General features: G+C 44.6%; 1 protein-coding gene across 2 annotated transcripts; it reads right to left on the reverse strand.

Moving 5' to 3' along the window:
• Window positions 1–26,987: 26,987 nt before the first annotated feature.
• CGNL1 (cingulin like 1) lies at window positions 26,988–179,495 on the reverse strand. 2 transcript variants are annotated; one of them, XM_054565369.1, is made up of 19 exons: window positions 179,439–179,495; window positions 126,800–128,395; window positions 125,912–126,006; window positions 123,959–124,064; window positions 120,660–120,761; window positions 119,950–120,098; window positions 118,697–118,832; window positions 110,436–110,648; window positions 58,396–58,602; window positions 57,425–57,529; window positions 52,059–52,211; window positions 51,461–51,631; window positions 47,603–47,764; window positions 44,405–44,494; window positions 33,475–33,558; window positions 32,724–32,848; window positions 31,625–31,733; window positions 31,068–31,231; window positions 26,988–29,985 (listed from the first exon to the last, which is right to left on the reverse strand). In XM_054565369.1, the coding sequence occupies exons 2-19, from the start codon at window positions 128,378–128,380 to the stop codon at window positions 29,856–29,858; spliced, it is 3,882 nt and encodes a 1,293-aa protein (XP_054421344.1). In that variant the 5' UTR covers window positions 128,381–128,395; window positions 179,439–179,495; the 3' UTR covers window positions 26,988–29,855. The 2 variants fall into 2 exon arrangements, with proteins under 2 accessions (XP_054421344.1, XP_054421343.1); XM_054565368.1 differs by having other exon boundaries at window positions 26,988–29,988.
• Between the last annotated feature and the right edge of the window lie 28,914 nt (window positions 179,496–208,409).

Here is a 208,409-nt window from a genome sequence, read left to right on the forward strand (position 1 = left end):
TTTTAAAAAAGGGCTAATGATTATTGTTGTTTTGCTATGTTGCCCTGAGAAGGAAGGAAATGGGCTGCAGTTAAGATGGAATCAAAATAACATGGCATCATCCATGTTTGTGTACATTTTGGCAACCACCCAAGTGACCACCCAAGACAGGGTCAGCTTTCGAGGGGAAGCGTGGCCCATTGATTGATTTTTTCCTCCATCTACACACATCTTTTTCATATTGTTAATATGATACTTTTTCCAGTGTGTTATGGTTCATTACAAAAGCAGCAGACTGCACACCTTGCTGTGAGCTCTTTGTGGAAACTGGATATAGTTTACATATCTTCTTGCCTAGTACTCAGAACAGTAATTGGCATGTTGTAAGTCCACAGTAAATATTCAATGAGTGAATAAATGATGTTACAGACCCATATTTCAACTCACCTATAGTCAAACAGTACAGAAACCAAGATCCTTCCCAACCCAGCTTCTAAGTTAGGTGAGGGTCTCCAAGCAGTTTGCCAGGGGAAGAAGCCAAAGCCCCAGGATGGTCCTAGCCAGGAAAGATCCACATACTGGCTGTCACTAAGGGCTGTGGGTGGTGGGATTGGGCAGATGCCAGCTCTGGTTTATGCCACAGCCCCTCTTTGCCAGACCAACACATAAGGAACTACATGAGAGAAGACAATGGGGAGCCCGGAAAGTAGAAGAAGAGGGGAAGGAAGGAAAATGGAAAGACAAGTAGGGATTAAGAAAATGGAAAGGTGGATCTAGAATGAAAATGAAAAGTCAAAAATGAAGTCATAGTCACAGGTTTCTATGAACAGTTCCTGTAGACAATAAAAAGGAAAAATGGACTCTTTTTGAAAGAGGAATCAAAGACTGAGCACTTCTGCCCAGGCCAGAAGGACTCCTGGGTCTACAGAACTGAGACTCAGAAGGTGCAGACATGACAGGGACAGAGCTCTGGTGCGGACGTAACCCTGTTCCCCTTCCACGTTGCCCCAGTCCGCTCCGGGCCCTCACCAAGCACAGGTGATGGAGAATTGCCATTTGCGGGGCTGGAGAGCACAGGAGCTATAACAGAACTATCTTAGCTGCCGTTCTTTTGCATCCATAGTGAAGGCCACATATTCCTAAGAACTATCCTAAATCTCTTGGCTAAAGCAGAGGTCTGTGGAAAATTCTAGATGCCTGTATAAACACCCTTTATTTTCTTTAACTCAGTCTCTAAATTGTACCTCCTTCTCCCTTCCTACTTCTAGATTTCTTTCTCGTATCCTTCCACCCTCTCCCTTCAGAATTGTCCTTGTTTTCTCTGCTGAACCCTCTGCAAATTCTTTATTGGCACCTTTAGTTGAGGTGCTTATCATGGGACCCAATTCTCCAGCAAAGTCCTAAGCAGCAAGGAGTATCATTATTTCTTGGCAGAAACAACCAGGAATTGAATCTCTGGACAAGAACCTAGAGTAGATGAGCCCAAGCAACGCCAGGCTTCCTGTTATTTTGTGCCCCGTTTACTCTTACATTTCTGAGGCTTCCCTGTTCTTCCTCTTCCATTCAGTTGGTCCTGGCATATTCTCCTGTTCTGAATGTCAAATAGAGACCAAACTTTCACAGTAAAAAAAAAAAAAAAAAGACACATTTCCAACCCAAGGACAAGGATATTGAATTACAAAGCCTCTTTAGATAAAGTAGAACAAGAAACACCCCATATTCACAGAGTGTCTGAGAAGCAGAGAACAGGGCCTAGAGATAAGGAAAACAGGCTGAGAGGAACCCTGTACCCTGGCCAAGTCACCCAGATTCACAGCATTTATAAACCTGTCTAGACACCAGGCCTTGAACCTGCTGCTGGCCCACTCTGGGGAATACAAGCTCATTGAAAATAACACTGCACTCACCAGTTAACCCATAAATAAATGAACCACCGGCAGAGTAATAAGAAGCCAATTTATTGAACAAATATATACCAGGCGCCTACTGTGCGCCAGGCACTGGAGACATGAAAGTGAGTAATACAGTCCTTGCTTTTTAAGAGTTCACAATCAATTTGGGAAGAGAGACGTGTACTTAGTAAAATAATAGCTAACACTTATACAGTACTTACTTTGTGCAAGCGGCTGAAAATACAACAACTCAGTGAATCTTACCAGCAAATCAGTGAGGAAGATGCCATTATATCTTCTATTTTGCACATGAGAAAATCACATCTCAGGGAAATGAAGTGACTTGACTATGATTCCAATACTAGTAAGTGGTGAAGTTAAGTTTCAGTCCCAAGCAAGATAGCTCCAGGGTCTGTGGACTTGACTTTTCACCTCCTGTCCTGGGTTAGCCACAGACTTGAAGCACCTCCAAAGCGCTATGGTGGACGCAGGAGGAGGGAACCCAAGCTGCTGCAGCAGCAGAGAACAGGAAAGGCTTCTGGGCAAAGGCAGCATGGCAGCTGGCCCTGGAAAATGAGAGAAGGTCAGGGCACTTAGTGGGTGAGGAGGTCGCAAGAAACAGTGACATCAGAGGGTCTGGGAAATGTGTGTTAGCAAGTTAGTTTGAACTTTAGGGCAGGAGGGAACGGTCAGAGACAAAACGGGCTGGAATAAAATTTCAAAAGGCCTTGAATAAAGTTGAGAATCAATCTGATAGGTAGCTATTGAAGGCTTGCAACCAGGGTAGTGACAAGGTCAAGGAGCAGGGGAAAGAGTAGAGGTGCAAGGCAGAGACTGAAGGGCAAGTACAGTCGACCTCTGAATAACGTGGATGTCGGGGGCTGCCTACCCACCCCCCTTGCACAATCAAAAATCTGCATGTAACTTTTGAATCCCTTAAAACCTAACCAATAGCCTGCTGTTGACAGGAAACCTTACCAATACCATAAACAGTTGATTAACACATTTTCTATGTTATATATATATCATATACTGTATTCTTACAGTAATGTAAGCTACAATAAAAATGTTTTAAAAAATCATAATGAAGAGATAATACATTTACAGTAGTTTTTTTAAAAAAATCCATGTGTAAGTGGACCCTTGCAGTTCAAACTCATGTTCCTCAAGGGTCACATGTATTTTGGCTTCTGTGGAAATAGTATTAATACGAGGTAAAGAGGCTCTGAACTAGGGCACTCAGAGGAGACAGATGCAAGAGGCAGAAAAAGAACAGAACTTAGTAACCAACCAAAAACTGGAGGACTTTTGTGAATTGTAAGTCACTCTAGTGAGTAGTTATCTAATTTCTCTATAGATCCTGAGGGAAGGGGAAGCAGTCAAGAAAATGATAAAGGATGAGTGATTCCTTTCTCAGCCCTGGGCTTTGTCATGCATTGAGCACATAGGGGCAAACCCGGACATCCACCTAGAGGACAGCATCCTTCTGGTTTTTCTAAGTAGCTAAATGGGCTAGTAGTAGAGAACTTGCAGGTGCAAAGGCGGTAATACTATGTATTTATTTTTTCAGGAAGACATCCTGGTGACTGTCTCGAAGAGGAAGCCGACTCCACCCAATGTCAAAAAAAACCATAGAAGGGAAAGAGTAAGTCCGATGAGAAATGTCAAAGGAATGAGGAGCCTTCTTGGGCAGTATGGTACAAAAACACGCCTCCTGTTGACACCCATGTGCTTCCTTGAGTAATTTAGGAGATTCCTTCTGAAAGATACTGATTGGTGACTGGTCAGTAAATCCCATTTGGACCAATTTAAATATAAGTAATTAATATCTACAAGAGGGCACCCCCCCAAAAAAACAATTATCTTCTGGAAGGTGGGCCCCTTGTAGTACAGGCTTCCCCTGCTAGGAGAGTGTTCTAGGAACGCATCTGTATACCAGCTGGCAGTGTTGTGAGAGGCTTGTTCAGCTTCAATGAATTTTTTTTTTTTTGAAGACTCTTTCAATGCATTTGCCCATTTCATGATTAGGTGATTTTCAAGTGACCTACCCACACTGCTCTGAGTATTCAACAGTTTTTGACCAAAAATGGCACAATCCTCATGCTTTACCCTCCCTATTTACCTGATATCACCCCAAGTGCCTTTTTTCTGTTTCTCAGGATGAAAAAAGTCCTCAAAGGGGAACATTTTGCCTATGTGGAAGAAGTGAAACAAAAAGTGGCAGAAGCACTAAAAGGCATCAAAATCGACAAGTTCAAAAACTATTCTGAGCAGTAGAAAAAAACATCAAATGAAGAGTACTTTGAATGTGACTGAAGTTTAAACATGTAAGAATAAATACATAAGTTTTTATAAATAAATTTTGGTTTTTGTTGGGCTCCCCTCTTTTATGTTTGAGTTTATACCAAAAAATGGAAGAGCTAATCTATAAAGGGGAATTTGGGTTGTTTTTTTTAAAAAGTCCTAAAATGTTTACATATGTTTATTCATGTAGAATATCTGATGTATCTTTCCCTGCTTTGGCTACCATCTTACGTCAGCTTCTCCCAGAAGCAGCCTCTGAGTCAAAAATTCATATGTAGGGAATTACTGAGAAGGTGCTCCCAGGAGAAACCAGGAAGGGAGTGGAGATGCCGGAAGGGGAAGAAGTAAATAAACAAGGGCATCATCTTAAGCAAAGTTGCAGGTCCAGCCTGATCTCATTGGCAGTTTTAGGATATACGTTGCACCTCAGTTAGCCCAACTCCCAGGTAAAAGAGCTGCGTGTTTGTCCTCTTGTACTAGTCCATCGTTCCCGGGTGTAGGGTGGAGTGTCGGGGAGGTGCATCACTCCCAAGCACTTGTGGCACTCCACAGGGGCAAGGAGCCTCTGTGTCCATGGAAAATCCTCTGGAGGTCATAGGTACAGACTATCAGCACCAAATCACACAAGAGCTGGGAAGAAGCCACACAGAGCTGATAGGAAAGGACTGAGAAGCTTTGGGTGGGCACCAACTGTGTCCACTACATCTCTATGGTATATCTATATAAAATCTGGATATGTATACAGATACCAAGGGTTATGTAATATTTTATTTCAGAGTAAAGATCTCTGGAACGAGAATGACCATAAACCATGGCATGGCCCAGAGAGTCTGGTACAAAACAGTATGAATAAGGACAGTCTTAAAGAATCAGAAGAACATTCAATCTACTGATGGAATAAGCAGGATCCAAAAATATTAAGGGTCTGAAGCAAGGCACAGAATCTGAAAAGATGGAATCCAGCAGGACTAAATCTATGGCCTGAACCTTGGGTCCAAAGTCAATAACGCACCAGTGGAGGATATGGGAGACTGAACCCAGTAGTATCATAGAAGACCACCCTTCAGCGACCTAGAACATCTCATCCAATTCAAGTTGCATTTAGAAGAAGGCAGCATCTGTAACCAAAAAGGCAAAACTCGCTACTATGGGGTTTTTGTTGGGTCCTGGAATGTGTCCTTCGGTTCTGGATGCCACAATTTAAAAGGACATGGGCTACCCAAATGATTTCAGAAGAACATGGCACAGATAGTACAAGAACTGACTCTAAATAATAGAAGATGTAGGTGAAAGAGCTGGGACTATTGTCTCTAGAGAAGAGAAGACTGGGGAACGTGGTAGATGACTTTAACTCTTGAAAGACCGTCACTGTGGCAGAGTGGTTAGACTTGTTCTGTGTAACCCTAAGTGTAGAATTGGACCCAGTTGGTAAAAACTACAGCGAGATGGAGTTCAATGCAATCTAGACAACACTTTAATAGCCAGAGCTAACCAAGGAGAGGGGATAAAGAAAGAAAACTGAGATGGGTGGAAATAAAAGATGGGCAGGGCTAGCACAAGAGGTAGGCAGGGCATTCCCCATCACTGGCATGTGGCTCTATCAGGGGTTCCTAAGCCCAACTCCACACCAAAGCCACCTGGGGACTTGCTAACAATGCATTTCTGGGCCCTGCCCCACAAACATTCCCATCTGGTGGACCTGGGATAATACCTGGATATCTCTATGTCTAATAGGCTCCCCCAATTTTTTTCTTATGCTATCATCCAGCATGTGCACTATGACCAGGGTCTGGAACCACTGGCAAAGGTATCTCATCAAGGATTACTAGAGCGATCTCAGGTATCAGATGGGGAGAGCGTAGGGTAAACCATTTATTACCTACAAATTCCAGAATCCGTGACCTGAGGATTGTGGAATGCTAGGTTTCCCATCAGAGGAGTCAGTCTGAGGAACGCTGCTTAAGACCTCATGGGCTTTGGAGCCAAACCAACCTGAGTTTACATTCAGGCTTTTCCACATATTAACTGAAGGGTCCTGGGAAAGTCTTTTCCCCTCTCCAACCCTTAATCTTCTCACCTGTAAAATGGGAGATAATAGTTCCACCTCCTAGGTCATTGTGAAGCTTGAATGAATGTATAAACTGTTTGACTATAGTATTCATGAGGAACCTTCTAAAGAAAACCATGGGCTTATCTGGTCATTTGGGGGCAATACTGAGTGTGAAAGAGGATGGAACGCTTCTTTAGATCTGGAACAACTTCTTCTAAGCAAATATATTGTGTTCCATACTCATATGACATTTGGAAAGGAATAAAAGCCATTCTTTTCCTATATTTGATTTGTTTTATTAAGAGATTAATAAAAAGAACTTATCTGTTCTTATCATGTAATGGAAGAGGATCATATAACTTCAAAATAAAACAGCATTTATTTTTTTTTAATTCTAAAAAGACCAACAATACTTCTTAATATTATTTTTCTGCCTTTATACCTCTAACAAACTCATGCAAACAGGCTTCCTTTGTAGCTGCTGAGGCAAATATAAAGTTTCCTATTAAACATGACCTAGGGATATGGACAATTACTTCCCTAAATTCAGTTTGTTCTGTCCCAAGTATCTATCTGACCCCATCCTACCTGCAGGGATCTTTCTGGTACACTGGTAGTCACTTCATGCAGGGCCTCTCCACGTGGTTGTAAAGGTTGTTCACAGTATCAGAGCTTCTGGCTGGAAGAGCTAATGTTCCACTTGTCAAGCTCTGCCCCCAGCATGGGGCTGTGTCCGCTAGAAGGAGGGATGCCATTTCTAATCCACACACAACCATATAGGCTAATGTGACCCTGCCTAGAATCGCGAGCATGGGTGCTCTGATATTTCTGTGCAACGTACCCCTTCCTCCTACATCCTCCCCCGGAAATTTCTGCCACAGCCTTCCCCAGTTCAGTTAATGGGCAGGTACTCCACTCTAGTAGTTCAGGCCAAATCCCTGGAGTCATTTTTTATTCTTCCCTTTAATCTCGTACCCTACATTTTCCCCATCTGGCTTCACTTTCAAAACATGTCTCAAATTTCAGCACTTTGTATCACCAGTATTTAAGCCACCATTACCTCTCCCCTGGATCCTAGAAACAGCCTCCTAACTGGTCATCCTGCCTCTGTCCTTGCCCCGCCAGAGTCCAATCGCAGGACAGAGGCTACCATGATCCTTTTAAACCCATTCTTCTGTGTAGGCCCTGCCACTGGCTTCACAGCTCTTCAGATAAAAGCCCAAGCCTTAAAAGCTGTGCACTTAGTTTGTGTTCATCAACCCTACGATCCAAGATTTGCAATGGCAGGAGTAGTCATCTGTTTTGCTCATGCCTCTGATCTCAGAGTCTATCACAGTGCCTGGCACAGAATAGACATCCAGTAGCTCATTCGTGAAGGAATGAGTCAGTGGTCCTTTGCCATGGCCCCCAAAGCAACAGCAGCTCAGGTCAGGTCATCGAAGGTGCCGGCACCTTTGGACAGCGGGGATGTTGGCTCCATTGCTCACCAGACTTGGAAAAGCATCTAGTTCTGGCTCGTGCAAGGACCAGAGAATAAGGAAAAATACTTACAGCAGGTAAAACAGGGACAAATTAATCCCTCTACCAATTGTGCTCTGACACATCCTACCACCAGGCTGCATTCATTTGATCCCGTGCTCTATCGCCCTCCACAGTTGTGAGCGAGCCCCTTGACGTCAGAGACTACTCGTTCATCAGAGCGGTCACCTGTTGGCCCAGCGACGCCACACACAGTCATTGGCCCCGGGTGTCAATTTCCCAAACCCTGTTTAATGTGATGACAGGGCAAAGGTTGGGGGAGGAGCGGGAGGCTCAGCTTCTGTTCCCAGGATATGTGGTATCTCTCTGCCTTCTACACAAATATGTCAGGGCAGCCCCTACCCATCGGTTCCCTCTCAGCTGAGGTCCCATCACTGTGACCCCTCTCGAGAGCCACTCAGCTTCCCTTGTGGCTGTCAGATACTGGGGGATGGTAGGGGACGATAAGGAAATTGAGTTAGCCGAAGGTGAGCAAGGAAGGGCCCTGGCAAGTCTCCAAGGGCTCCACGAAGTGAGCGCATTGCGGGTGCCAGGCACACTCAGTGTTGTTTTAGAACCTTCTGTACGTCCCCTTCTCCCTCTCAGATCAAATCCAGCTGCTCTTCCTCCAGCCACAGTCAAGGCAGATGTGGAAGCCGCAGAAATCACCATGATGGCCACTCTACTTACTGGCGCACCTGTTCATTGTTTAGTGCGGGCTCCTGCCGTGGGGTCAGCGACTTCTCTTCACCACACTTCCTGAGTAAGCTGCGCCCCTCCCTTCCCTAAGGAAAGCGTTATCAGGCACGCTGACCTTCAGCCAGGGCCCTTATTGTGACCAATAACAGTCCTTCCGCACGGTACATTAATCTCTGATAAATAGATGACGCTAGGCCCACCACTGCATTGCAGACAGCAATGCTCCTTCTTGGCTGTCCCGTCTGAAACTGAGACTTTGTCCTTGGATCTGGCTTGACAATTATTAACCCATATAATCAGACTCCATGTGAAATTCTCTTTCCACATTAGGCATGTTCCAGAAACCTGCCTCAGAGCTACGTCTCCCCTGCTGGGATCTGCATTTTACTAGCTTCCTTCCTGTGAGCTCAATGGATTAGTTGTTCCATGGGCTGGGGAGAGTCCTGTGGTCACTAAAGTGGGAGAAACATAGCTATTTATCTTTGGAAGATGCTCCATCTACTTTAGGGCAATAAGTCCTATCTTAAATCTGCCTACTATTGCTTAACTTAGATTTTCCCAATTTTACCTGACAACAGAAACTTTTCTGTGTGGGGGACATATTTTAACCTTGAAGGAACACAACCTCACCTCTTTCTGAGCCCACTTTTTCTCCTCTGTCCTGGTTCTTACAACTGGGCTTTCTGTCTCTATCACTCTGGAGGGGTCATTGTTCTGTGTCTCCCCAGTGTCCCTTCTGTCCACGGGGGCCTGGCTTTGTGCCTGAGGCTCTGCCTCCTGCTTCTTGATTCTGCTTTACCTGGGACTGATGGGGTGTCCTGGGACACGGGACTTCTGGTGCTAAAGCTGAGAAAACCCCAGGCAAACTGGGACACGTTGGTCATCTATCCTGAGCCCTGCTTTGTGCCTGAAGTCCCTCAGCTCCCTGGCAGCTGCTCTTTGTGCTTCCCTGGCCTCTCCTGGGATCCCCTGTCGCTGGGCTCAGCCCGCCTGGTAGAACTCACAGCTATCTTACCTTCAGCTCCCTGCTTCTGATTAATGGTCTGGGGCTGTGACCGCAAGGTGTTTGAATGCTGGACCTTTGCATCCCTCTTCTCCTGGGCAGGAGGCCTAAAATGGGCAATTCTGGGGACCCAGCAGCATCCACCACTCCCTGCAGGTGGGGCAGTGAGAGGGCCCCTGCCACACCCTCCCACACTGTCCCTCACTGCCCTGCCCCACCCCCATCCTTGCTGGTGCTGTGCTTCTGCCAGCGTGTTGTCACTGTTTGTGTAACAAGGAACTCCCCAAGGGTGGGGCTGCCTGATGCATCCCTGTTGTCCCAGATAGTCGCCTGGTGCCCACAAGCAGCATGGAAGAAATAGAATGTGCTGAATAAGCGTGAGATCTCTGCCTCAGACTATGAGTTCAAATTCCTGGGGTTCCCATTATGAGGGTAGTCAATTTCCTTCCCAGAGCCTCAGTTTCTCAACCTGTAAAATGGGAAAAATGGTTATCACCAGTGCCTTTTAGGTCATTAGGGTTAAATGAGGGATATAAGTAAAACACATGCACATGGCAAGTACTTACTGAAAGAAAAGGAGCAGGGAGGGCTGTCTCCTGTAGCCTCTTCTCCCCAGCCTGTAAGCGAAGATCTGACCATTCGGTCTCAGGCCTGGGAGGGGAGGAGGAGTCAGGGGAGAGGACGCCAGGGTGGCTGTGGCCACGGGAAGGCGTGTTGCAGGGGAGCCATGGCCCTGAGCTGTGTAGAGGGGTGCGGGGAGCCGATGCCAGAAGCTCGGACGTGGGAATCAGAGTATGACAGCTGGGAGGACCCCAAAACCGAGGGAGGGAAGTTGAGGGAAAGACCAGGGCAAGCTTGGCCTGGCTGTGAGACCTGCTTCAGACGTCTTCAGTGTCTTAGTCCTTTATCACTGTGTTCGTTATCTTCCCCGGATAACTTTCTCAGAGAATGGACAGACAGATGATCATAAATGCCAGGCGTTTCCTCCCTCCCCAGTTTCAATTTCAGGACAATGCATGTATCCCTGTTGCATCACATGGGCCACTACGTATACCTCCGAAAATAGGAAGCGGCCTAGGTAGAGGGGGCTGGAGAGTTGGGCCCCCCTGCATCCTGTCTCCCACGGGCCGGCCGGATACCCCACTGAAGCCCACTTCCGCCCTCTCCATCCCCTCTCTCAACAAAACCATCCAGGAGAGAAACTTGTTCCTGGCCCGAGGGGAGAGAGACCTTTGTCCTGCCTCCCTGAGGGTGAGAGGGGAGGATACACCATGACTGGATGCTTTTCACTCTCCAGGTTTCCTTGCAAATTTCGACGCAGCCTCCTCTAACATGACTCTGTTCAACATGTTTACATTGGATTGTGGGTATTTTATTTTATGTTAGGTCATTTTATTTTATTGTGCTTAAAACCCTACAGGGTACAAACAAATCCAAACATGCCAGGAGTTAAAACTCCATTAAGACAGCACTCTTTGCTATAAATACTTAACTAAAATAAATCCCGCTCAGCTCAGCGAGCCTGGAATATCATTTAGGTCAGTTTGAAATAAGGATCAGAAAAGAGCCCCAATTCAGCCAATTAAAAACTAAAAAAAAAAATCATACCACTTAGCAGAACTACATACCTTCATTCATTTATTTTCCATCTATTCACTTACTAATTCAATGGGAAATGTGTCAAAGACATTGCATGGCAGTGTATTGAGTATTTGCAATGTGCCAAGTATTATCTTTGGGCGGTAGGAAACGAAAGGGTAAATGAGGATCACCCCCTCCTCTGGAGAAGCTTGTAGTCTAGTAGGGGCAGTGAAGAACAGGGATAGGGGCTGCCTGAAGGAATTATTCATTGGGAGCCTAAGATGGTAGGAGATGTGAGGCAGGGAGAATGGTGAGGAGGGTGGCTGAGCTGGTCTAACACTCAAATATACACAGAAACTAGGTTGCCATGAATTTCATCATTAAATTGTATCCCAAATTTTAAAATGCCACTGAAGCATAGTCAGAAGAGAAGTCCCATGACGACGTGATGCAATCAGACTGTTAATGGTATCCGGACACTATGAGCTAATGAGAGATGAAGGCAAAGAGTATGGTGCATTCAGTTGTATGTCCCCAGGCATTAGCCCATGCTGCACACATGAGGCCCAATAAATGTTTGTTGAAGAATGAATGAGTGCGTGGAGATGTTTCAGAGAAGGAGAAGAGACGGGAATCTGCAGATGAGAAGAATTGGGACCTCGTGACATATGGGAAATGTTTGGAATACCCACGGTGGGAATCCAAGAGATCATAAACAAATGATGGATGAAATGGTTGCCAGGCTACTCAACATCGTCAGCCATTGGGAAAATGCAAAGCAAAACCATAATGAGATTCCACATCACATATACTAAAATGGCTATAGTGAGAAAGGATATATAATAGCAAATGTTGGCAAGGATGTAGAGAAACTGGAACACTCCTACACTGCTGGTGGGAATGTAAAAAAATGTAACCACTTTGAAAAATAGTTTGGCAGTTCCTCAAAAGGGTAAACATGGATTTAACACAGGACCCGACAGTTCCACTCCTAGTTATATACTCAAGAGAAATGAAAACATACAGGCATTCGCAAATTTGTACACAATGTTCATGGTAACATTATTCATGGAAGACAAAAAGGGGAAATAACCCAAAGGTCCACCAACTGATAAATGAATAAACAAAATGTGGCATATTCATACAATGGAATATTATTTTATCATAAAAAGGGATAAAGTACTAATACATGCTATAACATGGATGAACTTTGGAAATATGTGGGAAAAAAACAGTCATGAGGGACCACAAATCCTGTGATCCCATTTACATGAAATGTCTGAAATAGGCAGATCTAAAGAGAAAAAAATAATAGTTTTGTGGTTGCCTGGGGCTGGAGGAGGTTGGAGAACAATGGAGGTTGACTGGAAAGGGTTTCTTTTGAAAGTCATGAAAACGTTCTTAAATTGATTGTGCTGATGGTTGTGCCACTCTATGAATATACTAACAACTACAGATTTGTACAAGCTAAATGAGTGAGTTGTATGGCATGTGAATTATATCTCAATAAAGCTGTTACCAAAACACACACACACTGACACACATATTTGAGAATAAATAAAACACACACACACACACACATACACACACACACACACACAGGTGGCCAGGCCATGGGAGGTCCAGTGGGGGAGTATGGTGTATGGGGACTCTGTGGTACAGACAAGCAGTCTGACTCTTGAGCTTTCTCTGAGCAGCCCTACTGGGCAGGTGAAAAGACAGAGGCAATAATGACTAGTGATAGGTAACCACTGATGAGCGCATCTATGAACTAGGCACTATAGAAAGCTCTGCCCTGTTATCTTATTACGTCTACATAAACATTATATAGTACATATCACATCCTTCCCATTGAGGTAGGTGCTCTCATAAACCCCAGTTTACAGTTAAGGAAGTTGAGTCCAGGAAAGATTAAGGAACTTGTCCACAGTCTTCCAGGCTATAAGGCAGGTGCGGGGACAGAGCCCAGGGAGCCTGACCCTGAGCACGTGCCCTTAGCTCCTGGTCAGTGCGGCCTTTCCTCCGGGTGGGGGCTGGAGGCCTGTGAAGGTCAAGGAGAGTGGGATGTGAGCACACGGGGAGAGCCCAAGCACCTGTGGTCTCAACGAGAGTGAAGAACTGGTTCTGTGAGTATAACAGTAGCAGGAAGGGCTGCAGCATGAACTAAGAAATTTGTGGTTATGACTCTTAGTTCTGAGAAATGGGATCGTTTAAAGCTTGGTACATTCCAAGCTGTGGAGTAAGTGGGGCCAAACAAAGTGCATGGGATCAGCAATGGGGGGGCTTTGGCAGTGAGGGCAGCTGCTCATCAGCCCAGATGGCGAAATAACTGAAGTCTTCCAACTCTCAAAATTCTATGATTTTCAGAAGGTCGTACATGCCAAGGACATATTCCTGGGGAGCATGAAGGAGAGCTCTGCCATCTACCAACCAAATGTGAAGACCAAGCAGCTGAGAGGCAGAACCCTGAGGAGAGCCACCGCTTCTGTCAGTGGTTTCCAAACTTGTCATCACCAATTGCATCTTCATGAGTAATTAAATCGTTTCAACATTTTCATTAATCAGATAGATTTATAGTTATAAATTAGAATGTCGGTCAGCTGAGATCACCCACCTTGCCTGGCTGGGTTGCTGGAAGGCCAAAGTCAGGGAATCCTAATCCCATCGGCCAGAGCAGCAGTACATGGGAAGCTGTAGAATTTCCATCTTGTCAAGCTTTTCAGAGCAGCGGAATAGCCTGCAGGTCCTTTGAGGGTACACACGCCTATGTCAGGAACATTGTCCTTGTCTTGCCCCCAATGGTTAGGGCTGGCTTGTTACAGATGGTTGGAGCAGCTGTGGACTGGGCCACGGTTTGGGACCCCAGAGGACATGGTGTTGTTAAAATAAATGCTAAATAGAGGCTAAAGCATTGAGATTTCGTGAACTCCTCTCCTCAACTTTCTCAAATAGTGCCAAGTCAGTGTGATTTTTTTTCTCTTTTCAGTAAAGATGATGAATACATTAGGTCTGGAGTCTATGTTGGTGATATCTAATCAAAATAAAATGAGAGCCATTTTTGTAAATTTACATTTTTCTAAGAGCCACGTTTTCAAAAAGTAGAAGGAAACAGATGAAATTAATTCTAATAATATTTTTATGTAAGGCAAAATATCCAAAATATTACCATTTCAATATTAACATTAATGTTATTTGATAACAGTAAAATCGTAAAGATATTTTATATTTGAGGGTATTAAGTCTTCAAAATCCAGCGTGTATTTTATACTCATAGCACATTTCAGCTTGGACTGACTACATCTCAAATGTCCAATAGCCCAGCTTGTGAGAGAAGCAGCCAGAACTGGGACGCCATCCTCGGAGGCCAAGTCAATGCGGCCCCTGCTCCTGCACGGCTCCTGCGCTTGTTCCAACATAAGTAAATGACTTCGCTGAGGCCACCCTGAAAGATCGCCCAGTCCAGCCACCCGTCCAGGGTGTGGCTGCTGGCGGACGCAGCCTGGGTCCGCAGGGACATCCCAGCATGAGACAAAGGCCCTCGGGGAAGCCGGAGCCCACAGAGCTAAGCCCCAGTCACTAGATGAACCCCTTTGAGCTCCACAAAGAGCTTGTGCTTTCCACTGGGCCTCTTTTGACTCTGCAGAACTGGGCCCTTGTGTTGGGTTTATCTCATCCCCTCCGAAGTGTCTGTCTAGATGCTCCAGTCAGGTGCAAACTCAGGGGCTATTTTCTACTTTGTCAGAAAAACAAAGTGGGTACAGATAGGGGGAAGCAAAGCAGCAATGGAGAGAAAGAACTTTCCGGGTTCCCTAGGGCGCCCCAGGCCTTGGTTCAAGTTCCTTGCCCTTGGGCTCTGTGAGACATCCCTCCAACCCTAGAACAAGTTCTTGTCACTCAGGGTAATCCCAGTGAATCTCGGGTGCTGACGGCTAATAGCCCAGCTTCACCCAGAGGCTGCGGAGCACTTTTCTGCCTGGCAGGAGCCAGAGGCTCTGGGAACCTGCAGCCTTTGCTCTGGTTCCTCTCCAGATGGAAGTGGGGTCACTCAGATTCTCCCCACGGGCCCTCAGCACTTCCAAGCCCATTTTAGGAGGGAGTCAGAGAAGAACATGCAACCCCCCTCTGGATGGCCTGCAGAAGGTGCTGGGCTCCATGCTCCTGCTCGCTCCTCTGCACTAGCGCGGGGCGCTCGAGGCCCCTGTGTGCCTCTGTCCTGGCCACCGCACACCCCGAGCCCTGTCTCTCCTGCGAGCCCCAAGCTGCACACCAAGTCTCCCCTGGCCCCCAGTCAGTACCCTGTTCTCCTTGCTCTGCACTACCTCCCCTTTGCTGGTCCTAGGTTTAGCTTGTCCTTCCTCCTGCCTTGCTCTACTTGGGAAGTTGACTGCATGTCCAACTCCTTCACTTGGTTGTGAGTTCCTTGGTGGCAAGGACAGCATTGACCACCTTTTTTTGTTACCCCTCTGGTTTCTTCTACCCACCTCCTTTTCTGTGCCTAGTAAGTAAAACAGTAGGCACTTAATACATGTTCATTGGGGGAAACAAGGATAGGACAGAGGGAGAAAGGTAGGAAGGGAGGATGGGAAAGAAGCATCCTTAGGCCAGTCATTCGAAGTACCAAGATAACATCTAATCACATTAAACTCTGGACCAGGCTCGGCTCCAGCCTGTGGCAGCTTAGCAATGGTGTCTTTGGCGGGGGGCGGGGGAGGCGGGGGGGTGACCAACAGGGCAACCCCCACCCATTCTTCAGATTCTGAATTCTCCAGGAGATCCTGCAATTCTAACTTGTTTCTGCACATGTATCTGCTGTGATGCTCATATCTGTGTGCAGGATGGAGGTAGCTATAAAGAGGGATGTGAACATTCAGGAATTGAAACCAGACTTGACCATGTGGCTCAGATGGCTGGAGTGTCAGTCTGTGCACCAAAAGTTTGCTGGTTCGATTCCTGGTCAGGGCAAATGCCTGGGTTGAGGGTTCCATCCCCGGTTCGGATGCATAGGGGAGGCAAATAATCGATGTTTCTCACATCAATGTTTCTCTCTCTCTCTCTCTCTCTCTCTCTCTCTCTCTCTCTCCCCCCCACCCCACCCCCCGCCTCCCTCCCTCCCTCCCTCTCTCTCTAAAAAGCAATGGAAACATGTCCCCAAGTGACGATAAAAAAAAAATTGAAACCAGCACATTTGGAAATTTAGAAAATGGACCCAATGTCAAGCAAGTGTTTTGTGAGAGCTTCATTATTCCAGGGCGTTTGTCAGTTTCTGGGAAAACAGTGGTCAGCGAAATAAGCACAGACTGTCCCCTCGTAGGGTTGGAAGGTTGGTAGGTTGTTTGCATAAAGCAGATTTTAAAGAAAATCAGAGTCTAAAAGCAAATAAATATTAAGTATTTATTTTGAGAGGCAAAATTAAGATAATAGAAAGAGGTTTGGCTTTAGACAGAGTCAAGTTTAAGTACTAATTAACTAAACCACTAGTTTTTGACTTTCTATTAAAAAGAAATCACTTACACATATGCATAATTTTAAAAATCCAATGGTTCTACAAGATTTGTAATGAAAACGAGCATTTTCTTCCTCCATCCTCTACAACCCAATTGCCATTCTCTAGAAATAACCACTCTGAACTCTTTTAGCTCTTTCTTCTCTTATTTGCCTCCATCCAGTAGCCCCCTCATCTGCCCAGGACACATTCCGAGGCCTCCAGGGATGCCTGAAACCAATAGCACCAAACCACATAATGTTTTTCCATACACACCTGTGGTAAAGTTCAACTTACAGATCTGACACAGTAAGAGATTAACAACAATTAATAATAAAATAGAAAAATTATAACGATATGCTATAATTAATTTATATGAATGTGTGTGGGCGCTTTCTCTCTCAACCAACCTGATAATGAAGACAGCTATTAAGTTACTAACAAGCATGTATACAGTGTGGATACTCTGATGTTATTAACTATTATTATTATTCTGTGGAACAATGTGCAACTATTAAAACTGTGTTGAGGAAATATGTGTTTATACATGGAATAAGTCATAATAGTTTGAAAAGCAGGTTATATAATAGTACAAAAATATGATTACAAATTGTATAAAATAAACATACATATAGAGAAAAAAGCCAAGAAAATATGCATAAAAGTATTTATTTCTAGATAGTAAAACTAAAGGTGGCTTTCTTCTTTCCCCTTCTCCTCCTTTTCTTTCTCACTCATATTATTATTATTCTTTACCTATCTATATTTTTAAACAACAAGTATAAACTAATTGAAAAATTTAATGAACATTCCATTTGAACACACAAAAAACATTTGACACAATTCCAATTTGGGACACTATTTCAAGTAAAGTGTACTTTCTATATATTATAGAATAATATATACTGATTTTTTAAAATGTTCAGAATGTTTAAAATGTTTAAAAACATTAGAAACATGCTTTAAAATATCAGAAAAAATGCTATAAATATTAAGTAAATTAGCTAGGAAAAAATAACAAGCATCTAATATCAAGCACATAATAAAAGAGAATAAATATCATAAACAGAATAGATAGAGAAAAATATTAATCAGGAATCACTAGCAGAAAGCATATTTGACTCTCTGTCCTTTGTTGATTAAAATTAGCTTCGTTTGTCACCTTTTGACCAGAACAGGGTGGACTCCTTTTCAGTGACTCACAAGTTAACTTAGGAACCTCTAGACATATTAGAATTATCATTCTTTCTTGGGTGGAGGGTTGTCCTGTGATGCAAAGGTAAAATCATTAAATTTATTCAGTCTAGGAGAAGAGCAGCCCAGAGAAAACATGCTTTCATTTTACTAAATCATAAAGTTTTGGTAAATATAGCCCTGATCATTTATCAAAATGTGAGACAAACACAAGTTATCTCAATTCTATCAACATGTATGAGGTTCTGCCTACAAAAGATGAGTAATTAGACAGCAGCCTTTGCCCTGGAGGAGCTCACCACCTAATGGTATGGAGAAAAACAACTGTAATCAACTAACCACAACCTGGTGAGGGCTATAATAGAACAAAGTGTTTTGAGCCCAGAGAAGGGAGCAATTTGGATTTGACAGATCAGGGAAGACTTCATATGGGTTCATACTGACACTAAGTCTTGAAGCATGGGTACCATTTTGGCTACTGGTGGATTAAATAGTCAGATTCCAGGCAAGGACTGATGTTCTTCATGCAACAACTAATAGGCACTATGTGTCACTGATTACTTTTCGAGCTCTGTGTCGGTTCCTGGAAGGAACCAAATGGCTATAGGATTGCTGACGCGAACAATCCTTGCTTGTATGAAGGAGCAGGTATTGCCAATATTTGGCGGGGGCAAGATGCCATCTCACTCAGGATGATGCTGTGCTAATTTCAGCCCTGAGTCTTGGTCAGGGCTGGTCTCACTGAGACAGTGGGCAGTGCCCTGTGAGGTATGGTTTGGGAACCCCAGGAGGACCCCACAGCCACAGCCTGACTGTCCATTCTGGATGAATCAGTTCCCTTTCCAAGCTCTAGTTCACCTTACACTCAGAAAGAAGTCTTGTTGGATGTGACTTTGAAAGTTATCAAATATACTCTGCTTCTAACTGAGGAGGGTTCTGAGGGCCTAGCAGAAGTTGTTTGGGGTAGAGCTGGGAGTGGGGACATCCAGAAGAAGTAAAAAGATCTAAGTCACCAAGCACTACCTTCTGCAATGCATTCTTGCATGTTGGAGAGCTTGCTGTTGTGTCTGGTTTGCAACGTCATTTGGTAGCAAAGACCTTCATCAAAGGCTCAGAGAAACAGCCCTACACTGCCTCTGCCTGAGGGAGGACGCCCGGTTTGGCCAGTGTGGTCCCTGTGGTGCTCTCTGCTGCCACCCAGTGGATCTATTGAGAAAGATCAGATGGAAAGTTTAATCCAGAGGTTCTCCATGTGGTCCCCAGACCAGCAGCATCAGCATCACATTTTTGGCTGTCTTGAAAACTCTGGAAGTGAGGCCAGCAGCCTACATTGTAACAAGATTTCACGGTGATTCTGGTTTATAGTTTTAAAATCTCTAGTCTAGATTAAATAGCGATTGGCATCTTGAGATGTTTAAAATGGATAATCAGAAACTTGTCAATTGGGAGAAGCTGATTCTCTTTATTGATGATCAAGGATCACACCTTTTATAGTAGCTAAATTTCACTAGCCATTTTAAAAAAATTATTCATCTCAAAAATGACAAGAAGGAATACAATCCAACTCCTTTGTTGTTTTGTTTTATTTTGTTTTGTTTTTGCTTTTTTTCCAGAATCTCCACTGCTTTCTTATTTCTGGGAGTGATATTCAAGATCTTCCAAAAATATAGTCTTAACCCTGTTTTCCAGCCCCGACTCCAATTATTCCTAAACGCTACTGCGCCTGGCTAGTTCTCGGAATCCAGCATCCGTGTGTTCACTGTGTTCTTTCCTTCAGCCAAAGATGCACCTGTCTGTAAGATTAAAATTTCAAACTAAAAGGTCTACAACATTGCAGCCACTTTAAAGCTCCTCTCAAACACCATTTCCTCCATGAACTCTTCCCTAATTGCCCCAGCCAGTAACAACCTTTCCCATCAAGAACCATCATCACAGTTCACCTGTATCTCTCTTTTAGAGCTTTAGACTCTGCCCCTTGTTTTTCAGTTCTCAGCGAACATTTCTTATCGAGTCCAGAGACCTACTCATCTCACTGTAGGCCACTGCCAAGTTGGTGCACAGCAAATGTTCTTTGAAAGATGTAAATGAATAACTTTGGGTCTCTCACAAAATAGCAGCTCACAATGAATGTTGTAATTATAGACAGCGCAATGCAAACATAGCAACACAAGGATAACTTAGGAACCCCAGATGGCCTGGGCCGCGTTGGGAAGACCAAGATTGGTATTGTCCAAAGTCCTCTTTGGGACTCCACCATTGATGGGCGAGGCCCTGGATATGCAGTGCCCACTAATTTTCCTGCCACAGCAGGGCCAGAAGCGGCCACTGGCTCCCCCTGCTGGCCACCACTGCATGTAGCCCTGCGAAGCCTTCCATCCCAGCAACTTCTTACCACTTTCAGGAGCCCACGTGAGAACCCAGGTGCCCTGGAAACCACCATCTTTGCAGCCACCACTAACAAGGTTGCCTCCCATAGACCCTGAACTCTTATTCTAAACCCTCAACAGAGGATTAAATCATCTCAGGAAGATGGTCAACCTGTAATTTCTTCCCCCTGAGCCCACTTGCCCCAGTGGTCCCCATCCTGGCTGCCTTCACCTAGAAGTGACCCTAAATTTACGGCTTTGATGATGTAGACCCCCTGGGTAAAGAGACCCACCAGGCCTGACCATGGAGCTGAGGTAGAGGGTGCTCTAGAAAGGGAACCTGAAAGCTAGTGGGAAGTTACAAAGTAAAGAATCCAGGATCCACCCAGACAGAAATGTGTGCGAATCAGAAGATGATTATCAAAATAGGGAACAAGAGATAGTAAAGCCTGAGTGGGCAAATGGGAAAGGACAGCCCACCAAGTAGTCTGAGGTTGGCATGGCCACGGGCTGGGGCTCGAGCACATGGACGATTTCGGTGCCTGGATCCCTTTAGGCCAAGGCCTCTTCAGACAGACCCTGGCCTTTTGATTCAAAGTTCCCTCATGTATTTGACACTACAGTCCCTGGGAAAAAAAAATCAACACTCTGCGGCAAGCCTTCTTTCAGGATCACCTCGCTGACCCATAAGTCCCAATCCTAGATGTGACCCTTCTGATGAGCGGTCCCAGGCAGGTCCCGGGACAGATGGCAACGGGGGTGGTGGCCAAGGAGGAGTTGGCCTGAAGGAGAGGTGTTCCCAGGGCCCATACCCACCTCACCATCTTTTATAGATCCCCTCAAGGTGCTTTCTTTTGCTTTCCTATGAATGTGTCCAGTGGGACACAAATTCTGGGGCCTGGATGAAACATCAAGAAGTGAACTTGGAAGAAATAAAAAAAACCAGAAAGAGTGGTTGAGTCTGAGTAGAGACGGGAGAAAATGGGTCAAGGATGAAAGAGTTATTTTTCATTGTTTTACTCCATTATAATACTATTTGTATTTTTAATTTGTATTGACACTTAAAATGCACAGTAGCCTTACGGATAAAAATTAAAAGAATAGACAAGTCACAAAAGGACATCTTATAAAATAAACCCTACTCACAATACAAAAGAAGGCTATATTGATGAAAGAGGATAGTCTATTATTCAGAAAGAGAGATTAATCAGAGAGGGGGAAACTGGAGGAATTGCCTTATTTTTATATTGTTTGTATCCATGCATATTGGTAAATCCCTTAAAAAAGCAAAAGGGCAACATTTATAGAGAAAAAGGTTGTTGTTGTTTTTTTCACTTGACAACCCAGTAATTCCATTTCTAATCATCTAGTCAAAGCAAATAATTGAAGTATGAAAAAAACTACAGGTACAAAAGTAGTCATTGCAGGAAGTCAATATTTAGAATTCTAGATATCCAGTAATATAGGAATGGTAATTAATCGATAGAATTCACTCAGTGGGATGTTACGCAGCATTTTTAAACACAATAACGATAATCTAATATCAGGAAACACGCTTATTCTAATGTTAAGTCACAACAAAGCATATATCAAATGACAGACACTGTGATTGTAGTTATCTAAAAACTGTGTAGGAAAAAAAGCTGGAAGGAAATGCACTAAAATGACCTTGATGGCTGCATTAGGCTGGAAGGGTTGGCTTCCAAATTTTGATAATATGGTTGCCCTATTTCCAAATTTTGGTAATGCAGTTACCTTATTTCACATAGGGAAATTAAAAAATAAGGCAAGAATGAGGGACAAAGGGAGAATCTTCAACCTTATCCCTAATATTTTATTTCTTTTCTTTAAAAACATGAAGCAGATATGACCAAATGTTAATCATTATTAATCCCTGGTGGTGGGAACACAAATTCCTCAACAGAACTAAAAGTCCTTCATTCGCAATTCTCACAGACCCAGAACCCAGATCATTGATACTCCTTCTTGTTGTGGGGTTTGTTTTTTTTTTAAGATTTAATTTATTTATTTTTAGAGAGATGGGGAGGGAGGAAGAAAGAGAGGGAGAGAAATGTCAGTATGTGAGAGACACACTGACCAATTGCCTCTCACACACACAGCCCCCCTTCCCAACTGAGGACCTGGCCCACAATCCAGGCATGTGCCCTGACAGGGAATCGAACCAGCAACCCTTCTGTTTGGCCAGTGCTCAATCCACTGAGTCACACCAGCCAGGGAAGTGTTCCCTGTTGTCTTTGTTGCTGATGTTAGTAGCAAAGCCACAGGGACTAACTCTACAGATGGCTTCTTAACATCCGGGAAGCCAACTCTGGAAATACTACGTCCTCAGAGGGCCCACTCCCAGTGTGATTGTCAGCTGGGGGTGTGCAGGGCTTCTGCCTGCACCTCTGATCATCGCAGGGGTTGACTGACCCACTTACCCTGGGCACACTGAACCTTTCCGCAGTGCCTGGGAAGGATATGTGATCTTAGCAAGCCCACAAGCATTTTTGTACTTGATTTTAGAATCCAGCAACAGTGAAACACACAGACAAAATCCTTTGAATTGCCACAAAGAGGAGGAGGTAGTAGAATGAGTTATTTGTTTCAGAAAATGAAGCTGTTTTAGGAAGCCATGGTTGAATCAGGAATAAATACTTGGCGGGAGGGCCAGCATTGGATTATAGCTAGCCAGGCCCAGAGGCTGCAGGCAGGCTGAGTAGAGGCCGGCTTTGTTTCTAGTTCTTCATTATCTACATGCCAGGAGAAATCTCCCAGGAGAGTGGGCAGAGACATGGACTGTCTCTTTTCGGAGCAGCCAGGAGCCCCAGGAGGAGTTTGTCACCGGCTTTTTCTGATCTCATTTTCCTTACCCAGCTCTGCAGTGAACCCTGTGCCTATCTAAAAAGAGTCCCCATATTTGTGCCCAGCGATAGGCCAGGGGCCACTGGAGCCCGATGAAAGGCCAGGCGGCCCCAGCCCAGGGGTGAAACTGAGCAAACTGAGGGGCTGGACCGGCAGGCTCGCCAGGTCAGTCCTTTCAAAGGCAGGAGGGCATTTAAGCAGAGACACCTGCTTTATCTTAGTCTCTAGGTCCTTTCCTGGAAAACAAGCCGGCCTCGGAAGGACCAGAAGGGCCAGGGAAGGCTGGAACGAGGTTAGACAGACTGGCAGGAGGGGGCTTGCTGGCACGGGCAGCAGGCTGCCTGCCTTCTTTTCACACAGGCCTCATGCTCCAAAAGAAGAGTTTCCATCTACAGGCCGGGTTCAATGACCTCAGACAAACCACCTAGCTTTTGTGCCTAACGTCCTCAGCTGGGGAGGTCGGTGGTGAGTATTTTGGAGGGGCAGCAAGGAAGAAGGGCCAAGGTACAGGGAACCTATGGATTGGAAAGAGCAGCAGACCGGGATTTTATCCCAGCCCCACTCTTTACTAATTGCCGACTTTGGACCAGTCATTGGTCTTTGAGCACATGTTGTCTTACCACCACCCACCTCACAGGACGCAGACGAAATCAAGCAGAGTATAAAGATCCCTAATCACAGGACTTTGCCTAATTGCAGTTTCTATCCTGGTAAGGGGTTTTAGATGTTCAAAAAGAATCATTCCCATTGGCCCAAAAGACTGGTGGGTCCATCCACAGGACAACATTGGTTTGTCTCTGTGGAGTCGCTGGGTGGGGTTCGGAAGGGATGCCCTCTGTGTTGGGTGGCTGGGGAGGCAGGTGCCTGTCACCTCGCCAACCTGCACACACATTCCCCACTCCTAGCTCCCACCTTAAGTCAAGGAGGCCAGAAGGCCAGCTTCCACAGCGGGAGCCCCACTCCTTTTGGGACCGCCTGTGGCAGAGGGGTCCCTTTCCTTCAGGATGAGCTTCTGCGCAGGGCTCCAAGTCCTGAAGCTGGCTGTGTCCTGGAGACTTCCTCCCTCCCCGCACACGGGGGCCCTGCTCGCTCGCAGGGGTCCAGAGCCCACTTCCACTGGGGCTGCTCCTCCAGCTTAGCAGGCTACTGCCAGATCCAGGGTTCTTGGCCTCCACCCCGACCTCCCAAGGGTCTTCGGTGAGCTACTCTGGGGCGACGGGTGTTATCTGTGACCTCAGTCAGTGGTGTTCCATGAGGACAATCTGCTCATTTCACTTGCGGGTGCAGTTTTAAATGTAAGAGTAATATGAAAAGTGTACTAACTACACAGTAAAGATTATTATTGTCATATACTGTTCTAGAAGGTTCTCATCAAAAAGCAGTCTGGGGATTGGGAAGGTAAACGTCCCACCCAACTCAGGGACTTGCTGATCTTACCCAAAGGCCAGCTTCCATACAGTGAGATGGTGGGGAGGCCCAATGGCCACCCAGGGTGGCCACCGCACCCGGCTCAGGCCTTGACAAGTCAGGCTGGCACAACCAGCGGAGTTTCAAAACTAAAATGAGAGAGCCAAGGTCACAGCAGCCAATGGCACCAAAGACAGCTAAGTGAGAAGCACAACTAAACATCTGTGGTAGCCACATCCCTCAGGTGTGGGGCTTTGAAGGGTAACTTTGATTGCCATCTGCCTTAGCATGCAGAGCTCAGGGTGGAGGCAGGCAGCAGGCTGTCCATTGGCTAGAACCCCACGACTGAAGGGGAGATCTGAAAGAGGAAGGATCAAGATGCCTCAGGAGTCCCCGATACAAGATCTGATGAAAACCCTTTGTGCTCCCAGATGGTGAGTGTGGGTGAGGCAGCAGCGCCTTCCGGTACAGATCGTGGCCCCAGAACCAGGCCCAGGCTCCAGTGCGGGCTCTTCCACTCCTACCACCTGCCCTCGGGCAGGGGAGCGACTCCTCCTCCTGGGCTCCCTCACCTGTCACCACAGAACCTGCTCAGCGGTGGTTGTGAAGACCATGAGAGTGCGCACATGTAAGGGTTTAGAACTAGGCCTGACACATGGCAGGTAAGTGCAACACACATTAGCTATTGAATTGCGTATAGTCTCAGGGAAAATGCCGTGCTGACTATACCCAGTGAGGAGCTAGCCAGGCACAAGGAGAGACGGGCAAATTTGGTATGCCATATATATATGAAGGACTTAGTATTTATATCTAATTTCCACTTAGCTTAGTAATCTCTATTTTTATAATTACACTGGAAGCTTCTGAAGGTCCTAGACTGTGGCCTCAACCTTCTGTCCACCACAGCACCTGGCCCACAGTGGCAGGTTCTACCCGCAGGCCGGCTATTTGCTCCTGATGTGATCCTGCAGCAAAATGCCCAACTTCTCCAAGCCTCAGACTCCCTACCTGCCAGTTTCTGCCGTTCTCATAAAACTATTTACTTCTGTTTACCCAGCAAACCTTTGGAATCACGAAGGAGTTGTTGACAATCTGTTGCGAGACCGAGTGAGATTCCCCAAGCTGGGAAACTTGCAAACATCCCCCCACAGAATAGGTACTGTTGTTGAATGTGTTTTGAAACTACACTGAGCAGCTTCCAGGCTTAATAAACCCAGTGTGGGGCACACTCAAATCTTGCTTTGCTGATGAAGACAGGCTGTGTCTCAGGTCATGCGCATGAATGTCTGCCATAATTTTCAGTGCTGGGTGTTCAGTAGGTCTGAGAGCAGGACCGAGTCGTTGCTGATGCCTCTGCAAAGCCTGGAATCTCTGGACTTGGGCTGTTACGCCCCTGAGAGGAACTTGCTGTTGAGGCATTTTTCCCTGCCGTTTGAAAACCCAGAACACAAAACCTTCTGGCTAATAACGGTCTCTAACAAAGATAGGATCACTGTAACTATCCTCAAGTTCAAAGAAAGAATACCAGAAATGTGAAGGAGCTGCGAGCCTGGACGGAGGTCTTCCCTTTGATTCTGGGCTCCTGAGTGACTCCTCTGGGAGACCTGAGGAAGAGGGGACCTCTCAGTACTCTTATTCCCACAAGGACCCTGGCAGAGGGGCCAAAGAAAGAGGCCTAAGTAGAGCTTCAGAAGCAAATAATGCCCCAAAAGGGCACTTATCACTACACAGGATAAAATGATATCTCAATAAACCTGACTTCTTAAAAAAAAGCAAACAATTTATGCAAAGGCTTGGAGGACTTACTACAATTAGAAAATCTCTTCTGTATTTGAGATGCTCTGGTCAGAATAAGGGGAGTCAAAGGCTGCAGGATAGCAGGATGGGAGGATGCGTCCATGACTCGGGGCATCGAGGGTGCAGGAGGCAGAGCGCTGGGTGAGGGACCTGTGCTGGCCCAGGCGATGAATGAAGGGCTGCCCTGCAGGGCAGGCAGAGCTGCGAGAACCCACCATGGCTGCCAAGGGACCCAGTGGAAGAGCAGCAGGAAGCCACGACCACCTTGAGACCTGGAGGCACGAGGAAAGGGGATGGCTACCCATGTCCTTGGACGCGCAGTGCCAGGGAGCCCACAAACAGGTGCCACAGCCTGAAATGCTGCACGGAGCAGGGAGTGACAGCTGCGAAATGCCCCACCTCCACCTGCTCCCATCGGCTGACCCCAACCACAGGGGTCATCAGTCACAGAGGGAATCCAGGGCCTGTAGGGACCTGCCTCAAGAGGACAGGGCAGAAAATGGGTCTGAGGACAGAAAATGGGCAGCGTAGGTCCTTTCTATGGAGAACTTCTGTTTCCTATAACATGGAGACCATGGTACCTACTGTCCATCAAGAGAGATTACGTGGTGACAAGCAAACTCACTTTAGTTTAGGAACCAGTAATAATCAGCGGCTGCCTGTTTATTCTCATGTTCACCACTGACCCCTCCCCGCCTTCTGATTCAGAGAGTGGTCTCAGGGCCGGGCTGCCACCAGATTTCACTTCCTCGAGGCACTTCCAGCCATTACTCTGGCTGATTCTTAGTGGACATGGAGCTAAGCCCTGGAGAAAACAATGAAAACAGGAGAGCTGAGATTCCCGTCGGGTGACACTGTTTATTGAAAGGCAATCTTGTTTGATCCAGTTCACTTACATGGAGGTAGCTGCATATGAATGTCTCTTCCCCATGACAAACCGAAGCAACCAAACCAGACCCGAACGCAGAAACCCAACAGAGTAAGCCGACTGGCGTTCAAATGACTCTCAGAAGCAGGAAAAACAATTATAAAGATAGATGATGATTGTCTCCTCGGCATTGCATTTGGCCACATATTTGTTTATTAAATAAAATATCTTTTTAAGCTAGCTAAAGAAAATATTCTTCAGTTGGGGTTAGTTTTTAAAGCAATAGACAAAAAAAAAAAAGTGTATATAATAAAAACAAAGAATGAGAGCATGTCGGAGCTGGAATGAAGCCTCATTTATTCTGGGCACCTCATGGCTCTAAGGACATGTGCCCCGTCAAGGTCACTGGGAAAAGATAAATCTGGACTTGAGAACACCTCATTCAACACCTAGAGCAGTACTCTTGCCACTGCAAAGCTACACTGCATGCATCCAGCTCACTGCCAGCTCCAATACTGTGAAGAATAGCACATTTAACACTTAAAATGGGCCATCATTTAGGGTAAGGATTCAAGGCTTCTGACTGGTGATCTGTTCTCTTTTCATGGGCATCTTTGCTTCTCGCAGCCAGCCCGTGGGATTGACCAGAATGAATTGGCCAAAATAAGGGACAAGGACTTTCTTACAAACCAAGACAGACACTCACTCGCTCCCAGCCTCAGTTGTGAGTGCACTGCGGCATCACTGGGCAGGCTTCTCAGCAAATACCTAACGACGGTGGAAGCAGCAGGAAATCATGAACATAGTGAGGGTCGCAGTGGGAGCTCCAGCGAGCCAGTCAACCAACTGCAGGCTTGTTGCAGCCCCAAGAGGACAGAGGGAATCCAGGGCTGGGCAGGGGCTCAGCCTGTGTCTGTTTGCATGACTATTGTCTATCGTTCCCTTTTCCCTGACTGCGCTTCAGCATGAAGCGATTCTGACCCACTTCATTCACTGTTACATTCCCAGTGCCAAGGACCATGACTGCCACATTGTAGATGCTCAACAAATACCTGCTAAATGAATGAATGGCTAAAGGGAGGAATCTGTCCCCTCTCCAAATCAGAGCTGGAGGGGCCCTGGCTCTCCTGCTCCAGGGGCCTCACCTGAGGGGGGATCACGCCTGCCCTAGAACCAGGCTGATGCTCTGAATCCTGTTTAGTGGGCTCTGTGACACGGGCAAGGTCGGGCGCTGAGATTCCCTGCTCCCCCATGGCGACTGTCACGGAGCTCACAGGTCCATCTCCTGGGGTGCGTGGGCACACTGCTGAAGCAGGTTAGCATTGTCACCTCTGCCCCATACATGCGCACAGCCCACAGGGTTCCCTCCCTGGCCCTGACCTGTGAGGGCCCAGCTGTGACTGGCCCTGGCCTCTGGGTGTGCCTGGGGACTGTCACACAGGGAGGAGACACCAGGAAGGCCAGGAGAAAGTGCTGGTGTTCCCTGCATTCTCCCACCACCATGCTCCCTGTAATTCTGTCCCTGCAACATGGCCGTGTCGCAGACCTCACCAATCCGTCACTTCGTGCCTGGTGCTGCCCGGTGTCCCTCTGTCCCAGGCAGTTGGAAGGCGCCTCCCGGTTTGCACAGACACTCAATCTGATATGTTTCCTTCCTCCCTTTCCTGACATAAATCTGAGACCCTGCTTGATCCTGTCTACACCTCTCCCCAGCTTTCAGGAACTTCTTCCTTCTCTTCCTTCCTACCCAAACCCACACATACCTGCTTATCTCTTCTCTCTTCTCCTTTTCCCTATGACCCAACTGGACACCGCCTGCCTCTTCCTCACCCCTAAGTCCACGGGCTTTGCCCCCATATCCTCTTATTCCGCAGCCACCCCATTCGAGGACCAGGAGAGCCCCATTCAGAGGCCTGTGGTAGGAGGGGGGAGGAAAGGACCAATAAGAAACGACAGGAGGGCCCCATCATTTGTCAAAAACCTTGCTTATGTCTCCCAACCCCCTGTGTAAAAGAAATGACACCTGGTGATTGGGAACTGGTCTCAGCATGGATCAGAAATTGTAACCATGTTCTAGATAAAATTAATAACCAAGGCCACAGATACAAGCAACCTTCTGGTTCTCTCTCCTTCCATCAGCAAGCTCTTCACCAAGACCACCTGAGTGTCTCTTCTCAGGGTTAATTGTCCCTTATCATCACAACAATTCTTTTTTCCAACTCTGACGTTCAAAGCAGTTTTTATTCTACCTTCTCTATCTTGCCTCTGCTCCTTAATACTTAAAATCTAGTAGCTTCATGTTTAAAAAAATAACACTCGATATAGATGTGTGACCTTGACAAACAGGCCGCCCGAAGGAGCCTCTGTAACATTCCAAAATGGAACAGCAGCAGTCATGAAAAGGTCTGCTTGAAAATATACACAGCCTGTACATCCTTTCCCGCCATGCACAGTGGCTATTAACTAGAACTAGCATTTTGGACCCTTTCTCCTGGCGGGGGGAAGGCAAAGGAGGGAGGAGCAGCATTGCAAATGGTCTGGCAGACAGCTGTGCAGAGAGGACTTCAGCCTGCCAGGTAATATTTCCCGAAACACCCACGTAGGTGGCGGCTGCCAGGCCTCAGGCGTCTCAGCATTGAAACTGCAGGGGCTCCCTGCCTAAGACACAAGAGCCACACTGCCACTCAGAGATCCGAGGAGGAATGGAGCGCGGAGGAATCGGCTGGTTCTGTGAAGAGGCAGTCAGAGATCTCAGCTCCAGATGGGCGCTGCCTTTCCCGCTTCGTGCTGTGGGCGGCCGAAGGTCCCTGGGAGGAAAGACGGGCCAGCTCCACAGCGCCGGAAGTGGGCTCAGATCTGGCTGGCGGCATCCCTGGGGAAGGTGTAGCTCAGCGGCGCCTCGTAGAGGCTCCCCCCGTCGGTGCTGAGGTCGTCGTCGTCGTCCATGTCGTCCAGCACTTTACTGGGCAGCTTTTTCTGTCTGCTGAAACAACAGCGTCATGATTCCTGGCCCTGGACTGGGGCATGTCTCTGATCTGGAGGGGAAGGAGGGGTCTTAAACTCCTGCCCCTCCACCCCACCAAGCGGCAGGGAAGCCTGTGAGCTTACCGGGTCTGCACCTGCCAGCTCTCTGAGCAACAGGGAGCAGACGCCCACCTCTCAGCATGGCAGCCTGTGTTGGCAGGATGGGCTGGGCAAGGCTGGGACAAGGGCAGTAGAACTGATTTTTTCCTGTAGCTTCAACCTCCCATGTGGCTCATCAGGGTGCTGTTATTGATCCTATCCCAATTTACATTTTTGATATCTTGTCCACCGGGGATTTTTTTTTTTGCATTAATTTTTTTTTTAATATCGCATTTAATATTGTTTATTTTGATTGCTGAGATTTTTGGTGCCCCCTTAAATGTTCACCCTAATGCCAGCCCTGGGGCCTGGTTCTCCATGGACGGGCCGTTCATAGGATTCGCAAGGGGCCAGAGTCTTTTATCCATTTATAAGGGAACTATCAGCATAGTCAGCTTCCAAGAGAGGCTCAGGTCCACGGACGAGCATGAACCTAACCCACCGCCTCACCCCAGTGCCCAAGGCAGTGACCTGGGGCAAGGAGGACGACCCCCCACAACCCCTTAAGGACCACAGCAGTTCTCTCCTAAAACCCAGGATATCCGAGTCCTGAGAGGGAACGGACGAAAACATTGTCTGTTTTCTCCCAAAGCCACACAGTAGGCTTGGTAAGGGCTGACAGAGGAGCTGCCCCTCCATGGTGGTAGGAGCTAGTGTTACCTGCGCTGAGCCTCAGTTTCCCATTATGGACCATAGGGATAGTATCTGCTGGCTGATATCAGGGCACTGGCATGAGGATGACACACGAGAGACCCTACTGAGCACACGGGGTGACTGAAGTGGACACAGCCTCTCTCATCTCTCGAATGGGATGACCCCCAAAAGGCGACAGTAAGACACTGGCCTGAAGGAACAGAACTGTGATGCCCTAAAAGCATTGTTCTCTCCTCAAATGTCGGGGTGGGGGAGAGCCCCTGTGGGGATGCGGCACTTGCCCACCTTAAGTTCTTCTTCAAGGAACTGAGCTGTCCCTGCAGCTGCTCGTTCACGTCCATCTGCTCCTCCAGCTCCCTCTGCAGCTTCTTTTTAGAGCTTTCGAGTCTGTCGATCTCCTCCTCAGCTTCCTCTACCTGTCGCTTCATTGCTTTCAAGCGCAGGCTCAGCTGCATTGGGAGAGAGGGCAGGTTAGTGCTGGTCGCCAGCCCAGCTGTGATAGAGAAGAGCCACAGCGTGGACAGACCAGAGGGCCAGCCACTTTCTCCCCAGGCCACCAAGACACGCAAAAGGGGGGCAGCCAGCTTCATGGGAAAGTGGAGATAAGCCTTTAGGACAGGCAGGTCCGCTTTTTATATGTCGAGTTCAGGGTGGAAGTTTGCTAAAATCTTCCCTGAAGCAGCCTAGAAAGGCCCCGTTCTATGATATAACTGGGTGGAGTGAAAGACAGGGGTCAGTCCATGACTCCACCGCCTCCCCGCAACAGAGCCCTCACCGCCATCTTGCTTCCCAGCCTGAGACATAAAGTCTCATCTGAAATGAATTTGCAGAGGGTCCCTCACCTGGTCCTTCTGATCAGTCAGCGACAGGTGCTCATCGTCCACCTGCATCACTAGCTCCTTCACCTTCCGCTCCAGGCGTCGGTTGCTGAGCTGGAGGCTGGCGCGGTCCCTGGAAGGATGGGGAAAGCAGAACTGAGGCTCCTGTATCCCAGCCCCATGGGAGGCCTGGTTCAGGCTGTGGAGGAGCCCGAGCCCCGGCCAGGGCTGCCTGGTCCACTCAAGGCTGAGCGTCAGAGAGACACGTGACTATAGGAGGAAAAGGCAAGTCATTGGACAGATGACGAAATAGGGGCTCTAAGGAAAGGAGTGACTTGCCCGAGGTTTCAGAACCACAGAGGGGCTGAGCTGGGACTACACCTGCCCTTAGTTCTTCCTGTCCTGAGCTTTATTTTGTAAGACAGTAGGTCACTGCCAGACTGCGACCCCAGGCTGCTCCAGCCCAGCCCCCAAAAGTCGTACTGATGACAGATATTGTGAAATGTCATACCCTCATGTATACACACCCACACCCCTCCTAAAAGGAGAGGGGCCAGAAGTAAGAAGTAACGCTGGTCAAGTTCAACCTGGTGCCAGTCCTCAGGCTGCAATCTGAAAGCTAGCTGCAAAGAATCATGGTGCTGGAAAGGTGTGCAGTCGCCGGACCCCACGTCCCTCCCACCCACTGTGGGGCAACCTGCCCATCTCTGACAGATGGCCACGCAGCCTCTGCTAAGCAGAGTGGACACAATTTGCCCCCAGGGCAGAGTCAGCCCCCTTGCCTCTAATGTGGCTCAAACTTGTCTCTTATGAGGCTGTCTGTCCTAGGGAGGGGACAGGGAAAGAAGCAGCAAGGAGAGTGAAAAAGCTATGGACTAAGAGCAGGAGGCCTAAGTTTCAGTCTAGTTACACCAATATTCAGCCAGGCTACCTTCCTCAAGCAATTGGATGGGTCTCAGCTTTCTCATCGGTCAAATGGAAATAATAACAGCAAGGCCGTACGTACTCTGCCTTCCGCACAGGAAGGCTTCTGAGGACGGGAAGAGATACAAATGTGAAAGCGCTCTGCAGTGGGGCGGTCCCTGCCCAGCAGGCCTCCGCACCACAGCCAGGCCGGGCTCACCTCTCCTCGCTCTCGAGCCGGTCCTCCAGCTCTGCGATCCTGGCCTCCAGCTGCACCACCAGCCCCTCCTTGCTCGACCGGTAGGAACCTTCCAGGTGGATAATCCTGCTCTTTAAGTCCTTGTTCTGGAATCAGAAGGGGAGACTGTGAGGGGCCGTGTGGCCACCACTCTGTCTGCAGAGCAGACTTCGATAAACTGCTTTTCACACCAGGATGGGTGGTCCAGGGGGACCTGGGGAAGCACCGCTGTCCTGGCAGCCCCAAAGAAGAGATGCTGTCACGTTCCCTTATATGCCTGAGTGAAATCTTTGCCATGGCCTAGGAGTCCTGGATGTCTGACAGGTGACCTTGGCCTTTCATAAACCTATTGGCAGGAGAAATAGGCTCCTTCACCAACATCGCATATCGTACAGTGGATACCATGCAAAAGAAATAATGAGTCTGATAAGCTTTGTTAGCAACTCATGTGTTTGAGAATGCTGGTTCTTTAATATTCTCCTTACATTAGAATTTAGGCCTTTTTAGGATTTAGAAAACATTTGCAATACCAACCCCCACCATGCCCACTGTAAACTTCCAAGCATATTTAACATTATTGAGAAAGTCCTCTCTAGAGATGGTCTTAGAAATACCTCTCTTGGGTGAGGTACACCCCAGAGTTTTTGGGTGCTGCACAAAGGAGATGCCACAGAGGGGTTCCCGTCCAAAGCCTCAGGGAGGAAGGAGGGCTCATGGGGCCAGCGGCCCTCACCTGTCTCTCCAGGGAAATCTTGTCACATTCCAGGTCTTGCTTCACAGCTCTTTCCTGAAGGAGCTCATTCCTCATCTGCTCCATCTACACCAAACAGAGCAAAGGCCAAGGGGTGAGAGGGGTTCTTCCAAGACCCTTTTTGTGCTGAAATGGCTCCAGATACGGCATTTCAACAACCAGCCCAGCTTCTCTTCGTGGCGGGGCCTCCTGCCATTTCTCTTCTTAGGAGCCATTTCTTCGATATTCTTGGTTTCTCAGTGATTGCAAAGATAATGATACAGATAACAGTAATAGTCATAGCAAACCCTGCTGTTGAGTAGAACTGTGTCCCCCCAAAAGATATATTCAAGTCCTAATCATGTCCCCCCCACAACCGGTGCCTCAGATGTGACCTTCTTTGGAAACAGGGTCTTTACAAAGGCAATCAAATAAAAATGAAGTGGGCCCTAATCCAGCATGACCGGTGTCCTTATAAAAAGGGAGAATTTGGATGCAGAGACAGACACGCACACCGGGAAGACGGCAGCCGTGAGAAGACCGGGGCACAGGAAGAATGCCACGTGAAGACAGCAGGCCGCAGTGAGGAGCCTGCAAGCCAACGAGCGCCCACGACGGCCAGGGAACCGCCCGAAGCGAGGCAGAAGCAAGCAAGAATTCTCCTGCGGGCCCAGCGGGGGGTGGCCCTATTGACATTTCGATTTCAGACTTTACCTCCAGAGCTCAGACAATACACTTCTGTTCTTCCGGGCCACGAGTTTGCGGTGCTTTATTACAGCAGCTCAAAAAACTGATATACCTGTTTAGCACTCCGCATGCACTATCCTATTACATCCAAAACAACCCTAAGAGGTAGGTAATACTGTCTCTCCTGGGGACATTAGAGCTGGGAGAAGTCAGTCACGTTGTATGCTGATAAACCATCCCAACTTGCCCCGGACCTTCAGTGCTAAAACTGGGCGAGTGCCAGGCAAACCCGGACAAGTCAGTCACCCAACTTGTCCGAAATCTACACAACTAGCAGCAGGCACAGCTTGTGTTCCCGAGCCCGTGACTTCTGCACTACAAGGTCAAACTTCAGAAAGGCTTCCACAGTTAGCACATCTCCAACGCTGCTAGAGTTCTCCCTTTTTACACCAGAAACAGAGGTCAGCAAGAATCCTGCGTAGCTTCCAGTGACCTGGCAAAGGCTAAACATTACTGAGGATTACATTACTAAGAAATTATCCTGGCTGAGCAGCCTCTGAAGAAAAATCCAGTCGCCTGCCTGAAAATTGAGCGTCTCTGTCCCCCAGGCCCAGTGGGCCTTCAGTCACAATGAAATGAGCATCAGAGCCAAAGGCCCCAGACCCTGTTCGCAGGACTGTCCAGAGGAGCCAGGAGAACTAAGAGATGAGCCAGGAAAATAGAACTGTCCCTTCCTCCTTAAGGTTCGGGTCCAGCCTGGGTGAGAGGTGCCCACACAGGAGTCCCTGATGCCCAGGGAGTATTTATAATAGCCTGGCCTCAGCTTGGGTTTTCCCCACCTATACAGGCTCCCTAGTGAGTGAAAGACAAGCCATCCCTGTCCCCACCTGGAGAGCAAGGCCTGGGGGTCCTGGGAATAGTAAGAGGAGACACCACCACGCTGGGCCAGGCTAGCATGTGCTTCCATCGATCCCCGTCCCGACCACGGTGTGCGCGTGGTATGGCTGGGCCCGAGCGGGCGCAGGGGGTGGTGAGGAGTGAGACTGGCGATAGGCAGGCCTGGCCATGGAGGCCTCAGATACCGCAGCGGGGCGGGCCGGGCCTCTACCCACAGGTGAGGGGGCCCCTGCATGGTCCAGAAAATAGTAATAATAATAATGTTCACAGTTTTGCATTTCTGCCTGGCAGGCTTCCTGGTCACATGGGTTCAGAACGGTGCAGCAGAGGACATGGTGGCCCGGGGCAGCCAGACACACGACTGGAGGAAACAGGACCGAAACCTGGGCCAAACCCGCGCTCACTGCCCTCTACGCCACCTGCCCTCCCCAGGCCAACTCAGGGAGAAGGCTTCAAGGAGACGTAGGGTTCAAATCCAGCTGCTACATAAACACTGAGACTCAGGGAGGCTGCCAGTCCCTTCGGGCTTGCGTACAGCAGCGGGAAATGCCGGCCATGCAAAGGGTCAGCGGGCAGAGCACCGGCATCTCCGCCTGCGGCCATTCCCACTCCTCGGGCCCCAGAGCCCTTGGGATCACATGTGGCAAAGGAGGTGCCGGCAGAATTCCTGCCACTGCTGTACGAGCACAAAGTCCGCAGGTAACGAATGCAGGCTCACAGCCCCTCTCCAAGAGTGGCTGTGACCCAGCCGATGACACCGCACATGGAAGGCGTCAGCACGGCTGAGCCACGGGACCGTGACGTGCCTCCCAGGAGAAAGTGTTCTGTTCACGCTCCTGGGCACGGGCTGGGGACTTTACTGAGGACACAGTTAAACATTCACTGCGATGGGAAGCAATTACACAGACAAGCAGCGGTGGCCTAGCCTCCCTTCCTGGCTCTACGTTCACTTGCATGTGACCTTGGCCATCTCACCTCTGGGAGGCAGACTGCTCGTTTCTAAAACAACAAACTTAATGGGATACCTGTAATAGGGCCCTCGGAGCTGGCCTATGACACAATGAAAGCACATTCTGGCAAATGCCCCACCTTTTGGGGTGCTAGGTATCTTCCCTTCTGAGGAAGCCAGAGGCCCCTGCCTCCAGCCTCAGGCTCTCCACACATTTAGGACTGTCCCCAGGAAAGACCCACTCCGTCAAGGTGAGAGTTGAACGTGTTTGTGAATGCACATGCTCGCGTGCAGTGCGGGGGTGGCCTGGGAGGATGAGGTGGGTTCAACCCCTTGTTCAGACTGTACTATCAGCTCTAGGACACTGTGAGAAAAAGACCAACAGAGTATCCACCCTTAACGCAGCCTCGTGGGAGACAGACGGACAAAGCCCGGTCAGTGCAATGGGGCGGGGCAGTGTGCTAGGGCAGGGCGCACAGCAGGGGCCGCCGCCCAGGCTAGAAGGCCAAGGAGATTCTCCAGAGAAAGGGGCCCTCGGCGGGGACCTCACGGACAGGTCAGCAGCAGGCAGGGCAGAGAAAGGGGCAAGAGAGGGACGGCGGCTTTCCCAGCCAGGGGCCAGCAACGGGAAGGGGCAGAGGAAAGAGAGGGGAGGGGTGCTGGAAGAACTGAAAGGAGTGACCTGTCATGTGCGGTGTGAGGGGGCAGGTTAAGAGATCAGGTGGACAGGCAGGCAGGGAGCGGTCACAAGGGATCCATACACAGGCAGCAAGAGCAAACACCTATACGGCACTTACTAAAGTAAGCCTTATAGTGTTTGTTACTCGTTTAATCCACCACCCCATAAAGTAGGTACTGTTACTATCCCCATCTACCCCGAAGGTCCAGGGGAGGCTGCAGACGCGGGTGTGGAGAATAGGGGACGCCAGATGAAGCTGCAGGACAGAGGGACTCATCATGGAGAAATGCATGAACAATGAAGGGGACCCAGAGCTGTGCCCTGGGAAGCTCTCCCCATTCCCCCCAGTTAGAGGGGACACAGAGAAAACCAGGACACTGACCTGCTCCAAAACCCAAGAAGGGCGAGGACTGAGGAAGGTCAGGCATGGGGGGTGTGTGGGGGGCAGAACGGGGCAGCTCCTGGGCTGGGCAAGAAGTTCGCTCTGGAGGGCTCGGCACAGAGGGAACCAGGCTGCAGAGACCGGGAGGACGCTGGGCATGAAGAGGCGGAGAGACGCCTCTCCTCCCGAATTCCAGGGGCGACGAGATGACAGTATAACCAGAGAGCTAGTGAGGCCACAGAGAGGTTGGCCAGAGAGATGCCCTGCACTGTTAGCAGGTGAGGCTGAGACTCACGGAGGAGGGAAAAGTTACAGGTGACGGGCTGTGCTGAGATGGAGGTGTGACAGGAAGCCTGACCGTCCAGTGGGGGAGGGACGGGATCGAAGCCCTGCCCTGGGGTCAGCATGAGCGCCAGGGAGAACCTCTTTCTCTGAGCCTGGGGCGGAGAGCACAGCTCAGGGCCGAGGGGGAGGCAGGCTCCTGGGGCTCAGAGGTGTGGCAGGGGGAGGGAAGAAAGGAAGGGGGATCATTTTCCCAAAAGTGAAGGGATAAGGAAGAACTGGAGGCTTGTAGAGAGAAAAATTTAGAATTTAGCTGCTGTGGGCTGGGAGGCCACAAAACACCAAAGGACAATGAAAGGCCAGCCGAGAAGAGGCAAGGGCCTCGTTGCAGCTGCACAGCATCTGCTTTCCCAGGGGCGGGGGGGCTTCTGCAGCTGTGCTGCAGCCTGAGGACCCAGGAGGGAAGTACTGAGAATCAAGAGCCCCGGGGCGACAGGCGCCGAGTGACTGCGAGTGCCCGCCTGGGAGCCCAGCAACCCTCCCCGTACCCTCTGACGCAGGGGTGGTCACCCCTGCTCTCCAGGTGGGAGGTTCAGCAACGGGGGAAGCCGCTTTGGGATTCTGATCCAGGCTTTCTGGCTGAAAATCCCATGTTCCTTTTCTCCCTCTCAGCAAACCTGTAGGACCAGGGCTCTCAGGAAAGGCAGGTCCTACAGAGAGGGGGAGCTCCCGCAAGGACTTCAGAGCCCAAAAGGAGCATGCGTCTATGGTGGAGGGATTCGAGGATCACCAAGCCATCCCTGAGCGCTGGGCCCAGGCCAGGAGTCAGGACAAACCCTGTGACGTAAAGAAGCAGCCGCTGGCCAAGTCTTGCCCCCTCCATGGCCTGCACTGAAAATCTGGATCCCAGCAGAAAACAGGCCCCCCGGGGCAGAGGAGCGCTTGGGAGGCAGCGTGGGGGAGGTCTCTGGAGCCTTAAGACCTCCCTGGAGGGGCCCCGGCAAACAGGGACTCTCCAAAGAGAAAAGCAAAACAAACAATAAATATTTCTACCCCATCCCATCTCCTCAAAGATGGCTATTAAAATGGAAGCATACAATAAATCAGAGTGTGGAACAGGAAGAAGCACATGTGGAACCATAAAACCAACCAGTGACTGGGACCAGGCTGTTTTTCTTGAGCCTTTTGGAAACCAAGGTTTTTGGCAAACATGATAAGCTTCCTTCAACTCTTCCTAAAGGACAGACTGACACTAAATTCTAAAATAAACCTGCCATGTGAAGCCTTGTGCAAGGAACATCATGTCTTGCTATGGATAATGTCGCCAAGGACGGGCCTCACCAGAAGCCAGAAGTGTTTTAGCTGTGCTCGATACAGCAGTACCTAAGAATGTCCCAAAGAGTTGGGAATAGTCCAAATCAGATCCTTCATATCCTGAGCCCACACTGGAAAGGTTCTGGCTTGGCCAGCTTCCTCCTTTGGAATAGGGAAGTAAATCTGGGACTGGGAACACATTTCTTCATATAAGCTTAGTGCTTTACATGCTGTTTATCCTTCAGCTATATTAAACAGACCAAATAAAAACTTTCTAGTCAAATTAAAAAGAGAACGGGAGCTGGAGGCAATAGTTTGTCAGAGCTGGACTGAAAGAATGCTAAACCCTGAGCGTTCTGATCAGAACTAACAGGATCAGGTTCCAATGGGCTTTATGTCAGAGGCACCTGTGACCCGAGCCAGCTCTCAGGATTAGAAGCAGCTGCCTTCTGGGTTCATGAAAAGCCAGGGATATTTATGATTGCTAATAACAATATTTAACGCCATCACCTGTGTTTACCATTGGGCTGTAAAGGGACTGGTGAGCCTACACACCTAGCTGGCGTTAAATATGACAGTCTCATGAAAGGAGAGTTATTATTAACCAACGGTACACATTGGATTTTTGAACAGCCGATATTAAGGGAGGCAGTTCTGAGACTAGGAGCATTTAATTTAAAAAAAGAAAGTAAGTAATCGCATTTTGATCTTTCACTCACTGACTACATGGAGCCTTATTTCCCAGGCCCCTCTCCTGCTGGTTGTGTCCCCCGGTGCAGGCTGAGGAGCAGGTATGAGCTGGCCACGGGAGAGCGGTTCCTTAAAGTGACAGCACAAGCCCGAGACTTGGTCCACTGGGCTTTCTCCCGCCGTGGTCGAGGCAACTGAACAGCCTCAGTCAACCCCTGGAAAGACCACAAAGCTATCCGAAGCTCTCAAGTTGGTATATCCATCCTGCCTGCCGGCGGCCTGGGTTGGATGAATTGTCTTCCCGCTGGGCTGAGTCACCTTTGCCTCCACGACCAAGAGAACGCCTCTCCGCGTCGGCCCACCTCTGCTGTTGAGGGTGTGCACTCAGCCACCAGCAATGCCACAGCAGTGCCCAAGCAGCTAGAACAACGCACACACTTAAAACACACCAAGCAGGGCCTCTCTTTTGCCATCTGAATTCTGGACTTACGAGGAAAGAAAAGGGTCAGGTGAACGTAAATCCTCATCTCTATTAAACAGACACCACGGCATTGATTTTCACTTGGGAAGGGAGACCCCAAATGTGCTGGAGTGGGGGAGTTGCTATTAGGGACTGGTGCTGGGGTGGTGGGAACCAGTGGGAACCAGCAGGCTTTGGAGTCAAGTCGTGACTCCACCCCTTATAAGCTGTGTGACCCCAGGCAGCCACTGAGCCTCTCAAGCCTCTGAAAACTTATTCAAGGCGTAGGCCCGGCACCCAGCACCGAGGGGATCCTCGGGGAGGGGGCCACTGTCATACATGGGTACCTGGTTTTGGAGGAAGAAGGGAAAAAAGGATTCTCTAGATTTAAACAAACCAAAAGATAGTAAAATACATCTATTTAATTGAATTTTCCTTCAGCTTGAAGTCAATCAGAAACCCCCCTGTATAAGGTAAAACTATATTTGAGTGAGATAACAAATATCCCTCACTTTCCATCAAATCCACATCCATCCCTTCTCCTTCATACTAGTCAGATTTGAAAACAAAATCCAAGCATCCAAAAGTATGAAAAATGTGTCTCTCAATTGGGATTCCCCGAATCTGTCAGTTTGAACAATAATATCCAGATCACGTACGGGAAACAATGGCCTTTGAAAGTCTGGGAATTCACAAATAATGTGGCCAGCATCTATTGAGTATCAGCTGTATACATGAGAAAGAGAAAAAAGACATGAAAAAGACAGAAGGTTTGCTATCACACTGTCTTCCCTGTCCTCTGTCCCCGAGGACAGCCCAGCTGAGGCTTCCTCCAGGCCCCTCCTTCTCCTGACCTCACCCCACCCCCAGCTACATTAATCTTGCAGACCCCTCTGCATGCCTCACTGTTCTGTTCAATAACCCTCTGTGGCTCCCCAGTGCTGGCAGGATAGAGCCCATTCAAAACCCTCAGCCTGCCTCTCTTAATATTCCCTTAATGACACCAGAAACCTGATCAAGCCACAGCAGTCTATTCATTGCTCCACAAAATACTGTCCGTATCCTACCTCCCAGACCTGGCTCACACCATTCATTCTTTCTAGGATTCCATTCCCATTCCTCTTCATTTGTGTAAATCTTACCCTTTTTTCAAAGCAAGCTCCAAGTCCACTGTCCTCGAAGAACTCTTCCACAGTCTTGTTATGATGGTTTTTTTCCTCATCAGCTGCCTGAATCCTTCACATGGCACTTAGTATCTGCTGCTTTTTCCTGTTAGTTATCCATTTTTCAGGCCTGCTCCATCCCTTCAAACACACCCCAGCATCTCAAAGACAGGACCCACTTTTGATCATTTCACAGCTTTACTGCAGTGCATGCAGTAGGTGTCTATCGCACTTGGCAGGCACTGGTGGGTAAAACACTGGCTTAGGAATGCAGAGACCCAAGATGGCTCTGCAACTAACTGGCCATGTGACCTGGCCGGACCACGGTGTCTTGGGGCCTCAGATCTCTCCTCCACTGCACAAGAAGTCTGGGGAGACGAACTCGGAGGTCCTTGCTGGATTCTGCAAGAGAGGCCAGCCATTTGCTAATATTGCTGGGAAGCCTTTTTTCCCTAGCTTTTTCACCTGAGCCCAATCACTAAGACTAGGAAAAAGGATGGGTGCTTAGGGGAAAAAGATTCAGAAGAGGAGCTTATGTTAAGTAGAGTGGTGAACTTTTACTTTTAAATTTAAAGAATGCAAGAGCCAAAAAATTAAATACCCCACACCCTCCCTCTGAGTGCCAGTAGCAGTTTGCTGAGCATCCAGGGTAGATGATAGAAACCAGGTTGGAGGTAACAGGCAGGCAGCATTTCCTGCGCGTTAGGAGACGTCTCCTGTTAGGGTCATAGGTCAGCATTTGAGGGAGCAGAGAAGGGGCCTTAGGTTTGGAAGTTTCCCTTTTCTCTGATTCAGCAGGAAGGCAACAGGCACGTGGCCCTAAAAGTTAACCTAAATGGACTCCAGAAGCTTCAAACTCAGGGCCCAGCTGTCTACACCCAGGACCCTCAACTCAGAGCTGCTGTGTTAAGGAGCCAGACAGAAGTCTCACGCCGACTTTGACTTTGAATAAAAATTAAATGCTTTCCTTGAGGAGGTGTATGGTCAATCCTTTCTACCTGTCATGACAAACAACCCCAGGCGGCCGGCCAGAGGAGAGGCCCTGAGCCCTCAACCAGGGGGCATCACCTTGTTTCAGGGGTTGGTTTTGTTCTCGTTTTACCAATTCCTACATCAATCTGAACATGATACTCCATCTCTCCTCTTAGAACAGACACCAGGCTTTCTTCACCCTCGGTACCTGAGCCAGTGCAGCGAGGAGAGAGAAAATAGAAGAGGAAAGACAGCTAATAGGGCTAAGAGGCTAGAGACTTTGTGAAACTCATCCTTTGAGGCATATAACTCAGATGCAGGGGGAAAATGGCGGAGTTAAAGGATGACTCAGACACTTTGCGTGTTACAAAACCGTCTCACAGCACTTCAGTGTTAGAATCTAGAAAACCCTTCAGAAATCTCCTTGACAAATGTAGGCTTGCAGCCCAGTGCTCTTTCCAGTTGAGCGAGGTAGTTCCCGTAACTTCCTCCCTGGGCTAACTTTAAGTTCTTGGCTCAGTGAAACTACTTTCAACCGTGACGCAGTCACGGAGAGCCGTTCTCTTCCCCAGGATCCCAGTAACCAGGGGGTAACAAGACATCAATTTCTTAGTGTAGGGCCATCCGCTGAACCAAGGGAGGCAACCACCTTTTGGGTCAGTTTGTCTGTGTTTTGTTTTAGGTGTAAAACATGGATCTGGAAGTCTGTTTTAACTGCCTGGTTATTCTTGCACACCCACCCCCCTCCCTTGCATAAGTCATAAGAAGCATTAGTAAAACAAATTTATGGCTACTTCTTCTCTCATTATAAATGCTTAGCAGATCCCAAAATGCCCTGTGGTACTGTGGCTACTTAGCCAGGCTGGGTAACAAAACAGCTTTTATACCAGCGAGAGAACTTAGAACATGCAGCTTTCGCAAGAACCTAGTAGGGCTCAAAGGTCACAGTGGGGCTCTCCACCTGGACCTCAGGTTTCCATGAAGATCTTTCTCTAACTTTCTGCAGCTCCGGCTGGATGGACAGGGCTGGACAGACAGCCACCCTCCGGAGGAACGCTGCCAGACCAGCACTGGGACCCACCAGCAGAGGCTGAGCTCGGGGCGGGGGGCGTGGATGGAGCCTCCGGTTGGAACTTGCTTCACTCTCAGGAGCAAAGCAGCACAACTATCTTACCTGTTTGCGAAGAACCTGTCTGTCAACAGAGAAACAGTGGAAGATGGAAAAGAAGCCAGTGATTCTCCTTCCACTTTGAGCAGAGGTTACCAGCTCAGACGCCACTGTCCCTAAGCACTGGAACCTCCAGTTCTTGGTCACGCTGAGACGGGGGTATGGTGGTGATGTGAAAAAGTGTAAGAGTGACCAGAGGAAAGTGCTTTTTTGATAGGGAAGATTTTTGCCCAAATTAATTGGTGTTTCAGATTTTTTTTTTTATGTCAGTTCTTTATACACATAATTACCTAAATTTTACTCAGCATCATCCAAGATTTTTAGGTTTTGTTTGCAATGTTTAATTAAGAAAGTGCCCCAAGCAAAGCAAGAGGTGAATAGTTTCCACAACGTCTACGTCCCGACTCTCTGGCACTGTTTGCAGGAGCAAGGCATTCAGCTGTCACTGAAAGCACGTCCCGCGGCACGTTTCTACCGGTACCCCCGGCAGCATGTAAAGGAAAGGCTGAGATTAGTGAATGTAAGTTCTCCTCAAAACTGTCACTGAGTGTTCTGATCCCTCCCCCCATACTGTTGGCATATTTTGTCTCTTGAGTGGTTTGGGCATGCGGTGGGGCATGGCCGCCAGTTTCTAGCGATGTGATACTCCATCTCCAGGATATGACTTAACCACTCTGTGCTCTTCCTTAATTAAAAATGGAAACAAAATCTAAAGCCTTGCAATTATACTAAATCTAGTTTGGAAGATTAGTTCCATTGTCTACAGTGTGAGTGCAGGGTGAACTGTTTGTAGCTGCCCCCAGTGTTGCTATAAGGATCAAGTAAGTGAAACTCCTTTCAAAAACGGCAAAAAGCATTCACTTTGAAGGTACTGTTATTTTTACTGTGAATGCCTCATAGGTTTATATACTGCTAATTAGCTTGTAAAGTCCTTAGAGTAAAAGACTGCATCATATCATTTGCTTTCCATTGCACTAATATAGAGCTATCTACCAAATTTCACACAATTGTTTGCTGAACTAATGATTCTTAGAGGCTGAGCTCTAAAAGCACTTTGCCTATTATGGCTAATAGACTGATATCCATAACCGCTCGGGGAGCTTCCACTTGATGCCTTACGTTATATATTGCACCTCCCTCCTACTGGCTTACTATGGGGAAGACTTTGCAATCTTCCATCATCTCCGTAGGCATGAACTCTCTTCCCTCCTCTAGCTGAATCCTCACGTTTAACCTCGCATTTCCTCTTTCATGCAGGACAATCCACCCCCTGTCCCCTCCATACAGTACCTGTTCCCTGCTCCGAGTGATCCTCTCAGACAGCAAATCCGAGTTATTTCTTTCTTCTTCCAGTTCAATCTCCAGTTGAGACACCTTGTCCTAAGAAACAAGACACAACACAGCCTACTAACTCACACTGACCTGGGTCGGGAGCGAGGACTGCCCCATGGAAGGAAACCCCAAGGGCACGTCAGAGCGGAGTGTCACTAGGGTTTGGGAAAGTCTGTGTCTGTTTCTCCTACTGTCCAAAGCAGATATTTTTAAAACTGTGTTTTATTGCTTTCATGATGTAAAATGTAATTGTGCATCTAAGAAACACATTAAAGGAGAAAAGTATTGCCCCAAACCCTACCATAAGCACTGAGAGTAGTTTAGCATTTTTCTTCCAGATCTTTTTTTCCCTCTTATGAACCAAAAACTACTAAGATCTACCTTAACCTAAGGTATCTGAGTACATGTGGGAAATGAGATATCACCCAAGGTACATTTCTCTAAAGGCTCCAAGCTTGGGACAATGTTTTCCCTCCCTCCTGCTCTGAGTTTCCAAGAGCCTTGCAGGAGTCAGGCCTGTAACAGTCTTTTGCACCTGCCTCTTTCTTCTAAGGAACCTCAATTCATTCTGTACAGTCCCAGATCCACATCAGAATAATACAGACATAGTATCGGCCCATTCTGCTAAACCAACCACCACAGCAGAAGCGTAATTGCTACCTTCCTTGCTGGCTCCGAATGCAACATCACTGAATGTTAGGAGAAAAGAATTGCAAAGTAGCTTTGTGTATGAATAGAAAGAGTCTTCTAACATAAACCACCGCACCTAAAACTAGGGGATGTGGGGTTTGTGCATGTGTTTCTACTGTCACCAGCCAATTTGTCATATGTCTGGGTTAACTCAGAGCCACACACACAAGAAAGCAATCAGCACTGCAAGTTTTTAAACAGGAGTCAGAGGCATCTGTACATAAATATTGTTTCTGCCATCGTCAACATTGACTGACAAGCTATGAATGCCTTTGTAAGTGCCAAAAAGAAAAGTCACAGCCCTGGCTGGTGTGGCTCAGTGGATTAAGTGCTGGCCTGAGAAATGAGAGGCTGCTGGTTCAATTCCCAGTCAAGGCACATGCCAGGCTTGCGGGCCAGGTCCCTAGTTGGGGTTGTGCAAGAGGTCACCGATCAATGTTTCTCTCATATATTGATGTTTCGCTCCCTCTTTCTCCCTCCCTTCCCTTCTCTCTAAAAATAAATAAATAAAATCTTTAAGAAAAAAGTCACAGAACTCACATGAGTGCCTATGTGTCTGTGAATGCCTTCCCTGTTTTGACTGAAGTCTATAGGGAACCCAGAGAGCTCTGTCCCAGTAGCCAAGAGTCCCAAAGTCCAAGTCAAGACAGACCACTGAGTCCTGCACCAAACCTCCTGTTTGTTCATGGTCCCTGACTCCTCTGAGGCCAGTTTCACTCAAGTCAGAAACATGTGTCACATTTATATAAAACAGGCACCTGAGTTTCTGTGTTTACAGAAAATGCTCATTGTTGAGAGAGCCCTTGAGTCCTGAGAATGAATTTAAATGCTAGTGAAGGAACAGGCAAAATAGTAGTCGCAGCAAGACAGTTGTGCCAGCTGCCTCTTAGCGGGGGAAATGCCCCTCCACTGTGCTCCACTGTGCGCCTGATGGAGGCGGGGCCTGGAGCGCTATTCATTTGGTAATTAATGAAGAACTATCTAAAATATTGCGGGGGTGGGGGGGCAAAGGAAACTTAGTTATGCCACTGCTTCTAGACCTTGAGTGAGCAAAAGGAAATGTTCTTTTTAGTCAGACTATTCTAGAAGGAGATGACCTGACAACCTGATGTTTAGCCAAAAGCACCTCTTCACAGGGTTCTCTTCCTGCCTAAAATGTGTGCTGTCCACAACCCAGCAGGAGCGTTCCGGGGCCAGGCCACGGGTCATTACACCAAAGGCTCTTACACCACGGCCTGACGAGGCTCGAGCTTGCTTTGAACCAAATTATGTGGATCCTAGAATAATTACTTCCTAGTTAACTGGGTTGGGTTTAACTTGCCTTAAAGTGACCTCCCCTAATGAGATCAGAACCAGCATATTAGCAAAAAAGGCAGCAGCAATCCTAGAAAACTGTAACCAGGTTACCCTAACCTATAAAAGGCGCCCATCCAATGAAATCTTTAATGGCTGAGACATCACTCCCTAGATGGAACTGCTACTAAGTCCCCTGAAGGTTTTAAAAGTTATTTCTATTTATTTGCAAAGTTGAATCAGGAATTTCATTGATTTTAAATTTAAGCTATCTCTTCCTGGCCTTGAGCGCTCTCTGCCCTTTATCAAAACCTTGACAATTTTAACTTCTCACATAGGTCCGAGGATGATTTTTAGGCCTCTTTCTCCCTCTAAACTCCATTGGGACGTGGGGTGTGTGTATGTGGGGGAGGGGCAAGAATCGAGGATTTTCTGGTCTGAGGTTGGTTTTGTTCTTGCAGATCATTCTTTTCCATAAGCTCAGGTGGGCTGATAGTAAGGTTCTTTCTGTAATTCTCGGTGGGCTGTTCGTACTTAGATTCTATTACTTGATTCACTTTTTTAATGTGCTGTTTTCATCCTGTAAACAGATCACCCCCAGCTGGTGGCTCCATTGAGCACCTTTTGATATATTCCCTTGGACTGTGTTTATACTGTGTGTCCAAAAGTGAACTGAGCCAGTCTGCTGCTGGCTTTGGCAAAGATGGATCATCTGTAAGGGAAAATGGGTCAAAATCAGCAAACAGTAACAGAGCATGTGGTGTGGCAAACGAGTGCTGTATGTCCCTGGAAGTTCAGCAGTTGGGACTCAAGGCACAGCTCCACCCCTGTCTAGATTTGCAGCAGTATTCTCTCCCTTTTCAGTGTAATGGAAAGCACAGCCCAAAGCAGCACACAGAAAATGAACGACCCAGGTGCCCTTAGGTAAGAGCTCCTAACCTCTTTGGGTCTCTGTTTTGCTTCCTCTTATGAGGACACCAGGCTAAATTACTTCCACCACTTCTTCCAGCGTGGGTGTCCTAAGAGTCAATGAACTACCAGCTCCCCCAAATCAAGAACTGGCCTTCCTAATTGAAGGGTCCTCAGAGGCTGAGGTCTAAGCAGAGAGCTCGCTTCCCTCATGTGCCCACTTGCTCTCCCCAGGCCCTGGGGTCGCCCACGTGGCCCACAGACCTCCATCTGCTTGACCAGTCGGCTGCGGTCATCTTTGAGGTGACTCTTGGCCTCCAGCTCGTACTCCAGGTCCTTCAGCGTCTGCTCCAGAAGCTTCCTCTTTGTGAGTGCCTCATCCTGAGCTCGCTGGTAGTCCCGGAGCTCTTCCTCCATCAGGCGCATCTAGGATGAGAAGGGGTTGGGGCGCTTAGCTGGGCACATCGGGGGCTCAGAGATCTTGATGGGCAGTGGGCAAGCGGAGCCCAAGGAGACCCATACTATTGGAGAGCAGAGGACCTGAGCCAGTGGCCACTGCCCTCGGGGCCTCAGTTTCCTCTTCTATAAAAAGACGGAGCTTCCAGCTACAGGGAGCAACCCACTGTGTTATAAATTTTTAAAAATACTCGGGCCCTGGCTGGTGTGGCTAACTTGGTTGGAGCGTCATCCTATAAACTGAAAAGTTGTGGGTTCATTTTCCAATTGGGGCTCACCTGGGATGCAACTGATAAATGTGTCTCTCACATCAATGTCTCTTTCTCTTTCTCTCTCTCTCTCGCTCTCTCTCTCCCCCCAACCCCATCTGGAATCAATAAATATATCCTTGGGTGAAGATTTTTAAAATATACTCAGAGTACAAGCAAATACTGTTTTGTGAAAACTTTACACTAAATATTCATCTATTGGTAGGGATGTATGCATTACTAAGTTGCAATGCAAGAGGTATTTCTTTCTTAGGTCATGATCAGAAACATGAAAAGCCACCGAACTAGATAAGCGCTTCCCAGAGTATAACTGATTGCCCACCAGGATCAGCATCATTTCAACAGAAGTTTGAAGTTAGGGGAAAAAAAGACCAAGTTAATGACCATAGAGCAAACTGCAGGCATGGAATCTAATAATATAGACATGCCCATTAGGTGAAAACCACTGCTCCCTAGAAGAAAATCTGTCATCAGAGGTCATAACCGACAGTGCTCTTTTCATCCACAAGGTGGCACTGAACTAACAGCTTTGAAGGCGGCATCAGACTAGAGCTTGATTCACAAGATCGTCAGTCCGGTTTTCCCCTTGTCTGGAATCTTCCTGAAGGGATGAGCCAGCTCCTCCCACATTAGGTATTCCTGAAACATCTGTGTGGACAGATGTGGTAAAGTCCAAGGCTGCCTGTTTTGTTCTCAACTTCCTACCTTCCTGGAGAAGGTTGAAAGCAGCATCTTAGGCATAGACTACACCAGGGGGTTATTTCCTTCAAGGAGCATATGAGAGTTAAATATGGAGAGGCAAACTCCATGACAGAATACAATCACTTGGGGGCGATTTTCACAGAAAAGTTGGGAAAGCTCCAAAGATGATCTTGGGGGAGCAGGGGGTACTCAATAGGTTAGACTATTTTAGGAAGACCAGTGGGAGAACTTTAAGAAATGTGTTCCTTTTTTGATGGCTGATGGGATGGGATTGGCTGACATTCCTATGAAAACAGCATAGCCTAGAAGGAGTCCTCTCCTGATAAAAACGCTAGTCTGGCTTTGGTGGTAACTGAAAAGACAACTAGGGAATGAAACCGTGAGTGAAAGCACTAAGTGAATATCATCCCATGAAAAAAGGATGATGGGATAGTCTTTGGCTACGGAGAGGGTGCACTAGACCCCAGAACATTCAAAACCTCTCCAATCTCTCAGTTTCCTAATTTGCAGTATTGGAATAATTTTAAAACCTACCTTACAGAGCTGTTATGAGAATCAGGTGAAATAATACGAGAAGAGAACTTGGGTTTGAGAGTCAGAAAGACTGACAGGTAAATGTACAGCCCGCATCTCCGCGTCGGCACCCTTCCCGATGCCCGGCAGGGCCCGTCAGCCCCCTGCGCAGCACATCCCTTCCGCCCGACGCCCAGGATGTCCCTGGACCGTCTCTCAAGGGCTGTGGCAGTACGTGCACAACAGCAAAACTGCAAAGTATCAGAAACAAGTCAGCAAATAGCTTTTGAAGCTACTCATGCTGCCTTTACATAGTTAAAACTGCCCTTTGCTAAGTGATATTCAGAAGGTAAACTGAACAACAGTAAAATCTAAGTCTTAAATTCTCTAAAGATCGTCGACATCAGAACTTTCTTAGCTCCACGCCAAAGACAAAATAGGTAAAATGTCTATTTCTCTCAAAGGAAAGGAGAATGTGACAGCACTTGGGATGGACTGCTTTTCTTTTCTTTTCTTTTATTGTGCTTGGGGGAGGTGGGGGGCAGCAAACTTGAGTTTTTCAAGGGTCCTGAGTGAACTTGCCTTGGTAATTTGCTTTTGTCTTAAACAACTCCAAGGCTTCAGCAGCTTGATTCAGGGGGGTATCTGCCATGTCCTTGTAGAATGATGAGGTGTCCGTTTCCACTATTCAAGTGGGAACTGTCTCGCAGGACTTTCCCCTTGAGAAAATCTAGGAAAGGCCGTCTTTGTTTTCATCATAAGGAATCCTTTTTGAGGTAGTGCTTTTTTTCACAGACAACATTGGCCTCCATCTGGCCTTAACTAACCTCTCTGGATCTCAGTTTCCTGATCTGACAAGAAGATCACTAAGGTTCCTTCCAATCAGAAGATTCTAGTGGAATAAGCATCAGAGAAAAAGCAACAGAAGCTGTTCGCAGGGGTCACTCTGACGCTATGACTTTCTAAGATCAAAACTGCACCCCAGGTGTTTGCTGGTGTCCTGGCAAATATCTGAATCCCCCGCCCACCTGCTGTAGAAATGAAAATGGTTTTTAATGCCAAAGAGAACTGTGATGTCAATAAGCTAATTTCAGTTTTTACTCGGATTCCTCCATCACCTGACGCTGAGCCAGAGGGGGTCTGTTATCAGGATCCTTTCAGACATGTTCCTAAGTCTGTAATAAATATCCATTGTTCTTCCATACACGGTCAACACTGACTCATGGGTGACTTCTCTTTGATCATCAAAGATATTAAAAGTTTGTTTTTTAAAGAAAAACTTGTCTTCCTGTGAAATCATAGTGCTCTTGGCACTGCTTATGAAAAAAGTAAGGCATAGAATAAAATAATAATAACATTAGTATCCAGGATATACAGACCCTCTGCTACATAGTTCCACATGTTCTCTCATTTAATTATTAAATCATTATTATTTTCTATATTTTTAAAGAGGTAGAAACAGATGCTCACAAAATTGGGGTAATGTGCTCAAGGTCATCCAGCTGGCAAGAAACATAGCTAGAAATCAGCATTCATGTATTTGCATTTTAGAGCCTTCAGCTTTCCATTAAAATAATCAAAACCAGTCCCTTTATTTTCTCTCAGTTCTTCAGAAGTCGAGACTGAAGGGAGCTAACATTTGAGTTACTTTGCTCTATGTTTTAATAATTTCAATACTCATAAATTCCTGAAGATTTCTTTTTGCCTCCATTAGTGTTCTGAAACTCTTGTCTGCCATTCTCACGCCAATAAAAGTCTATATTTTCTAAACAAATGGGGGAAAACCACAGTTACTATAATCCCTGTTCTAGGATAAAATTAAAACATTAATACATATAAATCATTTGGACACAGCTGGGCACACCACTTGTGCTCCATAAATGGTAGTTAAACTTTTTAGGCAAAAAATCGTGGCTTAGCCAAGAAAATGGTCAAGTTACAGTTTTAAAGTTTTATCAAGTTCACCTTAGAGGTCTAGGGTCCACTGCGTCTTACATTTGCTCACGTAATGGGGGGGAAATGACACTAAGGCTAAGACTGAGGAATCAAGCACAAAGGTTCTCTTAAGGATCTACCCCAAGTCCCCTAGGATTTTCCCCTAGGAAATACCCCTAGGATTTTCACAGCCTGGAAGGATTCTCTGAATAAGGGGGAACCAGGAACTGGTCTGGCCAGGCATTACCTCCTCCTGCATTTTTGCAGCAGTCTGGCGGGACTTTTCTACCTCTAGGGTTTTCTCCTTCAACTGCCTTTGCATTTCTGCAAGCTCCCTGCGGTTTTTCTCCTTGTATTCATCCAACTGGTTCTGGAGTTCCAGCGTTGATGTGCGGGACACCTCGACAATGTCAGCCATCTGGAAGAAGGGACATGGGTGTGAGCCCACCCTGTGATGCTCCACCCAGGACCAGGGAACTAGGGTTGGGTCCCATCTAAACACAGAGCATATCTCCTCTTCTTTCTTCTACACCCTCCTCAAAATGCCACAAAGGGCCTTGTCATGGGCTGTCCAGGTTTACTCACTTCTAACTGAGAAGCAGCCACCAGGCCCAGAATCAAGAGGGTCCTGGCATATTCTAGAACAGTTTCTCTGTATCTGGGATTCTCTACAAGTCCAAAAAGCTGTTTCAGGAGATCCACAGGTCCCCGACACATTTGTGCTTACACATAACTGCAGGTTTTCTTAGCTTTCATCGGGCCCTCAGAGGGGTCTGGGTCCCAGCCCAGGCATGCGCCCCACACCCTCTCCTCCCTCTGCTCCCTCCTCCCTCCTGCTCCCTCACCTCCTTCTGCAGTTTTTCAATGGTCTTGTCAAGGTGCCACCGCTCATTTTCCATTTCATTCTTCAGTCTCCTTAACTGCTCCTTCTGCTCGGTCTCATCTTTTAGCTTCTCAGACAACTGCTTCTGCTCCTGGGTGGCCCGACTCAGATTTCTCTGCAGATGGCAGGCAAAGGACAGTGTTGTCATCTACCTACCAGGTCAGCGCCAAGGACAGGAGGCAGAGGGAGTTTCACAACCACACCACAAAGCAATCAGACCCTGTCGCATTGGTGATAAGGAAAAGGATCAAAATAAAGCCATCGCAGAGACACAAGGACGCTGCTGCTTCAGAAATTCAGGGACCAAGTTGACTTAGCCAAAAACACACAGAGGCAAACAAAGGGTGCAAAACGGCCGAGGCTGTGGGGCTAGTGTCTGAAAACCTGATTGCTCCTGCTTGAAAATTGAGGTGAAGTTATACCTGAGACCAACCTAAGCCTACATGGCAGTTTACATCCTGCGATACACAGCATTGCACTTAATATTCTTGAATTCGCTCTCCTATGCAGATGATCATTACAGTTAAAACACTAAAAGTGGTCCTGGCTGGGTGGCTCAGTTGTCCCATACACCAAAAGGCTGCGGATTCGATCCTGGTCAGGGCACATACCTAGGCTGCAGGTTCGACCCATGGTTCGGGTGCATCTGTGAGGCAACTGCTTCCTTTGTCTCTCTACCCCCACCCTCCTTTCTTTCTTTCTCTCTCTTCCTTTTTCTATCTCTAAAAAAAGTCAATAAACATGTCCTTGGGTGAGGATAAAAAAACAACTAAAAATAAACCTATAAGGACAGAGAACACTGTCCATAGGCCAAGGCTCCCCTTGGGTACAGGGAAAATACAAGGGTCGGACTCATACACAGAGGAACTTGGCAATCCACAGGCTGATGAACTTGATGAGTAGAAGGTGTTAAATGGAAGAGACACCAGTCAGAAAAAGTGCATACAAATGGATATTTAGTGAATCAGCGCCAAATACTAGTAGTTACTATAAAATGCAACCATCTCTGGGGTGATATTTGCCCTCGATTTCTCTGCAGCTCTCATCTTACAACTTCGCATAAGCTGAAGCCCTTTCTGTAAAAAACATGCAATTCTACAACAAAATCCTAAAATACCTTAGGAAGGTTACCACTGTAAAGTGGCTTCTTTAAATGGCTGAGTGCTGAGCTCACTGGTGTGAGGATGTCAAGAAGAAGCACAGCTCAGAAAGGAGCAGCAGGGCCATACACGGGCTGGCTCTTCCGGAAAGTGTTGTGAGGTGCTGAGGGCTGAATGTGGGTTAGCGCAGGTACTGCTTAGGACCTACTCACTGTGCGCCCTGTAGAGGCTGGATACAGAGACTGGTTTATACGTTTGCAGTGCTTAACAATTTACAAGTTTCTGTCACATGTGCAATAGCTCGGGCATCTTGAAAACACTCCCAAATCACTTCAGGCACTCCTGGTTTGCTGGGCCTGTGAACAGCTCGGCTGGCCAACCACCTGACCTGGGGCCAAAAAGCCACCTGTGGAGGCCTTTCTGGCCCCTCTGGCTCTGACTGCAGGCAAAAGTCCAGCCAACCCAGCCAGGCTGCTCGAGTTAATTGCTGTGGGGAACCAAAGTCAACAAAAGTGGTTGGGGGAAGAAAAGGTGCTAAAGAGAGGCAATCAGAGGTTCGTGTGGGACAACCGGCAGGAGTGCTTCCCACCACAGCCCAGCAGGGCACACACCAGAGACAGGGTCGATGCCTGGGATTTGTCTGTGGCTGACTCAGTAGTGTTTGGGGCAAGGGGGAACACACAGGATAAGGTAAGCAATGGCTGGTTTTATTGCACGGGAGAAAACTCTGAGAAACATGTATCCCAAAATGTAAATTCTTGAAAAACAAATGCAAATACACAGGGCAATCAGTGGCTTCCCATAGAACCTTCAGGATCCAACCCAACCCTGCCCTGTCCTTTTCTTCCTCCTGAATCCCAGTCCCAGGGACCCCAGGCCAGCAGACAAGCCAGTCCCAGCTCCATTCTTCCGTTCACAAATGCATGTGCTGCGTGCGTTTCCGCTTCACCCGTGGCTCAGGCGGGGCTCACCACCCAGCTCCGCTTTCCAGTGCCTGCAGACCAAGACTCATCCACTCTGGCCTGGGGCCTGGCCAACACCCCTCACTCCCCCCTCAACACACACACACTTTCCTAGAAGAATAGTTTGGGCTAAATTATTTTTAAAATATTTCTTGTATGCTTGTCTCTCTTGCAGGGTAGTAAGATCTCTAAAGGCAAGGCATAGATTTTCTGTCTGGGTATGTCTCACAGCCCAGATTCACTGTTAGGCATACAATAAAAATCCATTGGTTGAAAATTAATATCTATCCCCTAAAGTGGTCTAAATACTTAGAATCACCAAGCACGTGGGGAGTACTCCTTAAAATGCAGATTCTAGCCTTTTCTAAAGGAATCCACAGTTTTTTCTAGGACTGGGGCCCAGAAATTTGCACTTGAAAGTTACCCCAGTAATTCTAATGTACTCTAAAGTTTAGAAATGTTGTTCAATACAATGCTCTGCCTCTTCATTATTCAAGAAATATGTTCCAATACATCACTGCTCAGAAAACACGTCCCAAATACATATGAAAAGAAGCAAAGTTGGCAACTTTGCATTTAGGAGTCAGGAGTGAAATGCTCTGTAGCTAATTGACTCTATATCCAAGGCCAACAATACAAGCCCATTGACTCATACCAGAATCAAATCTTGGGGAAAATGTATCAACTTGGAAAAACCAAAACAGAAAGTTGGTGGTTGTATAAGTGAGTGCCCTTGAGCTTATTATCTGTCAATGAATGCAGAGCCTTTTACCACATGACTTAGTAATATCCTGATTCGTCCACATTAACAATAACCAAGTGGCAGCTGAGTCTCAGGGCTTAAGGAATGAGAGGCTGGCCAGAAGGAAGCTCCTCTTCCCAGAGTCCTTGCCACACCGTAACCATGGACTGCAACAGTGGAAGCACTGGGGCTTTTTCATTCTGAAGTCCAATGAGGGGAGCTGAAGGTATGCAGAATACAAACCCTTATCCCTCCATGAGGGAAAAACCTGTGTCTTCTCCAGAAAAGGTGTCTTCACTTGCCCTTCTGCAGAGGCCATTTCTCAAGGGAATCACAGACATTTCTGTCTTGAATGAAACCCTCAAGTCGATCTACATGGCAACATAATCCTAGACCAAGTGGTAGGGGTCCAGCAAACCAAAAACGGCATCTTCAGAACCCTTTGCCACTTTCTGATTGAGTCATAGTAAGTCAGACCTAACTTCACATGGTATTCAGCTACTATAAGGAAATAGAGCTAAGGCAGAAAGATTTTGAAATGTAAAACGCATGTCTGGGGGGGAAGATCTTATTCTTTCCTCTTTTCTCTCAGGGTTAAGCCCCCTTTCGGGGGCCAGCTTTGGGAAGGGAGGCATGCACAGGGTGGTGCCAAACTAAAGGAGCTGACTATCTGCTTCCAGATTTTGGAGAAAAGGAAGTATTTTAGAGTGATGGTGCCCTTTTCACAGAACTATTTTTGAGGCCAGATCATTCAGATTAAGGACAGTAAGATGGCCGGGCCCTTTTAAAATTCCTACTGGATTGTGTTAAAATGGCCACACACAGCACAGAGCATTCTCACCACCTCAACACCCTAGGAGAACAGGCTCGAACAGAAGCAACATGTGAGGGATAATTTCCAAGGTAAGGGCAGAGATCCAGAGGTGGGGGTGGATGGGGATTACATTAAGATCTTTGGGTCTTGAGGCCATCATCTGTTCTCTCCCCTGAATTAACTATGAGCCTGGGTTCACAGCTGGTGAGCTACTTCCTTATGTGCGAAACTTTCTGGCTTGACCGAAGGACAATGAAGACTGCGAGCCGCTAACAGCTGCCCCCAGCGTTCCGTGTGCACAGGACATGAGGGTGCAGATTTTTGTCCCTGTAGAGTACAAATGTTTCTTCTCCCTTTCTGTCCCCAACTAGCTCCCAGATTTAAATCCCGCTTGTTGGCAGCTGGGTTGTAGCCTTCACAGACCATAAACAGCAGCACAGTGGAGTTGCCATCCACTCAAAATCAACTGAACAAGAGTTTGTAACAAAGATCAAATGGATGGAACGGATGGATGGATGGGAGGCGCGGAGAGAAGGGGGGATGGAGAGGGAGAGAGAGAAATCTAAAGCAAGGACACTCAGACACCAACCTCAGGAAAAAACAGGGCTTTGTTATATACAAACATGGGGTCTCTGCCCAAAGCCAGAAAGAAGGCAGAGATAGCTGATGGGGGCGCGGCAGGAGGGGGTTGAGTTATGGGGCACCTAAGTGAATCCTAGTGCAGGCAGGCTCCTCTCCTCCACCTTGAAGAGACAGGGCTGCACCCGGAAAGAAAGCCGCCAGCAGGCCTTCGCAAGTCTCAATCTGGACGCGGTCAGCTCGCTCCTCTCTTTGTGCGCCCCTCCCCCTCCTGCCCTCAAAGTCCTAATGGGAAACTGTAACAACCTCCTCTTAGATAACTGCTCAAAAACATCAGCTTTTACCTCCTCAGACACTCACCTGAGGGACACTTGGTGCTGGTTCTTTAAAACCTGCGAGCAGGCAGAAAGGAGGACAGACCTGGATCACGGGGAGGTCACTGTGCAGAGTCAACATGAACTTCAGCGCAGATTTTTTTTTTTTTTTTTTAAGAATACACTTCAATCAAGGTTCCTAACCTTCAAATGGGAAAATCTAATTTCTAAGAATCTACTGATTTTGAATAGAGATAGCTATCTAGTTTCAAGGAAGCGACTTCCTCCTGTTCCTTTTAAAGCCCTCTTCAAGGGCTGCACTCTCTGGAGTCTATTTGCCCAGAGGGGAGAGAAAATTGGCTTCTGCCAGACAGTCAACTCCACACTGCCTTGGGGACCAATCCTGCTGGCCTTTTTATACAACTCATATTTTATCTTTAGAAAGCTGTCAAGCTCTTTAATGTCTAGGCCAGGATTTTTCAGCCCCTGTACAATTGACACTTGGGGCCAGATAATTCATTGCTGTGAGGGCTGTCCTGTGCTTTGTGCTATAGAATGTTCAGCAGCATCCCTGGCCCCTACTTACTAGATGCCAGTAGCATCTCCCCTATTGTGACAACCCAAAATGCCTCCAGATATTGCCAAAGGTCCTCCAGTTAAGGACCACTGGTTTCGATGGCTACTTTGAGGTCAGGGTGGTTACTATGATGAAGGAGCAACCTGGAAGGTGAGGGCCAATGGCAATTTGTGCATGTCCCTCCTACTTTGCTCTTGGGTTCCTGTGAGAGGGATAAAGACAACAGCCCTCAGCGTTTACCTGAGCATCTTCTAGCTCACTCTCCAGGGCCCTTCTGGCTGCCGTGGCTTCTTTTTCTTCCTTTCTTGCACGCACAAGGGCCTCCTCTAATTGCCAAGCCTCCCCCTACAACAAAACATGGGGTCAGTGCGCGCGTAGATGTGAGCTGTGGCTGTGAGGCTGGCTCAGGAGCCTGACAGGAGTGAAGGAGACACCCACAGCCAGCCAGCAGTGCTGTGGGCCCAAGACGGCACACAACAGCCGTGTTCCTGGGTGTCTGTGCCTGTCTGAAGTTCTGTACTCAGCCAGATGTGGACATCTGAATCGCCTGGGATGGTTTTTTGAAAATACAAATATCCAGCTTTGCCCCTGGAGCAGGTACTGAACAGACTCAGGCGCACAGAGTTTTGGAAAAGGCTTCCAGGTGATTCTGACGCATGAGCTCTGTTGGAACACATCTCCCTTTGCATTTCTTCTGTCCCCTCTTTTACCATCAGCTGCCATCAGTGTCTGTCTCTTGCAAACAGCCTCCCACCTCTACAAGCCTGGAAAACCAGAGAGCTGGTTTATTAAACTGATTTGTGACTTCAAAAGCCATCAACTGTGTGTTAACAAAGAGTAAATGGCCACGAAAGAGGACAGGCCTGAAGGTGGGGTTCAGGCGGCCTTCTCGGGTCTGCGGAGGCCTCTGCTCAGTGTCCAAAAAAGGGATGTGTGTCTGATGTCTGCGTGGGCGGGGATTCCTGTGCCTTCACATGCGTCGCCCACCCTGACATCATCAGCCCTGTTCCCACGCCTTGTTAGAAGCTCAGCTCCCATTCAAACCCCTTGTAGAGAAACAAAAGGAATGGTGTGCAGAGAGGATATAGTCACAAGTGCTTTGACCTTTCCTACTAAATTATGACAATAAACCCCTTCCTGCCTCTGAACCGCTCACGCAGGAAAGAAGGATTGCAGCTGCCCCAGCTGGGCATGGCACCCAGGAGCCTCACCTCGTATTTTCTGAGGGCTTCCTTGGCCTTGGCTTCGTCGTCTTTGAGGTCAGCAACCTGCCTCTGAAGCCGAGCAACGCTCTGCTCCAGTTCTGCAAGGCTTCCCCGCAGCTTCTCGTTCTCCTCCTCCAGGGCCTTCACCTGCGCCTCAGCCCCGACCTGGGTTTGCTCGGAAGCCGTGCTCCGACTGGCCAGGACCTCGACATTCTGTTAAAAACAAGGAGACCAGTGTCAAGGGGCAGTTCCTAGCTCCGAGGATGGCTGACATTTATGAAAAACCCACAGCGTGCCAGGCACCATGCTAGGCCAGGGGTTGGCACACTATAGCCAGCAGGCCAAGTCCAACCTGCCATCCGCTGCGAAAAACACAGTGTAATTGGAAGGCCACCACACCCTTTCATGGGCACCTGTCTGTGGCTTTCATGTTACAACAGCAGAGTGAGGGGTTGTGCCCAAGACCACAAGGCCTGTGGTGTCACAAAGCCTAACGTATTTACTAATCTGGCTCTTTACAGAAAATGTCTGTCAACCCTTGCTTGGGTTAAGTCCTTGACATCTAGAGGAGGCCCTTATGCGTGCAAGGAAGGAAGTAAAGGAAGCCAACGGCAGCCAGAAGGGCCCTGGAGGGTGAGCCAGAAGACGCTCAGGTAAACACTAAGGGCTCACATGGGAGTCCAACCTGTAAACAACTCTAGGAGGCGGGTGCTATTCATATCACCATTTTAAAGACAAAGAAACGGAGACTTGGGTAGATTAAGGAACTTGTCCACGTTCACTTAGGAGGAAATGCATTCAGGTGGACTGAATCCACAACCTGTTCTGTAACCTGTAACTACTGCCTTCTGGTGAGTTCACTTCCCTGACCCCTCCCCATATGCAGGGTCTCTTTAATAGAAGCTCTTGATGAAGGACAGTTTCTGTCGATAGATTTTTTTTAACGTCCAATACAAATCAGGAAATTAAAATTAACTTAAATTATGTTATAGTTCATAATGTAAACTCTAGGCACTATCATCTGAAAATGAGCTTGTGCTGCACACAGTTCCTAGCAGAAAAGAATGGCAACAATTATAGGATGGCTATTGTTAATTCCAGGTGTCACGTGGACTTTTTATTTTTTTGGCTCAGTAACTTGAAGGGGTGATAAGCGACCTTGTCCAGAACTCCACCTCTCCCACAGATCTCTTGCCTTCCATTTCTCCACTACTAAAATGATGCTAATATTAGCAAACTGGATGCTCGCAAAATAGTGATGCAGATTTTTGCAAGGAAAGGAAGGCTCAGGGAGGGCAAAGTTTGGCTTCAAAGGCTACGTCACAGCCCACCTGGGAGAGCTATCCGCCAGACTGCTTGCTTGCGCAGCCGTTCAGAAAGATCGTTAAATCTTTTAACAGTACAGTAAGCTGTATTGCCCTGAACTTAATCAATTAGAGAGTTTCAGAAACCAGTACACCTTTTCACAAATGTTCAATTCTGTACATCTGGGGAAGCCCAGAGCCAAGCTACTGGAATCAGAACTCAGTTAGCTGACCCTGTGAAGAGAAAACTCAGGGGCCCGGCAGCTGGGGGTTCTCGAGATGGCTTGGATATCATCTCCTACTTAAACCAACAAGATGAATGAGGAGAAATCAGGCGTGGCTGAAGGCTTGAAGAGGGGTCAGAAGAATCCACTAACTGGTCAGACCAAGCGAAGAAAAAGTCTGGATTGCCCATTCCTGCCCTTACTTTTCCATTAGAAGATAAAACACTACAAAGGTGCAGTTATTGAGACAGTGTGGTACTGGCGTGAGCATACATATATAGATCAATGGAATAGAATTGGGAGTCAAAAATAAATCCTCACATCAATATATTTTCAACAAGCGTGCTGAAACAATTCAATGGGGACAAAACAGTCTTTAACAAATGCTGCTAAGACAAATGGATAGCTATATCCACATGCAAAAATTAACTAAAAATAGATCACAGACCTAAATGTAAGATCTAAAACTATAAAATTCTTTTTAAAAAAAATAGGAGTAAATATTTGTTACCTTGGGTTGGGCAAAGGCTTCGTAGATGCAATACCAAAAGCACAAGTGAAAAAAGAAATTATAGATATATTAGACTTCATCAAAATTAAAAAACTTTTGTCTTACAAATGACACCATCAATAAAGCGCAAAGACAATGCACAGAATGAGAAAATATTTATAAATCATATATCTGATAAGAGATCCATATCTAGAATATATAAAGAACTCTTAACTCAATAGTTAAAAGATAAATAACAAACCAATTAAAAATTGGGCAAAGGATCTGAGTAAAGAGCATTCTTTCCAAAGAAGGTACACAAAAGTCCACTAAGTACATGAAAAAATGCTCAACATCATTAGTTACTAGGGAAATGCAAATCAAAACCATATCAAGATGCTACTTCACACCTACTGGGATGGGTTTAATCAAAAAGACAGATAATAGCAAGTGTTGACGAGAATGTGGAAAAATTGGAGCTCTCATACCTTGCTGAGAGGAAAGTAAAATGGTGCAACCATTTTAGAAAACAGTTTGGCAATTCCTCAAAATGTTAAACAGCATTACCATATGACACAGCAATTCTACTCCTAAGTATATACTTTAAAAATGAAAGCATATGGCACAAAAAAACTTCATAGCAGCTTTATTCATAATAGCCCCAAACTGGAAACAACCCAAATGTCCCTCAAATGGTGAATGGGTAAACAAAATGTGGTCTATCCATACAATGGAATATTTTGGAGGTCTAAAAAAACAAAGCACTGATATATACTACAACATGAGTCAAGCTTGAAAACATTGTGCTACATGGAGGGGAAAAAGCCATTCACAAAAGGTGTCATTTATGTGAAATGTCCAGAATAGGCAAATCTAGAGACAGAGAGTAGATAAGTGGCTGCCTAGGGCTGAAGGGGACAGGAGGTTTGGGAGATGACAGCTAGGGGGTACAGGCTTTCTTTCTGGGGTTATGAAAATATTCTAAAATTGACTGTAGTGATGGTTGCAGAATTCTGTGAACATAGTAAACCACTGGATCATGCATTTTAAATAGCTGAATCAGCAATTTAAACAGCTAATTTTTAAAAGAGGAAAAAAAAAGACAGAGGAAACCTAGAAGTGAAGTTGGGACCAAGGGGTAGAAGGGTAGAAGGGTTTGCTCTGGTGGTCTGAGGTCTGCCCAGGCACTTGTGAGAGGAAGAGGAGACGAGAGATTGCTGCCTAAATCAATTTATAAAGCAAAGAACACTTAACTTATGTGGTCAGTGCTTTCTGGTTCATCCAGAAATCTCAGGGAGAACAAGGATACAAAACCAGATCTGGTTTAACAGGACTGGGGCCTAACTGGCACCTCAACATGCTGGATAAAGGAGTTGGCGCTGTGTTTTGATGTTTTCAGAACTTGGTATTTTCTGTTTGAAAGCTACAGGGGCACATTGTGAGTCCTGGGAGGACTGGCCAGGCCAGTAGATCACTCCCTCAGCTACGACCAACAGGGGGCTGTTCCAATCCCAGCTTTCGGTTTCCCAGGGTGAGCGAGCCTGACCCCAGGGGAGTTTGTGTGTGCTGAGATACTTAGTCCTGTTTTGACTACTGGTAATACGTTTTTCTTTGTGTCTTCATTGTGTGGTAGACCACATTATGTTTACAAATAAATTAACTTAATCCTCTGTTGACAAACCAGAATATTGAAAAGCATACTGATGTAATCCTTCCTTGTCCTGGTCCTGCCACGCACATCCAGCCCAGTTCCCCATTTTGTATAAAGCCTGTAGGACAAAGTTCCTTTTCCTGAAACCACACCTGATTCACCTGCAGTCCTGGAATCTAAAAACCTAAAAACCATATCCGTTTGTTCAAGGCAAGTCCCACACGCAAGTTCTTCTCTAAGACTTTCCAGTGAAAAGAAAATTGGTCGAGAGGATCTCCAAAAGCACTTCCTACTCGAAACTTTGATCTAAGCATCATCTTTTCCAAATGCCTACATTTGTATCTCATGAATGTGGCAAACGCAGCAGAACACCAAGACCAGAGCTGGTAAAGATCTACTCAGACAGGTCACAGGGGACAAATACTGCTGACCTCACTTAAGTTGCTGGTACTACACTTCAGTGATTCTTTGATCTTAAGTCCTGGATATCATAACAAGATTAGAGAAGATGTTCCATCATATATAAAACCAAGGAGCACACAGTTTCTAATGATTCATTTAGCATGTCATATCACGTATGCAATACTTGATATTTTTTAAAAAGGATTACATCCATTTGCTACACAAATCAATTTCAGTTCCTCTGCTAGTCCAAAAGTCTGTAACCCCACACTAGGCCATCACCACAAAGGCAAAAGTAGCAGATGTCCTATGTTCCATTGTTTTTGAAGATCAGACCATCCCCTGAAATTGCACTAAAATCACTTCCGCACCTATCAGACAGTCAAGGTCAAGAGGCTGGAGAGCACGGTGTATGGGTGGCGTAAGGAGACAGGTTGCCTCATCCACTGTTAGGGGGGCTAGAAACTGCTGTGAGTTCCTAGAGAGCAATTTGGTATCAATCAAAATGATAATGTACATTCTCTTTGACTCAGCAACGTTCCCTCTAGCACTTATAACATATAAATGAGTTATTAATTGCAGCACTATAATGGCAAAACATTGAAAACAAATAAATGCCAGTTAATTACACACTTGTTAAACAAGTTATAGCCATTCAATAAAAAAAAAGGAATAAGAAAGTGAGAAAAATGCCAGGAATGGAATATCACACATGGCTTACTTCCGTTTGTATAAAAAGGAGGTAAGGGGGGATAAATATGTATTTGCTTGGCTATACCAGGAAGGGGTAGTGCTGGCTGGGGGCGGGCTGTGAGGGAGGGGTTGGGGCCATGGAAAGAGGTAGAGAGGCAAGTATTCCATTGCAAACCTTGTTAGAACTCTTGAATTTTAAACTACGGAGGTTCAACAGATATTAACATCTTTAAAATATATTTTTTCTTTCAAAAAATTGATTATCAATGGCCTCAGGCACTTGGAAGACAACCACCTCCCCCGCCCAGTTCTCACCTCCTCCAGCCTCTAGAAACCCTTCCCCAGCACAGTCAAATACCTCTGGGCCCTGAAAGATAGCAGCGCTGGCGAGCCGGACAGCTGTGCAAACACAGCAGGGCCCAACTCTCCCACGCTGGTTTACAGTTAAGAAATTCCTTCTCACCACATATAGCGGCAGAGTGGAAAGGGCCCAGATGGCCCAGGAGGTGCACTGACGGGAGTGCTTCTCCAGCGTTTCCACCCAAGCGACCCTAAGGCAGAGAAGCCCAGGGTGCAGTGACGAGAGGCATCTAAGGGACTGCAGAGAACTGCTTTCAAGGCTTGGGTTGTTCCATCAAAAATACATGTCCGTTTTGCATTCACACCGTAACATCTGTCATTCTACTCCATGTCTCTTTATATTACGATACTGTGTCCTGGGTGTTCCGGGAAAATGTGCCACTGCTACCTTGGAGCTTTGCCAAGCACTCTCCCCACCCACCGCCCACCCAGCACATGTGCACACACCCCAGCCCCAGCAACACAGACATAAACCATCTCGAGAACAGAATTCTCAGTTTTAATTCTAAAAATGCGTATCTAACAGTGTAGAAGAAAAAGAAGTCTCTACGTCAGGCTGTGCCTCTTTCTGGGGCCTCTCATTTGGCCTGGTCTGGCGCCTTAGTTTCCTCATTTGCAAAGGCGGGGGATGAAGCTACCTAACTTGTAAACTATTGGAAATACCTAGTTAAATGAGGTGGCAGCTCTTACAGTGGCCCTTGTTATTATCACCAGGCCGATGAGTCCCATACCTGTTTCCGAAAGGGCAGGACTTTGCACCGCTCGCCTGCCGTGGTTCTAAAGACTCAAGCTTGGCTTCAGCTTGCAGAGCGCACATCTTTACCACATAAATATCAAGCCTAGGTTTCTCCAAAGAGAGAATCGAGATCCTCCAACAGTCTCTCCAGGGCAACTGCACCGCACAAATTAGATGACTCCCTTCCTATTTCAAGGGCAAGTCAGGTTTCTTGGTTGGCTAATTCATTAAAAATTTAGCCCCATTCTCCAGTTGAGGATGGTCTGGTAAACTGATGGCAACTAAGAAGTCTTCCAAAACAGACAAGCAGCATGTTTCAACGTGCTGAATTGCCAAACTGCCACTACTTCTGAAATAGTTGACTTTTAACCATATGCCCCAATTACTGATTTAAAAGGGGGTTGGGGGGATGAATACACAATTGTATCTCTCTCTCTCTCTCTCTCTCTCTCTCTCTCTCTCTCTCTCTCTCACACACACACACACACACACACACACACACACACACACAGTCTTTGCCAAGTACCACCATCCACTGCAAATAATGACCTGCTTACAAGCTGGCACACTTTCACGAGTTAACCCCCACATCTAGAAATGGTCACAGTGTTCCTTGGGGTCAAGGGAAACTTCTATCCATGACAAGTAGAAAAATCCCAAATAGTACCCCACGTGGCCACATCTGAGTGTCCTTCCTGGTCCAAAGACACTGAGAGGCTCTCCTTGCAGGAGCACAGCCCTGACACCTCAGACGGGGTTGCTCCTGATGGACAACAAGGAGCCTCGGAGGCCAGGGCCCTCCTGGCTTGTCCCAGCGCAGACCCAGCACACAGACACCGCAGGCCTTACTAATTAACAAGGCCTCTGGTACTGCCAGCTTTTGTTTCTCTTCTGTCTGCCTGTTTTGCTGAATGAGTGAAAACAGCTGAGGCGTGGAGGCCCGGAGGCCAGGGAGTGGAATGTGGGTTTGTCGGTTCCAAGGCAGTGCTGCTCCACGCTCCACTGTGTTGCGGCTGCAGGATCTCAGCTGACAGGAACCCTAAGAGTCCCCTGGGTCAGGTCATCTGCCGGGAGGTGACCCCTTTTCACCATCCACTTTCATCCACAACAACGAGGACCTGGATCACAAATACAATGAGTCCCTTTCTCACTCTCAGTGTGTGAAGAACCAGGTTCCCTGTACTGTATCTTCAGCTTCCCCCTCAGCTGAGCAACAGTGAACTATTTTGGAATAGAAATGACATCTATTTTAGTGGAAAGCCGCTCACTTCATCTCTTTCCCCTAGTCATTTGTGAATTTCACTGCACAAGGCCTCTAGGCCAGGGCTTCTCACATTGTAATGAGCATAGGACCCACCTGGGGGTCTCCTTCAGTAAGTGCTCATTCTGCCTCGGGAAGGATGGAGCAGGGCCCGGACTCTGTATTTCTAACACGCTCCCAGGTGGCGTGTGGCTCCCACTTCGCGCAGGGAGGTCTGGGCAGAGGAGAGGCTGCTCTGACTTCAGGGCTGCCCCGCCGAGGTTCCAGCTCAGACCCCAGCTGCTGCGTCCTTTATGCCCTTTGGTGTGATTTCAGTGCCAGGGGTGGGGTGTCAGGTGCCCCTGCAGGCTTTGCAGCCAGCTTATGTACTGTGACCCCCCTACTTAACCTCTCTGAACTCAATTCACATCCTTAAAGAAAGTGTAAGAGGTGATACTTGCTCTGAATGTGTCAGAAAAATACAGAAAGAAAGATGATACATAAAAGTTTGAAAAAGTTGAAGTCACTACACTAACATACAGCAGTAGGTTTTTCTTCCTCTTCCTTTTTTGACTCCGCCTACTACTACGGATCGGTCAAGTAGGGGGCATTGAGCCATTGAAAAATATCATTTCCAAAAACCCTATTCTGAGAACAACATCTGAGTTTCCAAAAATTCCCTCACTGCATTTCCCAAATGCCAACACCATTCCTTTCTAACATAGTTGCAGTTCAGATGCATTGATTATACAGTTGGATAAGCTCTTTTTATTTCTGTTTGTCTGCGTTCGTGTTTGTGTGTTTGTTTTTGGCAAGAGAGCAGTGTATGACAGAGATGGGAGTAAATGGGGCAAAGAAGAAGAGGGTACCCATTACCAACACCCCAAGCATTTTCAAGGAAGAGCTGAATCTAAAGCCAAGAAGAGTGGAGGTTAATGTTCATGTCCTTTTGTTAGAAAATGTGGATTCTGGACCAGGCTCTGCTAATAATTTACTGCATGACCACTCTCGGCAAGTCATTTAACCTCCATCTGCCTTCAGTTTCCTCCTCTGTCACTTGAAGTGGCGAGTCTAGCTAATTCAACCTCTCCGCCAGCTCTACAGCTGGCATCTCAGAATGAACTTGAAGAATCTGGGCAGTATTAGACAATCATGGAATTAAACTAAGAATTCCAGAAGTTATACTCCTAAAACTGTATGCTTCAATTTCACCTTCAAATGCCGTCGGCTAAACTCCGATCGTGCTTCCCAGTGTCCCTGCCACAGCACCTAGGTCCTGAGGGCCGCATCTAAAGACCAGCCACTTCCTGCCACGGAGCAGAGCAAAGTGTCCTCAGCTCATTCTTCCCCCACTAACAGTCACTAACTTGCCATAACTCACCAAGTATAAACGTATCATGCTTAATGAAGATTTTCTTTACATTCTGTTTTTTTTTTCATTGTCCTAGTGGTGATTTTCCTGTTTATAAAACCACCTAAATGATACTCCTTTTCAATCATACTTGTAACTCGGTGATTACTTAGGTTAAAAATATCATTGCTTTTGTTCACAATCTCCTTGTGAAATAAGTCAGTATACTTCCCTTTAAATAGTTAAAAACCCACCAGAGTTGCTCTCAGAGAGGGCTGTAACTCGGACACAGGTACAAACAAAAGTTATGTTAGTAAAGTACCTCACGCTTGCTCAACAGAAGGTATTTGACATAGATGCTCATTTAAGCCACACGATAAACCTATAGGAATAACCACGGTGGAGATGAAAATACCTATGATAAAAATACTCTGCACTTAACTAGGTCAAGTGACTTTCCCAAGAGGCAACATGCTCCATAGTTCAGGACTTGACATACGGTATGATTCCATTGCTATGAAATGTCCACAATAGGCAAATCCATGGAAGAAGAAAAAAAAAAAAGGCTAGTAGTTGCCAGGGGTGGGGAAAGAGGGGAATTCAAACGTAAGGGGTTTCATTTGAGAGTAATGGACATTTTTCAAACTTGAGACAGTGGTAACAGTTGTCCAACATTGTGAATTATACTAACCACTAAATTGTGTACTTTAAACTGGTGAAAATGGTAAATTTTATGTTATGTGAATGTTACCACAATAAAAACAAAAGGGAGAAAAAAAAAGAATTTAGGCCTTGGCGTCAGCCAACTCAAACTGGCCCTACTTGTTTCTGGCTAAGCCTTGGTTTTCCCTTTGTTCTGATAAATGAATGGAAACATGCTATAAGTGTGTAGCAATGTTTCAGTCACACAGTTAAGAACTCGATCGATGGTAGCTACATATTAAGGTCACAGAGCCAAAAGGGGCACAGCTAGAACTTGTACCCAGCTCTCCGACTCCCTGTGATCTCTGCCACGTGCTATACTAGGTCCTTCCGAGTGGGGCAGGGTCCTCAGGGAACATCCCCGGCAGTCAGCCAGAGAGGGGACAGCCAACTGGGGGCGTTAGCTATGTCCACACACCCTGATTTAAAGAGGGAAAAAATGAATATGCAATTGTATAACAAAAAACAGCATTTCAATAACTTCTCTGAAATGGAGCCCTGGGTTACACACTTTAAATTATGCTTTTGCCTTTTTTTTTTTTTTTTAACACCACTCCTCAAAAAATTCTTACAGAATTTTCCCGTTTCCCTGGGTCCTCGCAGATTCCAGCAGATAAAAAGAGCCTCGCATTATATATGTAAGACACCACTTCCTTCACCACGATGGGCCACAGTATACGCTAATCTTGTGACCAGCAAGTAGAAGGTCTGTTTCCAGAAGCCCACATCCCCCCGCGGTGCAGTTAGCCTTTCACAGAGCTGCTGGCCGGCAGAAGGGGCTCCACCCAGGCAGTACCATGCGTCCAGAGCTCTGCGTCACTAGGAAAACGGGGCAGAGTGGTGGCAGGAGAAAAGCAGAGGTGAGACACCCAGTTAGAGCCACTTTGTCACTGACAGACCAGATGGCTTTACAAATGGTTAAAATCAGCTTGCTGTCAGCACACACATCCAACAGGTTGAACAGGATTTTTGAAGACAGAATATAAACAAGCAGGTTCTCCAGAGCACTGCCTACTGGGGAGCTGTGGGGACCCCTCCAAGGTAAACCAAAGGCTCGATCTGGAAGCCAACAGGTCCTAACTGAGTCCACAGTTCTATACTGTTCCCTTCCCAGAAACCTTGTTATTTATGAAAGTATATCCTTCAACTTTCCCCATTTTGCTTCTCACATATTTCCATAAATCATGGGGGGAAAAAATCAACCCTACGCTGTAGAAATCATGCCATTTAAAAATTTTTAATGAGAATGCTTAGATCAAGAACTCTCATTCCAATGACCATTCCCATTAGTGCCCCTTCACACCTCTAAACTGGAACAAATGGCCGTGCAGAAAATTGTAACTCTTTCCTTTGTCCTTCGACCTCTATGGCCACAGGAACTGGAAAAGGAAATGTGGACCTGACATCACATGGCTGGGACGCAGCAGGCTGGGCAAATACTCTCACCCGCTTTGAGGCTGGTTCCCACAGTCCCCAAAATTAAGACATACAAGGTGACCTTTATTTATTTCCTCTTTCAAAGACGTTGGCTGTTCCCTTGGACAGAGTTGAAGGGACCAACTTCCTGCAAAGACCACGGTCTCCCACTTCCTCCTTGTGGGCCAGCCCGCTGGGGTCAGCAGCCAGCTCTAACTAATGAGCAAAGGGAGCAGGGCCAGCAAGAGGAACGTCCTAATCCAGGCACGGTCACCTGCACCCCCTGAGGTTTATGCAGGTAACAATTACTCTGAATGGCAATTAGGTTTCCTTAAAAACAGGGGCGGTGTTATGGATCCATTCACTGCATGGATCAAGAAAAATGAAAGATAATAGTGCCAAATGTCAAAACACTAGTCACTGTGCAAACAGTGTCCAGGAAGGAATTGGTATGTACCACCCAGAAGCTACAGAACATAAATCACAGATTTCCTCCTAGACGAGGCTTGAAGGAGGCGTGGTGACTCTTTGGCCTCCATCCTCTTAGACCAGTTGTTTCCCAGCCATGGCTGCTGGCAGGGCTCTCACTCAGTCCCTCTGTTTCTGAATGAAGGGAGAAAAAAATGCCACCTTCCCTCTCAGAATTTCAGGAAGAGACAGAGGGGGAGGGATAACCAAGTCTAATCAAATGCCTGCCCCCGGACTGCTCAAGGGCCAGGGCCCGTCCGTTTTTTTAACAAGCCGCTTGGGCCCCCACCCTAGAGGCCCCTGTAAATCACCATGGCGGACACCGGTGCTGCTCACCAGGTAATTCAGTCCCGCCCCCTCCAGGCACATGTATGTATGGCTGTACTTGCCTGCCCCCCTGAGGTTGGGTATGGCCATGTGACTAGCCTTGGCCAGTGAAATACGAGTGCAAGTAACAGGTGTCACACCCAGGTACAAGCTCAAAGAGCCAGACAGTGATTCACCACATGCCCCTGCCCTGCTGCAGCGAACACGGACCAGAGGGGCCCCGGTGACTCTCAGGGGCAAAACATCCTCCATCCACACACCACCATGACCCACGGGAGAAACGTAACATGAGCATGAAAGAAGTTTTTCTTACTTAGGCCTCTGAAAGCTGGAGTTGTTTGTTATTGCAGCAAGACCTAGCCCATCACATCATGAAAAGACCTACTTGCAGGTTCAGCCCAGTCCATTTAGAACACTGAGTATGTCACATGGTTTATCCCAAAGAGCCAGTGGGATCATGACAAGGAAAGAATATGTCTTCCAGAGTCACACAGACTTGGGTTAAAATATTGACTCTGCCACCTACTAGGCACACGACTCTGAGCCATTCAGTGACCATTTACCAAGCTGCCATTTCCTGAAAGGGCAATTTCAGGGGTGTGGTGGGGATTAAGGGTAACACGTGTAAAGTATGTAGCCAGGTGACCAGGAGTGCCGTGTGCACTAAGGAAACAGCAGTGATTATACTGACCCTCTGCATTACCTTCACTCTGTTTTGGTTGCTCGCCAGCTGTGGAACAGGAACTTCTGCTTCCTGCTCTGCAAAGTGGGGAGGTAACACCGTCTACTCCCAGGGTGGCCACAAGGGCTCAGTGTAAGAGTGTCTGGCCAGGCGCAGGTGGCAGCTGCTGGTACACAAGGGCTCCCCACCATCCCCTCTACTCTACGCCCTTTATCCAGCCTGCCCCGAGCAAGACCTGGAACGCTATGGGCCAGTGCACATGGAGCGCCCAGTCCTCTGTCCTGGGCTCCAAACGGCCCTACAGGCCTCATGTGACTGGAGACCAACACCCCACCCCACTTACCGGACCACAGCACTGCCTGTCAGGGGTTCTGACCTTGGGGACCCCACACACCAACCTGACCCCTGAGAGAGCCACAGCAGCCCAGGTGACCCGTGAGTTTGAAAAGCCCCCTTTACTATTATTTGCAAAGATCTGGCCCAACGCTGGGGCCAGCTCTGCAGGAATGGGGAGGCCCCTCACTAAAGCCCTTCTTGACCTGTCACTGAGGCTTCCAGAAGCCTAGCAGCCCTTCCCCAGGCCCAGCTCAGACAGTTACCGCATTTCAGTGAGGCTCTGGGGAGCCACAGACCTCCTATGGAGGAAAACCCGCCATTTGACACCAGACTCCTGGCCAAACACCAAGAGCATCCTGAATTGGGTGTCCTTAGATGGTAGCTTAGTAAAAGGCTATCACTGGTACAGAAACATCCCAGCTGCTCATAAACCTCTGGGCGTGGCCTACACGGAAGCGTCACTGGAGGCAGGAGGGAGTGGGCGCCCTAGTCCCAGGACAGCCCCCCACTAGCTGTTTGACCTGAGATACGTCACAGCCTCTCTGAGCCACTTTTCCACAGCCATCAAATGTTGGGAAAAGGGAATACAGGTATGAACCTGCACAATCAACATTGACTGTCTACACTCAATAAGTATACAAACCGAACAAGACACAGTGCCATTCTTATGGAGTTTGAAGGCCCACAAGTGCTAAACATGTTCACAACTGAAATATAAGTAATTTTGGCCTAAAGGGAGAGTCATAAGCACAACAGTCCAATGGCCTCTAAGATTGTGTCCAACCCTGTGATTAAGAATCTGGTGCCCAAATGGCAGAAAAATGTTATTTCTTCTCTCTGGCCTATAAAAGTTTCCATTTCTCCAGATTAGCTCAGACCTGGATAGTCATTTATTCATTCATTCGTTCGTTCATATCTCACTCACTCATAAAGTGGTAGAATGTCAGTGCTATTTGGGACACAAAACTTCTTGGGTTAAATTTCTTTGGTTTAAACCCAAATCTGAATTTCCAGTAGTCCTCCATCCCCACCCCCCGCCATATCTTCAGCAGATAAGCAGCCACCCGGCCTCTGTTTCCAGGATCTGGAAACACACTACCTCTCCAAACACGGCTTTCCTTTTGCTGACAGCTCTCAGACTTGGAAATGTGTCTTTCATGCTGAGCTCTTATCTGCATTCCTGCAACCTCGCTGGGACCAACCAACCAAGCACAGCACAGTTCTACCTCCAAACAGCCTTTTTAACACTTGAGGCCCTGAGACCTCCCTCATGCCATCCTATTCTGTCTTTCCTTCTTTCAAAGGTCCTTCCTCACCCATCAGGACATAGTATCAAGTAGTCCCTCAAAGGGTGGGGCCCTTAAACAAAACAAGACTTCCTGAAGAGTCTGGTCTGCTGTCATCCTGATTACCAACCACTCCAGGCTCCTGAGAGAAAGTCTCCCAGTAAATAGATCCCTCATAGATATGTATCTGCACAGAAGCCACAGAGGCCAAAGACAAAACCTCGTGCTTGAACTCAAGTCCACAAGCCAAAGAAAGCTTCAGCCACCTTGAGACACACAGACATACATCTGACCCTTCCCGTAACCACACCCCTTATGAGCACTGCTGCAGGGACCAACGGCGACACTCAGAGCATCACTGCTGGGGTCCTCCTCTTGCTCCTACCCCTCCTCTGGCTGCCAGTACCTTTTCTCTCCCTCCTCATCTGGGTACCTCTCACACCCCTCTGACTGGCACGCATTCCTTAGATAGCTCTTGGGAGCTCAGCCTGTCACCCCAAAGCCACTCTCTTTGCTGGTAAGTTCTTCCTTAACTCTTCTGGGGAAAAGGAAACATTTTTTCCCTTTAGCCTCCTTTCCGTCTCGTACGTCTCTCCCTCTATGGCCAAGGAGCTCCGACCGCACCCATCTCATTCCAGAGCCACACCAGGGGAACTGGGCCAGGGGCCCAATTCACTCCTGGCCCCACGTGAGCTGCTGGTGGCATCCCCAAGGACAAGCCTCTAAGCCAGGCAGGCATAATGGCAGCTACAGAGAGCTCGATCTGGACACACGCTGACTTCCAAGCACGTCTCACTTAATTCTTAAGTGACTCCCTCAGGGAGGAACTGTTTTGTCCTTTGCCTGTAAGTGGGGACATGGAGGCACTGAGAGGGTCATTGTTTAAGGCCTCAAGGCTAGCAGGCAGTAGAGCCCGGCCGGATACAACCCTAGGAGGCCTGGCTGGAGAGCCTGACAGGCTGAGAACTAGACAGGGAGCTCCTCACAGGCAGGGCCTGCGTCTCACTGAGGGTCCAGCACAGTGCCTGGCACACAGGCACTCACCATTCAGTTTAGTGAGTCAATTGGCTCTATGTGTAGTTGTTTTTTTTTATTGCCATTGAATTTAGGGGGGTGTAGAGGGGGGAGAGAGGGAACGAAGGAGAGAGAAACATCAATGTGAGAGACAAAGATGGATCAGTTGCCTCCTGGATGTGCCTCAGCAAGAAATTGAACCAGCAACCTAAGTATGTGCCCTGACAGAGAATCAAACCCTCCACCATTTGGGGTGTATGGGACAATGCTCCAACCAACGGAGCCACCTGGCCAGGGCTCTCGATGTGTTTTTAAGTGTCTAAGTATACATTAACATATCCAATGATAGGCACCAAACATACACACTGTGCATTGCACATTTTATATTATTTTTTTACAGTCCTCACACATTATTTCTGCTGTGTCATGGGCTAGGTCCACTTTTGTTAGCTAACCAGAGAACCTAACTCCAATTTATAACAATCTCTCTATGAGAAAATTCTTTCAACTTCCAAACACCCCACATAAAAACAAATTTTAGCACCTTCCTTTCCTAAATTGAGTCCCCCAGTTAGCAGATTCCCTCATTAGGCTGCTGTTACTTTTTGCATTACTAAGAGCCTGTCCAGACTGAAATCTGCCTCACTTCGCTGCATCTCTGCCTCAGACCAGATGTCTGTATTTCAAAAGAATGTGTGAATTGGACACTCCTCACATTTTTTTTTTTTTACAAAGGTCTCATTCTCAATCCAAATTTTCAAAAAAATTATGGTTCTCGGAGAGCCACAGGGTCTTGCTTAACTGGATGAATGACTGCCCTAATTCATGAATTTTTAGTTCCCTGAGATAGGGCTGGAATTTTCAGCTTAGGCGGAGCCTCACATCTGTTCCACCCACTCATTTTCCAGGCAAGCAAACCAGGGCCTGGAGAGGTAAAATGACTTGTTCGAAGGTGCACAGTGGAATTTTAGCGGTGGCAGGAACTCGATGGACTTAAATTTCACTCCCTCCCTAGCATTATCTATTAACCTAAGTAATACCGGCTCTGCTCCCTGACAAAGAAAGCGCTGCGCTGAACACACACCTTCTCTCCCAGCGCTGCCTGGGAACCCATGGGCCCCAAGGAAGTCCTGTGTTATCTGGCCTCAGAAAAACACAGAAAAAGCTGTTTTTAGCCTTCTGCTGTGGACAGCGGCCACCCGCCAAGGGAAAAGGGCGTGAAGGAAAATACCTTACATTTCCTCGCCCACCTGAAAGATGCATTTTCCCATTCTGACTCCCCCACCCAACCCAGATTCTCATCTGCTCACTTCCAGAAAACTAGGATACTACATTCTAATACACACCTCACTGATAATGCATCTTCCAGAATGACCTTGCCAAAAGGACACGTTCGCCATGACACAGCTCTGCTCAGAGTCCGGAATGACTCCCAACATAGAACAAACTGAATCCAAGCACCTCATGGCCTGGCCTCCACAACCTTTCTAAATTGACTTCTGTCTGCTAGTCAATCTGATGTTGCCCAAGTCTTCAGAGTCGGTCAAACAAATTCCTCTCTATGCTGTGTGTCAGGTTTATTCCCAGTCACAGGCCCTTGTGCAATACCCAGAACTCCCTGTGGAACGTCCCTGCTCAAAAAGGAATTATGTAACGTCTCAGTTCTCCCATAGTATTCTATAACACAAAAGTACTGTGGAAGATTCTCTGAGGGAAAAAAAATGTTTTGTGGTTATATATTTCTGAGAAATTCTTAAAGTTGAGTCCTTTCTTGGAGAACTATAACCCATATATGACAGGTTCTGAGAAGTTCTGCGATAAGAAAAACCAGTATAAATGTATCCCCAAAGTACCTAAGTTTATCGCCAATCTACCCTCCTTTCTCCATCTCCACTGACACCACACCAGTCCAAGCTGCCATCATTCCCTTCCTGGACAAGAGCAAGAGCCCCCTGCAGGTCTACCCACAGCCGCTCTGTTGCTTTCTCCAATCCGTTCCCCACACACTGGGGCAGGAGAGAGTATTCTGAAACTCAAATCAGATCATGTCGCCCCCCCCCCCGCCCCGCCCCCTGGCTTAAATGTTTCAATGGTTTTCCTGTGTTCTCAAGGACAAAGGCAAAACAAACAACAAACCTTCTTAACCTAGTCCACAGGGCTCCTGCAGTCTACTTATCTTACCAGCCTGATCACACACCACACTCTTCCTCTCACTTACCCCATCCTTCCTCTGGCCTTTTGTTTTTAAGTTCCCTCCTGTACCATATTCCCTCCCACCCCAGGGCCTTTGCACATCTGTCTGGGCAACTCTTCCTCTGCCTCTCTACACCGTTAGCTTCTGCTCAGCCCAATAATCATCTCCTCAAGGAAATGGGCCCTGATATCCCAGACTAGGCAAGCCTAGCCCTGCTCTTCTATGATCCTTGTCACAGCTACAATCAGTGTTTACTTACGAATGATTTTTTTTCCCTATATTCTTTCCCGCTAGAATGCAAGTCTTCTGAGGACAAGAAGCATGTGTTTATTTTTGCCCACTAGATTTAATACAGTACCTAGCCCAGAGAACATACTCAAAAATTGCCGAATCAATCAATGCAAAGTATGAACAAAGGAAACATACTACAATATATTCCATAATGGGGATATAAACCAAACACTAGGGGAGAGGAGGTAAGCAGAGTCTTAGCTTAACCTGTGGGAGGTGATGGGTAAAGCCAGGCTGAGAAGAAAAAGGAAGGGAAAGGCCATGCAGATAAGGAAAAGCACATGTTCAGGTATGAAAGCTTGGAGGGGCTGGTGCCTTCTGGGTGATTCTGCTTTACACCTAGACCACCCCCATCTGCAGCCCTCAAGGGAAGAGAGAATGTTTTTCCGCTTTCCTCTGTAACATGAAGCCAAGGGCACTGGGAGCACAGACGTGTCCTCTAATGTAAGAAGTGGACACCTCCACGTGTGAGCACAGGGCCGCCGTCCCTGCAGGCACGTGTGCCAGCCCACCTCTTAGCTGCACAGCACACACGCTCAGTTTGTCAGGGCCTTGACACTGAAGCCACTATCTGCAGATTCTGCAGGCCTGTCCGTGAACCCAGCCACCCGAACCCTCCTCTCCTGTGGAACTGGCCCCGTTTCTGGAAACTAGAGGCTCCCACTCTGGTTAGCACCAAGACCCAGTAGTGCTCCCATCAATGCCAAATAAGAAGCCAAAATTAAGAGGGTCAGGTCACTCAGGACCCTTTTCTGTGGGCTTCGACTTTGCTGGATCAAAGTTTAAGCATGTGTGTGTCTTTATTTTATTCCCCCTCTGCCACAGGTAGATGCAGGCCAGACGCCACTCCGAGAGTTTGTTTTAACTCAGAGGAATCCTGTCAGGAACCACCCCTGCCCTGTCCTACCCCCTCTTCATCCCAATCTAACCAGGCCTGTTCTTTGTCCCACAAAACAAACAACCAGTTCCGCCTGCCAGGGCAGACAAGGTGCATACAACGCAGGAGCAAACAAAAAGGCCCTCTTGCCCAAGACTATTCTTTCCTGTTGGATGATAAAACCAGCATGCCCTTTCTTAGAAGTCACCAGACGCACCAGGTGGCCACAGGGACCTGCAGTCCCTTGGACTCTCATTCCCGGACCCATTTCCACTGCTACTCTCTTGCCGCCCCACCCAACGCAAGCGGGTGAGGGGACTGGGGTTTCTGCTGCTCTGTTCTGATCACTGATGTGCTACTTGAAAAGTGAGGCCCACTCCCCTGCAGAGTGTCTTCAGGCCCAGCCCCTCGCTCTTGCCTCCTGCCTGGCCCCACAGCACCCATCTGGCGCAGCTACCGCGTGCGGGGGGCTGCGCTCCCGCAGCCTCATTTCACCCTCACCGGGGCTCTGCGGCTCTGCTATCACACTTATCTTACTAAAGCGGAAGCTGGGACTCAGACCAGTTAACTGACACGCCCAAAATCAAACGGCCGGGATTCATCTGGGGCCTGACCTGAACACAAGCCATGGACCTCTTTCTTGAGGGCCTTGGTAATTCCATTGCAAAGCAGACTTGGGCCCTGGCTGGTGTGGCTCAACTGGTTGGAGCGTTGTCCCATAACCGAAAGGTTGAGGGTTCAGTTTCTGGTCAGGGCACATCCCTAGTGGTGGCTCCCATCCCCCATCCAGGCACATAGAATCCCTGGCTGGGGTACACATATGGGAGGGAACGAATCAATACGTCTCTTTCACATTGATGTTTCTCTCTCTCCCTTCCTCTCACTCTAAAAGTAATGAAAAAAAAAAAATACCCTCAAGGTGAGGATTAAAAAAATAAAAGCAGACTTGGTAAGGAGTGGATGGCTGTCCTCCACCCAAACACCAGGCTGTGCACAATGCGCAATCTGTTCAGCAGACAATTCTGTTGATAATTAGAATGATTGTCTTGAAATTAGTCACATTTTTGGTTTCAGCAAAGGAAATAAGGCAGTTTGGGTCTTATTTTTATTTTTGAACATATCGGTTGCCTTTGTGAGCACATCCAATTACACTTCAGAACAATTCTGTGAATGTTTTCCCTGAAAACACACTTTCCTCCTCTTGTCTTTCACTCATTATCTTATCACCATTCCCCAGAGTTCTGGAGGCTCCATTCCGAAGTCATTCCTGGTTATCAGTTTTGCTTTTACAAGCAACATTTATCTGGATTGCTAAGACATTCTTGGCCTTTTTTAAACATGCTTTCATTTTTCTTGTCAATTGGTCACTTTATATGCCTCCAAAGTTATGCTTTTATATGAAAATAGACGTCTTCCTAACTCCCTCACCCTTCACATGGCGTTAACTGAAGCCACAGTAGAACTGTAACACATGCTTTATTAAAGTCAATCCAGCCCTGACCGGGTGGGGCTCAGTTGGTTGGAGTGTTGTCCCATGCACCAAAGGGTTATAAGTTCCATCTCTGGTCAGGGCATGTTTGGGAGGCAACTGATCAACGCCTCTCCCTGCCCCCCCAACTTCCTCTCTCTCTAAAAGCAATAAACATATCCTCAGGTGAGGATTTTTTAAAAAGTCAATCCATATTAGGGAAATAATGCTGGTTATCATCCACATCACAATGAAGACAATGTGGACTTGTTTAATTTTCTCTGCGTTCATAAGCAGTTCCCCAAATTGTTCATCAATGCTTTCCTATACAGAGCTCAAAAATAGTAGGGTGGCCACAACTTTGCATTCTCCCAGGCAGGCAGACAGACAGTCCCTAAGGCTGATATTTATCATCATCCTTTCTCTCTTTCGTGGTGTTCCTAGGTCAAAAGGGCAAAAGGAGACTATTTCTGAGAGTCATCACAGGTTTTACAATATGTTTGATTTTAAAGAAACCACCAGGTAATAGGCCTGAGGAATTCTCGTCATAGAAGGGAGGACTTCTACCCAGACAGGTCAAAGTATCCTCAAGGTATGAGAACTGGCAGAGGTTTCACAGCCCCTGAATCTGACAATCCACAAGGAAGCCGGTAATGAGACCAACACAAGGCAAACCTGGTGGTTAATGAGCTGACAGAGAAAGCAAGAAGGGCACTGATGCTCCAATGCAAACGAGCTGCTGACAGCCAGTTTCTGGGTTACATATGCAAGCTATTTCAGTGACTTTGCAGGAAAAATTTCCTGTAAAAACCATAGGAAAGGTTCGTGGTTTAAGGACCCACGGGGTATGACCAAGTTACATGAACTGATCCTCTAACCTAGGAAGCCCCCAGAAGGATGGGAAGAAAAAAATAAAATAAGACCCTGCCTTCAAAGAGTTTTGAGGTGATGACAACCATCTTCACAGCTCCAGTCATACAAAAAATGGGTGATAAATCCCTCAGAGAAAAGCAAAGAGAAAGCTATTGCATCCAGAGGAGAAGAGGAGCTACTTTCTGGCTTTACAGTCAGTTTTTTACAAGAAGCACATGGAGCTATTTAGGGGAGAGCAAATATGCCAGTGTCTGAGCTCATGCCTAGACACTCAAGTTTCCAGGGAACACCCTTGGCCAAAATCTGTTGGACGGGATGCCAGCTGAACGCTGTGCACCATCACAAGTGGCTGGGGTTCAGGAATGAACAGAAAAAGATATAATCCAGTTGTTCTGGGATGGAAAATATAATTTGCACCACTTTGCAATTAGTCTAAAATGAAGACTCAGGACTGTTTAACCCTAAACAGAAAGAACAGAAAGTTCATGAGATTGGGTCCATTCCCCAAACAAAAACCATCCTTCTTAATGCTTTTTAATTTTCTATTTCTATTTTTAAAGGCCTAATCGTATATGAGTAATTTATTATAAGCCACTCACAAGGGAAGGGTGTTAGATGCTAAATCCAGGTGCAGGGGGGAAAAAAAACCAAGAAAAGGGCGGCGGCAGCAGCGGCCTCTTTCACACTCTGAATTTCAACAGAACCGCAGCGGGGACCTAAAGATGAAGAAAGAGAATCATTTGTATTTCCATCGTCAATAGAGCTTTTTGGCCTCCACTTCAGGACACAGATCCCTCTTAACCCCTCCTTCTCACTCACACACTATCCAGTTACAAATGTTCATATGATGGCTACGCCTTTAAAACACTAAGTCACTAAATAAGACTGTAAATGTAAAACTTTTAAATGGCAAGAGCAACGGATATAAAAATGATGGCCTTCAGAGCCTACATTTCCTTGCCTTGGGAGATTGATTGATTTTAATCCCCACCCGAGGATATGTGCAATGATTTTAGAGAGAAAGGAAGGGAGAGAGAAAGAGAGAGAGACATCGATGTGAGAGAAACATCGACCCGTTGCCTCCTGCAGGCACCTCAGGAACCTGCAACCTTCAGGTGTATGGGATGATACTCCAACCAACTGAACCACCAGGGTCAGGGAGGGAGCTTTATTTTTTAAGCGATATGCAGGCTGACATCCCCAGTCAGTGTTCTTGTATCTCCCTCTGAGTGATTACTGCTTATGACTCTTCTGAGTACCGCAGGGTACAGCAGTGGCGTATGGCTTTATCCCTCAGCTGCACATATTTAGGAGAGACACCTGGGCTTCTTGGGGATTGAGATGACATGGTTTGAAGGATTCTAAGTGAATGTTTGCTGACTTTCAAGAATCACCTCTTTCTTCAGCTCTTACTTGAACTTTTAATATTTTCAAAAAAAGAACAAGGGGATCAATGGGATTGGACTCAGTTTCACTGTAAATATGAAATAATGAACTCATTATTAAAAGCATTAGTCCTGGTCTAATATACTTACTTTCCTCACCTTGCTTATCCCTGACGTCACAACTAGATTTCAAAATCATAAATACTCATATACCCATATATGGCTGCCTGGCTTACCCCCTTTTCCCACCAAGGCTAAAGGACAGCGATATGCCCATAATTCCCAATAAGGAAGTAAAATTTGGAACTAAAATGGCCATTCCCAAGAGGCTGGTCAAGACTCCAGGCAATGACTTGTCTCTCTCAGTGACAGGTGAGCCTGGGGCATGTACAAATGACAGTGGGATGTCTAGATCTTAGTACCTACCTCCTCTCTCTGCTCATAGAGTCCCCACACCCCTAGACTAGGTAAGAAATTTGAGTATCATTCTCAAAATTATATGTGAAGAGAAGCTTTTTTAGTTTTCTCATAGACAGGAAAAATCATGCAGTTGACCGTGTTTCCATTTCACTTTGACTGCCAGGAATCTCAGGGCCACATTCCTAATTCACCTTCAGGATCTTTGGACTATGTGGTTGGAATCTATTTTGTCTCCACTATTCCCAGTATTGACTATTTGGATTTATATTTTCCATGATCTTTTATAAATATATATTTTTGGCAGAAAAATCACGATGGTGGAGGAGTGAATGGAAGTCACACTGACCTCCTCCCAGGACCAATCTGGAGTTACAACTAAATTGTGGAGAAATCACCCTGAACAAACAACTGAAAAATAGCGAGCAATGAGCCTTATAACCTCGGACAGACAGAAGAATCAGCTTTAGCACAACCTGACTGGTAAGGAGTACAGTGGAGACTCGAGAAGGCTGGCTGGGTGCCCACAGGCAGCAGCACCAGAGGGATATTTAAATGGCCAGTTGGATCTCCCTTAGAAGAGTGGGGTCTAAACCATAAGCGGAGATCCCCAGCCTATAGCACCAGAGCCCAAAAAGTACACAGATAACAGCTAGCTGTGAAAAGCGGCAGGGTTGCTCTCTGCCAAAGATGGGCAGCTGGGGATGCAAAGAGCCGTCTAAAGGGCCAAAGGGCCAATGCATACATTTCTATTTGCAGCCACTTACCCTGGGCTCCGGAAAAGGCAGGAGCAGAGTGGGCTAGAGGCGCTGGAGGAGAAACTGGGAAGGGAGGCTATGGGGAGAGAACTGAGTTAGCCGGTGGGATCCTGGTGCTAACTCATCCCCCATACCGCAGCAGCCATCGTGCTCAGGCAGACTACTCCCCTGAGCGGCAAGAGCATGAGAGGACACAATAGCCGCTCCCTAAGGAGGGACTTGACCCTGGCCCAGTAGTGCTAAAGCCTGACTGCTGAGTACAGAGTGGCAGCCACAGATAGTAGGTCCCTGGCTAAAGGGGGAGCAGAGTGGTCTAGAGACACTTGAGGAAAGACTGTAGGTGGAGGCTTTGGGGAGAGAATGGAGACAGTAGCTGGCGGGATCCCAGTGCTCATTCTTCCCCCATATGACAGCAGCCATTTGGCTCAGGCAGACCACGCCCTGAGTGGCAGCAGTGTGAGAGGACCCAATAACCCCACCCCAGGAAGGTGTCTACCCTACCCTGTGGCGTTTAAGCCTGACTGCTGACTGCAGAGTGACTAGACTAACAGCTGGAGGAGACAGGCACAGACAGTAGGTTCCTGGAAGTCTCAAACAGACTGCCTCAGGTCAGAGAGGGTCAACATCTGACATCAACAGAGGCAGATCCAAAAAGAAAAAACAGCAGTCTCCTATCAGAGAAGTTCACACGACAAAGTCAGGAAATCAAGACAGATCAATTTAAGAAGCAGAAGCAAAAAAGAAGAGTCTCACAGATAATGGGAAAACAAAGAAATATCCCCCAGTCAAAAGGAAAGTAGGAATCCCCAGAAAGAGAAATAAATTAAATAGAGGCAAGAAAACTATCAGATATTGAGTTCAAAACAACGGTTCTAAGGAAGCTCAATGAGCTCAGTGAGCTCAGAGAGAATTACAAAAAACTAAACGGAAACTACAAAGAACTTACTGAAAACTATGAAAAAAGTCGCTCAGCATGAAAAAGCACATAGAAACTATCAATAAGACACAAAAGGAAATCAAGAATATAATTTCTGAATTGAAGAACACAGTAGAAGGAATCAAAAGCAGGCTAGATGAAGCAGAGGAATGAATCAGCGAGCTGGAAGATAAGGTATAAAAAACCTCCAGGAAAGAGCAAGACAATGAAAAAAGACTCAAAAAGAATGAAGAAGCATTGAGAGAAATGCAGGGCAACCTGAAATGCAATAATATCTGTATAATAGGGATACTAGAAGGAGAAGAAGAGGAGCAAGGGATATAAAACCTGTTTGAAAAAGTAATGATGGAAAAAGTCCCTAATTGGAGGAGAGAAAAAGTCACACAAGTCCAGGAAACACAGAGGCTCCCATACACGAGGAACCCAATGAGGCCCACTCCAATACACATCCCAATTAAAATGGCAAATATCAAAGACAAACAGGGAATCCTAAAGGAAGCAAGGGAGAAACAGGTAGTAACATACAAGGGAGCCCCAATACAGCTAGCAGCTGACTTCTCAACAGAAACACTACAAGCCAGAAGGGGGTGGCAAGAAATAGTCCAAGTAATGAAAAGCTAAGGTCTACAACCAAGACTGCTCTACCCAGCAAGGCTCTCAGTTAAAACGGAAGGTGAAAATAAGGAGTTTCCCAGACAAAAGAAGGCTAAAAGAATACACCTCCACCAAACCAGCATTGCAAGATATGCTAAATGGACTGCTTTAAGAAGATGAAGAAAAAGAGTCTATGAATACCCTGTTCCTTTCACAGTCACCAATACTTGATATTACCAATATTTTTAACACTTATTAATCTGGTTGTAACAATGATGTGTTATTTTAATTGTTACTTTATTATTGGTTGAAACTAAACCTGTTTTTGTATATTTCTTGCCTATTTCTATTATTTTTAAAAAGCTTTAAATGACTTTTTGGTATTCTTTATCCATTTTTTGATTAAATGTCTGTAGAATTTTTGCCCTAAGAAAAAAAAGAACTACTAACCCTTTTTTAGATGCATTGCAAATGCTTTCCTATTCTATTACTTGTCCTTTAACTTTTATATATGTATAATACTGTATAGTGTTAAATGTTTAATATAGTCATATTGTCAATATTTTACTTTATAGCTTCTGGGTTTGAATATTTTACTTCAGAGTAAGAAAAATATTATTTTGTATTTTCTCCTAAAACTCCTTAGATTTTACCTATTGATTTTTAACTCACATGAATATTTTTTGTAAAATGTATGAAATAAGGTTCTATATTTGTTTTATTTCAATTAATAGTGGTCCATGCACCTTATTTGTTGAATAAGCCTTATTTTCCCATTTGAAATATCAATTTAAACATATATTACATTGTTAGACAGATATATATGTTTGTTTCTAGAATGCTCATTTTATTTCATTGATCTACTTGATTATTTCTGTGCTGGTGTCATGTTGTTTTAATTGCTGAGACTTTTTAATGGATTTAAATTTTTTAGTATTTTATAATGGATCTTGACATTTAAAAAATAAATAAATAAAATCAATCTGCATTTAAAAAATAAGGGAAAGAAGGAACTCGTATCTTTTGCGACAACATGGATTGAACCGGAGAATATTATGCTAAGTGAAATAAGCCAGTCGGTGAAAGGCAAATACCATATGATCTCACCTATAAGTGGAACCTATTCAACAAAGTAAACTAATGAACAAAATAAACCACAGGCATGGAAACATGGAGCAGACTGAAAGTGACCAGAGGGGATAGGAAAGGAAGACAATGGTGGAAAGAAGGAGAAGGGACTAGACCGAAAACATGTATGAATGACCCATGGACATGGACAACAGAGTGGGAATTGACTGTAGGAGCGGGAGGCAGGGTGGGCTGGGTAGAGGAGGACAAAGGGGGAAAATTGAGACAACTGTAATAAAATAAACATGATTTAAAAATTTTTTAAAAAGAATTTTCAAAAATATGTATATATATATATTTTTTTACTTTATTGTAGGTGCTTTTGTGAGTAGTCTCAGGTTCACCCTATAAAAGATGTCAGGGTATGAACAAAGTTCCAAACGTATTGCTCACAGAAATTTCCCTTTTAAATGCGGGCCTGACAGCCCTTAGTCTTTGCACTGTGCTATTAGGTAGGATTATAGTGGAATTCTGAAATGTGTAGGACATCTTTGAAGAAGTAAATGAAGTTAGGCCTGCCTCATCTCTGGAGCCTTACTTTCTGGGGCTACTGAGAGGGTCAAATCCTGTAAGCTCTCCACTACGAGCTGCCTATTTTACTGCCAGGCCTCCCAGATGCTCCCAGCCTGACATATCAGAGTCTTCAGATAACAAAGTGGGCTCCTCCAGATTAGTTAGCATACATGAGGATTTCAGAGAGTAGAAGTCTTAAGTAAAGAAATAAAGTCTCTAACTAGAAATACCGCTGGGGTGGGGGCTGGGGGACTTGGTCCCACCAGTACCACTTGAATCTCAGTTGGGATAAGCAGATTGTGAGAGCACTTCTACTGCCATCGTCTCATTGAGAACACTACGCTGGCCTCCAAAGCAGACAGAGAAGGCATTTCTTTCTCTTACCGCCTCATGGCATCATTATCCCATTACTATTCTGCTTCTTAGCTACAGTGTGAGCATCTCTGAGTCAGGAATCAAGGTAGCAAAAGGTCATACATGCAGTAAATTCATGAAATATTTGTTCTTGTGCTCATTCCTTTATTATATCAGTTAACAAACATGTGAGTGTGTGCCAGAGGCTGTGCGTAAAGATGAATGAGGAGCTCAGAGGGCCGCAGGGCAGACAAGGGAGTAAATTAACTGCAGTGCCATGCGCAAGTGATGTAACAGGCGCAAGCAGTGTGCAGTGGAGAACGTGGTGCCATTGGAATGGGTTGCTCAGGGGTGACTTAGCAGAAGAGAAAGGCACCAACTTGGGTGTTAGATGTTTTCGCCACATAAGGTGTTTTTTTTAATAAAATATATTTTAGAACAGTTTTAGATTATGGAAAAATGACTAAACTAATACAAAATTCCCATATACCCCATGCTCAATTTCCTCTCTTAGTTCATCTTACATTAGTATGGTACATTTGACATAATTAATGAATCAATACTGATACATTATTATTTTTAAAAGTCCATACTTCATTTAGCTTTCCTTAGCTTTTACCTAATGTTCCTTTTCTGTTCCAGGATCCCATCTAGGACACCACAGTACATAAGAGGGACCCCCTGAAAAAGAGGAATTTATTTATTTAAAAAATGTGTATTTATTACATGTTTAAACTTCCAAGCACTCTTCATTTGATGCAATACCTATTGAGACGGCTTTTCCACTGCTCAAAACAGTTTTTAAACTCATCAATTTTGATGCCTTTTAGTGCTTCTGCTGTTTTCTGTTTCACCTCTTCTACATCAGCAAAATGGTTCCCTTTGAGGATTTTTTTCATCCATAGCAACAAAAAAAAGTGGCTTGGGGTGAGTTCAGGTGCATAGGGAGGGTGGGCCATGGAGGTCATGCCATTTTTGGTCAAAAACTGCTGAACACTTAGCACAGCATGGGCAAATGTGCTTCTAAATCATCCATCATGAAATGGACAAACATGTTGAAAGAGTCTTCAAAAAAAATCCACTAAAGCCGAACGTAGCCTCTCACACAACATCAGCTGGTTCACTGACACAGGTAGATTCCTAGCACACTCACCTAAAGGGGGAAGCCTGTACCATAAGGGGTCTACCCTCTAGAGGATAATTCTGGTTTGGAGGGGGTCACCTTGTCTCCTCAGAATCCTCTTGACTGTGACAGTTCCTCAGACTTTCCTTGGTTTTGATGACCTTGATAGTTTGAAGAATACTGGTCAGGTATTTTGTAGAATTTCCCTCAACTAGGACTTATCTGATGTTTTTCTCGTGATAGACTGGGGTCACAGGTATTGGGAAGGAAGCCTAGAGGTAAAATATAATTCTCATCACATTGTATCAAGGATATATGCTATCAATGTGATTAATCACTGTTGATATTGACTTTGGTATCCTGGCTAAGAGTGTGTTTGCCAATTTTCTCCAATGATTAAAAAAAAAAAAAAAAGCAAAAGCCAAAAAGTTATTCTTTATTCCCTCTTTCCAAACTGTATACTGTAGAATTAAGTCTCTATGTGCAGCCCACACTTAAGGAGTGGGGAGTTAAGCTCTACCTCCTTGAAAGCAAAGCACCTCTACAAATTGTTTGAAATTCTTCTGTAAGGGAGAATTGACTATACTTCCTTTTTTATTTATTTTTTCGATCACTTGTTTAGATCCATATGGATCTATGAATACTTATTTTATATTTTGGGTTATAATCCAATGTTACTTTTATTGCTCACATTGTTCCAGATTTAGCCCCTAGGAAGCTCTTTCTGTTGGCTTCTGTGTCAGTTTGCCATACCTGCATCAGCCTGTGTGTGTGCACTCACACGTGTGTATGTGTGTTTCTTTCAAGTGTTTCCTCCTTACTTTCTGGCACTACCAAGTTGGTTTTAATAACATGGTTTCTAAACAGCCAAGCTTGAACATGTAGACATCTTCAAATATACCAGCAGCAAAAGGCTTTAAGGTCAGGGGACCACTGGGTTGTTAATCTAGAGCCCTCTGACAGAGGAGAAAATTGAGAGTGAAGTTGAAGCAGTGTACCTGAGGTCACACAGCTTTTAATAGGAAAGCCATTATAGGAACCCCTGCTTTCTATGGCTTAAGCGCATTTCCTTTTCTTCACTAGTCCAAGTTTCTATAATTGCCCATGTGTGAAAGCCCAGTCTGCAATAGAGAAATTATGTCCATCACTAAATTTCTCCAAGTGCCCAAGTGACCTCAATAAGACTGCTTGTAGAATAGGGTTAAAAGAATGTGCTTATGCCCTGGCTGGTGTGGCCCAGGGGATTGAATGCTGGTCTGCAAACTGAAAGGTCACCAGTTCAATTCCTGGCCTATTGCCTGGGCTGCCTGGGTTGCGGGCCATGTCCCCAGCAGGGGGCGCACAAAAGGCAACCACACATCGATGTTTCTCTTTCTCCCTCCCTTCCCCTCCCTCTACAGATGAATAAGTAAAATTTTTTTAAAGCAATGTGCTTATCCTATTTTCAGATACTGCAGGAAGATGGCACTCTTTTTCCTAAAACCAGTCGAATTTTCTTCAGAATCTCTCACCCACCTGAGATGGCAGTAACCCTAATATGAACTCAGCAGTTGGCAGTATTTCAGTCCCCTCTGTTTCAACAGTATTTTTTAGAGAAATCCTCTAATTTCCTACCATCTAGGCCTCACCGCCAAACGTGAGGTCTGGGGAACAATGTGGATGGTATGGGGCCGAGATAGTGCATGTTAACAGGGACAGAAGAGTGCTAAGGTGATTCAGTGGGGAAAGAACAGTTTCAACAAATGGTGCTGGGTCCGCTGACATCTACAAGCAAAAGAAAGGAGATGGACCCCAACCTCACACCACACTCAAAATGCACTCACAATGCATCTTAGACTTCAATATAATAGCTAAAACTTAAACTCTAGAAGAGTAAGTTACCATGACCTTGGTTAAGGCAATGGTTTCTTGGATATGACACAAATAAAATATATATATAAAAATAACTGGGCATCATAAAAATTAAAAATGTTTGCACTTCCGACAGCATCAAGAAAGTAAAAAGAAAATCCACAGAATGGAAGAAAATTTTTACAAATTAAATATGTGCTAAGAGACTGGTATCTAGAATATATATGAAGAACCATCACAGCTCAATAATGAAAAGAACTCAATTTAAAAAAGGGCAAAGGATCTGAACAGACATTTCTCCAACAAAGATATACAAAGAGCAGATAGACAGATGAAGAGATGCTTAATATCATTAGCCATCAGGGAAATGCAATCAAAACCACAGTGAAATACCATTTCACACCCAGTAGGATGGCTATCATTGAAAAGATAACATCAAGTATTGGGGAGAATGTGAAACGATGGGAACCCTCATACACTGTTGGTGGGATTGTAAAATGGCACAGCCATTTTGAAATTCAGTTTGGCAATTCTTCCTACAATTAATCACAGAGTTACCATATGGACAGAGAGTCTACTCCTAGGTCCTTACCCTAAATTAATGAAAACATCTACCCACACAGAAACTTGTACACTTCATATACTCTGAAACTGTAGTCAGGGACTGTAGCATATTGGAGATTCTTTTCAAGAAAGGCTATCTTAAAGCTTTTTTTTTTTTTTTCCCCTGACGTAGCATACCTGGCAGCATCTAAACTTGTGCCTCAATCTATTTCATCTAGGCAGAATACATGACCTCTAATTCCAGACCTGCTTGTTAAGCAAAATAAAGAAGCCAGTAAAGGCAAGATTCTCAGAAACAGCAAAATCTATAAAACTGGGAACTAAACACAGCTTTAATCATCTAGTCCCTTAAGAGACACCTGCCTCATCTTGAGCCTTTTTAAAAATATAAAATAAACTGGCCCTGGCTAGTGTGGCTCAATGGATTGAGCGCTGGCCTGTGAACCAAAGGGTCGCTGGTTTGATTCCCAGTCAGGGCACAGGCTTGGATTGTGGGCCAGGTCCCCAGCAGGGGATGCACGAGAGGCAACCACACATTGATGTTTCTCTCCCTCTCTCCCTCCCTTCCTCTCTCTCTAAAAATAAATAAAATTTGTATTTATTTATATATATAAAACAGAACAAAATAAATAAATTAAATAAACAAAGTGTGTGTGTGTGTGTGTGTGTGTGTGTATCTGAACAAAAAGAAAATCCAAGCATATAGATTTGGTAAAAACCAATGACATTTATATTATTACCAGTATCAGAAAATCAACCCCTTAAAATTCCTAAAAACACTTGGGAAAAAATATGTATTCTAACCCAGTATGCCAGTCCTTGCCAAATGTTCATACTAAGTATCACTTTTGTCCAGAAAAACAACAATAAACCTACCCTCCTGTTTAATAACTTTTTTTTTTTTTTGGCTCCACTCACCTGAAAATAAGTAAGGTCCGCTTAAGGCAAAATAAACTAAGAAGCTAAATAAACTCAAGAAGAAAAAGTTGTTCTTTGAAACCCACTTACCATCTTAGAGAAATGCATCCCCCAAGAAGCAGCCATTCTGATCTCATAATAAATATGAATTTGCAAAATACTCAGCCCCAAAATACACACATACAATAGAGTTTGATTTTAGTTTTTTCTACCTGCTACACAATTAAGACTTTAGTGGGATTGTGCTGGTAGAAAGGGTTTTAGGTCTGCTTGTCTACTACAAAGCTTTCTTTCACTAAAGTCTAGGCCCCTATCAGCAAGTAGTTCAACTGGGGTGGGAAAGGTAGAGTCAAAGAAGTGGATTACCTAGACAGTATTTCAAGTATGGCTGGTAGGGCCAGACCTACAATTGCTGTGCCCTCAGCAAGAAGTTCTAGAACACATCCTCCAAGGGAAATAATATAAAGCTAGGGCAGATTTCAAACAGCCTCTTCCTTAGATAAGTGCCCATTGAAGCCAACTGAAATTGGTAGCTATAGCCAGCCTCTCTGTTGGGCAAAACATGGCTCCTTGGATGTTCCAAAATCCCCACTAACTCAACACAATCAGACTCAATAGTGAAAAAAACATAAATCCTCATTCCACTCAACACTCTACAAAGACCTGGACCTGCTCTGATTTCTCAGTACCTTTAATATTCATCCAAGTCACTTGGTATAAATATCTGAAGGTCACTCTTGACAACCTGTTCTTACCCACTCAGTAGAACTATGGCTGTGAGCAGGCAGCCCATGTAAAGACTTAGATGCTAGACATGAGGCAGAGGAGTGGGCACTTACCTGTGAGGTAAAATCAGCCAGACTTGTGGTAAAAATTGTTTACTTCTCCCAGAAGAGCGCCATGTCTGCCTTGGTTTCCAACCCTCTGTTTCTCTCTTCTTCACGGACAATTATTCACCTTCCTCTTCCTTTCCCTCCACTATGTTTCCTTTCACCCTTTGCAATGATGTTCTCATTTCCACAGACAGAAACAGTCATGGTACCCTAAAGTTAGGTTTACATTTTTCTGACAGGTAACTCAATACCAGAGCAGTGGCGAAGTTTGACTTGGGCCAAATTCCTGGCCACGTCTGCAGGAGATGAAGTTTCAGCACCAGCGAACCTAACCCTGCCCTGGAGCATCAGGGGGCAGCTGATTCAACAAGGTCACCACCCACGTCTGTCTCAGGAGCCTGGGCCCTGGCCCTGACTCACACTCACTTTTAATTCCAGTCCCCTGACTCAGCTACTACTCTAGCCTGGTTTGCCCACTGACCTTGGCAGTCTCTTTTCTTTCTCTAGAAGGAGATTGCTAGACCATTAGGAGAGCTCCGTGAGGCTGAGGCACCGGGAGAGACAGCAGGTAGCTATGAAACCCTATGAAATCATTGTCCAGTGGGCTGTGCTGCTGCTTTAAAGAATATGGAGACATTCTACACACACTCACCTAAAAAAATGTTCCAAATATATTGTGAGAGAGGAAAGATATGTCAAAAGTATGATCCAAAATATTTTTCCTATCTTACAGTTAAAACAGAAAAATTTTTACAAAATTACAATTTGAATGGGAAAAAACTTTCAATGGCAAATATCATACTTCACACATCCTCAACCACCTACTTTCAGCATGTAAATATAGCTGGATTTGTAAAGCACTAGAAAGAATACATTGTCACTCTGTGGATGTTACAACTAATGCTGGGAGTGGTTAAAAGACTAGTAACAATCCTACTGCCCCAGGTGGGGAAAATCACTTCTTTTTATCTGTGAGACCTAATTGTATTTGCTATTTTTTAAATCCTTTTCTAGTAAAACATACATTCTTTTCAAAACTCTACTGAATATACACCAAGATAAACCAAATTCCAAGCTATAAAAGAAACCTCAACAAATTTAAAAGAATTGAAGTAATGAGTGTGTTCTCTGATAACAATGGAATCAAACTAGAAATATATAAAAAGAAAAATCCCCAAACCTTTAAATATTAAAAAACACACTTCTAAATAATCCATGGGTCAAAAAAGGAATCCTCAAGGAAAATAAAAAAGAATACATTGACCTGAATAAAAATTGCAGTAGAACATATCAAAATTTGTGAAACATGGCTAAATAGTGCTGAGGAGAATTTATGGCACTATTTACATTAGAAAAGAGCAAAGTCTGAATTCATTAATCTAAGCTGCCACCTCAATAACCTGGAAAAAGAGGAACCTTATAAACCCAAAGTAAGCGGAAGAAAGGAAATAATAAAAGCAAGAGCAGAAATCAATGAAACTGAAAACATAAGAACAATAGAAAAATATCAATGAAACAAAAAAACTGATTTTAAAAAATTGTTAGATTTTTTAAAAATTTTCAAAACCTGATTATTTTAAAAGATCAATAGGACTGACAAAACTCTGGCAAAACTGAGGAAAAAGAAAATATAAAATACCATTATCAATATGAAACAGGAATATTACTATTGACCCTGCAACCACCCAAAGTGTAAGGGAATATGGCAGACAGCTCAACACACATAAATCTGACAACTAAATGACACAGACCAATTCTTCAAAAAGCACAAACTTCCACAACTTGCCCACCATGAAAGAAGCAGTTTCAAAAGTCCCATAACTATTAAGGAAATTGAATTCATAATTTTAAAATTTACAAAATGAAATTTCCAGGCCTATATGACTTTACTGGAGAATTCTACCAAACGTTTAAAGAATAAACATCAATCCTACACACTGTCTTCCAGAAAATAGAAGAGGAAGAAATAGTTCTCAATTCATTTAATGAGGTCAATATTACCAAACACATTACCAAAAAAAAATAAAATAAATTAAAATTAAAATTAAAGAAAAACAATATCCTTCATAAATGTAGGCATAAAAATTCTTAACAAAATATTAGTAAGTGGAATTCAGCAATATATAAAAAGAATTATATGCTATTAGCAAGTGGAGTTTATTTCATGAATGCAAGAGGCTGCTGGTTCGATGTTTGAACTTCAGAAGAAAAAAAATCACATGATTATATCAACAGATGCAGAAAAAGCATTTGATAAAATTCAACACCTGTTCAAAAAAATAAACTTCCTAGAAAACTATAATTAGAAGAGAACATCTTCAACTTAATAAAGAGCACCAACAAAAGGTCTACAACTAACATATTTAATGGTAAAATACTGAATGCTTTCCCCCTAAGATCAGGAGGAAGGCAAAGGTGTCTGGGAAATTTTAGCCAGCATAATAAGTCAGGATTAAGAATAAAAGACATACAGATCAAAAAGGAATAAATAAAACTATCCCAACTTACAGATGACATAGTTGACTATGAAGAAAATCCCAAGGAATCTACCAAAAAAAATTTTTAGAACTAATAAAATATTATATTGGCTTATATGATGTCTACATACTGTTTATCAAGGAATAATTTGGAGGGAATAATAGAAAACCTCCAAAGATATATCAAAGGAAGTTGATTTCGAGAGGAAGGGAGATGGCCCCACACCAGCCGGGAGGAGCAACAAGGTCCTGGCCCACAGAGTGCACAGCCCCCAGATGGATCCCTGGGAAGGAGAGGTGTGTTGCTCTCCTTTTCAGAAGTTTATATAAATTCTCAGCTGGAGCATACATTTTTTAAATGAATATTAGTTTCATTCACAAGGGTGGGCCCTGAGCCATTTAAATTATTCTCTTGATGTCTTTCCAATGGTATCTCTTCCAGCTCCTACCCAAAGACCAGAAGAGTCTTACTGAACTCTGGTACTATGTTCCACAGACAAATAAACGGCACTTGTAACTCTCTTAAAGCATTCATTCCGATGCATATTTTCATATCATGCTCCATGCTATTGACAGATAATCCCTAGAAATAGAAGGCATAAGGAATACCCATCTCAAGTGATAGAAGGTTCATTTATCCTCTTTTAGTTTCTCACACTTCACGTTTTATTTAAAAAGTCATTTATTTAATAACCATGTATTTCTAATGGTGCAAATGAAACCAACACTGGTTGCTCTTTATCTAGGACAACTATGAGTTAATACCTCTGCAGCAGACATCCAGCCTGGCATAACTTGTAGCTCACGGCTTATCCTCCATCTCTGCTGTCCCCTTTGTGCCTCTCGGGGCCACCGTTTCTCCTTCTGCCTTCTAGATCTTTGGCTCAAACTCCTGACTCCTCTGTCTTTCACATTGTGATGCTTCCAGCTCCCCTACTTCCTATCCACACTACCTTCTACACTCATCTTTTCTCTGCCTGCCTCCACTGCACCGCGCCACACTTCCAACTGCTACTGTCCCTCTTGCCTGTTTCAAATGCTGGTTTTTGAGGTGCCTGAGCACTGGTTCCAGTCCCCAGCCCTCCCTTCAAGCTCCTGTACTTCCGTTCCTTTTTTCTGACTTGCTTTGTGGTACAGTCCCATCCTCCACACACTCCCATATTGAGCCAGCTGTCATTCCCAAAAGCACCTGTGTATTTGCAAAGTATGTATTTGTTGGCTACATTAAAGTGAAGGCCAGCTCTGGCTGGTGTGGCTCAATGGATTGAGCACTGGCCTGCAAATCAAAGGGTCGCTGGTTCGATTCCCAGTCAGGGCACATGCCTGGGATGCCGGCCAGGTCCCCAGTTGGGAGTGTACAAGAAGCAACCACACACTGATGTTTCTCTCCCTCTCTTTCTCCCTTCCTTCCCCTCTCTAAAAATAAGTAAATAAGATCTTTAAGAGAAAATAAAAAATAAAGTGATGGCCAGTGTACTGGAAAAACACCAACGAGGAACCCAAAATCTACATGCTAGGACCGACTCTAACAAAGTCATTGTACCTTCCTAGAGGGCTGGGGGAAAGAGGGGCAGCTAAACTACAGCACTTTGCAGCTCTTGATAGGAACATACCTGCAATCTGACTTCACAGAGCAATAGGTCCTAACACAGAGTCATCTAGATTCTCCCTAATAAGTAACCATCTAACTTTGGCTCGCCTTTGTTAGCAATCTACCCTTATCCAACAGTTAACTAGGACTCCACTCTGGATTTTTTCATTGCCTGGGGTTGTTTTCATTTCAGGGAAAAGAGAGCAAATTCTATAGTGAGTGGGCCCCTCCAATTAAAGTGCCTTCTAAAGCGGCAATGCTATTGAATTTATTGGGAAGTTTAAGCAGCTTAACCTTCCCTTAGCACCAGAGGTAAAAGATTCAGAACTGCTCAAGGAAAAGGGCTATGAATTTAAAATTAAAGGGGTCAGTGAGGAGGCCTCTTCATCTGCCAGACCCACCAGCCCAAATGGTGTGCTACTGCCTCCCCTCCAGGGCTTCGCCATCAATGTGGCTTCTGTTCTCCGATTCCCGACCTTGTGTGACGTTGCTGTCTCAGGGACGCTCTGCTGTCTCAGGGACACTATGTATACGGTAAGTAAATGGTTCCCTCCTGCTGGATGCAAATAGCATAAAAGGTATACGAACGTTAACTGTAAACTTAGAGACAGGATTAACCTCTCCACAAGTTATTTTTGCACTGTATTATCCTGTTAAATGCCAGGCCAGGCTAGACTAATTTCTACCAGAGGTTTGTCAAGGTCAACATCGGTGACTGCACAAAGGTAAATTATTAACCCTGGTTCTCTGCTGGGCCCAAATCAGCCGCAGATTTCACCTCCTGCCAGCTCCCTTCTCTCTCCAGTTTGGCCACAGGAAGTTCATGGTACACAGCACAAGCGTTTGCTTCTGCCTTGAAGGGTCACTAAGACAAACATGGGAAACGGCAGTGAGTTGGGACCACAAGAGACACTGTACTCAACAGGATAGGTAGAAGGGAGCCCAGCAGGCCGGGTAGGTGTCTGGCATCCTGAGGTCTCAGAAACCAAGTATCAAAGAAGCAGTGGGAATCTTCTCACACAAAGGCACGTACTTAGAGACAGAGAAGACAAATGCCTGACCAGGCAGAGAGAACTCTGTGGCCTTGGCCTGTGCTGGACTCCAGTTCGGAGTCATATTTATAAATCCAACTGGCTCTAAAAACCTCTCCAGATGGATGCTACAGGACAAGCCCTCTGCCTATTTTCCAGAGCTTCTTAATGCCTTGGCTCTCGCTCCAAAGCCATGAAGAACTCTATGTTTTCCAATTAAATTGGCATCTAAGTCTTCCCTGTGCTGTCATTCAGCCAACACTTCTCCCTGGTGCAGAACAGACATCTTTAGGCTCTTGGACAATTCAGGGACAGAAGAGACAAAGTTTTCACATCCTCCTATGCCACATCTGCTCAAGGACGTTCAGATCCATCTCTAATGCCACCTCCTAAGTCTTGTTCCAAAAAGTCTTTGAAGCACATCCAGACCTTTTTTCTAACTATTAGTGGACTCAGAGTTTCCTAAATCCAGACACAGCCAGTATTTCTTCTCTCTGGACCACACACTTGAGAAACATGTGCAGAAATTTAACAAATAAAACAAAAAGAAAGAAAAAGAAGGGAAGTGTTAAAAGGAGAAATATGCGTACTTGGCCATATTCTCCCCCTCGTCTGTGAGTCCCCAAAGATGAGGCCTATCCATGACTTTGGAATTTCCTAGAAAAGGAACCAACCTCTCCCACCCAACTCCTATCCACCGCTGACAAAACATTACTGTATTCATTACTGTGAAAACTGCTGTAATCAGCCTGCTGAACAAACACCGTGCCCTTTATTTTGTCTTTCATGAAACCAACCTAATATTGCTGGCTCAAACGAGTTCCATTCCCTAGTGGTCACTGGGGCAGGAGGAGTTTTCCATCACATCTGCCTCTGACCTGTTCTTACACACATTTCCAGACTCCTAACGTGTGCTCACCACGAACGCATGACTTAATCTGTAGCTCAAGCCTCACTAAACCACATCTGATAATTGCAGAAGCCACCTTCCACTCTAATGGTTTTTATTGCAATCCTTCTGCCACCAACAATGTGCTTAATCCACTTGTATCATCAGTTCAGTACCTGAAAAACAGAAAGCTCTCAAAAATATTTGTTGAATGAATAAGAACATGAACACACAAATCTATTAACTGCCTAGGATAAGGCTATGAAGGATATAAAAATGAATAAGGAAAATGGCTACCCCTAAAGTATCCAAAGAGAATAATCCAACATGTCCCATGTTCCAGCTTATGAACTTCCCTCTGTCTATAATGTCCTTTCCCACCCCTAGGTCACCTCATTAACTCTCACTGCTCCCAAGACTCAGTCCAAGCCTCATCCTCTCTTAGGAACTTTTCCTGCCCCACGGATACAGAGCAAAGGCACCCCTTTTTGCATTTCTGCTTTACATGCTGCATAAAAGCCTCTCTGAGCCTGGATGCCGATCACTCAGCATTCCAATCAGCAGCATCGACACATTCCTGCCTGTCTCAGGATTAGGCAGTGGGAGACCAGAGACCCCCTTGTCCATTCCTGCACAATGCTTCATAGGCTGAGCGCGCTCACAACTACTACGGGCAAAGCAAAACACAATAAATGCTATGGGAGGGGCAAAAGGCTCTGAGGGTCTTGAGGAGAAAGGATAGCAGCTGCTGAACCATATGAAGAGAGAGCATTTAAGCTCAGCCCCGAAGAACAGGCAGGAATATTTTTTTAAAGATTTTATTTATTTATTTTCAGAGAGAGAGAGAAAGGGAGGGAAAAAGAGAGGGAAAGAATCATCAATGTGAGAGAGAAAAACATGGATCAGTCGACTCTCACATGAGCCCAAACTGGGACAAACCCAAAACCCAGGCATATGGTCCCAGCCAGGATTCGAACAAGCAACCACTTGCCTTGAAGGACGATGCCCAATCAACTGAGCCACACTGGTCAGGGCAGGATAGGCCGGATTTTAACTGGCAGAGGCCGAGGCATAGGGAGTGGTGAAGGACATTAGAGATACCAAAATAGATAGCTAATATGAGCAAGGAAACAGGAAAGATGGCAGAGGGACTGCAAGGAGACATAGGGAAATGTCCAGGGGGAGGACACAGGATGAGGCTAGAATATGTACAATCCTGGGAGACGGGTGCTGTTGGTATTATTTTCCCAACTGGGGAAAGAGGATTCTGGAATCACAGATGAGGTTTGCCAAAAACAGTCATTCACTCTGTTGCTCACCAGCTATGCTTAAGGTCAGACAGCAGTCATTTGTGTAAAAGGAAAGAATGTGTACACACACACACATATATATACGCATGCACACACAAATATATACGCACACTTGTATACATAGGTCCCAGTTTTGCAACAGCAACATTTAGAGGGGAGAGGGGCAGGGGGTACTGTCCTGTGTATTGTAAGATGTTTAGCAGCATCCTTGGCCTCTACCCACTAGATGCCACCCCTCCTCCTCCAGCTGTGACAATGCAAAGTGTCTCCACACATTGCCAGATGTCTCCCGGGGTGAGTGGGCAGAATCACTCCCAGCTGAGAACCGCTGACATAGATTATCTTCCAAAGAACACACCCGGGGGTTGCCGGCATTGAAACGGGTGAGAGAATCAGAGTATTTTGGCGATTGATACACAGAATTGAATTTTTTAAAAGTCATGTGCGATATTACTTCACAAAATAACATCCAGTTCCCCTCCCCTCCCCCCAGAAGAGCTCCCTGCTAGTAAGCAATGGAAATAGGCCCCTGTCCTCTAACGGCAAGCCTCTACTCTGCCTGCTGCACCACACCGGACTCCAGACTGGAGGGGACCACAGAGCAAAGGCCCAGAGGCAGCAAGCATGGGCGACAAGGCATACCTTTCTGGGTAGGGAGGCAAGGAGGAAGCCACGTGTCTTTTATGACCTAGACTTGGAAGTCACGCTCCATTTCCTGTTGGTCACGTGGGTCAGCCCTATGCAACATGGGAAGGAGCTGCAAGCAGCAAGAGTACCAGGAAGCAGGCCACAAGGGCCGTCCCAGGGCCTGGCTCCCATAAATGCCTACATATCCTGATTTTGCTTGGGCATTGTAGATACTTCTGTTTTCACAGTGCTTCTTAGCGAATGGATTTCGAGCTTATGACATGTTCCATTTGCTGCTTAAAGTAATCCACTAGATTACTTGAAATTTTCCACCTAGTAAAAATCTACTTAATGGTCTTGGCAAGTCTTTAGAAAAATATTCATCCGGTGAGTTTAGAGGGTCAGAGAGGGTAAAGAGGATCAGAGACAATATAACACAGATTGAGTAAAATGTCTGATGATAAAATTAAAGCAGTTTTCCTTTCAGATGTTGAAGATTCAAGTATTTACAATATTATAGTGACAACAACAGTCCTTAGCTTTTTAAAACAGCCCCTCTCATGACACTGCCCAGTTCTCAGGGGCGACCATATCCACACCTGGAAATGCGTCTGGTTGCCGGCCCCAACGAGTGGCCATCGCTCCTGCTTGCTCGCTCTCTTGAACTCTGGGTGGTGTCCATGGAGATCTCATAACATTTGTTCCATTTGGGGAGATCAGCAAGCACCCTGCCAGCTTATTCTCTCAACTTCTACAAATTTTTTAAAGGTATTTCCAGCACTGAGACACTGAGACCTAACAGCCTTATTAAACAAGAAAGAAATGAAAACCTTCCTCCCGCAGACCTCCCCACCAACACACCTAACTTTTCCCTTCATCCAGGACCCCTATCCACCCTCGTCCGCTGGCTCAGACACAATTTACAAATTGAAGCGGCCAGCACTCACCACTCGGCAACAAGCAAAACCTCACAAAGAAAAGGAGGCCTTCCACAACCCTTTCTTCCCTTCTCTGTCCTTCAGCAAAGAGGGGCAGATAATAACCCTTTAAAAAGGGAACTATATCACTAGGGAGACCTCAGAGAGCCCGTGCCTCCATCGTAAACGGCAGCATGAACATACCATCCCGGGGCACTCCCTCTTATTGTAAAGACCAGAGCAGACTCTTTCCCCCAGAAGGAGTCTGTTCATGTCACACATGTGCACATGCGCGCTCTTTCTCTCTGTTTAAAAGTCTCTCATGACATCCATCGCTCTTAGAAAAAAAAAAAATCCTTCAGATGCACAAACAGGCCTGCATGAGCTGGCGCCTACTTCCCGCGGAACTTCGTCTCACCCCACTGCCCTCCACAGCCCAGCCTCACTGGTGTCCATGCAACACTTTGTATAGACCACGCTCCTTCCTGCCACAAGCCCTTTGCATATGCTGCTCCTTCTGCCTGGAACATTCGGTGAGGTTTTATTTATTCAGTCATTTCCGATTCATCTTTCAGATCTCCACCCTCCTTTTCCTCAAGGAAGCTTCCCCTGCCTCCTGTTTCAAAGTGCTTATCACAACTGAATGGCACATTTATACATGTGATTAACTGAACAATGTCTGCCTTGCCCCCTGGTCCATTTATTCCAACAACCCAGCACAGTGCCTGGCAAAAATGAAATGTTCAATAGATAGTTGCTTAGTTAATTAATGACTATAAGTAAACTAGTTATAGATGGAGATTCCAAAATATGCCTCAAGAATTCATCCCTAACACCTAGGAGTTGACAGTGACTACTGAACGTCAAATCTCTTGAGTTATTTAAGCCTCAAGGGAAAGCCCCTGGTCCCTGCCTTACAGGGGGAGCGGCCAGGCACTCCCCTCCCACCTCCCAACGGGCTCCGAGCCCATTAGGCGAGGCGCAGACAGCGTGACTTTCAGACCGGGCTATTCTGTGGCTCTTCCTGAGGCCAGGACAAGGATTTTTATTTCCTTCTCCACTCAGTTCAGTTTCAAGACGTTCTCTTCATACTATGTGTGAAGCAGCTGTGATCTTCTGGATCCTCTGAGTGCTCTGGGTGTCCTGAAAAGCCCTATTTTCACACACGAACACGCCCTCCCCCCACTGGAACTGTGGGAAAATGCCCTCTTGCTTAACCATGCCCATGAGGCTTGAAGGTACTGTCACTAAAAACCATCAAACGTCCTACCTACCTATACCTGGGCGAGGAACCTTCCTAAATCACCTCGTCATCAGCCCTTCCTGCTGCACTGTCACGCCCTCCACAGAACAGCAGCCGCTGACCTCACTTCCCCAGCGTCCTGGGCGCAGACCCCTAGGAGAGCCCCGCCACGCCGTCCTCCTAACCAGGGAGGGTACAGGCCCTCCTCGTAAATACTTCATTTTACGAGGTCCTACCCTCCAGAAATCTTAACTGTAACTGGAATCCAACTGATTTTTTGAATAAATGAAATCTATTTTAACTCATCCCCCAGGCCAACATTCTTTCTTTGTCTTGCCTTTAGACTATTTAAATTTCCTAGCAGTTCTAATTATTAACTCTTCGTTTACTAAAAGGAGTTGGGTACAGAGACAGCAGGTTCAAGGTTTACCAAGTCCAGAAACTCTCAAGAGGTCCTGGGAAAAGGAGGCATCTTTCTCCTTTCTAATTCTTAAAGTATTTTGGTATGTGAAAGACACTTAAGGGGTCAAGTTATGGAACCGATGTGCTCTTTCCTTCCTGAATTTTGCCACCTTAAGCACGAAGCATTTCCTGATCTCTTACCCTGCATATGCCTCAGTCTCAGAGCCTATAACTTTATCAGCATAATATTTGCATGTCTTTCTCCCCACAAGATGGTACAGGAGCCTCACAGCTAGAGACCGCACTCCAACACTTGATGAAAAGCAAATGGGCGTGTCTGGGACTCATACTCTGTCTTCTACAACCCACAGCAAGTGATTCTGGCAGCGCAGTTAAAACACCAGCAGCTACGTGGAAGGAGGTCGTGTGTCCGGTTCACCCCAGCCCTTTGAGAAGCTGATCGGGAACCGTGCTCCTGGGATGAGAGTCGCAGCCAGAGCGGGTGTAGCTAAGGCTTGGAGGGAGGGAGCCAAAGGAACCTCCAAGGACATCACACCAGGAATCTCACTTGGCTGCTTTCAATCAATACGGAAAGCAGAAGGCCATACAATTATTAAAAGATGCATTAAAAGCTGCAATTATTAAAAGAATCATTTCAGGGAGTGGTAGGGAACGAGAGAGGAAAAAATAAAAGGAAGGAGACCTTTTTTAACCCTAACTCTTTCCCATTTGACATTTTCCAACAGAAAACTATGTGTTGCTGCAGGCTCGCTTGAGGCCGCAGAAAAGAGGTCTTTCCCTTCACCTGGGCACCAGCGGCAGACACTGCTGCTCCTCCCCTCCCGACCACTGTCACTCAGAGTAAGTTGATTATCTGAAGCTAAAGAGCTGAGGAAATAAGGATTTTTTAGTTTCCCTCACTAACCTGGCTTCCTCAAAGAAGACCGCAATGAGATTTTACACTGAATTAGCCCTATCTTAGGGAGGCAATTCCACTGATCCTGGGATTAGCACTGGTTTGATCTCCTGACCCTCTGTTGACTTAACGCTTTGCAAAAACCCATTTACCACCTGGCAGGGAAGGGGGAAGGAAAAACCTAGAGGTGATGTGGGAAAGGAGCACCCAAACACATACTCATTTTTATAAGACTAAGTGACATTTCCAAAGTGTTGGGTGAAACACAGACATACAGCCATAATTTGAGTAATTCTGGAGGGAAAAAAAGAAGTTTCAACATCACTGAATTTGTATAAAATTCCTGTAAGGGTTATGGAATATAAAATGTGGGCATAGTGTAAGAAATAATGTACACTCTGAGAGGCAAAACAAGATAACAGTACAGAGACTCAGTATATAAGTATATAATGTAGAAACAGGCTGCTGTTAGAAGCTTTCCTGTGAGGGTACCTGTCTGCTTCTCTTCAGGCCTCTACATCTTTGTCCTCCTCTTCTTCCTCCCTGTCTCCTTCTCTCTGTCCCATCGAAGTCCCCCAGGAGTGTCCCCGGACCCTCGTGGACGCACTCACCACCCTACCCTGTCGTGGACCGTCCTGCCGTTCACTAACCTCCGACCCCCAGGGGCCCCCTGAGGCTTCCCCATTCCCCGAAAGGCCTCCTTCCCGGCTCCCGGAGGCAACACCCTGGGCTCAGGCTGGGCTCCTCTTCCTCCCTCACCCCATCACCGCGCCCCCTGTGGGGTCTCCCCTGGCAGTACTGCCTTTGCTCAGCCCCTACCTGCTCTCATTCCTTCTAATCATTTTTCTCACTTCTAACCTCTCCTCCCTCCAGGTCACACCGCTGCAATGTCAGGTCCCTATCAGGTCCCTAATGAAAAAAAAAAAAAAAAAATCAAGTGCTCCCTCACCAGTTAAAAACCACTCACCTGCCACAGTATTATGTGGTATTCAAATCGTCTTCACAACCTCACCCCACGTTACCTTTTCTATCTTAAATCCTTCTGGGTTAGCCTTTAAAAAACGACTTTTTATTATATAAAAATTCAAACAGTAGCAAAAGTAGAAGGAATAGTATAATCAACTCTTGCTTACCCGTCACTCCGCTTTAACACTGTCCCACACAGGGCTAATCTGTTTCATCCCTCCCCCCTCTGACTTTCTCCCCCGAGGGCATCATTTCAAAGCAAATTCCAGAAAGCCTATCACTTCACCCATAAACACCTCACTCAGTTTCTTTAAAATAAGATACTAAGTTAAAGTATCACTAAGATACTTTAAACAATAACAACATTTTTACCCCTAAAAATTTTGTTTACATTATTTCTTAGTGTCAATAAATATAGAGACAGTATTTAAATGTCCCCAATGATTTCAAACATTTCTTGTTTGTTTGTTTTTTATATAGTTGATTTGTTTCATTGAGATCCAAACATGGTCAGTACTTTAGATCTGGGCCCTACCTCTTAAAAGTCTCTCTGAATCTGGAACCACCGTACCTGCTATTGGGCCACAAGGCTCCAGCTCAAACACACATTTCCCTTTCCCAACAGCAAGGCATTGCCCATACCCGATGTCCTCAGCCTCCAAATACCACTCACCATTCACAGCCCAAGCTAAACACTGCCCCTCCATGAAACCTTTCCGACTGCCCCCAACCCGGTCCTGAGCTCAGCCATCTCCTACGGCACTTCGTCTCCTCTGGTCTTGGGCCATTTGCCCTGTCCTACTCTGTGATCAGCGTGAGTGTTACTGATCTCTGCTCCCATCTTCTGGAAAGGACATTTATCTGATTTATCTTTATAACCCTCACATAACTTAGCTCAATATCATGCACTTGGCAACTGTTCAGTAAGTAAATTGGTATATGCTGTATCTCACACATCTTTTTCCTCCCTGCTCTCCCCCGAGTTTTTTCGCTGAAGAGATTTGTTGCTTAACTGCTACATGCTATGCATTCTAAAAGTGCCTAAAGGACCAGAAATCATATTACCCAACACAAATATAAACTGGATTTTTTTCTAATCATCTTCAAATTACCTGCAGTCCTTAGATGCAAAAACAGTCCTTCAAGATCAACATTAACATAATGATAATACTCCCAAAAGATAAGATTTGTTCATTTTCATGAGAAACTATTCTAATTGATAAATGAGACCACAAAAGAGTCTATATAATGCCTGGCCTTGGGGTTGTAGGGCTCAAAGGGCATCTCCCTTTTTCTCTATTCATTCCTCTAATGCACAAACATTGTCTGAACACCTATTAAGTACCAAGCACATTGGGGAAGCCTAGTGGGAAAATGATGACGGTCTTTACCATGACAAGGAAGAGAAAACTGAGAACAAAATGTTCAGCAATTCTAGGTCCAGCAACTATAAGGCCCAAGAGGGAACCAGGGAAGTTCTTACAGGAGCTGGAATTTGAACTTAGCCTTCTGGGAGAAATCTAAAAACACTAAACAGCCTGTGCTTCTCTTTTGCACAAGAGTTGGAGACTAGCAGGGATGGGAGTGAAAAAGAGAAGCTAACAGCTATGAACAGACTTCATTATACCCCCAGATGGTGGTCATTCACATCCCCACGGACTGTCTATTTCTATACATGGGTTCCAGCCATGGCCACAAACCTAAGGAGAAAGAGGACATTTCCTTTTTAAAACTGGGAAAAATATAAAAGGATGTAACACAGAAAAAAAGTATGTGATGAAATAAGGTGTCAAAGTCCTTCAGAGTTCCTTCAAAGAATGTTTGATAGCTAGACTCCCCTTTCTAACAACCCGAAGATCCATTTCTCGAAGGGACAGGACGGGACCGGAAGGGGAGGGGAGGGGAGGGGAGGGGAGGGGAGGGGAGGAAAAGGAAAAGGGAGGGGAGGGAAGGGAAGGGGAGGAGCTCACCTAATGACCCACACCACCTGCACTCTGTGGGAGAGGCCCAGTTCATTCTGCAGCACGAGGGACCCACATAACCAAGGCACTCATGAATTCCCTGGTGAGCAATCAATCTGTTCTTAAAAAGATGACACTGGCTGGTGTGGTTCAGTGGATTGACTGCCAGCCTGCAAACCAAAGGGTGGTCACTGGTTCGATTCCCAGTCAGGACACATGCCTGCATTGCAGGCCCGGTCCCTAGTGGGGGGCATGCAAGAGGTAATCACACATTGATGTTCCTCTCCCACTCTGTCTCCCTCCCTTCCCCTCTCTCTAAAATTAAATAAATAAATAAAAAATTTTTGAGGTTGAGGCTACTTGGGTCTACAAAAACCATTTTTTCACAGTATCTGTTTGGAATACCTGTAAAATCTTCTTAATAGATTTTGATGGTTTTCACCAAATGTTCTAGTAATTTAAAACTTTTAGTGCTCAAGCTCAGGCCAGGCTGAAATGTTTTTGTTATTTGACGACAATAAAAAAGCACTTTAAAGGTTTTTGGCCCTGGGGCAGTGGCAAAAATTAGAAAAACTGATGACAGGAGGTTGGGCTGCCTCCTAAGACTTACCAAGAAAATAAACATTGTAATGCAACGTCAGCTCTTAGTAACAGTGGTGGGTGGGTGTGTCCTTTCCCCGGGGACAGAAAAGGGTAAGGGCTAGTGGAGATTTAAGAAATGCTCTTTAGTGGAATGTAGGGGGAGAGGGATATTAAGGGCTAAATGGCAATGGAAAAAAAATACAATAAAAAATAAATAAAAGAGCCCTGGCTGGTTGGCTCAGTGGATTGAGCACCAGCCTAAGAATCAAGGGGTCTCCAGTTCAATTCCCAATCAGGGCACATGCCTGGGTTGCAGGCCAGGTACCCAGTACAGGGTGCGCAAGAAGCAACCACACATTGATCTCCCTCTTTCTCCCTCCCTTTCCTCTGTCTAAAAATAAATAAATTAAATCTTTTTTTAAAAAATAAAGAAAAATAAAAAATAAAAAGAAATGTTCTTTACCAAATTAAAAAATATATTTAATTCACTCTCTTCCAAGTAGTTAAAATAATAATCCTAAAATTCTATTATACAGATTTACAGCCAAAGTGGAGGCATAGGTAGATTTGCTTTGCCTCCTCACACAACCATAAGAAGGAACTCTAAAAACAAAAGAAAAAAATTAAAAAAAAACTAGAACTGCCAGAAAATCATACTGCATAGATGTCCAACAACGGAGGATTTAAAGAGGAAACATTCACCCAGACGCGTAGAAGGGGTGGAGAGGATTTTGTGTGGAGCGGCGGTGGTGAGAGGCAGCCTCCACGGCAGAATTGGTGGTCCCACATTCACATGTGGCAGATAAAAACTTGGAGGGACAACGAGGGAGCAAGTGATCCCAGCCCCAGGACAGACAACACAGCCCAGGGTTCCAGCACCAGGAGAATAAAGCCTCGTCACCTCTGGCTGTAAAGATCAGTGGGGGCTAACATGGTGGAAGAAACTGACGTTCCTCAGGAGAGTCCATTTAAAGAGCCTACAAGGTCCTAGAACTTACGTAAACCCACCCACTCTGGAAATCAGCACCAGGGGAGTAGCCAGAAGGGTGCCAGATGCTTACTGGAAGAAGCAGCTGGAAATGGGGTGAGAGCCGAGCAAGTGGCATTGTTCCCTCTCTGACCCTTCCCCCACATACAGTGCCACAAGGCAGCTAAGCGGGTGGCATCACCCTGGCAAATACCTAAGGGTCTGCCCCTTACAATGTAACAGGTGCACCAATACAGGGAGCCAAAGCAGCTCTACCTAACACACAGAAACACAGGGAGGCTCCCAGATTGTGGGGACAAAGAAATATGGCCCAAATTAGAGAACAGACCAAAACTCCAGAAAAGAACTAAGTGACACAGAGATAGCCAACCTATGACATGCAGAGTTCAAAACACTGGTGATAAGGATACTCAGAGAAATGATTGGATACAGCCACAAAATAAAGGAAGAAGTTAAGGCTATACAAAGCAAAATAAAGAAAAATATACAGGGAACCAACAGTGAAGGGATGGAAGATGGGATTGAAATCAGTGATTTGTAACAAAAGGAAGAAATAAACAGTCAACTGGAGCAGAAAGAAGAAACAAGAATTCAAAAAAATGAGGAGAGGCTTAGGGATCTCTGGGCCAAGTATAAACGTACCAAGATCCAAATCATAGGGGTGCCAGAAGGAGAAGAGGAAGAGCAAGAAATTGAAAAATTATTATTATTATTATGAAATGAAAGAAAACTTCCCCAATTCGGTGAAGGAACTAGACACATAAGTCCAGGAAGCTCAGAGAGTCCCAAACAAGTTGGACCCAAAGAGGGCCACACCAAGACACATCATAATTAAAATGCCAAAGGTTAAAGATAAGAGGGAATCTTAAAAGCAACAAGAGAAAAGCAGAGAGTAACCAACAAAGGCATGCCCATAAAACTATCAGCTGATTTCTCAAAAGAAACATTGCAGGCAAGAAGGTACTGGCAAGAAGTATACAAAGAGATGAAAAACAAGGACCTACATCCAAGATTACGCTACCCAACAAAGCTATCATCTAGAGTTGAAGGGCAAATAAAGTGCTTTCCGGACAAAGGAATTCATCATCATCAAGCCCTTGTTGTATGAAATGATGAAGGGACTTATCTAAGAAAAAGAAGAAAATCCAAACTATGAACAGTAAAATGGCAGCAAACTCACAACTATCAACAACAGAATCTAAAAAGAACAAAGAAACAGAGCAAGCAACTAGAACAGGAGCAGAGTCATAGATATGGAGAACATGTAGGGGGTTATCAGGTGGGGAGGGGGTGGGAGGAGAATGGGGGAAAAGGTGCAGGGAATAAGAAGCATAGTTGATAAGCACAGAATAGACAGGGGGGGTTGGAAATAGTATGGTAAGTGGAGAAGCCAAAGAACTCATAGGTACAACCCATGGACATGAACTAAGGGAGAGGATAGCTGGAGGGAATGGGGGTGCCAGGTGGAGCGGGGCGGGGCAAAGGGGGAAAAATGAAAAAGTGTAATAGCATAACCAATAAGATATACTTTAAAAAGTTCTGTTATATAATATCCACATGCAACTAATGTAACAAAAAGGCAGCATCTGTCCACTAACATAAATTTTTCCACTAAACATTCTCTGACACATTTGTTCAGCAACTACCTGCAGAAGCAAAACTTAAGTTATAAAAATTTATTCATAATCTTCTTTTAGAAAAACTACAGGGATACTCAAAAGTAAGGCACAGACATTCACAGAGTAATAGCAGATTTCCTAAAAGACCTCTCACATCATTGTTGGAGAAAATCCAGTGGTAACCACAAACCAGGCCTGAAAAGCCAGTAAAGAGGGGAATTTGTCCTCCATTTACCTTCACTAATTAGACATTGCACAGATGTGACTGCATGCTGGGTACTGTGCTAAGCTCTAGTCGACCTGCAGATGCATTGTGTTCGGGTCTTTTTTCTTTTTTTATGTGATTCTTCTTCTTCTTTTTTTTTTTGAACTTGAGGCACTGCTTAAAAGTTAGGAGAGTTCACATCAACATCCAGCTATCTGGCTTCTCTTTAAAAATCGAGAGATAAGTAACATAGGCCCAATACAGGCAACTCTGACCTTATAGCAAAGGATACACTTTCCAGCTTGTGACAGTCCCTACCATGCCCCCCTGTCACCTCAACAACACTCCCAGAGTTTCACTCATGTATGTCCCCGTCTGGGCCCTGAGGCACTTGAGTGTGCCAATCTTAGTCTATGGAAAAAAAAGTGATAAATATGGCCTTTGTGCTTAAGAAGCTCAGAGTCTCATGGGGTCAGCAGACAAAATGATAAATCACAACATGGCATGATACAAACTAATCATTCCTGGTAGAGGAATAACCAGGGTGCAACAGAAACCATAAGGAAGGTGTGACTGATTCCACCAAGGGGAGTGGCCGTATCTGGGACACCTTCAGAGAAGAGAGGACATTTAGGGAGGGTCTTGGAGGACGAGCAAAATTTGCTCAGGCAGAACAGTGGAAGGAAATCATTCCATATATGTAAAGATGTGAGAGGACTAAAAGAATATGGAGTTTTCTGGAGAGAGAGTTAGAAAAAGAAGGGGCTTCTATTGCCTACCGTGCTCACAGTTTTGAACTTAAGCCTGGGGCAACGGAGAGCCAAGGCAGTTAGTAAAGAAGAAGCTGACATGACCAGATTTGTTCTCTCAGGGAAAGAGGCTGGCAGCGGTACAGAATGTGACCTGGGGCCAAGAGGCTTGCTGGCAGGCACCCACTGGATGCCAAGGTGAACCCCTCTGTGTTCACTTCCTGGTCCTCAGAAACCCTACATTCTCTGCCAGTGATGTACACCTTGGCTAAGTCACCTGTTGTTTCTTTCACAGACTGATGTGGGTCAATGCAGTTACCTCTCTTGAACTGGCATAATGCAAGTGCCGTGACCTAACATACAATGCTGACCTTCGAAAAGGTCAAAATGCAACAGCCTAAGTCTCTACAGACTATCTCAACTCCATACAACAGAGATATCCTCTTTCACCTACCATGCTTCCCTTCCCCATTTATAATGTCTGGGAGAGACCCATGTGTGGTACCAGTTTAGTCTTCCTTACAGTGAAATTGCTGTAAACATGCCTGAACACCATCCTCAACTACCTATGTTATCTTAAGCTTTGATGCAATGTCTGAAGATGATACAGATATCATGGGTTCAAAGAAGAATCATTTTACTCAGTTGCGTATTGGCATGTCCCCCATGAAGCAACAACATAGAAAGGCCACTAGGAAGGGCATCAGGCTATTGCACACAAGCAAAATGAGGTGGAAAAAAGACATCCCCTAAAAGCAATGAGAATTCAATCCGTTTTGGTTTTCTCTCTCAAACGAAACCCTATCTCAAAAGAATCTAAGATAGGCAAGTCAACAAGTGGCCTTTTTCTTTTTAACTGCCTCAGTTATAATAACCCCAAACAGACTATTTCCCAGACTTTTTATTGTTATAACAAGCAAACCCATCATTCACTTCCTGTCATTTGTAATTACCGTGCTGTAATTGAAATCAGTGAATCACTATGGAGCTTAGTGAGGGGAGGACCTGCGAGCTCTGAGCTGTCAGCTGTAATCCTCAGAGTAAACAAGCCATTGCAAGACCTCTTTCTTCGTCATCTTTGACCTATACATTGCACTCGGTGCATCGGTGCATCGTGCGTGCTCTGTAATTCCCCTCTTTCCCTAAAGATGGCATGATATTTCAAAGCATTTCCTCTCAAAACATTGCCTTTTCTCTTTTTCAACAGCCAACATGAGGCTGACACCAAAAGACTTCAGCATAATTTAGGAGAATCTCTTTGTAAGAGCCAAGAATTCAATTAAGAGAAAAATCATCTTGCAAAGGTTTGGGCAATTCAGCCAATTAACCCTCTTGTACCTTTGCTGAGGAAAGAACCTGAAACGTCTAACAAAAGGCTTCACAAGTCAGGAGGAACAGCCTAGGGCAGGCATGAAGGATTCCAGAACTCTGGGTCCCCTCTGCAGTCTTGTGCCAATAGCAAAACCACACAATGTCATGGGCCCCTGACCTTTAGGCACACCTGGAGGGGTACAGATCTCTGTTCTGCAAGGGGCTGCAAAACTTCTGGAGTTCATGCGAGGGCCTCTGACTCTCACCTGGTGCAACAACTTAAACAATGTTCTAAGTAATTTTTAAGTTTTCAGACTTAACACAGTCAACGGCAGCACTGTTGAGCTTATTCCCTGTAAACAAGCTCTGTTTCCATGACGTGATGAAACAGGACAGCTTGCAGTGGTCTAGGACACGACTTGCCCTGTTAGCTGTTCCCAAGCCACACTGCCTTGCCCCTCCTGACACCCGCTATGGGCTGGCCTGCGGTCGGGGCACTCACCTTGGTCGCCTCTTCCACACTCTCCCTCAGGGCCTGCAGCTCGGCGTCATACTGCTCCTTCAGCTTCTCCATCTCCTGGTCGTGACTGGAAACCTCTTCTTTCAGGGCTCCCTTCAGGGCGGTGAGTTCACGCTCCCGCTTCCTCAAGAGGTCTTCCTGCTCCTCTTTGGCGATAAGCAGATCTTGAAGGTCCTGTTTTGCCTGTAAGAGTTCCTAAAGAGAGGAGACATGAGCAGGAAGGTAAAGATGAACCATTTCCATCAAGTTGCCCTGCTTCTCTCCTCCAGTTGGGCCACTCAGAGGGGCGGCCACCCTCTCACCTCTCGCCGTGCACTGAATCCTTCCTCACATTGATGGAACCGTCCCTTGCTCTCCTCTTTCACTCCTCAGAGGCCATCATTCCCCTTAACTAGCTTAGCTTTCTTGAGATTTGAGGAAGAAAAGGGAAACTGATTTAATTTTCATTGCTTTGAGAGGACATGTCTGTCTTTTCTATCCCATTTCATTTCTGGGCCATGGTCTGTGGCCCTTGCTAATGGGGTCATTACACATTGTTGCTTCACAGGGTCACGCTGACTTGCTGACCTTGCTTACTTCACATCCCGCTGGAACCCTTAATCCATGACCCCAGTCCTGGGGCTGACCCCGCTCCAGTCTCCCTCCATCTGAACAGGGCAAAATACTCCCATTTTCTCCTCAGCCACTCAGAGTTCATAAAGTCACAAAACTGGGGCAACAAGTTCCATGACAAATCGCATTACCTAAACCCACGTGTGTTCTGCCAAAAGCTCAGCAAGTGTTCCTCTGCGTTGCCATCTGCACACCAGGCCCGCTCAGCTCTCCTCACGCTCAGAACCCACCCTCCCTGGTGGACTCCCTTCCTTCACCCTTGACCAGGACTTGGGCATGGCCACCTCAGCTCCCTCTCACCCCCGTTCTCCGTTCTTCAGGTCTTCTCCCCAACAGGAAGCCACTTCGCAGTGAGCTGTCGCTGGCCAGCCTGCTCCAAGTCCTTACTCTATCCATTATCTTTTCTCCCCTGCATTTTGTTCTTTTCTGTTTCCAGGGGATCTATGTTCTTCCCCTCAGGGCACAAGACTCCCCTGAGTCAAGAGAAAGAAAAAAAAAAAAAACTTTCCTACCAAACTTTTTGAAAGTATAATTTCTGTTCACTGCTTCAACTTCTTGACCACCTACTACTATTCATTCTCTATTATCATCTCTTGCCATATGGCTCTTATTCCTAGGCTACTAAGAGTGCCCCCTCCAAGGTCAGAGTGACCGCTTAACCACCACATCCAATGGCCCTTTCTCAGTCCTTCCTTTTCTCGACCCCTGTTTGATCCTCCCCACCTGTCTTCTTAAACTTTCATTTGCCTTGTAGTTCAAAGACACTACACTCTCCTGTTTTCTTCCCTCAGGCCATTATTGTTTTCCTGTGACAATCTTCTCTGGCTTTTCTCTCCCTCTTCCCAAAAGATAAGATGATCCCCAAGAATGCACCTTTGCATTCTTTATTCTTTTTTCCAGTAAGCTCATCTACTTTTCTCCAACTATTAATTCTATGTAAATAACTCCCAAACTTTTACCTTCAATTCTTAACCTGAATTCAGACCTGCACTACCAATGACCTGCTAGGCACATCCATCTGGATGTCCTATGGGCACTTCAGGTTCAGTAGGTCTATATTTTCCATCATGTTCCTTCCTTTCCATTTCCTTTGTTCATTATTCCTGTGAAGTCACCACCTGCTGAGAAGCCCGGCAGCAACCTGACCAATCTCATCCTTGTCCCTCACAACCAAAAAGTTAGTTCTATAACATCTGCTATCATTTCCCTCATCTCCCTGGTTTAGACCCTCCTCACCTCCTGGCCACGTGGTGTGCAATAGCCTCCCAGCTGCTCTCCCCATTTCCAGTCTCTCACCTGTGGCCTCTATGACATTAGACACATCGCTTCCTCTGAAGTGCCCTTCTTCCTCTCTCTGCCTTTCAAACGATCTCTGGAGACTCATATGACCTCCTCAGAGACGTCTTCCTTGAATCCTCCCCCTGAACACCCAACTCACTTTGTGTACTCATCATTGTGCTTGACACTTTAACTTCGCAGTCCATATATTTATTTTCTTATCTCCCCTGCGAGACTATCAGCTCCTTGAAAGAAGGATATAAATCTTATTAAATATATTTTAAAGCACAGATCAATGATATTGGGACTGTGTCTGTTTTGAATATAAATAAATTAACATGTACAGCCCATCCGGAGTCTAGAGATTCCTGGGGAATTAGAGGAATGGTTGCTACTTGGGGACCGGAGGCCTCAGTGTAAAGCTACTTTCCATTCAAGAAGTGTCACTGGTGAGTGGATAAAAATAGTCGCATTGATTTAAGTATAACTGCCCATAGAATCTCTTTCCTTTTCCTTACAATATGCACATCCATTGAACCAGGGGAACCTCTACAGTCCCAGGGTAGAGCTGCATTGCGTAGACCAAGCCTAGTCCTTCAGGAATCCAGCTATAGGCATTGATAAGCTCAGATGAAACTTCAAGAGGTTCATCCAGGTAGCTAAGGCAACACTGGCTCTTCTCAAGCACCTAACACAGAACACAAGCAATCCTATGAAAATGTACACCATCCCGATATTTATCAAAGGGCAATCCCTGCTGCCGCCACTGCACAGCCCCCGTTAATGGCCAGCAGAGACTCCCCCGTCACTGCTGCCATTGGCTCCTCTGTTAGGTCTTCCTGGAGCCTCGTGCCAGCCTCTGCACCACAGCCCTTGAGAATCTAACCTCTGTTTCCTGCTCTTATTCTCACACGTTTCTCAATTGTTTTGACGATAAGGTAGTTCCTCTTCCCACACTTATCTTTTCCAGGATATATCTGTGTTTTGAGTTGCCTTTTGTGTACTGCCGCCAATGCATGCTAAGAACCGCGGTTTTATGGTCCATTCTACACCAAAGGCTGCTATCTGTGGCTGGGGCTGTTGCTTAAGTGGACTGTGTTGCGCAGATCCAATCAGATTACACCTCACCATATCACTTAGTAGCACTTGAAGTTTTCCAGGGTAGAGACCAAAAAGCACAAGGGATTTAAAAAATGTCACTCCATCACTTCAGTGGCTTTACTGACAATTATACCAAGCCGAAGATGAGAGAGGTAATATATAAACTTCAAAATAGAAGTCAACACCCATTAGAAATGAACATGCCTCTCTACAGACTCCAATCAAAGAAAACAAGGGAACACACTGGCTATTCAGAAGCAGCGCTTTCAAAACCTAGGCTAGCCACACTCATGAAAGCAGCCAGGAGATGAAAACCTGTTGTGTGTGTGGATGTGTATGTGTGGGTGTGGGAGGCTATACAAGTTGACTGTATGTGGTACTTACTACATAATAAGACTTGTGCTAAACATTTCCAAACTAAAGCAAAGAAACATGACCAGAACCTAAAAAGACAAGAAAGAAGCAAAGATGAGAGAAAAAGGAAGTTCTCTCTGGGCCCAGCAGCAGCAAGTGGCTGTCCTAACAACATGTGCACTAAGAGATGCACACCAGATGTCCAAAGCAGCAATGTTCTTGCCCATGGAACGCTTTATTTCACACGCCACCTATTCATAGGCATTCCGTGTCAAAGGAGGAAAGTACTGATCTAAACCCCCTTCTGCATAAATGCTTCCCAGAGGTTCTAAAGGGCCTCTCTGGCCCATGCTCAATTAAAGGGTAAGTAAAGGGTTTTATATCAAAACTGTAGGTGACAGAGAATTATGCAATTTTTTTTTTCCAGAAGGATGGCCAAAAAAGTGTAACAGGGTGGGTGAGAAACATGATTTTATTTTTAGTTTTTTTATTAAAATTCCTATAATGTTCAGTAATATAATTTCTGAGAAGAGTCTACCCCAGATCAATACAATTTCATAACTGTCATATTTTACAGATACTTACAGGACTTGCAGGTTGGCAAAGCCAGAGATCAAACACCGCAAGGCTGCTGGAGTGAGGGCCAGCGCTCCGCGCCGCAGGCCCCCACCAGAGATGACGGCCAGCAGTGAGAAAGCCCCACGGCCGTGGCACTCGGCAGATGTTTCATGTTTACCCATTTCCCCCAGGATAGAGGAAAACACATTTTTGGACAAAGAAGTAGCTGAAAATTTGTTCTATAATCATTTTTGTAAATTGAGTTAAAAACAAAAATTTAGAACCATCAGTTGTTCAAGAATAAAAAAAGTCATGCTATTATTGACCAACTGTATGGCTTATCCCGCGAAAACAGGATTATTTTTCACTCTTTCTTTCTTCCTTATTTTATTTCCTTTCTTCCTTTTTTTCTTAAACTATCGTATCCTGTCTGTATACTAGTTCCAGTTAGGGGCCCAATGTTATTTAATAAAATGTGAAGTAGTATTAGAAGAGATTTTGTGAAAAATATTGTGCATCGGGCACCTCATGAAATATAGGGCCATCAGCCATTTTCAAACATTCAAAAGCACAATGTGTTTAATGTTCATTATGTTTAAGAGTCTGTTCTAAGCTAAATGCCATAGAAAACTTGGCCACAACCGTAATCTGTTATCGGATTCCCTAGCCGCTTCTTGTTAAGATATGAAGAATAAATTGAAAGAGACAAGGAGATGGAGTCTATTTTATGAGTGATAGAGAAACCATAGATCATGTTTTAAATGTCACTGACAAGTCAAAGTAAAACTGATTTAAACAATGAGGATGATTTTCCAGAGGAAGAGAACTGCACTTTGGCAGAGAGAAGCTAATTGTGCCTTAGCTCATTTTGCAGAAGGGCAGCAGTAGATGACAAATATAATTCCCATTACAGGAAAGAGACAAACATAAAGCCAGCAACATCGGGAACATTTTTAAGAAAAGATGTGCTTTGTTTTCCTTCCCTAATCTCTCAGTATTGGCCTCTGCCTGAAAACACATCACCAACACTGAGGCTTATATCCCAGTTTCCACTACAACTGTGTCAATAAACTAATTAATTACATTATGTTCATTGATATATGTGCAGTATTCTGTGTTTAAAGAGGCAAAGAAGCATATAGGTCATTTCAGAAATATTCCCTTTTCTTAAAAAGATGGCATTTAAAAAATAATGTAGATATTGAAATTTATTTATTCATTTGCTCTGTTGCTTGGCATGTATGTAGTAGCGGAAGATGTAAACATGATATGTTATTGAATTAGCTGGCTAGTAGAACATAAAGAGAGATACAAAAATAAGGCAAGGTCAAATGTGCTAAAATAAAAAATTTAAAAGGATTGAGGGTTTTCAGGGGAAAGAGCAGGTAACAATTATAGGTTTCACTTACTGGCAAAATTCAGCAACTTAAGGGACTTCCCAATAGCTAAGATAAATATCTTTCTCTTTTAAAATCAATGAAGTATCCACACAAGGAATCATAAAGTATGTCAAAGCCTTAAATTCTATTTAAGTTTGTTTGTGAAGCTACATTTTTATTAAGCTATAAACTGTTCAGTGACATCATTTCTGGGAAATTATCCCTCAGGATATTTTTCTAACAAAGGGCAAGGATACATGTGAAAAATGCTCACCATATTTTTTCATAATTAAAAAAAAGAAACAAATATAGGAGGATGATTCAATATATTGTGGTTGATAGGCTTAAAAATGAAATGAAGACTGTAAGGTATAATAAGGGAAAATATTTCTAATGTTAAGTTTTATAAGCAGAGATCAAAACTGTAGGGACACTGTAACTGTCCCTACATTATAGACAGGTAGTTGAAAACCATCAGAGGAGAGAGAGCCAAACAGAAAATGAAAAAATAAAAATAGTTGTTTAGATATTAGGAAAGTGTTTTTCCACCAACCCAACCCTCATTTTAAAATTTTAATTAGTGGTTTTAATATTTCAGTGATAAACACCTTCTCAGAGCTGCATTCTAATACACCTTATCTTTGCAATTCTCCGACATGAGAAGAAGGTAGAGCCATGAGAAGTAGCATAATACCATGAATGTGGTAGTTTTTAAGAAATCCTTGGATAAAAAGAGAAATACCAGGTGGTAAGAAACAGACCTAAAACCTTCTTGGGAGAAAAGGTCTAAACAGAGACAGAGAGATTATCATGTGGGGAGAAGAAAAAGGATTCCCCACTACCAGCCATGTAAAAAACAAAAAAACAAAACAAAACAAATTCATAACTCCTGTGCAGTGTGGCCACAGCGCTCAGCTCTCAGTCCTTGCCAAGTCATGGGGAAGAGAGAGACTAAGTTCTAAAGGGCAGGAACTAAATCCTTCCTGGGGAATTACTTCAAAACTAAACAAGGAAGAGGGTGAGAAAACAATTGACAGCAGAGACTGAACAAGGAACTGTAGGGACGTATGAGCCAGCAGCTTTTAGCCCCAAGAAAGTGACTACTCAAGTCCGCAGGGGGAAAGCAGTAGAAAATGAAAGTTCAATACCAACAAGGTACCTCTTGGTTGAATTTTTTTTTTTTTTTTGCTTTGTGCTAAATTGTGCATCATTTCTTTTTCAGGCTATTCCTACAAAATAAAATGTATTAAGAAAATAGATTTCAGCCCTGGCTGGTGTGGCTCAGTGGATTGAGCTCCGGCCTATGAACCAAAGGGTCACAGGTTTGATTCCCAGTGTAGGGCACATGCCTGGGTTGAAGGCCAGGTGCCCAATAGGGGGCATGTGAGATGCAACCACACACTGATGTTTCTCTCCCTCTCTTTCTCCCTCCCTTCCCTTCTCTAAAAATAAATAAATAAATCTTTAAAAAAAATAAATTTCAAAACTATGCCAAAAATACAGGTAATGGTAATGTTACAGCAAATATCAAAACACCTAAATGGGCACAGATATAAAACTTCTGTCTTCTTGTGACCCTCAATTAGACTCATTTCCAACAAAAAAATGTAGATATTCAAAACCTATTCTTGCTCTCTGATCATTTTATATTTGTGTATCTAACACCTCAAAAGGATGATAATCTAATTCAGGGAAAAAAATAATAACTGTCTTTGTAAAACCCCATAATAAATATAATTAGCAAATGCTAAGCAGGGAAAAGAGTCAGCCTTATCTACTGACTCACGGATTGATAAGAGCTAAATATTTAACTGATATGGGCAGAGGCCAGATGGACAATCTGTGTACACAGCAAATAGATTCATTCATTCATTCACTTACTCATAATGTACCCATCCAACCAATCACCAAATATTCACCAAGCGCTACATGTCCCAAGCACTGGGGTAGCTGCTACGGATAAAATACTGAGCCAACCATCACCAACCCCCACTCCTGAAGATTACAGTCTAGCAGGACATTAAACAAATAAAAATTTAACCTGTGATAAGTGCTATATGGGTATTAATGTCTTTTCAATGATTTTCCATAAATAGCATTACTTACAAAATATTTTGCCCAAAGTTTAACCTAAATCTATTGATGTAGAGACCTAAATACAAATTTACTAGAACACATGGGATGAACACCATAAGGAAATAATCAGACAAATCAGTGGGGCATTGGTCTCGTCTCTTCAGAAGATGGATGGGATGGGAGAAAAAAAGCAGAGAGTGGGGAATGGGGGAGAGGGCTATGCTAGGGTAAATGACAACTCAGACAGCAATGAAAGCAACGTGGGATTCCTGATTGGATCCTGGCTGGGAGGTAGGGGCAACACAACCATAAAACATACTTGGGGGACAACTGGAAAATTTTGAATAAGGATCCAGGTATTAGAATTCTTGTTATGTTATATATATTAAAGGAATTATTAAATTTGTCAAGTGTCATAATAGTATTGGAAGTGATAATAAATTGTAAGAAAATCCCCCAATTTTTCAAAAATGCATGCTTAAGAATTTAGGAGTGAGGCATGGCATTATCTGTAATTTGCTCTGAAACGGTTAAGCAAAGATAAATAAATGGATGCATGAAAAAAAACAGAAGGAAGAATGGGTGGGCAGACGAATAAGTGGTTTAATATTGCAAAATGTTGACAACTGTGGTATCTGGGTTGGGACTCTGGGGAAGTTAATGAAGTATTCTTCCTACTTTTCTATATGGTGGAAAGTTTTCTTAAGACAATGTTTAGAAACTATTATTTATGATGCTCTTACAGAATCTAACCAAAGGCACAGGTGGAGCCAATGCTCAAAACAGAGTGTGGCTCTCGGCACTCAGTCTCCACCCCACCTCCACCACCTCATCCTCCTCAGGCAGATGGACCTATCTTGTCACCTGACCCCATAGTCCTCTTACCTCAATCAGAGCCCCCTTCTCCCTGTCCTCAGATCGTTTAGCACTGTCCAATTCATCGTGCATTTCTGAGAGCTGGTCCTGGAGATCTCTGATCTCAGTCTGGTGCTGTTCCCGTTCCATCTTCACCTGGAACAGCCTGACAGGAAAGGGAGTCCATCAGACAGACTCACCTGAGCAATTTCATCTGGTCTGATTTCAGACCTTCAGATGCTCAAGTAGAGTCACTTAAAGCCCCAGGAAGCCTCCCATTCTCTGCTCTCCCAGCCCCCCAGTACTGGAGATCAGAAGAGTCAGCAAATTATGGTCTATGGGCCGATCTGGCCTACTGACTACTTTTGTAAATAAAGTTTTATTGGAATACAGCCATGCTCATTCATTTATGTGTTGCTTACGGTTATTTGCACAATACAATGGCAGAATTATGTGATTCCAACAAAGACCATATGGTCCATAAACCGTAAAGTATTTACTATCGGACAAGTTTACTAACCTCTGGTCTAAATCAAATTCATGACTAATTCTACCTTTTTCTTTTGTAAAGTCTTTGTTAAACTCTCAATTTTCTAATTTTTTTTCCTCACCAACTTCTTTTCTAAAATTAACCTCTAAGAATGTTTTAGAAGCAAAAACTACCCCATCAAAATAGCCAAAGCAATTAAATGCTTCCATTATATATATAATGTCCTATTTTTCTTGAATTTTCCTGCAGATTTCACTCCTGCTTAAACCTTCCCTTCAAGGTCCCATCATGTCCACAGGGCTTCACAGCACAGCACCCTTTCAGACCCCCAATTCAGATTTTATTTTTTTCACAGACTTTGATGCAACACAATGACAGAACCACCTTGGGCTTGACTTTCCATCTCTGCAAACTCAAGAGAAGCATAAGCACAGGTCACAGAGACCAGCTCCATCCAGGATAACATTCACAGACCACGACATTACGCAGGTCTTGGGACATGTGCTTTGTGGAGTCTGAGTTCAGGCTCCTTGACATCTGTCTTCAGATATCACCATTCAGTGTTCCTTATTTCTCACTTACCTGTTATGAGATCCACGCTAAGGGCTGAAAGTTTACAGGACATCCTTTAAGGTATACAAAGAATTTTAAAATGATTAACCTTTCTGCTTACCCAGGAGAACAGGAAGAATCAGCAGCCACTACAAACATTTGGAAGACCAGGTAGTACTAAAGGAACTAAAAGGTTCTGCTGACATCAGAAGGAGGACCAGACCCTTGGCCCAGAACTTACTCCTCCAGGTGTTTCCGGAGTTCCCCTTCACTTTCTTCCAGGCGCTGCTGCAGCATGGAGTTCTCTTCCACCTTCTTGTCATGCTGGTTCTGGAGCTCTTCTAAGTTTGCTTTCATTTCTTCTCTCTCTTCTTTGAGGTTCTGTTGATTCTAATAGGAATACACATGACTTTACAGTACCTCCACTTTATATTAATGTCATTCCACAGAAGCCTACTTCTGAACTCTGATGGACTCCATGTCTTTGCACTTATATTATTCATTATTAATTGCATTATTAATTATTAACTGAACTACATAATTAAAGCATAAGAGTTTGTAACTAGAAAGGATATTAAATATTTAATGTATTGTAACACTTCTAAAAGAGACACACACACACACAGCTAAACCTCATTCTGCTATTTCAATTACTTAGTTCCGATATTTTTATATGTATTTAGTTTCCGACTGGCCTGTCTGAATCCAACAGTGTTTCTTTTACTCTGTCAAAGCAAACAGTCTTTATATGCTTTGGTTACTTTAAAAAAAAAAGTTAGTTGGACAGTAGAAGTCCATATACAGGAATTTACTCCGGTAATGAGAGGGATGTTTCTTTCAGGGGAAAAAAAATTGGCTTTCAATTCACTTGGGCATCCCAGGGTACTTAAAATGTTCGTTATCAATCAAGACAGAAATTTTAAAAAAAAAAAAAAAGGAAAAATCAGATACCTTGACTTCTAGTTGAAGCTGTCTCTGAAGTTCAGCCACTTCTGTGGTCAACTTGTTTTTCTGTTCCAATAGATCTTTGACTTCAGATGATGAATTAGATGCCTACAATTAATTGCAAAGATACACTAATTTAAATGTTCAAGGTGCTTTATTTTAATTCTCTTTCTGCAAAAATATAATCAGAGCAGAAACACGAAAATCTTAAGACTCAATTCCAATGTAGATCCCTACAGGGTAGGAGCACGAGGAGACCTTCAGGAGTGACAGGAGTGTCTTGTATCTTGATCTGGTGGTGTTTACACGGACTCATACCTATGGATTTTAAAAAATCAATAAACTATGCAGTTAAGATTTGTGAATTCACTGGAAGTTATACCCCAATAAAAAAACGTAAAAGGATCAAAGTAAATATTTGTGAAGATTTCTATTGCATAAAGTAATACCCAAAGCCCATGTCTCTGTGTTCCCAAGCCCCTTTGTATAAAAATCTATTAACAAGAATTTTCATTAGATTTCATAACCACCAATGAGATTTTTATCCCTCACTCTCTGAGTATGGCTGTGTGCAAGTAGTAAGTAAATGTATGCTGGCTGAATTGGCTGTCTTCTGAGAGGAAAGGGTCAAGTCAAGGACATGTATAAGGGACCTATGGACAAGGACAAGGGGAGGGGTAAGGATTGAATGTGGGAGGGAGAGTGGGTAGGGCAGGGGAGCGTAAGGGGGAAAATGGGTACAATTATAATTGAACAACAATAAAAAATAAAAAAAAGAATAAATCAAACCTTATTAAATTTTAAAAAATAGATGTCACATTTCCATAATGGAGAGATAATAAAAAGGGATCCGATTAAAGAGAGTCTATTAGAAAATATCTCTGATCCGAGTATGAATATTAATGAATCTCATCTTTTTTTCTTCCATGGATGTAGTAATAGGATGATGTTCTCAAAAGGACTTGGCTAAAATCCTACAGCAATGTGGTTAGAAAACTACAACTAGGGGAGGGGGAATAAAAGCCGGAATCAAAACTAGAAGAGGCAGTAACTTGGCCTTCATGCGCCTGAATCCAGGTGTGAGTTGTGTGTGATGAACTTGGAATGAGCTATTTCCTTACTTCCTCCTGTGAAGTTAACCAGAAAACCCCCTACACAATCAACAAAAACACAGAACTTCCAATTCTCTCAGATAAAATAAGAACAATCCACTTTAGAAATCTAAATCCAACCCATGAGGAACTTACACACTGCTCTTTCCCAAACAAAAACTCAGCCGGTTTTGCTGCTTCCCAATATGGTCTCAGTCCATAAGAGAGAGGGTTCTTATATTCTCTCACAGGAAATCACTTAACCGACACCAAAAAGATAAAACTCCAAAGCCTTTGTCAGCAAATAATCAGATTCAGAAAGTAAGAGGGAGATAACGGGAGTAGAAAAATATGGGCAATGAGGCAGTCACTGACCCGTGATCGGAGCCAGAAGTCTAAGACCCTTAGTTCATTTTCTCAGCATCTCTCCCTTCATTCAGCAGTGCTTCTTAAATGGTTTCCCTTCCTCTAATCTTGCCTCTCTCAAAAAGCTACAAAAGGAATGAATTTTAGGAATATGACACTATCCATTCCTGTTTCAAGTCCATCAATGGTAGCTCATCACCTTCAACGGGAAGTGGAAACTTTGTATGCGATTTCTGCCCCATCCTTCCTACCTGATGCTTCCTCCCCACATACTCTCTGCTCCAGCTACACAAAATTTCCTCCTTCCCCTAAATATGGCAAGCACATGTCTCTTTATATTTGTGTCATTCCCCCTACCTACAATGCCCTGCATTCCCTTCTCCCAGAGAATTCTAGCGTGACCGGCTCCAGAAGGGCTACCCTATCTTCCCCAGCTTGGGCTGGGTACCCCTAGTCTGTGACCCACAATCACAACCTGAACATCAAGATCAAAGGATGTCAAAAAAAAAAAAAAAGCGGTTTTATTTTTTACTCAGGGAGAACACAAAGGAAGTATTATCCCTAAGAATACGCAGGTAATGAAAAGCAAGAGTCAGAGTGATAATTCAGATTTAATAATTTTAGCAAAAAAAAAAATCCCTAAACTAATTTTGAGAACCATGTAGAGCACCTACAGCAAAGTGTATCATCTAAAGATTCCCCACGGACAATGGTTAATATATGTATCAATAAATATTATATGCAGGGGTGGGCAAACGTAGGTTTACAGTTGTGAGTATGCGACGCAGTTTATTCTAGCGTTATTTATTAATTATTGTATTTTCCACATGAATTGTAAACCTAGGTTTGCCCAACCCTGTATGTCTGTATGTATATGTACCCAAAAATAACACATATATACACACATAAATATACATATACATAAATGGTTCTCTTTGATGCCAAGAGAGTTCCACTTGATGCCTGAGCAGCAGTCGCAGGTAGCTGAGTGCTACAGGAATACTGAGCAGTGGAAGAAAGAAAGCAGTTGATGCCTAAAAATATCCTCCATATATTTTTCCAAAGTTGAAAAGAAGCTACAGACAAACTTCCTGTTACCTTCCTCTGGGTATCTTCTCTTCCCTGGCCATGCAGGATTCCCCAGGGAGGAGAAAGGAAAGATGCACAAGCAAGGAAAGGGCCCCAGCTCACAGTGGTGGTGAACTGAGGAACAAGTGTTTAGTCATCTCCCTTAAACGCCTCTTCCTCTCAAGCACAAGGTGTGTCTGACATGGTAGATATTCATAGACTATGAGATGAGCCCTTTTTTAACAACGACAACAAAAATTCTCCAAGTCCCAACTTGAATTCAGTACAATCAATTAAATAAGCTTTTTTTTAAAAAAAAATTGTCATCACTCCATTCCTTCCTTTCCCCTTCCACCAATGTTGGTTGGCTTCACTGGTCTCTATTCCTTAATCTCTTGATATTATTCTCTTATTTCTTATTCTCTGAAGTTCCAGAGCTTGGGTCCAAGCCAGTTCACACTTACCTTCTGAATTTGCCTATGATAATGCTAGGCAAATTCATTATTTTGCTTCATTCTTTCCACTCTTTATTTTCCTTTTCTAAATCTGTTTCATCCTATTATATTTTTTCAATAAACTATCTTAAAACCTTTCTGAAAAAAAGAGACAGGGTACAAATTCCTAACATTTAAAACATGATCTTCCATCTCAGGGGCTGCCCACTACTGGGGAAACTTCCCATTTGGTGCTATAACCAGTTGTATTGACTGAAGAAACAGCAGTTTATTTGCCACATTCCATGTTAAATGCCCTCTGCAAGATAACAAAACTTCAGCTTACTTGATTATTTCCTTGTGTGCTCCCTGCTGCTCGAGACTTCAAAGTCTGGATTTTCTCAAAGACCAGGTTGACTTTTCTTTTAGTAGCATCATCATTATCTGTGCTTCTGAAAAAGAGGCAAAAAAGCCTGACTGGTGTGGCTCAGTGGGTTGGGCATTTCTTATCCCTGCAAACTGAAAGGTTGCTGGTTCAAATCCCGGTCAGGGCACATGCCTGGGTCACAGGCCAGGCCCTCCGTTGGGGGTGTGCAAGAAGCAGCTGCTCAGTGTTTCTCTTGCACATTGATGTGTCTCTCTGTCGCTTCCTCCCTCCCTTCCCCTCTCTCTAAAAATAAATAAAATCTTTTTAAAAAGAAAATAAGCAAAAGAGAAACAACAACAAGGGGCAACCACTCACTAGTTTTAGAATATTTTATGTGCTGTTATATGCTGTGCCATATTAACAAGCCCTTTAAAAAGACAAATTGCAAGAGGATGATTTTTTTTTTTTTACAAAATTTTACAAAACCAGTGAAGAGCAGAATAGATGGTGTATCTTTTCATCGAATAAATTGTTCTAAATTACCACTCAATTTGAGACACGGGTTCCCACTTTCAAACGTGTGAAAGAGACACAACAACATTCTAAATAAGCTTAGAGAAAACATCCAGTGAAAATTTAGTAATTTGTTTTTGATTCAAATGAATTATATTCATTCCAACAAGGGATTGTTCCTCTGTGTGTCTCACACATGCATACATTTTTACTTCTAAATCTTAGGCTTAAGAATGATCTGCAGTGATCTTAACTTATTTAGTGTATGTCTAAAAAAATAAATCCCCCAAGCCAAGATTGTCAACACAGCAGCCCTTTGCCTAGACGTTGACAGGTAATGAATGATTGGCTAAAGTCTTCTTAACTTCAACCACACCTTCTATCACACATACCTAACAATTAGGGGGGAAAAAATTTTAATAAGTTTCTTTAAATAGGTGACTCCACTAAAGTCTGTCTCACCAGTCTCTCAAATCATAAACCAAAAATAATAATAAAAGAATTTAGAGAATTTAAAAAATCAAAAGTCCTCCTACCTTAACCTTAAGTAAAACCCTTCATAGAGCAATATTAATAACTAGTTCTTGGCTAGAAGAATAGAAGAATCTCTTTGGGTACTTTTTCTTTTTCCTCAGAAGAGCCCTTATCTTATATTTTGAACCTGACTATTTTTTCAGCTCTCTATTACTTAACAAATAATTGTAAGGCTCACTACAAAAATGTGAAGTCTTTTGATAACCAACGAGTACTGCCATGTGACTTTCAGTCATGTCAGCCTGTAAAGTTTTTTTTTTCCTTTTTAATCACATCTGATGAGAGAACTGAAACAGAAACTTCAAATTCCTGACCTGGAATTCCAGCGCAGTTATTATCTAAGTAAGGACTGAAAACCAGATTACGCAAACTCAACCTCCAAGATAAGTACGTGGAAAGCGCTGCTTTTAAATGACTCATACATGCTTTTAAAATAATGGAAGCAGGGGCTCCTGGCCAGTGTCAACTCTGGAAAGGGAAAGAGGTGTTTTTATTTGTAACTTCTCATCAAGGGATGATAGATAGAGTCCTAGTGTGTGCATGGAAGAACGCAAGGTGAAGGCAGACTTAATTCCAAACTGAGTGACAGATATTCTTCTAACTTTGAGTTTGTTTTTAGTAACAAATTCAGTCAGGTCATTTAAAAAATACATTCATTTCTAATTTTTGAAGTATGATGTCCTTCCTTACCCTCTCCTCCCCTGCTCTTCACTCCCCACCACCCAAGATTTAAATGTTGCTGTGAAAACTCCAGCCATTAAATCTTAACCCTCAAAGGACTCACACAGGTCAGCAAAGGAGGGCAAAACACAAGGTCTCAAACAAGGAAATTAAGAGCCCCACAAGAAATGATAATATTTTGCTCCTTCAAGGAAATGTACTAACCCTTCTTTGAGGTAATTGTAAAGTATCTGCTTGGCCGTCTCCTCATTGGTTTGTTGAGTGAGTTCCTGCTGGCCTTTTAAGAGATCCGGTGTGGCCTGGAACATAATGTCTGTTATTAGATGGTGTTTCCAGGAAGAAGGCAAAACCCTGAAGCAGAAGCTTCCAAACACATTCCTACTTTCCAAAAATGATTCCTCAGGTAAGGATCCTCATTACAACTGGCTCCACCACTTAGTAAATAGCTCTGTAACCTTGAGCAAGTTGCTTAACTTTTCCTCACCTCAATTTTCTCACTTGTAAATTGAGGTTAATAGGACCTACCTTCACAGGGTTGGTGCCATCCTATAATACACAACAAATAGTGCCTGACATCTACTAACCTTATTATCATTTTTATCATTATCATTACTTTTTATTGTGTCTACCAAGACACTAAATATACCACTTAAATAAATTCCATCACTTTAGGGTTGACCTTAAATTAGGGTTAACCTAATTTCTCAGGCCAGAAATTAACCCATTCACTCAAATTCATCATGAAGAAAATGAATGCACAAACCCAAGCACTGAACCTCTGCATGGAAACAGATTCCATATACTTCCTTATTTCACACCTATACAAACCAAAAAGTCGAACTTCTCTGTAGTATTTGACAGGTTACTTTACAGACAAGACCCCAGTGGAAATCTAGTTGTACTTGAATTAACTTAGAAAACCATACAATCGGCAGTAGGACATACCTGTAGGAAAAACTCCTGTAAAAAATTGGATGTGCAATCACCCATTCCAGATGGAGGGTATGTATTTCTATAGCCTCCTGCAGCATGAGGCTGCAGCATTTAGAAGGCGGGGAGAAAGCGGGGCAATGGGACTCACACTACTATTACCTGAGTATTTGAGGTGGAAGTAAATGTCTTCACAGAAATCTTCTTGGCACCAGAGTCAGGTGAAGTTGCTAGGCCCCGATTCTGTAACATCAGTGTAGCAGTGGCTGTTTTGATCTCCTCCTCCTTCTTATTCTGTGCTGGGAGGGAAGTTGCATGTGTGGTTGTACTTTCCTGACTGCCTTTGCTTTCTAGAACTTTCCCCTCTTTGCTCTGCTGGGGAGGCCTGGGGTGGGCTCCCTGAAGCTTGGTGGAGGCGCGGCCCATGCTCTGTTTCCCACGGTTCTCCTGAGCTGGCGGCCGCTGCCACACCTGAGAGGGGCGCAGGAGGTGTTCACTGGACTTGCCCAAGTTCCTGCTAAATTCGTTTAGGTACTCCGAGTTCCCTTGGAGACCAAAAGGAAAGGCGCTATCCACGCTTCTGGACCTCTTCCTGTCTTCTAGATTGATTCTGTTTCGCCTCCCAGACCTTCCCCTTCTCTGCATTCCGGGTTTTTGGTCAAATTTTTCAATTAATTGATCTACGCCAGGAATTGATCCCGTATCGATATCGCGCCCAGTTCCGGGCAAGAAGGGGATATACCTTCTGTTTTCATGACGATTCACATTGTCAGCATGGATGGCACATTCTTGATCATCAAGTAAAAATCTGTACAAGGAGTTGGCCGAAGTGGGCGTAGTCGACGATGAGGAAGATCTCCGAGACCGTGCTCCATCCAGGATGGCACCAGCTGAATCTTGTCGCCGAAAGGGAAGCACGTCTGGCCTGGTCTTCTTCGGTTCGGAGAAGGCGTGTGGGCTGTGTGCAGGTAGGGGCCTCCCGCTAGGGGAAAGAGCCTCCTCTACCAGCCCCTCCTTGGTGCAGCTCTGCACATTCACGCACACTGAGGTCTGCTTCTTGGGGTCATCTATGACCACCGAGCTGCATAAACGAATGGCCGTCACGTTGGATTTGGCCAGGTCTTCCACAGGAGGGCTGGTAGGCAAGGAACTACTAGGTTTGGGGAAGCAAGTCCAACCCTTCTTATTGTTAGTACCTTCTTCTGCTAAGGTTTTTAGCCAATTACTCTCGGGAGGTTGGTGATTTTGTAAGTTCAACTCATTCTTCTCAGGATCATAGGGCTGCAAAAGCTCTGGATGCCTCTGAAAGTTCAGTACGTGGGATGGCTTCATGGGCCCCTCTTTGCATTCTAGAACTCCATTCTTGCCCTCAAAGGGAGAGGGTTGTTTCAGGGCTCTTATTGAGCTGGGTTGGGCATACGGGTTTTCTGGAAGCTGCTGTTCTTCTGTGCTGTTCTCCTCTAGCCCAGCCCCATTGCTGGGATGCACAGGCAGGTTATTTATCACTGGAGATGGAAATGAGGGCCCATTTTCAGAAAAAGATGTACCCGGCAGACAGCGCTCTGTGTTATTCAGGACTATGTAGGGATGGCCATCAATTCCCTGTACCCGAATACTGACACCATAAGAACCTGCCTTCGAGGGCTGGGAATTCCTTGATTTTTTGGTTTCATCACTTGCGAGTCTCAGATGGACGCCGTATTCCTGCTGCACGTGTTGATATTCACCAAAATACAGCTCCATGGTTCACTGCTCTTGCTACCAGGGAAAGATGGGGTAAAAAGAGGACATTAAGTTAGAATTACATCTGTTTAAATGAAGACTATGTGGGAAAAGGTCAAAGTTCAAGGGGGAAAAGAACATTTTAAGCAGCAAGGAAACTTCAGAACCAAATGCTTGTCCAAACAGGCCTTTCTGGATGCTCCTGGGCTCACAAGACCATGGTGTTTATCAACACCGGGCTCAAACCCTGGCCTTAGGGTAGACGACTGGTGTAATGATCTGAAGCCTATGGCGTAATTTCATGATTCTGTTTCTAGCTGACAGGCTGTTCTGGTTGCTTTATTTTTATCCTTAACTAGTCTCCACACACTTTAAGCTATTTATTTTTAACCAATAGGGAAATTCCAGTCACCAGCATTGGAGAAAGGGTACTTTTCCATGGAATTAATTAAGAGCATGGTGTTCTGATGCTCAGTGCCTTTTTTTCTTCCTATACAATTAGTTTTTCGGTCAAAACAACCCTTTCAATCTTTCCTATGCATAATAATACTGCTTTGAAACGTTTATCACTATTTATTTGGATATACTGTTTAAAACATTTTTACTTTAAGGAATCAGTTGTTTCAGAGACCAACAGTGAGAGTAAATGATTAAAAACCATTGTCAGCCCTGGCTGGAGTGGATCAGTGGATTGAGTGCCAACCTGTGAACCTCAAGGTCGCCAGTTCAATTCCCAGTCAGGCACAAGCCTGGGTTGCAGGCCAGGTCCCCAGTTGGGGGAGGGTGAGAGGCAATCTATCAATGTATCTCGGGCACATCGGTGTTTCACTCCCTCTCTTTTTCCCTCCCTTCCTCTCTCTCTCTAAAAATAAATAAAATCTTTAAAAAAAAATAAAAACAATTTTCAATCATTTTTTTCTTACTAAAAAAGATCAAGTAACATATTGATCTGAAATATGTTATATAAAACTGAAGGCTCAGAGCTTCTTATTTTGTGATGGGTCCTAATGCCAAGAATCACTGCCTTCTCCCCTCTGGTGTGTGGCCAGGCTTGTCAGAAACGCACACAGATCCTCAGCCTGTGCCACACTCAGCGGGTCTCGCTCACCAGAATTTCACTTTATCACACCAAAAAACTCAAACAGCAATGAGAGCAAAAAGAACTGGTCACAGAGCACAGCTGTCTCATTTCTTTCACTGTTAGCAGCTTCTTCGAGTTTCTTCCTCTACTGGAATCAATCTGGTAGCATATTTTCCCATAAAATCTTCTATTTGACCTACGTTTTCAAATTTATTTGCACAGAGTTTTGCAAAGTGTAAGTCACTTCATCTCTATATCTATTTCACATGATCTAGTTTTGTTTGTGTTTTCTTCACCAGCTTCTTGATTACATAGGTAAAATATATGTCTATATTTTTTAAATTGTTGTTCCCCCTAAAGAACTAGCTCTTAGATTTATCCTTTTTATTCCTTTCCTTTTTTTTTTAGATTTGATTTTATTTATTTAGAGGGAGGGGACGGTAGGGAGAAAGAGAGGGAGAGAAACATCAATGTGTGAGAGAAACGTCGATCAGTTGCCTCTCGCACACACCCCAACCTGGGACCAGGCCCACAACCCAGAATGTGCACCGAGCAGGAATCAAACTGGTGACATTTTCTTTATGAGGCAACATCCGACCAACTGGGCCACACTGGCCAGGGCAGACTTATCCTTTCTTTTTTTTTCATTTTCTAATTTATTGAGTTCAAGTTTGAGCATTAGTATTTCCTTCTGCTTTCCATTATTTTGTTGTTTTTGTTTCTAATTTCTGAACTTGCGTGCTTCATTTGTTTATTTTTATTTTTAATTATATTCCAGAAATTATGAGATATGACTGTGTCAGTTAGGAATTTTGTTGGTTCCCATTAACAAAGAGATCCAAAATAGCAATTTAAGAGTTAGGATTTTTTGCCCTAGCCTGAGTGGCTCCGTTGGTTGGAGCATCACCCCATAAACCGAAAGGTTGCAGGTTCAATCCCCTGCGAGGGCACATACCTAGGCTGCAGTTCAGTTCCTGGTCAGGGTGTGTATGGGAGGCAACCAATCAATGTTTCTCTCTCCCCCTCTTCCTCTCTCAAAAGAGCAATGAAAAAATGTCTTTGAGTGAAGATAAAAAATACTAGAGAGAGAGATGTTTTCCCCCCCAGACGTAGGACCAGGGCTGGAATGAATGGATCCCAGGATATTTTTGAGGAACACCTCTTTTATCTTCCCACTCATCTACCCTTGGTGCCTATTAGATACTGTATGATTCTAAGAGGGCTGATCCAGTGTCACATATAACAAAGACTTATTACGCAGCTGAGTCATTTTTCTTTTTAAGGAGCTTTCCTGGAAGCCCTGCCCACTCATCATTCCTTGCATCTTATTAGTGAGAACTTAATTATATGGCCTTCACCCCCACCCTGCAGCCCCACTGACTGAAAGGAGGGCTGTGAAATAGGGATTTTAGCTGGTCAGTGACGTGCTCAACAAGGTCACTGTTCTGTTAGTAAAAAGAGAAAAGAAAACGGACACTGGGAAGGCAGCTTTCCACCACAGTAATGTTTCTGTTACTACTTTTTTAGATGCTTTCAGTTTGTGGTTTTGATTTCTTCTTTGCCATAAGAGTTGTTTTTGAGAAAGTTTTCCATATCCAATATGTTTGTTGTTGTGTTGTTTTGGTTTGGAAGGTCTCTATTTCTATATGTTGGACATTGCTACTTGCATTATAGTGGGAAGATAAAGACTATTCTTCCTTTTTAAATGCAGTAAAGCTTCCTTTGTAGGCAAACATATGGGTTATTTTTGTCAATGTCTAATGAATCCTGGGTACAGTCCTTCTTTAAGGCATGACATTCAAAATACATCCATTAAAACAACCTTACCACATTATTTGATTCAGCCATGGCACATCCTTACTTATTTTGTCTTTCTGATTTGTCTTGGGTCTTCCTGGATACATTTGTCTCCTACTACTAGCATGATGCTGTCAGTTTTGCTTGGTGATTAGCCTTTTAAATATAAAACATGCTAGACATCATTACCTATTTTACAGATAGAAACAACTTGGAGAGTTACATTCCTCTGCAAAATTTATCATTATTTCAGAGAGTCCAGTTATTTTTATTATGTCTACTTTCATTTTCATCATTTTTAACCAAAGGAAAACAAAATATAATGAAAACTTGTACTCTCCAGCTTCCCTTCCCTCATCCCAGTCATATTCCCCAGAGAAAACCAATTGCAAACTATAGCTGTCCCAGAATTAACCTCCATGTTGCTAGGTAATATGCTTATTTCTTAATTTACCAGTTTTGCATATGGTAAATAATACAGCACACATGTGAATTTCTCATTCTGCCAGCTTCCCAATAATAAAATCGAGAGCCAATCATTTATAATATCATGACTACATATTGTTCACCAAAGAGCCAAATTGTAGACTCTGGTCATCTTTTCTTTCTTATAAAATTTTAACTTTTCTAGAGTTAGTAATTGATTACTAGTTTTACTTGTGTTGTTTTCTGTATACCTATCCTTAAATCCTTTCATCGGCTCCATCACAACTGTTACTTACTAATACTCATTTCCAGACGATCAAAGTAGCAGATAATTCAGCAATCTTGTCTCCTGGTGATCTCCCTTCTGCAACCCTCTACCGTCCTGCCCTACATGAGAATCTGGTTGCTCTTCTCCTTTCGTTCCCAATTTTTTCCCAGTTCTGTACCTTCCTTTCTCTGAGTTTACCCTATTGGTCTGATGGAGCATACTTCCAGTAGATTTTTAAGAAAAGTTCCAAAGGAGTACATTTTTGCATCTTTGTATGCAGGGGGAAAAAAATGTCTTTACGCTTACTTTTGATCGATAGACTAGTTAGATTTAGAATCTAGGTTAGAAATAATTTTCCCTCAGATCTTTAGAAGTATTACTGCATTATCTTTTAGCTTTCAGGAATGCTGTAAAGAATTTCAGTGCTATTATGATAGCCTTTCCTCTGTGTATGCCCTGATTATTTTTCTCTGAAAGTTTTCAGGACATTTTCTTTGTCCCTCGTGTTCTGAAAGTTCACAGTGATGTACCCAAGTGAGAGTTTTATAAAATTGAACACTTTTATAACACACGGGCACTTAATATATTCCTTCAATCTGAAAACCCAAGTCTTGAGTTCTATGAAATGTTCTTGCATTATTTCTATGATAACATTCAGAGAACTACTTTATTTTCTTTTTATTTTTGCACCTAATATATTAGTAATGTTAAATCTTTTAGACTGAATTTCGGTTTTTGGCATTTCTTTCTTATCTACTTTTCAACTCGAATTTTGTTGTTGATGTTGTTCTGTTTTTGGAGAAACAGATCCTCAACAGTTTTTTTTAAATTCAAGTGTTTGTTATTCCTACGATCTTTCTTGCTCTCTAATTCTCTTTCATAAGTGCTATTCTCATTTTAGACATTGAAATAGCTTCTCGCTTTCTACAAATATTACTGTAACTTTTTTTCAAAAACTACATTTTCTGTGCTTCCTGCACCATCTCCATTTTCTGCAAGGTTGCTCTTTTCCGTTTTGTTTTGGTCCATGCCTTTCATGTTGAGGCTTCCCTAACATGAGTCAGTTCCTTAGCTGCCTAATCCCATTTATGAACAAAGTACTAAAAGTAGATTGGAGGCTCTGTATGTGTGGAGGAGTTATTTACTGGTGAGCTTCAAGTAATGGAGGGAAAAAGGTGCCAAGCTTTCCACTGACGGACCCATACACTTCAGTATCTGGGGGCATCTTTTTTTCCCTAGAGCTCTTTGATTTGTCAAGAAAAGAAGTTTCCACTCCCTTGCTGGGGCTACACGGGCCTGACTGCTGGCTTAATGGGACAGGGCAGGGGACAAGCATGGAGGTCCCAGCTCTCATTCAGTCCCCCGTTTTCAGTCACCCACAACCCTTTCCAACATTATTCCAGTTCAGTCTCTCCAGAAAATAGACCTCCAGTCCACTCTGGGATGGGGAGGGGGCAGGGCAGCTGGGTACCCAGATATGCAGGGCACAGAGGATGCCCTGCTCCAGTTCTCACGGCCCTAATTCCCCAGATGTTGGCCCCTCACCCTGCCTTCTACAGTCACTGGGGACTTCCATATGAGCCTCTCAGCAGTTCTGCAGGCAAATCCCCTCATTTCTACACAGACCAGTGCTTTAGGCTGAGGCATCTATCACTCCGCTAATTCAATTATCACTCCTCCATTTGCTTTGGAGCTCTCCTCTGCTAAGACTCCACTGCCATTCTTTGTCTTTGCAGGTTTAATTTTTATTCCTTTACTATCTTTTGGGTGGGATTTTGAAAAGGAGAGCTCTACATCTGGCCCGTCGAGGCTAAAAATATTTGTGAAACGCTTCAATACACAGACAAGAACAGCTAACGTGCCTTAGACTGATGAAGCAATGCATGAGGCCCAAACCGAAAGGACTGGGTGTGTGTCTTGATCCCTTGTCTCCAAAGCTACATTGGCATGGTTTATTCTGCAGAAGTGTTTGTATTCATTAAAGTTTATTTTTAAAACTTTTTTAACTTATTTTAAAACTTTTAAGAAGAGCTTCTGTACAAACAAGTTTATCCACTGTGACGCTTTCTTTTAAAACATGATATTTACTAAATGAGGTCATTTTACTCACCAATAATCTCTTTTTATGCTGGCTCTGACTTTTCTATGAAAATATTTCTTCTAATATTTATTAATAAAATTCTTTTCTAGGATTCTGTAGTCCTTTTCATGAGTTGCTGCTACTACAGTCAACACTAATTACATTTCAATCTTTGAATAAGACCAGTTTGGTTTATTACAATCTTAGCTCCCTGTCAGCAGATTAATCCGCATATTTGAATTTCATGTAATGTCCACAATTTACATTTCCTTGACAACAAACCTCCATCCAACATTTTCACAGCATGACATTTCTCAGCTGGGCAATGAAAATGTGGATTTCCTTCACAATCACAGTGTAAACACTGAGTTAATGAATGAATTTAAGGACAGATGTTCTCCATTTTCAGACACAGGGTCACCTCACGATTTTACGTGCTCCGCAGACACACTTGCTCAGCCGGGGACGAAGCCCAACCAAGGGCTTACATAACTTGGCAGTACATGCTGACCAATTGCCAGGATGCAACGCTGTGGCACTTGGCAAATAAAAGGGGTGTTTTGGAGTGGAAATAATGCTTTTGGAAAAGACCACTAAATGATGATAATTGCTTTAGTTAGTGAGATCAATGAGTGTGTTTGTGAGTAAGAACAAAGAGCTTAGCACTTGGAAGAACTATGGACGTGTGCCAGACAGAAACAGTTCCTTTCTCTGGGCCATCACATGTTATCAGCTGAGCACAGAGATTAGTCACAATGTTGGGCCACACATCCACTCTAATTCCCAAGGGCACCGCTGAGACCTGGAAGCATATTTACCAGCAATTCCAGAGGCCCTTGTGGCTACTATTGGAAACCTTTCCGCCATGGCTTGCTGTCCCTCCTGAAAACAACAGTCCCCACCTGCCACGCCAGGAGGACTCAAGCACCAGCGTTGCACCTGGCCCAGGGGAGGGACTCTTTGCAGGTCAGCTTGGAATGAAGAGCGCTAGTTTATCATATACCATATTTGAAAAAGCATCTGGCCCTAGCTGGTGTGGCTCAGTGGATTAAGCACTGGCCTGTGAACCAAAAAGTCTCTGGTTTGATTCCCAGTCAGGGCACATGCCTGGGTTGCGAGGGCCAGGTCCCTGGTTGGGGGCGTGTGAGAGGCAATCAACTGATGTTTCTTTCCCTCTCTTTCTTCCTCCCTTCCCCCCCCCTCTGAAAATATATAAATAACTTTAGTAATAAAATAAAAGAGCATCTAAAGCAGAAATGGGGAGCTAATGAGAGTGCAGTCTAGAGCTTCATTCCAGGAAATAAGAAGGGAGCCACGAACCAAAAAGTCACTGCAGGTCGGATGATACACTTAAGGTAACACCTCTAAAGAGTGAACGAGATGTTCACTCCTGAAGGACTTGCTTGTAAGACTTGTAGAAAGATATGAAGTTTGTGTGGGGATATCCACATTAGAACCTCAACTAGTCAAATCTACAGTGATGGGAGGAAACTAAACTTCAGGTGGTGAGCACACAAGGCAATATACAGATGATGTATTATAGAATTGTACACTTGAAATTTAGCCTATCTTATTAACCAATGGCATCCCAGTAAATTTAATTTAAAAAAGAACCTCAACTAAATAAAAGTGAAAAATCAGAGTGCAGAAACGCAAGGTTAGCAAAATGTATACTAGTTTTTAATGTATTCCCAAACATGACAGAAAGAGGCAACTTACCTAAACAAAGCCATATTTCCTTCCTTTCCTTTCCTTTCTTCTTTTACTTTTCCTTCCTTCCATCCTTCCTTCCTTCCTTCCTCTTTCTACCTATCTCCCTACCTACCTATCAGTTCTATAGTGCAAACCCAGGAAACTGACCAAACCCCTAACACTTCAAAGGAAATGTTTTCACACAGAGTCAAGCCTTCAGAACTCCCTGGGAAAATGACTTCAAAAATAAACTTTGAGGTTTGAAAACGATGACAAAGTTGCTGTCTACTTTATACAGTTCTATATGGTTTGAATCTCTTTATGTGAGTATGACAACCAAAACTTTACTGTTTTTGAAAAAAAATATTAATAGTGAGTTCCGCAGCTTCCCCCCAACCCAACTTGTAGAAAAAGGAGGGTGGCGAAGAGAAGAGAAGGACCTGTTGGAAAGTTCATTGGATACTTGGAGTTAGAAACCATGGAGGATCCAACAGGGTGTGAAGATCGGGGTCACCAGACTAGCTAATCAGACCACACTCAGAGACCACACTCAGACTGGGGCACAGGCACCACGCTGGCTTTCCTAGGATCCGCCGCCTCCCCTCCGGAAGCGCATCCCCCCATCCCCTTCGGTGGTCTCCCGCCACATCAGTCTCTGCTCCACTTTCGCTGGTTTTGAGCCCGCTCCTCTTTCCTTATCTGGCTAGAATGTGTATTACCATTTAATTTAAAGTGGTATTATATTCCCAACTTTAATTTTAAAATTCAGTGATTGATATTTTATATTCTACATGGTGGCTGAAAAAATACGGAATTCATGTCCACAAAATGTTTAGGAAATGTTATTCATCCTTTTTCACCTCTTGATCCGGAAATGACTTTGGAACGTTCTCCCACCGATGCAGAGCTAAGATACAGACGTCTGCAATTCTGAAGACGAGTAATGAAGTACAACAGGCAAGAGCAGGGGTGAGAAACATGTCTGTCATTTAACTCAGGTCAGGCAAGTTCTTTAACTTCTCAGAGTGTTTTCCTATCTCAAAAGTCAGATTATTAATGATGACTTCAAACGGTGCTTAGGAAAATCAAACCATATATCGTCTGTTAAGTACAAAGCAGGAAATAATGAAAAATTCAGTGTGGCATTTATGGCCACAAGAAAGCTGACTTTGATCATAGTATGTTTTCAAATACTTCTGAGACAGAGGCTAAAATCCCCACTTGTTAACCAAACAGCATTAACCACCAATATCCTGAAATAGCGTATTAACTAATCAAGAAACCAGAGGGCTAAGAGCCTAAAGTACTGTGCTGCATGCATAGTGGAAATTTAATAAATAGGTGTTGATCAAATACATGAATGTCTTTATAATGCCAGGTACCCAGAAAAATATCTTAACTAAAGATAACATATTCATGACATTTGTGCCATAGTTTCTTGTATAGAATCTAAGCCCAAAACATATCAACACAAGCTTATTTTATCACTGCATGTCCTCCCTAGGCCAAAATCTAACATCAGAATCCTCCTCTACACTGCACCTTTACATTCACTGCCAATCAATCAGTGTAGACACAAAATAAAAACTGTTTGCCATCACTGACGTACATCATGATACTCACCTACACCTACCTATGCTGAAGCCAAAATGGCCAAGAAGTAAATTATCTCCCAAACCCAGTGGGGGTCTTCTCAGATTTCTCAGGCTTATCATTCATTATGTTACAGTCAACTCTGAGCACTGAGAAACTCTTCAAACTCAGGCTGTATCTTATGCTCACATTCACATTATTGACATTAATATAATTCTATCAGGCCACCAAGAGAAAGGGAACATTTTACAGACTACTGGCAAGAGAAGCTTCTGTCCTCACATTGTTTTTACAACCTCTGCTTTCAACTCTCCACCTCCCCACTCCCTGGTTTAAAAAAAAGAATGTCTTCCTTCGGCTGCAAAAATCCTCAGCTCAGGCTCAGCTAGTCCAGCAGTTTCTGGCACTGGCCAGCACACAGTCAGCCCTGCACTGCATAGCACAGGTGCTCCAGGTTTGTCCCAACGACCACATTTTAAGTTTTTCCAACTGATTCTGAGTCACACATGAACATCGTTCCTCCACGGGGCAGCCTCCCCTGCATGAGGGCTTCTGCGTGTCCCCTTTGGAGATATGTGGACTCTGAGCAGCGTCAGTTTCCCCAAGGTCTCCTACGAGGCTCGGGGGCAGCACCAGGATTCAGAGGCAGACCTTCTGTCCCTAAGACCTGAGTTCTTTCTGGAGCAGGGACCATGTCTTCACTTTTCGGCTCCCCACAGTAGCTGGTACAGCTCTCCTGACATTGGGAGGGCGATGGACCAAAACGCATCACTGTGTCCCACTGCACTGGCGGGCCAGCGAGGCAGACTCTGGTCTGTCAGATCTCAGCCAAGGTGTCATTCCTCAGGGAAGCCTTCCTCTTTGCCATCTCTTGACACCCAGAGGTGTCCTGCACATAGCAGGAGCTGAATGAATAAATAAGTGAATAAACTAATCACCTATATACCAGGCACATACCTCTCTGAATCCCCTTCGAACGTTTGAACAACTGAAAAAAGAAAGTTAGAGTGACATCAGAGGAATGGCAGCGTGAGGGGTCCCCGTGGTCTCTCCCCCTGCAGTTTCAACAATTTGAACAACTGTAACTCAACAGAGGATTCCCTACTCAACGCACAAACAGGTCTGAGAGATCCATGCTTTGAAACAACTGAAGCTGCCAAAAACTAATTTTGTTTGTGATGCCAAAATATCCATTATAAGGAAAAACTACATTATAATATAGTAAAAATTATGAGTGTTTTTTTAAAAAGCCAGGGTTTTCATAACAAATCGTTTTTGCCCATCCTTCACCAGTGTGCCCACCAGTGCCAGGTGGGATATGTATCACTGTTTAAAACACGAAAACGTGATGACCGACATCACTGTGGCTTTCCTCCCTACCTCCTGCCGTCACGTTCACCAGACATGCGCTCCAGAAGTAGAAATAGGCTCCTAAGGGGAGTAAAGAGACACTGTGGAATTCCAACAATGCCAGCTGTACATTCCCGGCACCTCCTCAAAGAGGATTCCTGCAAAGTGAACTCCAAAGTTAAAATTCCTCCTCTGGAATATGTTATGTCTTCTCTGAAGCATCTCGTCTTAGTCACTGAAAACAAGGTCAAGCCTGGGAAACCTGTCTGTCTTTGTCCTTATCAGGGCAAAGTCTGAGGGAGTGAGCATCCTGAGCAAACCTGGCCAAATCCGGAGCCATCGGGGAGGGTCCCTGGCTGGTGTGCAGCCTCCCCATCCCCAACAGGCATCAATTCACAACCAACCAACTCCCATAAACGTCTCAGCTCTTCCCATGGGATGCAGAAAGACTTCGCTATAAATGACAGGCACCTGGAACTCTCCCCAGAAACCCACTGAAATCATACAGTGTGACTGTTAAAAACAAGTGGAAGATAACACTGTAGAGTCAGCCAAAATATTAAAAAATAAAATCAAAATAAACCTCCTATAATAGAATCCCAGGAGATTCCCACATGCGTAAATTCATGTGTATTGTTCATGACAGTTATTACCCCCAAAGTTTGATGATACTGGGACTTTGTTTCCCAGTTCAATCTTCCTCCCCAGGATTCTCCTGGGTGGAGAGCAAGGGACAATCCAAGACCCCAACAAAGTCATAGCAAACATGCTGCACCTTCTTCTTGCCAGGTACTTGGGTAATTGAAGAAAGCACCGTACTTTTAGACAATGCACGCATTTCTGATGTCCGTAGGTCCCTCTCGCCTTTCCTAAAGCACCGCCACCCACAGCTGCTCTTGTCTTCCCTCCCAGTCCTTCTGGTTTCACGCTTCCACACGAACAAGTTAGGCGTGTTAGTATGAGAGCCTAAAATTGTATTTGGAAGTTGCTATGGTTTGAATGTATGACTTCCCCCACCAAATTCCTATATTGAAATCCTAGTTCCCAAAGATGATGGTAGCAGGAGGTGGCGCCTTTGGGGGACGGTTAGGTCATGAGAGTGGAGCCCTCACGAACAGGATTAGTGCTCTTATGAAAGAGGCCCCACGGAGATCCCTGGTCTGTTCCACCTTGTGAGGACACCGTGAGAAGGCACTGCTAGGAACGAGGAAGAGAGCCTCACCAGAACGCCACATGCTGGTGCCTTGACCTTGGACTTTCAGCCTCCAGAACTGTGAGAAAGAAATTTATGTTGTTTATAAGCCACCCAGTGTGTGGTATTTTGTTAGACCAGCCCAAAGGGACCAAGACAGAAGTGAACAGGCTATAAACAAATACATATATTCCAACGAAATGTGTGTGGGACAACCAGTCACATTTACTCTCAAAGCAAGAACGTGTCTCTCTCTGGGTCTCCATTTCCCAAGAGCAGACCCCTTCCTCTCTGGTCTCCGGGAGCCCAGAAGAGCAGAAGGACCTGGGGCAAGAGTTAGATTGGAAGCGTCTGCCTGCCCGCCTTCCCCTAGCCCAGGCCCCGGCATGGATGGGTAAAGGCCACCAGCACCGTGATCTTTATTTTCTATTTAAATACCTTTACACAGATATCTCCAGTAAGAAAGTTTCACAATTCATGACGTTTTTCAGGAATCAGAGATTGAGTCAGTAATCAGAAACAAAAGTTTCAGCTATGTAAACAAACAAAAGTATTATTTATTTCAGCCTTTTAGAGTTTGTCGTATACTCTTTATATTCGAATGAATACAGACATTTTAAAATGTTCCTTTCTTGAAAGCATGCTAAAACTGAATAGCCCACTCGGAGCCTATACTCTCCTTATTTGGTTTAACACAGCTTTTCATGAGCCCTTTGAGAAGGCCTGATCCTAAGCGTCCCCGTCCTCGGCTGCATCTTCAGTACTGACTAATTGCTATTTTAGTTTTTCACAAGCTTGTAAAATGTACAGATGCCTTTAAAGAAAAAAAATTCTCAAAGACCTTTAGTGTTCACTTAATGTACGAATATAAAGCTATTATAGTTTTTATGATAGCATAAAGCCAAAACAAATCTGCACGTTAAATGCAAATACAATTACAAAACTCATACAAATCAAATTCACAACATGAATTCAATATGCGGGATATTAATTTTGCAGACCTAAATCACCACACATGGTGTGAACAGGAAGGCGCTTACCGCTAGAGCGCAGGTCCTCATGATTTTATCGTGCCCCGTTGGCTTGTACAATCTTCTGCAACCTTTTTTATTCAAACGACTAGGACACCTTCATTTGTGTGGTATGCCATAAAAATGTTGGGTCTTCACACTGATGTGTCCAATGCATCTCAGTTCTTTTCCAATAGTTCATGAAAATTAAAATGCTATAACGTAACCTGAAACCCAACCCACTATTAACATGGCATCGGAATTGAGCACTAGGGACCAGTGGTCATCCAGCTCCTTCAGGATATGCTGATACCAATGTTTTCTTTAATCACTACAAGTTCTTACTAAGAGCCTACCCCATTCTCCACACTCTTCTACAGCATGGACAGACAGCCCTGTCCCCAGAGAATTTACATTCCCATGGGGAGAAAGAGAAAAGAAACAAATAACTCACAGAGTGACAACTGCTAGAAAGAAAATGAGGCAGGATAAGGAGAGAACAAGGTGGTGCTGGTAATGACAGTCTGTTTTAGGTACAGTGGTCAAGGAAGGGCTCTCCAAGGGAACATTTGATTTGAAAGAGAGGATGAGATCTTTGCAAGCTGTGCACCAGGTAGAGAGAACAGCAAGTTTGGAGCTTCTGAGAAAGGAATGTGCTAGACAAGTTAGGGAGTCAGCAAGAAAGCCAGCTTTGCCAGAACAAGTGGGAGATGAGGAGGGGAAGATAGGGGAGGACAGAGCAGTGGGCAGGAACCAAACCACGGGCTCTGTGGACCTCAGTGAAGCCTCTGGGTGTCATCCCAAGTGGGTTGGCAAGTCACCAACAAAAGTCAAGATATTATTTAAAGCCAGGGCCTGGATGAGCTCAGCTAGGAAGTAATGCAGACAGAAACGTTAAGGACAGAGCTCCGGCGCCTTGCGCACAGTGTGCTCTGCGCACTGGCAGCAATGGCATCACCTGGAAGTTTGGTAGAAATGCGAAATGTTAGGCCCCACCCAGACCCATTGAGTGCTTATCTGCATTAAACGAGATCCACAAGAGGGTGGAAGCCCTAGCACTCCCACGCTGAGACGTCAAGAAGAGAAGAAGCAGGCAGAGACAACGGAGAGGGAGCAGCCCGATGGGAGGAAACCAGGCGAGTGTGGTGGTGGCCTAGGAGCCAAGAAAAGCTGGTCGTGTATTTTAAAAAGGAAGGAGTGATCAAATAAGCCAAACACTGCTCATACGCTAATGTAGACTGGGGAGAGACCATTGTGCTAGGCAGGACAGAGACTGAAGGTGACCTTGACAAGAACTTTGTCACGGGAGTGGAAGAGGCATGAATGTCCCACAACCAGAGTGGGCTAACGAAAGAATGGAGTGAAAACCACTTTTTTCAAGGAATGTTAATCATCAAAGAAATTAAATCATAAAAATAAAGGCAGTCATGGAAATTTTAGATCCCACCTCTGCTGTATTTGTTTCCTACCCCCGGGGAAGCGTTTGCAGGGGTGGGGGTGCAAATGAAAATGCATAGCCTGGTATTCATGCTAATGCATTCTGAGCCAGACTTTACCTAATTTTATGGAATATTATTTTTACCCCTCCCTCTGGTAGTCAGTTGCCTTTTGTCCTGAGTTGCAGCTGAACCTCTAAGGGTGTGTGCCAACAGCAGCTGAAAGAGGTATGGCCAGTGTTTAATTAAGACCACTTGCAGAAGCACACAGAAATACCTTATTCACGCTGGGAAAAACAGAAAAACACTGGTGAAAGAATCCAACTAGAAAAAAGAGAACTCACTCCTTTCCCTTTCCTCTATAGAACCCCTTGACCTATCAGTGCTCACCCCCATCCCATCCCACCTTACGCCAGGCATGGGGGAACCTACAGGGAATCACCTACTAAACAAAGGAAGCCTTCCGGAGATCCTCTAACCCACCACCCCTGACTTCTGTGAGATGAGCCACTTTCCAACTCTCTAGTTCCAAGTTTTTAGACCCAAACCTCAGCTCTGGGATCCATTCCCATCCCCATCATCACTTCTCCTGCACCAGTAACGAAGAAAACAATTCCAGTTTACTTTTCTGCACCTACACCCAATATGGATGTGAAGTCCCTTATCTTTGACTCACTATCCCACAACATGCAACCTGGAAGCAACTCTTTAATTTGCAATAATAATAATAATAATGTAATGAACTCTTAAGAAATGGTAGTATGTAACAAGTATTTTTCTAAATGCTTGTATATTAAATATTAACCTCTTCTGAACTGTAATGTCCAACTAACCTCTGGACATCAGCCTAATGGTGAACAGTAACACATACACTTTAATTTGGGTGGTTAACTGATGACCACATAGGAAAAAAAATTGCAAAAAGAGAGAGTACTTAAATGTCTTAGCTTTCTTTGAGGGGCTCAATTTAGAAAGATTTTGTATTAAAAAACAAAGTGTAATCAACCTTCCTGGGTAGATCTTTCCAGCGGGAGCCTTCTCTGCGTCTGAGCGGTGGGATCACGGTGGGAAGCCCTCGCCAAAACCGCCCGTGCCCTCTGACTGTCCCCGGGCGGCACGGAGCGGACAGTCCTGACTAAACAGGTGCCAAGTTGGGAAATGAAATAGGCAATAAAAGTAATTTTTTTAACTCTAAGCATGAAAAAAATCACTACAAAGAAAAGAGAAAAAACTGAAAAGGAAAAGGAAGAAACACAAAAGGGAGACAATGAGAGGAAGTCCCTCCCTGGAAGTTAGAGATTAAAAAAAAAAAAGTTGAGGGCCACACATTTCTCTGGAGCCTCAGGCTTCCCCACCCCCACCCCCAATACCAGGGACAGCACCTGTGACTTCTCTCCTTATAGGAAGTGAGCAAATAGTTGTAGGGAGAAGACACCATGACCTGTCTAAGAAAACTAAAAATACTAACCAATGGCAGGAGAAATATTACAACCCCACAATCAGCATCTAAGGGAAAAATCTGCCTCAAGAAAGCCAAGGCCTTTAACTTGGACCTTTTAACAATCATTCACATCCACACTGTGAGATTATAGTTTACAAAATGCTTCCACAGTCACCATCTTGGACTGGACCCAGTCCACACAGGAGCACACGACGCCATACAGCTGACAGCACTAAAGAGAATTAGCGCAGTGGGGACATGAATCCAGCTCTGAGCCGTCCATGGGTGCGGTGCGCTCTACCACCCCTTCTCAGTGTGCTTTCTGCTTTTAAAACCAGGCCCTCCTGCTCTCACAGAGGCTCAAGATGTTTGGGGAGAGGGATTATGTTTTTCTCCAAGTAGGTGATTATAATTTTTCCACTGGGAAGCATTCCCTCAGCCTAAGGTTTATTTTTGCCAAAAGCGTCCCACCAGATATCCTCAGACAATTCCAGGAGAGAGGCCTTAAGCTGGAGTTCTCATATCCAAACGCACCGCTAAGAACATCACTGGACCCATCTCCTACCTCAGATGCTTTGGAGGAAACAGGGGTCCCTCTGTTGTTTAGAGGTAGAAAGGGAATTGGGGGATTTGGTTTCAGAAAGGACTCCTCAACAGCTCAGGATGCCCATCCTGTTTCCACATATAACAGTGTCCTAGTCTGCTCACACTGCAGACAAGATACCATAGATAGGGTGGCTTAAACAACAGAAATTTTTTAGTTCTGGAGGCTGGGAAGTCCAAGATCAAAGTGCTAACTGATTCAGTTCCTGGTCAGAGCCCTCTTCCCGGCACTTCTGTTTCCTCACAGGGCCTTTGCTCAGGGCATTTGCAGGAAGAGAGAAACCTTTCTTTCTTTTCTTCTAAAGCCACTAACCTCATCATGAGAACACCGCCCTCAGGAGCCCAAGAATCTTCTCCAGCTTTGCATGCCTGGGATGCGAGCAGCGATTAGGATGAGAGGAGACACAGGAGGCAGGGGAGAACCGAGCTTGTTCCCCTCAACAACATTATGATTTTCATGATGAAGTCTGCAATAACCTTTATCTATTTATATTTAATTTAATGGCCTTGGACTCTGGGGAAGCCACAAGCCTCATCTATCATGTGACAAATATCAGTCTCTTCTGGTATAATTTTTTTGTGCTAACTACAAGTGACATGAAATTAAAAATAGGTCAGAAGGCTTTCCATTTGAGTTTTTTAAAATTATTTTTCTTTTTTACTGAATTTGTTGGGGTAACATTGGTTAAAAAAATTATATAGGTTTCAGGTATACAATTCTATAATGCATTATCATATATTTTATTGTGTGTTCAGCACCCCAAGTCAAGTCTCCTTCCTTCACCATTTATCCTGTGTACCTTCCTCTACCCCCCCCCCACGATGCCCCTTTCCCTCTGATAATCATTATACTCTTGGCTGTGTCTATGAATTTTTTTAATGTTGTTCACAAGCTTTTCCTAATTCAGTTCCCTAATGGCTGAGTCTTCAACTTCCCAGTTCTTTCTTTTAAAGAACAATCAGACCAAAAGAATCTAACTGTATTACAAATATATGAAACAACATAACGGAAGCAGGTGAGGGACAAAGGTAATGATCTAAGTAACTCTGGAAATAAGTAGTCAGACCAACAGCAAAAGGAACTATATCTACGTATTTTACTGTAGTTGAAAAAAATGTTTTCCATAAAGAGATGAGTTAACAACTCTGAAGCCGCCGTACATGTATATTGGAATTAAACAAGCAACTAGGTGACAGATAGCAGGAGCCTCTTGGAGTGGGCGGTTATGGACATGCAGCAGAGGAAGGCTAGAACGATCCATGTGGTAATGGATTTGAGTTGGAGACGTCAGTTTAGCTCCTGTTTAGCGTAATACAGGTACAAACGACTGCATAGTTATAAGTATGTGTATATACAGTATGCACATGTTTCTCCTTGCCCTGTCACCCAAGAGGACTTAGAAACAACAACACCCCAGTAGCAATGAGCACACCTAGTGCCCAGATCTTGATTCCTAATACCAATAAATTTTCTGATAAAAGGAACCAGGGTCCCTTGAAGAAATGGCTGATTCTCAGGCAGGGGCAGGAAATAGACAAGATGAGCCTGGAGCATCTTATACTGTCGGAAAGTAGGGAAGTGCTAGAGGTGCATCAAAAAGACATGGATTGCCCAAGGGCCAAAGCTGGAATACTCTGAGCAACAAAATAAATAAAGTAGCATTGGATTAGAACACAAAGTATAAAAATAAATATCCATGAATGCATACTGATACAAGAAAACAATTGAATAAATACATAAATGGGGAAAGAACAGAAAAATCTCCCAAAAAGAAGAATTCCAAGTAATCGATTCAGACATTGTGCCCTAAAAGAAGAAAAGGGAGCATAACTCCTCACTCCCTACACTCAGGCTGCATACAGTGACTTCCTTCCGGAGAAGACAGTGTCAAAAGGAGAACAAAGAACAACTTCACAGGGAAGAAACCTGACAATATGACCAGACTCAGACTTTATCAAGATCAACTTCAATAGGGATAAGTCATATTGATACTTTGTACTGTAATGAAAATGGCACTTGACCTCTCTGGTCTTCCTCCCCAAAACCCTTAACCCCATCAAATCATGAGAAAGACATCAGACAAATTCCAAAAGACAGACATCCTATAAAATACCTGATGAGTCGAAATCATCAAAAAGGAGAAAAGTCTCAGGCGCTGTCACAGTCAAGAGAAGCCTGAGAAGACATGACACCTAAATGTAACGTGGTATCCTGGAGAGACTCCTGGAACAGAAAGGGGCATCTGATAAAAACTAAGCAAATCTTAGTAAGGTATGAACTCTGGTTAAAAAAAATTTGTCAGTATTTGTGCCTTACTTTTGACAAACCCGATGTATGATGTTAATAATGAAGAAAACCAGGGCAGGGTGTGGGAGAGACATGAAAACTCCCTGTACTATCTTTGCAATTTTCTCATAAACCTAAAACTGTTCCTTTTTTTTAAATTCTCACTCAAGGATATGTTTCATGATTTGAGAGAGAGAGAGAGAAACATCGATCAGTTGTTTCCCATATGCACCGTGACCAGAAATCAAAACTGCAACCTAAGTATGTGCCCTGACCAGGAATCAAACCTGCAACCTTCTGGTGTATGGGATGATGCCCCAACCAACTGAGTGACCCAACCAGGGCAAAACTATTCTTAAATAAAGGTTTTTTAAGCAACTTTTCTTAAAAAACACCAGACAACCAAACCCACTACTTTGGTGAGCGTAGTCACTACAGAGCCAAGAGCTGCAATTTCTGACCCATCCTACACTTCCATTGGACAGCCAGAATGGGGACACTCTACTCACGTCCTTCAACAGGTCACGGGCCACCCGTCCTGGTTACGTCAGCTCTAAGCATACCTCTGCCAAGAACAAAGCAAACACTTCCTGGACCCAGTGAACGCACAGCATCACATCCTCAGTACCCAAAGGGACATCCAGCAAGTTCCTGAGCTCTGAGTCCTGCACAAGGTGTGAATATGATCCACGTGGTGGTAATTTATGAGCTGTGCACAGTTTCCCACAAGCCAAAGGGTAGAAGTGGATGACTGAAAGATCTGCCAAATTCATCTTGTGGAAGGCAGAAGGAGCAAGCAGAGAGCTGGGCAAACACAAGACACGCCTTCCCCCAAGAACAACATCGCAGCAATTTAAATGGGAACGTCAGACAAAACTCATACACCAATGTTGCTTATTTAACACAGCACTCTGTTCCCGTCCTCCTGTATCTCAAGAGTCACAGAAAATGCTTCTCCAAGATAGAAACCTTAATTGGATGAAAAACAGAAGAGCTGAATTAGTGGCAGAGCAGAATGGGAACGATCAAACATGAGATGGAGGTAGTTACAGGGAGAAAGATATTAATTAACCCCACTTGGCCATAGGAAGCCACAGTGACAGGAAGCAGGGACAGGGGTGTTATTTGGGTTGAATATAAGGAGTGGCCAAATTAAAGTCCCACTTAAAACATTCCTTAATAAGCACCACCTGAGACTCAGCTCCCCAACTGGAAAGCAGGAGGTCTCCTTTCCTCCCCAGCGGCGCTCTTCCCAGTTGCTCCTCTCTTATAAATACTTGTGCCTCTGATGCCTTCCACACCTTGGACTGTCACCTGCTGGAGCCCAAGCTACCACCACTTCTGCTGTGATCTGAGCTCAGCACTGCCCGAGCCCCGAGCCACCCAGCTGAAGACAGTGTCTGCCACCCAACAACAGAGACCCAACCCCAAGGCCCATCAAATGCCGGGCAGCACCTCCCAGCACTGCTCCTCACAGCAGCTGTATTTTTACATTTCCATGATTTTTTAAGTTTTAATTAATGTCTGTCTTCCCCACCAGACTATAGGATCCATGAGAACAGAGACTATGTTGGTTTTCTCACCATTTTGCCCCAGTGCCCCAGAGCATGTCTGATATAATGCCATTATTTATGAAATTGAATAAAGGAAGGAAGGAAAGAGACCCCTCCCCCACACCTCCAGCAATCTAAAATCACCAAAAGGGAAAAAAGTCATTTGAATGAGTGACCAATATAGAACTTGACCTTGGCATTAGCTTAGCCATAGAAATGGCAGTACAAATAAGTGTCCGGTGCTATTAAACATACTAGATACATAATTAATAGTACAGTAATAATTAATATTAACCTAACCATTCATTGAGCATTTACCAAGTGCCAAATACTACGCTAAGCACTTTTTGCACATTATGCAGCAACGCTGCCAGGTAGAGTTTACTTATTATCACCACCATTTTGCAGGCAACTGAGGCTTAGGGAGTTTGAATCGCTTGCCCAAGATCATCCTGATAGCTGTGGCAAGGCCAGAAGTCACCAAGGCCTGTCTGACTCCAAAGCCCATTCTCTTTATGACTCAAGCGTTGGAGACATAACGGCTGCAACAGGTGTCACTTGGGGACCTGGAACCTAACCACCATTTATGACACTGAAACCCCAGGAAGATGCATTCTAGCTCCAGACAATCACCAAATTGCACAGTAAACCACTGGAACTCATCTGGTTTGCAGTTTGGGGACCGCCTGCAGAGAATCATGAGGAGAAAGAAGGAGGAGGAGGTGGCAGCCAGGCCAGCACCCAGCCAGCAGGGCCTAAGCATCTCTGTGTGCACCCAGAACACCCTGGTAGCAGGTGCCTCCGAGAGCAGGTGCTGGCCTGGGAGGCCGTCCCGCAGCGTCTCCGATTCAAACCACAAGGCAGATGGATACAGGCCCAGACAGCAAAGAGGCCACAATAGGAGCAGGGATAGAGGGGGTCACAAGAGGACACTGTCTTAATGAGACAGGAAAGCAAAATTCAAGGAGCCATCCAGAAGTCTAAAGGGAAAACGAGAATGCTCTAGACTTGAAAGAGGCGGTGAGCTGCGGCTCCAACAGCCCTGGGAACAGATACGTCTTCTCACTGCACAAGTGAGCCTGGGCAAGTCACCACCCCGAGCCCTGCCCCATGAACAGGGATGGATGGTAGGCTCCCAGCCCACCACGTAAGGAGCCTGGACGCTGCCACTCCACCCTCACAAGGAAACTTCATGGGGCCACCATGAGGATTACGTGAGACTGTGAAGGTCGAGGCACTTTTTCAACTGTAATACATTAAACAAATAGAAGGCATCGAAACATATTTCAGTGGGGTTTTGTTTTTTTAATGCAACCTCTGATACTTGGAGCGTATAAAAAATGGCTATATTTTGGTCTCTAGAAGCAGGGGGGTTCACCACACAGAGGCTCTACAGCAGTGATTCCAAGCGTGGTGAAAGAACACTTCGGAAAGAGGAGGCCGGCTGTGAGCCCACTCACTGGGAAAACCTGGAGGGACTGGGAAGACCAGAAGGGACTGGCCTACTTCCTATCCTGGCAGGGCTGCCGGGCTGGCAGTGGGGGCAGGGCGTGGGGTTTGGGGGAAGAACTGCAATCACACAGCCGGGTCTCTGAAAGGCATCATCAGGTTTCACATGGGCTCTTTGGTTCCACGGATTTCCCAAGAACCTGCCTGTGCCAGGCCCTGAGGCAGACCGCGATGCTGAGGGAAGTGGGAAGGCAGGAACAAACCGCAGGGCCTCCAACATGGCGCACAAGAGGAGGCTGGGAGCTCATTACTGCACGCGGGTGGGTGGCACGAAGGAGGGCTTTTAAGGCAGAGAGGCATTGGCAACTTAGTGGCTAAAAACAACACACATTGATTTTTATCGTAATAGAGGTCTGAAGGCCCACTAGGCTAAAGTCAAGGTGGTGACGAGACTGAGTTCCTTCTGGAGAAGCCTTTTCCGTAGAAACTGTAGGGGCCTTTTCCAGCTTTCCGAGGCTGCCTGCACTTCTTAGCTCCATCTTCCAAAGCCAGCAGTAGGCCGCCTTCTCCCTGGCCTTGCTTCCATCCTCACGCCCCGTTCTCTGACTCTCAGGCTCCTGCCTCTGTGATGACACTGGGCCGCCTGGATAACCCAGGAGAACCTGCTCATCTCAAGGTTCTTTATTTAAATACACCCCTTTTGCCACATAAAGTGACATATTCCCAGGCTGCAGAATTAGGGTATGGACGTCTAATTTGTGAGGTTGGGAGGAGGGCATTATTCTGCCTACCCCATAAACAGACAGGGGGAAGTCAGCCAACAGAAAAGGAAAAAAAAAATTTTTAAATGTTCAGAGAGAAACAGGGATGAGATGACATCATTTTTCAGCTTCCTCGTTCTGACTTCCTGAGGCTGCTGCCTCCTGCCCCTCGGTCCCGTGAGACCACTCATCTGCTCTGTCAGCTGTGCCTGAAGACACTTCACTATTCCATTGCCCAAAACCACATAACCAGTCAGTGGTCGACTTACACTCACATCTCTCTCACCATAAAGCTGGTGTCCTGAACCACTGAAACTACAGGAACCAGGAAACAAACAATGCATTGTGGGAGAGTTAAGGAGCCAAACAGATCAGCAGACTGGATTGATGGGTCAAGCCTAACAAAATGACGTTTAATAAAAAGAACCAAAGTCTCTAAAGAACTCAACTGATTTGAAGGATGGATGAGGCACATAAGAAAGAGGCTGTCCCTTTTTTTTTTTTTTTTCCAGGCTCGGGCATCACCATGGATGGCAAGTTCTCTGTGAGATGCTTGTCAAAGACCACTGTGATCTCTGGAAATTATATACCCAGATTTAGCAGGGCAGGTCAGTGAGCCATACTGTAGACTTCCCCAAAATCAAGAAGACCCCCAACTATTTCAGAAGTGTGTCTCTTTATCCAAGCACACAGCCTCAGGGGGACTTAGAGGAAGTCCTGAAGAAAAAGGGGCCACCAGCTCAGCAGCCACATCAGCCAAATGAGTCCTGCTGATTGGTGCTTTCAGGTCCCCTCCCTGGTTACTGGGGGAGCCCCGTTTGCAGGGGGTTGATCAACAAGAGCCAGTTTAAGACCAGGATAGTTTTAGGACCAAGAAACTAAGAGAAAGCACCGGGTACAGAAAGAGGGGAATGGGGCTAAGAACACGATAAACTGTCATCAAATAGAAATACCAGAAGTGCTGTCACGAGAAAAGGGGATCCAATTTGTTCTGTGGCTCCAAAGGTTAGAACAAGAAACAATGAGCAGATGTGCCAACGACACAAATTCCAGTTCCATCTAACAATTAAGAAGCCTGTTTCATAGAGTAATGAGTTCCCCATCAGTGGAGGAATGTAAACGGGATGGAAGGTAGAGGGCTGCCCATTCAGCAGCAGGTTTGAGAAGGGATTCCAGTGTCGACCGCTCAATAAAGGCAAGTTCTTCCAAATCAGATTTTACCTCATATTTACTTGGTAACAATACATATAAAGAATAAAAATTAAGATAATCACACAAAAGATAAGATGCACAGAGGTGGGAAGGACCAGAAACAGCCTCTAGGAGGGAAAAGGATAACAGAACAACCAACGAACCAAGTTTTCTCTAGAGCATATCCTTCATTTTTCTCCGCACCGAACACTACCCTGAGAATGAAAGTCTCCTGGCCACATGGGAGGCAGCTCCAGCCTGCAGATGGCAGGAGGGTGATGTGGCCCACCCCATGGCACCCACTGCCTGAGGGACTCCCATCTGGGCCAGAAATGAATGAGAATCTCAACAATTACTTCAGGCACATCCCTGACACCAGGCTGCTCCCAACATAAACTTAAAACCATCATTGGCTGGTTGCCCTCAGGGCAGAGGAAGGAAGTCAACCCCAAACTGGTCCCAAAGGAAATCTGGGGACGTCATATGAAAAGGCTGTGAACACTAGCACGGCAATGGACAATGCACTCGGAAAATATGAACCTCGAATTTTCCAAGGAGTACTTGCTACTCATGGTTTAAAATATAAAACCTTTCAAGACAAGGCAAAAGGTGGAAAAGCGTCATGAAGGCTCTCAGGGAGATATTGCAAGATATTAAGAAACTCCACACAGAAACTGAGCCAAAACCCAATGAAATTATCCACGTCAAAGCAGAAAACAAAGAAAAGTAAGGAGAGCTGACCGGCACATGGCAGGAGTGTCAGAATAGCTGAACTGTAAGCTCCCTGAGGGCAGGGACACCCGGATCTGGTTCTGACTCTCGGGCAAGAGCACAGCTGGTCTCATAAAAGAATGAGTGAATGAACAGTCTCCAGACAGCTTTGATGAGTCAGGTCTCCTGGCTCTGGTGGAAGATGGGCTCAAATTCTAAAGACGACTTGGGGACTGAAAAAATGCAGTCTCCAGAAGGTTAGCTCTGGGAAGACTGCCCAAACCTTGTTTTGGGACTTCAAAGTCACATTTCTGCATAATAGGCTCTGTGAGTCCAAAGGGAACAACTAGGCAGTGCACGTTTGCAAAAAGAGTCACCTCTGAGGAGGCATGCAGGACAAAGGTCTCCACCAAAGGCAATGACTGCACCTTATGAATGCATGTGTTCATCATCCCTGATGTCCGGGGCCCCAGGGAAGCTGAACCCTGTTTTCCCTCTACCAAAATAAACATATAAGAGGGTGTGTTCTCAGTTGCTTTTGGGAACCTACTTCCTGGGATAAACTATTTTCTTTCTGAGCATCCCCCTTGCTGGCAGGGTGTCCAACTTTTTGGCATCTCTGGGCCACACTAGAAGAAGAGTTGTCTTAGGCCACACATTAAATACATTCCAACATGTAATGTTTTAAGTAAATTTATGATTTTGTGTTGGGCCGCATTCATAGCCATCCTGGGCCGCAGGTTGGACACCCCAGCAGGTTTCAACAGGACGCAGATATTTAATTTCACCAGGTCATTGCACTCCCTTAACTTCCACCCCACCTTCTCATCTCCATGTCTTTGAAGACACTAAACAGAATAATATTTTCAGACACGAAACAAAATGTCAGAACCCCTTTCTGAACTCAGTTTAAATATCATCAAAAGGAAGCCTTTTGTTTACAGTAGCAAAAAGACTACTCATTACTCTAATAAGCTTCCTGATAAGAAATCTCACCCGCACTAGGCCTATTTTTCACAGTTATTTCTTTAAAGATACTGGCGGTGGTAAAACTAGAAACAATTCAGGAAGAAAAAGGAGATGAAGAATCTCTTCTTTTTCCATCATATTTATCAAAAACAAAGAAGGAAAAGAAGAGACACAGACATCAGGAAAGTTATAGCGAGTGACTCAAGACCTCTTATAAATATTAAAACTCAGCTCTCACTGCAGTAACAGAACGTCTTGAAACTCCTCACATATACAGAAAGCCACTTGGGAAGTCCACTCCCAGGAGCAGGAGCTAATGACTGGACTCTGCCAGCAATAATCAAGTGATTCAACAGTTAACAATTCCAGAGAAAACAAGAAAAGTCATGCTAAAGAAACAGATGGTCCAATCTTCCAACTAGCCTGTGAACTGGCCAGGAGTAAGGCAACAGTCCTAAGTTCTAGTATCAACCAGTACAGCAAGTACCAGGTTACTATTTGGTAAGCACTGAGTTAATGTTTTGATAAATAAATGAATGCAAGGAAAAAAGTTTCTTTCAGAATGTTTTCAGAGCCCAGTACTATGGGTAACCCTTGGCAGTGGGTCAGCATGCATAGTAACAATGTTTTGGATTTACAGAGCATTTTCATGTGAGTGTAATAACTGTCCTCTTGTGTATTTAATTGACATTTTTAAACACATTTTTAAAACGAGGTGTCCTGATTCCTGAGGCATTCACTCCAGGCCTTTCGCTCCCACCCTCAGGGCCTGCTCTTCCACGTCATTGCGCGCGCGGCCTGCCCGCACTGACTGCAGAGCGAATCCCACAGGAAGTCCTGGCTACTCTGCTAGGCTCCTAACTGGGCTGCCTGACTCCTCCCTTCTCTAAACGCTTAATTGGCTTCCCGCTCCCCGCTCCCGGCACAATGAAATCCTTAAATTGGCCTGCAAAATCCAGCATACTAGGCCCCCAACCCCCACCACCTCTTCTTAGAACACTGTCCCCTCATTCACTCCCCTCCAGCTACACTGGCCTCCTTGCTATTCCAAAAACATGCCAGGCACCCTCTTGCCCTTATGCCTAGTGCCTGAGGGCACCCTTTCCCAAAGCTCGCCCCTCAGGTAGCCATACTCCAAACTTTCCTTCAGGTCTCAACTTGTTGTTGACCATCTCATCAAAAAGACCACCACCATAAAGTAGGATTCTCTACCATCCCTACCATCTTTCGCAATCCACCTTATCTTGCTATATGTCCCTCTGAAGCTCTTATCCCCCACTGACATGCCTTTGTGTGTTGATTGACTTCTCCTCCACTAGGTCTCCCCACTGCAATACATGCTGCCATGAGTGGGACTTTTGCTTTGCTATCCCTTCTCTAAGGATACTGCCATATCCTTAGGGTTAACACAGGACCTGGCACACAGTGGGAACTTGATAAATATCTGTATTTAATGAATGAATGAATAAAAAGCATTTGTATTCAATGTAAGTTGCAGCCCCACAGGGCTATAAATGGTCAACATCTCCAAAAAGCTTTCCTGTCTTCTCAGAACCCTGGGGACAAGTACCGAGCCCAGGCACAGAGAGGGGCATGTGGAGAGAATACAGGAAAATTCAGATTAATGGATCACTTTCTCAGGGGTTCCCAGGCCTTCACCAGCTAAGCAGAGTCAGTCCCTCTCCCATCCCTACACACCCTTAAAAAATAGGACAGAGCTAAAGATTGCAAATGACAAGACAAAGAACGCCACGGAAAACAGAGGCTAGGCAGAGTCTGAACAGAAAGACTTGGGAAGCGAAACATTTACTTGACAACAGGAAAAGTAAAGGTCGCAGCTCCCAAAGCAGGACCAGCGCAGAATGGTGACCCCCTCACAGGTGGAGAACAGGAAGGACCAGGCACACTGCGTGAGTGTGAGAGGTCGTACCCACCTCAGAGATGGTGGGAGCAATAATGGTGGTGTCACCACTGTGGATGGAGGCAACAGAACGGGGAAAGTGAAAAAAAGAACCATCATCTTGATAGCTAACATTTCGAACTACTTTATAGTCTAAAAAGCATCAACACACCCTGGCCAGTGTGGCTCAGTTGGATGGAGCGTCATCCTGTAGCTGGAAGGTTGCGGGCTTGATTCCTGGTCAGGGCACACACGTAGGTTGTGGTTTCAATCCCTGGTCTGCGCAAGTATAGGAGGCAACCAATCAGTGCTTCTCTCTTGCATTGATGTTGCTCTCTCTCTCTCTCCCTCTTTCCCTTCCTCTCTCTCCAAAAACAATGACAAAAATGTCTTTGGGTAAGGACAAAGAGAATTTTTTAAAGCATCGCTACAACATGCCCTTATTGATTCACATAAAAAAAGACACTGAAGTGGGCAGTATAATCTTACAGGTAAGGAATCTGAAGCTCAGAAAGGTCAAGGGACTGCCACTGTGCGCAAGTGGCAGAAGTGGAATTTCAGGGGACTTAGAGCTCCAAGGACCATCAGCTCTTTTAACCAGCCTCTCAAATCCAGTCAGGAAAGCACCATCAAGAGTCCCCTCCAAATGTGACTGGCAGGGCTTTATCCATGTTATGGTAATGACTATTTATTCAAAAGCAGGTGCCCCTCCTGCATTCCTCCAGGGATTTATTCTATGACTCTTCACTTATGAAGAAATTTGGTTTCCCTGGAGTGCTGAAAAGGCAGAGACCAAAGAAGAGTCAAACTCAGGCCTTTAAAAATGTTACTGCAGGGCTATGCAAAACCACAGCCAGAGGCTGCAAAATAAGTGAACCAAACTGCTACAGAAAACATTTTTATGTGAAAATGCATCCTCTGCAAAAACTTGCTCTAATGGCCCATATTTTCAGGAAGTTCCTTCAAAACGTTATTACCATAGCCTTTCATAGAAACCGAGTTTCAGAAAATTCATGACAGGTTCACTGGATTTATTAGAACTGCATTCTTGACTTGAAAATGTCTCACATGCTATGAAAAAAGAAAAAAAAAAGTCTCAGCAGCCATAAATCCATGAAGATGCTGTTCTGTCTTTGTTACCAGTGGATAGATGCAAAGTTGAAGAGGAAATGAAGGGATGTGCCCTGGGGTTTTAAGAGGTCCAAAGCTGAGACCCTCCAAACTCAGCAGGACGTAGGGGTGCGAGAGAAGAGCTACTTTCCTGGAAATGCTGTGGAGTACCCAGGTTCTGGGCTTGGTTAGTAAGAACAAGCACATGGCCGCCTTGAGAAAGCATTGATGGGGCAGACACATTTCTAACAGTCTAAATCAACACCTCAAATTGCACTGGAACCAGATGACAAGTCAAGGCTGACCACAGTGCACTGGCCCAGGACACTCCCTAGACAGCGAACACATCTTGGCTCTGGGCACCAACTGCCAACCGGTGCTGTGGGAGGTCCTGTTTCCTCCATGGAAGCCTCAGAAGGGGAGGGGGCATGTAACCAGGCTCTGGGGTGTACATCTGTCTCGTACAAAGACCAGGGTAACCCGCAGCTCCAGGGAAGAAGTCAAGCCCCAGACAGGACAGAGGTCTCTCTCTAGACGTGGGCGCTAAAACTCACTGGTCACTTTCTCAGGCTACTTCTTTCCTAAGGCACAACGTCACCTCCATCTATTTAGATTGAGTATTTGCCAGCTTGCCTATGTCCAGCCAGATGTTGCCTTTCAAGGATTGCGTACTTCTGTAATTATTTCCAGGAGAAGCAAACACTCTTGAGTCGCTGGGGTTTGCCATGGAATTCACTTCTTCCCACAGAGGGGTGTGTGTCCGCCGCTGCCCCAAGGGGGTGGGCCATCCAAATCCCTGTAGCCAATGAAACCTATTTTGAAATAAACTCCTTGGCATCAGTGAAGCGTTCATTCACCTCCCAGGCTTTGCTTTTTGTTTCGGGTGGCTCTTTTTTAACACCGTATTTCTTTGAAAGGAGCTTTACTCTGGAGGGAGAAAAGAGTTGTAAACACACTCCTATTAGTCCATAGCTGCAAAAACAATATCATTTTCTTAGCGACAGAACCTTAGCCTAAATGCTTCCAGGAAACCAGCATGTAGCCCTGGGCCCCACAGAGGGGCGTGTCAGCCTGGCCGCCAAGGCTCCGCATGAGTCAGGGGCAGGCTGCTCTGGCCAAGACCACCTCCGAGGTTGCCACTGAGAAGGCAGACCCCTTGTCAATAGCTGGCAATCAAGGCTCCTTAACAGTCACTTTCCAAAGACTCCCCTGACATCAAGTTGCTGGCAGGTGCTGTGGAAAGTATAGCCTCCACATGAAAGTGAGATTCCATAGTGGCCTTTTCTGACATCATACGAACCACCACCACCAATTCCTTGAGAAGATTCAGAAAAGTGCCCAGCCCTTAGATTTTTATTTGAAATGATGCATGCATGCAGATGGAATCTCAAAGGCCTACTGCCCACTTGTCTGGTCAAAATATTTGAGCCTGTAGCCCTAAAGCCCTGCACAAAAGACTGGGAAATACATTTCTGGCAGTTGAGATAGGAAAAACAAAAGGTCCCTGTGAGAAATTTAATCTAAGGCAGGAAGGACAGAGGTCAGAGCAGCTGGAGATTTAAACTCCCCACCTCGATGCCACCGGGCATTGAACTTGTCAAACACTTACCAAGCACCTACTATGTTCAAGTCACCTTCAGGATGGTGTGGTGAACAGAGCAATGGTTGTCAGTTAAGTTCAGCTGCATATGTTGGAATACACGAAATAAAGAGCGTACACAAGAAAGAAGTAAGCCGTCCAGGGCTGGGGTCACAGCTCCACAGCCACTGAGGGCCCAGGCTCCTCCTCTGCGCTCTGCCTACTGAGGGCAGAGCTTCCATCCTCACGGTTCCCTCATGATCCAAGACAGCTGCTGGATTTCAGCTACTGTGTCTGTATTCCAAGCAGCAGGAAGGAAGAGGGAAGAAAAGCAAAGCAGTGCGTTGTCCATACAAGTCAGTCCCTGGAACGTTCCCATAAGCCTACACAAAACACTTATACCTTTCATTTACTAGAGCATAAGTCACTGGCCCTTGTCCAGGTGAAAGACAGCCTGCGCTTCTGGCCTTGAGTGATAGATGAGAACAGGAACTGGGAGAGACGGTGCTCTCGATTTAAGTCACACATTTCTATAGGGCTTCAGTTTTGATTACAAACCAGTTATTATTATCATAGAAAAGAAAAAATAAGTGGAAGCTGAAATGGCCACTGAACATGTAAAGCGGTGATGCTGGGAACCCCCAGTCTCCTTTTCAGGCAGCAGGCCGCCTCAAACCCCGCACCAGCCCATTACACAACCCTGCATCAGCTTCCTTCTTCCTTCTCTTCTTAACCCACAACCTCCATAGTTGGCAATTACAATTCCTAACCCAAAGCGAAGCAGAAGCAGTAACACAGAAGTGTGCGCAGCTCTGGAAGCAAACGGCATCGGTTACAGAAGCTGACACGAAGAACCATGAAAAGCAGCCGTGGGAATCAGAAGCCCGGCAATTTCCACAACTACTTCATGGAGGAACGAGGAGACTTACGCACCTAGAGCCTCTAAAGATATCTCCACATGACAAATAAGACCAGTAAGAATGAAAATGGCAAATTTTATTCAATGTCTAGGAAATGTGTCCCTAATGATATTTCAACTTAAAAGATAAGTATTTAGTCTTACCACTTAAAGAAACTTCAGAAATCAGAAAAAAAATGAACAAATATGAAATATCTAATTGTTCAACATGTGATATAATTAAGCTCTTGTTTTACTTAAGTTGTATTTACTGAATAAAGTTTCATGAATTCTGGGTTTTATTTTTAAAAGCCATTAGGTTGAATATTCATTATTCTTAAAAGTAATTCCCACACACATACAAAAATTTAACTTATACTCACAAGAGAAAACTTCACTCTGAGTCAACAATCCTTGATAGAAAGATTCCATACCCTCTGCTCTTAAGAGAAAACATAAAGATTCAGCCAGTAATACAAAGTGTTCAAATATAGGCTACATACTTAGGATATTGAGATTAGAATCACTGTTGAACAACAAGCAGTTGGACTGAAGGCATTTGAAGGAAACAGGACAATTGTTTAAAACATGAAGCCAATGCACCACGCAATAAAGTATTTTCTATTCAAAGTGTCATTCCCTGTGTGCTAGTGCTCAAGTGGGTTAAAACAATAGAGGTATGTGTTACCTTAGCAACTGGGCAAACAACCACCAGTTTAATTAAACTCACTTTACACTATGACACGAGCCCAGTTTTCCAACATGCTCAGTTACTATGTATGAAACAGACTTATTTTTCAACATGCTGCACATTACATGGCTGCCCTGTAGGTTTCACTTTAACACAGCGCTCAAGTCGACTCTGGAGGTGTGTACCACCACCAAGCTCCACAGTGCCTGCGGCATGGTGGGTGCACAGCAAATGTGGGCTTCCTTTCCCCTTTTCTTCTTCCTCCAAATGTAGTAGGAAAACCTCAACACAATGCACACATATAATATCACTAAAACTATTCCTGGGCATTCCATTCATTGCTTTCCCATGTCATTATATGGGCACCCAAAATTTCTCCTTTAAAAAAATCCCCTTTCATCTTGGATGAAACAACTCCAGTTTGTAGATAGCATACATATACATGCACACATGCTGCGTGGAAAGCAAATACACCCAAAAATTACCAGCTGTACAGTCAGGTGCCACTTCACAATGGGGATACATTCCAAAAAACGCATCGGTATGAGATTTCGTCGTTGTCTGAACATCATAGTGTGCACGCACACAAACCTACATGGTACAATCTAATACACATCTAGGCTACACAGTACAGCCTATGGCTCCTAGGCTACAAGCTTGTACAGCTCTCTATACAAAACAACATGAGATTAAATCAAGCACAAGAGAAACGATACAATCAAGAGATGCAGTCACCATGAGATCTGTGTATGAGGGTGCTGCTGACATAATATGGCATGCTGTTTACACCAAACTTATTTTTATAAGTAGAAAGAGTATACTCTAAATAATGGTAACAAACATAGTATAGTAAATATATAAACCAGTAACATGATCATTATCACATATTATGTCCTACACGTAATTGCGCATGCCCTACTTTTATACAACTGGCCATGCAGATTTTTTTACACCAGCATCACCACAAACATGTGAGTAATGCATTGCACTACAACCTTATCTTGGCTACAATGTCACTAGGCTATAGGATTTTTTCAGCTCCACTATAATCTTATGAGACCACCATTGTATATGTGGTCCACCATTGACCAAAATGTTATGTGGCAGAAGATATATCTTGATCACAGAACTGAAAACATGTTCTAATTTTCATTTTATACTTCCCTGTACTTTCCAAATGTTTTACGATAAGCATCTATTGAGTCAAACCAAGTTTGATACAACATAGTTCCACTACACACTCACTAAAGTAACTAAATGAAGGTGACACACAATATCAAATGTTGACACTGGAACCATTGAAACTCACACACTGCTAGGCGGGAGTGTAAACTGGTACAACCACTTTGGAAAACTGTTTCACAATATTGCCCACTGTTCCGTATATATGAAGACCCAGCAATTCTGCATCTAGATATATACCCAAAGAGTCTACATGCATATATCAGAATGTACCACAGCCAAGAACTACAAACAATCCGAAAATCCATCAACAGTAGCTAATCAATTATCAAGGTATACTTATACAATGAAATATACAACAAGAAATGTGGTAATATATTTAGCAGTGAGAAAGAACAAGTTATTGTTACATGCAAATCCATGGATGAATTTCAGACACAAAAGCGTATGTACTATACGAATATGATTCTATTTCTAATGAAGTTCAAGAACAGTCAAAATTCACCTATGGTGATAGAAACAAGATGGTGGTTATCTTTGTTGAGCTATATAACCATGAGGAAGCACAAAAAGACTTCTGAAAGATTCTGTACACTTATGATCTCTGTACCTTTCTATAAAAACATAAATAAATAAATAAATAAATAAATAAATAAATAATTTAAAAACTGGGTTTACACAACAGCTCTAACTACTTACTAGCTAGCTGATGGCCTTGGGCAAATGTCTTAATCTCTCTGAGCTTCCGTTTCTACATGTGTAAATGGGGATAAAAACAAAAACATCACCCACTTGATGGAAATGTGATAAGAATGAAATTAGGCAATGCAAGTGTTTAACACAGTGCCCAGCACCAGGCAAAAGCACAACATGTAACAACAGTGGGGTGGGGGGGAGACATCTTCCAGGTGCCAGGCAGTGCTCTAAGTTTCAAGCTTAATCACTTTGATACCATCTCTCCCAGTTCCTGTGCTTATCTATCACTGGAAGCCAGAAGCGCAGGCTTGTGACCTAGGCATTAAGAAGTCTGTGTAGGACACCAACCATGGCATTTATTTCAAGGACAAAGGTGAATCACTAGTTTTGTTGCTGCTGAGGTTTCAAAGAAAGGAAGCTGGCAGGAGTCACGCATCAGGATTAATCGCACACTATTAAAGAGAAAAACGACTTTACTTTCTGACGGCAGTAGCTGCTTTTTCTGAAAGAGGAGAAAGAATAGTTTATTCGGGTGGAATAATTCATTTTAAATTGAGGAGTCATTTGGGAACTGAAAGAGCTCATCTTTCTTCCCTAAGGAAGAAGAAGAGACAAGCAACTCTCTGTTAAAAGTTTTTCATGTTGACTAGCTAAATTTACTGCCCTCTAATGTATTTCAGATTGACATCTAAAATAATTTTTAAAGTATATGCTTGCTGTGTAATTTAACGTGTTGGTCATGAAGCAAGGAATTCAGATTATATAAGATTATTTGAGTTAAATGACACACTGTACACACTGATAGAATAGTCGCCAATTTACAAGATTAACCTGTAGATTTAGGAATGACTCATGTCTCATAAATTTTTGCTTCAATTAAATTTTAATTTGCTTTCAACTAAGGAAAGAGAGACTGCCTGGACTTGATGTAGACCCACCACTTACTAGCTCTATCACCCTAGGCAAGTTACCTAATCTCTCTGTGCCTCAGTTTCCTCAACTGTAAATTGGGATAATAATAGGGTTATAAGGACTAAATGAGTTAACAAACATTAAGTGCTTAAAACAGTACCAAGTACTATTGAGTACTACATAGTATTAGTGTCATTATTAATTTTTATCATATTTTTATGTAGATACAGAATTTGTCTAAAATTATAATATTTAATCTCATATTTTACAAATATAGGACAGACTGTCTAAAAGCCAGAGAAGGTTGTATGTCAAGTGAAGAGTCTCCTTCTTCCTCTCTCTTTCTCTCTCTCTCTCATAATTTAAATCACACTAGAAAATAACGTACCAATGTTCCATTACTCTTCTTTCAAATATTTCTAAGGACTCACTTTAAAAACATACAGTGAAAAGATATATTTGCTTTTTATATTTCAAAAACCTGCTGGAAGCTTTCCACAGCACAGTTGAGCTGCAAAGCGGATAGTGTTCAAACATGGACTCTTTTCAACCTGTAGCAGAGGAGGCCTACTAAAATTTTATATTTTCCTCCAATTGTGAGCACAAAAAGCTTTTCATTTTGTTCCAAAGGAAATGATCTTACCATAGCTCAACGATATCATCATTGTCTGAACAGAGTGGGCATCCGGTAGCCATTACAGAAGAGCTAAATGCTAAAACCCAAGGGTATGGAAGTTAAAAGCAACTCAGTGGAAATGTCAGTTACAACATTCTTTGATTTACAAGAATCAAACTCAGAAAGAGAGAACCCTCAAGCAAAGGAATTATGAAGAATATCAGCACAACATAAGGGTAGCACCCTACTTCCCTTTCCTCCTACCCTCTCTAATCAAAAGGCTTTTACTACTCATTTGCCTTTGCTTTTCTATGCAGAAGGGAATTATGCTTGAAAATACTACTACATATAATTCTTTCATTTCACCAATAGGCACATTCATGCTTGTCTACCAACACTGGCCAAAAATCAGATTAAAAAAATCCCTAGTATCCCTACTCACTACTATTAACTGTGGTTTTTCCCTATTATCAGAGAGACATAATTAAAAGCAATTTTATGATTAGTCCAGGTATCAAAGAACCTTATTTTGCTTAGAGAAGTAATTGCTCATTCTATCCTCAACAGACTTTAGGACTTCTAGATATCTCTCCACTGAAGCCACAAATACAAATACAAGCACAGCTAACACATTATGGTATTCCTGTCTTTGCTCTTACCCTTAGTTGTAAAAACCTTGTTCAGTTTTATTATCCAGAACTTGGGACAGTAGCCTTCAGTATGAGAGGGATGATGAATAGAAAAGTTGCATACTACATTGATTCTTAGCATTGAATTAGATTCTGGGAGCTCAAGGGAAAAGTAGCAAACACCAGCCATATTTTATTTGCAAAATAAATTTCCAGCAGAATCTACTTTCTTGCTGACTTGAGCTGCTTGGTTGGGTTTTGACACCGCCTAAGGTTGTTTTGGATCTTGATCTAAACAGCCATTTATTCCTCAAATGTGCATTTGACCCCACTGTGTGTAAGACACTGTGCCTGGTGCCAAGGGAGATAAAAAATGACCTTATTTCACTCTTGGAATTTTTTCCTTCCAACCCTTACCCTCAAGCAGACATCACACAGCCAAATGTTCCTGTTAATGCACACATTGGGCCTGGCTTCCTCTCCCTGAAGCGCATGCACACACTAAGAAAATACCTATTGTTTTCTTTTTACTATAACGGTAACCCATGCCATGATTTGTATAAAATTCAAACAGTCAAGAAGGGCACAAAGTGAAAAATAAAATGTCCCTCCCAACTAAACCAGCAATCCCAACAGCTCAAATAATCACATTCCTTGGGACATCTTTCAGAAATGTATATTTGCAATCAAGAATTAAGATATTTTTAAACAAAAATGAGATCTCAGAGTATACATTGATATGTACTGGGCTTTAAAAAAAAAAAAAAACAACCACCAACTTAATAGTACCTCTTTCTAGTCAGCACCAAGCCACGGGCATTTCATGGGACAACTGGCACAAGCGTCACAAGACCAGCAACGAGAGAAAGCGAAAATATGAGGCGGGACACGCTGCTGCCAGCACTAAGATTGGCCCGCGCTGCATAGACACAATCCACGGGTGGGAAAGCAGCAAGAAGTACCGAGCCTTAAGGCCGGACACGGGCAACTTCTCCTGGGGCTCAGAGTGTTATACACACAAAACAAGGGTTATTGACTGATGTTGCCTACAATGCACCCAGCAACAAACTGGTCCACATGGAGCCCTGAGTAAAGAACTGCGTCGTGCTCACTGACAGCGCACTGCACCGACAGAGGGATGAGTCCCACCAGGCACTGCCCCTGGGCCGCAAGAAGGGGGCCAAGCAGACTCCTGAGGAGGAAGAGATTTTAAACAAAACAAAGATCAAAGAGAATTCAAAAAAATATATGATGAAAGGGGAAAAAAGACTGCCACAATCAGCAGTGTTCTAGAGAAGCAGCTCCAGCAGGCAAACTTCTTGCGTGCGTCACTCCAAGACCAGGTCGGCGTGGCCATGCAGGTGGTTATGGGCTAGAGGGCGAGGAGCTGGGACTCTCTCTGAGGAAAACCGAGGCCCAGAAAGGCAAGCAAAATCCTCCACCCCCTGGTCTTAGCTCATGTAACAGAGGCGTTTATTCAAAAAAAGAAAGAAAGGAAAAACACTTTATAGTACATTTTTCTTTATCAGAACTTACAAATTTGCCTAATTCCATAATATGATTGTAATTTAACTTACTTAACCACTCCCTGTTGGGAGATATTTAGGTTATATCCAGTATTTTGCTATTATAATGCTGCAATAAATACCTCTGTATGTGAGCCAGCACACTTGTACAGGTATATTCATAACAGAACTTCCTAACTATGGAAGGACTGAGTTTGGTACATCCTTAAATTTTGAAAGATAATGATGTGACCAACACCAGTGGCTACCTATAGCTTCCCCCAGACCGGTAAAGCTCCAGGACTGTCCCCTCCTCCCAGGGCCCATGTGCTTCAGGGACGGCTGGGCCCCTGTCAGGGCCCAAAATTGATCTAACCAAGCTACGGAAGCCCGACTGCCTCATGCCAGTCTTTGGTTTAGGTGTGGGTATCAGACCTGTTTTTGCCTAAAGGGCATGAAAGCTCTGCAGGGGGCTCCTGGTAAGGGTTTCTCTGCTTGCCTCTTTTCCTGCCTCTGGACATCACTGCTGAGGATACGGGTTGGAGAAGCTACAACCACATTGGAACCATGAGACAAGCTTGAGGGCTAAGAGGAAATGCATCTGGTCTTCCATTAATTAACCCCCAAACTGCCCTAACTTTGGACTTCTAGTTTACAAGAGATAATAAATGTCCTTACTGCCCTGGCTGGTGTGGCTCAGTGGATTGAGTGTGGGCCTGTGAACCAAAGGGTCGCAGGTTTCATTCCCGGTCAGGGCACACGGCTGGGCTGCAGGCTAGGACCCCGGCAGGGGGCACACAAGAGGCAACCACACATTGAAGTCTCTCCCTCTCTTTCTCCTTCCCTTCCCCTCTCTAAAAGTAAATAAATAAAGTCTTTTAAATAAATAAATGTCCTTGCTATTTAAACTACTTTTAATTGAGTTTTGTTTACCTGTAGGTGAACTATGCTCTCTGCCAAACTGCCCTCCAGTAGGATATACACTGTTTACAATCTCACCCACGGCACGCGTGAGAGTGTCCGTCTCCCCACACCCCCGGCTTCACAGGGTTTTAATCGCCATCTGTCCTCGGTGCATTTTCACTTAATGGCAGAGCCTTCTCTTTCTCAGTCTAGCAGCTCTTCACTAACAGAAGGACACATCGCAAAAAGCTCCATTCTGCTCCTCCTGAGGCATCCCACTGAGGCACAAGGCTCCTCTGGCCCCTTCAGGAAAGGAGGCTCCGTCATCGCAGGGCGGGATAGGCTGTGATGCCGGCAGTCACGACGCCGCCTGGGCTGGGACACAAAGGTGTGGAAACACAAGCTCTAGACTGGGAACTGGATGACCTAGTTTGGATCTGAGACAGGTGGCTGAAGGGAAATCACCTAACTTCACAAGGCCGACTTCTTCAGATATAATAGGAGAGCTCTGAAAACTAAGACTCGGGGTCCTTATAAAGACAGGGACAGGACGCATGATGGTCCTGATGATAAACTGTCACTGATTAGTAAAAGTGGGATTCAGGCTGACTTCCCAAAGACCTATGCTAAGAGGTGGCCATGCGAAGGGTAAGCCAAGGTCCCCTGGGTACTTTGGTCCTCTTTGTCCTTTTTCTTTCTCTACCTATCACTGTCCTGCCACCACACCAGGCAGCATGTCAGGTCACAACTGCTAACCAGAAGAAAACCCAGCCCACCACTCTGCTCCTCCCACTGATGAAAAGAACCCCCAGGACCACCATCGCAGCGAATGAACACGAAGGGACGCTCAGCCAGCCAGGAGCCAGAGCGTGCCGGGCCAATTCACAGTCCTACCCAGGTCCAGCCTGGTCCCTGGGCAAAATGTGTATGATTCTTCACCCAGGTGGCCTAGGTATAACAAGCTCTCCAAAGGCTGGTCTGGCCACATTTCCCTCTTTTCTCTCATTCATTCTCTGTCACTGTGGTAGACTGAAGCGCTGTTGCCGGGGCCTCACCCCACTATAGTGGGGTTGTATGTCCACCTTCTTTGCCATGTCACTTTACAATACCTCCCACTAGAATGGCCCAAGTATGCTTCCCCGCCTCTTCGATACGGAGGTTAACCACGTGATTTCTGTTGGACAATGGAATATCAGCAGAAGGGAGAGCATAGCAGTTATAAGCCAAAGCTTCAAGAGGCTTTGTCCTCTTACACTCCTGTGACCTGCCACAAGATGAGCATGCCCTCGGTAACTACTGCCCCTTCAGCCTGGGCCCCAGAATAAGTTCGTCAGGAACAGACGTGAAGACAAACAAAAACATGTAGTCGAGCCTAGCCCAGCCCAAGTCAACCAAACCATACACAACCAACAGATGAACAAGTGCAAAAATAAATGTTTGTGGTTGTTTGGCAATGAGATCTGGGATTGTTTGTTACCCAGCATTATTTTGCAGCAAAAGCTAATACAAACATATTAAGAACAAATATAAATTAAGTTTGCCTGGCACGTAATAGACATGCACTAATAAATATTCATGTTTATTTTAAAATGATCAGAATTCACGCATTGTTGAAACATGTGTAGAGCACTCCTACATATGACACCATGCTAGGCCCACAGGGAGCTGAGCAAAATGAAAATTACAAAGGCAACTAACTCCTGCATGTGTCTTTTTACTCTAGCAAAGCTCCAAGCTTCCTAAATCTTATTGGGGAAGAGGAGTCTGTGTTGACAAAGTTTCCATTCATTTCATTCATTCATTTATTTATTGTCCTTGGTCAAATCACAGAAGGGATGAAATTTAGCTTCTTTGCATGTAAGCAGTCTGATTCTTTTATTTACTAATGGCAGAATCTACTTCCTTCTACAGATGTACTATTTGCTTAAAAGACAATTAGGGACTAGACGTTACTTTTTTAAAAAGACAGAAAGAATTATTAAGACAATTCAGAAGATGGGTTTCAACCATATTCCTTCTTACGCTCACCTCCACACAGAATGTTGTGGGAGACTCATGCATTTAATGACCTTTGGCATGAAGTCTTTGCAAAAGTTTTTTGGAAGTCTAAATTAATTATATCCACTGGTTTGCCCTTCGTCCCACATTTATTTTCCCCCTCAGAGAACATTAATAAATTCATCAAGCATGGTTTCTACAACTGCATGTCATGTTTTTTTAGGGGTCCAGTGATATCACCCTTTCCCAAGCCTGAGGGGTATGGATGTGAATAAGCTCTGAAAACAAGAAGGATTTCTAGTGATTCTAGCTGGGAATTCACAAAAGTGAAGTGTCAGAATAATAAGACATGTACATACACCTTCTTATGCAGACATTGTTCTAAGTACTTTAGACATACTGACTCATAACATGAGATGACATGCCCTGGGTAACTGCTACCCCTTCAAGGAGACAGGACTGGGACCCTGCAAAGCCGGGCTCTGCAGCTTCTCTGTAAATTCCGACCTTGCCAGTGACTCTGGGCTTCTTTCCCCACCCTCAACTCCCCCGTCCTCGGCCACGTCCTCGGCCACGCCAATAAGGATCCCCAGGAAAGCAGCACAAAGGCAGGCCATCCTGAAGCATCTTTTATTTCAAGACACAGCTTTCCTACGCGTAAACCCTGAAGTTTCCTTCAGTAAACTCTATTAAGCTGCCAACATCCTGTCTCCTCCCGGTGGGTCCTACTCACCTCTCCAAAATCACAGCAAAAGTAGAGCCTCCTCACCTAGCAGGGCCCCTTGGCCTCCTTCGCACAAGAAATTTCCAAATCCTGGCTGAAAGCTCAGGCCTCGCCTTCCAGAAGGACCCAGAATCTCTGAAGCTGCAAGCTGCTCTACTGAATGCTTTACTCTCTTCCTACAGAAGCCCCCACTCTGTTACTAAAGTCAGAATGGGGGAGGGGGGCCGTGCTGAGGGGAGCACCTCACCTCTTTCAGTCTAGTCTCTCTCCAAGCAGCTAGTTTTACATCTCCACAGGGCTTTAGGCCTCTCTGAATCTTCTACCTGTGGTGGCTGAGGGAGGGGGGTGGAGGGAAGGATAGAGTCAAGATTGTCTGGATCAATGACAAGCTACAAATCTGGCCCAGCCCTCCTCCTGGAAATCTAAAGCAAAGGATCTTATTAAAGTCACAGGTTAAGGATCACTCACTCCACAGCTCCTCATTTAGAAGCCCGCAGTGGCGTTAAATGTAAACACTTCCCAAGAATGCTTTAAAACAGAGGGAGGTTTTTATTAAACGACTTAATTGAGGGCCACTTCTCACTGTGGAAAGCTTTTAAACCGAGAAATAAAAGGGGCCTGGTGGGTGTTTTCCAGACACTTGTTTTTAAAACCTGCCAGGCCGTCCTGGGGAAAGGAAGCACAACCCAAGGCCCCTGCCTGTGATCCTGCTGCTAATTTTTCAGCAGAAACAAAACACCTAATAAGACCTGCTCCCAGCAGCACCAGGACCCCGCGTGAGAGCTTCATTCCAATATTCATTTCAAGGATCATTAGAATCACTGGATGGCAAAAGTGGAAACAAGAAGGCTGGACAAAAAGAACCAAAATAAATGAAGACATTTTAAAACTTGACAACAAGACATAACATGGGGAGAACAGACCCGATGAAACTGAGGCTTGGGTTGCTCTACAAAGACAGCAGGTAAAAATGAGTGGCGCTGATACTTGCTGCAGCACAGAGATGAATCTGGAAAACATTATACTAAGTGAAAGAAGCCAGACACAAAAGGCCACATATTGTATGCGTCCATTTTACATAAAACATCCAGAGCAGTCAATTCTACAGAGACAGAAACTACACTGGTGGCTGCCAAGGTCTGGGGAGAAGGAAGAATGCAAAGTGACAGCGTAAGGGGTACAGCATTTCCTCGGGGTGATGAAGAAGTTCTGGAATGAGGTAGTGGTGCTGGTTGCACAATGCTGTGGACGTATTTCCATACCACTGGACTGTACACCTTACATTGGTTAAACTGGTTGACGTTATGTCGTGTATATTTCAACCACAATTTTTAAAAAATGATACCAGGAACTCCAGAAAAATCCTTTATCAGCTAAAATCCTTTACCCAGGAACAAGCAATCCCTTCCTCACCTGAGTAAAAAAAATCCATGCTATAGACCAAAGTGATAAATAATATTACTTTACTAATAGCGCCCTTGATTAAGCTAAGCTTCCCAGGAGCACCGTGCACTTCGTTAAGGACACCGTCACTCCCCCCACACCTGTCCTCAGGTAGGTGGAATTGTTACCATTAACCTCATGCTACAGCAGAGGAAATCAAGGTGCAAGGGAGTCAAGGAGCTTGCCCAGGGTCACACACAAAAAAGGGAAAAGCCAGAGGATGAACGGGAGGTAGAGAGACCAGGCAGCTCGCCCCCGCCCTGCCTCCACACCCCACACTCGCTGCAGGCGTGCTTTCCCGGCCTAGCTCACCGCTTTGCCCATAACACAAGTCCTTTGGCTGTGGATCGCTAATCCTTTTTTAGTGGCATTTAGTGCATGGCCACTTGTAAACAGGCTTCTCTAAAAAACACATTGAAAAGGCACAGCTTAGGAATCACACTACACTTTCACACGTGTACAGCGCTATCCTCACGTGTACAGAGTTCATTTCACATATGCAGCTTTATTGTGTTTAGTCCTGGGAACAAGAAGATAAGATTAGGGGACAATGTGATTACCTGTCCTTTTACCCAGAAGAAAAGCAAGCTTCGCACAGTCTGTAAGAAGCCACAGGCGGCTGCAGGAGCCTGACTTCCCCTCCAGGGCGCCATTCTGATGTCTGCCTTCAGAGCCAGGTTTAACTATCCTGAGATGTTAGGAGATTTCTTTAGCATATAAGTTATTTATATGTAAATTATAGGTATTATTTATATGTAAATAGATGCAAGCAATTACAAATGAAGTGAAGAAGCACTCTGTGGAGAGGCAAGTAGCTCTTTCCCCCACATCAGGGGGGCCTGTGGAGTAAGTAACCCAGAAGCATCAATAAAAAGTTAAATTCCAGCTCTGGCCCGGGGCTTAGTTGGTTAGAGTATCGTCCTAATACACCAAGGTTGTGGGTTCAATCCCACATCAAGGTACACACAAGAACTAACTAATGTATGCATAAATAAGTGAAACAATAGATCTCTCTCTCCCAACCCCCTTCTTCTGTATCTTTAAAAATTGTTTTAACTTTGGGGAGGGGAGGAGTTAAGTTTCCACTTCACCATCCTCCTTAAGAAAGGAGCGCTGTTTATCCCTGGCCAACAGCTCTGTTAGATGAACGATTTTACAAACAACCACCCCGGGTTCTCAGTGTTGGCACCACTGACACCCGGAGCTCGGTTATTCGCTGTGGGGCTGTGCTGGGCACTGTGAGCAGTTTTCCCGGCCTCTACCAACTCGATGCCAGCAGCCACCACCACCCTCAGTCATGACAACCAAGAATGTCCCCAGATATTGACAAGTGTCCCCAGTGAGCCTCTATACTATGTCAGAGATGCAGCCCCAACAACTCTACGAGGTAAGCACTATATCCCCATTTTACAGATGAGGAAGCAAACCCGAAATGGAAGAAATGTGCCCAAATCACCACACACTAGTCATGGGCAAATGTGGCTTCCAGTCCAAGTAGGTAAGATCCCAATGCCCTCACCTCACCGTGTGAAGAAGGAATGAGAACACGAGAAGGAACTACCAGTTCCTACCAGCTTGTGTATTTCAATGTTAAACCGCACCTGGCCCTAGAAAAATGGAGGGCAGGTGGGCTTGAACCCTCCGATGTTTGGTCCTTAACTCCAAAGAAAACATGCTCTGCTGGCTCTGCTGGCTCTGCGGGTTCTGCTGGCAAGAGGAGTCCGCCAGTGCCTGGAGGTCTGAAAGGACTCCTTTACTTCAGTAACCTGCAGGCTGGGGGTCGGCGTGCCCTTCAAATTAGAAACACCATAAGCACAAACACATCCTGGCCATGAGAACTTGAAATATGCTTTTGAAAACATGTTTTTATCAAGAATTCTCTGATTGTTTTTGCGAAACATTCCCCCTACATTCTCCCCCTTCTTAGCACTCGCCTGTGTTTCTGTTTAGAAATAACTGTGGCTGCTAGAGAGAGACTGAGGAAATACAAGGATGTCAAGTTTCAAAGGGCTGTTTGACGTCCATCCTTCCTCCCACAAAACTTTGTTGAGCACCTATTTTTTTCCAGACACAGGGATACAAAACCAGAGGAGAGATCTGTCCTCTTTCTAGGTTTACAGATCTGATGGTGTTCTAACTGCTGAGACAAAGGTACAGACAAGCAGTCAATAATCTGTGGAAGAAGTGAATGAGTAGGTGAATTGAGAGAATTAATGAAGAGCCAATGCAGCAGCAGAGCTCTGTTTCGAGGGGCCTTCTAAGTCATTAATAATGTGACCTAGCCCTGACCAGGTAGCTCGGTTGGTTAGAGCATCATCCTGATACCCCAAGGTTGTGGGTTTAATCCCTGGTCAGGGAACATATAAGAGGCAACCAATGAATACATAAATAAACAACAAATTGATGTCTCCCTCCCTTTCCTTTCTTCTCTCTCTCTAAAATCAGTAAGTAAAAATTAAAAAATAATAACCTATAAAAAAATACAGCACAGCTCTGAGCCAGACAAGTGTGACCCCTGGATCCTACCTCTTGGTAGCTGTACAACCTTGACAAGTCACACGATTTCTCACGGCCTTGTTTCCCGCCCCTGTAAAATGGGTTCATGATAGTATTGATACCTATCCAATAGAGTTGCTGGGTTAAAGGCTCTCAGACAGGGCTGGAGGTAAGTGCCCTAGAGGATTTGTGACCCTCTCTTTTGTTACACGCGCCCCACCCCAGCTGCCTCACATCCAGAAAGCCGGACTCATTGCAGGTACCCAGACCTGTTGTGCCTGGGGGTCATGCCACCAGCAGACCAGACATGAAGAAGCAGGTAAGCAGTAGCTCTAATCCCACCCCCCTCAGCCAACACACACACACACACACACACACACACGCACGCACGCACGCACGCACGCACGCGCGCGCTTCTACTTCCTCTCTCCTGCCCTACACCCCATCCCACCCACCCATCCCCCTACACCCACCAAAAGAAATAAATAAAAAAAAGCTTACAGGCAACTCAGGGCAGTACAGACCGAACTAAGCTGATCTGGCTACAACTAGAACAAAGGTGCTCAAGCCCCAAACCCGAAACACACAAGTAAAAGAAATCTTAAGTTTGGTAAACTCCACCCTGCAGTCCCTTTGCAAACTCTTCTCTCTGTTATCTCTCCTTTCATTCTTTCTCTATCAGTTCCTCTCCAACTCCTAAAGCTTTCACTGTAATCGCCAGTCTCAGTAAACTTTCCAGGGTTTTGATATTTGATTAGGGCAAGGAGAGAAGCTAATCAACTTTTCAGCTGCTGTGTAATGCCGAGCGAGTCACTGTTTTTAATAAGGAGGATAAAGATTACATGGGCAAAAATGGGAAAGAATCGAATATTTTTTCAGAAAACTATCAGTACAGCTACCATGAAGCTCAATGGTATAGATTATTTCATACCATAAACTAGAATCTCTTCTTGACTTTGAAAATGGGTCATTTCTTTTTCCTTTGTTATAAAATCAAAAGAGAGCACCTATTTAGAGTCTGAAACTCTGAGCTGGAATTCCCATACTCCTACTTCGTTTGGACTCTGAACATCACCAGGATCCTCACCTGGAAAATGGGACTAATACCACGGTGTCACAGGATCACAGGACCCCTGGGAGGAGGCGTGGTCGCAGTACGCCCCCTTCCCTGAAGGGGCTATCAATTTTCAAGGAAAAAGAGAGTGCCTGCTACAAATGCTGTAAAATACAAGGATAGAAAGCCAGGGGAAGCCAGACGTAAAAACCAAGAAAATTACTGAAGTCAAAACTAGAAAATCTTGGTCATCTTGCCTCATGCCTCTAGCAAAGAGAGAAGCAACAGCAAAAGATTATTAATAATAAAGGACATTTATAGACCTAAAATAAAAACCACAAAGTGACAGCCTGAACCATTATGTACTCTACATAAGACAAGCAGAGATCCCTGCGGCTGGGTGGCTGGGAATAAACCCCACCCTATAAACAAAGAGATTGGTAGCAATAATCCACATTCAAGACTGAAGGCCCAGGGCTCTCATCCCGAACACTCTAACTCCATGACAACCTTCCACTGAGTCCCATGTAGATGTTCCCTGGAGCTGATCCTTGCAGCAGATTGCGGCCCATCATAGTAATGAACACACACTCAGTAACCCTGTCTTAAACTCATCTTTACTAATTATAGCTCCATTCAGCCTCTAAGCCCTTCCTACCTGTAATTTTAAGAGCTTGAGGTAATTACTGTTCAGCAAAGTGTTGTTTTTGTCTCAAGTACCACATAAATAGGAACTGAACATGCACAGCTGGGTTTTTCTCCACAATGTTCAACACTGAATTTTGTTTTTAATCACTCACCCAACAACCAATTACCGACAGAAATTGAGACGCTGGCAGAGTTTGAAGAAATATGGAGATAATGTCTCTCTAACCTAGGATTTGGGATCCACTCAGAGTCTTTCTGAACATCTGAACAGCCCAATCTACCCTCTCTATTCAAAAAACAAAAAACAAAAGAAACAGAAAAGTAGGATTTCATAAAATTTCCCTTGGAGTGACAAGCCCACAGTGACCTTCAGTCTAACATTACACACCCTCTAGCAGAGGAAAACAATGTCAACCCAGACCTAAGGAGACTGTAATGTTAGAAAAACAAGGCACTGAACATTCAATTTCTTAATCCACTCAGCTTAAAAGGAACAAGGAGCAGGGGAAAGAACTTAGCTTTTTATTCAGACAGATCCAAGCACTCTAACCCTCAACTCTGCCACCACTTCTGAGCGCTGTGAGCCGCCACAAGATCCAGCTCCTCTCTGGGCCTCAGTTTCCTCCTCTGTCAAGTGAGACCACTGCCACCCGCCTCTCGGGAATGCAGGGATTCAGAGAATGGAAGACAGGTACTGGGCACACTACCTGGCACTTAGAAGGCAGTCAATAAACAAAAGGTAACACTCTTCTAACCCTGGGGTTATGAGCCCTGTGAATTGGTTATTTGGAAATCACCTTCCCAAGGGGAAAGCTGGGTGCAGTGGCTACAGCAGGACAGAGAACTAGCGACCCACACTCAATGGACTCACAGACATGAACTGAACTACCTGCTCCAAAAGTATTCCACAGCTGCTGCTTTAACTTGGTGCTCTGTCCTCTCCTCCCAGCTCTGTGGCAGATGTAGCCATGGCTAATAAGTTTCCTTGCCAGTTACGATTTGCCAAAAATAGCTCTAGCTCCATTCCCCACCAGTTCCCTAGCCCCAGGTATTACATCCCTGAACAACTGGCTAAGTACATACCCCTTGAGCAAAATGCATCTGCCTGAGTGTGGCCTCCTCTTTCCTCACTCCTTACTTCTCTGCATGATCAGTGCTTGCACCTCTCCTCTGTCAGAAAAGTATCTGAAATCAGTCATTTAAAACTTTATGTAAGGACTGAATAAAACCAATTCTGATTTAAAGCAGAACGAAGCTCTTCTTGTGCCAATGAACTGAGCAGATGTCTATCCGGGTGAGGCTAGCCAGGTAGTGCCTGATTGCTCCCACAGTTCTCTGTGCTCATCTTGATTCTAAGGGTTCCCAACTTACTGTCACCCACCCGACTGCAAGCTCAGGAAGTCAGGGACTGTCCCCTGTTTACCAAGAAGTCCTGGAGGAATTGAGAGTTTTGCCAAGAGGAGGTACTTTGTAAAAATTTCCTACAGGAGTAAATCAAGAAATCAAACAACAGTTCAGGACAGATTGGCTCAGGTGGTTGGAACATTGGCCCATGCATCTAAAGGCTGGGGGTCTGATTTCCCATCAGAGCACATACCTAGGTTACGGGTTAGGTCCCCAGTCCCGGTCGGGGAGTGATGGGAGGCAACCAACTGATGTTTCTCTCTCTCTCTCCCTCCCTCCGTCTCTCTAAAATCAATGAACATGTATTAAAGATTTTATTTTATTTTTTATTTAATTTTTTTTAGAGAGAGGGGAAGGGAGGGGGAAAGAAAGGGAGGGAAACAGCAATTGTACAATAGATAAATAGCAATTGTACGGGTCTCCGTTTGCCTCCAACTGGGGACCTGGCCCACAACCCAGGCATGTGCCCTGACAGGCTGGCGCTCACTCCACTGAGTCACATCAGCCAAGGCAATAAACATATTTTAAAAAGAAAGAAAGAAATGAAATGAAACAACAAAAACTTGGTGTGAATTTAAAATGAAGCACTCGCGCACAGGGATAGCGGTCTGGGGGACAGAGGGCAGTGCATGAAGGAAAAAGGTAAAGGTGGGGTTGGCTGGGCCTTTGACTAAGGATGCCAACAAGCTCACCCTACATGAAAGCCAGTCAATCTTGGTGCTATTCCATCAAATCCCTTTCTTTTTTTTTCCATTTTCAATTTTCAGAGTTTTCATGTCACAACTTGTTTCTTGATAACAGCAATGTCACATGACAGAATAAAGTAAACACTTGATCATTCAGGGAAAATTACTCAATTTTCAATTCCCTTGAACTTTGTTTTTCTCCTGTGATGCCAACCTCTCAGCCATTTCAATGCCCTTTAGTGCCAGGGTCAGAATAGGGAAAAAAAGGAAAAGCACAAAATCAGTTGTGTTTTAAAAAGGTCAGTAGCATCTCCTCAATAAATGGGTTTTAGGGGAGTTAGTGAGGCCATTACATTTCTTGAACCACCCCTACCCTCTTGGTACAACAAATTAACTGTCCCTACTTAAAAATAAAAAAAAAATTAAAAAAAAACACACAAAGAAACCAAAAAAAAATGGGAAGCCAATAGGACAGTCTTTTCTTAACGGGAATCAAAGATCACTCTTCTGAGTGCTGCATACTCTTTCTCTAAATGAAGAAACCCCTCACTAACTCTTTCTTCTTATTTTTCTTTACTTATGTTCTTCTAATCTCTTTAGAATATTAGAGTTGCTACTCTGAAGTGAGAAATGTTCCAATAAATCTTTTTAGGTCCATATTTACATACACTTTTTCTTTCTCACTTCCTTTCCAAAATGTACTATTATATTCACAGTGTAACTATTGCTGTTTGGTGCAACTTTTCAGACACCAGGAGTTCAAGAGCATCCTCAAATAAACATTTTACTCCCAAATGTAGACAAGATTAGCAAGTTAATACGCTATTCAATAACATGGCTTCATTTTGTTGGCCTGGTTCAAAAAAAAAAAAAATCCAACAGTAGAAAAACACTTTCCATATGGTCTTGTTCCCCAAAGGTTGAGGATTCGGGTCAGGGGCCACCCTGTGAGACCATGCACTCCATATAACCTCCATTCTCAAGCCAAGACAATTAAGAAGGTTCCTACAGTGGCCCCATTCCAGCAATTGGATACAGCCACAGAAGCAGGGCATGGCAGTAGAAGGCGGGAAAGAGAGAATAAAAACAAATGGGCCAAAACCACATAATTTTTTATTTTTCAAAATGAACTTTCTTTTGACTCATGTTAGGAGCTAGAAATGAACACAAGTGTTTCTCCCCCTCTGGAGGGCATTCTGTTGAAAGCATGTCACCCCACTTACTCAGAAAAATGCAATATAGAGGGCCAGCACCCAAGAAAAAATGAAATCCACTGGTTTGTGGCCAGGTAGCAACATCCAGGTGGGAACCTAATCCAAACACCATACTTGGGTACAACAGTAAGTTAACAAAGATCCCAGGAGAGTGTCACAGTAACACTGACATTGAAAATACACTTTCTTAATAAAATATATATGATCAAGTTCAGTATATTATATATATACATACATGTCTAATTTTTTCTTAGTCTTATTTCTCTATCATTTTTTAAGGTCCTTTGACAAGTGGCTAAAGTCTCACTTCAGACGTGCCATACTACTGTAAGGCACTAATTCCCGAACTCAAATACTATTGTACCAATAAGAAATGTACACTGGGTTACATCTGCTGGGCTTAACACACCTTGGGAAAAAAGCTTAACCACAAATGCACACGCATTAACACAACATCAACCTTACAGATCTTGTTAGCGTGCCTTCTTAAAGGAAAATTCCCCACATTTATCCAAAATCATTATCTGTGGCAGAGGGTCTCCAAAAGCCGATGGATTCCTGAAGTATTTTTCCTCCTCTTAATCTGAAATCTTTTCCAAATAAGACTAGTCAAACTATTATTTGGTTTTCTCTGAATAAGACACCGTTGTGTGATAACCTTGACCCTTGCAAGGACTTCATGGCTTCAATTCCTACACTCCCTCCTCCTTGGCAGAAAGTGCCCAGGCAATATTTACTGTAAACAGAGAGGTGGAAACAAAAGGAACTTCAGAAAAAAGCACCATCTGCAATCTAAGGTTGGAAAGCACCAACCATCAGGCTATTCAGGTGGATTACAGAGCCAAGGGTGCCTGATCAGGGTTGTGTTTTCAGTGAGCAAGACTGAAGGAAAAATAAGAAGGGCTGGGGGTGGAGGGGAAGGCGGGGAGAGTGCCTGAGATGAGTTCTGTACTAGGACTAATCTCTAGTAGTTTCAAAAGTGCCTGTGGGAGCGAGTCCCAAAGCAGAGCTCAAATGTAGCAGCGCATTACAATCGCCTAGCATTTTACAGTAAATTCCATGACCCAGGCTGCAACCCAGCCCACCTGAATCAGGATCTCTTGGGGGACCTAGGCATCAGTACCTGAAAACTCACTAGATGTGCAGCCGAGTTTGAGAACCAATAACCCGAAAGAAGTCGCAACGTGTTTGAGCAGCGTTGGAAAGGTGCGTCTCCCTTGAGGTGAGGAAGTAACACATAGTAAATATATACAGTTCTTAAAAAATCCTGTGTAACTAACTCCCACATGACAGCCAAGCACCTGTCCACAGGCCAAACAGTGATGCAACTTGGAAAAGTCCCTTGGAAAGCTGGGATATGTGCTATAAGTGAGGCGGGGGCGTTCAGGGTCGACCTGCCAGGACCGAGAGGGCCAGGGAGAGAGGGGCGCTCACAAGCCCTTCCTTTTTAAGGAATGGTCTGGATAAGCACGCCGGGAAATTAAGTAAAAAAGGACTTTAAAAAAGGTCAGGGACTGATTTGGGTTCCAAGGGAACCGTGGCTCCCTCCTAGCTGTCACTCAGGCCCGAGGGTCGAGGTAGAGGCGCGAAGGCTGCCAATCCCTCTTCACGGAAGGGAGGTCCCGAGACCCTCCTCCCAAGTCGCTGCGGGTGTCCCCGGAATCCCCACCATATGTTCCGCACGTTTCTCGCGGGCGGGCGCTAGAAGCGCACCTTCCAGCCGGGGGACCCGCGCGCCTGGCGGCGGGCGCTGCGCGGTGCTCGGAGGACGCGCGGGCTGAGCGCGGCGCACCTTGTAAAGCCCGACCCTCTCCAGGTCCCGCTGCCCTCGGAACACCTCGGTCCCCCGGGTCCGGGTCCGCGCACACTCCCAGTCCGGCTCCAGCGTCCAGCTCACTTACCGCCGCCGCCGCCGCCGCCGCCGCCGACTCCGGGTCCACCTCCCGCCGCAGCCAGCAGAGCCCGGCCGAGTGCAGGGTCCGCGGCGCCACCCGGAGGCCCGGCCAGGCGGGCCACGCCCCCCCGCCGCCCGCCCCCGGGGAGGAGGGGCAGGGGGCCGGGCGGGGGCGAGCTCGGCCCGACCGGCCGCCCTCCTCGCGGCCCCGGCAAGGGCCGTCCGGCGCCTCGACGCCCCTTCCCCGGCAGGCTGCCGCACCCGCTCCTGCCGATCGCCCGGCCCTCCCTTGGCTGCCTCTTCCCCTCGCACCGCCACCTGCCCTAGGACACGTTTCCCCAGGCACCCTGCCACCGCCCCTACTCGGGCTGGCCCGCCCGCGCCCTCCTTTCGCCCCTGGCCAGCACCTCTTTCTCCCCAACTCAGGCCTCACTCTCCTCTCCAGCACCGCTTTGTCCTCACCCTTCCCCAGATCGGAATGTCCTCCACCTACCCCTCCCCGCCATCAGCGGGTGTTTTTTTCCTCCAAGTCTGCCTTTCCAAATTCCCCATCTCCAGGAAACCTTCCCTATTTCGCACCCCACCCCCATCTGCCCCTCCCCCACATCCTCTGAGCCCAGTTTTTGCCTTACCCTTACGGGCAGACGTTTGCTCCCCAACTAGTCAGAAACTTAAGGTGTAACTTTTCTTCGACCACAGTCAAGTCTTCAAATATTCACTGAGCACCTACTGATTCTAGACACTGGGGGAGAGACACAAAATAATAGTCTCCACTTACAATCTCACAGTAAGAAATGTCTGTGCCTGTTAGGAAGGCAGGGACTGAGGGGCCCAAGGCCACACAGCGGATGGTAGTAGGGGCTGGGATTAGAAGCCAGGTTCCTGGTATCTGGTTCAGGCCCATTCCAATGGACGCTGCAGGGTGCCGCTGACTTGCTGTTAGAACTTGAGCAAAAAGCGGTTTCCTTTCATCTGTGAAATGAGGAACAGGATACCTACCCCAGCAGGTTGTCAAGGTTGCCTGGGGGGAAAAAAAAAACATATGGAAATATCATACACCCTGTACTTAATAAGTGTTTGCTGAGATAGTGAAAATTTCAAGTGAAATGGTCACTTGACGATTCAATAATTTAAAATAGCAACATAAAGACTTTAAAAAGTGACAGCAAAAGGGAGGAAATATTTGCAAATCATATATGTGATAATGATTAATATACAAAATATATAAAGAACTCATACAACTCAATGTCAAAAAAAATGCACCAATTTAAAATAGGCAAAGGACCAGAATGGACATTTTTCCAAACAAGACATACAGAGGGTCAAGAAGTATATGAAAAGGTGCTCAACATCACTAATCATCAGGGAAATGCAAATCAAAACCACAACGAAATATCAGCTTATACCTGTTAGAATAGCTATTCCCAAAAAGAACAGAAATAACAAGTGTTGCGGAGGATGTGGAAAAAAGGGAACTCTTGTGCACTGTTGGTGGTAATGTAAATTGGTGCAACCACTATAAAAAACAGTATAGAGGTTCTTCAAAAAGTTAAAAGTAGAACTATCAGCCCTGGCTTGAGCAGCAGCCTGTGAAACAAAAGGTAGCTGGTTTAATTCCTGGTCAGGGCACAAGCCTAGGTTATGGGCCAGGTCCCCAGAGTTGGGGGCATGCAAGAGACAACAGATGGATGTTTCCCTCCCTCTTTCTTCCTCTTTCCCCCTCTCTAAAAAATAAATAAATAAATATAAATTTTTTTTTAAAAATTGAACTGTCATGTGATCCAGTAATTCCACTTCTGGATATTTATCCAAAGGGGGGGGACACTAACTAAAAATATGTGTGCACCCCCATGTTCACTGCAGCATCACTTACAATAGCCAAGACATAGAAGCAACCTAAGTGTCCATCAGTGGCTGAAGGGATAAAGACACTGTGATATATATAATATATACATATACATACATATATAGTCTATCTGGAAAAGGTCCAACCATTGTTAATATAACAAGAACCATTTCTATGACATCGATGTGACCTGGTAGCCAAGGATAGTGGACTGGAATGCACACATGTGAACAATGACAACTTCACTGTACTAGTCAGTGGGGGTAGTGGATGAGTGAGCATGTCTCCTGTGTGTGTGGCCACTACATTCAAAATGACCGAGCAAGTAGAGCAATGAATCTGCATCAAATTTTGCATTAAGCTTGAACATTCCTCCACAGAAACTATTCAGATGATTCAGAAGGCCGCAGCTGTGGGCAGCTGGTCATTGTCAGGTTCATCACGACAACTTGCCCACTCACGCATCATATCTCGTGCAGAGCTTTTTGTCAAAACATCCAATTGCCCAGGTGACTCAGCCCCCCTACAACCCAGATTTAGTGCCCTGAGACTTCCGGCTTTTTCCAAAACTAAAATCACCTTCGAAAGGGAAGAGATGCCAGACTGTCAATGAGATTCAGGGAAAAAAACAACAGGGCAGCTGATGGTGATTAGAAGAAGTGTGTGAGGTCCCAAAGGACCTACTTTGAAGGGGACTGAAACATCATTGTCCTTTGTACAATGTTTCTTGTATCTTTTATCTTCTTCAATAAATGTCTCTATTTTCCATATTGCATGGCAGGATACTTTCTGGACAGATCATATATATATATATATATGTATATATATGTATATAAAATGGAATATTGTTCAGCCATAAAAAGGAAGGAAATCTTGTCATTTAGAAGATGAACGGACATCGAGAATATGATGCTAAGTGCAATAAGTCAGACAGAGAAAGGCAAATAACATATAATCTCACTTAAGGTGCAATTTAAAAACAAACAAACAAAAAAAGCACACAGATACAGAAAACAGATTAACAGTTGCCAGAGGTGAGGATGGGGGCAGGAGAAATAGATGAAGGAGGTCAAAAGATATAAACTTCCAGTTTTGAAATAAGTAAGTCATGGGAATGGAATGTATGGCATAGTGACTATAGTTAATAATATTGTATTGCATATTTGAAAGTTGCTAAGAAAAAACTGAAAAGTTCTCATCACATGAAACAAAAGATCTTTGCAACTGGACGCCAACTGGACTTACATGGGTGATCATTTTATAACATATGCAAATATTGAATCATTGGGTTGTACATCAGAAACTGTTATATGTCAATTATACCTCAATAATAAATAAATGAATAAATCTTTTACAGGAATAGTGATGGGGGATACTATTTAAGGATCCAATGGAGACAGCAATGGTCAAAGGAGTCTCTTTAGAGGAAGTGGAGGTGAGCTAGCCTAGAAATACCAGATGCAGGTGCTGGTGTGTCCAGGAGGACATTTAAGGGAAGCAGTGTTCAGAGAATGGCCCAGCTTTCCAGAAAGGAAGCTGCCTGTAGGAGGTCATGGGCGCATCCTAGAAAGGGGGGTGGGACCAGATGGTGAAGAGGCATCTAATACCAAAGTGAGAGAGCTCAAATTAACCAAACAGTAATACTTGGACACCACAAAATGGTGGAATGGAACCTGCAGTCTCCTACAAAGGGCACTTGAAATGGCCCTGGACACTTGGGATGGCAGACACCTATTGCCCCGGAACCAGCAAACTGATGAGGGGGGATCGCAGCAGGGAGGGACAGGGAAGTAAGAAGTTTCCGAAGAAGACCCCTAGGACTTGCGCACCAAATGTGTGCAGTAAGGGAGGGAGAGGCTAACTACACGGCTGAGGTGTGTTTCCAGGCTGCGGCTTGGAGCCCCAGATACTGGAATAAGCTATTAGGAGGGTTGCTGAAGGTTCTGCGGAGTGTGAGGTAATGATGGCTCTTTTCAGTGGAAATGGTCCTGCAGGTAACAGGGGCAGGGGTTGGGACGTGGAGGGACAGATGTGGGCAGCATGCAAGAGGAGGGCCAAGGAGAATAAAGGCTGGACCAGGTACTCAGAGAGGAGAGGGAAGTGCCCTCACTTCAGGCTGAGGAAGTGCCGGGCACCAGCGAGGGAGAAGGGCACGTGAGAGCCAGCAGGGGGCCCCAGGGTGGGGCCCAGCATCCCTGATCTGCCTCTCCGTAGACCCTCACGCAAGGAGCCGCAGAAAGCATTCACTAGGCAAATTTTTAGTGTCTGTCTAAAAAGGATTTGATCAGCAATTGCCCCCACTCCCAGGTAGATATCTTGCTGATAACAAAAATAAGAGGAGTCTTGGGGGGTGGGGGCGGGCAAGGAGAGAAGCAGAGTGGAGATTAGTTTATCAGAGTAATTGCTTTTGATACCACTATTAGCGAAATGCATGCTCAAGGTGCTTCAACCTTAACCTAAAGTAAACACTTTCCCACAGGCGAAGATTCCGAAATTTTGAAGTGCATCCCTCCTTTATTTTTATTCAATGTAAGTTCTGCTCCTTTATTATTAAGTCTATAGGGAAGATTTTTTTTTTATTTTTTTTATTTTTTTGGTTCATTGCAGCGACTAGCCAAAAGAGAAACTTTTAGGAGGAAAAGTAGAGAAAAATCACCTCTTCTCCACCAGATTTTGTGTACATGGAATACATAAAGCAGAATTACTCAGAGGAATGCTACGGTGTAAATGGCATGCACGTCACTAGAGTGCAGAACACAGCAAGGGCCACAGAAGGGAAGCTGCATCGTGGGACCCTTCCTGTGGCTCGTGCTCCGAGGAGGCAGTGAATGTAGGTAACTGATTGAGCAGCAGAGCATTCCTGAAGGTGTGGTCAGACACACGAGACAGGAACCAGGGGGTAGTGAACAAAGCCAAGAATAGTTACGGTGGTTTACTTGGATGAAGTGGAGACCTGGGCTTGGGAAGAAATACGGGGTTGGGCAGGGCCTTTGGAGGAGGCTGCCCTAGTTTGGGTTGCCCTGAAAGCAGAACCTGAGAGAGAACTTGAGGCAGGTGGTGTATTTAGCTGGTGATCCCTGGAAGTGGAAGAGGGAACAGGAAGAGTAAGACAAGAAAGGAGGCAGCCATGATGAGGGCATATTACTGACATTGCTGCTGTGTGGGCGTTTTGAGAAGCTGTCAAACGCTCCCCAGGACTGAAAACGTACAGGATGGACTGGAGTATTTTCCCAAGGCTCCAGCAAGGCTGCCTTGGAGGATACACTACCCACCCCAGCGTCCATGCTGAGAGAGTTCCCTGGAGTCAAAGTGCTCACTTGAGGTGGGACGCTGTCAGCACTAAGTGCTGCTGAGTGTGCGTGGATCTCTCCTGGCAGCCACAGCGTGTCCAATGCCCAGGCTCTTGCAGTGCATATGGCTCCTCCAGGCCCTGACTCCTACAGTGTGTGGCAGCTGGCAGCTTCTCTAGCCACTGGTGTTCAGTAAACATTTGATGAATGAATAAACAAACACAAGCTAGTCAGTGCACACAGGCATCATCAGAAAATGCCACTGAGAACAAGCTCTGAGCTCACGTCTTGTGGCCAGAGCAGAGAATGGCCCAGGCTTCCTAAATTCTAACAGACTTGCCATGGCCTTGGACTAGTAACCTAATCTCTCTGCGGCGTGGAATCCCAAGGCCGTTCATCCCACAGGGAAGAGGCAGAGCCTAATTACTATTTAAAGTTCCCAAGTGGCCTTTGGAAAAACAAATGTGTCTGTGTATAGTATGGAGGAAGGTAATGAAGCTGAGTGCACCATTAACACATTTTTGTAAGGTTTATTTATTTTTAGAGAGGGGGAGAGAAACACTGATCAGTTGCCTCCTACATGCCCCTAACCAGGGAACTGGCCCAAAACCTAGGCATGTGCCCTGACCAGGAACTGAACCAGCGACCTCTCGGTCTACAGGCCAGCACTCAATCCACTGAGCCACACCAGCCAGCACATTAACACATTCTCATTCTGTGGGAGACAGGAAGATAAAGAAACTGTCACTTTATTTATTTATTTATTACTCATTTTAGATCTAGGACATCCCTATCATGTAGCTGGAAATGTTGAAAGAGGAGTGAAGTTTCTCAGTGGAATAAATGAATGAATGAATGAATGAATGAATGAATGAATGCAAATAAGGCTTGAGATTGACTCCATGCTGCCCTCCAGGATTCACTGTTAGGCACAAAGAGACCACAGACTTTTCCCACAGGTGTTTCAACTTGTACAATAGATAAAAACATAGCGGGGAATAAATAGCAACTTTGGGAGGATCCAGCATAGTTAAAGTCTTTTACGTGCATTTTATGGATCAGTTGGATCCAAGCAGGGCTGGTCTTTCTGGAAGCGTGGCCTGCCCATCTAGAAGCTGAAGAACAAGAGGAAAAATGATAAAGCTCAGCCAATCGGCTGAGGGAAGATTTACAGGAAACAGTACAAGTTTACCATCCCTGTCTCCTCAGTCACCCTTAAACTACCAACTTATACTAATTCAACAAAGATGCATTTGTTAGATGTTACCCCCAAAGCGTCCCTAGTTGTGCTGAAACAACTCCAGTATGTAAAAGCCTTGTCTTTTCTATCATCTTTGGCCAAAGTCAGGACAGCTCAAATTCCAAGATTAAAAACAAAACCTTTTTTAAAAATTTTAAAATTTGACTCTATGGGCCACATTTTCTGTAGCAAATTAATTAACCATTTTGGGGGGTGAATTATATGGTCACAGATGATCAAAGCCGTGGTGAGGGCCACGTTCTCGGACTGTATTCAGACCAACTGGGCAATGGATGAGACCCAAAACACCGATCAAAGGTTTCTAAACGCTCATTCAGGGCTGCCAAAGCCTTCTAATAGGGGATTGCTCCTTCCAGAACACATTTTTCTTGGATATGTCTAAAGTAACAGTAGCACGCTGGGATATTTGGTGGGTAGGCCCAAAGTAATAGAACTAGGGTTTAGTTTATCTTGCAGAAGTGGATGCCATGTGTCTTCTTAAACCTTAGGGCTTGTGAGCGGGTCTACTCAAGAGCAAGTCAAGTCCTCAGACTGGCGACCCCTCTGCCCACAGTCCTATGGTCAAGGCGACAGGGGTTACAGCAGGAGCTTGGAATCTTGCGCGATTTGAGGAAGTTCACATTCAATGTTTTAAATTTCACCATAGCCCAGGAGGTGGATGTTCTCATCTCCATTTTAGAGATCAAGGAGTTAAAGATCAGAAAAGCCACACAACTTGTCCAAGACCAAATCCTTAATAAAGAAGCGGGGAGCCGTCTCCACTCCTCCTGAGTCTGTCAGAACCACAGCTTCCCTACAGAAGCACAGGACGGCAACCTGAAAGCCCTCTAGGGGTGATTCACCCCAAGCTTTCCTTCCCTCAGCTCAGCGTGCCCCCGCCCTCAGCCCCCAGTGCCCTCCAGGAAATTCAAGGACACAGTGATTGATGTCCACAGGCGTTTCCCTCGCCATGAGAATTCCAGAGTTTGTGCCAACATGGGGAAGATGACATTTAAATTTGGATCTCGGTTTGGAAGAAAGAAAAGGGGCAGCAGAGGTATATGTAACTCAGCCTTAGGATGCCCTGCCACAGGGGGGCCAGGCAGGAGCCAAGCTGGGCATCAGAGGCCGGCATAGGCCGGGCAGAGAGCTCCACACCGGTGGGGGCTTCGCGCTCAGGGCCAACGCTGCTTTCCTCCGAGGCCTTCGACCCACTCTGGCTCTGAAGCCACAAGGACCGGATCAGCAGCTCCAAATCCAACATGGCAATGATGTTTAAAAAGAAGACTAGACACTCAAAAATGCCTCTTAGGCTATCCCAGCAACACAGCAAAACTTTCAGGTAGCTCATTGAAACTGAATGGAGACCACCCTGAAACATCTGTAACAGACAGGCATGATAAGGGAAATTTAGGCATCATTATTACCAATGCAACGTGTGATTTAGACGTCACTGATGTATTTCAGTGTACTCTCTTAATGTGAACAGAATAATTATTTTTAGGGATATTCAAAGACATACCCTAACACTGGTCCTTTTAATATTGCATTATTATTTTTGTGGGCCATGGGCACTTTTGTGTTGTGCATTTCTTCCTCCATAAAAACATATTAAAAATTCTATTTTATGCCTTGGCCAGGTGACTTAGTTGGTTGAAGCATCATCCCATACACCAAAAGGCTGCGGGACTCGATGCCCTGTCCAGGCACATACAAGAGGCAACCGATCGATGTTTCTCTCTCACATCTCATGTTAATGTTTCCGTCTCCCTCTCTTCCTCTCTCTCCCCACTCCCTCTCTCTCATCTTCTCTCTCCAAAATCGATAAACATATCCTCAGGTGAGGATTTTAAAACATTTATATTTTAAAAATGCATTGGTATAAAGAAATATATTACTATTATATAGTAAAACATGTTCTTCCACCTAAATATTCATTTTCCACTCTACTTTTAAAAGAAGTTACACATTTTTGCGGGCCCCTGAAAGCATCCTGGGTGCGGGCACTGTGTTGTGTCTAATGTGTCCGCCCTGCTTATGTACTGAGGGTTTCCGCCCCTATGTCAAATACCTAGGAAACTGAAAAATAGCTTTGTTTTTAGTACCATTCCAGGCAAATTAAATCAAAGTCTAGAGGTGGGCCCAGGTACCCTGTTTTTGGCAGTTTAAAAGTTCTCCCAGGTGATTCTCATGTGCAGCCGAGATTGTGATCCTGGCTTTAATAATATATTTCTCATAAGACTTTAAGTTTCTCAATAGCAACTTTTATTATTGCACTTTCTTTAAAAGGAGACTATATCCTCTGAGGCTCGAAAGGGACTGCTCTTCTATGGATCAATTTTCCAAGCATGACTGTATCCTATCAGAGAAAATCCACTCTCCTTACATCACAATAGGGCAACGTTTTCCCAATATTAACCAAAAAATCCCCGCTTTCGGCTCTTTGTAGCTCTCGCTCTCCTTTTCCAGTCCCTGCTGCCTGCCTGTCGCCTTCAGGTGAGATGTGGTCGTGTGGGAGGCAGGAAAGAGAGGAATCTCAGAGAGGTAGTTTCAAGGGCTTTGGACTTGGAGGTTTCCAGGCCTAGACCAAAATGTGTGGGGCGAAAGTGTGGGATTTGTTCTGGAGGACTAGAAAATACTAGTCTAGACTAGAGGAAAGGAGGCTAAGAGGTGTGTGTGCGCACGCACATGCACACGTGCACGTATGTGGGTGTAGAAAGCATTCAAGGAGGAATGAGAGAAGAGACACGAGGGCTCTTTTCTCGCCCCCGACTGCTTGAAGATCGGTCGCCGTCATGAACAACCGAGAAACACCATCCTGACTGGGGAGCTCATGCCCAGCAGACTACTTCAGCACAAACACACGGCCATTGACGCCCTTCACCCTGGGAAGGAAACAGTCCCTAAGACAGACATTTGGGGGAAACTAGCCAAAATGTACAAGACCACACCAGATGTCTTCTTTGTGTTTGGGTTCAGAACCCATTTTGGTGGTGGCAAGACGACTGGCTTTGGCATGATTCCTTGGATTATGCAAAGAAAAATGAATCCAGAAATGACTTGCAAGACATGGCCTGTATGAAAAAAAGAAGACCTCAGGGAACACAAGACCAGAATGAAGAAAGTCAGGGAGTCTGCAAAGGCCAACGATGGTGCTGGCAAAAAGAAGGAGTAAAGATTCTTCAGCGACTTTATCTGTGGTGATTGTGCAGATTTTTCATGAGAGCATTAATAAACTAAAAACTTTAAAAAAACAGATATGAGGGCCACTGTGAGAGACTTGAGGGCGTGCCCAGGGAGCAAGGCAGCTCCACGCCAGTTGCCCCAGACTTGCCAGATGCCCCTCCCTCCCCTCTCGCTGAAATCCAGGACGGGGATGTGCATTCATGCCAGAGATTTTGCATACTTACTTTCTCCTGATTCTGGGCAATCCATTCCCACCTTACAATATTCTAGAACATTCTTAAGCCCCAAGAAGGAAAATGGAGCTCTGGACGCCACACTATAATACAATGGCCAGGTATAGTTTCATAGAATTACTAAATTTTTAGAAAATATAGAAGACATGAAAGAAAACTCCCACAGCCATAGGTCGATTTATGTTTCAGGGCCTTACTACTTACACTTAATACCAGAAAAAGATCTATCCAGTCAGCAGTAAAATTCAGACATCTCAGAAAAATTAGAACTTCCTTAATGGACCTAACAATGGTAAAAAGCATTTTGGGAAGGAACGTGACCTACATTTGATATTATGTAGATAACTAAGAAGTATGATACCAAGGCACATATAAAATAAGAGCATAACAGAACACCCGGAACTTGGCCAGGACACTGTCTGGTAAGGGAGCCCTTAGGATCACACAGCTGCCCAAAGGATAAAACACAACAGGCAGAGTGTAGTTTTCATGAGCTCAGAGGACTATAAAACAGTTACCTTGTTATAAACTTTAGTTGTTATATACAAGCAGGGGACAAACCATTTGTTTTCTGTTTTAAATTTTGTTTTCATAAAGCAACATTACTATGGATTTGCAAGGAATGATAAAATGGGAAGAGATTTTTCAAAAGGGGATACTTTATTACTGCTGAAATGTAGCAGCTGAGAGCAGATGTTTCCCAGTCTACATTTCTTTCTTTGGCTGTTACTATTTGCATGAGAGGTACTGAATAAAATTGGTAGTTTTCAAAGCTGTATTTTAGTAAAAAATTTCTGGAGGTGGATGGTGGTGAGGGTCGCACAACGATGCACACATACCTAATGCCTCTGAACTGTACACTTAAAGATAGTGTGCAGTGGTACATTTTATGTTTGTAGCTTTTACCACAAATAAAAAAAAAGAATAAAGAGCCTCTGGGTCCAGATCCCTGGGGGAAAACTACAAAAAAAAGGTTTGTGGTTTTGAGTGTGTGTATGTGTGTGTGTGTGTCAAAAAAGAGGGGAGAGGATTTATATTTATTAAAAAAGAGTTTTCTGGCTGTGCTCTAGGTGATAGAAATCTAAACCGTGAGCATTGGTGCATGTGTAGGACTTGGTGGCTAATAAAGTCATGCACTAGTGGACAAAGTTTGAGTCTGGGTCTTACTTTATAAACTATTACAAGTTAATTAGCTATGTTAAGAAAAGAAATTCACAAAATCACATAACATTTAGTGTCTTGTTCAAGCCCCACCTGAACGTGCTTCCCTCCTTTCTTACCTCTGGTCCCTACCATTCAAAGCCCTCACACCCATGAGAAAAAAATCCACACCAATAAATAACAAACTCTTCTTACAAAATCTCCAAAAGCTACCAGCATAATCTGAAATTTTTTTTTATTCAAATGAACTATTGGAGGAGTAGCAAAAATGTACGTGGTAATAAATTACAGTAGGTCCTCCAATAACTTCACTTTGTTCAATGTTGTTTTGTTATAGCATTGATTAGATGCTGTAGGAATTTAGCTCTGGTTTCTATCAACTAGCTTATGGTAATATTGGTTACTTCATTTGTTGTTTCCATTAAGGTCAAAGAAACTATGGAGACTAAGTGAGAATTTACTATATATAGGCCTGGACATTGTAACACAATTTGTTGAAAGTGGAATTAATGATGATTTTGGAAAGATATCAATTACCTAATATTCCCATTGTTCTCCAACAACTCCACCAGGAATAAAAATGCCGGTTTGATCTCTTCTGCCTGATTCTGATGTCTGTTTCAATTGGTGAAGCCTTGGGAAGTGGAGGAGGGAGGAACCAGGTGCCAGGCACCGAGCGGGCACTTCCTGGGCATTATCTCATTCAGCCATGATGAGAGCCCAGGCAACATACTCATTTGTGAGGAGGAAAGTGGTACACAGAAATTATACATATAATTTTTCCGAGATTGCACAACTAGGAAGTATAGTAGCAGGGCTAGGATTCAAACCCAGATCTGTCTGACTCCAGAACCTGTGTGTTTAGTCACTGAGACAACATCACATGCCTATGGAGCCAGCTCTTTTATACATAATGTTTATTTTAGAATGCAGGGTTTTTTTTTTCATAATGAAAGTAATTCAGACCATCTAGGTCAAGATGGCTGGGTGAGCACAGGCTGAAATCACTCCCTTCTAATACAAACACAGAAATAAATGAAAAATAAAAGCTCCCAAATATAGTGGAAACCTGTAGCTATATGCTCCGCCACTGAGAACTCATGGAGAACTAAGGTCAGGTATGAGCAGGGGGTCAAGACTTCTGCGCCTGCTTGAGAATGGAAACCCTATTTGCTTTACTTGGGATGGTGCCAGGTTAAACTGAGAGCCCTGGCCGTGAAACCAGGCCTGGAGATCATGCTCTCTGCTCAAGGACAGGGACTAATATAACTTGCTTAGATTTAGAACCAGAAATATACCTCTTGCCCACACCAGGAGAAGGATACAGGGGCACTTGCATAACTGGAAATTCACTCACGCCCATTATCCAATCTCTGCCGGGAGCAGGACATTAGGCCACTGACCAAAGATCAAATTTAAAGAATGTGCAAACAGAAAGCAACCCAACAGTGAAGAAGAAAACGCCCCTGCAAACAGAGCTTTCAGACAAAATGGTAAGACAGGAGCCTGTCCAGTGCTATGAAAGGAAGTGAACAGTCCAGCAAATGAGATAATTCATGCTGGTGGGAATGTAGATAACATCGTGAAAGAAGGAAAATATGTATACTAAGAATGTGTATTCTTAAAATCCTCAAGAGAAAATAAAAGATGGTATTTATAACACAAGAAGAGGAAGCTAAGAAACAGAATAGGAAGATATTGAAAAGAACTAACTGGCAATATTGAAAAGAAAAAATAATCATGTAAATAAAACTTGGGGGAAAAAGGATATAGCAGTTTGGATATATAGTTTTACAACAGTTAATGAATTACAAAATATAATTGAAGCAATTATATAGGACTCATTTTCAAGAGGTAGAAATGGAAAATATGAGATGGAGTCCTGACCAGCGTGGCCACGTTGGTTGGGCATCATCCCACAAAGCCAAAAGTTGAAGTTTTGACTCCTCGTCAGGGCACATGCCTGGGTTGTGGGTATTTGGTCCCTGGTCAGGTGCGTATGAGAGGCACATGATCAAAGTTTCTCTGTCACATTGATCAATGTTTCTCACCCTCTCTTTCTCCCTCCCTTCCCCTCTCTCTAAAAATAAATAAAATGTTTAAAAAACAGAAAATATGAGATGGAAAATAAGTGGAGATCTCCAGTTATAAAGAATAAGAGTTACAGAAACGGAGAACAGAAGAGAGAAGAAAGACGCAAAGATTTAAATGCTTGAGAATATCCCAACATTAAAACAAAACAAAAAAATGAGTCCTCAGGTTTAAAAAGTCCCATTAATTGAGAATATTAAGGATAAAGAGAAAATATTAAAAGGTACCAGAAAGAAAAGACTACTCAGATGATAGACTTTTCCTCAGCAATACTAGATCCCAAAGGATAATGAAAGAATTAATTGAATAGGCTGAGGGAAAATCACAGCAAATTTTTAAATGAGGAATCTATACCCAAATTAGCTATTCAAGAGCAAAGGTGAAATAAAGACATCAAACATACAAGGGATAAGATATTTTACTTCCTAGTGGTCCTTGCTAAGAGAAATATATACATATAATAAAAAAAAATGGAATGACAGATGAAATAGTAAGTAAAAAAATAGTAAAAACATGTTGAAGATCTAAAGAAATATTGAGTATGCCAATGATAACAACATTTTAAAAACTGGGGTCCAGGAAATAGAAGCAGAGAAAATACTTCCTAATTCATTCTGAAGTCAGCATACCCTGATACCAAAGCTACATAAAGATATTGCAAGAAAGGAAAATGATAGACCAATAACTCTTATGAATATAGATGTAAAAATTCTCAAGAAAATATTAAGAAATCAAATTCAGCATTGCATTAGGAGAATTATACACTATGACTATATAGAAGTTACTCCAGGTTTACAAGGCTGATTCAATGTTCAAAAATCAATTAATCTAACCAACCACATCAACAGGCTAAAGAAAATCATACAATCATGTCAATTTGACAAAATTCAATATCCATTTATTATTAAAAACTCTCAGCAAACTAGAAATAAACATTTCATCAACTTGATAAAAAGAAATCTACAAATAAACCTATAGCTAACATCATCATACTTAATAGTAAGAAATTGGATGCTTTCTCCTTAAAATCAGGAACAAGTCTAGGATGTTATCTCTCACTACTCCTCTTCAACACAGTACTGGAAGTTCTACCTAGAGCAATAAGACAAGAAAAGGAAATAAAGATATACAGATTGGAAAGAATGAAAAAATACCTTTGTTCACAGATGACATGCTGTCTATGTAGATAATCCCAGAGAATCAACAATAAAACTCATGAAAATAAGCAATTACAGCAAGATCAGGCTAATTTGCAAAAGTTATTTTCCTCCAAACCTGCAATGAACAATTGGAATTTGAAATAAAAAGCACAATACCATTTATATTAGAACATTCCCCCCAAAAGGAAATGTTTACATATAAATCTAACAAAATATCTTTAGGATATACACACAGAAAATTAAAAACCAATGAAAGAAATAGAAAAGATTCAAAAAATGGAGAGATTTCTATGTTTATGAATTGGAAGACTCAATATAGTTAAGCTGTCGATTTTAAGCAACATGGTCTAAAAATTCAATGCAATTGATAAATTCCTGGAAACATGCAAGTTATCAAGGCTTAATCATAAAGGCCCTGACCGGTGTGGCTCAGTTGGTTTGGCATCATCCAGCAAAGTGAAAGGTCATGGGTTTGCTTCCTGGTCAAGGCACATGCCTGGGTTATGGGTTCAGTTTGTCCCCAATCAGACAACCAATTGATGTTTCTCTCTGATGTTGATGTTTTTCTTCCTGCCTTTCTCCTTCCATTCTGCTCCCTCCTCTAAAAAAGACTTAATTATAAAGAAATGGAAAATCTGAAAAGTCTGAAAATGAGAATAAATCAGTAGTCAAAAACCTCTCAAACAACAAAAACCCAGTACCAGATGGTTTCACTGATGAATTTTACCAAACATTTAAAAAGAATCAACACTGATTCTTTTCAAACTATTCCAAAATATTGAAAAGGAAGAAATGTTCCCAAACTCATTTTACAAGGCTAGATAAGGACCTACAAGAAAAGTAAACTACAAGCCAATATCCTTGATAAATATAGATTAAAAAATTCTCCACCAAAAATAAGCAGACCAAATTCAACCCTACATTAAAAGAATTATTCACCATGATCAAGTGTGATTTATCCCTAGAATGCAAAGACGGTTCAGCATAGGCAAATTAATCAATGTGATTCACCACATTGCTAGAATAAAAGATAACAATCATATGATCATCTCAAAAGATTCAGAAATGCATTTGACAAAATCTTTCATGATAAAAATGCTCAAGAAAGTGGGGATAGAAGGAATATACCCCAACATAATAAAGACCATATGTGAAAAGCCCACAGCTAACATGATTTTCAATAGAGAAAGGTTGAAAGTTTTTCCTCCAAGACCAGGAACAAAACAAGGGTGTTCGCTGTCACCACCTCTATTCAACATAGTACTGGAAGTCCTAGCAAGAGCAGTAAGCAAGAAAAAGCAATAAAAGACATCCAAATTGAAAAGAAGAAGTATAATTGTCTGTAGATGATATGAACTACAGAGAAAATCATAGACTCAGTGAACTAATCATAAAGACTTAGTGAACTAATCAACAAATTCAATAAAGTTTTATGACACAAAGTCATGTACAGAAATCGGTTGTGTTTCCCTACACTAACAATAAAAAAAAGTTGCAAAAAAGAAATTTTAAAATCCCATTTATAATAGCATCAAAAAGAATAAAGTACTTAGGAGTAAATCTAACCAAAAAAGTGAAAGATCTGTACACTGAAAACTATATGACTTTGAAGAAAGAAATTGAAAAAGATACAAAAAATGGAAAGATATCCTCTGTTCATGAATCAGAAGAATTAATATTGTTAAAATGTCCATACTACCCAAAACCACCTACAAATTCAATGTAATCCCCATGAAAATTCCAATAGCATTTTTTTACAGAAATAGAAAAAATAATCCTAAAATTAGTAATGAATCACAATAGACCCTGAATAGCCAAGGCAATCCTGAGAAAGAACAAAGCTGGAGGCCTCAAACATCCTGATTCAAGCTATGCTACAAAGCTACAGTCATCAAAATAATGGCATAAAAACAAACACACAGACCAATGGAACAGAATCAAGTGCCCAGAAATAAATTCTCATATATATGGTCAACTAATATTTGACAAGAATCGAAGAATACTTATTGGGAAAGGACGGTCACTTCAAATACAGTTTTAGGAAAACTAAATAATCACATGCAGAAGAATGAAATTGGACCCTTGTCTTATACCACTCACAAAAATTAACTTGAAATAGATTAAAAGCTTAAATGTAATACCTGAAACCAAAATACTCCTAAAAGAAAATATAATGGTAAAACTCCTAGAGATTCATCTTGGCAATGATTTTTGGGGTATGACACTAAAATCACAAGCAATAAAAGCAAAAATCAGTAAGTGGGACTACATCAAACTAAAAAGCTACACAGCAAAAGAAGCTATCAACAAAATGAAAAGGCAACCTGAGAATGGGATAAAACATTTGCAAACCACATATCTGATAAGGGGTTAATATCAGAAATATACAAGGAACTCATATAACTCAGTAGTAAAAAAAAAAAAAATCAACAACAACCCAATTATAAAATGAACGGAGGACCTAAATGGACAGTTTTCCAAAGAAGACATGCTGATGGCCAACAGTTAACATCAATAATCATCAGGGACGTGCAAATCAAATCCACGACTTTTAGAATGGCTATCGTGGAAAAGACAAGAGACAACAAGTGTTGGTGAGGATGCGAAGAAAAGACCTTGTGCGCTTTTGGTGGGAGTGTAAATTGGTAGAGTCACTTTGGAAAAGAACATGAAGATTCCTCAAAAAATTAAGAATAAAACTACCATTATTTACTTGCAATCCCACTTCTGAGTATATATTTAAAGGAAATCACATCAGAATCTTGAAGAGATACCTGCCTTCCCGTGTTTGTTGCAGCATAACTCACAATAGCCAAGATAAGGAAACAACCTAAGTGACCATTAATGGATGAATGAATAAACAAGTTGCAGTCTTTATACATGTAATGGAATATTATTCAGTCATGAGAAAGAAGAAAATCCTGCCATTTGCCACATCAGGGATGGACCTTCAGGGCATTATGCTAAGTGAAACAAGTCAGACAAAGAGAACTAGATCATAAATACTGCATGAGCCCACTTATATGTGTGATCTAAAAAAGCCAAACTCATAGAAACAGAAAATAGTATGGTGGTTGCTAGGAGCTGCTGGGTAGGAAAAAGGGAAGATGTCAGTCAGAGTACTAACTTCCAGTTAGAAGATAAATAAGTTCTGGGGACCTAGTGTATAACAATAGCATGGTGACTATAGTTATCAATACTGTATTATATACTTGGAAGTTGCGTAAGAGAGTAGTTTTTAAATGTCTCACCACAAAAACAAAAACAGAAACAAAAACAAAAAAGGTCATTATGTGAGGTGATGGAGATGTTAACTAACCCCATCGTGGGAATCATTTTCTAATATCTAAGTGCATCAAATCATCACTTTGTACATCTTAAACTTATACAATGTAATATATCAATCATATCTCAATAAAGCTGGGGGAGAATTTCTATAATCTTCCACCCAAATCTCCTAAATGTTAACATCTTACCTCACCCAGTGTACATTTATGAAAATCAGGAAATTAACATGAATCCAATACTACTATATAATCTCTGTCAATCTATGATGGTTACTCAGTCCTTCCTGACGTTCATGACCTTGACACTTTTGAAGAGAACTGGTCAGTCATTGTGTAGAATATTCCTCATGTGGGGTTTCTCTGATATTTTCTCACAATTAGATTGAGGTCATGCATTTTTGCCAAGAATAGCACAAAGGAAATGAGCCCTCTGTGCATCAGTCCGGGGGACGTTATGTCGTGATGTCTCATTATTGCTGGTGTTAAACTTGATCACTTGTTAAAGTGGTGTCTGCTGGATTTCTCCACTATAAAGTTACTCTTTTTCATTTTGCAGTTAATAAGTATCTTGGGGGAGCTATTCTGAGACTGTAGAAAATGTCCTCTTTTACCTCAAATGTTGCCCATTAATTTCAACATCCATTACTGCATGGTGCCTCCAATAGTTTTTACTGTGATGTTTGTCTAATGGTGATTTTATGTTCCCTCATTAATTAATTACTTACTTATTATATAATTGCCTCACATAGTAAGTAATTGAAATTCTCTGTACAGAAGAGCTGTCCTTTCTTATCATCTGTTTGTTTGGATATATGCTCATGAACTCATATATTTCTTTTATTCTGTGAGTTATAATCCAATGCTATTATTATTTATTTTGTTACACATATTGTCCCAGCTTTTGCCCCTGGGAGCCCTTTTAACATGTTCCTGTCTGCATTTGAGCACTTCCTTACTTTCTGGCACCGCAGGATTCTCAAGGCTCTTCTTGTACTTCCCCTGCCCAGGGCCCAGAATCAATATATTTACTTACTGGTTCAGCCTGAGTATCCACACAGAGTCGTTTCAGAATTGACCCAGGTCCCTGTGAGAAGCAAATTGATGAGGATTCCAGTATTGGTGTACATTCTTTTTGTCTTTGGCCTTATAGTATCAAGTCAAAATCCTATTTTCCAGAGGCACTTAGTGTGATGTTATTCCTCTGTACTGGGTTCATTTGCAAAAATTTGTGTTCTATGTGGAAAATACATACCCTGCTTAATGTTTTTTAAAATTTATTTACAGTACAATTCACTCTTCGGGACCTATAGTTCTACGGGTTTTGACAAATGTATATAGAGTCCTATATCTACCACCACAGACATGAAACAGAAGTCGCATCACAGCCCAAAGTTCCCTCTTGCTGCTCCTTTGTGATCAACCTCTCCCTGCACCCCGTTTCTGACAACCACTGATCCGCTTTCCATCCCTGCAGTTTTGCCTTTTCCAGAAGGTCATGTAACTGGATTCATGCAATATGTAGTTTTGAGGATCTGTTTTGTTCATAGATATATCTGTTCATTTTACTCTACAGGTCATGATCCGCTGTTATAGTTATTTATTTTGTTGCTCTTCCCCCCTTTAGGTTGTTGAGAGCTCTTTCAAGTTCACTCCTCTGATCTTTGAACACGTCTCCATCACTTTGCAAGCACTTCCTTTCTTTCCAGCACCGTAAACGGGTCCTGGCTTATTTTGCATTTCCCTTTTCTCCATCTTGAAATCCCAGCTCACTTTTCCAAGGAGACCTGTGCGCCCTGCAGAATCCACTCCAGTGGGCCCGACAGCCTGTTCTCCAAGAAGAGGGCTTGGGGAGAATCTTACTCATTCCCTGCAGGGCCCAAGAAAGGGGAGAGATGGAGGACTTCTCTCACCAGAAGGCACTGCGGTGGCAGAACAGAGGGGTTAAGTGCAGACACGGGTCAACTGTGTAACTCAGGCTGGTGCAGGGCAGCAGCGACATCATCACACATCTATGGCTTCTGTGGTTCCTGCCAACATCTCCAAACAGCACCATGCACGGAAGTCTGTCCAAGGTTTTCAAATATGACGCTAAGCCTAGGGACCCCCCTTCACCCTGGGGTGCCGTTTCACTGTCTTTACAGCGCTGTCCTCCCATGCCAGCCATTGGCTGTCACATCAGTGTCATCGCAGTTGCAGACAGAACCAGCCAGTGGCTTTCTCACCCCATGACCTCAGCTGAGGATCCCCTTGATGTCTGCCTACAAACTATGTTTAAAACATCTTTTAAAATATTTGATTCTTGCCTAGGCCGGGTGGCTCAGCTGGTTGGAGCATCATCCCATACACCAAAATGCTGTGGGTTTGAATCCTGGTCAGGGTACATAGCTAAGCTGTGGGTTCGATTCTGCGTCAGGTATGTAGGGGAGGCAACAGATGGATGTTTCTCTCCCACATTGATGTTTCTCTTCCTCTCTCTGTGCCTCCCCCGCGAAATCAATAAAAATATATTCTCGAGTAAGAATTAAAATATATATATGTATATATATATATTTGATTCTTTTGAAATCTCTTGCCAAAGAAGTTTGTATTGGGGCACACTGTGCTAGTTCCCTGGGGGTTGCCATGGGAACCTATGTCTGTGAATTTCAAGTGACACCTAGTTAGCAGCTCTTTTGGAGGAGGGATGTTTCTCTTCTTTGAAAGTGGGACATTTCTTCCTTCAGGTTGTGAACAATTAGCCACGGACATTTCCTCAGGAAGGAGATGCAGCTGTGTGACTTGACTCCCGGCAGCCCAGAAGGGGTGAGAGGCTCCAACAGGAACTGGTTCAGACTCGCTCTCGAGGACGCACCATTTGAAGCTGAAGCCTCTGGCTGAAGCTGGGAGCTGTACGGAGCCTGCAGGGTGAATGACAGTTGTGGGGCTGAGGGGGAGCTGTCGGTAGCAGGATCTACTTTGGGTGCCACAGTGCCTTTTGGGGTCCCCTTCCCGCTCAGGTGCCAGCACCAAAGACCAGATTCCTGACCCTTTCTCCTTAAATCTTGGGCAGCAGTACCACTGCCTGTCCCCAGGTGCCCTCACAGCCATTAATAAGTCACTTCAGATGAGTTGCTTGGCTAAACTGATCCTAGTATATTCCTATGTTCCAGGTGTGACCCAGAAGCCCTTGCTCCCAAGAGCCTGCCACCATGTGGCTTCTGCTGGTCCAGATGAGACTTGGGTGCCTGGGACCATCAGGCCTCCATAAGCCCTGGCCCTGTTCCTGGTCCTGGCCAGCTGCCCCCAGCTGCCCCCAGCTGCCCCCAGCATACTCCTGCAGGTGCCAGGCTCCCTTGCTGAGTAGGTGGGGAGTACCCATTAAGTTTAAGAGCAGTGTCAGGGGCTGGACAAAGGTGTGCCCTAAACGTTTGATCCACAGGGCTTGTGGGGACCCAGGGAGGAAGCAGATGAGGATTCCACCTCACAGATGCACCAGGGCTGAAAAAGCTGCTGGTGGAGCGTGAGGGAGTCAGGGAGGAAGTAGGGAGATGGGTCAGAGAGGCAGCTGTGTAAGGAGAGCAGCTTTCCTGGACGGGGGCCGGAGGGGTCCATGCAGGTGCTGGGACTGTCCCTTTGGGCTCTTAGGAGAGAGTCAGCTGAAGGAGTCCAGGAGCGTGTCATCCACACACACTTCCAGAGGATTGTGGGTTCTGAGCTGGCCAGAGGGTCCATGGCTGACATCCCAAGACTACCTGAAATTTTCCTTTCGCTCTCAGAGGAGATTCAGGGTTAGTTAGGACAAAGCATCGTCTAGTATAACAATCAAAGGTCCATGGAGGCTGTTGTTCTTTATAGACACTATCAAGAAAACTTGATGTGTAAATAGCAAAGGGAAGAACAGGCATGATTACTGTTCTCTAAGGCAGGGGTTCTCAACCCTGGCTATACATCAGAATCACCTAGAAAACTGGAGTCACTTTCTAAACTAAATGATAGAAACTCAAGACCTTGGAAAACTCTGTTACCTCAAGGCAGAATTAAGACTTTGGCTTTAGGCCCCATCAGGCCTAAGAGTTCAACTTTTTGATCCAATGGGTCTGGGGTGCAGCTGGGCTTGGATTCTTAAACACTGCCTGAGTGATGCTATGGGTGGACGGAGCACAGAACTCCTGCTCTAAGACAGAGCATGTGTAACCCAATAAAAAAAATTAGCCATGTGAGTATGGCAAATCTTCCCATCACCTGGAGGCAGCACAGTGTAATTTGGTTCAGTTCTTTACTAAATAAAAAAGTTTCCTCTAAGTTAAATCTGCACTTAGACACACCATTAGTCTCTGAAAACAGAGGTAAGAGGGTGAGGAAAACAGGTGTCACCATGAACATCCTCCTATGCTTGTGACGTAGCTCTGACAGTAGATAGGAACACGGAGCTTCATTTTTTTCTTTTCATTGACTCAGTGATTGACTCCATCACTAAATAAGTAGATGAGCTCAGAGGCCTGTGTTACGAGGAAATGCAAGATTCAAACTCAAAGGTCTGGTGAGAACAGCATTATGGGCCAGAGGGGTGTCGTAGGCTCTAGCCTAAGCAAAACGGTGAAGCCAGAGTCCTTGCCACCCACACCCTGGCTGAGAATGGGCAGAGGGGCTCCAGAGGCGGAGGATGAGGGGTCTGGGAGCAGAGTCTACCATGACCTCCAAACTGAACCATTGGACGGGGGACCCATGAGGGACAAGGGAGCACCGGGGACTACAGATAGAGTAGTGAGAGCAGCTGATAAAGGCCTCGGGTGCTGACTAATTAATGACCTTGGCATTTGAGAATGATGGCGTTAGACTGTGGGTGAGGCCAGTTGGAGGGGGCAGAGTCATCTAGGGGCAGCTATGGGGAGAGGGAAGAAAGTTAAGGGACATATCTGGGAGTCAACTCGAAAGTCACCAAAACCTCGGAGGTCATCAGGCCTGACCTCCTCTCTTAAGAGACATGGAAATCGAGTCACTGAAAGCTGAAAGGACGCCCCCGTGGCCACACAGCCGAGTGGGGCCTGGAGAGGCCCTGTGCCCGCCATCTCAGTCAGCGCCGTCCGTCCTGGGAACGCCTTCTGAGCGCCGGGCATACGGCAGCCTGTGCTGGCGGGGTGGGGACAGAGCAGGAACCCCTGTCCTGGAGGAAGTCACTGTCAACGCATGCATCCTGTATAGGTTTCCTATGGCTGTGGCAACAAATGACCACAAACTTAGTGTCTTAAAACAATACAAATGTATTATCTTAGAGTTTTATGGTTCAGAAGTCTGAGATGGGTCTCACTGGGCTAAAATCAAGGTGTTGGCAAGGCTGCATTTGTTTCTGGAAGCTCCAGAGGAGAATCCATTTCCTTGCCCTTTCCAGCTTCTAGGGGTGCCCACGCTGCCGGCTCCTGACCCGCTCTCTCCATCCGGAAAGCCAGCAATGTCGGGCGAGGTCCTTCTCGTAGAGCCGCACTCTCAGCTCCTCTTCTGCCTCCCTCTTCCCCTTTGAAGGACCCTACGGGTTACATTGAGCCCATTTGGAGAATTCAGGATAATTTCCCTATTTTCAAGTCAATGGTCTTTTTATTTCCTTTCCTTTTCTTTTTTTTTTTTTTTTTAAATGAGAGAGAGAGGAAAGGGTGGGGGGAGAGAGAGAAACATTTATTTGTTGTTCCACTTATTCATGCACTCATTGGTTGATTCTTGTATGTGCCCTGACCAGGGATCAAACCCTCAACCTTGGTGTATCAGGTCGACGCTCTAACTAAATGAGCTACCTGGCCGGGGCCTAAAGCCAACAGTCTTAATTCTGCCTTTGCCAGGTAACAGCACATGTATAAGTTCCAAGGATCAAAACCTGGACATCTTTGGGGTACTATTATTCTGCTTGCCACACTTCCCATGAGGCTTTGTGACACACTGGCTGTGCTGCAAGAAGGGCTGGGAACCGGAGAGCACAGGAGGGCTGAACTAGGCATGAGATGAATAAAAGTGCACGTGGTGATTATCCCAGGATGGAACCTCCGTGAACTAAATGCTGGGCCAGAGAAGGGAAGTTCGAGGCAGACAGGATTTGTGTATGCGTCCCTCACCTCACCATGCACAGGGTGTGTTTCCCAGAAAGTGGAAATGTTATGCAGGATCAGGGAGGCCAAGTTCTCTCCCAGGGCCAAGGCATAGTATCTGGAATGAGCCAGAAGTTGAAAAGCTAACCTGTTAGGAAGTCGGCCAAGACCAGACAAGGGCAAAGCTCCCCGGCCCTGCCCCCAGCACGCACTGGTGTGCAGAATTCCAAGCAGGCACCCGTGAGGGTTTAGATGCTCCGGTCTCTCTACTTCAGCAGGCAGGTGGATGGCCAGAGAAACTTCAGCCTGAAAGGATAAATTTGGAATGGAAATAGTCCCCCGGCTGGTCTCCCTGACTCTGCTGTCCTGGAGATCTTCCCCAAGGGCAAACTGAGCACGAGTCCAGCTTACACCCTGCAGCGGCTTCTCTATTCTTCACAATAAAGTCCACGCTCCACTGGAGGGCCCACAAAGCCCTTCGCCATCTGGGGCGGGCCCTTCCCTGCAAGCAGCTCTCTTTCCTGGAAACACCATCATCTGTGCATCCTCAAGATCTCTGGAATAAGCTATTTTTCTTCTCTTTCTGGAAAACTCTAACTCGCTTTTTAAGATGAGGAGCTGAGTGGTAGCCTCCTCTCGCCTCCTCTTCCCGCACACAGACCCATTCTCCTGCTGAATGCAGCACCAGGGAGGCGGGAGAGGGGTCACTTTCTTGTATTTCCTGTATTTCCTGGGGGCCTACTGAGCAAGGGGGCTGCACAGTGGGTGCTTTGGAAATGTTTGTCACATAAGGATTATGAGAAGTTGGTACGCTCTGCTTTTCCGGTTCCGTAGGAATTACGAATTTGAAAGTAGAACCTGAATGAATTTTGTTAGGGTATGAAGTTGTACGAAGTCTACAATTAAAGGAAAATCATGTTGGCAGTTCTGACAGGTTGCTGGCATTTGTGGTCACAATCAATGGTCTCCCCGTATCCACACCCTCCCACCAACAGGCGGGGGGAGGTGTGCTTTCTCACCCTTGCAATGGGAGCTGCCCTCTTCACTTGCTTTGGCCAACAGAATGTACCAGAAATGGTAGTGTGCTTTAAGACCAGGGGGTCTTGACTGTTTCTGCTCCTCTCTTAGGACCCCTGCCTCGGCCATGAAAATAAGCCGGGACTAGCCTGCTGGAGGGAGAGAGAACAGCATGGGCCAGTCTGTGAAGTAGAGCCAATTCAGCCTACCCAACACCATTCTAGATCCACCAGCCGCCAGCTCAGGTGCCACCTGACCACAGAGGAAGTCCAACTGAGTCCAGCCAAGCCCAGCCCAAATCACCAGAACCACCCATTCAACCTGTAGACATAAAAGCAATAATAAATGGTTATTGTTTTAAGCTACTAAAATGGGGGAAGTTTTGTTACACAGCATTGTCATGGCTATAGGTGACTGATACAGGACAGTTGATGGCTGAGAAGCAAATGAGAAATGAGTGGAAAGGAGGGAATCAAAGGAATCTATCTCCTTTATTATTTTAATTACTAAAGTTTCATTTTAGGGAACAAGAGGTCCTTTCTTCCTTTGATCTACAAGTACTAAGACTGCTTTTCATTTGCTTCTTCCTGGAGTTCACTTGGGGACTCAAAGCAGGAATGGGCTCCAACATATTTTCCTGAGTGGAAATAATTAATTCAATGCTTCCTGATATAAGGAAGCCATCAGAGACCTATTTTTTGAACCCGCTTAATGGATCTGCTATTTGCATTCTGGACGCTAGTTTCAGGAAGAAATTATGGGCCTAGTGGAAGAGATCCTAGAGGAAGGCTGTGTTTGGAACATCAAAAATAAAAACAAATATAAGAGCCAATCTGATCCTGCAGTGTTGACAAAAGTGGAAGCGAGAAACCAGGTCAGGAGCTGAGGACCTGGAGTCGGGAGTGTGGGACAGTGAAGGTCAAGGGGAGGCATCCTGAGGACCCGGAGGCATGATTATGAATTCAGCACACCCCGAGCACATTTATGTCTGTCTCACATGAACTTGGCCTTGCTCCTGACATTCCTTCACAACACACTGGGCCTGACTCAAGGCTAATTCAGGAACTGCCCCAAAGCGCCCTTCAGCATTTTTATTAACAAAGATGAGGGAGGAGAGAGAGCTTGCCCCTGCCCTGAATGAAATGTATCCCCCACTCCAAGCCCAGCTCCACCTCACTGATCCCTGGCCCCCTGCTGGGAGGACGCGCACCCCGCCGCCCCCCCCCTACAATCCCAGGAACAATCCCTGAGGGCTGCTTGCCGGCATCTGGGCTGGACTGACGGGTAACACCAGTGTTATCTCACTTGCCAGACCTTGGAAATTGCCTTAACCACTTCAGCTGCAAATGCTCAGTACTTAAATTGGCTAAATAAACATTTAATGGCAAACATAAGATCCCAACACTGCATATAACATTGCTTCCGTGGGAAATGTGTTCTTTGTTCTAAAACAGCCGGCCTGAAAGTGACCTCTCATTGGGGCAGTGGCTTCCAAGGTGGTCATCTTTGAGCAAGGAAGAAGCTCATTTCCCTAAAGGGCTTTTTAATTTTAATTAAAAAGTGCATTCAAAGGTATCTTGAGCGATTTTTCTCTAGTTCAGCAGTCCCCAGCCTTTTTGGTAGGCCGGGAGGTTGGGGACCCCTGCTCTAGTTCAGTACACCCCTTTGATCACAATTTCCCCAACCTCCGATCCAGGAATCAATCACCTCTCTCTTCCCTAAACTGTAGTGAGCTCTCCGTGAAGAAGGTTCCCTTTACCTTCCTCCTTCTCCCACACCTCAGCTCTTTGCTTTGAAAGTGCTCGGATTACGACCAGGCCATAGTTTAGAATCATTGCTCCACAACCGAGATGGTCCACAGGAGCCAACTTTCCTCCCCTGGAAACAGCGGTGAGGCCTGGCGCAGACGGGCACAGCCTCCGAGAACGCTCCGCCCTGGGGAGCGCCCTGCGCAGCGGCGGAGGGACGGGGTGGAGACGCCCCAGGGCAGCAGCCGTGCTCCCAGGCAGCCTGGCAGGCACCCGTCTGCCGGTGGGCCCGACACCCGCCTCGGACAACAGCTTTGCCTTCATTTCTCTTTTAACTCTTCCTTTCTTATTTATTGTGGAATAGGAAGTAAATATGGAAAATTTCAAACATTCAAAAGTTGAAACATAATGAACGCCCCTACACCCTTCACCGAGCTTCAGCAATTACCTACTTACAGCCAATCTCACTTTATACATACTGCCACCCATTTTTCCTTCCTCCTGATTTCTTAGAAATAAATCCCATGTATAATATCATTTTGGGGGGTAAATATTTCAGTATTTCTAAAAGATAAGGACTCTTTAAAAAAACACAGCAGCCTTGGCTGGTGTGGCTCAGTTGGTCCAGTGTCATCCATAACCACAAGGCTAGGGGTTCAATTGTGCCCCGTCAGGGCACATACCTGGATTGCAGATTTGACCCCCGCTCCAGGCACGTGCAAACCCTGATCCAGGTGCATACGGGAGGCAGCCAATTGATGCTTCTCTCTCGCATCAACATTTCTCTCCCTTCCTTTCTCTTTTCCTCTCTCTCTAAAAGCAACAAGAAACTGTCCTCTGGTGAGGAGTTAAAAAAAAAATACTGTTATCAATCTGAAGAGATTTAATGCCATCCCTGTCAAAATTCTAATGGCATTTTTCACAGAAATAGGGAAAAAAATCCTAAAATTAGTATGAAACCACGGAAGACTCGGACTAGCCAAAGCAATCCTGAGAAAGAACAAAGCTGGAGGCCTCACACATCCTCATTCAAACTGTATTACAAGTCAGCAGTAATCAAACCAGTACAGTGCAGACATAAAAACAGACACAGACCAATAGTACAGAAGGAAGAGTCCAGAAGTAAACTCATGCACACACAGTCAGCTAATATTTGAAAAGAGAATCAAGAATACTCCATGGGGAAACCATAGTCTCTTCAATAAATGATGTTAGGGAACAATGAATAACCACATGCAGAAAAATAAAATTGCCTATCTTACCCCACTCACAAAAGTTAACTCAAAATGGATTATAAAGACTTAAATATAAGACCGGAAACCATAAAAATTTTGGGAAGAAAACACAGTGGAAAAGCTCCTTGGCATTGGTCTTGGCAATGATTTTTTTGGATATGATACCAAAATCACAAACAACAAAGGCAAAAGTCAATAATGGGACTACACCAAACTAAAAAGTCTCTGCAGAGTAAAAGAAGCTATCAACAAAATGAAAAGGTAATGTATGGAATGGGATAAAATATTTGCAAACCGTTGATCTGATAAGGGGTAAACATCCAAAATATATAAAGAACTCTTAAAACTTAATATCAAAAAAACAAAAAAGCAATCCAATAAAAAATGAGCAGAAGAACTGAATGGACATTTTTCCAAAGAAGACAGACATGGCCAACAGATACATGAAAAGATGCTCAACATCACTAATCATTAAAGAAATGCAAATGAAAACCACAGCGAGATACCACCTCACACCTGTCAGAATGGCTATTATAAAAAAAAAAAAAGAGAGAGAGAGAGAGACATAAGATTTGGAGAGGATGTAGAGAAAAGGGAATACTTGCACACTGTTGGTAAGAATGTAAATTGTTAAAACCACTATGGAAAACATCACGGAGATACCTAGAAAAATTAAAAATAGATTTACCATGTGATTGAGCAATTTTACTTCCTGGTTTATATCCAGAGGAAATGAAATCAGGATCTCAAAGAAAATCTGCATTCCTATGTTCATTGTAGCATTATTCACAACAGCCAAGATACAGAAACAACCTTAGTGTCCATCAATAGATGAGTGGGTACAGACGATGTGGTACATATATACAATGGAATGAGTCAGCCATAAAAAATTTTAAAAAAACTTGTCATTTAGGAAAACATGGATGGAGCTTGAGGGCACTGTGCTAAGTGAAATCAGTCAGAGAAAGACAAATTCCATGTGATCGCACTTACATGTGGAATATAAAAAGTCAAACTCAGAAACAGAGACTAGAATGGTAGTTACCATGGGTTGTGGGGTGGAAAAATGGAGAGATGTCAGTTAAAGAGTATAAACTGCCATATAGATGATAAGTTTTGGAGATCTAATAAACAACATTGCGATTATAGTTAATACTACGGTATCATACACTTGAAAGTTGCTAAGAGAGTTGATCTTAAATGTTCTCATCACAAAACATTATGTGACATGATGGGGTGTTAGCTAATACACTCATGGTAATCATATTGCAATAATTAAGTGCATTAAATCAATACTGTGTAGCACTTGCTGTGAGTTGACTGGCGTGTCCTTCCAATGCACCAAGGTTGAGGGTTTGATCCCTGGTCAGGGCATGTACAGGAATCAACCAATGGGTGCATGGATGGGTAGAACAGCAAATCAATATCTCT

Source organism: Pteronotus mesoamericanus, unplaced genomic scaffold (genome assembly GCF_021234165.1).
Source record: "Pteronotus mesoamericanus isolate MK-2021 breed Mesoamerican mustached bat unplaced genomic scaffold, CSHL_Meso_final contig_164, whole genome shotgun sequence".
In the NCBI taxonomy this organism is placed as follows: Eukaryota; Metazoa; Chordata; class Mammalia; order Chiroptera; family Mormoopidae; genus Pteronotus; species Pteronotus mesoamericanus.

Coding starts and splice junctions, on each gene's coding strand:
- CGNL1 (XM_054565368.1), bottom strand. CDS start 128,380: ATGGAGCTGTATTTTGGTGAATATCAACACGTGCAGCAGGAATACGGC. Junction 58,603..110,435: donor GTGTGGAAGAGGCGACCAAG/GTGAGTGCCCCG, acceptor TGTTTTTAACAG/AATGTCGAGGTCCTGGCCAG. Junction 31,734..32,723: donor CGGCTCGAGAGCGAGGAGAG/GTGAGCCCGGCC, acceptor CCATCCTTCCAG/GGACCGCGCCAGCCTCCAGC.